Raw genomic sequence first — 207,087 nt, 5'->3', positions numbered from 1 at the left:
TCTCATGATTTCACTCAACTATGTTATTCTTTCTTCCTTAGCTATCACATCCTTCCTGTTCAGAAGAGAAATTTCTCACTGGGAGATTTCTACATTGGTCTGGTTTAAAGAAAATATGAACAAAGCACTGGGAATATATAAAAAAAGAGTCCTTGTCTTCTAGGAGCATATATTCTTGGGAGAAGGATTGGAAAGATACAACATGTGAACAGAGAAGTATATACATGACAATTTGTGGAGGAAGAGACTCTAACTCATCAGGAAAAGCTTCCTCTAAGAGGTAGCATATGGGTCAGTCATTAAAGGAAGCTAGAGATTATAAATGGTAGAGGTAAGGAAGGAGTACCTTCCATAACCTGAAGTACAAGCCTTTTCTAGGGCATGGAGGTGGAAAATAGAAATCAGCAAGTAGTGTTCTACCTTTCTTAAGTGCTATGGTACCCATACCTACAGAGCATCAATTCCATTCTTTTCCTGCTTTTGTACTTTAAAACCCTAAATCCAACCTTGTGACAAGGAGTAAGGAGCCTAAAATTTTCCTCCCCAGCCCAGGTTCTAGAATTAGAAGGATCAATAAAACTGATTATGAAACTTCCCCTGCTGATATGCAGACTTGCAATGAGTAAGAAAGAGATAATCTCTTTGGAATGGCCTCTGCCCCTAACCTCCGTACTCTGGCCTTTGCCTCTTTGGCATTCCCTCAGTTTTCTCTTAGATTCTTGGGGATGTTGCAGTGGTGAATCCCAGGGAATGTGCTTCTTTTTGTCACAATGATATTCCTGCTGTGGTTCTTTTGAAATTTTTTCCAGACCATTTTTTGATTATTTCTTGTGCAATGTGTAAATGTTGCTTGACTTTGTTCCTCACCCAAACTACAGATGACATTCTCTGGCCCCCAATAACTTCCTAAATAAAAAGGGACTAACAAAATTTACCCTTTTGATCATTGTGAACAACAAATAAGATCATGTATGTAAAATGCACTGTAACCACTGGATGCTAGTTAAAGATAAGTGTGATCACTGAGCAGAGAGGGATAGCTGGGGGAAAGCGTGGGGAGGCAGGCATTCTTGGGATGTCCATTGTGTACCATCATTATTTTTCTATTCCATACAGATACTGACTACAACACCTACACTTTTTGATTTTGGAAGTGCATGTTAGGAAATGACGTAAGACATTATTTCCAAGGATAGAAAGAAAGGGAAATAGAGTTGCAAATAGCCTGGCAATCTCAATGGATTTTCTTCTAGTCCAGCTCCTTCTTTTTATAGCTTAGGAAATGGAAATCTAGACTTTAGCCATTTGTTAAATGCTGATTATGAGCAAAGAATTAGGCTAGTCTTTGGGAAAGACAAGACAAAGAATGCCTTGCCCTAATAGAGCTTATAATCTAACATGACTAAGATATTGCTAGGTCTAAAGAGCTTTGTTAATACTCTGCATTCTATTATATTACTTTCCTTACAGGAAACTTTCTGTCCTTGTGTTCAATTTTCCCTATCAAGCATGTTTTCCTCTATCAAATTCAAATTCTTCCTGAGCAATGGAAGTCCATTTCCTTAATTCACATTTTATCATCAAACATTAATTAGACATCTTTTAGATGGTATTCTATACCAAATATGGACAAAAGAAATGGACGGGGTTGTGGGTTCAAACTTAGGATCCTCTGCATCAATGATAAGAATTCATTCCTCAATTTAATAGCCACAAATCCTGGAAACACAAGCATATAGAATATGATGTGTGTTAGGTCCCTGTGTGCAGATGTGGTATTTATGTATATTTACTTAGAGATAATTTATACATACAAACATGATGTACCTAGAACTTCCCCCCACCTTTAATGTACTATATTACCTCATTAGGATATAAGCTCCTTGTATGTCATGGATTGCTTTGGCAGGTTAGTGCAACATATGGATTTCTCAGAATAATGTTTTTAAATACAAAATATAAAATACATAGAATTACAAAGGAAATCTATTATATTGAAAGTACCATATATGTACATGTGTATGTTTTTAATGTGGGGATCTGTGAATTTGGAGTTTTAAATATGTATTTAATAGTTAAAATTTATGTTACATAATATATAATTATATAACATTATATATAACAATGTAAATCATTACATAGCATACTATATAATTATATTATATACAATATGCTTTAAATATAATACTTATAAAATCATAAATATATATTTAAAACCACCAAATTTACAGGTTCCCAGGGTAAGAACCCCTACTAGAGTTCACTCTAAATTTCTCTTATTCTTTATAAAGTATCCTTAAGGCTCCTCACAGAGGCTGTTACATAACTTAGTGAACTGATTGATGGGCCTGAAGTCAGGAAGCCATGAGTTAAAATCTGGTCTCAGACAATTACTAGCTGTGTGATCTTGGGTAAGTCACTTAATCCTGTTTGCCCCTTTCCTCATCTGTAAAATGAATGGGAGAAGGAAATGGCAAACCACCCCAGTAGCTTCGAGAAGAAAACTCTATGGAAACTATTGGAAACCAAAGGAAACATTCAAATATGAAATACAAACATGTATATGAGGGAGTCCCTGGAACTAGAGAGAAAAGGGGGCCTAGGGCCTCCATAGGCCAATTTATAAATTATAAACAATTTATGAAGCAATAATGAAATTGTAGCCATTTCCCCTATTGATGGCACTGATGTAAATCTCCTGAATTCACTCATCCCGTGGGAATTGGGAGTGAGAATTGGGTCTTTTCTCACCACTGGCCAGCCTTAGCCTCCGTGTACTGCCCCCTTCTTAGCCTAGCAGCTCCTTCCAAAAAGGAAGGTATTTAGGGTATAGTCTGAGCCTCCACATGGACAAAGCAGACAGAAAGGAAAACATGGAAAGTTTATTCAGATAGCAGCCGGTATCGTTGCTGCTTCTCCAGAAGCCTGTTTTCTTGCTCACTTAAAATACTCATATCCTATAGGAAAGAGGGCAGAGGAGGATTATATTAGGAGGGAGAAAGGGGAGCCTGGCTTTATTTGTTGAAAAACTGGGATTTTAGAGGCAATATGAGTGAGTGGATATCATGCTAGCCTCAAAGACAAGAAGACCTGGGTACAATCCTTTCTTGGAATAATTCCTTTTACCTTTCAGAGTTCTAGGCCAGGGCTTTTTAAACCTTTTCCACTTGGTCACCCCTTTTTGTCCAAGAAATTTTTACATGACCCCCGGTATCTAGATATATAAAATAGGTATACAAATCAAACATTTACTGGCAATAAATCATAATGTTGCAACCTCCGCATTCAGGTACAATACCCCATATAGAGTGGCAACCCACAGTTTAAAAAGCTGGGCTTTAAGCAACTCACTAAAACTATAAACCGCAGGACAGATGTTGATCTGAACTGGTAGAGAGGTAACTTCCTCACTTATGGAGGGAAGTATAGATTTCTAAGGGTAGGGACAATAGTTTACTAGGATAAGGGTGCCTCTTCCCCAAAGTTCTGTACTTCTAGATATGGTCATTGTCAGCTACCTCCCCCAACCCCCACTTCCTCCATTATTATTTCTTCACTTAACAGACTTAAGCTGTTATGAGGCTTCCACTGCTCTTCCTCCCTGGTGTGGACTAGAGCTAGTTTTGGGATAGAGTGTCTATATTATTACTATCCCTCAACTAGGTTATACCAATTTGAGGGCCCTATAACTTCTGACATAAGCACCACTTGGAAAGGCTCAGAAGATACTAGTCACCATGGCTGCCACTGAACTTATATAAAATGCTGTATCATGACTGCCTAGAGCAGGGGCCCTCAAACTAGGGCCTGTGGGCCAGATGCAACAGCTGAGGACATTTATCCCCTTCACCCAGGGCTATGAAGTTTTTTTATTTAAAGGCCCACCAAACAAAGTTTTTGTTTTTACTATAGTCCGGCCCTCCAACAGTCTGAGGGACAGTGAACTGGCCCCCTATTTAAAAAGTTTGAGGACTCCTAAGACCTTCTGCTCTTCTCCATGTACTGTCTTCCTCCATTAGAGTTTAAGCTCCTTGAGAGTGGAGTCTGTCTGGCTTATGTTGATATCCTCAGCATTTAGTATAGTGCTGGGTTCATAGATAGAAGATTTATTCCTCTCTCTTCTCTTCTCTTCTCTTCTCTTCTCTTCTCTTCTCTTCTCTTCTCTTCTCTTCTCTTCTCTTCTCTTCTCTTCTCTTCTCTTCTCTTTTTTTCTCTTCTCTTCTCTTCTCTTCTCTTCTCTTCTCTTCTCTCTCTCTCTGTCTCTCTTTGTGTCTATCTCTGTCTTTCTGTGTGTCTGTCTCTTTCTCTGTCTCTGTCTCTACTTCTTCTTGACTCTGGCTCTCTCCCTTTTTTTTTTTTTTTTGTCTGTCTATCTCTGTCTTTGTCTTTGTTTCTCTGTCTTATATATCTCTATTTTTATCTCTCTGTCTCTATTTATGTCTCTATTTCGGTCTCTCTATCTTTCCCTTCTCTCTACACTTTCTCCCTTCCCTCTCACAAAACTTAACCCAGAGACAGTATATAGGGATGACTAACCAGATGAACGGGCTTCGCAGAAATATAAATATTTTATTATAAAGAAGCATCATGTGGCTCTCTTATTCTGCTATATCCCTAAAATACTCAGCTCACCAGTCTCAGTATAAAGGACAGTTTTAACACCAGCCCCAAGCTTCAGAACTGCTTCTGCTTTTAGCTCCAGTGTGACAAACTGCTGCCCTTATAAGGGTTAGTGGTAACAGCTGCTGCCTTCTTGACCTCATAGATCAACTCTCTTACTTTCTGGATTTTGTTAACAAAGTCCCCTTTCTAAAGCCCTGCTCCCAAAAGCACTAATGGTTCTGCCTCACCATGTACCCTTTCTGGGAAACAACCCAGAGCCTACAAATATGGTCTGTCAAATTGAGTTGCTGGTTTACTGCCTCTCCTAAGTCAATGGCTCTCTCTGTCTCTCCTCTCTCTGTCTGTCTCTCCTCTGTCTCTCTCTCTCTGTCTATCTCTGTCTTTTCTCTGTCTCTCTCTGTCCCTCCCTCTCTTCTTCCCTCCCTCCCTCCCTCTCTGTTTCTGTCTCTCTTTATCTCTGTCTTTATGTCCTGTCTTGTGTCTGTGTCCACTTTTCTTTACTTTTTCTTTTAGTCAATCTTGCTTTTCTTCCAGAGTCCTTTGGATTAATGGTTATTCCCACTTACTCCCCCTGCTTCCACTCTGCTTTCAGATATCTGCCAGGAAGAGTAAAAATACTGATTTTGCATTCTCTTTTCTCCTAAAAGTCCTCAAATTCAGGGCAATGACATGAATCTAAAAGTCTTGTCTTCTCAGGACTTTTCTTCATCTTTATTAAACAAAATTTCCTGGACTGCTATTTTTATACTAAGGACCATGTTGGATGGTAATGGGTGCTGGATTTGGAGCCAGGAAAGACCTAGGTTTAAATTCTGCTTCAGATATGACCTATGTGATCATGGGCAAGTTACAAAACTCAGTTTCTTCATCTATAAAATGGATTAGGTGATAATCAAGTGAGATCATGTGTGTAAAATTCTTTGTAAATCTTAAAAGAAAAGTGGTCTTCCCTCCCCAATAAAATTTGGGTCCTGGGCTTCTCCAAAGCCCAAATTTATCCTGGGAGTGGTTTGATTCCTAAAGGGAAAAGTCAATATTTTTTCTCTTACTTTCTGGCTCACTGCTGCCATACCAAAGAAACTTCAAGGAAATCTCTAAAAACTAAACAAGACAAAAAACTTCTAGGGTTTTCCTCCCAAAGTGGGAAACGCTATTCTTTATAGAAACAATTCTTAATGTATAGTGCATATATCAGGTCTAGGAGAGCTGTTTATTTCCTCCACCATAGAAAATGAAGATGTATAAGGGCTCACTTGACAAATTCAGAAATATAAAACAATAACTCATCATTTGCATTATACTCTCCTGAAAAAGAAACCGTTTCTGAAACAGCTAAAATAGATATTTCCCTTTAATCTCAGATAGCACTGCCTGAACAGCTGATAAGGTTCATATTCTGACCAGACAGGCTTTCTAAGTCCTTTCAGCCAAAGCACTCTCCTGGGGGTGATGGTGCTTTTCCTCTAAGAATTGTCTAGTTATAAGAATTCCCTGGTACTTGACAACCAGAAACCGATGCTGGAATTCTTAAACATGAGGCAGTCCCAAAGGTGGAAATGGCCATTTTCTCAGGAGAAAGTACTGAATGAGAACAAGAAGTAGATTCCCAAAGGACCAACCTGTCTTTTCTCAGGTCCTCTTATAGCCCAAATGTGCAGCTCATTCAAAATGCAGTTATAAATCATCTTCAATTCCTCAGTCACAGAAATCATGAATAAGGACCCTCTGGGTCATTTTGGCAAGATTTATTGTTCAACAGAGAGCCAAAGTACATGCCTAGCTCCAAGGGATCACCCCTGTTGCACTTTAACTATTTTGACCTTGACTCAAGGCTCCTTAAGTCTTGGGAAAGGTGGAATACTGACTTATACTTATGACCCAACTTCAGGGCTTTAGTCGAGGGGCAAGGAGAGTAATTGTAACTGGATAGAGATTAGAAAATTTTTAATATTTTATTTGGGTTTCTGAGAGGGAGAGAGAGTCTGGAGGCAGAGCAGAATCCATTCTGCCTCCAGGGCTGAATTGGACTTTCATCTCAAAGAATCCAATGAGTTATATAAGGCTCCAAGCGATCAGGGGAGACAAAGGCAAAAGGTAGAGTCTGAACATAGGTAAATGGCAGGAATTTCCATGCGGGGACCATCAATTCGGTTCTGACAGGTTGGGGGTAGGACCATAAATTGTGTTAAATTGGGAATGAAGGGAGAATCACTAGAGAGAGAAAATCTGGAATTTAGAGATGTAAGTATATCTCCCAGTAACTCATCTGCAATTTATGGCTTTCTGGAATGCTCCCAGGTCAAGGCTCCCAGCCCTAATTATCTTAGCCCTAATGGTCAGGAAGTGGGTGTTGCAACCAGGGGGATTGAGGCAGAACAATTCAAGGAACTGAGGTAGAACAATTAGGGTAACTGAGGCAGGACAATAAATGGAAACTGTGGCACAAAATGACAAGCCACTAACTTCTTGCCTCACCACTCAACTACCAGGACTTTCTGGTTGCATTAACAACAAAGAAGGAAATATCTGAACTCATCTCTGATGTTTATCAGCCAGCATATCCAGATTTTTAGATTTTTTTTGGGAGGTGTGTGTGAGGTAACTGGGGATAAGTGACTTTGCCAGGGTCACACAACTAGGAAGTGTTAAGCGTCTGAGACTGGATTTGAACTCGTATTCTCCTGACTTAAGAGCCAGTGCTCTATCCACTGTGCCATCTAGGTGCCCCTGTTTTTAGATCTTACTATTTTAAAAAATACTTGTTTTATTGATATCTTTTGTTTTTACATTGTCTTATTTCCCCAGCTCCCTTCTTCCTAGAGAGAGAATTTCTTTAAAAAGAAAAAAAAAAGGAGGGGAAAAAAAATCAATAAAACTAATCAATACAGTTTTTAAGAAATCCTCTCACATTATATTCAATAGAATTTAACGTGTTATTGAAACAGGCCTGGGAAGAGTTGGTTTCTATTTCACCATACCTCCAAGGAAACAAAAGTTTGTAGAGGATGCAAAAAAAATCTATTTCTATAAATCTAGAGGATGGATTGGATAATTTGATGTTTGCAATAGGCAAAGATATTATACTCCAGTTGCAGAGTTGTCTTGTCTTGGAAGGACAAGGCAGTGCCTTGAACAAAGTGAACAATGACTACACATGGGTACCAGGGGTCCTCAAACTACAGCCTGCAGGCCAGATGCAGCAGCTAAGGACATTTATCCCCTCACCCAGGACTATGAAGTTTTTTTATTTAAAGGCCCACAAAACAAAGTTTTTGTTTTTACTATAGTCCGGCCCTCCAACAGTCTGAGGACTGTTCCTCACTGTGTCCTCCCTGAGGACAGTGAACTGGCCCCCTATTTAAAAAGTTTGAGGACCCCTGGAATAAGCAGAAGAACTAAGTAAGATACTTTGGTGAAACAATGAAGTTCTGGGAGTAAAGTAATCGTGAATGGCTTTTCCTCTGTATCTGTGTTCCTTTGGGTTGTATGCTGTCCTGGACAAAACTTTTATCATGTGTGTAGTTCCTAGGGAGAAGAAAACAATTTCTGAGAGACCCTAAGGCTATTGGCCCTTAGGAATACCACAAACAATGCTGGCTGTTAGAGAACAATGTGTGAGTCAGTAAGCTATAGAATTCAATGATGGGGGTGCTTCACCTCTATTCAATACTCTTTAAGAAGCCATAGAATTCAATAATGGGTGCAACCCCACTTCTACCACTTCTCAATTGTACATCTAAGCCATAAAATTAGTATATCAGTGACTTGAACCTGATCTCTATTTCTCTTTCATATAAAATTATCTTCTTGCTTCTGTCTGGCTCTTTGCTAAAATTCTTTTGGACTTGGCTCACTTCAGCTGGTTACAATTAATTACAATTACTGGTTACAATTATATTATTACAAATTAAAAATAATAAACTTTTCTCCTTAACTTAAAGATGGGTCCCAGCCTACAAATTCTTCTTTCTTTCTTTCTTTTTTTTTTTTGCAGTAGCATTTTTATTAAATGCTTATTTTCTCTTACAAAGATCTTTAGGATTGACCTTGTTTTTTGATGTTGGGAATATTAAAAATAGGAAACTTGAAAAACTATCTCTTGTGGGTAGATGTGACAGGTGAAGCTGTTAACATGAAATGACTGTCAGAAAGAACTTAAAATTCTATTAACATTTACCAAATTATATATATTTTTATATATAAATAAAGCTCTTTATTTATATAAATTTTTTTATTTACAAAACATATGTATAGGTAATTTTTTTAACATTGACCCTTGCAAAACCTTCTGTTCCAAAATTTCCCCTCCTTCCCCTTACCCCCTCCCTTGAATGGCAGGCAGTACAATACATGTTAAATATGTTAAAATATATTAAATTTAATATATGTATACCTATTTATATAGTTATCTTGATGCACAAGAAAAATCAGATCTGAGAAGAAAAAAAACAGTGAGAAGGAAAACAAAAATGCAAACAATAACAGAAAGAGTGAAAATGATGGGGGGAACCCTGAAGCTGTCCTCTGACTTTGGGGGAGAACTCTTGAAACTCTCCTTGAACTCCAAGAAACTTCCTCTGGGACAGACCTGCCTCAGGGAATCAAGATAAAGTAGTTTCATTCTGTTATTTTGGTGGGACTTGCTACACCCTCAACTCAATAGAGTTGAGCCCAGGATCACTCCTACTTAGCCCGAACTTAAGTGGTCTCATTTAGCTGGAGAGCTAGGTTTGATATTTCTATCTAACTAGGGCATGGAGAGATTTGAATCAATCAAAAAGCACATATTAACATAGTGCTAATGCCAAGCACTATGTTAAAGTGCTGGGAATACAAAGAAAGGCAAAATAAAACCTAAAATTATAATCTGTGTCATCTGTCAATCTGTGGGAAAGATTTAAACTCAGATATTTCTAATTCTAATTCTAGTTCTCTTTCCACCATAATATCTATTGAGCTGAAAATTGGCTCAGGACACTCCCAGTAAGTGGTCCCATTCAACCAGAAATCTAGGCCTGGGGGCAATGATACTGTAGTAATCTCATTCAATTTGAACTTCAGTCTCAGATCTCTTTTAAAGGGCAATTTGGGGCTTATTTCTTTTCGGAGTCTTAAAAGCAGGACCATGCCAGGCCAAGGAACCTCTCTCCTTGGCATAGCTGCCTGCGAGGGTTCCTGCCCGCTGTGAAGAGATACCCTCTTCTCAGTGTTAACACACCTCTGTTTATCTCTCTGCCAGGATTTCTCTGCTAGGAACTTTAATCTCTCTCTGCCAAGACCTTGTTACTAGGAAGTCAGTCTTCCTAGCAAAAGCTGACTTCTCAGTGCCAACAATAAACTTTTTGCCAGTCTAACTTTTTTGGGTTCTCAAATTCTTTTACAAAGGACCTGTGCTGATCAGAAGGGTCTCTTTGCCCTGCACCAAAACTCATCAAAATGCTATGTTGTGGTCCACATTCATTTCCATAGCCCTCTCTGGGTGTAGCTGATTCTCTTCGTCATTGAACAAGTGGAAATGGTTTGAATCATCTCATTGTTGTAGAGGGCCACGTCCATCAGAATTGATTATCATATAGTCTTGTTGCTGTGTATAATGGTTCTGCTCATTTCACTCAGTATCAGTTCATGTAAGTCTCTCCAGGCTTTTCTGAAATCATCCTGCTGGTCATTCCTTACAGAACAATAATATTCCATAACATTCATATACCACAATTTATTCAACCATTCTCCAATTGATGAGCATTCACTTAGTTTCCAGTTTCTCGCCACTACAAAAAGGGCTGCTGCAAACATTTTTGCACATATGGGTCCCTTTCCCTTAAAGATCTCTTAGAGATACTACTCTTTGAATAGTAACACTGGGTCAAAGGATATACAAATTCTTTGTGAGACACCTCCAACACCAGTCTGGAATCCCAACCTTTTTGAGGTTTCCTTTGAATCCCAACAATGTTGCAAGGTAATTGAGATCTGGGGCACAGAGAATCCCTAAGGTCAAAAGTTAGGCAACAATTGGGATCCCCCTTTTTTCCACAGGCTGCTACTTTCTATTTATGAGCCATTTTATTATTTTCCCCAAAAATTTCTAAGAGATTGTTTTTAAGTTTTTGGGCAAATGAAAACAATAGAACCTAGATTAAAAGGGAAACAGAAAGTTGGGCAATTTTTACTGCCAATATTTCTGATAAAGACCTCATTTCTAAAATATATAGAGAACTGAGTCAAATTTATAAGAAAAATCATTCCTCAATTGATAAATGGTAAAAGGATATGAACAGACAATTTTCAAAGAAATTGAAATCATTTCTAGTCATATGAAAAAATGCTCTAAATCACTAGTGATTAAAGAAATGCAAATTAAGACAACTCTGAGGTACGACTGTAATGACAGAGAAACTGAGGCAAGAAAGACATTAGTTTTTAATCTTTAAATTGTGGAGAGTTTAGACTAGTCAACACAATTGAACTCATGTTCAAAATCATTTGGTCCAGAGTGAATGGGGGAAAGCGTTTATATAGCAAAGCAAGCAGGTGATACAGAAGCAAAAAGAATGCAGTTAGGTCATCAGGCCTTCAGAAATATGTATTTCTCATAGCCTAAAGCAATAACCAGATGCACACAATGATGGGAATGAGTTTGGATGTATACAATAGTGGGAGTAATAGGATGCATACAATGCTAGGTATGGGCTTAGGATGCATATAATGATGGGAATAGGCTTAAGGGGATCTTCCAGGGTCAGTATTTTTGGGGAACAATAACTAATCTTATCTGTAGAAGCACCTCACAGGTGTGATACCCAAGTAAGCAGAAGAACAGAAATAGGCAACAGAAATAGGTCATGCTTGTCACTTTGATCTAGTGTCTGACGCTAAGTTCAGGTTCTCATGAGAAAGTTACAGGGTCCTTTCTGGTTCAGCACCACTACACACCTCTCACATTGGCTAAGGTGACAGGAAAAGGTAATGATAAATGTTGAAGGGATTGTGGAAAAGATAGGACACTAATACATTGTTGGTAGAGTTGTGAATGCGTCCAACCATTCTGGAGAGCGATTTGGAACTATACTCAAAGAGTTATAAAACTATACCCTTTGATACAGTAATGTCTCTACTGGGTCTCTATGCCAAAGAGAGCATAAAAAAGGAAAAAGGACTCACATGTGCAGAAATTTGTAGCAGCTGTTTTAACATGTACTGGCAAGAAACTAGAAACTGAATGGATGCCCATCAGCTGGGGAATGGCTGAATTAGTTATGGTACATGAATGTTATGGAATATTATTATTCTATATGAAATGATGCGGAGGCTGATTTCAGAAAAACCTGGAAAGACTTACATGAATGGATGCTGAGTAAAGTGAGCAGAACCAGGAGGATACTGTACATAGTAACAGCAAGGTTATGTGATGATCAACTATGATAGACTAAGCTTCTCAGCAGTACAGTTATCCAAGACAATTACAATAGGTTTGGGATAGAAAATGCCATCCACTTTCACAACTACATTAGAAAGTTGGGGGACTGAATGAATATTGAGTCACCTTTTTTTTTTCTTGTGGTTTTCCCCTTTTATTCTGATTTTTCTTTTACAATAGAGCTAATGTGGAAATTTTTTTAAAATTAAGAAAAGTAGATTGTTTTTATTGGAAGGAAAAATAAAATTGCAACCCCAGACATGATAGGGTCAGTATAAAGAGAAACACTTGAATGTCATAGTAAGGATGGGAGAAGATGGAAAACAGAAAGTCTGTTTGTGGGATCCATACTGAAATTTATAGTGATCATTATGATTATATATCTTAAGTTCATCGTGAATCATAAAATGGCCACTGTTAATATATAATAATAACATCCAACTTTTATTAGAAGTATAATCCTGTACCTGCCTGGAGGTAGTAAATAATAAATGTATAGCAACAATAATCATCAACTGACATGCTAATTTCACCAACCAATATCTAAATCAATTCAGACAACCTATATCTAAAGAACATAGATTCAATGAGAGATATTCCATGAAATGATTCATCTTGTTCCACTTCCCTCTAAAGAAAATCAAAAAGGTTTTTTGGAAGCAATAAATTTGAAGATAGGAAACAAAGAAAATTGGGGGAGGGAGACTGGGAAAACTGGAGAGCTGGGCAGGGAGAATCCATTCCACATGGACAGGTTAGGACAGAAGAATATACAGGGGAGAAAAGGCTAAGAATGGGGAGAATCAACTTCTAGAAAATAGATGCTATCATGGATAGCATGATAACACAAACTGACTTTTGTATTTAGCTGGTGAAATAATTTGTTAGTTTATTATTATATCATATACTGTTGACATATTGTAGGGGAAATGCCTCTCTGCCCATTCATTTAGGACTCAGGGGTCCTCAAACTTTTTAAATAGGGGGCCAGTTCACTGTCCCTCAGAGTGTTGGAGGGCCGGACTATAGTAAAAACAAAAACTTTGTTTTGTGGGCCTTTAAATAAAGAAACGTCATAGCCCTGGGTGAGGGGGGTAAACGTTCTCAGCTGCTGCATCTGGCCCGCAGGCTGTAGTTTGAGGACTCCTGATAGGTTTTGCACACCAATGATACAAACAAAAGAATTTATTAAAAACAAACAAAAAATATTTTTTAAAAATCCCATTCAGAGTGCTTGACCGGATTTGAGCAAATGGTGGCAATTCTGAAATCTTTGTGATTGCCTAATCTTATAGCAGGGATAAAGAGCTGAAGAGTGGAGCATGGGGTACCCATCCCAAACCAATTTGTTTAGCAAGGAATAAGGGACAAAGTAGTTACTGTGGTTATTACTGTGGGAAATCCTCTGCTATGGTGCCACGGTGATTACTGTACATATTTCTCATTATGTAGGAATATTTTCTAGCACCCTGCAGAATACAGGCATACATTCCAACACTCTCAGGCATGATTTGCCCAAACCTGGTTATGAACTCTAAGCTGACATCCGGGCTTATGCCTAGCTGTGTTAGGTTTTAACATTCAAGTGGATCTGTGGTCTCATATATTTTGAAATTCTCTCAGATGATGCAGATCAAAACTCGCCTATGCCCGCTCATCTCATGGGATTCTATTCTGAAAAGGCACACCAATACATTGAGCTAGAATTTCAACTGAACCCTAAGCTAGTTTTAGTAAAGACCTTTGGTCAAACTTTGTGAATGGAATAAACTGGCAAAGATCTCTCATGGGAATGTGGCTTTGAACATACCCTAATTGTGACTTGTGACTTTGCAATAACAAGTTGAGCTATAGCTAAAAAGATGCAGATGTTCGATTGTCTTAGATGAACATTTCCCCTCTTGTTTTCCCCCACCTCCTAATTAGTATTTAAGTACTTCTTTTAAAGGAAATGATGGCTTTGGGAATTAATAGAACTCTCTCATCCAAGAATATCTGCATGTATAGCAGCTCTTTGGGGAATTAATTAAGAGTTTTTTTATTTACTCGTATTCTTTTGTTTCTGAGATAGATTTCCACATTAATAAGCCTGGACTCCCCCAGACAATGGGAGAAAAGGTGTGTGGGGGAGAATGGGGGTTTCTGTATTTAGGGTCTATTAATCTTGTGTTTTGCAGTTTGTGCTTTGTCCTCATTTGCTGATACCTTGTCTGTTGGGAGTTGCCTTTTCTACCAAGATAGTAATTAAATCCTTTTTTTTTTTTTTTAACCTAGAGAGTCTTATTTTAATTTGGGTAAGAGTCACTGTACCACACATTTGGAATACATCCAGTTTATCCAGCAAAGACAGCAACACCCACACAACAGCATGAGACCTTCATGTTCTGCCATAAATTTGCCATAGGAGATTCACTCAACAACACACTGGGAGCTTTCCTCAATTTCTTGAGAGGATCCTGTCATTGAGAAGATAGTAGTGAAGCTATTAGCCCTGATTCACATGACCAGCAAATATAATTTTTAAGAGAAATTGGGATTTACCCAAGCATATCTACATATATCCAAATTGGTGATTTTACTGCAAAATGTATCTTCATATTTGAAGATATTATTGCTTGTGGTGACTACTTTATGTGGCTGAAAGATATTCATCACAGTAATAGCTCATGATTATTTAGTAACTTCATGTTTATAGTTGCTTTCCTCATAATAACTGTTAGCTAAATAGTGTAAATAATAGTAACACCGTTTTGCAGATGAGGAAACCAAAGTTATATGGTTTAAATGAATCGGCCAGTGTAAAATGTGACTACCTAGAGACCCAACTTATACTTGAAGGTTGAATCATTAAAGAATGACAACACCACAGTGATAGTATTCTGTGGATCTATATTCCTGAAACAATGAGCATCTATTTTCTCTAATAAGCCGGAGGCCACAATTAGCTCAAAGCAAAGGCATTTAGTGAAATGGCATATTAATAAGAGCAGCCACAAAACATCTCACCCATAAACCTAGGTTTCTATCTCCTACAAAGTCTCGAAAGAATGGACACATGAAAAGTTCAGCAGTGTTCAAAAAACGTATCAAATACATGTGACCAAAGCAGGTTGTATCTCCAGGCTCCTCAAGTCTTCTCATGAGGGTCTCATATTGTTTTTACTGGATATACTGGATGTATCCCAATGTTTGGCCAAGGTCTTTACTGCATCTAGTTTAGGGCTCAGCAGAAATGCTGGCTCAATGTATAGGCTATCATTTGTCCTTTGTTCTCCAAGAGGACCATGACTTGAAAGTAAGTTAGATTTACATGAGAGAGGGCTGGACAAGGTCATCTGCCTCACTTTTCCCTCCAGAGCTATCTGGGTCCAGTGACAAGATATAGATCCAGATGACTGGAGATGGCCCTGGATGAAATGGGAGACCTTCATCTTTTTTTAAGATCTTCAGTAAGTCTCAGTTTGACTGAGATAGCGCCTATTCTTTGATTAAGATATGCTCTTTTAAAAGGAAGAACTCATATTCTAGGACTAGCAGAAGCTCACTCTGGGTTCTAGAACCTTTCCTCAATTTGACTTCTTTTAACTTGTCTCTATGTGCTTCTGCCACAAGCCACTACTGTTAATTGGATGAGGGAAAAGAAATTCAATCACTCCTATTCCTATTTACTATAATCTCTAAGAGACACAGGAAAAAGGTGAAAATTGATCTCTGCAACTGAGTTCTTCCATAGCTGATTCTTTTCTTGACTGAATTCAGACTATTAACGGGGATCAGCTCTTCCACTTAAAAACTCTAGGTCCCTTTAGTTTATCCATAGCAAAGAGATGGAAAAAAGGGACCTTCTCCAAAATCCTTAAATCTTTCATATGCAAATGAACCATTTAAAAATCTTTAAAAAAGAAGTTCACCTTTACTACATGGAAATTCAGGCATTCCCTAGTCTTGGCCTCTTAGTTGCTTGTCCACATGTCCTAAAATATTAAGTTTATTGGAGGGGAAGGACTGAATTGATCAGGGATCTCAGATAAAGCTCCCACTACTGTATGCATTCAAATAAAAAAATTTACAAAATCCCTTAGATTTGTGGGAATCTATGATCTTGAAAAGCTCCTATTATATGTACTTTATTTTCAGTCTCAATCACCACATTCACAGGGCTGGTCTTATGAAAGAAACAGGTTGTTACCCAAGGGATACAATTTTAAGGGGCCCTGGAAAGACAACCCCCCATTTTCAAATTTCATTTATTCAGATGCCTGAAATTTCACCAATGATTCTTTTAGATAAAATTCTTATCTTTCCAGAGAGGCTCCTTCTAAAATGGAAGCAAATTTTAGTGAGGTAACAAAGTCCCTAAATTAGTTTAAATGAATTAGTTATTCAATAAACTGCTTGAAGATACTGCGCTATTTATTGGAGAGAGAGGCTATTATTACAAAAATTAAATAAGATTATGGTGCATTGCTGCTATGAACAAGTCCACAATTTATTAGATGAGACAAGTGTTAAAAGAAATCTTGGTTTGGACCTTACCCTGGTCAATGAGGCAAATTCAGGAAAAGAAATTAAATAAATGTATTTTATTTAGCATACCAAGGCAGGAAGCAGTTGGGTGCTGCCAGCTCAGATTCAAACACCATGCTGCTTTTTATAGACAGGAGTAAACAACTTCCATATAAAGGCAAAAGTATGTTGATTGGTGCACGTAATCATGAGGAGATGGGATTAGTGCACATGTGCAAGGGAATTTCCAGACCGCCATCTTCTTCTACAGGCTGGCTGCCCACATACCCAAAGTCTAAACAAGGTATTAAAATGGGGTCACTAAGACTAATTCTACATGAGTAGCTGACTGCACAATCCCCTCTTTGGTACTAACCATACTTATGGTACAGCACCAAATCAGACTTATAGTGATTCTCTATCCTCAATTGCATCATCTTAATCTCTGCTGCTTGTAATTTGGGAGTCAATTTGGGAATCAGTTCTTTGTACCAAAGGAGGCATTATAAACACAAACACACAAACCCTATGAGGACACACAAAAGAATATCCACAGACATAAACTTCAGCCATGAGATTCCTGAGCCAAGAAGCTGGTCACTCTTGGCTATGGGCTCTATGGGGACAAGGGTTTCTGCCCATCCACCTGGAACTTAATCCAGGTATTCCAAATGTTGTCTATATGGGTATGAATAGCACTGAAATTATCAGGAATCCATGTGCAACACTCCTAACCTATGAGAATTCATACTCCCTTCTCTGCCAGGAGGTATCTAGAACCAGCCTGTTTTGTAAACCCATAGCCCTAAGTGTGAGGATTTCAGTATTAAGGTCCTCTGCTGAGACTATGGTTTCATTAACAAATACTTGAAAAAAATGTGTTCCATTTTATTCAGGAGCATCCAGTCTGCATACCAGCTGCATCCAGTCCCTATACATGGATAATAGGATGGAAAAGGCCCATTCAAACTCATTTACTAAAGGGGAAATTGTAGCAGAAACTTGGATGACTGTATACTTGCTTCTTCAGTGAGTCCTAGGAGGCAGGGTAGATGTGGGCTGAAGGCCAAATAATGTGCCCTAGTCCACACCTGCCCATTCAATTTGAGGGGAGCCAGTATTAAGCTTTCTTGTTACATGGGAAATGAAATCTCTCTGGGGGGTATCCCGAAAAATCTGTGTGTGTGTGCTAAGCCTTCCAGCTTAAAAATTCTCAGAAGGCCTTTTTTTGTCTTGAATAGTCACATTTTGTTTCAGGGATAGGGAATAATTACATCCCATTTGCCATGCCATTTCCTGACCTGGTATCTCATTTTGCTCACAACACAGAACTGGTGGCCTGACAGTGTTGCAAGCTGTGGGGGAGGGAAGAGAGAGACAGAGAGAGATAGAGAAATAGAGAGAGAGAGACAGGGACAGAGGGAGAGAGACAGACAGAGACAGAGAAAGACAGAGACAGAAACAGAGGGAGAGAGAATTGTGAAAAGTTAGTGATTTTTTCCCAGTTAAAAGTGAGTAAGTTGGAGGATTCAATTTTTTCAACCCATGACTTATGCCTTATAGATTGCAAAATAACACAAGTTCTAGATAACTACTCCCCCACCCATCAGGGGCATCCTTTCCCCCAAAGACAATTTCAAAGCATTTGGTCTAATTAAAAACATAGCTAGCGTGTTTGTTCAGGAATACATAAATGTTGGGTTCTCTTGTTCTTCCAGCCCTATGGGTGCAAAGCAAGGCAAAAGTACAAACAATACTAGATAGGTTACAAGTGAGGGAAAAGGTCCTAGTTATCAGGAACGAATAAATAGGTGTCCAAGATTGTTATTATTTTTTTTTAGCCTAACTGGATCTAAGGGCTGTTCACAGGTTATGTCTTTTGCTGTGCTCAGGTCAAATATGGCAGGCTTTATAGGGGAATGATGTATGCCAGACATCCATTTGACACCCTTGGTGGCAGTATGAGTGGTCAACAGAATCTGGAAAAGCCCTTTACTCAGTGACTCAATTAATCTCTGGACACTAAAATATATCTGTAGACCACAGATTTTGGCAGTTTAATAAAGTCAGTCTAAGTGTTCAAATGATAGAGGAAACAAAGTCAATCTGTCCATGTTTAAATGGTAGGACCACCCACTTTTTCTCCTCTCCCTACCTTTTGTCATACTTTTCTTTTATGAGAACTTTAACTGTTGACAGGAAAGGTAGCTGGAGATCACATGATGCTACCATTCATCAAAGCAAACCTTGAAAGGCAAATTTGTAGTTCGAGTCTCAGTTCCTAAACTGATATCAATCCAAGCAGAAATGATAAGGAATTTGCAAAAAAAAAAAAAAAAAAAAAAGTAACAGGTCCACAACAAACAAAACTAGCAAAACAGTCAAAATTATAATAGGGTGAATAAAGAAATTGTTCTTCAGATTCTACTCACTTCATCTGGTATTGATATTACTCTTCCCAGAAATATCTGAAACTATCTCTTTCACCATTTCTTATGAAACAAACAAAAAAAATTATACTGACATATATATATATGACCAATTGAACATTTCTTGTCTTTTAGTTTTTTGTCACAAAGAAATGTTACAAAAATTTGTATATATATGAGGATCCTTTCCTTTTTTCTTTGATCTCTTTAAGAAATATATCTAGTGTTATTGCTGGATAAAAATAATAGCTATCATTTTATATGAGTATTTTAGTTCACAAATATTATTAGTTTACAATTATTCTCAGTTTTTCCTCACTATAATACTGGGAAATAAGTGCGTGCTACAAGATGTCATTGGTCTTCTTCAAGAAAGAAGTACAATCCCCATTTTACAGATGAGGAAGTCGGAGGTTAGGTGATTTATCAAGGTTCATATTTGTTGTTACTCAAGCCTCTTTGACTCTTTGTGATCCCCAGGGACCATAGCATATCAGGACCTTCTAACCTCCACTATCTCTATAAGTTTGTCCAAGTTCATATTCATTGTTTCCATGATATTACTGTCTCATCTTCTGCTATCCCCCTTTTCTTTTGCTTTCAATCTTTCCCAGCACCAGGTTTTTTTCCAGAGTCCTGTGTTCTCATTAATTATATCACCAAAGTATTTAAGCTTTAGCTTCAGCATTTGACCTTCCAGTGAATAATCTAAATTAATTTATTTAAATGTTGATGGATTTGATTGTCTTGCAGTCTAAGGAACTCTCAAAAGACTTCTCCATATAAAAATATTTGTGGCAGTCCTTTTGTAGTGGCAAAAAACTGGAAACTGAATGGATGCCCATCAATTGGAGAATGAATGAATAAGTTATGGTATATGAATGTTATGGGATATTATTGTTTGGTAAGAAAAGATCAATAGGATGATTTCAGAGAGGCCTGGAGAGACTTACACGAACTAATGCTAAGTGAAATGAGCAGAACCAGATCATTACACATGGCAACAAGACTGTATGATAATCAATTCTGACGTTCATAGCTCTCTTCAACAGTGAGATGATTCAGTTCCAATTGTTCAGTGATAAAGAGAGCCATATACACCCAGAGAGAGAACTGTGGGAACGGAGTATGAATCACAACATAGCATTTTCACTCTTTTTGTTGATATTTGCTTGCATTTTGTTTTCTTTCTCAAGTTTTTTTTTCTTCTTGATCTGATTTTTCTTGAACAGCAAGATAACTATATAAATATGTATACATATATTGGATTTAACATATATTTTAACATATTTAACATGCATTGGACTACCTGCCATGTAGGGGAGGGGGTGGAGGGAAGGAGGGGAAAATTTGAAACAGAAGGTTTTGCAAGGGTCAGTATTGAAAAATTACCCATGAATATGTTTTGTAAATAAAAAGCTATAATAAAATAAATTTTAAAAAAAGACTTCTCCAGTATATAATATGAAAGTGTTGATTCTGTGGTGCTCATTTTTCTTATAGTCTAATTCTCGCAGCTATACATTACATTTAGAAAAACTGTATGAACCTTTGTCTTTAAGTTCTCAACTATATGAACCTTTGTTTGCAAGATGTTGTCTTTGCTTTTTAACATGCTGTCCAGATTTGCCATAGCTTTCCACCCAAGAAGCAAGTATCTTAATTTCATGGCTGTGGTTACAGTGACCTTTGAACCTAAAAATATAAAATCTGACACTATTTCCTCTTCTTTTCCCTATTTGCTAGAAAATGATGGAACAGTTGCCAAAATCTTAGTTTTTTGGACATTAACCTTCAAGCCAGCTTTTATTCTCTTCTTTTATCCTCATCAAGATGCTTCTTAATTCCTCTTTACTTTCTGTCATGAAATGTTATTGTCAGCATATCTGAAATTATTGATAGTTCTCTCAATAATCTTAATTACAATTTTTGATCCATCTAGCCTGGCATTTCATATATTGCATATAACTTAAATAAAGTAATAATATATAACCTTGTCATACTCCCTTTTCTATCTTAAACCCAATCAGCTGTTCCACATTTAGTTGTAACTATTGCTTCTTGGCTTATATACAGATTCTTCAAAAGACAAACAAGATGATCTAGTACTCCCATCTTGAAGATGTGCCACATTTTGTTGTGATCCTCACAAAGGCTTTAGGGTAATCAATGAAGCAGAAGTAAGTATGTTTCTGGAACTCCCTTACTTTCTCCATATTCCAATGAATATTGACAATTTGGTCTCTAGTTCTTCTGTCTCTGAAAACCATCTTTCTCTTCTGCTAATTCTTCTTTCACATATTGCTGAAGCCTAATTTGCAGAATCTTAAAACATAAGCTTGCTAGCTTGTGAAATTAATGCAGTTTTCCAGTTATTTGAACATTTCTTTGCATTGCCCTTTAGGATTCAGATGTAAACTGATCTTTTCCAATCCAGTGACCACTGTTGTGTTTTCCAAATTTGCTGGCATATGAAACACTTGAACAGCACCATCTTTTAATGTTTTAAAATAGCTCTGCTGGAATTTCATCATCTCCACTAGCTTTATCATTAGCAATGCTTCCTAAGACCCACTTGACTTCATTCTCCAGAATATATGGTTCTAAATAATCAGTATTATCTTGGTTATTGGTGATGTTAAAATCTTTCTTGTATATATATGTGTGTGTGTGTGTGTGTGTGTATTCTTGTCATTTTTTAATCTTTTCTACTTCTGCTAAATTCCTATTTTTGTCTTTTATCATTTTTATTTTTGCATAAAACCCCCTTTATGTCTCTAATTTTCTTGAAGAGATTTCTTATTTTTCCCTATGTGTTTTTTTTTTCTATTTTCTTGTATTGTTTATTAAAAAAAAAACATTCTATCTCTCCTTTCTATTCTCTGGAATTCTGTATTCAGATGCTATAATTCCTCTTTCTCAAAGGTCACACTGTTAAATAAATGTCTAAAGTAAGATTTTTAACTCATATCTTCTTGGTTCTAGGCCCAGCATTTTATTCATTGCACGATTTAGTGACTTTTGGGATATATTTCCAAATCTGCACATTTTCCTACCGTTTTTTCAAAGCCATTGTCACAAATATACCTAGCCAAGCAAAACAAATAACCCACATTGGCCGTGTTCTTCCAAAATACAAGTCTCAAACCTCAGCCTATACATATCTCCTATGTACATAGTTATCGGCATGTTGTTTCCCTCATTATAATGGGAAGGAGACACTGTGGGCAAAGACTTGTTTTTTGCCTTTCTTTGTACTTAATCTGTCAGCCTCAGTTTTTTCATCCACAAAATGATAAAAAGTATCTGTTTCATAGAGCCTCACCTCACAGGAAACGCGTGGAAAACACTTTTGCAAACTTAAGTGCTATCGTTATCATTAATAATGATTTGCAGCCCTTTGCATAGTGCCTGAAGCAGAGTAAGCCACTTCCAAGTGGTGAGGGGCGCCTTAATTAAGGTCCGGGAGACTCCAGTTGTAAATGATACTATCCGTGAGACGCTGGGCAAGTCATTTTCAGTTGCCTCGGCTGCAAAATGAGGATAAGAACAGCGCTAATAATCTCCCAGGATTCTCAAAGGAGATAAGACTCCGGGCGATCCGGGGGATATCGCGCGCTCCTCCCCTCCCCCCTTTTGGACGTTTCCTAAGTGCACGATCCCTTAATCTGCTCAGTCTCCTTGTCTATAATAGGCCGAACTTCCCAGCGTTATGTATGCAAATAACACCCGGGGAGAGCGAGCCAGAACTGAAGGACCCATCTCAGGATGGTTTTTAAATGCACGGAGTGAAATACACACGAGCACAAAGGAAACTGATTGCTTGGAAATACAATCAATGAGAAAAAAAACAGTCCGCAGACCACAACGTAAGTCCTACTTCGAGTGCAAGTCTGCGTTTTACAAAGGAGACCGAGGCCCACCATGATCCGAGGAGCGCTCCAAGCGGCCAGCGGGCATTCAGAGCCGGCCCTAATTAACCCGAGATCCCCAGGGCCGGCACTGAAGGCCGCACCAGCCTGGGGGTGGGGGAGGTCAGCCGAGCGGCCCAGCGGCCCGCGGGACAGAGGCGCCCGAGGCCCGTTCTGAAGCTAAGAGGCGGTAACTGACGACGAGCTCCGGGAGGGGCGGGCGCTGAGCCCGGAAGGCCTCTCCTCGGAAGGCGAGGAGCGGGGGGCGGGTCTCTGCTTCGCTGGGCTAAGGCCTCCCCTTTAAGGGGCCGCCCCCTTTAAGAATTCGGCCTAGTCTGCGCTCGCACCGCGGCCCCTTTAAGCGCGCGCCCCGCCGCCCCCCCCCCTTCTTCCCTTTTCCTCCCCCACCTCTTCTTACTCCGTTCCCGGCCTCTTTAAGCGCGCGCCCGCTGGGGGGCGTCGCCCCTCCTCCTCCGTTTTACCTCTCCTTTTCCCCGCTTCCCCTCCTCCTTCCCCTGGCCCCCTCCACTCTCCACCCTCGGCCGGCTCCTGGCCTCCGCCCCGCCCCGCCCCGCAGCCGCACCCCCGCGCCCGGAGCAGGTCTGGCGGCCGGCGCGTGGCGGTGAGCGCGGGGGGCCGAGGGGGAGCTTCCTGTCGCCCTTTCCCTGTCCTCGCGGGACCCCGGGGGCGGGGCAGGAGCAGGGGGAGGAGGCAGGAGGGAGGGGGGTTCAGGTGACGTCCAGGGCGGGGGGAACACCCCAGGGCAGACGGCGGTCCGGGGAGCTAAGCCAGGTGTGGGCGCCGTGAGTGAGGGGGAGGGCCCGGCCCTGGGGCGAGGAGGGCTGGTTGGGGTCGGGGTTCTGGAGATGAGGGGGGACGACAGCGGGGGCCGTCCCCTCTTTCCGTCGAGTTTCCATTCTGGACTCGGGAGGGGAGAGCCCAGTCCAACCCGGGGCTCCCCGCCTGCCCTGCCTCGGAGATGCTCCGGGCTTAGCGTCCTCAGGGGTGTTGGAGCCTTGTAGGGGGCTAACAGCGCCGCTGACCTCTGGCTTCTGAACCTGGCCCCGCAGCCGCTGATTGGCACCCCTCCAGCCTCCGGAGACCTGCGAGTGGGAGGCTGCTAAGCGGCGCCCCAAGCCCCCAAGGTGGCGGGGTGGGCGTACCCCTGGCCGGGGGGTCCCTGCCAGGAGCGGGAGCCGAGGGGGGGCGCGGATGCTTGCTGTGATACAAAGAGGCTTTCCCTTTTCTCCCCACCAACTTAGGGCTGGAGTTAGGCGGCGGGGGTCACCTCCTAGCACTGCGCTGAGTGGAAAACTTCCTGCCCATCAGAAGGCCTTCGGTCAACATGGCAATGCGGGAGCTGGTGGAGGCAGAGTGTGGTGGGGCCAACCCACTCATGAAGCTGGCGGGCCACTTTACCCAGGACAAAGCTTTGCAGCAAGAAGGGCTGCAACCTGCGCCCTGGCCCCCAGGAACCCCAGCACCTGAATCTGTACGTGGCGTGGCAGTGGCGAGTGAAGGGCCGGTGGGATATGGGGGGGGGGGCTTTATGCACCTCTATAACTGTCTTCCCTTCTGCCTCTCTCAGGTCTCCAAGCCTTTGGGAGTGGCTTCTGAAAATGAGGTAAATTTACGAGTCTTCCTTCTGCCACCCCTAATCTTGCCTCCTTATACCAGGGGAAAGAGCTGGAATTACAGGCGCTGAGTTCAAATTCTTACTACCTGCCTGACCTTAGGCCTCTGAGCCCACTTTGCTTAACTGCAAAATGAGGGTGTTGGAGTAGGTGACGTCCAGATCCTTTATGCTCCAAATGTGTGTTCCTATGATAGCTTCTCTCCTCTTTTCTGTGTTGCCTCTAAATCTCATTCCATTTTTTCTCCTTCACCAACCTGAGGGGTTTTTCTCCCTCTCTTATTCCTTTGCATGCTTCTGACTCTGGAGTTAGTTTTGTTTCTGTAGTTCTGTTCTTTTCTCTCAACTGTATGTTTTTGTGTGCTCTAGTTTGCAGGGCTCTGTCTCCCCAGTCTTGGTTCCTTTTCACTTTGAGTCCAAGAGTTTTTTTTCCTATTGCTTCTTAATGGTGTCTTTCCCGACAGTTGGTGGCTGAATTTCTTCAGGATCAGAATGCCCCACTTGTGTCCCGGGCTCCCCAGACCTTCAAGATGGATGATCTGTTGGCAGAAATGCAAGAAATTGAACAGTCTAGCTTCCGCCAGGCACCCCAGAGAGGTAGGTTCACAGCCTGATGGATTGGGGGACAGGGGGAGATGGACAATTTTAGTTCTATTTTGGAATACCCCTTACTAAGGGCTGGTTATAGGTAGAGGACTTGACCTACAAAAGGGTACAGAAGATGTGGTGTGAAAAGTTGAACTCAACTGGAGTTTCTGAGTTTTGTTTTTCTTTTTTTCCTTTTTTTTTATCCCCCCATCTTTTATCTTTTGTTCATCTTTTTCTCTTAGCCCCAGGTGTGGCTGACCTGGCACTATCTGAGAACTGGGCCCAAGAGTTCCTGGCAGCTGGAGATGCAGTGGATATAGCTCAGGATTATAATGAGGCTGACTGGTCTCAGGAATTCATATCTGAAGTTACAGGTGAGGCTTTAAATGAGGGAGTCTGTAATCCTCTTCAATGAAACAATCAGTTTCATTTCTCTTTTCTCTCCTTCCCATCCTTCTCCACAATCGGGATATAATGCAGTTTCAACAGCTTTATCCTTAGGTCCACTGGCTCAATTTTATAGGAAGATGGGCCTTTGACTTTCATCTAGGTCAGAAGTTCTTAACTTGTGGACCATGAACTATGTTTTTTTAAAAAAAAAATGCTTTGATAACTGTATTTTTAAAAATAATTTTAAAATAGAGTTTATCATTACTTTTATTTTTTCAATTAACAAATATTTAAAAAATCAATCTGTCTCTCCTACCACAACTCTTCCACTGATTAAAAAGTTTTTTAAAGCCCTCAGTTTATAGCCTACATACTCCAGCAAAACAAATTGCTACATTTGCTATGTCCAAAAAGGTATGTCTTACTCTGCATTTTTAGTTTGTCACTTCTCTGTTGGTGAGTGACTTGCTTCATCGACATTCTTTTGAACTAATCTTTTATCATTGCATTGGTCAGAGCCTTTCAAAGTTGTTTTTCTGTATGGTGTTATAATTTTATTATAAAGTATTCTATTTCTGCTTACCTTATTCATCATTAATTCAGAGAGATCTTCCATTTTCCCTGAAATTGTTCATTTCATCATCTTATGGCACAATAATATTCTATTCGTTTATATACCATAGTGTGTTTAGCTATTTCTCAATAGGAGGGCATTCCCTTAATTTTCAGTTGGTGGATGTCACAAGAGCTGTTGTAATATTTTTTTTAATTCATTTTGTTCGGATTTAGGCCTACTAGTGGTATAGCTTGGTCAAAGGGCATGCACAGTTTGGTAATTTTCTGGGCATGGTACCAAATTGCCTTCCAGAATAGTCAGACCAATTCACAGCTCAAACAACAGGGTAAAAAGTATAAAAACTATACTTTTTCCCAGAGTCCCTCTAACACTTGACATTTTACTCATTTGTTATTTTTACCAGTCTAATACGTATGGGGTAAATTCTCAAAATTATTTTAATTTGCATTAAATTCTTAGTGATTTAGAGGGCTTTTTCATTTAATTGTTTTGAATTTGGATTTCTTTTTTTGAAAATTTTCTGTTCATATCCTTTGACCATTTATTAGTAAATGATTCTTCGTCCTATAAACTCGAATTAGTTTTTTAAATGTATTTTGGATAAGAGACTTCTCTCAGAAACTTGCTGCAAAAGTTTTTTTTCCCCCCAATTGTTTCCTTTCTACATTGGATATGTTTATGTAAAAACTTTTTAATTTTACTTAATCAAAATTGTCCATTTTATCTTGTGTTATCTTCTTTAATACTTTTTTTCCGTCATAAACTCTTGCCCATCCATAGATTTGAAAGGTAATTTTTCCTTGCTCCTCTAATTTGTTTATGATGTGACTTTTTATATCTAGGTCAGGTTTCTATATGGAGCATATCTTGGTGTATGGTATGCAGTGTTGGTCTAAATCTAATTTCTGCCAAGCTTCTGTCCAGTTTTCCCAGCAGTTTTTGTCAAATAGTGAGTTCTTTTCCCAATAACTGGGGTCTTTGGGTTTATCAAACAGTATGCTACTATGTTTGTTTGCTTCTCTATGTTGTATATCTAATCTGTCCTACTGATGGACCTTGATTTATTTTGACCAATACAAAATTTTTATATTACTGCTTTATAGTAATTTGAAATTTGATACTGATGACTCCATCCCCAACCTTCCTGCTTTTTTTCATTATTACTTGAGGTTATTGAATTTTTGCTCTTCCATATTAATTTCATAATTATTTTAATGAAATATTTTATAAAATATTCTTTTGAGAATTTGAGCAGTACAGAAAATGGATTTATCTATTATTGTCATTTTTATTATATTGCTTTGACCTACTCATGAGCAATTGATGTTACTCGAATTATTTAGGTCTTTTTTTTTTTTATTTCTGCAAAGAGTGTTTTGTCATCAAGATAACCATTTTAAAACCATGTATATTGTGCATTTAAAAACATTATTAAGATGGGGTTCATAAACTTCATCAGATTGCTAGAGAAGTACATGGCACAAAAAAAGATTAAGAACCTCTGAATCTATATGATGGCAGGGCAGTGAAACTGGTCTTGGACCAAGAAAACTAGTTTGTATTGGTGTTTGAGAAGGTAATGATTCATTGTTCTTTGGGGGCCAATAGACCATAAACTAGGGTTGAAAAGAGCTAGAAGTTGATCATAATTTCTAGAACCTTACTGTAGTTTCCTCACACAGAGAAGTCGGGAGTGATTAGCCATCTCTAGTAAGGTTTCGAGGTTATGAGTTCTTTTGGCTGTGTTGCCTAGTCATTTTCAATATGTTTTGGGTCCCCTAACAGCTTGAGATAGGAAGCTCCCTAGGATTGGGGCAGTGACAATAAAGTCCTGGGTATTCTTAATTTAGCTTCTGAAGTTTAAGCAGTATGCTTCCTCTGTTCTTGCCCCTAGTGTTTGATGGTATAGCAACAGAGCAGGGATTTCTTGAATAGTACAGTAGCACAGAAAGTTCCCATTTCTGCTCTTGTCCTTTGGGAGAACCGAGATTTTTGTACAAGTAAATGCTGGGGTTCTTTATGTTAAGTTACCACAGCTGCCCTCTAATTCTAGGTCATGAGAGTGGGACTAGAAGGCCCTCTTCTGCCTCTTTTTTTTTTCTTTTCCTGTCTTGCTTTGGTACAATATATCTGTGAGGTTGTTATTTTCTTTTGAAAGGATCAGAATTTGATTGGCAAAAAGCCATCTGGGAAAAAAATGCCCTACAAAAATACTACATGTGCTGGCATGTTCCTTTTTCCTCATTTGGGAAAATAACTCCAGTCTTGAGACTCAACTAAGCCAAATTACCTGAAAACATTTGTAGGTGAAACTGGAGTGGGGGGGTGGGGGGTGGGCGGTATCAGCCAATGTGCTGGGGGACTACCTGGATTTGGACTCTGCTACTGCAGAACTAGATGCAATCTGTTAGCACTGGTGAAAGGGGTCAAGAAGAATTGGAGCTAGGTTAATTCATACAAAAAGATTGGGGCTGAAGCTGATCCCATTTAAAAATACTCAACAATCAATTCAAGATAACTAAAAAAGGGAAGATGCTAAAAGAACGAAAAAAATGGTGGAACAAGATGATTCCCTGTTTGATCCAATAATATCCCTTAAGATTCTATGTCAAATGTTGTTGTGTGCTTTTAAGCTTTGTTTGATATTGACACTCAATAGATACAAGTCATATGTTCACCAAAAGCCTTTTGTCAGTGTCATGGAAGATGGCCTTTGATGGACTCTAAATAAAAGAGAGATTTGATGGGGAGGGTTTTTTAAATGTTTCTATTTATGAATGACATTATGCTGGTTGCATTGAATGCCAAAACCTTTTGGGGCCTCGTCACTAAGATGCCAAGTGGAAAAGACTTTAAAACAAATAGAGAAAGACAGTACCATGTTACAGAAGCCAACCAAGGAGACTTTAAGGATTATGTAAATGTTATTTACCTGGACTATAGCACACAGTTGGATGGACAACCTGTTGAATTATTCTTACAATAGACATATCCTGGGCCAACACTGCAGGTGGATAGTGAGCTGAATCCAGAATTGGCACCAGGTGGAGAATAGGTTGAATTGAATTTGACTATGTATACAGCTCTTTCAATGTTCCCAAACCACTCCATGCTACAAAAGCCCATCTTTTCACTAACACCAATATTTTCCTGGTGATATCATATGGCTACGAATAGAAGAATGCCTTGATCTTGAGAAAAATACGGTTACAGACAGCTGGTAGATGTAAGCCGCCTGCAGCACGTGAGAAGCGATGCAAAAGACGCTTATGACGCAGAAAAGGAGGTAAGCCAGGTATATATTAAGAATGAGCAAAAATAAATGGACCGTATGTAGAAATGGATGGGAAAGGAAGCCAAAAAAATCTGTGTAATAGTAGGACAAGATTAGAAGCATCTCGACATACTCCAGCTGTAAGTTATGGAATATAAGTATTTCTGTTTATGGGGATAGCCATATAAGGGTGGGAGGCAATCACAAAAGAGAAAAACAATAACTTGAAATTGAAAGCCTTTTATATGAAAAACATTTATACAACTAGGTTAAGAAAGAAAGTGGTTAATCTTTGTATTAACTTTTTATAACAGGGATGTGGTTCAGGATATATGGGGAACTAATAGACATGTGTAAGATCAGAAGTCATTCCCCAGTGTATAAGTGGTCAAATAGTGTCAGAAGAATTATAACCCCTTCCTTGGCTGTCCCAATCCCATAGAAGAATTGGTTCTCTTCTAACTTTTTTGGAGAGGAGAGTGTGGCATAGTAGATAGAGAGCAGACCTTGCAATCAAAAAAGCTTGGATTTATGTCCTGCCTTTGACACATACTTGGCTGTGTGATCCTGGGCAAGTCACTGACCCTCCTAGTGCTGTAGTCACCTTTTGAAAAGAAGGTGTTGACCTGCATTGGTAGAGGAAATTTCCTCATTAGAAAATTCTCTCTGCCACTTAAATCACAGATCTAGGCCCTGTCCCTATGACTTTTATTTAACATTTAGGTCACATGTCTGTTTTGAGCTTCTTGTGACATATGATAGAATGTGTTGGTGTTTTCCCGTTTTGCTGCTACAAAAAGTGCTGCTTGGATGTTTTAGTACATATTGGAGCTTTCTTCCACAAAGCCCTACTCTTATGCCTCTGATGGAGATAGCTCAGAATTTCTGAAGGCTATGCCGTCAGAGTGTGATCTCTGGAAGAGTCTACCAAGCTGGAAAGACCTTGAGATTGTCTTTTTTTTTCTGAGGATCAAACCAGCTGGTGATGGAGAAACACATCACTAGTAGGCTGGCCACCTGGTGATGAAATGTTTTTGGCTGTGGCAACCCTTGAGACAAAACTGTTAAATGGCTGTCAGTTGTGTGTGACCCTTTTCTGTTCCTGTGATTCAAGTATTAGAATATTAGGAAAACTGTAATGGGTGCTAGGAATCACATGGTCTTTAGACCACTGACACACTTCATTTTGATCCGTTGATATTTTAAGTGTGAACTCTTTGTTCAGTGATCAAGGAGTGGATGTTTTGTAAGACAAGCCAAATCACACCCATCTGGATATTCTTGCTATTAGTGGAAGAAGAAGAAAGAAGAAAGAATTTTTGAAGAGGCCAAAAAAAAAAAAAAAAAAAAAAGAAAGAAAATTAATGGCATGGGTTTTATTATACCTCCAGCAGCTACCAGAAGCTTTTCATGGGACATTTGGTTATCATATAGTGCAGTACTAATGATGTACTAAATGTACATTATGATAATTGTAGCTTAGGTACTGACATCTTTTGTTGAGCATAAAGTAGAGAGATTCTATAAAGAACGTAATAATAGTCTCCAAATAAAATTAAACACAAGGCCTATATTGGTGACTTCAATGCAAAAGTGGCAAAAAGTGAAGATAGGGAGAAATATATGACAAAATGTGGTGCAGGAGAAAAAAAAGAGAGGGCAAAGATGTATTTCTTACATGGAAATCTCATATTGTTATATATCATCCATATTTTCTTTTTAAAGAAGTTTAATAGGTCCTGAACATAAGCATTAAATAATGCCATGAAGGACACAATATATATATTTTTTAACGTAGCAGGAAGAAAACTTGTTATAGTTATCCCTGAGTCAACTGTGTATGTATAGTTAGGCCATTGATTCATCAGAACCAAGATCAGAATTTGAAAAGAGAAAGGGAAAAAAATTAGTAATGTCAGATTTGGAGTGCAGTTAAAATGATTAATCCTGAATTGTTTAAACATAATCAAACCAATATGATAGTTTTGTTCAGAAGCTTAACCAATGTTGATTCCCACAAAACCCCCAAAGAACCCAGTAAATGTCTCAGTCAGTAAACATCTTAACTTCCTAAAAAGAGAATTTATCTTTCTTAGCTTCCAATGACAAGAGTGGAATAGAATATAAATTCATCTGTAAAATCTTACAAAGAAAGATGATAAATGATTAGCAATATGGTCTCATAAAACAACAGTAGTAGAGGGCAAAACTAGTTTAATGAAAGCCTGGCAAGAGATCCAACTAAACAAAGTCATCTCACGGGTGTTCAAGAATGAAAATGGAAGGATTACAAATAGAAACAACAACAAAAAAAGTAAACTATTTGCAAAAGCCATTTAGTAAATTTTGTTTTCTCCATCAAGGATAGTGGAATCACCATATTGGAAGCCCTAAAATTACGGTCTACAAGATACTTCTAGAGAATGTAGCAATTATACTAGCAAACAACGATGCAGCCAGATTTGGACCAAGAAAAGAGAGAAAGCAGATCTGTCCTGGAGAAGCTATGATTATGAGGACATTGACAAATATGCAAGGTATCTGAAGAAAGAAAAGATACCAAAGGTATAGGGAAAAAAAAAAACACCCCAAACCTTAGACACTTAGGATTGAAGAAAAGATGTCCAAGAGAACATTAATAACTACCAAACCTGTTTGTCTACTTTTCCATCTGTTCAAAATTTGAGAGTCATTTATATACAAATCAGGAACATCAATGAGGGTATTAACTTTTGCAAGTTCAACAATGGATAACATTTTTCCATCTCACAATTAGCTGAATGATATGGAGAATTTACCACCATTCTCAGTATTGATTAAAAAAAATTTGATCCAGTAGAACATGATGCAATTTCGCAGTATCCCAAAATCATTCATGATTATTGGAAGCTTTAACAACAGAGACAACTTTGCTCAATTATCATCTGACAAATGTCAGATGAGGCAAAAACATTTGCCAAAAACTTTTTTTTAATCACTGTTATTGTTGTTTTGGGGTTTTGTTTTTGAGATTATCTTGCTTTGGCTGAAAGCTGTGCAGCCACTCACAGATGCAGCCTCTCACAGATGACATCCCAATGATGATCTGTAAGGACTTTTTAACCTGCACTGTTTTTCTGACCTGGGTTTTGTCACCCGTCCTTAGCAGCTTGGTAGTCCTCTGTTAAGAGTGCATCATATTAGTGCCAGACTTAGTGCAGACAGCTAGTTGAAACTCAGAAACCCCAAACTTAAGTGATCTACCAATCTCAATCTCCTCAAGCAAGCCAACAAACTTAGCTCTTGCCAAAGGCATTGACCATTGTATTGGAGATCTAAAAACAGATTTCATTATGGTGAAAGCCTTCAGATACTCTAATTTACAGTTGAGTGCTAGTTGCATCAAGACATTCTCAAAGAGCTCTATAATCACTCAAAAGAGTTTGGCCTGCCCATATATTGAAGAAAGACAAAGTAGATGAAAAATGTCCAGATTTCGGTATAGATTTAAATACTCTGGTGTCTACTCAAACTTGTCCAGTAGTTATGTCTATATCTGAAACAAATAGTATAGGTACACACCAAGCTGTTCTAGAGTTGACAAATAATAAACAGTATTGCATTTAGTAAATTGCAGAGCTCTTTTGCTCATCCCTTATTTTCCATGCAAGGGCCCAACTTTTCAGTACAAATACTTTGTGGATGATGCTGTATGGCATCAAGACATGGAATATTGGTGCTTTTTAAGAGCCGAGATTCACAGAGAGCCTTGGAGAGTCTCATCGTGGTGTCAACAGGCTGCACTGTATAACCAATGGAATGCTGATAAACACGAACAAATGGTACCATCAAGAAATTGAGTGATAGGAAAAGAAGATGGATCATTCACATGACAAGAGCAAGGCATGTCAGGTGGCCAACTAGAGTATTCTACTTGTGTCCTTTTAATGTCAGGAAGAAGCCTGGAAAGCCTCCTTTTCATTGAGTTGTACCCTCTTATGATAGATATTTGGTTGAACCTGCTCAAAAATAGCACAGCATAGACAGGTGTAGATGGGTTGTGATCTGCACTGTTAGAAATCCCAAATTGATGAGAGCACAGATCCATTTGAGTATATTGGAAATTGGTTGCTTTTTATTCCAAGGAGTATATGCCCAGTAGCACAATTACTGAATTAGAAGATCATTGTGATTTAAACATATTTCTTTTATTGGAGCACTACTAAGATCCATCATCAGTGCACCTGTCTTCCTTTTTTAGACCTGTTTAAAATTTCATTTCTTAGACTGCTAGTGATTTGTTGCATATTTATTTCTTTTCAAGTTGCTCCTGGAAAGCATGAAAATGTAAGGGAGTTTGGAGTGCAATTGTTGTTCTATCATTTCCTTGAATATTCTCACTCTAGGAACTAATCCTTTTGTACAACATAATATTCAATAAATGTTGGAAGAAATGCATTCAGAAAGTAGAAGGAAGCTGGGTTCTTAGTCACTTTTTCATCACTTTTTCTTCCTTCCTCTCGCCTTACTTGTTTTTATAGAAAGGATATTGGGTTCTAAGGAATGCCATCAGTAGAAAAGGGCCAATCCAGGGAAAACTAAAGAAAGCTTCCATGCAGTAAAATACATGCTTATATACTTTTTGATTATGAAAATGATTTTGTTATAAGTGAACAGTGCATCAAAGGCAGAAACTTTCATAGAGAGAATACTTATTCTTTTTATTTTTGACCTAGGAGATTGATGTGTATGTAACAGGTGCCTTGCAGACTTTTGTCAGCAGCCAGCCTATGCCTACAATATTGGCCCTAAGATTAGAAGGAGTTGACTTTTTCAAAGCTAATGTAATAGTCTATTCTTCTTCTAGATTTCTTCTAAGACAAGTTATACTGTGTTCTTTTCTAACTAGCTCTTTTGAATGTTGTACAAAATTGTATTTCTCAAATGTGGCATATGCTTTAGTTTTATGAAGGCTTCTTGCAACTTAATAACTAGCTACTTGAAGGAGACAAGTTTGAAATGTTGGGTAGAGAATGACTACAAAGTAATAAGGAAAGGATTGGAGGTTATTTTATTCATCAGTGAGAATGGGGCAAGTGGCTAGATGATGGGTAAATATTAAGGACTTATTATATACCCATCAACATGATAGGCTTGAGAGTGGGTTGACAGGATATAACTCAATAGAATGGTATGTGACCTCGAGGAACCTTTTTGGATTATAAAATAGATATAGAGCTAGAAGTGACTTTAGTGACCATCTAAAGTCCCCAAGTTTTCTGCCCTCTAATTTTAGTTAGGAATAGTGTAAAGAGGTTTCTAGGGAGGGAAACCTTAGTGTCAGTATTAAAAGGTAGTTCCTGAAATTAGGGGACAGTGTCTTGGGCAGAATATGTTTGGGGAGCATCCATTTTTTGTTAGATATTATTTGATGGTCAAGTTGTTGTTTGTCCTTCATTCTCAAAGAAGACCCTGACGGGAGGTAGTTTTGGATTTAAGTGAAGGAGGCTGGGCAAGGTCACCTGCTTCACTTTCCCCTCTAGACACATCGGGATCAGTGGCTAGATATAGATCAGGACCCTTGAAGATGGCACTGGATGTAATAGGAGACCTTGATTTTTTTAAGCTGTTTTCAACAGGATTATTTGAGTGAGACCACACCCATTCAGTGATGAAGGCTAGGTAGCAATTGAGGCAAAGAATCTCCTTTCACCTAGTCTTAAAAAAAAAAAAAAAAAAAAACTAAATAAATAAATGGATGAAAGAATCTGGGAGGGGAAGACCCTCAGGGTTTCTGGGCAAAGCTGAAGTGATTGCTGAGTCAAATAGGAACTAAACAATGACTAAATGGGGCTTGGCCTGGGATCTATTGGTGACCTAGGAGAATTGGGAGGGATTAGCAGCAGTGTGACAAGAAAAGTTGTGTATTGTGATTTTCTATATCATCTTGAGAGATTCATACACTACCTCAGTAGGAAGAGGGATAGGCCATATTTTCTAGTATATAAGCACTGCTCTGCTTTTTACTTCTGTGTAGCATATGTGTGCATGTGTGTGTGCGTGCGTGCGTGTATAACATCCTTTGAAAATTTTTTTCCTTCAGAGCCCGCTATTTCTATATTGCAATTCAAAATCATATGGAGAAAAATAATTAAAGCAAAACCTTGGTAACAAATATTTGTCATGTTCTGTACTTAACAGTGTTATATTTTATTAAAAACAAAATTACTTCATATTTATCCATTATTCTTTAGGATCAAATACTATTAAAATGAAGTGATTATATTAATCAAAATACAATATCTTGATTTTTTCCAAGGTTTTAGAAAATTTTTGGAGAAGTATATCTTCCAAAGATTTAAATATTTTCTTAATATTTTTAAATTTATATTTCTGACATAGCTAGAGAGGAAAGAGGGAGTAAGATTTGTGCCTTTTTCTTTTACACACAGAGAAAAGTGAGGTAGATAGTGACGGAAGAAAGAAATGGACTTTGCCTAAATTGCCCATTAAGTAAACTGCAGAACTAGCTCCCCAAGGGGTATGTGTATATGTATGTATACGTATGTATATGTATGTATATGTGTGTGTATCTATATGTGTATGTATAATCATATTCTGTTTTGGTCTTTGCCACTACTTGAAAATTGTATAGTTTTTGAATATATTTTTCTGATGATCCAGCTTCTTGTATTGCTGGTTTTAGGGAGATGTGGACTTCTACTAGTTATGGGATAACTCCCCAGTCTTATGTATCTGCTGATTTGACCTTTAACACCCTTTCAGGGTTTTCAACCTGTTGTACTTGTTTCTGGATGTAGGAATAGTGAAGGGTGGCAGGCAGTGTCACATTCTACTTGTAGTGTGTCTTGATTTATGTTACAGCCTTCCTTTTTCACATGTACAGCTTGCTTCTAAGAAAATATACTGGAAGAAAAGATTTTATAGTAGATATTTGCAAAGCAGGGATAACAGTCTGGATAGCCTGACTCCCAGGTGGCTGCTGTGCTTCTCAGATTGTCTGGGAACAGTATTAACTGGTAGGACTGACACAGCTCCTCCTGATAGGGGCATGTGGTTCCCCATTTAGGAGTGTCCTGCTCAGAACAGGGAAGGAGATGTGGCTTCCAAAGCCACTGAGGAGAGGACAAGAGGCAAGAACCTGTCAGTTCTTGAATCTGGGTAGGTGGAAAGCAGATTAGGCAAGTTTGTAAGAAGGAAAAGGAAGTCTTCTGTTTGTGCCTCAACCCCTTTTTCTTTGCCACCTTACAATTCTTTCTCCTCAATGAGGATGTTCATCATATTGATTCCTTATATTTTTATAGAACTTTTAGTTTTTAAACATGTTTTATTGATACATTCTGTCTACCTATGACAGTCTTTCCTGCTTGCCCTTCTAGATCAAACCGTCTCTTACAACCAAGGAAAACAATTGAATCTGATACAGACAACATATATAATACTTTCTCATAGTAATTTTCTCACTCCTCTGGCAGAAAGAGGAAGTGTATTTATTTCCCTCTTCCCTGGGACTGTCACTGGTTTTTTCATTACTCAAGAGTTTGATTTAGTCATTTTTTCATTTACATTTTTTTAAGATGTTATATATCATTCTCTTGTTTTGATTACTTAATTTGGTGTCATTTCATATAAATCTTGCTCATTCCTCTGAATTCTTCCCATTTGTCATTTCTTGCTGCATAATTTTTCCCACTTGCACGACATTCATGTACTATAGTTTTTCATTCCCCAAGTGATGGGAACCCCACTTTGTTTCTGGTTCTGTACAGCCACAAAGAGGCTGCACATTTTGAACATTTTGGTGTATGTTGGAACTTTGTTTCTGTCCTTAGGGTACTGCTCAGTAATGGCATTGTTGAGTTAAAGAGTTTGGATAGTTTAGTCACTTTTCTTATAATTCCAAATTAAATTCTACTTTGCAGCTTGTCTTCCCATAACCCTTTCAGCATTGAGTGTTCTTAATTATTTGCCAGTTTTCATGGTGTGAAGTAAAACCTTAGTATTTTTATTTGAATTTCTCCTATTTCTGTGTGTTTTTATAGTTTTGTGTTTTTTTGTGGTTTGCAATTCTATTGAAAAGTGTTGATCTCTTTTGCCCCCTCTCTATTGGAGTTGGCTTTTTCTGTCCTATATTTGAGCCATTTTCTATATGGTGCACTGAGTTATATAAAGTGCTTTCCTTGTGGCACTTTATCAGACCTCGGTGAGGTAAGTAGTGTAAAGATTATTCTCCACATTTTACAAATGAGAGAACTGAGGCTTGGGAAATTAAATATCTTGCTTAGGATCACATAGCTGAAAAATATCAGCTGGAATTTGAGCCCATGTCTCTTGGTTTCATGGCTAGAACTCATAGCTGCTATGGGCCTGACCTTCTCATGTAGCCTCATGACTTGTTCTGTAACCTTCAGAAACCTTCTACCTTTAACTTTCTGAAAGTGGAGATTCATTAGCATGATTAGGCCAGAGAAGTGACTATTTTTTGAAATACTAGGAATAGGGATGCCATCTAGTCTGTACTTAGAATTCCTCATTTCCCCATTCTCTGGCTGACCCTGTTGATTCTCCAATCTCCCCTAATCTCTGCAGACCCCTCATCGGTGTCCCCTGCCCGCTGGGCTGAGGAGTACCTGGAACAGTCAGAAGAGAAACTCTGGCTAGGAGAGCCTGAGGGAACAACCACCACTGACCACTGGTGAGTCCTGGCTGTTCCTTCCTGTACTTCCAAGGAAAGATTTTAGGCAATATTTTTTTATCCCAACATTTCTCATTCATATTTACATTCTGTCTTCTCCAAGCTTCTTTTTCTTCCTTAGACTCTTTAGTTTTTCCTGCTTGTATTACATCCAACATAAAAACTCTGTAAATCCTACCCTTAGCTTACTAAAAGTCTATAGCTGTCCTAAGGCCTTTCTTGCATCATTTGTGACTCCTAATACCTTCAAAGTTGTGTGTTAGGGAAGGAAGGAAAGAATGGAGGGAGGATTGAGTACTTAGTATATACCAGGCACTGTGCTACTTTTTTTTTTTTTTTAACTAATATTATCTCAGTTGGTCCTTATAAAAACCCTGGGAGTTAAGATTCTTTTATTATCTCCATTTTATAGTTGAAGGAACTGAGGCAGACAGGTTAATTGACTTGCCCAATATCACAGAGCTAGTTTGAGCCCGGATTTGAATTCGGGTTTTCCTCACTTAAGGTCCAGAGCTCTATCCATTACACCACCTAGCCTTAGGGAAGAGAAGATAACAGAATATGGGAATTTGTCTTTTCTTCTATCCCTCATTGTCTCCTTTTATGTATATATATATATATATATATATATATATATATATATATATATATATATGCATTCCTCTTCAGCTGAGAGGAGAAAGTTGTTACTGAGGGCTAGGAATGGGTATGCATAAGGAATGTGCATAAGGTAGTGTTATTTTGGAGCATCAGATCATTTTGTCCTCTTCTGACTCAGGTACAAGGAATATCTTCCTGATGAAGACCTGAAGTCCACTGCCAATGACTTCGTGGCCAAGGTGGATGACCCTAAATTAGCTAATTCTGAGGTGAGCCTCACCCCACTGTTTTTCTGTTTGGGAGAGCTTTGAATGGGACATAGGGAATATGTTCTTAATCTTGTTCTGTCCTGGGAGAGGGAGATGAGACAGCAGGACTTTTCCTATAGTCCCCTCCATTCTGTCTGTTCTTCCAGTTTTATCACATTTTCCCCTTCAGTCTTGGCCATAGTTAATCAGTTCAACTTTATTGAAAGTAGAAGTCATTTATATATATTCCCTTTTCTTTCTTATTAGACCCCTCAAAATTTCTCTAGCTTTTTCTTTTATTTCCTCTAGTTTCTGAGGAAGAACTCACTATTCTTAGCCAAAGCCAGTCCTTCTACTTTTGTCCTTTATCCTCTCCCTTCCTTTCTCTGTTATGGATTTTACCTTTCAGTTATATACTTTTTTTCCTTTGTCAGTCTCTTCTTTGTTGTTTCCTTCCCTATTTGCTACAAATGTGCACAAGTCTTCTTTTTAAAAATCCTAGTATCTTAAGCCATCATTACACATCTCTCTCACAGTCTATCACTAAGCGTTGCCCATACTCTTGTCTCTACTTCTGTACTTTCCACTTATTTCTCAACTTTTTGCAATTTTTGCTTCTGTCCTTCCCCCACCCCTCCAAGGGCAGGATTTGAATTCATGTCTTGCTTCCTCCCAAGCTTCCTCCTCTATCCATTTTGCCACTCTTGTTTAGCATTTGGATCTCAAGGTCAGAAGACTGATGCTCTCATAACAGCTAAAACCAATAGACTTTTTCTTCATCTAATTTTTCCCTCTTTGCTGAGGACTTCCTTCTCTTGAGCACACTTACTTACTTTCCCTGGCTTCTGTGACCTTTTTTCTCTCGGTTTTCCTCCCACTTTTCTGGCCATTCCTTCTTGATCTCCTTTGCAGGAGAATCATCTGTCTTCTAACCACCATTCTTGGTGACTCTCAAGGTTTCTGTCTCTGTCTTGGCCATCTCATAAATATGATCCTTAATCTCCTAAATCATTGCCAGCTATCTGTGGGATGACTCTGCCTGGATGTTCCACTGCCTTCTGAAAGTCAGCTGGTCTACAATGTTGGTCTCCACTTTAGTCTACCCCCTTGTCTCATCCTGTCTGCTCATTTTCCAGGGCATTTCCTGCTTTCAGTCACCACAGTTTGCAACATCGACATCATTGGTGACTCTTTCTTCTCCCGCATCCCCCAACTCCACCCTAGTCAGTTGCCAAGTTTGGTAGTTCTATTTTGGCAATACCTTTCACTTATGTCCCTGTTTCGTTTTTCCCCAGACAGGTTGCAACTACCCTAATTCAGACCCTTATATAATCTCCCTATTTTCAGGGTCTCCTTTCTGATCTATCTTCTATATCATTGTCAAATTAATGTTACTAAGACACAGCTGTGACCATGTTTATTCCCTTGTTTTACATTTTTCAATGAATAGCCGTTTCCTTTAGGAGAAGGTACAAATTCCTCAGCGTGGCATTAAAGAATTCCAAAATCTCTCTAGTCTATATTTCCAGGCTTTTTTGTATTACTCCCTTTCATGTATGTATTCCAGGCACACTGGCTTGCAAACTCTTCCCCGAACTAAAGATTGCTTCTGAATCTGAATCTTTGCACAGGCTTTGCCTTCTCACATTTGCTTTCTTCAAGTATTGGCCTAAATGTCACATTTTATGTAAAGCCTTTGCATACTTCCCTCCCTCCGGTTATTAGGACCCTCTCAATTCAGATCATCTTGTATTTACTTATATGGGTACATACTATATGGCCGTATAAGCTTCTTGGGGACAGGAATTGTTTTTTGTTTTTGTTTTTCTATACCAGCGTAGTGCCGTGCACCTAATAAGTGCAAATAATTTCCAAAGAAATGAAATTTGAGACCCACCCCACAACTCTCAATCTCTCTGTCTCAGCACTTGGGGTTAAATGATTTGCCCAGGGTCCCACACCTAGTAAGTGTTTGAGACACTAGATTTGAACTTAGATCCTCCTGATTCCAGAGCTGATGATCTGTCCACTATACCACCAAGCTGCTCCATGTGCCCTTTCTATTTTGTGGTTTTCTTTGCCTCTGTCCCCCATCTTTAGAACCTATGATCATCTCCTTTTTGTTCTTGGCTATCTTTCAAAGTGCATATTTTTATTGGAGCTGGGTATATTCAAGGAGAAGGGAGTGTTCAGGGTCCTTTCAATCATGGAAGAGGGCACACACTTGGCAATCCTCTCCCAAGTAGCCTGTGTGTGTCTCTGTGCCCCAGTTCCTGCGATTCGTGCGGCAGATCGGAGAGGGGCGGGTGTCCCTGGATGCCAATTCGGGGTCCAGCCAGGAGCAGGCAGAACAGTGGGCAGCAGAGTTTGTACAGCAGCAGGTAGGACCCTGTCACAACCCAGTCCAGCCTCAGAGTCAGCTCTTGCTCCAGGTTATGGTTTCCCTACCATGTTCTCTAATCCCAAGTGGGCAGAAGATGGTCATTGACAGTTTTTTCTGTCAGTGCTTGCCCCCAGCGTGGGTGGCAGTGGGAGCTGATATTATTCAGCTTGAGGGGCTTTTTGAGAGGATAAAGAATTTTTGGGTGGTAGAACATTGACTGGCCATTTACCATTTCTTTCTCACAGGGCACATCAGATGCCTGGGTGGACCAGTTCACACGGCCGGCGAATGTGCCTGCCCTTGATACAGAATTTGAAAGAGCCAAGTCAGCTGTAGAGGTGAGAACAGAGACCAGGAGGAACACCTCTCATAAAATGCCCTTTGGCAGTTTAGTGGAACCTAGGGATCCTTTCTTGGATTAATGTTTTTAAATGCATTAAGTCAAATAACATAGACTTGCAAGGGAAACCAATCATGGAAATAGTTATCAAAATTTCTTTTAAAAAAAGTTCATGGACCACAGGTTCAGAATCCCTTCCTAGAGGAATTCTTCTATGGATTGAAACCCACATAGTAGAGATGTAAGACCAAATAGGAAGGCTCCTTAGAAAGTAGATTTCAAATTGGCTATGACAGTTGACTCTTTCTCTCCCTCCTCTTCTGCCCTCTTCTTCCTCCCCATCTACTTTCCTACAGTCTGATGTTGATTTCTGGGATAAGCTGCAGGCAGAATGGGAAGAGATGGCAAAACGGGATGCTGAGGCCCATCCTTGGCTCTCTGACTATGATGACCTTGCTTCTTCCTCCTATGATAAGGTAAGAGCACTGGTTCCCTGGTGTCCTCTTCTCTTTCAGTCTTCTCTTCAAGCCGGAGATAAAAGGAAAACTAACTTTGCAAATACTGTTTTCCTGTGAACCTTCACATGAAAAGAAATCTAAATGATCATACTGTTTTCCTTTGTTAACAGAAAATCACAAATACTCAATGCCAAAGGTTATAGCATAAATCTATCATTCTGCTTTATCAGAGCTGTTAATATATGGGATTTGGCATTCATGGACAGACTAAGGAATTCAGGACAGCTAAGGAATACATACTTAGCTGAGTATTCAGCTGAGAAGAATACTGAGAAGAAAATATTTTGGTTTCTAGTTTGGGGCTCCAGACTTTGGAAAGAATGTAATTTTCTTGAAATGAAACAAGAACATGCCAAAGACTGGAAGCCTTGAACTATAGAGTCTTAGCCTCACTCGTTTTGAGGGAAGTGGACACTGCCGTTAGTAGGGGAGGATAATTACCTATCAGTGATCTGGAATGATAGGATCAGACTAGAATCCTCTCTGTTCAGAGGCCTCCAGACACCTATCTGTCATACTTAAAGTTGGCAAATTTTTCCCATTCTAATCCCATTCTTCAGATGCTAGCTACTCCAAGCAAGGTAATATCATTAATCAATGAGGGTTGGGGTGAAAACGAAATCACAGAATTTAAAATTGTGAGGCATCTCAGCAACCTCTGCTTCAACACAGCCAAGAAAAGATTTCTCACTCGTATCCCATAAATGGTCTTCCAGTCTCTGCTGGAAGACCTCCAATGAGGGACAAGCTATCTTCCTCTTGAAGCAACCCACTCCATTTTGGGATAGCTTCTTTTGCCTCTGAGGCTGCCTTCTAGGGCCAAGCAGAATAAGTCTGATTCTATTTCCATATCATGGTTCTTCACATACTCAGAACTAGCCATCATGTCTTTATTCAGTCTTCTTTCACAGTCTTTTATCAGTCTGCATGGTCCCTCTTAGGGTTCCCAAATTTCTCAGTGTCCTTCATAAATTGTGATACTAACCCCCAAATACAGTTCTGGGTGTTACTGTGGCAGAGTGTAGTGGGACCAACCTTCCTGTGAATGGAGACTGGATGTTCAGTGCTGCCTGAGCTCTGCCACCATATGCAACTTGCGCTGAGTTTATAGTCCACTAAAATTTCTGGACCATTTTTGGAGTGAACTTGTTTTCTGTTTCCTCCCTGAGGATAGCAAGCAGTATGTGGATAATTTGGGAATCTCTTTCTTTGGGTGATCTCTTTGATCTTTATCATGGGTTCTGCAAAGCACATGGTCTCATTGCCACTTTATAGGTGAGAAAAATGAGGCTGAAAGAAGTGACTTACCTAATGTCACAAGGTAGAACATGCCTGAGGCAAGATTTGTACTTGGATCTACCTCACTAAGTCCAGCACTCTCTGCATTGCACCAGTGCTTTTGCTCTGTGCTTGTGAAGCAGCCCCATTCTGTGTTTGTGGATCTGTGTTTTTATGAATCTACATATAAGACTTTACATTCATCTGTGTTGGATTTCATCTCATTAGATTGAGCAGCTGCATAGTGCAGTTATAATAATAGCTAACATTTTTTACAACTGATATGTATCTAGTCTGTTCTTTATTAGCTTAGTAGTGTTGATAGTATGATACCATAACCAAACTTTTGCCTTTTAGAAATATGTAAGATCATGCATCTACAGCCATTGTTACAAGTTTGTCTTTTTCTATCTTGTTTTTATATGTATGATATATAACATTTAAAAGAATTTTTTCTTGATTGAAAGCAAAAGCCACAGTTTTGATAATTGAAAATAGCCAGTTGTTTTCCAGTACTTTATTATATTGAGAATGTTGTTTGGGGGGGGCTTTTAGCTGCTGAATGAATACATTGGGCACATTTGAGTTTTAGTTGGAATTTTACATAGCTTACATTTTAATTCTTTGGCTCTTTGCTATTTCTAGTAACTCATAGTATTATTTTAATTAATGTTATAATAATTAACTTTAAAAATAGTTAATATTTTTATAGCACTTAATATGTGCCTGGCACTGGGCTAAGCATTTTACATATATTCTCCCGTTTGATCTTCACAGCTTCCCTGGGAAGGTACTGTTGTCTTTTCTTATTATTTTTTTCTAGCTCTATAAAATAATTTCTTGGCAGTTTGATATGACACTGAATAAGTAGATTAATTTAGATAGAATTGTCGTTTTTATTATATTAGCTCAGCCTACCCATGAGTACTTGATATTCTAATTGTTTAGATGTTTAGATCTAATTTTGTGTAGAAAGCGTTTTGTAATTCCTAGCTTTGTCTTGGCAGATAGACGCCATGGGTTTGTCTTTCATCTCTATGTACATAATTTCTAGATCTATACTTATAGATCTGTAGCCCTAATCTCTCTTCTGAGCTTTAATCTCATGGCATTTAATAATCATGGCCTTTTGGACATTTCAGACTGGATATCCTGTGAGTATCTCAAATTCAGCATGTCCCAAACAGAACTATTATCTTTCTCCATAAAACTGCCTCTCTTCCTAACTTTCCTATTACTTTTGAGAGCACCACAATCCTCCTAGTTGCCAGGCTTGCAAACTTGGCATTATTTTTGACTCCACATTTATTCCACATATAGGTGTGGAGCAGAGAGAGTCTTGGATCAAAGCTGATGTAGGCAAAGACAGGCCAAGAAAGGGGTTTCGAGAGAGTTCTGGAGACCTGTTTTTTTAGATAGTGTCTCCCTGAGCAAACAGAACTCTGGAACAAGAACTGAGTGGAACAGAGGGGGATTTTTAGATAATATATAGCCCTCTACTCTTAGGATACTTGTAGGTTAGTAGAGAAATATATATGACATGCATAAATATCCATAATACAACATTAAATACAAATGTTGTTTATATATAAACAATGCCTAAGAGCAGCAGTATGCATAAGAGATCAGGAAAGGCTTTCTGGAGATTTGAACCAGGAAAGGATTATGCTAGGTAGGGAAGTCATGTCAGCTATAAGGAATAAAATGGGAAAGCAGGAAAACACAGGGTCTGTAGTTTGGGAGAGCTGACTGGAGCATAAAATATTGAAGGTTCCCTATGAGATAAGGTAAGATAAGATAATGCTACTAACAAAGTCAGTGTAACTGAGGGGAAAAATTATATCAAATATCACTGATAAGGGTCTATATTTCATTTATTTTGATGCCTAACCTGAAATCTGTAAGACCAAAAGCTATTCCTTGATAGATAAGTAGTCAAAACATATGAATGAATAGCTCTCAGAAGAAGAAAGGTGGTAGTGGTAGGAGGAAGAGGGACAAGCATTTATTAAGCGCCTATTGTATATCAGGCACTGTGTTAAGCACTTTACAAATGTTATTTATCTCAGGAACCCCAAAATCTTAACCATATGAAAGATTGCTTCTTTAATAATGTCTAATGTGATTTTATGTAATAGTTATATTAAAGTGAATATAACAATAATAATATTAACAATAAAAGAAATAATGTTTCTTGGATTTGGCACATCATTACATCAAATTCTTGCTAGGATTCCTGGGTCCATCGTCATTGAAGAAGCAAAGCAGTTCCAGATGTTTTGTATATTTGGTGTCTGGCTCAGTTGAGTCTGATTGCTTTCTCCACTTTGAGGTCCCAGGAAGGAAAGCTGCCATTCAATAAGCTAAGAGACTGGAAGTTAATAGTCAGGGAGATTGAGTAATGACTGAGGGACAAGTTGGGGGTTTTGTTCTAGAAATGGAGGGTTAGGGCTAGAATAAAGGAGTATCTAGGTGGCACAATGGATAAAATACCAGACCTAGAGTCAGGAAGACTCATTTTCCTGAGGTCAGCTCTGAGTTCAAACACTTGCTAGCTGTATGATCCTGGGCAAGTTATGTATCCCTATTTGCCTTAATTTCCTCATCTGTAAAATGAATTGGAGAAGGAAAAGGAAAATTACTGGAGAAACTGCAAATGGAGTCATGATAAGTCAGACTGTATCCTGTACAACTGTATAATAACAAGAGTAGGGGTACCAGGAAGTATGTAAGCAGAAAGATATTTTGTTGAGGGGAGAATGACTAGGCTGTAGCAAGCAGGAGTTTTCCCAGACTAGTAGTCTGCCTCTTAGCAGGCAACTTTAGAAAAGTGGATTAGGGGCAGCAAGCAAGCCTTTTGGGCAAACATAAGCTGAGTAGGGGAAGTTAAGTAAGATGTAGAGACCTGGGCCTCTATACTCTATAAAGGCAGACTTAAAAGTGCAGCAGTAACATTATGGAGGAAGTAAACCCTGTTGGCAGAACATGTTGCCAAAATTTAGGCAATATTTCTGGTGTGATGTATTTAGTACTAGAGCTCGCTTTTCTTTTGAGTTGTGGCAGCACTGGAAAAGTTGGGAGAAAAAATTTAATTGGAGAATACATTTCTATACTCTCCAAATCGAAACCTCTCTTGGGAAGCCACATTAGGAGAAGAATCTGACCATCAAGGAGCTTCTGCTTACACTGCTTACACATCCTGTAGGGTGTTCGATCACTGGGACAGTGGAACGTCAGCTTTGCTGGTAGAGCTTTGCCTAGAAGTACATGGCTTTGTTAACCCCGATTTTCCTCAGTTACCTTGCTCTCTGGCAGAGTTTGAATACAGAATAGCTGGTCTACCATGGCTGCCCATTTCAAAATGGGGAGGATGTGGAAGAGAATAATGGCATATCATTAGGCGAGTCCTACCAGTAACACTGTGAGGTGGTTTTTGGCCACACTCTCATTGGTACCTCTTCCCTATCCTTCACCTCAAATGTTACCTGGGACCAGTTCAATATTGAGTTGTACCACTTAGCCATCATCTTAGAGTCTTTGAGAGGAAACCAACAGTCACGTCCTAATATTGTCATATAAAAACAGAATAAATACAAGGTAATTTTGTGGAAGGAGAAAGCACTAGCTCTCGGGGGACTTGAGAGAGACTCTACCTTGGAGGTGACATCTGAGCTGTGCTTTGAAATCCCACAGGGATTCAGAAAGGCTGAGGCAAGGAGGAGACGCCCCAGGATAGAGGGACAGCCTGTGCAGAGAAGAAGGAGGGAACTTAACGCTTTGTGTTAGGAACATCAGGAAGAATAACTTGGCTAGACAGAGTATATCAGACCAGAAAGTATGTTGGGAAAGGACAGAGGAGTTTCTATTTGATCTCAGCAGGAACAGCAGCTGTAATTTATTGAACAGGCAGATCTGTGCTCCACGACTATCACTTGGGCAGAGATGGGGAGGGGGAAAGGGAGAGGAGGAAGGGAGGGAAGAAGAGAGAGAAGGAGGAAGGGAAGAAGGATAGAGGGAGGAGGGGAGAAAGGAGAGGGAGAGAGAGAGAGACAGACAGAGAAACACAGAGAGGAGAGAAGGAGAGACAGAAAGAGAATGTATATGTGTGTGTGTGTGTAAAAGAGATTGGAAAAGGACCAGAGGGAGAGACTTGTGACAGAGGGACCACTTAGGAGCTATTATAATAGTCCACTTAAGCAGCTCAGTCAAGTGGTGAGGAATTTGGACCAGAATACTAGCCTTGTGAGTAGAGAGAAAAGAGGATTTATGAGACATGTTGTGGAAGTAGAATTGGCAAGATTTAGTAACTAGTCAGATGTGAGGTGAGAGAAAAGAAGTCACTGAAGATGACTCAGAAATTTTGAACTTATTAGAAATGGGAAATTTTAGAAGAGAGGTAGATTTGGTGAATAGATAATGAGTTTTGTTCTGGAGACATTGCGTTTAAAAGAGTCTTGTAGAACATCCATGTAGTAATAATTAGTGGTATGGAACTAAAGCTTAGGAGAGAGCCAAGGATTACATATTTGTATCTGGGAGTTTTCCCCTGACATAATTAAAACAGAAGCTGATGAGGTCACCAGGAGAGTGTAGAAAAGGTTCTTAGTCATTTTTGTGTTATGAACTCCTTTGGCAATCTGATGAAGCCAGCGGACCCCCTTTCAGAATAGTGCCTTTATAAGATGCAGCATAGAACCCTTAAAGTATGGCAACAGCTCAGGAGAGGAATATGAATGATGGGCCAGCAAAGGATGCTGAAAAAAAGATGCCTCTATGGCCATATTCTTTTTCAAGGGGATTCACAGTGGAAGAGTAGATATGAAAGTGCAAAGGTTTTTTGGAGGCAGCTTTAGTTTCAGTTACAATCAATAATTACTCCAAAATGCAGCCAGCTGGTAAAAATGCAAACGTTTATTTCTCCTTCCAAATTAGCCCAGTTAGCCCAAAGACCTATCTCTCTGGTTGAGCTCTTGCAGCTTTGTCCTTGGCTTCTGCCTCTGCTTTCTTCAGCTTCCAGCTCAACTCTGATTCGTGGCTTCTCAATCTTCCACTGAGGCGAGTAGTCCCCTGTATCTCCCAGAGTGCTCTATTTATGCTACTTCTCCAAGAGTGGGATTGTGGGATATCTCCCAGCATGCTCTCTGGCCCTAAGGGAGGTGTGAATTCAGACTAAGCCATACTAAGCCCTGCATTCTCCCAAACGTGTGAACTCCATTGAGTACTTAGATACTTATGAGCTCTCTAAAGGTGTGAACACAAGCATTGTTTCTATCAGTTCCACTTAGTACCTTGTTTCAAGTTCTGGCCCAAAATATCTCTAAGATCAAATCAATCACACTGAACTATGCCAAACCAGATAACTATTGTCTCTATCAACTCCAATGTCTTAACACTTTGTAAAGATTCCAACATGAAAGCTATAGACTTTTCCTCTCTAAAATGTACTCAGTGGTTCAGTTTATTAGACCCCTTTACTTCCATCAATTTGATACACTGAGATAGAAGCAGAGCAGTTAGATGGCTCAGTGACTAGAGCTCTGGATCTGGAGTCGGGAAGACCCGAATTCAAATTCAGTCTTACTCACTTGTTAGCTGTGTGATCCTGGGCAAGCCACAAAGGGATCATGAAGAGTCAGACATGACTGAACAACTGAACAGCAACCACAAAAGATAGAATTGTTCAGCCCCAGTCTGCAAACCATGGCTGGTAGCATTTGTATTTGCCAGTTGAGAGTGGTAGAGCTGCTGCAAATGGGGGAGTAGGGATGTGTCTCTTGAAGCAAGAGAGGAAGGAAAATGAAACAGTAGCAGTAATATTCTTATACTGATACAGAATTGGAGGACTTAACAAAGTATTAACAGAAACATTTCCAAGACCTGTTTGCTGTATCAAGGGTAAGAACTGAGCACTTTGATACTCTGGAAACTGTTTCTCTGTTCTTACTTTCTTCTGGTTCACTCAGTCAGTTGTATTTTTTTCTAGTCCATACCATGTATTGGGCACCATGCTAAGAGTTTTATAGAAAGGCACTCCCCAATCCCCATTTACATTTAAATCCTACTACAGAGTTTTAAAGCTTTTTGAATAAAGCCCTTCAATCCATTTAATCCAACTAAATCATATTGTATTTTTTCCCTTGAAGACTCCTCCTCTCTGGAGCTTCCTGGAGCAGTAAGATATGGAAGGTCATTAGCAATCCAAATCTTTCACTGTCCAAGGAAGGCAAGATGGGACAGATTATATTCTTCTGTCCTTCGTTGTTGAGGAAAGGAAAACCAAAAAAACCTCTATGGATCTACTCCCCAAATCTAATCCGGATTCTCCCTCTGGAATCAAAGGGAAATTTGAGGAAATTCCTCATAATAATTTAATGGAAGTTTTTATTAACAGATCCTGCTTGCCCTCACCTTAAAACGGCAGCCAGAAACAATTCCCTTCCACTTTCATAGTTTTGACTGGAATTCCATTCCTTTTTGGCAGTTTTAATTGTCTGCCTTCAAGCCTTACTTCTCTGAGATACCTGAGCTGACATAATACAGTTAGGAGGATTTTAGGGCTCTGCAGTGTAAAGCAGGGTACCCAATTTCTATTCTAGAAGTAGAACTGAGGAGGCCTGGAGACTGTAGTACAAACTGAAGGGCTCTGTCTTTTTGTCTGTCTGCATTTCAGGCTTCTGAGTCCCAAAGTGTGCGTATCAACTGGGAAATTTCATTCTATTTTTTTTTTAATTATTATAGCTTTTTATTTAGAAGTTATATGCATGGGTGATGTTTCAGCATTGACAATTGCAAAACCTTTTGTTCCAGTTTTTTCCTTCCTTTTCCCCTACCCCCTCCCCCAGATGGCAGGTTGACCAATACATCTTAAATATTTTAAAGTATAAATTAAATACAATATATGTATACATGTCCATATAGTTATTTTGCTGTGCAAAAAGAATCGGACTTTGAAATAATGTACAATTAACCTGTGAAGGAAATAAAAAATGCAGGCGGACAAAAATAGAGGGATTGGGAATTCTATGTAGTGGTTCATACTCATCTCCCACAGTTTTTTCGCTGGGTGTAGCTGGTTCAATTCATTACTGCTTTATTGGAACTGTTTTGGCTCATCTCATTGTTGAAGAGGGCCACGTCCATCAGAATTGATCATCATATAGTATTGTTGTTGAAGTACATAATGATCTGCTGGTCCTGCTCATTTCACTCAGCATCATGTAAGTCTCTCCAGGCCTTTCTGAAATGATCCTGCTGGTCATTTCTTACAGAACAATAATATTCAATAACATTCATATACCACAATTTATTCAGCCATTCTCCAATTGATGGGCATCCACTCAGTTTCCAATTTCTGGCCACTACAAAGAGGGCTGCCACAAACATTCTTGCACATACATATCCCTTTCCCTTCTTTAGAATCTCGTTGGTCTATAAGCTCAGTAGAAACACTGCTGGATCAAAGGGTATGGACAGTTTGATAATTTTTTGAGCACAGTTCCAAATTGTTCTCCAGAATGGCTGGATGTATTCACAATTCCACCAATAATGTATCAGTGTCCCAGTTTTCCCATATCCCCTCCAACATTCCACATTATCTTTCCCTGTCATTCTAGTCAATCTGACAGGTGTGTAGTGGTATCTCAGAGTTGTCTTAATTTGCATTTCTCTGGTTAATAATGACTTGGAGCATCTTTTCATATGGCTAGAAATAGTTTCAGTTTCTTTGTCTGAGAATTGTCTGTTCATATTCTTTGACCATTTATCAATTGGAGAATGTCTTGATTTCTTATAAATTAGAGTCAGTTCTTTATATATTTTAGAAATGAGGCCTTTATCAGAACCTTTGACTGTGAAAATGTTTTCCCAGTTTATTGCTTCCCTTCTAATCTTGTCTGCATTAGTTTTGTTTGTACAAAAACTTTTCAATTTGATATAATCAAAATTTTCTGTTTTGTGATCAATAATGATCTCTAGTTCTTTTTTGGTCATGAATTCCTTCCTCTTTCACAGGTCTGAGAGGTAAACTATTCTATGTTCTAAAAAAAATAAATAAAATGAAGGTGGCCTAGTTGTATCAGATCTAAAATTATATTATAAAGCAGAGGTTACCAAAACCATTTGGTATTGGCTAAGAAATTTGATTTTTTTTTATTAGTTCCCGTGAAATTCTTGACCTTTTTGTTTTTCCATATGAACTTTGTTGTTATTTTTTCTAGGTTATTAAAATAGTTTTTTGAGAGTCTGATTGGTATAGCGCTAAATAAATTATCAACTGGGAAATTTCTACTTTAAAGTTGTGCTGAAATAAGCTGAACATAGTCTTGGGTTTCTATTTGTAGAGAGAGAAATGGGAGAACTATCACAGTCTTTAGTGTTTAAACTCAGTTTTCTGGGTCATCTGAAACTTTCCTTCTTCAAAATTTTTTTTTCTAACAAATGTATTTATTTTTAATATACATTGCTTTATGAATCATGTTGGGTGAGAAAAATCGTAGAAAAAAATCAGAAAAACCATGGGAGAGATAAAAAAACAAAAAAAGTGAACATAGCATGTGTTGATTTACATTCAGTCTCCTTAGTTCTTTTCCTGGGTGCACATGGCATTTTCTGTCCATATGTACATACAATATATATTATCATATAAACACATATACATTGACATTGACATTCACCTACAGATCCCCACATATACATATATCTATATACACATAGACATCTGCAAGTATACATACCTATGTTACTTAGACACACACATATGTAAATATATAATATACATGTACATAGGCATTTACCAACATGTGAACATGCATCTAAAACAATATGACTGATACATAATGTAAATTGCTCTCTTGATTGAATCTTTAAGTTTGACTTTAAGTTCAATGATTACTAACCCATGAATTCTTTTTTTTTTTTTTTCTGAGGCAATTGGGGTTAAGTGACTTGCCCAGGCTTACACAGCCAGGAAGTGTTAAGTGTCTGAGATCAGATTTGAACTCAGATCCTCCTGATTTCAGAGATGGTGTTTTAACCACTGCACCACCTAGCTGCCCCTCATGAATTCTTAATATAAAATCGGAAGTCTGCTGATAAAATTGGGACATTAACAGTACTATTGGTTGTGAAGTGTTCCAGCCATTATGGAGAATAGTTTGGAATTATGGAGAATAGTTTGTCTCTAAAACTGGTCATACTTTTTGATCCAGCAATACCACTACTAGGTCTGCATCCCAAAGATATCCAAGGAAAAAGACTTATATGTACTAAAATATTTGCAGCACCTCATTTTGTAGTGTCAAAGAATGGTGAACAAGTTGTGACATAATTTTTAAAATAAAAATTAATTAATATTTATTTAAAATTAATTTATTTTGAATACACATTGCTTTATGAATCATGTTGGGAGAGAAAAATTAGAAAAAAAGCGAAAAACCATCAGAGAGGAAAAAAAAAACAGAAAAAGAAGTGAATGTAGCATGTGTTGATTTATATTTAATCTCTGTAATTATTTTTCTGGACCCAAGTGGTATTTTCTGTTCAAGTCTGTTGGGATTGCTTTGGATCACTGAGCCACTGAGAAGAACCAAGTCTTTCATAGTTGAACATTGTACATTCTTGCTGTTATTATGTACAATGTATTCCTGATTCTTCTTGTTTCCCTCAGCATCAGTTCATAAATCTTTCTAGGCCTTTCTAAAATCAGCTTGTTCATTATTTTTTATAGAACAATAATATTCCAGTATCTTCATATACCATAATTTATTCAGCCATTCCCTAGTTGATGGGCATCTATTTCTTTTCCAATTCTTTGCTACCACAAAAAGAGCTGCTATAAAGATTTTTGCACATGTGGGTCCTTTCTCTTCCTTTATAAATTTCTTTGGGGTACAGAACCAGTAAAGGCACTGATGAGTCCAAGGTAACATATGATTGTGATGGAATACTATTGTGCTATAAGAAATGGTGAACAGAGTGGTTTCAGTTTCAGGAAAAGCTGGAAAGACTCCAGGAAAGCTGTAAATTTAAGTGAGTAGAACCAGAACATTGTACACAGTAACAGCCATATTCTATGATGAATGATTATATTATACATGAATGACAGCTCAGCAAAACAATGATCCAACTTTGAAGTACTTATGATGAAAAATGCTTTCCAATCCCAGAGAAAGAACTAATGGAGGGGGGGAGTTAAGTGCTGCAGTGGATACTGCACACTGGCTTCAGGAGTCAGGAAGACCGGAGTTAAAATTTGCCCTCAGACACTTGACACTTATAACTTTGTTAATCTGGGCATGTCACTTAAACCCAATTACCTTGTGAAAGAAAAATTAATGGTGTCTAAATATAGATTAAAGCATACTTTTAAAAAAGTAATTGAGAAACATTTAATGAAGTAAATATATATTGGGGAAAACATGCACACAAGAATTTTAGAGTTTGAAAAGAAAATGACTATATAGCCCAATCTGAAAAGAAATCCCTACATGGTCATGTAGCCTTTTTCCTGAATCAGGAAACCTGGAAAACCACTAATGAGGGGGTCACTTTCTTTGGAGACATCTCATTCTACTTTTGCACTATTCTAATCATTAGGAAAATTTCTACTTCCTTGACCTGTACAGGTAATTTTATTGCCCTGGGCCTCACTTCCTTCATCTGTAAAACAAGAGCTTGTTACTACATGATTGTAAGTTCTGGTCACATTTTATGATTCTGCTTGTAGCAGTCAGTGAGCAAATATGTCCCTGTCTTTGAGACTCCTTTTATCAGAAGGCACAATGGTAGAGTAGGGCAGTAATCCTAGGTTTATATCCTGGCTTTCATACTTCTTACCTGTGTGAACTAAGTTCCTTGACATCCTTCAGCCTTAGTTTCCTTATTTGTAAAATGAATAGAATTGAATTACATGACTACAGGTATTCTTTCCATCCTATGATCTGGGGCCAGCTTTAAAAAGTCCTCATTTTGTCTCGCATGTCAGTGTTTCAGAAGCAAGTGTTATTGGTAGCAAGGCAAGGTGGGAAAAGTTCAAGCCTCACACTGAAGTAGACAGATTGTGTAGTGCAGAATGTTTATGAACTTGTAGAAAACACTATAATGTTCTGATTAGCTTTCTGGAGGTGCTTGGACTAGCCTTCATTTCTGCTGAGTAATCACCACAAGAACAGCCAGGGATAAAGTCCAAATTCTTTATTATCTCCTCCACAGTCTGTCTCCTTGCCTTGGGCCTGGGCTAGCTTTCTGGAGGTCCTCCAGAATGTGTCTTGGTTTCTGTGGGGGAGGCAGGAGAACCATCATGACAGTCTCTGTCTTGAAGTCTCCCTGAGTTTGGGAGCTTGTGCTCCAGCCTCCAGTCCTCTGTCTTCCCTGAATTTGTTCTGGTCCCCTTCGTTCCCTCTCTAGGTCTGACTCTAACCTTCTTACTCTATTACAACTAAATCCATTCATCATACTGAGTATAAGCTAATCATTATATCACTAGGGAACCATTATTTGTTGTAAGATTAAGTCAATCATACTGAACCATGCTAAACGAGATAACCATTGTATTATTAATTCCAATGAATTAATACCTTGTTTAAATCAATCATACAGTTTCAGCCCTCTGAAAAACACCGTGCTTTTCTCCTGGCCAGCAGATGGCAGCAAAGGCATGTAAGCCATTTTAAAGATTTTTTTTTTATAACCAGAGGCTTCTCTATTAAACTAAACCAGTCAAGTTGCGTGCATCAGATGTCCTAATTTTTGTCTGGGTTACTAATTTAAGTTTTTCATTATTTACTAGGCTGATCTGGAGAATGGGCTCATGAGATCTTAATTTCTCCTTCTGAAGACTTCAGAGTAGGAGAACTTTTAAATACTTTTTAATATTTATAAAAGTAGGGCAGAAAAAGGAGATTTTTCTACTTCCCCCGAAGTACTGTAATCCTAGGAGAAAAATATGATGTTATCCATTATTCCATACAGTGATCCATTGACCAGATGTGGTTCCTTGGCCCAAGAACATGGCCCAAGGGGTCTTTGAGTTGACTTCTTTTCCAATTAGATTCTCTCCTCCTGTTTTTCTCTGATAGACCTTTCTCCTCCTAAGACTTCCTCTAATTGCACAGTAGAACCATGACTATTCATCTCGCTCCTCCCTCTCTTTTCTAGGGGTACCAATTTGAAGAAGAGAACCCACTTCGGGACCATCCACAGCCATTTGCAGAGGGGTTGTTGCGACTACAAGAGGGGGATCTGCCAAATGCAGTCCTCCTCTTTGAGGCAGCAGTACAACAGGATCCTGAGCATATGGAGGTAAAGGACTTGTACCTCTGAACCCCACATGACTTCTCGGCTTCAGAGCATTGGAAAGCAGATGGTTGTTTTTTTGTTTTTTTTTTTTCTTCTTCTTTGCCTTTCACAATTTTAAAGAAATTATTTTATTGCAGTTCCCAATTATATGGAAAGATTTTTTAGCATTCATTTTTAAAAGCTTTTGAATTCTAAATTCTCTCCTTTCCTTCTACCCTTTCCCTCCCTACCCCTTGATATCACAAACAGTGTGATATTTGTGTGAAATCATGCAAAACATTTCCATATTAGTCCTGTTGCAAAAGAAAGCCTAGAAAAATAAAATAAAATATTATGCTTCAGTTTGCACTCAGAATACATAGATAAATAATTTGGATTAGAGGTTAGGGGAAAAGATTAGGAAAGTAAAATGAAAAGTTTATCAATTCTATATCTCTTCTGGGTACATTTTAGGGTAGATCCAGGAATGATAAGTTCTTTTAACCTCCTTACAGGCATGGCAATACTTGGGTACCACCCAGGCAGAGAATGAACAAGAACTATTGGCTATCAGTGCCCTTCGAAGGTGAGTACCATGAATGACAAGGTACCTGATACCAGTCAGATTTAAGCTGCTTGAATTATTTCTGGTTCTTCAAAAGAGCACATTCGTTTTTCTTTTTTAAAATAATATTTTTCCCTTAAATTACATATAAAAACAATTTTTAGCATTTGGATTTTTTTAAGATTAAGGATCTTTTTAAGATTTAAGATTTTAAGATTAAGATTAAGATTCAAGAATTTAAGATTCAAATTCTGCCTTTCTCTCCTTCCCTTCCCCTTCCCTGAGATGGTAAGCCATGTGATATGATTTTTACATAGGCAGTCATATAAAACATTTCCATATTTTGTGGAAGAAAACTTGACCCCCCCAAAAAAACCCCAAACTGAAAGAAAGCAAAAAATAGTTTGCTTGGATCTGTACTCAGATACCATCAGTTCTTTCTTTGGAGGTAGATAGCATTATCCAATCCTTTGGGATTGTCTTAGATTGTTATACTGATCAGATAGAAGTTGTTCACTGTATAATGTTGCTGTTACTATGTATAGTGTTTTTTTAAGTTCTACTCACTTTATTCTGCCTTAGTTCATGTAAGTTTTTTCACGTTTTTCTGGAATCATCCTATTCATCATTTCTTATACTACTGTAATAATATTCCATTACAATCATATATCACAACTAGTTTCTCCAATTGATAGGTAGCTCCTCAGTTTCCAATTCCTTGCCACCATAAAGAGAGCTGCTATAAATATTTTTGTACAAATAAGTCCTTTTCCCTTTTTTATAATTTCTTTGGGATACAAACCCAGTAGCGGTATTTCTGGATCAAAGGATGTGCACAGTTTGATAGCCTTTGGAAATAGTTCCAAATTCTTACTGCTAGAATGTGAATGTTGCATTGCTCTGGATGGGAACTAATTCTATTCCCACATCAACCCATGTCACTGTGGGGCCCCAGCTTCAGCCTCTGTAAATCTCTAATTTCCTCTCAGACCTGTGACTGGAGAACAAATTAGGGTTTCTTTAATAACTTAAAAGTTTGAATCTGAAGAATACTTTAGTTTGAGGTGAGGTAGGTAACATGAACCTGTACTGATTCTGTATCCCAGGCTTTGGGGCCCTGTGACCATGACTGTTATTGATTGTGTAAACCTAACCTCTGTAGCTTAGATTATTTGGACTTACTTTTTAACCCTTTCTCCCTCTTTGCCTCTCCCTTCCCCTTAATCTCCCATTCCCACTTTACACAGGTGTCTTGAATTAAAGCCAGATAATCTGACAGCACTAATGGCACTGGCTGTGAGCTTCACCAATGAATCCCTGCAGCGCCAGGCCTGTGAGACCCTGCGGGACTGGCTACGATACACACCTGCCTATGCCCACCTGGTGGCACCTGCTGAGGAGGGAGCTGGTGGGGCAGGGCTAGGGCCAAGCAAGCGCATCTTGGGTTCTTTGTTGTCTGAGTGAGTGTGGGTCCTATTGAAGCTGTGTGGTTTAGGCCAAGGTTGGGGTGAGAATTGATGAATTAGAATCTGAGAAGATACACACTGATTGTGCAGCCAGAGGCAAGCCCCTTTACTTCTCTGAGTCTCAGTTCTTTCGCATGCAAATGAGAAAGAGTTTAGATGTAGTTCATGTATTGTTATCCTTTTTTTGTGTCATGGACCTCTTCTCAGAATAATGTTTTTAAATACATAAAACAATATATATAGGATTACAAAGAAAACCAGTTATATTGGAACACTCTTATTTAGAGACCCCAGATTAAGGATCTTTGAAGATAATCTTTGAGGTTTGTTCTAGGTATATTATTTTGTGATTCTCCTAGTGGTATTAATGAATTGGAATATCAGGGACATTCAGAGCCAAAGTCTCAGTGATGCAATGGAGATCTTAGACTTAACAATAAGTTAAGTTCAATTTGTATACTAACATACTAGAATGAAACAAAGTTTTGAAAAGAGTATTTTTTTAGTTCCTGGGTTTGAAATGGTTTGAATGATTGAAGGAGAGATGATTTTCAGGGAAAAAGGTTGGTCAATTTGGAGTATGTTTAGCATATGGGATTTGGTAACCTGAAGGTGGTTGTTATCTTCTGATTCTTCTTTTCCTCTTTCTCTCTCCCAGCTCGTTATTTGTGGAGGTAAAGGAATTGTTCTTAGCAGCTGTACGACTTGATCCTGCATCCATTGACCCCGATGTGCAGTGTGGCCTAGGGGTTCTTTTCAACTTGAGTGGAGAATATGACAAGGCTGTGGACTGTTTCACTGCTGCCCTCAGTGTTCGCCCAAATGTGAGCCCAGGGCAAGGGGAGTAAACGGGTCATATGTAGAAATGTGAGGCTAATTCTGGAGCCAGATGGGTCCTCCCTAGTCTGAAGTCATGGTATGACTTGTCATGTTCCACACATTTGGGAAGAGCTCGAAATGAGGTACACATTCAGAATCATAAGGCCGTATTGGGGTTTAAAATTGTAGGTGACTGGGCATTAAGTAAGAGAAGGAATTCAGTTCTGGAGTTATGGTTGATCATTGATCAGCAGCCTTGAGTCTTGCAGAATTGTTCATTTTATCATATCAGAGTTATATGTGTAAGATAAAATACAATTACTTACGATTTATGAAATGGTCTGCTGGAGCTGGGGGCATAAAGGTTAAGAAATGCCTTTGTGTTTCTCAACACATAAAACTGAGCTTAAGGAGCTTCAAGTTTAGTAGCACATGTATGTGACTAATTATAATACATCTATGTACTTGCTAGTGTTTAGAAACGTTTAGAAAGGGAGAGGTTCCTGGGAGAATAAATTGAAGGCTTCATGGATAATGGAGCATCTGAACTGAATATTAAAGATTATTTTAAATAAGTCAGTTAACAAGCATTTATTAACCACTTTCTGTGTACCTAGACTTTGAAACAAATAGGAAAGTAAGATAGTACCTGTCCTCAAGAAGCTTACATTCCATTCTAGTGGAATGATGCCATATGTTCACAGATATTTAAATGCAAATTATAACATAAATAACATCTGGAGAATCAGGAAAGGACTTTTAAGGGACCTGGCACTTGAATTGAGGCTTGAAGGAAACTGGAGATCACAAGATAGACAAGTGAGGAGAAAGATCATTCTAAGTATTGGGGAACAGCCTGTAGAAAAGTGTGGAGATAGGAGGTGGAATTTAATGTATGGAGAATAGTAAATAGGCCAGTTTGGCTACTGAGTAGTAGTGTACAGTTAGTCTGGATATGTAATCTGGAGCCAGACTGTAAAAACTTTAGTGCTAAGAATTTGTATCTTAACTTAGAAGCAATAGGGAGCCCCTGAAACTCATTGAAATGAGGGAGTAATAGTCAAACTTCACATTAGCAGCTATGTGAAGAATGGATTTCAGACAGATACCCATTTGGAGTCTATTGCAGTAGTCCAGGTAAGTTGTGAGAGGGACCTGAACAAAGAAGTTGCCTGGTGAGTAGAGAAGGCATAAATGCACAAGATATTGTGGAAGAAGAATTAGTAAAATTTGACAACTTGTTGGATATGAGGGATAAGGAAGAGAAAAAAAATCCTAATCAGCTAACCTGAGTGAGAAAATGGTGGTGCTTTTTGATAGCAAACAAAAAAATTAAGGAGGAATAGATTTAGAAAGTAAGATAGTGAATTTTGTCTTTGATGTAGTTACACTATGTCAAAGTGCAACTGAAGTTGCAATGTCTATGGAAAAGTAAGGAAGTTACATTCCAATCTACTGGAATGATGCCATATATTCACAGATATTTAAATGAGGTTGAGGTTGAGATACCTAGCAGATTAAGATATTTTGGACCTAGAATTCAGGAGAGAAATGAAGTCAAGAATTATCTGCCTAGAGATGACAGTCTGACACAAGGTTACTGATGAGAGTGCCAAGGGAAGAGAAGAGGTCCCAGGGTGGAGCCCTAAGGGATACACATGCATAGGGGGAAAGGTGTAGATGAGTAGGAAGGATGAGAACCATGTATATATAACAAAAAAGTCCAGAGGAGAGATTACCACAAGTAGAGGGTCTTCAACATCAAACACTGTGGAGAGATCAAGGAAGTTAAAGACCAAAATGTCCATTGGGATGTACTTCTTTTGTTTAGGGTTGATTGCCTGTGAAAATGTACAGTGGTGTAGAGAAGGTAGGATAAGTTTGGGCATTGATTGGTTGGTGAAACAGAGACTAGGATGAAATACTACTGGAAAGATAGATGGGAGTCAGGTTGTAGAGAGATTTATATTCTGAAAGTTCTGCCAGTGACTTGATTTAGTCCCTAATACTGAAATGAAATTTCTAAAGAAGGCCCAGTGATCCCATCCTAAAAGATCTAATGTGTTTTAACCCCACTGGGTGAAGGACAGTGCAACCACTCCACCTGATGTCCAGAAGGGAGGGGAAGGAAAAGAAACCTCGTTCTGGCATTCAAGATCTAAATGTGAACTGATGAATAAATCAAAGAAAATACCATTCAGTATAAAAAATTATCTCAAAAGTTCAAATAAAGATTCCCCAAAAAGGAATAACTTCAAAACAAGCAGAGACTCAAAGGACTGACAAGGACTCCACCAATACCTACAAGAAATGAAACAGAAAATAAAAAAGGAAAGAAAAGCTATGAAGCAAAGAATTGGCAGGAGCTTAGACATGAAAGTGGTAAACTTTATCCAGGAAATAGATTCCTTTGAAAATTAGACTAAAACTAACAGAAATCAATGACTCCATGATTCCATGAAGACAAAAAATATAGAACAAAAGATAGAAGGAAATGGCAGATATTTGATATCAAAAATAATTGATCTGGGAAATAGACCAAGAAGAAATAATTTAAGAATCAAACTCCCTGAAAACTATGGTTAACAAAAAATCACCTAAAGCACTACTCAAATCTGTTACAAGTAGAGAATAAAATAAAAAACAAACCCACTGATCATACGTTGAAAAGAACCCCAAAAGTTAAAGTGAAATTCACTTAAATTTAACAAATATTTTCTGCTATTGGACCTTTATCAAAGAGTGAGACCTTAAACAGTCTTAAGCTTTAATACAGAGAATCATTATTATGTTGTAGAAGAAACCTAGTTTTTAATACTGGCTCTGACAATTGCATGAATTTGGACAAGAAACTTAAACTCTGAATCTGAGTTTTTTGATTTGTAAATTTAAGGGTATTGGACTAGATGATCTTTAAGATCATTTCCAGTCCTAAATCTTTTGATACTCTGCTAGGATAAGATGGTTTACATATTATCCTTATAGACAATAGTTGCAATTATATAGATAAGAACAGAGAGCAATGAGATTGAGCAAAGAGTGAGCAGAGATTGAACTAGTCCTGATCTCATGTCTTCTTTCCATATCTTCTTCCTTTGTACTTCTTATTTTCTTGTGCCTGTAGGACTATTTACTATGGAATAAACTGGGAGCCACCCTGGCTAATGGAAATCAGAGTGAAGAAGCAGTGGCTGCATACCGCCGGGCCCTGGAACTACAACCTGGCTACATACGTTCCCGCTATAACTTGGGGATAAGCTGTATTAATCTTGGAGCTCACCGGTGAGAGAACATCTTTCCCCACCTTTTCAAACCCTTAATGTATAATTTCCCTTTATTTCTAATTAATGGTAACCAGCTCTTTTGGGTTATTTGCCAGCATTAACCAGTTAATTGTCCCATTTCCCTTGTAATTCTATTCACCAGTTGTTGCCCTTTATCTCCTAGAGAAGCTGTGGAGCACTTTCTGGAGGCATTGAACATGCAACAGAAAAGCCGAGGTCCTCGGGGCAAAGGAGGTGCCATGTCAGAGAATATCTGGAGTACTCTGCGCATGGCACTGTCTATGCTGGGCCAGAGTGATGTTTATGGGGCAGCAGATGCTCGGGACCTTCCTACTCTACTTCGTACCTTTGGCCTGCCCCAGTGACAAGGGGATGGGCTGCCCTGTGAGTGTTCTCTCTGAGGGGTCCCCGCTCCTGCTGTGACTCCCTCCCTCCCAAAGGGCCTCCCAAGGGGGTGGGCTGATAACCATACGCGGTACGGCTTCTCAGGAGGTGCTTGGGGAAGGGGAGAAGAGTCAGGTTATCAGATATTCTATTCTCCAGTTAATTGTGGAGAACTGAACCTCTCCTTTTCCTGGATTCTCTTGGCAATTAGAGGGTTTCACATCAAACTATGTATCTCTCTTTCTGATCATCATGCTCTGCCTTTTTGGATCTGCCATTTAGGTAGGGCTCAACATAATAGGGTAGCCCCTCACAGCAATAGCTACTTCTTATAGAACCTGTCACACATGAAATAATCCTCCCCCACTCGTACTCTCTTTTACTGGGAGTTTGTAGCATCACAGACTTTGAATAATGGGTTCCCTCTCCACCATCAATGCCTATATATTTTTGGGATAGGATTCCCAATAGGGTGGTCTGTTGGAGTTAAATAATTGACTCAGTGGAGGGGAAGTTTTTGTAGGGTTTTTCTGCAGCTGTGTTCCTTTTGAGCTGCCTCTGGTTATGGGTTTATGAGCACGAGGTTATGGGTTTATGAGCACGAGGCTGTATGCACTGGTTTGTCCATGTAGGGCTGCTTTAAAAAACAAAACAAAACCCCAGACTCAGACATCTGTGTCTAGAGATTAGATAAATTGAGTGTTGTGGCTTTAAAGGCTGAAAGCATGCTGTGAAGTGAGCCTATAAAATAATTTGGTTCTAGGTATAAAATGGACTAGAATAAGGAGCACTTTAGTGAGTATGAGGGAGGGATTGACAAAACACTTGGGAGTTCTTAGACTTGGCTCTAGTCTGTAAGCCACTGATATCCTAGTTGTTAGGGCTGTGATTGGGAACTGAGTTTGCTATTTCCTTGGGAACATGTTCTAGAAGTAGAGATCTTGCCAAATTCCTAGAAAGGGTGGGTGTAGCAGTGTATTTCTGTTACTGTATTCCCATTTTCTTACTTCACTGGTTGCTTCAGGGAATGGGGAGAAGAACATTTCTCTTCTTTCTCCTGTCCTGGCCCCTTTTTTTATGAGGTAAAGTCAAGAAGATTCAAACTAACCTCTAATACCTGTACTGCCTCTTAGGTAGGGAGATAACCCTTGCTCCCTGAAATGAAGGTTAAAGCCCTCTTGTCAGTACTTAATGATCAGAAAAAAAGGAAATATCAATTTTCTTTGTTTTTTAAACCACCTTGCTCCCTAGGTTCTATCCTAGAATTTTATTTTTCTTTGTATAAATATGTGTATATGATTTTGTCAAAAAATGGTTTTTAAATAAAATTGTAAAATATTTGTATGAAGAATAAATGGAACTAATGCAACTATAATTTTCTACCTTCTTCTTGGAGTTTTAGGGTCAAGGGAAAGGTTGGATTTGTGAATCCTCTGTGTCCATCCTGAAGTGCTCTTCTTTCCTGAGGTCATCAACTGAGCCCTTGAGTAAAGAATTGAGTGGTCTGTATAGTGTTTCCCAAATAGAATAGATAGCCTGAAGGCCTAGCTGGCACATCTGGCAAAGCCATGTTAGCTGTGTTTTCTCCATAACTGTAATTAGTGTACTGGAAAAACTGGCAGATTTAGAGTCAGTCATAGTATCCACGCGACTTTGGCTGGGCAACTTAGATCTTTAAAAGTTGTTTCCTTTTCTGTAAAAAGAGGGAATTAGATTAGGTGATTTCTAAAATTCTAAGCTCTAATTTCAATGAGCTTTCCCTTGGTTATTTGTGACCTTCCATTAGTTTGTAATTTGAGCTGTGTTACAGCCAATTTCTTGACCTGATCCCTCCATTGTCATCACATGCTTTTCAAAGTCAGAGAACCTTTTCTCTTCTGGTTTTTATCTGGGGTCAGGATCCTATGCAAGTGTGCCAGAGCTAATTTTAAATGTTCCAGTGAGCTCTTGGCTAGAGCAAAGGGCAGCCTTAGAACACTGGGTTATGATCTTTGAACGTAACTTTAACCAAGATAATCAATCTTTAGTTATTTACATTAATGACTATGAAAGAAAAGTTTCATGATTTTAACATAGAATATTCATCATTTGAATTACATAGCAACAACAACTTCAGGAACATAAGTCTTATTTAGATAAACAACAGTTGTTTCAGAAACTACTGCAGTTACATGATAGCTTTTTTAGAGGTTTCATTGTCAGAGCTTTAATCAGATATAATCTTATATTTTTAAATATAATTCCCTAAAGTGCAAGGTAAATATGTGCCTATAAGTGCAAGATCATGTAACAGTGATTAGCATCAGATAGAAACACTGCTGTTCATAAGGCCTGATAAAACTCTAGTGTAGCTGGCATCTTGCAAATAATATCTCATGAATCCCTACCTGGGGACAGATAAATTTTGTACTTGGCTGAAGTAACTGGGGCAGAATATGTAGATAATTTTTCATTCAGTAGAGGCTAGAATTAAATTATGTATTCTCAGCAAATGCATCCATAAGATGTTTTTCAAATCTTTAAGGCTATACCGGGTTATGACCTTTGCTGCTTTTGCTACATCTTTTACTTTTACCTATGATACTTAAGAGTTTCCCAGCTTTGCCAAAGGATGGGGTAGAGATTCTTTCCATACCTTTTATTTTGAACCATTCTTGTTCCTTATAATTTTGCAACATTCACTTTTGATATTTTTGTGGTTTTGTTTACATTACTGTGCATATTGTTTTCTTGACTGCTTTCTTCAGTCTGCTTCAGTTTATATAGATCTTTCCATACTTCTCTGTATGTATTCTGTCACCCACTTACTGATTCCTTTTCCCTATTCCTTTCAGTTCCTATCCCAAACCCACAAAGTCTCAGCCAAATGCTACCCTTTTACTGGGTACTCTGGAATGCCTGCTCTACGGGCAACAGATTTGCTTTCATTTTAAATCTTTTCCTTTCCCTCTCCTGGCTCATTCCTGATGACATAGGTTTTCTAGCTACCTTTTCTAGAACTGGTTGAACTTGTACTCATTCTCCCCACTTCTTTCTGCCTTTCATTACCAATCCTGCTCTTTGTTCACATCATTGCCCCCAGTCCCTCAGTTCTCTCCCTGGCCATTACCACTGCTCTAACTATAGCTTTCCCCATGCTGACCACTTACTGAGCCAGTTCTACTCTGTACTGTCTTCAGAAGTCCTTTGCTACCTTATCATAGGGCTATTTGTGCCTTACAAAACCCCAGTCTTAGATCACTCCTACCATCCACTGTCTATGCACTTATATATGTTCTAATGAACAAAGGTGGAGAAAATCATGCTCATCCTGGCTGAAACCACTACAGTTCTTTGTTACCCATCCTCAAGTGGACACTCATTGCTTCTACCTAATTATCTCACTATCCCACTCAACATATGGCTCTTTCAAATCTTTATATTCTTTCTCAAACATCCCATAGCTCCCTCTTCCTCAAACTTCTCAGTTGAATACCTTGCCTCATATTTTATTTTACTGAAAATATTCAGATCATTTTCTAAGATCTATCTTTCCTTTCCTCATTATTTCAAATCAACCAAATGTATCCTACCACTATCTCTTTCTTTATTCATCTTTCGTGATGATGTAGCCCTTCTCTTTGTCAAAGCTTATTACAATAGACTGCTACTTGTCATAAGTCTTTCCCTATTCCACTCCATCCCCCCCTCAGCTACCATTCTTAATTTTTCTAAAGTACAAGTTCAGTCATATCACTTCCTTATTTAATAAATTATAGTGATTCTCTATCATCTCTATCATCTATCATCCCCAAGATCAAATATAAAATCCTCCAACAAACATAACCTGGCTCCCTTCTACATTTTGTCTTCTTATACCTTCCTTTCCCTCCTCCCCCACAGACTTTGATCCAGTGATGGAGTTTTGCTTTCTATTCCTAGAATAAGACTCCAGATAGTTTCACAGGCTGTCCTTCATGCCTAGAATGCTTTCCCTTCTGATCTCTGCCTCCTGGCCTACTTCAAGTCCCAGCTAAAATCCAGTCTTCTATAGTCTTCAATCTTTTAACTCTAGTGCCTTTCCTCTATTGATTATTTTCTATTAACTTGTTATCTAAATTTTGGGGTTTTTTCAGTTCTAGTTGTTTGCAAGTTATCTGCCCCATTTGATTGTAAGATGCTCAAAGGCAGGGATTTCAAAGACTGTCTGTCTTTTTATCCCCAACCCTTGTCACAGTGCCTGGTACATAGTAGGCACTTAAATGTTTATTGACTATTCTTCACATTGGTCATGTCTTATAGCACAATAATATTCCATTCTATTTGTGTACCACAATTTGCTTAGCCATTTCCTAATTGATTGGCATTCACTTTGTTTCTAATTCTTTGTTATCATAAAAAGTGCTGCTATAAATATTTTGGTATTTATGGGAGTGGTGATAGACTTGTTTTTTTAATGGCTTAGTAAGAATTGGATGTATTATCTTCTCCAATTCTTTGATTTTGCAGAAAAAAACAGATTTATCAAGGTGAACTAAATTGCTTCAGGTCAAGCAGCTAACTTAGTAGCAGAAACTGAGCTAGAACTAAAATTTCTAAACTTGATGTTCTTTATATTATTGTGTCCCAGTAGTCATCTTCATGCCTAGTGAATAAACCATTATAAGCGTAACTGGGATGTTAGACACACTGAAGAATTTTAAGAGTTTTAAGAATAAATCACAAATAGAATTTTTTTTTTTTAATGCAGAGTAGGCTCCATAAGACTGATATATTTGTATTAAAGTAATTAACTTCTTTTATTAAAGTCACTGCCTGTGTTGCTGTCTGGTGACTTCCTTGAAAAATTGCATCCATAAAGCCTGGAACCATTCATTACCAGTGAAAAAGTATACTCCCTCCCTCCCCATTCTCCAACAACAACAACAGCAACAAAGCTAATACTTTAAGCTCTCAAACATTACCGCATTCTCTGGATTTCAGTTTTCCTCTAACCTTCTTAGAAGAAAATAGGCCTTTTGCAAGTTCTTTTGTGTGTAAAATGGGGGAAAACAATTTTTCTTTCAAAAAAAAAAAATCCTTGCATATCAGGTGACCAGTTAGTTGCTCTTGCAATGGTGAAGATCATGTTAATCAGTAAGCTGTGTGTGTGTGTGTGTGTGTGTGTGTGTGTGTGTGCACGCATACACATGTGCACTAACAGTATGCCAGGTGCTCTAGAAGACACTGAGGAAACAAAAAGCAACAATAGTCCCTGACTTTAAGGAGCAGTGGATACCTGGAGTTATGGCACTAGTTTTCCTTTGGCCATATAACTGCTATGATAGGATTAAGATTAATTGCTGTAGAGTTCTGGGTCAAATTGGCAAAAGAGAATTGGTTTCTTTGCTTTATAATCAGGAGTTGGGAACAGGTTACCAGGATGGACTCTGAAACATGTAGATCCCATTTTGAGTTCAGGCAGACAATACAAAAAGGAACAGTCAAGAACACTGAAGTCATCCTATGTAAAATTGGTATCACATTAAGAGGACACTTAAGGGGAAGAGAGGAGGAAGGGAAAGAATTTGGAACTCAAAATTGAAGTTAAAATGTTTTTATGTGTAATTGGGAAATTTAATGAAGTTATATGATGCAATATTTGTATCTGTAGGGTATAGAATTCCCTTACAAAGGGAACTCTTGAGTGCCACTCTCCCTTTCCCCCAACCAAAGGGACATCCTCAACCAAGAGGCAAGCTAATTTTAAGGTCCAGAGTTCCCCAAGCAAGGGAACTTTGGGCCCTCCCACTCTACCTCCTCAATTAAGAAGAATACCTAAGAAAGAGACAGGAAGCTCCCTTATGATTATATAAGTAGTTTAATAATCGTATACATTACTTACATAGGGGCTATCTGGGTTGGCTGCCAATTGAGTCAATGTGTTTGTATCCCTGCAAAGACCACCCCCTTTCCCCCCAAAAAAAGCCCATGGTAATTATAGAAATCAAAGGGAAAAGGGAGCTATAAAGCATCATGTATATATTAATGCAGTTTGGCTAATGTTTTGTGTTGTTGCCTGGGAACTGGACTTGATTCCCAGGTCTTGAGCATCAGACCAGTGTAGATGATTAGATGTATAGGTATGCAAGGCTATGTGATGGTCATTTTGAGTAAGTTCCCAGGCACACACAAGATTACTTGCTGGACACTGTGTTCTTGTAATGGTTTTCACTTCCTTTTGGTATGGTTTTCACTAATAGGGCACCCATATTTCACCCCTGAGAGCCACCCATATATTCTTTCTGAATATCTTCTACAAGGTCTCTGGAGACAGCTCTACACTACACTTTTGGATACTGCCAGGAAGAATCATTTCATTTGTAGGCACAAACTGCATAGGCAATACAAGCACAGGTATGAAAACAATACAACCAGTAAGAAAATTACCACAATTGTTGCAATTTTCTTCCATTCTACCCCTAGGCAGGTGAAAGAAGAATCCGTGGCATTTGGTAATATAATAATGACTACCAACCCATTTCCAATGTTCATTTGATCACCAGATTTCATCTTGGAGTTCAGATATCCCATGTATGGTTTGGTCCTTAGAACCTCTTTTTTAGGGAGCAATCTGGAAGATGTCTTATTTGCAGGGTCAATTCTTCCAAAAAATTATTTTTTCTGGCTCCAGGTTACTTGCAAGTTACTTCCTGCAAAAATCTCATAAAACAGATCTGACTACAAGTTAGCATAGCCTCTTAAAATTTACTATTTCTAGTTTGTGTTGTGAAAACTAACTCAGTTCTAATTGGAACTCATAGTTCTAAACTAATGGCAAAATTAAAAGAGGGAAGCCCAAACTACATCCCAGAGTTTATCTGAAACTTTAGGGAATTTAGGTCTTTGCATGTCCCATTAGAATCACTTACATTTGACATATAGGATTATCTGATCTTGTTGCTTTTTCAAAATTTTCTATTCTGATTTCAGTTTCTTTTGGAGGATCATATGTTATTGAGGATTCAATCCTATACATGAAAGCATGAGTAGCAATGTTCTTGCAGGTAGAGGCTTTTCATCCTTAGGTTCGATGATTACACAAATAAATTTAGTTATAAGAGGTTGACTTTATTCTAGTTATATATAAAAGACTTGGGAGGGTACTATTTTAATTCCAAAATGGTGCATATCAACTAGGTTATTTATGAGAAAACATTTGTGCCATAAAATGCATAGTACAAATAAATGTTATTTCTACACTGGTAATAAACTTGAATAAAATTGACTTGATATAACACAAAATATTCCATAAGTTACATTCTCTAAGAAAACTGATTGCACTAACATTTCCTTCTCCAAACCATATGGAAGATGTTTCTGATTTTAATCTCACAAATTAATAGAGTAATAGCTAGGTCCCACAAACAGTTGCTTTAATACTCAATTATTCTTACATCATTTTGAAGCATTTAAGAAACTTATTTCATATAGACATATACCTTTGCTAACAGGCAGATGATTAGATCAAATATGCATTTATCTAATTATTTAGGATATGGAATGACTACACAGATTGAAACCAGCAAGATCTCACATACTTTGTATTTTGCTCCTATCTTCTATTGACACTCTCAACTGTTTATAGAAATTTGCTATAAAAGAAAGAAAAAAGCAAGTACATGATTATAATTGCATCGAACTGGTCCTTTAGGCTCAATCCTAAGGGGCACATGTATAGCTGGATAAGGCATTCTTAGCTGTTTGACTTCAAGTAAGTCACAGTTGACAACCAACCATGCTGCAACAATTTCACCTTATAGCCAGACTTGGGAATAATCAGGTGGGAAACATTCCTGTTCAAAGGGACATAATGGGGTAACTGAGCCAGAAGGATCCCACTTCAGGCTAAACCAAAGGTTTGCCTCTTATCTTTTGCTTATATACAGACCTCCACCTATAACAGTTCAGGATCACATTCCTCTGAATGGTGGGATACTGATTTAATGACTATCAGATAATTATATCTGAATTCAAAACTCAAAACTTTACCAGTTACAGTTCCAAGAGACTTTGCCTCAAATATCAAGTTTTATTTATAACAGTTTAAGGATGTAAAATGATTTTTATTCTCCTGAGGTTGCAATAAGCAGTTTACCAGGACTTGCACACATAAGATATTTCATTTAACATCTTCCATTTGTTTTTCTTCTAAAGTTTAAATTCATCCTAGTATAAAAATCAATCATTAGAAATCACTTCTTTGTAATAAACAGTCTTGTATTTTTTCAGTAAACCCATTCCTTTTTGTTGGAACCATATAATCCAAACAAGCTCTTTCCCCAGGGATGATGATCTTGCCCATACAGTTTCACAAAAACTGTCAAGTTTACAAATTAGGGGGAATTGATAGGGACTCCAGAGAAGGGGCTGAGCCTGCTGCCCCTGCCTGCCCACCTCATCTATCCTTAGAGCTATTGTGCTCTTTGACCTCCCCCACTACCCCCCTGTGAAGGGGGGAAAACCGCACACCCCCGTACCCCAAGGTGGACTGCTCTGAATTAGCATAGAAAATCCAGATAAGGCTTTCATTTCATCTCCTTTCCACACACAGTCCTCCCCGCCTTTCCATTATTTGTACAGTTTTTATTGAGTCTCAACACTCAGTAGTAGACCCAAATGGTAGGATTTTTATTCCCAAAGCTATTGCAGCTCTGGGAGTTCTCATGGTGGGGTTAGGCTTTTTCCCTTTTGTTTCCTTAAATAAGCTCTATTGTTTTAGGGAGGAAACAAGACAGTTCTTAAAATTCAAATAGACCACAACCTATTACCTAAAAATGAGTCATAATTTATAGTCAAGTTTATAATTTCATCACACACCAATTTAAAAATTATTGAAAATTAATCAATAATTAACTTTTGTTTGTAAGACTCTAAATTCTTTTTTTTTTAAATTAAAGCTTTTTCACTTCCTCTTCTAGATGGCAAGTAATACAAGATATATAAACATTGTAAAAATATGTTAAATCCAATATATGCATACATATTTATACAATTACCTTGCTACACAAGAAAAATCAGATCAAAAGGGAAAAAAAATAAGAAAGTAAAACATGAGCAAACAACAAAAAGCATGAAAATGCTGTGTTCGACATGTTGTTATCCACATTCAGTTCCCAGTCTTCTCTCTGGGTACAGATGACTGTCTTCATTAAAAGATCATTGGAACTGGCCTCAGTGACTTCATTATTGAAGAGAGCCACGTCCATCAGAATTGATCATTGTATATTGTTGCTGTGTATAATGATCTCCCGATTCTGCTCACATCACTCAGCATCAGTTCATGTAAGTCTCTCCAGGCCTCTCTGAAATCATCCTGTTGGTCATTTCTTACAGAACAATAATATTCCATAACTTATTCAGCCACTCTCCAACTGATGGGCATCCACTCAATTTCCAGTTTCTGGCTACTACAAAAAGGGCTGCCACAAACATTTTTGCACATGTGGGTTCTTTCCCTCCTTTAAGATCTCTTTGGGATACAGGCCCAGTAGAAACACTGTTGGACCAAAGGATATGTACAATTGATAGCCCTTTGAGCATAGTTCCAAATTGCTCTCCAGAATGGTTGGATCAGTTCACAACTCCACCAACAATGTCTCAGTGTCCCAGTTTTCCCACATCCCCTCCAGCATTTGTCATTATTTTTTCCCTGAGTGTGTAGTGGTACCTCAGATTTAGTAAGACTCTCTAAATTCTAACTAGGATATTCCCATCAAACCCAATTGCTTTTTGGTTTTTTCTTCATTTAAACAAACACTTGCTCATTTTGTGAATCAGGCAAGGGTTAAACGTCAATTCTATTCCAAAATGTAGGCTTTCCTCTTGAAACTTTCACTGACACATACCCCAAAGCTGCCTCTTGATAATTATTCAAATAAAAGACATTTACTATTGGAACTTTGAAGTGACAGTAAACTTTTCCTTTTTTATTCCTAAAGTTTCCAAATCTTAAATCCTTCATTTGTGCTGTCATTTGTGTTAATCTACAAACGGATTAAATGACTTATTTTCTGCTTGCTTTTACTTCATATTTCAAACAATTTTCATTGCACTAAGTATATTTTCTTTTTCTCTCCCTGTCCATTCCTATCTCCCCTTTCTCCAGTCTCTGAAGCTACTGCAGTCAGCTAAAGGCACAGAGAGAGAGGGAGAGAAAGAAAGACACTCCATCTCTTCCATCTATTACCTACTATCCTCTTCCTCAAGAGTCCAGGTTTTGGGATCCCAATTTGTCACAATCAGAAACTTAACACCCTCCTGACTATTTGCTTAATTCCCTTCAGTCATGCTATCTGGCAAATCAGAGTTTCTCCATGCTTTTCTCACTGTAATTGCATCTTCTCTTCTAGCTTTTGATGTTTGCCCTTTATATCATTACATCTATTGGTGACTTCCCTTAACACTGTGAACAACGGACAACTCACATCAGCTACCACCTTCTTTCCCTACTTGCTCAAACTGATCGAACTTATCTCTGCAAGAAGGGACTCTAGGATCTTTAGGGTTTGGGGGATATCCCCATACTCGGGCAGTGTTCCTCATGCAGTCCAACAAATACATCCCACCTCACACTGAAATCTCCGGGCATTCTGGGGTTTCTCCTGACCTCACCCTTGCTCCCCACATTTCTTTGGTAGCTTGCCAACTACACCAATTGTAGGGTTCAGAATTCTCCCACACAAACTAGTTCTCTCCTCCCCTGAACAAAGGGACACCACCAACCAAGAGGCAAATTAATTGTAAGACCTGAAATTCCCCACCCAAGGGAACTTTGAGTCTCCCACTTCTACCCCTATCCACCCACCCAAAGACAAGCTCTATAATGCATAAAGAGGCAGGGAGGCCTACTGTGATTATAAAAGTAGCTGTCTGGGGAAGCTGCTAAATAAGTTCCTACAAAGACCCATTTTTGAGATTTATGACAAAAAAGATCAGAATTCAATGGAAAATTTGACACACAAGATTCAGGAGAACCTGAATAAGGTAAATATTAAAGACCAATTATTAGGAACCCAGTAAGGTCAAGCTGTTTACTTATGTGGGAAAATGTTATTTGCACTCTTAAGAATTTATCATAATATGGATATTTTGAAAGATGGAAGACTTGGGATTGAGTTGAGTAAAAAATAAAATTGGGGAGAACAATGTAAAATGGAGCAATTATATAAATGAAGCATCAATTGGAGAATGGCTACAGTGGAATCAGGTAAAGGTGAAGATCTGGTATTGCTGGAACCTTATTCTCATCAGAACTAGGTTAAAGATGGAATAATATATATATATATATATGCATATATATATATCTAGAAGAGTATAAGTCTTCTAAACTTATAAAGAAATAAGAGAATGAGGGGACAGGATAAGGAAATGACTTTTAGAAGGGTACATAGATCAAGAAGTAGGAGGGTAGGGAAGTGAGTTAGGGAGGTAATGATTGGAATTAAGTCATACCTCTGAAGAAGGGAAATGTAAAAAGAGGGTAAGAAGGATAATAGAAAAATAGGATGGAGGGAAAATATATAACTAGTAATTATAACTTTGAAAGTAAATGGGATGAATCCTCATAAAATGGAAATGGGTAGCAAAATGGATTTAAAAATCTGAATCTGATAGTATGTTTACAAGAAACACATTTTAAAATGAAAGATATACACAGAATTAAAGAACTAGAGTAGAAATTATTATGCTTTAGCTGAGGTAAAAAGTCAAAAACCAAATAAAAACCCACTACTGCCCTCATCAACAAAAAAACTCAAAACAAAATCTGAGATTCAGGATCAGGAACAGTTAGTAAGGTATTTTAGATAGTAACCCTGTCTTTTAATACCAAGTTCAGCGTTCTAATATTTATTAAGTGCTTATCATGTGCAAAATCCAGTGGCATAATAGTGGATGCTGGAGGTGCAATACTTAGGTAAGACACAGTCCCTACCTTCATAGAACTTACAATCTACTATGCCATGTTGGATAAACCCTATCTCAAAGTAGTTGACATGTGTTCCCCATTACTCTCAAGGTGGTTGACATATGTTCTCCATTACTCTCATTCTATCATATTCAGACTTTTCTTTTTCTTTACCTGATAGAGTGTGCTGGTAAATATTTATTTAAAAATCAACTGTCCAGTAAAATACACACACACACACACACACACAACACTCCTTATTAACATTTTCTCTATCATTTTCTTAGTCAAAATTTCTGGTGTAAATAGATTGAAAATTTAACAATCTAGAAGGTTCAAGCTTGCTCTGTTATATACACCCCTATCTGACAGTTACATGGTGTATTGGGTAAAGAAAAAAAAAGTTATTGGGGGAAAGAAAGGCATAAGTGGAATCAGAAAGGGTAATTTTGTAATTTCACATATTAGTTCACATCTATTTCCTTCTCATTTGGACAGATAGATATAGACATATATACCTTTATGTGGGTTCTCTTCTTCCTGTCTCCCTCATGTGGATATTAAATTATCCCATAAAAACTTGTTTGGAGAGGCCTTTGCCACCACATAGGCAAAGTAAAATGGATAGGAAAAATTGATCATATCCACATTTTGAAACTCTTAGAACTCACAGAAATACCTCTCATTACAATTACTGTAAAATTGTCCTGATTTTGTTACTATTAGTCAAAATAGTTTATACTTCCTTCAATATTTTAAGACTTCATGATATAAGGCTCTTTTCCTTGATTCTTTACAAGGATTCTTAACTTGGATTCTGTGAACTTGGATTTTTTTTTTTAAGCTTGATACCTATATGTCAACATAATTGTTTTCTTTCATAATCCCATCTATTTTACATTTTTAAAAAAGCTTATCCTGAGAAGGGATAGAGATCCTTTCTTGTTTTTGTTTGTTTGTTTGTTTGTTTGTTTGTTTGGTTTATTTTTACCAGATATCAAAGAAGGTCATGACACACACAGGCAAAAATGATTCTGATTTGGTATTTTAGTTTTATATTACTTTTTACAATTAAATTTTATTGTATTTTCAGATTTGCATTTTTCTCCCTTCTTCTCCCACCAATTTGAGAAAGGAAAAAAAAGGAAGAAAACCAAATATATTTAGTCATACAAAATATCAGTAGGTAGATTTTAATGGTTGCTCTGGCCAACACTATTGGATATCTCAAGGAAATAATAAAGAAGGAAAAGGATCTACATGTGCAAAAATGTTTGTAACAGCTCTTTTTGTGATGGCAAAGAATTGGAAAATGAGTAGATGCCCATCAATTGGGGAATGGCTAAATAAGTTATGGTATATGGTATATGGAATATTATTGTTCTATAAGAAATGACAAACAGGATGACTTCAGAAAAGCTTAGAAAGATTTATATGAACTGATGCTAAGTGAGACAAGCAGAACCAGGAATATATTGTACACAGTAACAGCAAGATTGTGCAATGATCAACTATGAAAGACTTGATGGTTCTCAGCAGTTCTCAGCGGTTTAGTGATCCAAAGCAATCCCAATAAACTTTGCATGGAAAATGCCATCTGCATCTATCCAGAGACAGCTATGGATATCGAATTTATAAACATATGCTGTTTACTTTTTTCCCTTTTTCTCCTTTTTTTTTCTCTTGTGGTTTTCCCCTTTTGTTACTTTTTTCTCCCAACATGGTTCATAAAGAAATGTGTTTTAAAAAAATGTTCATGTATAACCAGGAAAAAAAATAAAACAATTAAAAAAAAGTTGCTGTGGCCAAATAATACATCATCCTACAACCAACTTGATAATAAACCTTTCTGAATTTAGTTAGTTTGGCCCCAAATGGTAGGCATATAATCTGTCTGCATTTGAAACCTGTCTAGCCTTGGCAGATCTTCAAAACTGTTTTCTCAGACATAGCATTTAAGAATTCATGACACAAAGCATTGGAGAAATTGTTTTACTTTCATCCTTTCCTAATCTTGATCAACTTAATTTCACAATGTTCTCTACATTCACATCTTATCCTTTTGTTTTATACCTTACTCCTCATGTCTTACAATTTATATCCTGAATTACATCCTCTACCTGCCTCCTCTGCTCTTGCTTACATACTGCTGAGTGATGCTGAATGAAGGAAGTCGCACAACAGGGTTCATTACAAATTTGTTATTGAATTTCAGCTGGATTCCCACTGCCAAGGCACTTCTTTTATTTTTGATTGAGTTTTTTTTTTAAGTCTCCATGGAAGCCGTACCAAACCTTTTTTTCTCTCATAAACCACTTATATTCTCCTTTCTCCTCCTTCTCAGGAAAGCCTTTTATTTTATACTGCATTCAACAAATTGGAGCCATCCATCTCAAGATCCTTTTATTTTTTTTTTCCTTCTCCAACTCATTTTATTTTATTTTATTTTATTTTTTTATTTAATAGCCTTTTATTTACAGGATATATACATGGGTAACTTTACAGCATTAACAATTGCCAAACCTCTTGTTCCAATTTTTCACCTCTTACCCCCCCCCCACCCCCTCCCCTAGATGGCAGGATGACCAGTAGATGTTAAATATATTAAAATATAAATTAGATACACAATAAGTATATCTGACCAAAACGTTATTTTGCTGTAGAAAAAGAATCAGACTCTGAAATATTGTACAATTAGCTTGTGAAGGAAATCAAAAATGCAGGTGTGCATAAATATAGGGATTGGGAATTCAATGTAATGGTTTTTAGTCATCTCCCAGAGTTCTTTTTCTGGGCATAGCTAGTTCAGTTCATTACTGCTCCATTAGAAATGATTTGGTTGATCTCGTTGCTGAGGATGGCCTGATCCATCAGAACTGGTCATCATCTAGTATTGTTGTTGAAGTATATAATGATCTCCTGGTCCTGCTCATTTCACTCAGCATCAGTTCATATAAGTCTCTCTAGGCCTTTCTGAAATTATCCTGTTGGTCATTTCTTACAGAACAGTAATATTCCATAATTTTCATATACCACAATTTATTCAACCATTCTCCAACTGATGGACATCCATTCAGTTTCCAGTTTTTAGCCACTACAAAAAGGGCTGCCACAAACATTCGTGCACATACAGGTCCCTTTCCCTTCTTTATAATCTCTTTGGGATATAATCCCAGTAGTAACACTGCTGGATCAAAGGGTATGCACAGTTTGATAACTTTTTGAGCATAGTTCCAAACTACTCTCCAAAATGGTTGGATTCATTCACAACTCCACCAACAATGCATCAATGTCCCAGTTTTCCCGCATCAAGATCCTTTTATACTCCCCACTCCAATTTCATACTTTGTCACCTCAACATCACCATTTGCCTTTAAAAAAAAAATCCCAGTCTTGTGCTCTCCCTCACCAATGCCAACCCTCTGCTTGTAGGAGCGTGGTCCCCACAGTCTTAATTTCCATCTTGTTTCTTCTCTCTCAAATTTTAGTATCTTCTGATGCACTAGCATCTATCCAACTAGCACATATCTGCCTCATTGGCTTTCATCCTTAAAAATCCTTTCTTGGACAATATCATTCTCTTTAAATGTTATCTGTATCTTTACTCTTTTTCAAAGCCAACTCATGTGAAAAGCTTTATACACTTTTTTCCTTCATTTCTTGTCCCCTCTCTTCTCAAACTCTTGCAATCTGGTGTCTAACTTCATCATTGATCAATGATCAAATCTTAATTGCCAAGGCATATGATTACTTGGAAAATTGATGGTTAAGGATTTTTGGTTAATTACTGAAATTAATATCTATGGATCAGATTTGGATATCCTTGTGACTCAGTTGTAGTTATAGTCTGTCTCTCTGTTTCTCTCTTTGTCTCTGTCTCTGTGTCTCTGTCTCTGTCTCTGTCTCTCTCTTTCTCTCTCTGTCTTTCTGTCTGTCTGTCTCAAGTTACTCTCTGGGTTTAAGTGACTTGCCCAGAGTCACCCAGCTAGGAGGTGTTAAGTATCTGAGGTCAAATTTGAACTCAGGTCCTCCTGACTTCAGGGCTGGTCTTCTATCCAATGTACCAGTTAGCTGCTCCCTGGTTCTCTCTTTGGTCAGTCTTCTGCCTGGTTACATTCCAGTAATAGAAGGGAGGCAGTATTGTAAACAGAGAAGTACCTTGGGCCCTTCCTCATCCAAGACCATCCAAAGCTTCATGGGGCCCATGAATATGTGCCTCTGCTCTTTGCTTTGGTATTTGTTCTTTTATTTTAGCTGGAAATGATTAGACCTCATGAAATTTTGTCCTTGTGAGTTTTGAAAGATTAAGAGAAAAAAACACTAAGAGATCTGGGACTGAAGTCCATGGTGGAGTTTATATCCAGCCAATTTAGATTTGGGATTCAAGGCTCTAGAGAGGATCAACTTTCAGGAACTAGTCCAATGGTACCCAAGACAAGGATTCAATCCATCAAAAATGGCACATTTGGTCATGAAGAATGGAGACTAGAGTTTATAGCAATAGAAAAGATATAACTGTATACTTAGAATATTGAGGAGCAGAAGTTGCTTTGGGAAATTGAAACCAGAGAGCCACTTGTACATCTACAACTAAATACTGATCAGTGTAAATAATGTACCACATTATTCAATGTGCATTATTCAAAATTATAATTATATATAAAATTTGGCAATAGGTGTCAGTCTAATGGAAAAATGCATTGAAAAATTTTTTAATGTTTTTCTGTTTGTTAGTATTACAGTAAAAGATAACAAAAATATATTTTTGGTTCTAGTATGTCACAAAGTAATAGAGTAGTTACAGAAAGAAAAAAATTTAAATTACTGAAAGCTACACATAAAGATAAATATACAATGAGGGTATGACAAAAACATTTAAAAAATATAGCTGTGTAGAATCAACTATTTTCTTTTGTTTCAAATCTTTATATACACACATGTGTAAAGAATTTTCTTCACATCTCTGTGTATTTGTATTCTCAGATGATGAACTGAGAACGACTTGGAGTTTTATCTAAAATCAGCAGTGCTTTAAGTGCAATATTAATATTGCACTATCAATATTTTTTCAGTGACTAGGATAAAATAACTGAATAAAAGCCCAGTCTTTAAATATAGTTTTAGTCACCCATGCTTTCCCTATTTGACTATAAAGAACTGGAACTTATTGATAGCTATAGCCTCTCAGAGTGAAAAGGTTTTAAGATTGTCACACAAGCATTGATTTTAATTTAAAATCCTTTTCTGCATTACCTCCCAATAAAAATGTCAGGCAATCTTTTGACACTTTAAATCCAGTTGAGTCTTTTTTTTAGAAATCTAAGTTCTGGAAACCATCTTTCCTAGAATAATCCTCTTTCATATACACTTCAAAATTTTTGGTCAGTTTATTCAATTTATTTATTTTCTTCAAAACATCAGGATATTTTAGTTGTCACAGTCTCATCTGCAAGGACCATATCTCTAGTAATTTTAACATTGTTTAACTAAACTTGATTTTTAAATGTTACCAAACTAATCAACACTTGCAATAAAAATTTCTTCACTATCTCTTTTGTTTCCATTTGCCTTCACTGTTTTAAATAAACTTGAAGCCTTTGTTGGAATGATTGCTCTGCTAAAATGGGTTATTTTTATTACAATCTTCAATCCATAAAGCTAAAAGATGCTCCATTTCTATTATTGTAAAACACATTGCTCATAGTTGTTTGCAAACCACAAAAAGCTGATACAGTTTTATCTTTTTTCTACAGGTTTTGTAATATTCTGTATTACAGATTCAGGCGTTCTAACCTCTCTCTCTATTTTAGAGTTACTATGACTACGTTTTTGCCATTCAATTACAAGTCTCATTTTTGTTCTAATGTAATTATAAGTCTCTTCTTTTTGGTGCTTTCAGTGTTTCTATTTAAAGCATGCTTCCTTTTTCTAAGGGCTCTTTAAAAAATAACACAATTGTTGGTAATAGGGTTTGCAGCAGCACATCACATCCATGTGAGATGATAGGAGAGTGTTGACTGATGAAGTACCAGAATATTAAAATAGTGAAATAGCACATGTGAATCACAGTAATTGAATTTTGGTTCATATTAAATGCCAGCTCTATAATTTTATAACTTGCAGTAAATCAAATTTTGCATTATTCAAACTCATTATAACTGCTACCTAGCTGTACATCTACATTTGCACCATCTGTATTGGTTTTCATGGCATCTAATTAGATGAAACAGCCTAATAATTTCTTTTCTTTCTTATTCGTTCTTTTTCTTTTTTTAAATACTGATAATTTGTTTTTATTTCTTTTAAAGATTAATTTAGCTATAAGTTTATTTATTTTATTTTTGTTGTTTGCTACCCAAATCCAAAACTTAGTATTATGTATTATTATTTTGCTTTTTGATAATCTCTTCTGTGATTTTCAGGATTTTTATTTTGATATTTAGCTAGAAGATTTTAATTTTTTGATTTTTAGTTGTTATTGTCTTTAGTTTAATGACCAATTCATCAATTAATTCTTTATTATTGATGAAAATTTTTAGAACTATAAAATTTCCCCTAAGTAATACATTGACTCTACTTCCAAAATTTTGGTATGTTTTGTTATTGCTTAATTTTTATTCTATAACTTGTTCTTTGACTACCTATTCTTTAGGATTAGTTTCCAATGAATTTTCAATCTTTGCTTTAAAGGTCCTTTACTGAATATTGTTTTATTACATTCTGATTGGTAGATATCTTTAATATTTCTGTTTTTCTGCATTTGTTTTCAATATTTTAAAAGACCTAATAAATGGTCTATTTTTGTGAAGATGCCATGCATAACTAAAAAATCTGAATACTCTTTCTGTTCTCATAATTATCTCCAGAGATCTATCATATTTAGCATTTAGAAAATTTTATTTAAACCCTTCATCTCTTTTGTTATTATGTAATATTTATCTTTGTCTCACAGTGGTTTAAATTGAGATTTCCTCACTATTTCTGTTTACCTATTTCTTCCTGTAATTCATTTAACTAAGAATTTATATGCTATGAAAAGATGCTCTAAATCAGTATTAATCAGAGAAATGCAAATGAAAACAACTGAGATACCACTACACAGCTCTCAGATTGGCTAAAGTGACAGGAAAAGATAATGATGAATGCTGGAAGGGATGTGGGAAAGCTGGGGCACTAGTACATTGTTGGTGGAATTGAGAACTGATCCAACCATTCTGGAGAGCCATTTGGAACTGTGCCCAAAGGGCTATCAAACTGTGCATACTCTTTGATCCAGCAATGAAAAGAAGAAAGGAAGGAAGGGAGGGAGGGAGGGAGGAAGGGAGGGAAGGAAGGAGGAAGGAAGGGAGGAAAGAAAAAAAGGTGGGAGAGAGGAAGGGAAGAAGAAAGGAGGGAGGGAGAGAAAGAGGAAAAGGAAGAAAGGGAAGGAGGGAGGAAGGACACATTTTAAAGAATAACATATCAAATTCCTTACCATTTTAAGGAGGGGAGAAGGGAGAAAGGGAGAGAGAATTTGGAACTTAGAATTAAAAAAAAAAAGAATGTTAAATTTTTACATGTAATTGGAGAAAAAAATAAAATATTATTAAACAACAACTACAAAACAAAACAAAAATACACCTTAAGTGATACTTCCTATAGGAAGCCTTTCTTTATATGAATGCCCTCTTTTCCCTTGAAATCATTTGGTGTATACTTTATGGTTTCTTTTCTTATTTTTTTCTTTCTTTTTTTGTGAACATGCTGTTACCCTTCACTCTCCCAACCAGATAGATATATGGCAGGTCCTTAAAGGCAGTGTCTGTTTCACTTTTGTCTTCATCTACTCAGTTCCTATCTCTGTGCCTGGCACTTTAATAAAGGCTTGTTAAATGTATTCCTAATTTAACAAGGAGGGAAAGTGATTTTTTAGCATCAAAGTATAGTGTCAAAGATCTGCAGAGAGGCCAGGGAGAATGAGGAGATCTGATCACTGGATCTGACAATTAACTTTGAAGAGCAAAGTTTTTGTAGAATGTTGAGATCAAAAGCAAGAAACATAAGATGTTAAGAAAACAGAGGAAAAAAGTGGAGACACCTACCTATTGTAGATGAATTTTTCTGTATGACCCTGGGCAAGTCACTAAACCCTGTTTGTTTCAGTTTCCTCATCTGTAAAATGAGCTGGAGAAGGAAATGGCAAACACTCCAGTAATTTTGCCAACCCGCCCCCCCAAAAAAAAAAGCAAAATAAAAAACCCAAACCAGATGGAGTCACAGAAAGCTGGACACCACTGAACAAGAACCACATTTTAAATGAAAAACATATATATAGGGCTTTTATTGGATTTTCAAATTTGGTATAACTCAGATCCTAGTTGTTATTACCATCTCATTTTACAGTTGAGGAAACTGAAGTAAACAGAGATTAAATGACTACATCAGGACCAGACAGCTAATAAGTAGGTTACATTTGAATTCTGGTCTTCTTGTATTTAGGTCCAGTGCCTTACCCAATGTGCCAGCAAGCTGATTTTAAAAGTAATTTGCAGAGCATAGGTATTAATTGCCCCTTAAAGATTTAATAAAATTCACCTATAAATCCATTTGGTCCATAGAGTTTTCCCCTCTCTTTGTTAACCCCTTTATTGTTTAAAATCCTTTTCTGAAATTGGGTTGTTTTAAGATCTGTACTTCAAGTTCTATTTTCTTTGACTTATATTGTTGCGGACAATTATGCATCTAAAAAATTCTTGATTTTGTTAGCATGTACTTGTGCACAGAAAGTTCTGATAATTTTATCACATCTTTGTTGTGATTTCACTTGTTTCCTTTTTTATTTTGACAGCCTGATTTTCCTTTCTTGCTTTATAAAATCAAATAATGCTTATTGGTTTTATTATTAATATATATATTGACTATTAGTTTTAAAAGAACTAGATTTTAGATTTATTATCATTTCTATAATGTTATTTGCTTTTCATTTTATCTATTTCTATTTTAATATTCTTATTTATTTGTTTTTTAGAATTTTATCTTTTATTATGCTAAAGTTGATGAACATTAACAAATATCAATATTTCCATCATACAAAGAACAGAAAAAGAGAATCACAGTGTATGAAACCTCCTAATCAAGGTTTGTTTCCTTACTCCCTTCTTACCACTAATTAGCATTCCAGTTCCATTTAGCTAGTTATTGTTACATATATATGTACATATTTGTTGTACAGGAGCCACCTGACAGTGGCTGCTGGAGAGCCAATCCAGACCTGCAGAATGGATATCCTCATGTGAGAGGATGAAACAAGGAGACTGAGAGGCCGTTGTGTTGTCTGACCTCTCTCCTCTTCCCTCTGCCTCCATTTTATCTCATTTCCAGTCTACGACACCTGTGTCAACAAAGGCTGCCCTGCAGTTCCTTCAGATGCTGTGATCCACAGCTGTGGAGGCTCTCAGAGAATTGACCTGTCCTTTAACATATATATATATATATATATATATATATATATATATATATATGAATGTATATTTGTATATAATTCAAAATATTAGGTCCAAAGCTATTCTACTTGTCTGTTTCTCCCTATGAACCTTGTGCTCCTATTTCTCATCTATTACCATTTTTTAATTGAATTTTTTTTCATATCTCTATATAGTGCCTCTACGTCTATTATCTTTCTTCTCTACCAAAACAACAACAACAACAAACCTAACTCCATTCTCTCAAACAAGTAAGTACAATCAAGCAAAACAAATGCACAAATTGGTCCTATCTGAAAATGTCTTGTCTAGCACTTATAGGTTATTATCTCTTTGTCAACAGGTAGGAAGCATATTGAACCATCAGTCTTTTGGAACTGTGGTTGGTCACAGTTTTTAAATCTTTCAAAATTATTGTTTTTTATAATGTTGCCGTTGTGTAAATGATTCTCCTGGTTTTGTTCTTTCCATTTTGCATAAGTTCACACAAGTCTTCTAAGATTTCTTTGACTCCATTTATTTCTTCCTTTCTAATGGTATGACACAATTTTATTAATTCACTTACCATAATTTGTTCAGTCATTATCCAATCAATTGAAACCCCCTTCATTTCCAGTTCTTTGCTATAAAAGTGCTGCAATGAATATTTTGCACATATACATCCTTCCCTTTCTTTAAACATTTTGTCATTAATGCTGTTGATCAAAGAGCATCAACTAATTTTTTTATTATAGTTTTTTATTTACAAAACATATGCATGGGTAATTTTTCAACACTGACCCTTGCAAAACCTTCTGTTCCAACTTTTTCCCTCCTTCCCCCACCCCCTCCCCTAGATGGCAGGTAGTCCCATACATGTTAAATACGTTAAATTATATTTTAAATATAATATATGTATACATATTTATACAGTTATCTTGCTGCACAAGAAAAATTGGATGTAGAAAGAAAGTTAAAAAAAAAAAACCTGAGAGGGAAAACAAAAATGCAAGCAAACAACAACAGAAAGAGTGGAAATCCTATGTTGTGGTCTACACTCATTTCCCATAGTTCTCTCTCTGGGTGTAGCTGATTCTCTTCATTACGGAACAGTTGGAACTGGTTTGAATCATCTCATTGTTGAAGAGAGCCGCAGGGCCATCAGAATTGATCAGCATATATTATTGTTGTTGAAGTATATAATGATCTCCTCGTTCTGTTCATTTCATTCAGCATCAATTCGTGTAAGTCTCTCGAGGCCTTTCTGAAATCATCGTATTGGTCATTTCTTACAGAACAATAATATTCCATAACATTCATATACCACAATTTATTCAGCCATTCTCCAACTGATGGGCATCTACTCGGTTTCCAGTTTCTGGCCACTATAAAGAGGGCTGCCACAAACATTCTTGCACATGTGGGTCCCTTTCCCTCCTTTAAGATCCCTTTGGGATATAAGCCCAGTAGTAATACTGCTGGGTCAAAGGGTAGAGCATTAACTAATGTACAAGGATTTATTAAGCATTTCCTATTTGCCAAGTACTGTACAAATACAATGAGTAAAACAATATTACATATTTTAATAATATAACTCTGTATATCAACATATATAAAATAAAATACAGAGTAGTTAAATATAAGGTATTTTGAGAGGAAGGATACTAGTAACTAAAAATTAGTGGGTATCAGGAAAGGCTTTCCATAGAAAGCTATGTCTTAAAGGAAAAGAGGGATTCTTTGAGTTGGAAATGAGAAGGGAATGTATTTCTGAAATGGGATACAGCTAGTTCAAAGGCAAAAGCATAGGTGATATTGTGTGCAAGGAAAAGAGATAAGGTCAGATTGGCTGTGTCACAGAGTATGGGAGGGGAAATAATGTACACAATGAGATTAGAAAGATGGCTTGGGAACAGGTTGGAAAGCACTGTAAAAAGTAAATAGACGAGTTTATGTTCGATTCTAGAGGCAATAGGAAGCCACTGAGTTTACTGAGTAGGAGGAAATGACATGCTCAGATCTGTACTTAAAAAGATGCTTACGTAAAAAAGAGAGAATAGAGTATATAACAATATTTGTTCCTGGACAGGAACAAGAGAGGGAAGTTGGAGAAAAGGTAGACTTTTTGGAACTCTTTTCAGTTCACAGTTTCAGATTGAGTTCTTTGTTCCAAAATGCTCAAAGGGAACCAATAATCCTCCTTGATCATGCCCTTAAAAAAAAAAAAAGAGCTCAGCTCTCTTTTATTTGTCCATTGCCTCTGTGCCATTTTCCCACCTTTGAGGTTCAGTCCTCAGTGGGTCTGAGGGTGCCCTCTGCTGCTCAACTCATGTAGTTCACCCTCCTTCCTCCTGCTTTTTGTGCATGTCTCCCCCCTCTTCCCCCAAAAAAGGTAGCTCAAGTTTGCCTCCTGGTTTAATGAGAGAATCTAAATCACTTTCAAATATTAAAGAGCATGCTTGTTGCTTCACACTACAAATCCTAGAATGGTAGTCAATTCTCAAATCATTCTTACATTCAGTTGACAAAAAGGACTATTTTTCTATGTTCAGATATAGTATTTTGTCCTTCCATTTTTTATGATTTTGTTTTGCTTTTGTTGTTGGGCTCTGGGCTCACTCCCTGAATCCCAACTTGAATTGGTTTGTCACATCCTCAGAAGATGGACTTCTTCCCCTTACTTAGTGTTACTAAATGTAACACTGGAGAGGCCTGGAAAGTGGTTTCCAATTCTATTGATCATGGACCTCAGTTCAGTATATTTTCTCCAATGTCAATCTGCTCAGTTAATATCTCCCCAGTGTTCTTAATCGACCAGTTAACATCACTTAGCTTTGTTGTTTTTCAATTGTGTCTAACGCTTTGTGACCCCATTTGGAGATTTCTTGGTAAAGATACAGGAGTGGTTTGTCATTTCTCTCCTTTTCTTTTTCCTTTTTTTTAGAATTAAAAAAATGATTTTGAATTAAAAAAAATAAAACAAGCATTTCCATAACATGTAGAATAGAAAGGTAATTGCACATGAAACTGTAAATCTTTTATGTATAACTTGCTGTTGCTTTTAAATATATAAGGTTATCCTATAACTTTCTTTTTAAAAAATATATTTTTCCCTCTCCTACCCTAGAGATGGCTACTATTAGACACAAATATGTATATATTATATATATGCAAAATCATTCTATACATATTTCTATTTGTCATTTCTTTTTCTGGATGTAGATGCCATTTCCTTTCATATGTCCTTTGCAGTAAATTTGGGTATTTATAATAAAGTGACTTAATTGTTCTTAAAACAGTATTACTGTTACAGTAGACAATGTTCTCTTGATTCTGCTCATTCATGCATGTTTAAATATGTTCTTCTAAGATCAAGTTCATTTTTTCTTTTTTTCTTTCTTCTTTCCTCCTTCTCCTTCTCCTCCTCCTCCTCTTTCTCCTCTTTCTCCTCCTCCTCCTCCTCATCTTTCTCCTTCTCCTTCTCCTCCTCCTCCTCCTCCTTCTCATCCTCCTTCCTCCTTCTCCTCCTCTTCCTCTTCTTCCTCCTCTTCCTCCTTCTCCTCCTCCTCTCTCTCCTCTTCCTCTTCCTCCTCCTCCTTCTTTTTTTTTTTGGTGAGACCCAGGGTCACTCAGCTAGCAAGTTCTCCCACTGCATCTAGGACCATCTCCAGCCATCCTGCTTTCTATCTGGCCCCTGGACCCAGATGGCTTTGGAGGGGAAAGTGAATCACAGCCTTCTCTTCCTCAAATCCAATTTAAGTGCATGATATAGCATCACCTCCTGGATGTTATGGTCTTTTTCAAGAATGAAGGACTGACAACAACAGCAACAAGAAGAACATATAGGATTTTCCCTTTTTCCCTACTCATTTTGAGAAACATGTAGTGGTGGTGTTTCTGGGTCTAAGGTATAGACAATTTAATAATTCTTTGGGCATAATTAGAGATTGCTCTCCAAAAGAATAGATTAGTTCATAGTTCCACCAACAGTGAATTAATGTCCCAATTTTTCCACATCCTTTCCAACATCTGTGACTTTTCCCTTCAATCAATTTAGCTGAACTGATGGGTGTAAATTATATCTCAAGGTTGTTTTAATTTGCATTTCTCCAATCAATAATGATTTAGAACAAATTTTCATATGACCATAAATTATTCTTCATTGGAAAACTGCTTGTATATTATCACCATTTATCAGCTGGGGAATGATTTGTATTTGTATAGATCTGACAGTGTCTAAGGGCATATTTGAACACAGGAAGAAAAGTCTTCTTGAATCCAGACCTGGCACTCTCTCCAGTGTGCCACCTACTTGCTCCATAATTAGTTTTAATAAAAGGATATTTACTAAGAAGTTACAGCAAGAACTGAAGTGTAAAAATGTCTTCCTCAAAATAGGGATATGTTTTGCTCTTTACATACTCTCTTTATTTCTAGGTAGAGTGTCTTTGTTCCTATTCCTATGCTCCTGAGACAGGATCACTCAGAGACCTCCCACTATTTCCTCCTACATCCCTCTAGCACATGAAATAGGGGCCCTTTTCTTTGCCAAGGCAAATTCTCTATGTGCACAAGCAATCTCAATCCATCCTATCTTCTCTAGCAAATTACCACTCTCCCACTAATATTTAGTCTCTCTAGCTGCTTCTTTACTGCCTAGAAACATGTCTATGTCTTTGCCATCTCCCTCAGATTCTCATTTGATCTACCCATCCCTACTAGCTATCATCCTATACCTCTCCTGATAACATTTGGCTTTTATCGCTGTGAGCAAACTCTGTCATGGATTGCAGTTGCTTCCAACCCTTTAAAGCTCACAAGATTGTAACCTGTGATCTCTGATACTCATTCATTTAAGATTAGGAAAGGATAAGCACAACAGATGCAGAAGTAGTGATGTCATGCATTTATAGCCAAATAGTGGTTGGGTAGGGAGATAAAGTAGTCAGTGACCACCTGCTGCTGCTTTTAACTTCTCAAACTCAGAGGCTTACAGCAATTCTTTCTCACTTGCCACACAAGGGAAGAATTTTTATATAAATAATCAATTAAGTGACTTAAAAAAAAATCACTGCACAGTAAGCTGATAGGAATCAGTGACCACATATCTGTTTCATACTCTGAATGAAGATGGGGGAATATCCTCCATAATACATTTCTGGACATAAGCTTACCAAGCTTTCACTTGAATTGGCACTAGGTAGCACATGTTCTAAGGACTGGGCCCTTCTTGGACAGTGCTCTCATTAAATTAAAAACTATTTTTAGGTTATTGATTTAGTATTTATTCTGGTATTTGGTATACTATGTGGATTTCTGTTTCTGTTTTTGAAATAGTTCCATAAAAAACATTTCCATGATCTGAAGTTTCTCATTCAGTGTCATTACAATGTATTTGTATGTCCTATCAATCAATTAACCAGAAACACCTACTGAGTCAGGCACTATGCTAGGTGCTGGGCTAAGCACTTGTTTTTTTCTCTTTTATACTCTAAGGTGACAGCAGATATAGATTTTTGCTTCACCTACCCCTCTCTCTTTCTTCTCTTTTACCTCAATCCTGTCTATGCAAACTTCTTTCATTTGTCTTTGATTTTAAGTGGGATGCAGATAAACTGAAGCATTGTTGTCCATCCTTTGTAATCAAAGAGGACCAATGACATCATGATGTTAGGGTCAAGGTATAGTATATTTGACTAAGACTGATTTGCCTATTTTACTTTGGGCTTCTGCTATTATGCTTTGTTCATAGAGCATAACACCTTTGATGGGGGGATGCCATGCTGGGTGATCCTGTACCAGCATTGTCATTTTTTACATTCGATTGCAGAGTTCTTTAGAGGGACCTTGAGAATGTCCTTGTACCACTTCTTTTGACCTCCACGTGAGTGTTTGCCTTGTGCAAACACTTTTAGGTACATATATGTTTGACATTTCAGCTATATGGCCAGCTCATCAGAGCTGCTGCACTTTCTGAAGTATAATTTGAATGCCTGTCAGTTTAGTTCAAGAGAGAACCTCAGTGTCTGATACCTTATCTTGTCAAGTGATCTTCAGAGTCTTCCTAAGTTCATTCAAATGGAAGCAATTCAAGTTCCTGGCATGGTGCTAGCCAACTGTACAGGTTTCAAAGACATACAACAATGAGGGCTGCACAATGGCTCTGCACAATGGCTCAGTAGACCTTCAATTTGGTGGGTAGTCTAATATCTTTTCTCTCCCACACTTTCTTTCAGAGTCTCCCACATACTGAGTTAGCTCCAGTGTTCTGTATGGTGATGTCAGCATCTAGGTGTACATCCCTGGAAAGTATACTGCCAAGTTAACTGAACTTAATCCACAGCATGCAAAATTTCTCTCTGTGCTGGAGCTGAGGGTTCCACATATGGATGATATGGTACTGATTGGTAGAAGACCTCTATTTGATTATTAGACCAGAATTAGCACAAGTGGCAGGGAATTGATCCATACTCTATTACATCTCAATCTCAGAAACTGCATTGAGGGCACAACATTTGTAAACAAAAAGTAGTGTATCAACTCTCCCTCCATTTTAGTCTTAGCTTGTAGCTAAAGTTAAATAGTTAAATAGTAAAGTAGCATCTTGATGCTCTTTTCATCCTTGTTGAAGATGTCCATTATCTCTCCCACTCATTGAGAAGGCAAGCAATATGATGCCCATTATACAAGTGAAGCCATGCAAAACATCTTTCCATATTAGCCATGTTGCCAAAAAAAAGCAAGAAAAATAAAGTGAAAAAAATGCTAGAAAGAAGAATACTAAAGGAGGACATGATAGCTATTCTCAAATATATGAAAGTTTGTCATGAGGAAAAGCAAATCCAACATGCTTGATAGCTAGGTGCTTCATGTGAAATGGCAATTTACTTATCTTTGGAAAGACTTGAGCAAAGAATGGATGGGCACCTATATTGAAGAAGGGATCCATCAAGTAATGGGATGAACTCAATGATCCCTCCAGGACTATGATTTTGTGATCTATGACTTGTTCAAGATTACATAATTATTAAGTGGAAGATCAGGTTTTCTGACTTCTAGTCCAGTTTTGTTTCTAGTACACTACAATGTAGAAATGACAGAGTTGAAAACTGAATATTCTATATGTTTGGAGTCTGATGAGTCTAGTTAAGAGGACTCTGATTTTAAAAAAAAGGATGGGGTGAGGAGAAGAGTGACAGAAGTATTCAAAGATATTTTTAATTGTGGAAGGCAGCTGGTAATGCATACGAAAAAGAGTTGGGGTGTACTGGAGCTAGCTCAAACCAGCTTGCTAGAACCAATTGTTAAATTTTCAGTGTGAGCAGTTATACCTTGGAAACTGACAAATGCTACAAATTATGCTTGCCTATTGTTGATTGTCTAATCATAAGAAAGTGATGGAAAAATGTTATTAATAAAGATTAAATTTCAAGTATACCATGGGAATATTCTTTTTTTTTTTTCTTTTTTGTCTGGAAATATGTTTGTTAAACATTTACCAGCAAACTCCTGAACAGAATACTCAGTGTTACACAAAGAAAAGGAATACAAATTATATTTATGGGCTTTGATGGCCTGCTGAATTATAAAGAGTACTCAATAGGGAGACAAAACTTGGATTCAAATATTGCTTTTGCCAAATTAATAACTGTACCACCTTAAGTCGCTTCATTCTTTGTACCTCAATTTTTTCAACTACAAAGAGGAAACAATACTTTCATTATCTGCTACACATTGAACAATTTGAGGGGATTAGGACAAGTGGTTAATTGTGGTTACTGAGTAAATCACACTGACTCATCATGTAACAATTCTGGAGCTAGCGCAGTTCCCTTTCTGTCCACTTATGGGGTTGGTCCAACTTCTGTTTTGTAAAAAACAAAAACAAAAACAAAAAACCCCAACTTATTCAATTGTGGGAATTGGGAGAAAACTTTATGGCTTTTAACCTACCCCTGCAAGGCTGGGAAGTTGGATCATCTTTCCCTGATTAGAGATCCTTAACTAAGGACTTTATTTATGCTGACCATAAATGCAGTCAGATTTGAAGATTGATGCAAGGATTTTTTCTCACAATTGTGCACGTCAAGCAATCCATATGTTTTATCTGAAAACTTGTCCAATACTGGTCAATTGTTTATTATTTCCATGTCCCTTTGTTTATAGACTCTTGGGAGGAGTGGGGCACCTCTTTCTGAATTCAGGGAATTGCATCATCCATTGGTTAATATGATTTACAAAAAGAGAGAAGAAAACCAAATTATTAGTAACAAAAATTAAAAGGATGAATATATCATAAATGATGATGAAATCAAATAAAGTATTAGGAATTATTTTACTCAGATTATGTGATTAACAGTAATGGACTTGGCTGTTTTCAACAATGAAGAGATTCAAGAGAATTCCAATACACTTATGATGGAAAGTACCATCCACATCCAGAGAAAGAACTATGGAGACTGAATATAGTTCAAAGCAAAGTATTTTCACCTTTTTAATTGTTGTTGTTTGCTTGTGGGTTTCTTTATCCTCTCTCATTTTTTTCCCCTTTTGATCTGACTTTTTTTTTTTTTTGTGCAGTATGACGAATATGGAAATATGTTTTAAAAATTGCAGATTTTTAATTTATATTGGATTTCTTGCTGTCTTGGGGAGGGCTGGGGGGAAGAAAGGGAGAAAAATTTGGAACACAAACTTGTAAAGGTGAATGCTGGAAACTATCTTTGCCTGTATTTGGAAAAGTAAAATACTATTAAAAAGGAATTATTTTCCTCAATTATATGCTAATACATTTAATAAGTTAAGTGAAATTGAAGAATATTTTCAAAACTACAAACTTCTTAGATTAATAAAAGAGGAAATAGAATATCTAAATAAACCTATTTTAAAAAAAAGGAAATTGAACAGACCATAAATGGGCTTCCTAAGGAAAAAAAGAATAAACTATCCAGATCAGATGGATTTACAAATGAATTCTACCAAATATTTAAAACTAATTCCAATATTAAATAAGTTACTTGGAAAAATAGACAGATATGATAGACAAAAACACAAATATGATGCTGATATTTAAACTAAGAAAAATAAAAACAGAGATAAAAAATTATAGACACATTTCATTAACAAATATGGATTCAAAAATTCTAAATAAAATACTAGTTAGGAAACTACAACAATATATCATAAAGATTATACATAATGACCAAATTGAAATTATACCAGGAATGCAGATATGGCTTAACATAAGGAAAACTATGAACATAATTGATTATATTAATAACAAACTAAATAAAATAATATGATTATATCAGTAGATGCAGGAAAAACCCCTTTTTGACAAAATACAACACTGATTTCTACTAACAATACTAAAAAAAATAGGAATAAGTAGATTTTTTTCCTTAAAATGATAAGAAATATCTACATAAAACCATCTGTAAAGGGGATAAGTTAGAAGCTTTCCCAATAAGATTAAGAATGAAACAAAGATGTCCCATATTATTCAATATTGCATTAACTAGCAATAGCAGAAAGAAAAGAAAAAGAAATCAAAATGGCAATGAGGTAATAAAATGATCTCTCCTTGTAAATGATATGATGATATACTTGGAAAACCCTAAAGATTCAGCTAAAAATTAATTGAAACATTGAATAATTTTAGCAAAGTAGCAGAATATAAAATAAAACCATACAAATCATCAGAATTTCAATATACCACCAACAAAATACAATAAGAAATCATAAGAGATACCTTATTTAAAATAACTATAGACTGTATAAAATACTAAGGAGTACATATGCCAAGATAAACTCCGAAATTAAATGAACATAATTATAAAGTACTTTTTATACAAATAAAGTCAAATTTAAACATTTGGAGAAATATTGTTCATCAGTGGGCAGGGCCAATGTAATAAAAATGACAATTCTACCTATTGAATGAATTCTACCTAAATTGAATTTACTTATTCAATACCATCCTAATTAAATTACCAAAAAATTATTTTATTGAACTAGGAAAAAAATAATAAAATTCATTTGGAAGAACAAAAGGTCAAGAATACCAAAGGAATTAGTGAAAGAATTGTGAAGGAAAGAGATTTAGCAGAATCTGATTTATATAAATCATATAATTGTATAAACTATTAAATTATATAAAGCAGTAATTATCAAAACTATTTGGTTCCGGGTAAGAAATAGAAAGGTGGAATGGAATAGACATACGATACACAGTAGCAAATGATTATAGTAACCTTGCGTTTGACATAAATAAAGATAAGAATACACTATTTGACAAAAATTATTGGGAAAATTGGTTAAGCATTCTGGCAGAAATTGGTTATAAAATCATGTTTTACTGAGAGAAGGTCAAAGTGAATACATGATCTAGATATAAAGGGATATAAAAAGAGGAGAAAAGACAGTCCCTGCCCTCAATAAGTTTACAATCTAATGGGTGAGACAACATGCAAACAAATACATGCAAAGCAAGTTATAGATATATTGATTTCAGAAAGGCCTGGAGAGACTTACACAAACTGATGCTGAGTGAAATGAGCAGGACCAGGAGATCATTATATACTTCAACAACAATACTATATGATGACCAGCTCTGATGGACCAGGCCATCCTCAGCAACGAGATCAACCAAATCATTTCCAAAGGAGCAGTAATGAACTGAACCAGCTATGCCCAGAAAAAGAACTCTGGGAGATGACTAAAAACCATTACATTGAATTCCCAATCCCTATATTTATGCCCACCTGCATTTTTGATTTCCTTCACAAGCTAATTGTACAATATTTCAGAGTCTGATTCTTTTTGTACAGCAAAATAACGTTTTGGTCATGTATACTTATTGTGTATAATTTATATTTTAATATATTTAACATCTACTGGTCATCCTGCCATCTAGGGGAGGGGGTGGGGGGGTAAGAGTTGAAAAATTGGAACAAGAGGTTTGGCAATTGTTAATGCTGTAAAGTTACACATGCATATATCCTGTAAATAAAAGGCTATTAAAAAAATAAATAAATAAAAATTAAAAAAAAAAGTTATAGATATATTGAATTGTTACCTAACCTTAATTAATGAATGGTGCTGCTCAGTCAAACTAGGACCTGTTGAAGACTTTAGCTTAAAAAGGCCAATATTTTTCATTACATCCAGGGCTATCTCCAATCATCCTTATCTACATCTTGTCCCTGGACCTAGGTGTCTCTGAGGGGAAAATGAGGCAGGTGACCTTGCATAGTCCTTGGTCCTTTAAATCCCATTCACTTGCATGTCATGGTATCACCTCCCTGATGTCATGGACCTCTTTGAGAAGGATAAACAACAACAACAACAATAATGAATGGGAAGTAAACAATAGAAGGAAGGTACTATAATTTAGAGGGTTGGGAAAGGCGTCCAATAAGGAAGTGGAAGCCAGGGAAATTAGGAGGCAGAGCTAAAGGAGAATGTGTAAAAATGAGGAAAAAATACTGGGACACAAGAGATAAAGAATAGCTAGGAGTTCAATGTTACTGGATTGTGATTATGGTAAAGAAAATAATACAAACCATAAAGTGCCCTGTGAGTTATTATTATTATTATTTTTACACACCAGTACATTAAATATGAGACTATAGCTTGAGGAGAGGAAAGAAAAAAGGAAAAAAGCATTTATTAAATATCTACCATGTTTCAGTTGTTGTGCTAAATTCTTTAGATATGCTGTTGCCTTTGATTCTCATAACAACTTGGGGTATAGGTACTATTATTTTACAATTGAGGAAACTGAGGTAGAGATTAAATGACTAGTCCAGGTCATACAGCTAGTATGTATTTGAACTCAAGTTTTCTTGACTCCAAACCTAGCATTTTTCTTGATAAATGTGAGGTTATAGGTATATGAAGGATTTTCCCAAAAGAATATTATTTTTAATTTTGCTCTACAGTGAAAGGTAGAACCAATAAATAGATTTTTGAGGAAGGCATATTTTAGTTCAAAATTACAGAAAAATTTTTTGAACAATCTGTCTAAAGGTGATCATGCTTCAAGGGATAAGAAGACTGTCTCTGTGTCAAGGATACTGCTCAGGTATGGATTCTAATCTTTCCTGTCACTCTAGGACTGCATCATTCTTTGTTTCACATTAGTTGAATCATATTTTTTTTTATTTTGCTGTCATATAAGTTAAGAGATAGGGATCAACATGTTTCATATCTTGATAAGAAAATTCTCTAGAACAAACAGCCCATTTTAACTCCAACAGGTTAAGATTTAGGTTTGGATGCATAGCCAACAGACTGGGGTCCAAATCCTTAGGAGCTAATGTATTTATGCTTTCATCAAATCCATTGACTTTTATTTCCTTTCCAAAGTAAAGGCCCTCCCCCCTTTTTTTGTATCTCTCATCATATCCTTCCTTCCCCCACCCTTTTCCCACTTACTATTGATATGGTGCAAGCTTATTGGACGAGGACCAAATAATCTTTCTATTTTATGGTTCTGACCTTTTTTTATGAGCAAACACATGGAGTGGACTTTGGTTTGTCTTCCACTCTGAGGCTCCTGTTCATGGATTGTTAATATATGTGTTCTCTGAGCCTTGGGAGTGAGTGTTGGGCAGTGCCAGGGTAGTGGGTGGAGTAAAGCTGATTGAGGGAACTAGCTGGAGATCATCCTTTTAGATTTCCATTTTTCTTTATAATTCCAAGCCCAATAGTAGTGAGTACAAGAGAAATGGGCTTGAGGTGAGGGATTCATAATGAGATTAGTGCTGGGTCTAGTTCTGTGGCCCCTCCTCTTTTATTTCCAGGGATGGGGATGGATTTTACCTGAAAACAATTTCTGTGGGAAGGGTCTTTATGGGATCAGTGTATTGATGATGAATAATTCAGCCTTCCCGGAACCACTGAAAAATCTGGAAATAGCTATGAACAAGAGCATGGATATGGTGAAAAATCAGCTTAAAGGTAAATGTACAGTGAAAGGATCTGCTCCATTTTTTCCTTCCTAGCATTATGGTGTGGGGTCTGAGCAACTTTCAGAGTTTCAGGTTTGATCTTTTGCTCTTTTTCTTACTCTAATTTTTCTAAGTTCCTGATGATCTTTTTGTGTCAAGATAGCAGATTCATAGGGGGAAGGCTAATTTATAAAACTGACCACATAAATTCTATCTACAAAAGCTCTGTCCTTGGCTAATGAGGTGACCCCAAGCAATAGTACAGCAATAACATGATCATGGGATGCTTAACTTGGTGTTTTCCTTTTTTTGTTTTTAAAAAATTATCTCTTTTGATATCTTTTGTTTTTATATTACTACATTTTCTCCAGTATTCCTCTTCTCTTCTCTCCAAGAGAACTATTCCATATAACAAAGATTTTCCTTAAAGAAACAAAAAGAGGAAGAGGAGGAAAAGAAATCCTTACAGATCTTTTTCTGCAAAAGCAGAGATGTTTTGTTCTTTCAGTGCAAAAAAAATTCAACCACTTGATTTTGAAATCAAAGCACACATGATGGTCTGTTGAGTTTAGTAGATCAATTAAGAACAGAAAATGCTTACATTTTGGTTTCCCTTGGGGCTCTTTTTTTTTAGATATTTGTTGGTAAAATATATTGTAATTGTGCTGAGCAACCAATATAAAGAAACTAATTCATTTTATAATTTTATTTTTATAGCATTGAATGCATTGACTTTCTTTCTATAGTTTTAAGATGATTACATATTTTAAATTATTGGTTATTGTGTAATTATTATGAATCAGCTCAGATATGTCCAGAAAATTTGCATCCTATGATATACCAGAGTCAGAGATATACTAGGAGATGGGGCTACAAAGACAAACAGAATACTTCCTGTCCTCAAAATTATGGGATTCTATGAGGGAAACAAGATCTATACTTGGATAATTAAGATTGAATTGCAGCATATTCATTAATTAGCTTAAGACAATTCAAGTACAGGATATTTGGCAAAAAGCAAAAATAAAACACAGAGAAAAATAAAAATATAAATAGTGCCCATCATTCCATTGAGTGGGCAGGCATGAATATGAGATAGATGAGAAGAGAAATGAATCTGTCCTCAGGTCTCCTTTTGCTCATAACATAGCTTTCTCATACTCAGGATCCTTGTTGCCCCTCCCCTTCCAGGACAAAATGAGGGGAAGGTATGTCTGTGGATGGTGGAGAAAATTCTGGGGGGGAGAAAATGCAAAGATGGGGGCAATCATCCTTATTCTCAAATTTTAGCCCAACCAACCCAGCCCTTGAAGGCAATCTTTATGTCAAAGTAACCTCACTCGCTGATATTTCTTTTCTACACTGTTATGACGTGAACAGGTCTGTTCACTTTGGATCCTGCTACAAAGAACAGTAATTTTGACTTTATGAAATTTTTGTTTTATAAGCAAACTTTAGAGTACAACTCTTGCTTAACATGCAACTCCACTATACATATCAATATATCAATATACACATATATCACTATATCTATATCTATATACTCCCAAAGTAAATAAACAATTTGTGGGGCTGAGGGAGCACTAATAACTTGAGAGAACTAGAAAGGCTTAATCTGTCCTTGAAAGAAGCAAAAGTATTTCAAAAGGTAAAAGTGCAGAGAGAGAACATATAGAAAATTGACTATACCAAAACATAAAGGTGATGGAATTGCAAAGAAAGAATGCCACATATGGGGAAGACCCTTTTCTCTTGTCACATTCTCTACAGGAGATTTATGATGAGAAAACTGTGACATGAGAGATGAGATAATTTATGCAAGGTCACGCAGCTAGTAAATGTTGTTAGCTATCTGTCTTTATCTTTAGGTCTCTGTCTCGTTGCATGTGTTTCTCTCTCCTTTTCTCCTTTTTTTCCTCTGTCCTATATTATGTTACCTGTAATGGATTGTCACTGTATTGATCTTATGGGTTTTTCTCCTGTACTATATATTGTCTTCATTCCCCCTACCCCCACTAGCTATCTCAGCTCCAGTAGTTAGGGGGGAGTGGTTAGAAAGCCTTTTTCTGATAAGCATAATTTTCACATCTTTTATTATAGCTAGAGGCTGTGACACAGCTAACAAAATGGTATTCTGATGCCAATTTTAGAATTCTTTTTACTATAACATTATTGTGTAATTATTAAGTTCAATCTCAGGTATATCCAGAACTTAATTAGTATTTATTAAGTGCCCACACATACAAAGAAGTCAGTAAAGAAAGACTAAAGAGGGAGAACTATAAGACATTCTAGAAATCATTGAATTTAACTCTTCTCAATTTACAAATTTAAAAATTTACATGAGATATAGTCCAGCCGGGGCAGAGTACAGAAGGACTATCTATCACCTGTCTTGTTTCAGATACTATGAGTCTTTCCAGAAACATAAACTAAGATAACACTATTTTTTTTTTTTTAAAGTTGGACACCATGTTAAATTGTTGACTCATGCTGAGTTTTCAATCCATTAAAATCTTCAGATTGTTTTCCAAAGTGATTATCTAGCCATAATTTCCCCAATCTATGCTTGTGTTGTTGTTGTTTTAACTCAGGAGGACAGGGATTTTTCTGAGCCCAAAGATTCTTAATCTTTGTAGCTGATAACCTATCCCCCACCCCCCACCCCGCCCCGGATTATTGAACAAGTGGAAATTTTAGGATGATTATCAGTGTAGCACTGAGGGTCATCAGAATTACTCTAATTTCAAATTATATCTAATTTGGTAGTCACTTAAAACCAGAGATCACAAGTCCCTACAGTGGTTTTTTTTATAATAGCTTTTTCTTTTTCTTTTTTCTTTTGATTATAGATTTTTGTTTTTAAAATACATGCAAAGATAGTTTTCTTTTTTTCTTTTTTGATTTTTCACATGCTTTACTTTTTTTAAAATAGCTTTTTATTTACAAGATATATGTATGGGTAATTTTACAGCATTGACAATTGCCAAACCTTTTGTTCCACTTTTTCCCCTCCTTCCCCCATTCCCTTGTCCCCACCCCCCCATGGAAGGTTGACTAATACATGTTAAATATGTTAAAGTATAAATTAAACACAATATAAGTATACATGTCCATACAGTTATTTTGCTGTACAGAAAGAATCAGACTTTGAAATATTGTACAATTAGCCTGTGGAGGAAATAAAAAATGCAGGCAGACAAAAATAGAGGGATTGGGAATTCAATGTAATGGTTCTTAGTCATCTCCCAGAGTTCTTTCGCTGGGTATAGGTAGTTCAGTTTGTTACTGCTCTGTTGGAATTGATTTGGTTCATCTCATTGTTGAAGAGGGCCACATCCATCAGAATACATCCTCATATAGTATCGTTGTTGAAGTACATAATGATCTCCTGGTTCTGCTCATTTCACTCAGCATCAGTTCATGTAAGTCTCTCCAGGCATTTCTGAAATCATTCTGCTGGTCATTTCTTACAGAACAATAATATTCCATAATATTCATATACCACAATTTATTCAGCCATTCTCCAATTGATGGGCATCCACTCAGTTCCCAGTTTCTGGCCACTACAAAGAGACCTGCCACAAACATTCGTGCACATACAGGTCCCTTTCCCTTCTTTAAGATCTCTTTGGGATATAAGCCCAGTAGAAACATTGCTAGATCAAAGGGTATGCACAGTTGGAACAAAGATAGTTTTCAACATTCACTCTTTTTTTTTTTTTATTATTATAGTAACTTTTTATTGACAGAATCCATGCCAGGGTAATTTTTTTTACAACATTATCCCTTGTACTCACTTCTATTCCGATTTTTCCCTCCCACCCTCCACCCTCTCCCCTAGATGGCAAGCAGTCCTATATATGTTGAATATGTCCTGGTATATCCTAGATACAATGTATGTGTGCAGATCCAAACAGTTTTCTTGTTGCACAGGGAGAATTGGATTCAGAAGGTGAAAATAACCTGGGAAGAAAAACAAAAATGCAAACAGTTTACATTCATTTCCCAGTGTTTTTTCTTTGGGTGTAGCTGCTTCTGTCCATCATTGATCAATTGAAACTGAATTAGGTCTCTTTGTCAAAGAAATCCACTTCCATCAGATTACATCTTCATACAGTATCATTGTTGACGTATATAATGATCTCTTGGTTCTGCTCATTTCACTTAGCATCAGTTCATGTAATTCTCTCCAAGCCTCTCTGTATTTATCCTGCTGGTCATTTCTTACAGAACAATAATATTCCATAACATTCATATACCACAATTTACCCAACCATTCTCCAATTGATGGGCATCCATTCATTTTCTTCTAGCCACTACAAACAGGGCTGCCACAAACATTTTGGCACATATTGGTCCCTTTCCCTTCTTTAGTATCTCCTTGGGGTATAAGCCCAGTAGAAACACTGGTGGATCAAAGGGTATGCACAGTTTGATAACTTTTTGGGCATAATTCCCAGATTGCTCTCCAGAATGGTTGGATTTGTTCACAACTCCACCAACAATGTATCAGTGTCCCAGTTTTCCCGCATCTCCTCCAACAATCATCATTATTTTTTCCTGTCATCTTAGCCAATCTGACAGGTGTGTAGTGGTATCTCAGATCAACATTCACTCTTGCAAAAGCTTTTGTTCCAAATTTGTCTCCCTCCCATTCTCCCACTTCCTCCCCTAAACAGCAAGCAATTCAATATAGGTTAAACATGTGCATTTCTTCTAAACATATTTCCCCATTTATCATGCTTCACCAAAAAAAAAAAAATCAGATCAAAAAGAAAAAAAAGAGAAAGAAAAAAAAAGCAAGCAAACAACAACAAAAAAGTTGAAAATACTGTGTTGTAATCCATTCAGTCCCCATAGTCCTCTTTCTGGATGCAGCTGGCTCTCTCCATCACAAGTCTATTGGAACTGGCCTGAATCATCTCATTGTTGAAAAGAATCACGTCCTTCACAGTCCTACCAGTGTTTTTACTTTAACTATACCTACCAAGTGACATTTTAATCCAAAGAAAATGGATTTGATGAAAAGCTGAGTAAAAAAGATGGCAATAGAAATCTCCTCCCTGGATAAACCTGAGACATACTTTCCCATAAATAGATTGGATACATGTACGACTGAGGCACATGTATGGAACAGTATATCTACAGGAATCACATGTGACCAGGGCACATGTGTAGAGGGCCAGTGCAGGGTCTCTAACCCTGCCGAGCAGCTGATATGTTTTGGTGATGCCATTATACTATTCTCTCTGTTTGCTTCCTGTTAAGTTGCCTATTCCTGCTGATTCTCCTAGGTGTTATGTCATTGTTCTCTACCTATCTGGCTGGTACTCTTAACAGTAAAACTCCCTAGCTTTGGTGCTGTAGTTTGGCCAGCAAAAAACTTTGTTGTTTTCTAATATGATCCAATGGAAATTATATTAAGTTTTCTGTGTTTTTTTTCTCCCCATTTCTGAATGACAGACATAAATGTGAGCATCCAGTATCAAAGGTCTTTAACTCCAATCTACAAGATAAATGACTGCAGTAGTAGTACCTGTGAGGGCTTGAGTGTTCTTAAAACTATCAAAGTAAGTATGAAAACCTGTTGCATTTTTATAGAAATGACTTGCTTATCTTCCAATAAAAGGTAAATTTTCATAACTTAGGGAAAGTATATTTGGCTCACATTTTCCTTATATACATCTTTCTTAGTACCTTACTGACTACAGGAAAGGATAAGAATGTATAGTAAATTTAGTTTCAGTATCTTGCTATTTCAAATATGAATAGTATCCTTTTTACTATGTCTAACTATGTTTAGTCAAAAGTCTAGGGGAGAATACCAGGTGTTCAATACCTCTACTCCGTTTTAGATGAGTAGTGAAATCATTTTATAATCTCTGTTTAAACACTTGTTAAGTTTTCTCTTTAAACATTGGTTTAAGAAGATTTGTTCTGGATAAGCTACTGACCTTTTAGGAGAGTTTCTGGTATAACACAAACTGAGATTTTTGAACCTCTAAGTTTATATTTGAGCTAACTATAAAAGTCTTTGGTTGATAAAGGCAATCATTATATTAAATAAACACAGTGTTCCACTAAGGCCCTATTTTAGTTTTTCATCTTAATTGGAGGTGAGAGGGTTGTCAAAGGCTAGGCTAACTCAGTGTTAGCTCTGGAAAATCCATCTTTTCCTGTTGGCATCTGATCACATTTGGGGTAGTGGTGTAAATTAATTCCTCAATTAAGAAACATTTTTAAGGCACCTACTATGTGCCAGGAACTGATGACACAAATACAAAAGTGCTATAGTCACTTCCCTTCTATTGGGGGACAACATGTGCACATATAGATACATATAAAATATGTATAAAGTCAATACAAGGTAATTTGGGGTAGGGAAGTACTAGCAGATTGGGGAGTCAGAAAAGGCTTTATGTAGGTAGTATTATTTAATATGGGGCAGCTGGACAGCTAAGTGGATAGAGCACTGGGCTAGAAATCAAGAATATTCATCTTCTTGAGTTTGTCTGGTTTCCGGCACTGACTAGCTGTATGACCTTAGCAGGTGACTTAACACTATTTGCCTCAGTTTCTTCATCTGTAAAATGAACTGGAGAAGGAAATGACAAACTACTCTAGTATCTTTGTCAAGAAAACTCCAAATGACGTCACAAAAAGTCATATACAACTGAAAAAAATGACTGAACAAAAGCACTTAAGATAAGCTTTTGAGGAAGATTGGGAGCCTAAGAGATGGAGGTGAGGAAAGGAGTTAATTCCAGGTATGAAAATGGAGTCAGGAGAAAGAATATTGGCAAAACTGCTTCCTTTCTTTTTCTTTTCCTTTTTTTTTTATTTAAAGAAGCAAACATCAAATGGTTTATTCACTTTGCATAGAGATTTATTAGTAGACTAGAATATCTATTCTTGTGGAGAAAGAAGCAAGAGAAAATAGTAAAAATACCAAACAAAACAACAAAACCAACTCTTTGCCCTAACGACATGCAAGGTAAATTGGGTCACTTATAGCTATAAGTGGCATGGTGTAGTTATAATAGTGCTAGATTTGGAATCAGACAAGCTGAGTTCAAATTCCATCCCTACCACTTTACTGCGTGATCCTGGAGAAATGACCTAACTTTTCTGGATCTCAGTTTTCTCATATATAGAAGGAAAAGTTTGAATTGTATGATTCAATTCTCAATTCTAGGAGCAACCTAATGAATTTTTAATTCAAGGTGTCCTAAAATTTCAGAGATTTTGGATAATCTCTGGAGAGGCAACTAAAACCATGGAAGAACTGAACTTAAAGTAAATTATAATGTTCTAATGAGAATGAAACAACTATGAAATTTCAAGCTATACCATATTGGAAAAAATGAAAAAAAGATGAAAAGAGTCAATATTATAAGAGATGTAGGAAGACAGATAGTATTATTGGGGTTGTAAATTGGCCAAATAAATTTGGTAAACAGCTTAGAGTTATGGTAAAAAAAAATAATGATTAAAATGCTCTTTCACTAATAAGCATACACCTCAAGAAGGCAAAATACAATAAGGTCCTATATATACTGAAATTTTTATAGCAGTACTTTTTATTTATGGTAACAAAGTATCAGAAATAAAGAGAGTGTTCATTGATTAGAGTAAGGCTTTATTATAGCATATATATTATAGCATATAAATGTAATATGAGGTTATTGCTTTGAAACAAACAATGACTTTGGTAAATACAGAGAAACATGAGACATTTTAGCTAAATTAATTAGGAGTAAAGTAAAAAAAAGAGGAAAACAATATATCCAGTGAATACAATAATGTAAATAGGAGGAATAACAAAACAAAAATAAATGCTATGGAATTATAATGATCAAATGGAGTAGAGTAGATATAATGGAGGAGATGATTTTTTTTAAAGAAAGAAATGTTTTTATTCAATACGTTAGAACAAAATTAAGTGAAATTTTTCCTTAAGTTCGGCTCAAATATTTATGAATTTTTAAAATAGCATTTTTAAATTTTTGTTTGCACAGTCAGACTAGCAGATAATAATAATTATTTTTTTAAGAATAACTGGTTGGAAAAGGATGCTAATCTATCTCAATTAGAGTTATGGGAAGATCAGTTGTTTGAGTTATGAGGCTATAATTGAAGAACCACTATCACCTAACAGGTGCTCCTTTAATTTCAGGCAAATTACTGAAGAAGAAGCAAAGAGCTTTTTAAATGGGAGATTTGAAACCCAATTTAATAAATGGCAGTACTGTTATCTGAGGAGCTCAGAGTGGAAAGGGTTGGAACAAAAAGAAAAGCTGTCACTTGGTTCTTTTATATTGGATTTTTGGTAAACAAAAATCACACCATTTGGTCTTTCCAAAATTTAGTGGCCTAATTATTACTATAATTGGGGCTCAAACTCAGTAAAAATACATTGGTCCTTCATCATATTTTGTACATTTCAATGCTGCTTTGAAATTCTCTTTGTTGACTTAATCTTGACTTCTCTTTCCTTACAGTCTGTTTTCTATCTTGCCCTACATATCTCCTTGATACTCCCTTGCAGAAGGATTAGTCTATATGAATAATACTTCCATTCCACTAGGCAGTTCCAATCTAGTATGTCAATACAAATTGGTCAGCTCAATGTCATGTGGATCTGTCATCTCTAGCATTTTCAAACTATGTATTTTATGCCAGTCTATCCCATAATACTTCCTTCTCCATTGATGTATTCTTTTGTCTGTTTTATAAAGCTCAAAAATATGAAACATTTCATGAAAGTGCTTATTCTCCACTGTATTATGTCAATTTCAGTATATGTGCTGTTGAAGCAAGGACCTATTGATGCATTCTTATCTTTTACAGGAAAACAACACCGTGGGATGTGCTCTCTTGGGACCTTCCTGTACCTATTCCACCTATCAGATGTAGTAAGTAGTTTCCTTCCTTCTTTTCTTCAACCTTCCTTTCATCCATTCTTCCTTCTCCCTTCTTGGTTCCTTTCCCCTTCCCTTCTTCCCCTCCTTTTTTGCCTCCCTCCTTCCTTCCTACCCTCCCTCCCTTTCTCCCTCTTTCTTTTCTCCCTTCTTCCCTCTTTCTTTCCTCCCTTCCTTCCGCCCTCTCTTCCTCTCTCCCTTTCCCTTGCTCTCTCCCTCCCTCCCTTCCTTCCTTCCTTCCTTCCTTCCTTCCTTCCTCCCTTCTTTCCTTCCTTTCTCTTCCCTCCTTCCTTCTTTCTCTTCTTACCTTTTCCTTCCTTCCTTTCCTTCCTTATCCCTTCTTTCCTTCCTTGTTTCCTTTTTCCTTCATCTCTCCCTAATTTCCTTCTTCTTTCCTTTTATTTTCCCCCTCTCTCAGGACATTTGTGAGCTTCTCTTCCCTTCATAATTGGGATCCAAAGTCTTTGACTTTAACTTTATCTGATTTGCCAGGAAAGCTCTTCTCCCAACTTGAATCTGACACCCAGTAGAGAAGTTAAGGGGCAATTTGGACTCTTGTATCTCAGAATACTTCATTTCTGTCATCCTTAGTAGTGGGATTCAACCTAGTACCAAATAAGAAGGTCATTTCTTCCAAGTGTTTAGCCTAACTTAGAATTCTTTTTCATAATTCTTTTTATTTAAATTAGTCCTCCTTGCTCTTTTGCTGTGGCATAGTGGATACAGGACTGGTTTTGGAGCCAAGAAGACATGGGTTTAAGTCTCTGACACATACTAACTAGCTCATACATGCCTCCTTATCTCCTTGGTCTATCTGCCACAAGTCTCTCCCTACTCTGTTCCATCCTTCAGTTGTCAAAATGATCTTCCCTAAACCCTCACCCTCATACCCTTGTCCTACCCCTCCATTCAATAAACTCTTTTTTTTTTCTCAATCATTTCTGACTCTTCATGACCCCATTTGGGGTTTTCTTGGTAAAGTAAAGATACTGGAGTGGTTTGCCTTTTCTTTCTCCAGCTTATTTTATAGATGAATCAACTGAGGCAAACAGAGTTAAGTGACTTGCATAAGGTCTGAGGCCAGATTTGAACCCAGGAAGATGAGTCTACTTTACTCTAAACCTGGCAGTCTATCTACTACTCCACTCAGCTGCTGTCCAGTAATCTCTAGGAATTTCCCATCACCTCCAGGATATATATATATATATATATATATATATATATATATATATATATATAACATTTCTTCTTCTTTTTTTAAATTTATTACTCTATTTCCCCAGTTACATGTAAAACAATTTTTAACATTTGTTTTTAAAACACTGAGTTCCAGATTCTCTCCCTCCTTCTCACTGAGAAGGCAAGCAATTCAATATAGGTTATACATGTGAAGTTAATCAAAACATTTCCATAAAAGTTATGTTTGTGACAGGAAACATAAACATTTCTTTCCCCATTTCTCTCCCCCTCCCCTCCAAAATCCCCTGGAAAAAAAAAAAGAAAGTTAAAAAAAAGTATGCCTCAAACTGTATTCAGACAAAATTAGTTCTTTCTCTGGGTATAGATAGCATTTTTCATCATCAGTCCTTTAGAGTTGGCTTGGATCTGCTGCTGAGAGTAGTTAAGTCATTCATAGCTTAGCATCAAAAATTTCTTTCTAAATGTTGCAAACACTCTAACCTAGCTCCGTCCTACCTTTCTGAGTTTCTTATACCTGACTTACCTGCTTGCTCTCTAAAAGTCATTGACACTGGATTCCTTGAAGTTCCTCAAACAAGACTCCCTGGTGCCTCCCTGTTCTTGGCATTTTCACTCTCTGCCCTGTGCCTGGAATCCTAGTGCTCCTCATTCTGACTCCTGGCTTTTCTGACTTTCTTCAAATTCTAGCTAAAATGCTTTGTTTGAATTCTCAGGACTTATAAGTTACTCAGTAGATGTATATTGATGAACTATATTACTCTTGGCAAATAACTTACCCTCTTAGGGCTCTAAGTAGGCTTATGTGGGTGGGGATAGGGGAAATGAATGTGTGTATGGTCACAATTCCAGGTTTAAACTGCATTATTAATGTCTGTTCCATAACTTTCTTAAGTGTATACAACCAACAAAACAAACAAACAAACAAAAAAATCAAGCCCTGATTTATTTGTAGGGTATGTTGGTTTCCAAAGTATAAATGTTCACTTTTAAAATTTAACAATCAGCTCTCTGAGGTAAGAACAGGTTCCAGTATATCCCTGAACTATACCTTTCTTTGTAATCACGAATGAATTGACATATATAATATTAATCCCTATTCAAATATTCCACTCCTCCCCCCAAACAGGAGACTTAATCCCTATCCAATAGTATCATTGCATTAATGTCTTTGGGTGTCTGTTTCACTGATTGTTGGTAGGCATTTCAAAAGACAATGGCTTGAATACTGAAGTGTTATCAGAGGCCCTTGGGAAAATTGATAAAGGCCTTAAATATTTTTTCTGAAAATAGATTTTTTTTTTTGAGGCAATTGAGATTAAATGACTTGCTAAGAGTCATATAGTAGTAAATATTTGGGACCAGAATTGCAAGCTCTCCTGACTCCAGTCAGCTGCTCTAACCACTGTATCACTTAGGTTTTCCCTACAATAACTTTTTATGAAGTATCAAACATGAAATGAAAGATACTTTATCATTCTCTCATACAATTTTGTCAGAAAAAATACTGCCCCCCATCAACTCTTAATTCTTTGTTCATTCTAAGAATTAACTCATAGTTTTAGAGATAACTTAAGCTTAAATATAAAATAAAACAAATATGTGTATGTATATACATATACATACACATAAAAATATATATGTATATACACACACATATATATTGCAACTTGTAGTTTTATTTTTCAGCTAAAGTCCCAATCAAGTCTTCTCTTATTATTTATTTGCTTTTTAATGTTGACCCTTATTAAAGTTAAGGGGTGAGGATGCAGAAGATGGATGTGTACATAGTCACACTTTCAAATTAAAACTGCATTTTGTTCTGTTCCATGACTTAAGTCTATACAATCAACAAAACAAAATAAAACAAAAGAAATTTTTGGGGGGATATTGATTATCATCATTTAAGTTTTAAATACTTTTTTTGGTGGGGGAGGAGAAAGATTTGACAATAAAATTTCATAGGAAAAGTCTTCACACATTCACACAATTACCAACCAAATTTTTCTAATGCAGAGTTCCTTAAGACAGCTAGTCACCACAGTACTTCTGGGTCACAGAAATTCCTCAGACACACAATAAGGCCAGTCTTACTCCATAGTACAGACAAATACAATTTCATTCTTCTTTTCTCTCTACTTTCCTATTCTCCTCACATCTGACCATTTCAAGAAAGAAAGGAATATTTGGAAAACTTGAGAATGGAAATCTAGGAAGGATAGTATGTGTCAGGCCAGGATAAGAAAGGGAGGATTCTAAGATTAAAGAGATAAGCCACAAAGATTTATCTATCATAAGTTCTGTGAGCAAAAGGAACAATTGTGGTTGTAGCATGGGGTTTGACCCACTTCCTAATTCCTATTTATCTATATTAGAACAAGTGAGAAGGACATTTAGAAAAGTTAGAACCCTTGTCTAAATTGCCTCATTTAATCCTTCAACATTTATGCACATATCCCCAAAGAGGTTTAAAAGTGATTGATAATTAATTTTTATAAAATTGATATTAATACTGCTTATCTCTCTTCTTATTCTCACTCCTCCTCCCCTGCCCCTTTTAGCCTTGACACAGTTTTGGACTTCCCCATGATTTCATCGGGAAGTTTTGGATTATCATGTGACCACAAAGAAAATTTAACCAGATTGATGTTTCCAGCTAGGAAGCTGACATATTTCTTAGTCGATTTCTGGGAGACTAATGACTTGCCATTCAAAACTGTTTCATGGAAAACGGCCTACATTTTTAAGAACACTAATTATTCAGAGGAATGTTTCTGGTAAGAAGTTTTTTGTAACATTATACTGGCTTCTGAGAAAATATCTCTAGGACTGAAGCAGACTGCCTAGACACTTCTAGGCCTTCTTTTCATTGACATTTTATTCTGAATTTGATAAACATCACTCCTCCTTCCCCTTCCCCATGAATTAGAACTATGAATCTCCACCATGTAGAACTTGTTTATCTTCCCAAGCATTTATTCAGTGTTATACCAATCAAATAAACAGAGCTAGAAAAAAAATAGTATAATTCATCTGAAGGGACAAAAGGTCAAGAATCTCAACCAAAACAAATTCCTTCACTCTCCATGTCCAAAAATAAATATTTCTCAATTTCGGTCAATATTTATTAAATGTCCATTATGGGCAGACACTGCATTAAGCCCACAGTATACAATAAGAGTCAAAAACCAATACCTGAACTCAAGGAGTTACAGGGAAAACAACATGCAATCAAAAACATATTAAGCAAGCTCTATAAAAATAAACAGGAAATGATTAATAGAGAGAAGGCACTACAATTAAAAGAGATTATAGAAGATTTCCATTTGTCAGAACTGAGAAGGAAGAATTTTCCAGGCCCGGGACACAATCGGGAAAATGACTGGAACCAAGAAATAAATTGCTTTGATTGTGGAATAGTCAGGACGGTGTCACTAGATATAAGGATATATTTGGAAGAGTAAGGGTAAGAAGGCTGGCAAGGTAGGAGAGGGCCAGGATGTGAGGGGCTTTGAATGCCAAACAAAGCATTTTGTATTTGATCCTGGAAGAAAGAATTAGGGAGCCATTGTAGTCTATTATTTGAATAGAGGAGTGAGACATGATTAGACTTCCCTTTAGGAAAAACACTTTAGTTGTTGAATGGAGCATGATTGAAAAGAAAAGAGACTTGGGGCAGGTGGACTCACCAGCAAGCTATTGCAATAGTCCAAGTGTGAGATGATCAGAACCTGCACTAGACTAGTGGCAGTATACTAGAGGAGAGAAAGGGGCTCATTTGTTGTAAAGGTGAAATCAAAGGGCCTTGGCAACTAAAGAAATCAGAATACCAAGTGGTAGTGGGAATTAGTGAATCATACTATCATGCTACTCAATTCTGGATTTAGTTCAGCATACACTTATAGGTCTAGTTCAATTTCTGTCTTATGAGGAAACTTTATACAATTATGGGAATTGTGAGGAAACTTTATTGCATTGTTTGAACATAATCCTGAAAGGCTGGGAGACTGAACCACCTTTACCTGCTGCTTAAAGACCCTTGATTAGGGACCTAGGTTATGCTGATGGAGAACCAATCAGCTCTAAAGATTGATGCAAAAAGTTTTCTCATAATTGTATGTCTCATTTTATATTATCAGAAAACTTGCTAATCATACTTGCCAATCAGTTATTCTTTCCATGTTTCTTTGATTGAATATAGATACTTGGAAGGAATAGTTTTAGAGAATTGTGCCTATTTGCTTTTTCCCTCCTATCTTGGAAAGTCTCTAATCTTTGCTTTAATTAGAAATCAAATTTTGTGTGCTGGCTAATTGTTTTTTTATTTTTTTTAATTTATAGGTCTTACTTAAAAAAAAAAACAACTTTGACTACTTTTTACTTTTACTTTACTTTCACTTTTAAAAATTTATTGGTCTTACTTGATTAATTATTTTTATTTCATAAAAGTCTGTCTCTTCCTGTATTCTTGGCCCACCCTTAAATTGAGGAGGTCTGGTCCCAATTTGTTAGACAATTGGCCTAACAAATAAGGAGCATTGCTTAATAAATTGATATGTTTAGAAGCACAAATCTTTGTTTCCTCAGTTATTTCATCTTTTATCCACTACACAACAGATTAGATGTGTGGGAGGGGCATGAAAAAATACAGCTCACTCTTAAATTGTGAGCCTGAGGGATTGGGAAGATGATGTTGTTCCCTACAATCATAGGGAAGATTGGAGGTAGAGAATGTTAAAGGGGAAGAGAATGAGTTCTGTTTTGGATATATTGAATGTAAGATGTCTACTGGACACCCATTTGAGATGTCTGAAAGGCAGTCAGAAATGTGAGACTGGAGGTCAAAAGCAATGGATGGAATATTGGGCCCAAGGTCAGAGTTATCTTCCTGAATTCAAATCTAGTTTCATACACTTACTAACTGTATGACCCTGGACAAGTCACTTAACTCTGTCTGCCTCAGTTTTGTCATCTGTAAAATGAACTGGAGAAGGAACTGGCAAGCCATTCTAGTATCTTACTAAGAAAACTCCAAATGCAGTCACAAAGACTTGAGTATGACTGAATCACAACTTGATCTGCTGTTTTTCCTAGATTTTTGTGGAGGAAGTGTAGGGGAAAGCTTAGGTGTCTTGTTATTCTGCCCTTCTACCAATATGTTTTTAATTCCTTTACCTTGGATTTGGCTGATCACTGCTATTGCTTCTTATCTCTGTGAAATCTTTCTTTAGTCCTCTATTATGGGAAATGGGACTCTAATTTAAAGCAAGTCCTTGCTACAACTATCTTCCTAGCTCATTCATTTCAGAGGATCATCTGAATCATAACCAAACCTAGGAAAGTACATCTGCTCTCTATGCCCTGGAAAATTATAAAATTGAATAATAACTCCCCCCCCTATAATTCAGCTCCCAGCCAGAGCTCATACTGCAAATATCACAGTTTTAAATCTATCTTTTTCTTTTCCCAGGAAGTTTCCCCAATCACTTCATCTCATCTGGAGCATATTAATAATTCAGGATAGTTTATCCTTGATCACAATTGCTTAAATGTCTAAAACACAGATATATTAACAAATTTAAGAATTTGGGTAAGTTTTTTTGCCAGAGAGGAAGATTTTAGGTTCAGACCACTCAGAACAGAGGAAGAGAGAGGGGAAATAAAGGTACCCTTCAGTTCTAACAAACAACATAGCATCTATTCCATATCTCATGTATGGTTTCTTCTAATTGGTTCACATTCTGGAAACATGGCACATATTTCTCATGGCAGCTGCATCCTCCTTGACTTCTACTTTCTCAGGTCATAAGGAACCCTCTCTCCAGAACCTAGAATAGCTTTTCTTCTTCTCACAAATCTTTAGATGGCTGGGACTAACTAATGAGTCACATCAACCCCACTCAAAACCCAAAGTCAAAGCAAAAGTTTCCAGGAAAAGGAGCATAGAGGAAACTGGGAGGTGTCTGCCATAAATTATCAGACATCCACCCCTCTCATTCTGAACTACTTGGCAATACCAATAATAGGAATGATTAAGATAGCATTATTGGGACAGAATGATCTTGAAGCCCTCTATCTTGATCATCCTCTGATGAATGCATTGTAGCCAACGTTAATATAAAATCTGAGTCATTTAATCACCAAACAATAAAGTTGAATGTTCTCAAGCTAATGATGCAAAAATCTATGTTGCTTTCCACAAGTAATAGATGGAAGGAGGTAAGTTGATCTTACCTTATAAAATCACACAACTTCACTGTTTGGTGGTTAAATGACTCCTAGGGACAGTTTCCCAATAGTTGACCAGCTACATGGCTTAAGTATCTAAACAGCAAAATTGCAATCATATGTGATCTGACAGTGAGTTTAATAACTAATTTTGAAATAATAATGAGCATAAATCATATTTTGAGATACTAGCAATAACTGTAATCTGAAATGAAAATGAGGTTTCTATTGGTGACAAAGTTGCAAATATTGCTAATATCACCATTGTTGCCTATGCACAAAATTAAAGGAAATTTCATTTAGAAGTTAGTAAGAATAAAAATGTATTTTTTCCCATTCAAGTTTGTGAATTCTCTCAAATCTATTCACATATCTTTTGGAGATCCAAGGATCCCAGATTTGGAACCGCTGCTCTAGATGAATTTTGTTATTATTTCATCTAATTTTATAAAATGATCCTTTTGTAATTTAATTGGAATGTCACTGAATCTACAAATTAATTTAGGTACTGTCATTTTTACATAATTGGTATGTCCAAACTTGAACAAATCTAATGACTTTATTTCTGTTAAAAATGCTTTATAGTTGCATTCATACAATTCCTAAGTATGTCTTGATAGGTGGATTCCTGGATTTTTTTTTCTACATTCTCTCTCTCTCTTTTTTAATGGACTTTATTCTTCTAACTCTTTCTACTTGGTAATATACAGAAATTAGACAAACAGGAAACATGTATTTATTAATATTTACTATGTGCCAGGCATTGTGCTTAGTGCAGGGATACAAATAGAAATAAAAACAAAAATAGTTACTTCCCACAATGAATTTACATTTTAATGGGGGAAAACAAGAAATAAGAGAGCTAAATAGTGGGTTGAAATGGGACATGAAGAAGTGACCTATTCTGGAGTGTGATGGCAACATCCTTAAGAGTCAGAAGTGTAGCCAGGAGAGAATGAAACATGGATGTCCTGAGACTATGATAGAATGATCTATCAGAGTAAAAAGACTCCAAAAACGGAGGGAAATTCTAGGGTAGCTGAATGAAAAGATTCATGATTAGGGAGGCCAATGATTTTTGAGAATTTGTATTACATAGACTAATATTTTATTCAATATTATTTAAATTGATTTTACTTGAATTTCTAGGTTAACTAAACCATGATGTCATGTAAAACAGTAACTTTCCATCTTTGTCTCTGCTTATTCCCTTAATTTTCTTTTTGTTCTATGGTTATACCTAGAATTTCGAGAACTATGTCAAATAATAATGGTGGAAATAGACAAGCCTGCTTTACATCTGATCTTTTATCCTGGAAAGGTCTTTAGTATTTCTCCATGATAAGTAATAATAATGATTGCAATAATAGCTAGCATTTATATAGGGTCAACTATGTGCTATGCATTATGCCAAACTATCTACAAATATTATCTCATCTGATCATTACCACAACCCTGGGAGATAGATATAATTATTATCCTCATTATACAGTTGAGAAAACTGAGGCAAACAAGTTAAATGACTTATTCAAGGTTATACAACCAATAAGTGTGTGAAATTCACATTTGAACTCGGATCTAGCTCTCTGTCTACTATATTACCTAACTGCCTTGATATGACATTAGTTTGGGGTTTTAGATAGATATTATGTGTCATATTAAAGAACAGTTTGTTTATTTCTATACATTTTTATGTATGTTTTTTAAAACCATAAAAGGGTGTTTTATTTTTGTCAAAAATTTTTTTATATCTATCAATCGTTATTAAGCATTTACTAAGCACCTATAATGATCCAGACACTGTTCTAAGTGAGGGGGGGTTACAAATACAAAGAATGAAACAACCTTTACTTGCTTAAACCTTAATGTAGAAGATAACAACTATCAGACACTTATTAGATATGTGACCCCAGGAAAGCTACTTAACTACTGTTTCCCTCAGTTTCCTCAATTATAAAATGGGTATAATAATAGCATCTACCGTCCAGAGTTGTTGTGAGGATCAAATGAGATAATATTTGCAAAGCACTTGGCACAGTCCATGGCACATAATAGGTGCTTTACAAATGCAAGCTATTATTGTTATTAATAATTATAACAATTTAGTCACCAGTCATTTACTAATTATTGTTTTGTTGTATTTACAAATATAAAGAGAATAAATACAAATAAATAAAAAGAATAAATATTAATACTTAAATAAAAATAGTTAATAGTAAATAGTTAAACAAGAAGTGCATTGCAAGCATGGAAGATGACCATTACAAAGAATGAAAGACCACATGAACTGATAATTAATAAATCATTGATAACTTTGGAGGAGTCATTGAATAACAAGACTGAAAGCCAGGTTACAATGGGGTGAGGAATGAGTGAAAGGAGAGGAAGTTGAGGTAATGACTGGAGATAGCTTTCTTCCCCAAAGTTTGGTCAAGAAAGAGATGAGAAATATTGGATAATGTCTTAAGAGAATGGCAGGAAGGGTCTAGTGAAGATTTTTCTTTTTTAAAGGATAATGGAGACTTGGGCATATACAAAATCAGCAACCAGTAGCTAGGAGGAGGAGGAACTGATTTTTATCATTTTTGTTATTAATATACTCTATTGTATTTATGTGTGTTCAGTAATTTCAGTTATGTCTGACTCTTTGTGACCCCATTTGGGGTTTTTGTAGAGGACTGAAGATATTGGGGAACTCTGAGAAAAATATACTTGAAGCAAAGTATACTTACAGCAGGATATTAGCTCAGTGTGATTGATGAGATGATGGTTCTCTAGTTTACATATACTTAGTACTTAGCATGGTGATGTAATTGTTCTCTAGTTCACACATATTTAGTATGCTGTAATGATGTAATCATACTGAGGTTATTTAAGGGCTGAGAGGACTGGAAATAGAGACATTCCATTTTTGATCATCCTCCTGGTGGCCTTTCTGCCTCCTACATTCCTCCACTAAGATCAAGGCTGGCCCCAGGATCCTCTAGAGAGCTAGTGCGGACATTACAGGTTTTTCTTGGCAACGATACAAGACTGGTTTGCTTTTCCCTTCTTCAGCTCATTTTACAGATGAAGTAACTGAAGCAAACAGGATTAAGTGACTTGCCCAAGGTCCCACAGTTGTGGGACTGAAACAAGATTTGAATTCAGGAAGATAAGTCTTCCTTGATTCCAGGAGTGACACCCTTTTCACTGCACTAGTTGGAGAATTGTTTTTAGAATTTTCTCAATGTTGTTGAACCAATCCTGTTTTCTTGGTATAAACTGAACCTAGTCATAGTACATAATCTTTTTGCTGTATTGTTGTAGCTTCTTTGCTAACATGTATTCAGTACTTTGTTTCCATATACATTAGAAATATTATTGCATATTTTCCCCTCACCTCCACTATGTACTTGAATTAAGTATAAAAACCATATTTATTTCAGAAGACAAGTTTGGTAGGGTCACTTTTCACTCTACTTTTTGCAAGCAATTTATATAATATTGGAAATGTTTGTCCTTTGGATATTTGATAGAATTAAGTGGTCCTTAGGGTTGGGTGAATTCATTATTTCTTTGGAATTTCATTTATACCTTGTCCAATTTCTTTTTATGAAATTGATTTATTAAACCTTATTTCTTTTTTTGTTTATTTTGAAATAATATATTTTTTAAAAGTATTCATCCATTTCATTTAAACTATCATTTTTGTTGGTCTATAGTTGGGCAAGTAGTTTCTAATAATTTGTTTTAATTCTTTTGAATTGATTGTGAATTTTCTTGTTTTCTTTTCATCAACTAGGTTTCCTGTTTCTTCCTCCACCAACCACTCCTATGTTTCTTCCTTGATTTGATTCTTTCAAAGTTCTCCCCTCACACTTGCTGCATGCCTAATTCATTGATTTACCCTTTCTTTCCTTTGCTGATGCAGATAGTTAGATATATAGGCTTTCTCGAAAGGACCATATTGGCTGAATCTTAAAGGTTTTATTATATTTTCTAATTAATGGCATTTTTGATGAAATTTTCCATAATTTCTATGATCTTTTCACTGACCCACATGTTTTTTAGGGCTAAATCTCTAGTCTTTGTTTAATTTTAGATCCATTTTTTAAAGGTCATTTATTTGAATTGGCATTGTTATGACACTGTGGTCAATAAAGTATATGGTTAATATTTTTATTTTTCTCCTCTGTGAAGATTTTGTGTCCTAGCACATGTTTTTACAAAGATATTAGTCTATCTACTTACCCACCTATCCACCTACCTACCTACCTACCTACCTACCTACTTAATTACCTACCTACCTACCTACCTACCTATCTATCTACCTACATATAGAACCCCAAGTTTAAGCCCTTTGTATAAGATTTTCCTCATGAGATGAAAGAATGATTTCTTGATACTGTGATTGCCTGAAGCATAGAGTTAGTTTTGGGAAAATTAGTTTGGAAAAAGAGTATTCTCATCTTCTAGCTTTCAGATCTGAGCAAAGACAAATATTATTCTAGGATCTCTTCAGGAAAATATTCCTTGAGGGAGAGAAAGACTTCATAAAAATGCCACTGTGTAGAAAAATTGGCACCTTGAGGACATTCCTATTTCTAGGTATCTCACATTATCTTTGGATAATTTCTTCCTGTGTGATTTGAAGAACTTTCTGTTGAATTAAGATATCTTTCTTTCAGAGGGAGAGTTCCTTATTGTTTGTATCATCTATTATATTTTAATCTTTATACACTTCCTAATTTCTGTTTACTATCATCTTGAATAAATGGATTTGTTTGTTATTCACTATTGTAATGGTCTTTGTGTAATTGGCATTTGGAAGAAATTTAGAAATGAGAAAACATTACACATCTGAACTTGGTTCATTGTTTTGCTGATTGTCTAGAATTAAGAAAATGATATAGAAAATGTTTAAACTTTTAAGTTTGTCTCTTAAACATCCACAGAGAACTGGTTGTTAACCTCCTCAATGTTTGTATGCTTTCCTTTTTACTCACTCTACTTGTGAGAAATATTAAGTTCCTCTCTTCCTTACTGTATTTCTTTTACCTTAATTTTTCTCACTTTTAAAAAGCAAACAAAACAGAACAAAATCCCACCCAGGTGTTTTTCTTTCTTAGCTTTCTCTGTGACCCTTAAAGATATTGGACTTTTGAAAGGATTATTCTCCTCTCTTTTTTTCTCTGTTATCACTTAAATTCTTTCCAATTGCTCAAATTTATTTATCTTTCTAAAAGGTTTCTATTTTTCCTATATTTGTGCTTCAAGTTCCATTTTTTTAAAAATTAGAAATGCTTAAAAGTTCTCTGTTCTATTAAGAATCCATTTTCTTCCTAGCTACCAGTTCTTCCCCACAATGACTTTTTCCTGAAATCTTTCTCTCCCTCTAGGTACCTTTTCTTGAAGAGATTCTAGGATCACATTTGTCTTTGCTCAGATCTGAAAGCTAGAAGATGAAAATTCTTTTCCAAACTCTCATTAACCTTTATAATTATACTGTGTTACAGAATTAAATTATTCATTATTGTAAGAAGCTATCTTTTGTCTTTTGGAATACTGTATTCCAAGATTTTCCCTCCTTTATAATACACAATCTTTGGCCCTTCTTTCATTTTTTATTTTTAAAGAACACTTCATTCTCCTGGAGAAAGAATTGACATTTTTAGTTTTTTCTGTATCTTTTGTGCATAACAAGATCCTATTAGTGTGAACAGCTACATTTACCATGACATTTGTTTATCATTATAGTGATAAATAAGACAAATTCTTGAAAGCAATCTAATAAACAATTCAGTTAATTTGAGAGTGTAGAAAGTTACAGAGAATTGCAAATTGGTTTGTCAGTATTTCTATTGTCTTCTAGGTATCTCAATGCTCTGGAAGCTGGAGTTTCCTATTTCTCACAGAAACTTCAGTTCAAGGATGTGTTGAGAAGTGATGAAGAGTTTTACCGTGTCTTGAAGAATAAAAACAGGAAAAGCAATGGTAAGAAACCTTTTCAACTTATTTCATCACAACAGCCTCTTCTAAAAATCTATTATTTGTCTTCCTTCAAATCAAGTATAGTCATTCTTGCTACCTTTTTCAAGTTTGTATTTTTAGATTTTCTGCCATTTTGTACAATTTGTGGTATTGCACCCACTTTATTTGCTTATATAAATTATTGAGTGAAATTCCAAAACCTGTGCTGAAATAAGAAAATAGAATTTTCAGTGTTCAATTGTGGGGGTGTGGAATAAATTGCAAGAATATTGGAAATATAAGAAAGGTCCAGAATATGAAGGGCTTTAAAAGACAAATAGAAAGTTTTATATTTGATCTTAGAGATAAGGGACATCACCAGAGTTTTTGAACGGGAGTAGGAGGTTAGTGGGACTGCTTTAGAAAGATCTCTTTGATAGCTGAATGGTGGATGGATTAGAGTGAGGAGTAATTGATCTGGGAGACCAGCTAGAAAGCTATTGCAATATTATATACATGAGATAATAAGTGTATACTAGGGTGGTTACAGTATCAAAGAAGAGAGAAAGGAATGTAGCAGAGAGATCTTACAAAGGCTTGGTAAAAGATTGGATAAATGGGATAAAAGAAACTGAGGATTTGAGGATAATACTTAGATTGTGAACTAGGTTGAGTGGTAGGATTATGGTGCTGTTTGGTGAGTAGGACAGCAGTAGGGAAGTTAGAAAGAGAGGATAGTTTTGAGAAAAAGATAATGGATTCAGTTTTGTATATGTTGAGCTTGAGATGTGATATTGAAGTTTAGGAGTATAGAAGTAGTTTTGAGAATCATCTAGAGATGATAATTGATCTTGGAAACTTTCACCAAATGAAATGGTATAGAGAAAGGAAGGTTCAGAACAGTCTTGGCAGGCACCCAAAGTTAATGAGCACAATCTTGATGAAGATCTAGCAAAACAGACTGAGAAGAAGTAGTCAGACAGGTAGGATGAGGTTCAGGAAAGAAAATCTAGAGAAAAAAGAATATCAAGGAGAAAAGGATTCTCAACATTGTCAAAGGCTCCAGAAAACTCGAGAAAGATGAAGATTAAAAGAAGGCCATTAGATCTGTTGATTAAGAGATCATTGGTAACTTTGGAGAGAGTAGTTTCAGTTTGAATGATGAAGTAGGAAACCAGATTATAGAATGTTAAAAAGTGAGTGAGAGGTGGGTAGCTAGGTGGCACAGTGGATAGAGCACCATCCCTGAAGTCAGGAGGACCTGAGTTTAAATCTGGCTTCAGACACTTAGCACCTTCTAGCTATATGACCCTGGGCAAGTCACTTAACCCCAATTGCATCAGCAACAAACAAACAAATAAACAAAAAGTGAGTGAGAGGAAAAGGAAGTAGACTTACCTATTATAGATGGTTTTCTGAAGGACTTGAGTCATTAAAGGAAGCGGAGATAAAGAATAACAACTAGTATGGATGGATGGATCCAATGAAAGTTTTTTGAAGATGGAAAAGATATTTGTGTGTTTGTAGGTAGTAGAAGCAGTCACCAGTTAGAGACAAATTGAAAATTAGTGAGTGGAGATGAAAGAGGGAACAATCTGTTGGAGAAAACAGAATAGAATGGGGTCACTTGTGCATGTAGAGGGGTTAGTCTTAAAAAAGTGAAGGCTCACCTTCTTATGTAAGATGGGGTAAAAGAGGAGATAGTAAAAGGAAGTCTGATGTGATGTGAACCAAGAAAAAGAATAGAAGAGGGAGCTCTTTACAAGTGGCTTCAATTTTTCAGTGAAAAATGAGCTAAAGTTTTTGACTGAGAAGGTTTGAATAGGGGAATCCATGGCAGGTTGGAGGAGAAATGAAAAGATTTAGAATTGCTGATTTGGTGAGTGAGAAAGCAAATCAATTAAGAAGGTAGGAAAACATTGCCTAGGCTACATAAGGGCCTAGTTAAGATTATGTAATTTGTATTTGTTGTAAGTCTAATCAGCAGTTTTGTGGTTTTTCTCCAGCTTCATTCAAAGGCATATAAGTAGGACTACATGTAGCAAATGGTGCAAGCAAATCTTAGACTGAGACTTGGTAGGAAAAGATTGGTGATAAGATAAGGGGACAAGAGATGCTATATAAGAAGACAACGTATGGTTGAACTAGTTCATGGTAGCATTGAGATAGGGAAGGGTGGAGAGACTGCAGTGCAGCACTGGTGCAATGATGGTAGCCTACTAAAGAACTGAGGGATTTGAGGTCACAGTAAAAATGAGGAGCAGTCTTAGTTTGTAAGGCAGAAAGAGAATTAGAAGGAAATAGACTGTGATCAGATGAGGAAATTTCAGCATTCATGAATGTGAAAGTGGAACATCTGTAAATAATAGCAGAATCTTGGCTAAGAACAATGCTGTGTAAGACCTGAAGTGGGATGAAAGCATAGGTGATGGGAAATAAATAAGTTTAGCAATTGACAGGTTAGGTTATTTGTGGAAATATCAATACCTATGTTGAAGCCCCATAATATGGGAGCAGAAGTTATAAAGGAAGAAAAGTGAGCCAGGAACTAAATTTGTTGAAGAAAAGTGAATGTCCTGGAAGCTAGTAGATAACAGGTACCAGAATCTTGATTGGATATTAAAAATGGATTGAATGAAGCTTAAAGGAGAGGAAGCTATTGAATGACAGAGAGTCTGGAAATGGTAATGAGGAGCAAGGAGTATTCTGATCAGTGAGTAAGAAAGGCTATGAGTAAAACTGTAACCAGTATTGGAAAGAGTGACAAAGGAGGCTGATTGTTTTTTCAGCAAGAAATCAGGTCTCAGTGAGAGCAAGAAAATAAAAATAAAAAAAGTGAGAAAGGAAAAGGTTTAAGATGAAAACAAATTCATTTGTGAAATGCTGGTGAATAGGGGACTGAATTGAGGAGGATGAGACTAAGACAGTGGGGGATGGAGAATGAACACTAACAGCTGGAGGTTTCATAATTCCTGTGATAAGAAGAATATGATGAACTGGAAATGTATTAATTATTGAGCATTGAGTTCAAGGGTAAGAGAGTTTTAGAGGGATATTTGGTTCACACAACTATCTTTTTGTGCACAGTTTTTCTGCTCTGGCCAAAGCACATATGAAATATTTTGCTCAGGTCTAGATGCCAAATTGTGTAGGAAGGAGTGTTATCTAGAGTGCAAAATTAGGATAGTTGAAAGACCTAAAAAATGCAAGAGGATGGAATCTGTAGCCTATAGTTTTATAGGCTAGTTGGGTTTAACTTTTATTATTGGAAAAATCATTGAACTCCCTATTGAAGTAACACTTTGTGAGAACTTAGAAAGTGGAACAGTGTTCACTAAAAGCTAGCATAGTAACTTTATAAAAAAAACAAGTTATACTAGAATAACTTAATTTTTCTTTTTGACAGTTAATATTAGATAAACGTTGCAAACATGATAAAGTACTTGATAAAGTCTCCCATGTTACCCTGATTAAGATGATCCAGAGAGGTCTAAATGATAGCACACATTTGGAGTCATTATGGTCCAATTCAGCAAATATTTATTCAGTGCCTACTATGTAATAGAGCAGGTGTGGGGAATTTCCAACCTATGGGCCATATAAGCGCTGTGAAATCATTTAGTCCAGCCTTGCCAAAGTAACAGCAGGTGATGTTGAGTTTAAAGCTAGGTACAATAACCTCTCACTATTTAAGTTTATAAATTGATCATTTTGTATGGCCTACAAATGATTTTGTAAGTATCCAAATGGCCCTTGGCAGAAAAAAAAAGTTTCCCATCTCTGTAATAGATGCTGGGAATACCAAGACAAGAATATTGTTGTTTAGTTGAGTCCAACTCTTCCTGACCCCATTTTTCTAGACTAAGATACTGGAGTAGTTTGTCTTTTCCTTCTTCAGCTTTTTGTACAGAAGAAATGGAGGCAAATAAATTGAGTGACTTGCTTAGGTTCACATAGTTAATAAATAACTGAGGCTGGATTTGAATTTAGGTCTTCCTGACTCCAGACCTGGCACTCTATCCATTATACCATCTAGCTGTCTTAAGCCAAAAATGGAGGAGATTTTGTCTTCAAGAAGTTTAAATTCCACTGTGTCAATAGATGGTTATAATATCTACACATATTGTTCAATGCTAAGTTACTTTAGGAGGGAGAAAAAACTAAAAAGTTAGAGGTATTATGGATGGGAGGGATTAGAATCATGGAGAAAGTGGCACTTGACTTGATTCTTGAAACAAGATGAGGATTCTAAAAGATAGTGGTGGTAAAGGAATATATTCTAGGTCTGTGAAGCAGCTTAAGCAAGTACATAAATATTAGAAGTGTTATAATATTGGCTTGTAAAGAGGTGTCCAGTGAAATGCTCCAGAGATCTGTCCTCAATCCTGTGTTGTTGAACACTTTAATAATTAACTTGGATGAAGTCATAGAAAGCATTCCTGTCAATTTAGCAATTGCTATGAAGATGGGAGGGGTAGCTCACACAATGCATGAAACACTCAGGATCCAAAAGGATTTTGACAGACTAGAGCAATGGATTAAGTTGAGTAAGATAGAATTAAAATTAGAGATAAATGTAAAGTTTCATTTGATCCTTCTGTAACTGCTAACTGTCAACCTATGTCTCTTCTACCCTTTGTAGCCAAACTCCCTGAAAAGACAGTTTTCAATAGGTTCCTACTCTTTCTCTTCTCTTACTCTTTTCTTAACCCCTTACAATTTGACTTCCAACACTATCATTCCACTAAACCTACTCTCTCTAAAGTTAATAGTTTTAGTTATACGAGGGTGAATGTTGAAAATTATGTATGCATATGTTTTGAAAATAAAAGGGCTTAATAAAAAAAAGAAGTTTCAGCTCAAAAAGGAAAAAAATGAGAAAGAAAACAAAATGCAAGCAAGCAAGCAAGCCACAAAAAAGTGAAAATACTATATTGTGATCAACACTCATTTCCCACAGTCCTCTCTCTGAATGTAGATGGCTCTCTCCATTACAAGACCATTGGAACTGATCAGAGCCAATTCCATCAGAAATGATCATCATATAATCTTGTTGTTGCCATGGACAGTGATCTCCTAGTTCTGTTCATTTCACTTAGCGTCAGTTCATGCAAGTTTCTCTAGACCTCTCTGAAATCATCCTGCTGATTGTTTCTTTTTTTTTTTATAATAACTTTTTATTGACAGTGCTGATTGTTTCTTATAGAACAATAATATCCCATAACATTAATATACCACAACTTATTCAGCCATTTTCCAACTGATGGACATCCACTCAGTTTCCAGTTTTTTGCCACTACAAAGAGGGCTGCCACAAACATTTTTGTATATGTGGGTCCTTTTCCCTTCTTTTATGATCTCTTTGGGTTACAAGCCCAGTAGAAACACTGCTAGATGAAAGGGTATGCACAATTTGATAGCCCTTTGGGCATAGTTCCACATTGCTCTCCAGAATGGTTGAATCAGTTCACAGCTCCACCAACAATATATTAGTGTCCTACTTTTCCCACATTCCCTCCAACATTATTATCTTTTTCCTGTCATCTTGGCCAATCTGAGAAGTCTGTAGGGTAGACCAATAATTTTTAAATTGTCTCTCCTAGATCTATTTTCCAGGTCAGCTGTTTTTCCAGAAACATATTTTATATTTTCTTCCATTTTTCCATCCTTTTTACTTGGTTTGACTGATTCTTGATATCTCATAGAGTCATTAGCTTCCATTTGTCTGCTTTTAGTTTTTAATGTGGGATTTTCTTCAGTTAGCTCTTGTATTTCTTTTTCCCTTTGATTAACTCTATTTTTCAAGATGTTGTGTTTTTTCCAGTGGATTTTTAAAAATTTGGCAAATTGTGAATTGATTTCTTCAGTGGATTTTTTTTTTTGCATTTGACTAATTATATTTTTAAGGAATTCTTTCTTTTCCAAGTTCTTGACCATTTTTTGCATACCTCTTTTCCCCCAATTTTTTCTTTTCTTATTTGCCTTTTAAAATCTTTTATGAGTGTTTCCAAGAAGCCTTTTGGGGCTTAAGACTAATTCATATCACCTTTTGAAATATCTCATGTGGAAATTTTGTCCTTTTTTGAGTTGTTGTTTTTGTGTTCCCTATCACCAGAGTAGCTTTCTATGATTAAAGTTCTTTTCTGTCTCTTGCTCATTTTCTTTCTCTTCCCCTCCCCATTTTATGACTTTTATGGTGGAGCTGTGATCCTGGGGTACATGGGTGCTATTATAGATTTCTTGTGCTTCTCTAAACCTTGGCTTTGAGCAGGAGCCCCTAGTGTTTGGTGTCTTGCTTACAGCATGGGGTAGCCCTACCTGCTTTCTCTAGACAACAGCCTGATTTCCCAGGCAGTCATTTTGCTTTCTGAGCTGGAATGGAGGCTACTCCACTAATTTATTCTGCTAAGTCAGGACCCAGGATCTCAGTTAATGATCTGCTAGATCTTCTCACTGGCTTTCCTAGATAACATCTGAATTGGGCAAAGGACCCTTTTCACCCCAGTGAGACTGATCTTTCTTGAAGTCCTTCCAATCTATCTTGAGTTTGAGAGTGGTTTCATTCCATCAGACTGTGTTCAGAGACTTGGTTTCATGTGGTTTTTGAGGGAAACTGGGAAAGCTCGAGCAGTTTCCAGGCATCACTCTGCCATCTTGACTCTACTCTTGGAACTTCTATAAAAACAATTTTTAAGTTTGTTTTTAAAATTTTTGAATTCCAAGTTCTCTTCCTACTTGCCCTCTTCACTTCTTGAGATGACAAGAAATTTGTAAATGTTCAGTAATGCAAAATATATTTCCATATAAATCATGTTGTGAAAGAAAACAAACTGAAAACCCTCCAATACAATGAAGCAAAATTAAAAAAGGTTCCTTTGATCTTTTGAACATTCTATTGTTGAGAAAAACTAAATCATTCACAGTTGCTGATATTGTGTACAATATATTCCTGGTTCTGTTCATTTCATTTTAAATCAGTTCATGTAATTTTTTTCTAGGTTTTTCTGAGAGCATACTGCTCTGATATTGTTTCTTATAGTATAACGGTCTTCCATTGCAATCATATACCACCACTTGTTCAGCTTTTCCCAATTGATAAGCATCTTCTCAATTTACAATTCTTTGCCACCACAAAAGTGCTGTTATAAATATTTTTGTACATATATGTCCTTCTTTTTGTTTTTTATTCCCTTTAAGATGTAGATCTAATAGTAATATTTCTAGGTCAAAGAGTATGCACAATTCCTAGTGCCTTTGGACAGAGCTCCAAATTGCTATCTAGAATAGTTGGATTAGTTTACAACTCCATCAAAAATGTATTAGTGTCTCAATTTTCCCACATCCCTTCCAATATTTGTTGTTTTCTCTTTTTTTTGTCATATTATCCAATCTGGCTAATATGTACTTTAAAACTATTTTATTTAGCATTCTATAATCAATAGTGATTCAGAACATTTTTTCTTATTAATACAGATATCTTTGATTTCTTCATCTGACAACTTCCTATTCATATCCTTTGATCATTTATCACTTGGAGAATGACTTGTATTTTTATAAAGTTGACTCAGTTCTGCATATATTTGAAAAATGAAGCTTTTATTAGATAAATTGCATTAAAAATTTCAGTTATTCTTTCTGTATAATTCCTTCCATTTTATTCTCACTCCCCCTTGTTTATCTTATTCTCTCTTTGTTGTCTCTACTCAGAAGTATTTTGCTTCCAATTGCCACTTTCCCTTCTCTCCTCTGATGCTGCTATCACTCTAATACATGTCTTCATCCTCTCACATCTAGAAGATTGCAACAGCCTGCTAGTGGGTGTTCCTGTCAAAGTCTCTGTCCACTCCAATTCATTCTTCAGTCACTAAAGTAATTTTCCTAAGATATATGTCCAATCATGTCACCCTCCTACTCAAATTCCAGTGGCATCCTATCATCTCCAGGGAATGTATACAAAATGCTCTGTTTGGTATTCAAAGATCTTCATAGCCTAACCTCTTTTTTTACTTTTCCAGTCTTCTTGCATCTTACTCCCCAGAACATACTCTTTAATTCAATGACGCTGGCCTTATGGATCTTACACAAACAAGATAAGCCATCTCTAGCCAAGACATGACAGCTCTAGGCATTTTCTTTGGCTGTCCTCCATGACTGGAATACTCCTCTGCTCCAGCTACTAACTTCCCTGGTTTCCTGAGTCCCAATTAAAATCCTACCTTCACAGGAAGGCTTCTCCAACCCCTTTTAATTCCAGTGATTTCCTGCTTTTAATTCCTTCCTATTTATCTTGTATATAGTTTGCTTTATATATATTTGTGTGTTGTCCCTCACATTAGATTTTTAAACTTCTTGAAGGCAAGGATTCTTTTTCCTTTTTTTATATTCTCAGCACTTAGAACAAATGCTTGGCACATAGTAGGAGCTTAATAAAGGTTTACTGATTATATTCACACTCATATATACAAAATATATACATATACACATTCATATGTATGTATATAAAGGTACATACATGTACATACATGTATGTATATGCACACACACATACATATGAAAATAGCTGTCTTAGGAGGTGTGGAGTTTCTTCCTTCTGGAGTTTTTCAGATAGAGACTGAATCACCATTGCTTGTGTTACTTTAGAGAGATTGGGTGTGAATTAGACTAGATGACTCTGGGGTCAACCCCTTCTCTGAGTATCTGTATTCTTTTTATGTCTACTTTTATCTCTTTTCCTTCTCCTCACAGTGATTATCATGTGTGGCACTCCAAAGTCTGTTAATGTCCTTAAGGATAATTTTGAATCTGATGAAGACATCATCATTGTTCTGGTGGATCTTTTCAAGTGAGTATTGCCCTGAGCACTCTCCACCTTTCGAGACTGTGATGAAGGAAAATGGTACAGGGAGTAGAGCACTGGGTCTAGGCTGAGAAGTCTAGGTTCAAATCCCACTCTGAAGCTCATTATCTGGGCCCCAGTTTTCCCCCATATAAAATGGCGGAGTTGTGCTAAATCGCTTCTAAGATCCTTTGTGATTCTTAAGCTATAATCTCAAATATTCTTTCCTATGAAACTTACTCTCTTGCTACATTTTTCATGGTATCTGTGGATGATGTATCAAAGATAAATACTGTTTTTGAACTATAGCTTTATTTCTTCTTTAAATTCCATTAAATTAAAAATCACAGGACTGCAGGAGACATTAGAAATGATCTAGCCTAATTTCCTTATTTTGCAAATGAGAGTACTGAGAGCCAGAGAGTGATTTTCAACAAACATTTATTGGATGCCTGAAATTCATAAAGCATTCTACTAGACTGAAGAGATAAAAAATATATGACATGATTTCTAACCTCAAAGAGATTTCAGTCTGTTAAAGGGACTGATATATGTAGCTAAATAGCTACTGATATATGTAGCTAAATAAGATAAGATATATGTAGCTAAATATTATAAAAAGTGGAATATAATAAATAAATGGGGGTTTCAAAATGAAATAATTTAGAATTTAGTATTTCAACAGGAAGAGCTCTATGGAAGGGAATTTCAAGCATTAGGAATGGCATAAGCAAAGGCATGGAGACAGAAGAAAATGGTAAGTATGGGAAAATGATGAGTAGTTCAATTTGGCCATAGTATAAAGTAAGTGAAGAAAAGTAGCAAAAGATAAAGCTGGAACCCAATGGCTGAAGATCTTGAATACCAGACTAAGTAAAATGAACTCTACTAAGTAGATGACATGATGGAGACCCATGAGAAAATTTGAATGGGGCCATAATGGCATGAGAACTGTGTATTCAGAAGATTCATCAGATAATTATTTGTAAGATGGATTAACAGGAAGTCAGTCTAGAGGTTAATGCAATACTTTAGGCGAAAGTGATGCAGGCACTGAGAATGGAAAGAAATAAAGGAATATGAAAGATATTTTAGAGTAGAGGAGATAGGGAGAGAGATGAGGAAGAATCATAAATGATTCCAAGGTTTAAAGTCTACATCAGTTAGAGGATGGTAGAATCATGAGCAGAAAATAAAGAAGGTGGGAAGAAGAAGAAAAAGAAGTTTAGCAGGTGGGAGTGGGGTGGGAGGAAGATAATGAGTTTATTTTTGCACATGTTGAATTTAAAGTGATGTCTGGGGACAGCTGGAAATCCCACTTGATTATACTCTATCACTGCTAGCAGTCACCAGACTAGAATTCATTGTGAGATGAAATAGAATAGGAATTTGAAAGCTCCATTACCCTGAACTCTCACTCACCTGCCTACCCTAGTCTATTAGTTCTGTACATCCAAGAATGTAATCATTCTTTCCATTATAAACAGCCTTTGCTCCCAGTCTACTTTCATTAGGCCTGTTTTGATAAGCTCTAGATAAAAAGACCTGACTTGTATAGCTGATCTTTGTCCTTAGGGAAATAAATATAAGCTATAAAATATGTAGATTTTTTTTTAAATTCTCTCCTTACTAAAACTAGGGAAGGAGAATTCTGGATAAGGGATCCTCTTCTCTTCCCCCACCTTTATTTATTTTTTTAACTTTCCTCCTCCTTTTAGCTACCGTAATTTAATTTAGAATAGACTCAGTTTTGGAGAAGAGCCAATTGAAACTTAGTAAGTAGTAGTTCTTTGGCCATTTGCCTACTTGTTTTAGTTTGAGCCACATGACTATTTCCTTGTCTAAGGGGATGATTAATTATCAATCATTTAAGTCAAATTTTAAAAGTTCAAACCAAAGGCTTTATTACTTTATTTACTACTGTCATATTTTCCTCATCTTATCATCTACACTGAATACATTTGGTTGGTTGTATCTTCACATGGAAGAAGCATGCTCTTTTTGTTTGAGCTGAATGTTCAGTACTCAGAAAGAATCAGGCCAATCACAAAGGTTGGAATGTTTCAGTGATCTTAGTATATTTAACCAAGAACATCTGATCCAAATTTCTTATTTTATAGAAAAAGAATCTATGGTCCAAAGAAGTACCTCTCATACTATAGGGACCATACATTAGAGGATAAATTTGAACTCAGATCCTCTGATTCCAGGACAGTGCTCTTTCTGCTGTTTACACTATCTCCAACTAATATGTTTGTAAAAATCCTGAAGTAGGCCATATTTAAATTTCTAATTCTGATATTCCTTTATTTCCTGGAATCCTTCTGGAGGAAACTCCTCATTATTGTCATCATACTCTCTCTGGGAAGTCTTGCTGATAAACTCTAAGGATGTTCTTTTTAAATATATTTAATTTTCAGTCTCCTTTGGGGTCCTTCAGGTTGAACCCCATTTTCAATTAATTGGACTTTATAATAAAATATGGGAAGAAATGTTGAACTTTTTTGTCAGATTTATAAAAGGTATTCAAGAAACATAATAATTAAGAAGCAAATAGGTAGCACAATGGATAGTGATGGAACTGAAATGAGGAAGATTTGAATTAAAAAATCTTTACACTCTTACTAACTTTGTTATTCTGCCATGTAGCCTTAGTTTTCCCATCTGTAAAATGTGAATAAAGTAAGAACACCTTCTTTCCAGGGCAATTTTGAGGATAAAACAGATAATATCTGTAAAATACCTTGAATATCTAAAAGCTCTCAACAAATGCTAACTATTATTAATTAGAAAACTTGGATCCCCTGCATATTTACAGGAACAACATCAGAAAAATGCAAAAACTTATTTTTGCTTCTTCTTCCTCATCTGTTAAATAAGCTTGAATGTCCAGTCTTGATTTCTACTCAGATACCAATATCTGCAAAAATTAAAAAGAATATTGTCAAATATACCTGTGTAATTTAGCCTCAGACATACCAGTTTACATACAAAACATCTAAAGAAAATGTTGGCTTATTGGCTAGGAGAAACTTGATATTTTTATGGCCAAAATTAACCAAGAGAGGAGTAAGAAAAAGTGAATTTGTGTCAATTAACATGTATTTCTTCAGCCCCTTCTCTGGAGTAATCAGCACAGACATATAGACAAAAAGCAGTCTCTACTCTCAAAGAGCTCACATTCCAGTGTGGGGAAAAAGTATTAAGAACAGTGGAGTCAGTTCTAAGAGGAGCAAAGACAAGATGGCAGAGTGAAGTCAGGAAGCTGCTTGAGCTTTCCCAGTTTCCCTTGACAACCACATGAAACCAAGCCTCTTTCTGAACAGAATCTGATGGAATGAAACTACTCTTCAGTTCAAGATAGATTCAAAGGACTTCAAGAAAGGTCAATCTCACTAAGATAAAAGGATTGTTCAGCCCTGCTCAGATGGTGTCCAAAAAAGCCTGAGAAGGTTCAGCAACTAAGATCTTCAGTCCTGGCTCAACAGTAGTATACACCTCCAGTTCTAGCTCAGAAGGCAAATTGACAGCCTGGGAAATCAGGTTATTGCCTGGAAAAATCAGCAGGTGGGGCTCCCCTGCTGTGAGCAAAGAATACCTGTGCTTAAAAAGAAAGGCACAGAGTAGCACAAAAATCTTGGAAGAGCACCCCCTGTGCTCCAGGAGCAGAGCCTGACCTTAAAAGTCACAAAATAAGAAAAAAAAGAAGGAAAATGAACAAGAAATAGAAAGAACTTTAATGATAGAAAGCTACTATGGTGACAGGGAAGACCAAAACACCAACTCAAAAGAGGACAAAATGGCCACATGGGAAATCTCAAATGGTGATTATGAATTGGTCGCAAGTCCAAAGAGGCTTCTTGGAAGGTCTCATAAAAGATTTTAAAAGGTAAATAAGAAAGTTAGGGAAAAAATGGGAAAAGAAACTAGAGGTATGTAAGAGAGAGTCAGCTTGGAAAAGAAAGAACAAAAATTGACTGAAGAAAACAATTCCTTAAAAGTATAATTGACCAAATGCAAAAAAAAAAAAATCCACTGAAGAAAACAACACCTTGAAAAGTAGAATTAATCAAAGGGGAAAAGCAATACAAAAGCTAATTGAAAAAATCCCACCCTTATATGAATGTTATAGAATATTATTGTTCTGTAAGAAATGACCAGCAGGATGAATACAGAGAGGCTTCGAGAGACTTACATGAACTGATACTAAGTGAAATGAGCAGAATCAGGAGATCATTATATACCTCAACAATGATACTGTATGAGGATGTATTCTGATGGAAGTGGATATCTTTGACAAAGAGAAGATCAGCTCCAATTGATCAATGATGGACAGAGTCAGCTACACCCAGAGAAGGAACATTGGGAAATGAATGTGAACTACTTGCATTTTTGTTTTTTTCCTCAGGTTATTTTTACCTTCTGAATCCAATTCTTCCTGTGCAACAAGAGAACTGTATGGTTCTGCACACATATATTGTATCTAGGATATACTATAACATATTTAACATGTATAAGACAGCCTACCATCTAGGGGAGTGAGTGGAAGGAGGGAAGGGAGAAGTTGGAACAGAAGTGAGTGCAAGGGATAATGTTGTAAAAAATTACCCAGGCATATGTTCTGTCAATAAAAAGTTATAATAAAAAAAAAAAAAGAAAAAAAATTCCACCTTAAAAACTAGAACTGGGCAAATGGAAGCTAATGACTCTATGAGACATCAAGAATCAGTCAAATTAAAAAGAATGAAAAAATGTAAAATGACTCATTGGAAAAATAGTCAATCTGGAAAATAGATCCAGGAGAGACAGTTTAAAAATTATTGAACTTCCCAAAGGCTATTTTTCAAGAGATTTTTTTCTTGAGATCATCAAGGAAATCTAACCTGACATACTAGAATCAGAAGGGGAAATAGTCATTGAAAGAATCACCTCTGGAAAGAGAAAACCCAAAGAAACATTGTTACAAAACTACAGAACTCTAATCTCAAGGAAAAAATACTGCAAACTGCTAGACCAAAACAATTTCAAGGATCAAGGAGCAATAGTCAATATTATCCAGGATCTGGTAGCTTCTACAGTAAAGGATCAGAGGGCCTAGAATACCATATTCTGGAAGGCAAAGGACCTGGGATTGGACAACCAAGAATCAACTATTAGTGAGATTGAGCATTGTCTTTCTGAGGAGGAGACTGATCTTCAATGAAACAGGGTCTTTAAATCATTTCTGTTGAAAAGATCAGAACGAAACATAAAATTTGACTTTCAAACACAGGACTCAACTGAAGCTTAGAAATTAAGAGTTGATTTTATGAAAAAACCAACAAAACAGATTAAACTTTGGGTAAATTTGATTAGAAAAAGAAAGAAAAACAAATTTCCATCATCAAAAATGAAAAGGGTGAACTTGCCACCAATGAAGGAGAAATTAAAACAATAATTAGGAGCTATTTTGCCCAACTGTATGCCAGCAAGTTTAATAATCTAATTAAAATTAATGAATATTTACAAAAATATTGTCAAGATTATCAGAAGAGGAAATAAATTACTTAACCCAATTTTAGAAAAAGAAATTGAACAAGCCTTTTTGATGAACTCACTAAAAAAAATCTCTAAGGCAAGATGGATTTACAAGTGAATTTTACCAAACATTTAAAGAACAAATTAATTCCAAAACTATATAAACTATTTGTGAAAATAAGTAAAGAAGGAGTTCTGCCAAATTTGTTCCACGACACAAATACACTGCTGATACCTAAACCAGGAAGAGCCAAAACAGAGAAAGAAAATTACAGACCAATCTCCCTAATGAATATTGATGCAAAAATTTTAAAGTATTAGCAAAGAGAATACAATAACTTATCAGCAAGATAATACACTGTGACCAAGTGAGATTTATACCAGGAATGCAGGGCTGATTCAATATAAGGAAAACTATAGGTATAATCGACTATATCAGTAGCAAAACTAACAGAAATCACACAATAATTTTAAGTTCAGAAAAAGCTTTTGACAAAATACAGAACCCATTCCTATTAAAAACACTAGAAAGCATAGGAATAAATGGATTTTTCCTTAAAGTGATAAGCAGCATCTATCTAAAACCACCAGCAAGTATTATTTGTAATGGGGAGAAGTTAGGTACATTTCCAATAAGATCAAGGGTGAAACAAAAATACCCATTATCACCACTAATATTAAATATTGTACTAGAAATGTTGGCTTTAGCCATAGAAAAGAAAAAGAAATTAAAGGAATTAGAGTAAACAATGAGGAGATAAAACTATCACTCTTTGAAGATGATAGGATATATACTTAAATAATCCTAAAGAATCATCCAAAAACTTACTTGAAATAATTAACAGCTTTAGCAAAATTGCAGGATATAAATAAGCTCACACAAACCATCAGCATTTCTAAATGTTACTAATGAAATCCAGCAGGAAGAGATAGAAAGAGAAATTCCATTTAAAATAACTGTAGGCAAAATTGAATATTTGGGTGTCCACCTGCCAAAATATATGAACTATATGAACACAATTACCAAACGCTTTACATACAAATAAAGACAGATCTACACAATTGGAAAAATATCAATTGCTCATGAGTAGGCCGAGCTAATATATAATAAAAATGACCTACAATGTTTTCCTGGTTTTGCTTGTTTTACTCAACATTAGTTCATGTAAATCTTTCCATACCTTTCTAAAATCAGCCTGTTCATTAATTTTTTTATAGAACAATAACATTCTATTACTTTCATATGTTATAATTTATTCAGTCATTCCTCAATCAATGGGCATTTACTAATTTTCCTTTTTTTGCTACCACAAAAAAGTTGCTACAAACTTTTTGCACGTGTGGGTCCTTTTCCCTCTTTTATGATTTCTCTGGGATACAGACCCAGTAGTGGGAAGCTGGATCAAAGGGTATGCACAGTTTTATAGCCCTTTAGGCATAGTTCTAAATTGCTCCCCAGAATGGTTGGATCATTTCATGACCCCACCAACAATGTATTAATGTTGCAGTTTTCCCTTATCCCCTCCAATATTTATCATTATCTTTTCCTATCATTTTAGCCAATCAGAGATGTGAGGTGTCACCTCAGAGTTTTTTTTAATTTGCTTTTCTCTAACCAAGAGTGATTTAGATTTTTTTTTTCATTTGACTATGGATAGCTTTTATTTCTTCATCTAAAATTGTTCATATCTTTTGACTATTGATATATGATCATTTATCAATTGAAGAAATGATGTATTCTTTTGATGCAGTTTTTTATATATTTTAGAAATGAGACTTTTATCAGAAATACTAGTTGTAAAACTTATTTCCCATCTTTCTGCTTCTCTTTAATCTTGGCTGTGTTGGTTTCGTTTGTGCAAAATCTTTTTAGTTTAATGTAATCAAAATGGACCATTTTGCATTTCATAATGTTTTCTAGTTTTTCTTTAGCCATAAATTCCTCCCTTCTCTAAAGATCTGATAGATAGATCTCCTAATTTGCTTATACTATCAACCTTTATGTTTAAATCATTTATTCATTTTGACCTTATTTTAGTATGGAGTATGAGATGTAGGTCTATCATTCTATGAAAAATGATGAAAAGGCTGATTTTTAGAAAGACCTGGAAAGATTTGCCTATTAAACAAACAGAACCAAAAAAACATTGCACATGGCAACAGCAAGATTGTGTGATGATCAACTAAGACAGACTTGGTTCTTGTCAGCAGTTCAGTGATCCAAAGTAATCCTTAAACTTTGGATAAAACATGGCACCTGCATACAGAGAGAAAACTATGGAGACTGAATGTAAATCAACACATACCATGTTCACTTCTTTTTTTTTTTCTATAGTTTTTTCCTCTTGTGGTTTTTCCCTTTTGTTCTGCTTTTTTTTCCTAACATGATTCATAAGGAAATGTGTAAAAAAAAGAATGTACATGTGTAACCAAAAAAAAAATGTTTCTTAACATATAACCAGGGAAAATATTTTTTTTAAAAAAAAGGAGCAGTAGAGTCATAGAACATTTTGTGACTCATATACAACTTTTTTTGAGGTCAGAAGGTATGAGGAAATTATCTTGAGGCTGATTTAGACCTCTTTTATGTTTTAAGAAAGCTGTTTTTGGATATATTTTCAAAAGGGAACCTATGCTTTTTATTTCAGTAACCAGTATTTTGAGAACACCACATCAGCTCCTTACATGAAAAACGTCCTTGTGGTGACATTGAACTCTACGAAATCCAGCTTATCCAACCTACTAAATATTTCATTGGTAATCCACATTTAGTGCAATTTTCTTTGTTTTGGCAATGGGGCCCCATATGCTAGACAACAATTTGTTTCCTTCTCACAGACTATTATCATCACATAGTGCTAAGGATTAGACTTGAACTACTCTGTTGTCATGACAGCTTCATATTGAAAGAAACATCTGTCACATTCAAGTAGAAAGATAAAAGCCCTCTAGTTTTGCCTCTCTGGTAGGCATTGATATGTAATAGCATTTGATGAGGGATGAAAAGCTTCTTTTCATTCTATCTTCCTTCCCTCTTAGACAAGTCTGTCACCATTAGAGATTCATTCTTGGGTTAGATTGTTGTCCTTAGTTAAAAGATCACCAGGAAGGATGGGTAGCAAAATAATTGTTACCAATCACTAACTTAATGTGAAAAAGTTTATTCAAACTTTTTTAGTCTAGAATTTTGAGAAACCTAAATTTGGAAAGGTGAAACCTTCTGTAGGGGATCTTAGATATCTAGTGGGCATTCTGAGGGCCTTGGGAACTTGGAGGATCAAGGGTCTAGGTTGAGGTGAGGCACACAAAGAGGTGGGATTATATAATTTGATCAAGAGCTATCATCCCTCATTCTATAGTTTGAGACCCTTCTATATATCTCTGCTAATGTCCTATCTTAGGGTGGAAAGAGTGCTCTTTGGGAAACCGAGAGGCCTAGTTTAAAATCTCACTCTGACTCTTACTAGCTGGGTGATTGGGCATTTAAGATTTCTAAGCTTTAGTTTCCTTGTAATAAAAGAGGGAGAAAGCTACTTGTAGCATCTACTTCATAGTGCTATTGGTGAGGATCAAATGAAATAAGGTATAAATGCAGACTATTTCTCCTTCCATTAGTCTTGCACTGAACTGAGCTATATAGCCTTTTGATATGAACTTAAAACTAGAATATTGGTTTAGACTCAATTTTTTTTGTGGGGTTTTCCCCACAATCCTTTCCTTTTAGGTGAAAGATGACTTTGTTCTTGCCCACATGGATGGAATCATGCTATTTGGACACATGGTTCAGCAGGCACTTCAAAATACATCAAATGCCTATTTTTCCCATGGTTTCCGAAACCTCACTTTCCAAGGTACTTAAGTATAAAATTCATGTGTATGAAATTAACACCTTTTAAAGAAAGTTGAAGATGGGTTTTGATGTCTAAATTGATCATAGGCAATAATGGGAAAGATTTGCTAGGATGGTCACTCAAAATATTATCCCATATCTATTGTGTAGAGAACCACAATTCAACTTTCTTTCTTTCTCTTTTTCCTTCCTCCCCCCCCCCCCCCCTTTTTTTTTTTTTTTAAAAAAACACTCTTATGTTTCTCTTGAGTTTTGTATTTGAAGATCAAATTTTCTGTTCAGCCCTATTTCATTGAATGTCCATCTTTTCCCCTGAAAGATAATGCTTGGTTTTTTGCCAGATAATTGTGCAAGATCCTTTGCTTTCTGGAATATCATATTCCAGGTCCTTTGATCCTTTTAAGTGGAAGCTGCAAGGTGCTGGGTAATCCTGATTGTGGCTCCTTGGTATTTGAATTGTTTCTTTCTGACTGTTTACAATTTTTCCCTCTTTGATCTGATAATCATAGAATTTAGCTACAATATTCCTTAGAGTTTTTGGGGGGTCTCTTTCAGGAGATGATCAGTGGATTCTTTCAATGACTATTTTACCCTCTGGTTCTAGGATATCAGAGTAGTTTTCCTTAATGATTTCTTGAAAGATGTCCAGGTAATTTTTTTCATCATGGCTTTCACATAATCCAGTAATTCTTAGATTGTCTCTCTTGGATCTATTTTCTAGATCAGTTTTTCCATTGAGGCATTTTACATTTTTTTTCCTTTTTTTTTCAATTTTTTTTTGGGGGGGGTTGTTTAACTGATTCTTGATGTCTCATTGACTCATCCACTTTCATTTGTCCAATTCTAATTTTTAGTAAATTATTATCTTTAGTTAGATTTTTTAAAATCTCCTTTTGCATTTGTCCAATTGTACTTTTACAAGATTTGTTTTGTTCATTGGATTCCCCCCCCCCATTTCATCAATTCTATTTTTCAAGGAGCTGGGTTCTTTCTCTATTTTGCCAAATTTATTTTTTTTAAAGTTGTTTTTTTTAGTATTTTTTTCCATTTCATCAAATGAATTTTTAAGGAGTTGCTTTCTTCAGCCAATTTCTATGTTTCCTTTTTCAAACTCTCCTGCAAAGCTCTCAATTCTTTCTTTTTTATTTTTTTGCTGAGACAGTTGGGGTTAAGTGACTTGCCCAGGGTCACACAGATAGGAAGTGTTAAGTGTCTGAGACCAGATGTGAACTCAAGTCCTCCTGACTTCAGGGCTGGTGCTCTATCCACTGCACCACATAGCTGCCCCAAAGCTCTCATTTCTTTTCTCCATTTTTCTTCTAACTCTCTTTTAAGAGCTTTTTTGTGCTCTTCCAAGAGAGCCTTTTGAGCTTGAGACAAGTTCATATTCCCCTTTGAGGCTTCATCTGGAGGCATTTTGACTTTGGTATTCTCTTCTGGGCTTGTGTTCTGGTCATTTTGTCTCCATAGTAGCTCTCTGTGGTTGAAGGTCTTTTTGCTTTTTTGCTCATTTTGCTCCTAGGGCATAGGGGAGATTATCCAATAGGAAGACAGAGGCTTTTAATTGCCTGTGCTGGGGCCAATGGTGCTACAGGTTTCCCCATTGTGTTGGGTGAACCTAGCTATACCCTGCCTGTTATGCTGGGGTTTATGGGCTCACTTTTTGCCTTCCGTAATTGCATTGGAGGTCTCACAACTAGTTTGCTAATCCACTGGCTTTCTGAACCAGGAAAGAGTCTCAGTGCTGCTACATTTTGGCTAACAGCTTCTAACTAGATTCCCTGTGCCAGGCCTTCCTCTCTGAGCCTCCTTAGATTGTATCTTTTGCATTTTCCCTGCCCAATTGAGACAGAGCATTCCTGAAGTCCTTCTAAAATAATTTATGATGGAAAATTATTACTCTGAATATTTGTGGGTTCTGTCACTCCAAAATCCATCCAGAGGTTTGATCTAGTGTTGATTCTGAGGGAAACCAGGAAGAGCTCAGGTAGTCCTGTCTACTCTCTGCCATCTTGGCTCTGCCCTTTCTCCCCCCACTCCCATAATTCAGCTTTTAAAGAGGACTAGGTAGGATTTATGTTGGCAGATGGAAGACTAAAAAGAAGGATGTTAAAAAAAGGAAAGAGCCACACCACAGGAATTCTAGAATTGTCTAATTTATTGAAACAGTATCCCTAGGGTTTCCCTCAAAAACCACATGAAACCAAGTCTCTGAACAGAGTCTGAAGGAATAAAATTCCTTTCCAATTCAAGATAGACTGGAAAAACTTCAAAAAAACTCAGTCTTAACTAGGGTGAAAAGGGTTTTTGGCCCAACTCAGATAGACTTTGGGAAAGGGTTTTAATCACAGCAAATCAGCAACTAAGACCCTCAGTCCTGCTTCAGCACAGGAGCAAATCAGTGGGGCAGCTTCCAGTTCCAGTTCAGAAGGCAAATTCTAGGAAACCAGGCTGTTTTCTGAAAAGAGTAGGCAAAACTACCCCCTGCAAACACAGGGGGCCCTTGTGCTCAAAGCCAAGTCTCAGAACTGCATAGGAAGCTTGGGACAGTGTCCCCTTTACCCCAGAAGCAGAGCTCAACCATAAAAGTAAAAAAAGAGAATATACCAAAAGAAAAGGAAAGAAGATGAGCAAGAAACAGAAAAGAATTTTGACCATAGAAAGCTACTACAGTGACAGGGCAGACCAAAACACCACCTCAGACAAGGACAAAATGTCCATAGAAGAAATTTCAAAGAGTGATATGAATTGGTTTCAAGTCTAAAGAGGCTTCTTGGAAATGCTCATAAAAGACTTTAAAAGGCAAATAAAAGAGGCAGGAGAAAAAATGAGACAATATCTCTAAAACTCTTTTCTTCCTCATGAGTTCTAATTAGCTATCCAGATAATATAAACTTTTCTATTTTTCAATATTCTATATTTCAAGACCTCAGAGATCTGTGTTCTCTGTGTTCTGTGTTCTGTGTGTTCAAATCATAACTGTGTAAGTGATGTTATAACTTATATCACCCTAATACTAGCTTGAAAATATAGGCAGTCTTCCTAAACTTAGTCAAGCTGAATTGTGGACACCACACACACACACACACACACATACACACACACACACACAAGCTTGTACTTTAAGTTTTTCTACCTCTGAAGGACTTGTCCTTTAGCAAAATCTTCATATCTTGGGTTGCATCCATCCCATTAGAGCAATGCATTGGTAGAGGTTCTGGCCAGTGATACTTATCAAGTGTTTTTATTGCCAATTCTATAGTGATGCTGAAGACATGCCTTCTATCTTACACCTCTTCATTGACTATTGCTATTCCTTCATTCTACCTCTGTCTCCTTTACCTTAGAATCCTCTTTGTGATCTCTTAATTTCTTGTTATGGATATTACAACAGATGAAGTTGCCAGAAATTCTATTATGTGAAACACTACATACTCCACTCATCCTGAATGCTTTTTTTGAGTGAGAGATATTTCACACTTGGGATAATTTCTTTTTCATAAAAAAGTAATGTGGACTACAGAGATAGCTATTAGCCATGAAATACAGAAAAAGTAGAGGTGTAATTTAAAAGCCCAGACTCTGAAACAAAAAACTACTCTCTGTGTTCCCCATACCTTTCCTATGAGATTTTCTCTAGGAAATTTCTTGCCATCAAAAGCAGAATGGTTCAGTAAAAGGATCTAAGGTTTTGAAGTTTGAGACCTCAGTTCAAGACCTGACTCTACCACTTCCATCCTGTGTAATCCTATGGACAAGTAGTTTGATATCTCTGCACCTCTGATCCTCATCTATAATGCAAGGAAAAATATGAAAATCTCCTTCCCAGCTCTATGATACCATAGTCCATCATCTCTTCACTAATTTCTCCTGCATTGAACTCTTAAAGAATTTCCAGAAAGTCAAGCTGGCACATTGAAAAGGGAAAGAAAGTTCTTCAGTACCTATTATGTGCCAAGAACTGTATTAAGTTCTTTGAAAAGTATTTTCTCTTTTGATCAGCTGATAGAGCAATTCACAGTCAAAAGAGCCGAGTTCTATTTCTACTTACTAGTTTTATGATCTTCTTAGTTCCTCATCTGTAAAATCTGAGAAGTATACTGGATGTTCTCAAGGATTTCTTCTAACTCTAAATTTATGATGCTATGATACAGTCTAGAAGAGGAAACATTCCCCCCAAGATGAGTCTCCTCAGCATCTTCAGAGATGGCTATTAGCCATGAAATACAGAAACCTCTTTCTCACCTTTAGATGGCAGCATAATCCCACACAATGTATGTGGATGGGTGAGGGAGGCAGAATGCATGGTGTATTGGCTGGTAAAGAACGACCAAAAGCTTTTTCTTCCTGTATTTTGGGACATATGGGCGCAAGTGCTAAAGTGGTAAATTGGGGAGAGAGAAAAATGTGCTTTCGGTTTTTTCATCTACTCTAACAATCATTTAAGAAGTCATTAATGGCTGTGTCTGCCTAAGGCTGTTCCAATTCATCACTGGCTAAAATAAGCTGAAAAACACTGTGATCCTGATATTTCCACTGGACTCTCAATCCAAATTGCACAAACTTCAGCTGGTGGAATCCATTGCTTAATGGTTGTCCTAATGCAAGTGGCAAAAATGAGCAATTTGACTTGAATTTTACACATGGAAAAAGTCATTGTTAATCAATAGGAAACCATCTCCGAGTGTCCAGAGATCTGTTATCCCAACCTGGATGCTCTGTGAAGAGAGTTTTTCTCTTGAGTAAGAGCTTACCTTTCTGTCTAATTTATTGAGACAGTATTCTTAGAGTTTCCCTCAAAGAAGAAGTGTTCTTCAGAGATTTCCAGGGAGAATTAATTCAATACATCCTTAATTAGCTACTGATAATAAATGGTTATTCATTCAGTTTCATTGCAGCATAGTATCATCTATAGCCTGAAAGTATAAGAAATTTGGTGGTGCCATTTGTTTTCATATTATGGGGCTAGATATTACAAGCTTGGGATAATTTCTTTTATAAAAGAAATAATCTTGTAGACCATCAAAGGTGTAATTTGAAGTCCAGACTTTGAAACAAAAAGTCATTCTATCTATTCCCCATACCTTTCCCTTGAGGCCTTCTCTAGAAACTCTCTAGAGTTTCTACCACCAACCACATAAAAATGGAATGGTGCAATAGAAGGAGCATTGGTCTTGAAGTTTTGAGATTTTGGACCTGTCCCTTCCAAATTGTGTCAGTGTCTTAATGTCTCTAAGGTTGAATCTGAATATTGACTACTAATCTTTATTGATTTTCCCCTTAGGAACTCTAGGTCCTGTGACTCTGGATGAATGGGGGGATATTGACAATAATGTGACTCTTCTGTATACTTCAGCAGATACATGTGAGGTATGTTGGCTTCTAAAAATTGGATAAGGAAGGATTATTAGAATTGTAAGAATATTGTGGGAATATGGCAGAGTGGATAGAGTTCTGTACTCAATGTCTGAAAGAACTAGATTTGACTTCAGACAATTGCTAGCTAAGTGATCATGGACAAGCTATTTAACATCTTTTATTTTACCTTCTTTGTCTGCAAAATGTATATAATAGCAGTACCTACTTTCTTTGGTAGAGGGATTTTCTTCAATGAACTACCTTCTTCTCCTCAATAAATTAAATTATTCCAGAAGGCAAAGGATATACATTACCTTATAGTAACCTTGTCTTTCTATAAATTTTAACATCACTGAACTCCTCCCATTCATTTGGCAGTTATTTTGTTACTCTAGAGAGAGGTGCTATATCTGTGATTTCATTGCTTATTGGGAACTCTTCTTTGAAAAAGACTCTTCTATCAATGCAGGGGAGTACCTTCTTTTAAATTTATTGTTTTAGGGAGCTGCCTAATGTGCTAAAAGGTGCTTGACTGCATTAAAAGGGATTTCTTTCTAATAAGCAATGAAACACATCATGCCACTTTATTATTACTTCATGTTGTTATTTACTTATCTTAATCTGTACCATATGGCCTTTCTATCCACATGCTAAACTTAGTAAAAGCAAGAACTATCTTCTTGCCATTCTCTCCCTCCCTCCCTCCTTCTCTCCTTCCTACTTTTCCTCCCTCCCTTCTTGTCTCTGTCCCTTCCTCCCTCTTTTTCCAAGTGGGCACAGATAGATCAACATATATGCTTGTATATAGTCAGATTTGGGCTATAGGTGCAGTTTGAGGTTTCTGCCCCAGAGGAAAGCTCCTTGGCCAAAGGAGAACTGTGTCTGAGTTAACCAAGTTATAGGTTCTATAGTAATTTAATTACTATGGATAGGGTATAGAATGGAGAAGCACTCTATCAAAACATCACTGTTTTGCAAAGTGTCAAAAGGATATTCTAGTATAATTGAAGGGGAAGAAAAATAAATCACAAGAAAGAGTTTATTTTTAAAAATTGTCTTAAATTATGAACTCAACAAACATGAATATTTCAATAAACAAAGAGTAGGAAAGAGTATTAAAAACTTTGTTACATACATTAAAAAGGTAAAATGTACCTGAAATATAACACAGTCATCTAAATCCCCCTGTGGATTTCTCTCTTGTCTTTAACATTTAATTGATGGGTTTTTTTTCACCACTCTCAATACCTATTAACTCCCTGCCCACTCCAACCTCCCAAATTGTAACCAGTATGTATAAATAAGGAAATAAATCTGCCTTTTGGCCCTGTCTGAAATGACATGCCTTCTTCAGCATCTTTCATCCATTGTCTCTCTGAGAAGAGGTGGGAAACAGACAGAGGGATGCTGTAGGCTTCTCAAGTTGGTCAGAGAGATAATTGTGTAATTTTAAGTGTGAGTATTCACACCTCAGAAATCTGCAAATACTAAAAATCAGGGCTTGATTTATAGTCATTTCGATTGTCTAAACAAAAAAGAGTTGGAGAAAATGCAGATTAAAGTTAAAAGTATATATATTCTATATACACATTTCTTTCTTTCTTTTTTTTTAGAGAACCAATAGTTAAACATTTACCAGCACATTTTAGATACATACTTAATCTTTATCAGTCTTCCAGAGTTGTTATTGGTCATTGCATTAATCAGAACTATGAAGTTTTTATTTTGTTGTTGTTGTTGTTTTCCTGAGGTATTTGGGGTTAAGTGACTTGCCCAGGGTCATACGGCTAGGAAGTGTTAAGTGTCTGAGGTCAAATTTGAACTCGGGTCCTCCTGACTTCAGAGCTGGTGCTCTATCCACTGTACCATCTAGGAGTCCCAGAACTCTTAAGTCTTAATTATGAAAATTGTCCCCCTGCATCCACTGGTTTCACTCTGCATTAGTTCTTACAAGTTTCATAATGGTTTAAACAAAATGCTTCTTTCTTTTTACTGGCTTTTTTTTTTTTTTTTCATTCACTGCCACAGTATAAATATCTTTTGCGCTACGACACTCATCTAAATAAGACTGTTCACTTTGAGGATAGACCTAGTCTCACCTGGAAGAATCAAAAACTTCCCCGTGGTGAACCAGGAAAAAGTAAGTAAGACATTTCTGATGAAATTTCACTTATTAAAGTTGTTTCTGATAGCAAGGAGTAGATCCCATTGTTTAATGTAGCCTATGTTTCTAGTGTTTTAATCTTAAAACATATCATCTTAAATATATTTGCCAATTTGCTATGTAGGTGTAATATGGCTTGAGACAAAATAACTTCCTTCCTTTTCACTTTCAAATACCAGTACTTTGACTGAAACTCTACTTAGGAATGACATAGAATCAGTCCCAAATTAGTCTTCATCTTTGATTCTCTTATCTAGAGCTTTATCTAAAAGCCCATGAATTTTTGGGGAAAAGAAACTAAGAAATTACTTATATGGACATTGGGAGTTCCCAGTCTGAACAGATATAGGCTGATGGTGTCTGGTTTATTGTAAAGACTTAGAAGAAATTGAGAGAAATTTTAGCATAGTTCTTATAGGATTAAACACCTACTAATGGATGATTTGCCTACAAAATACATTTTATTTTTTAGAAGGTTTTCAATTAATTAATTTTAGGATAATAATTTTAGGCAAATATTGTTTGTGAATAAAATGTTGACAGCTGTTACCTTACTTTGGTCTATGATCATACTGCTGTTTGGGAATAAGATAAATCTTTTAAATGTGATTTTAGAAATCTTAGAATCTCCCTACAGATCTTTTTTCAGTTTAAGCATTTCTACTTCCTTTATTACTCCATCTGACTGTCATATTGACCTATTGATCTAAATTGAGTTCCACCGATCATTTCCAGATAACCGTTTGTCTACCAAACCTTCCTTGTCTTGTGAAGGTGATTATTGAACCCAAATAAAGGACTTCAAATTTAAATTTCATCTTATCAGATTTGGCCCATTATTCTATCCTACTGATATTATTGGATTCTGATTTCTTTATGTACAATGGGTTAGCTATCCCATCTAGTTTCATGCAAGTTGTCTGCAATTTCAATAAGCATGTCATCACTATCTTTATCTAAGTTATTCATAAAAAAATAAGCAATATAGTATCAAGGACTGATCCATGAAGCATTGCATTAGAGACCATCCTGAATCATTCTATTAACCTAATAATGATAATCCTTAGATATAGTCATTTCAATCTGGTAACCATATTATCATCTAGCCCAGCAGCCCACAAAACCAAAACTCCTGAGTGCTTCCTGATTTAGATTAGAATGTAATTGGGAAATGTTTAATAAATAAATAAATAATACTACAATTTAGGTAATGTCAATATTGTGGTTTTCTAAGTCAATATGCATCCTATAGGGATCTGTTTTAATTTGAATTGGATATCACTGACCTCCCCTGTGTATTTCCATTCTTTGTATAGTATGACTTCTAGTTCCCTCACCTAATTGTTTGCCTTTAGACATATTCTAGGTAGTCAATATCTTTGAGAAAACACAGAAAATTATTTTTCTAAGCTGTTCAGAACTACTAGTTACTTTTAAAAGCTCATTCCCAATACTTTTCCATCTTCCTCTTTTAACATTGTCTTGACATAGTGGGTTTCTATCTATTGAAATTAGGTGGCTCAATGGACAGAATGCTGGGCCCTGGAGTTAGAAATAACTGAATTCAAATTCAACCTCAGACACTAGCTATGCAACCTTGGGCAAGTTGCTTAATCTCTGTTTGCCTCAATTTCCTCATCTGTAAAATGGGGATAATAAAATTACTTGCCTTCTAGGGTTATTATGAGGATAAAATGAAACGATAATTATGAAATCCTTAGCACAATGTTTGGAACATACAGGTATATAAATGTTAGTTTTTTTTCTTCTGGCATAGTAAGGGCAGGGAGTAGAGCATATATATGTACAGATCAAGGAGAATGAAACTAATTGCAGAGAAAAGTTTAGAAAAAAACCTAGATTTTTTTGTTTCCCCTCTAGGTCGCATTTGACAACTGTGATTTTTAAAACAAATGCTTTTAAAGATTTATTCTCAATGATTTGTGGTAATGGGTTATTCTTTGTTTCCTCTACCACAGATCCTGAAATCCTGATGATTGCTGTCTTTGCCCTTACAGGAACAGTTATATTTATACTATTCATCTCTCTACTGGTGCTCAGGTACTTCCCTTATTAGGGGGTAGGATACACACACACACACACACACACACACACACACACACATACACCCCTTCTACTATTCAGAATGATCTTAATCCATACTTAAAGAAAGGAGCATGGTGTAGTGGATGGAGTACCAAGACTGGGAGTCAAGAAGACAGGATTTCATAAAGTCTAATAATTAGATCTAAATATGGAAGGGACTTCATAAATCATTTAATAAACTAATTATTCTAAATTAGGGGGTTGCCCTTATTTAATAAACAAGTAAACTGGGACCCAAGAAGCTCTAGCAAATTATTCTAAGTTATATAGATGGTAAATGTTAGAGATAGGATTTCCAGGTCTTCTGAATACCCTTGATACCTCCCAAACCTCATCTCTGATATTTACTCCTTGGAGTTGGGTAATTGCTTACCCAACTCTCTGAGCCTCAAGTTCTTTATCTATAAAATGAGGATGAATAATACCTTTAGGACCAATGTCTCAAAATCCTTATGTGGTTCATATGAACTAATGTGTGTAAAACTTTGTACAAAATTTTGAAGTATAATAGAAATGGCAGTAGTAATCTTCTTTATTATAATTATAATTGACATTTATTATGTTCCAACAAACTCAACAGAGGTTTATCTATTTAATCTGTTAGTTTATTTATCCATTTTGAGGGGATATCTGGATTTACTTATGATTTTGTCAGTATAGGAAATTACCAGTGTGGGAACTCCCTATCCTGTATGCCTAGAAACAGGTCCATCAAATCTCAACTTGGATCAGAATCAGGAAGGCACATTGTACACGCTCTAAGGGCAGAATCCTCATTGATCAGGGTCCTGTTTCATAGATTTCTACATGAATCTATTTATCTATAGCTGTATTATATAATATATTTGTATGTATATCTGTGTAACTCCATTTCTAGTTAGCAAGAAGGTAAAGAATCCCTATTAGCCATCATGGAAGCTCCCAACATTTTTCTTCTCAATTCTCAGGGAAATGACTCTCTTAAGAACTAATGTAGTCATACTAATCAATAAATTTGCTCTATTCTTTGCAAATACCTAAGAGTATGGACTGTCCTGAAGCACATCAGATAGGGTGAGCAAAGCTTTTCCATAAATAGCTATGACAGAAAGTAAAGATGTGGGCATAAATCCACATGAAGGCAAGAGAGCTACCACCATCACTGCTGTGGTGGATATATGGGGTAATCAAGACCAAGGAGCAATGTTTTCTATTTTATTTTATTTTGTATTTTCCCCCCCAGTTACATTCAAAATAAATTGTTTTTTACAATTGTTTTTAAAATTTTTGAGTTCTAGGTTCTCTCCCTTATCCCCACCCACAATTAAGAAACCACATGTGAAGTTATACAAAACATTTCCATAAAAGTTAAATTGTAAAAGAACACATAAATCTCCCATCCTAATGAAAATAAAAACCCTCAAGAAAAATTAAGTTTAAAAAAAGGAGAGAGATAGAGAGGAAAAGAGAGGATGCTTCAATCTGTATTCAGATATAATCAATATGGTTGGGATTTTTTATCATAAATCCTTCAGAGTAGTTGCACATGATTGTACTACTGAGAATAGCAAAGTTATTCATAGCTGGTCATCCCAGAACATGGCTGTTACTCTGTACACAATATATTTCACTTTGCTTGAGTTCACAGAGGACTTTCCAGGTTTTGGGTTTTGTTTTTTTCTGAGAGCATCCTGTTCATCATTTCCCAAAGAACAAAAATTTTCTTTTACAAATAAACACCACAGTTTATTGAGCCATTTCCCAAATGATGGACACATCCTCAATTTCCAAATATTTTTTGCCCTGAGAAGAGTTGCTATGAATATTATATATACATATATATATACATATATATATATACACACACACACACACACACACACACACTTATATATGTTATTTTCTTTTCTTGAAAAAAATTTCTTTTGGTATTCATGACTAATAATGATTTTGTTAGATCAAAGGATATATATGAATTGATAGCCCTTTGGGCCCAGATCATATCTTTTGATCATTTATCAATTGAGACATGGCTCTTATTTTTTATATATTTGACTCAGTTTCCTCTATGTTTGGGAAATGAGGTCTTGTCAGAGAAACCTACTTTGAAATTTGTTTTTATAATTATTATTTCTAACTATAATTCCCCTTATTTATTCTCTCTCCTTTTACCCTGTTCCTCCTCAAAAGTGTTTTAGTACTGACCACTTCCTCCCCTAATATGCCCTCTCTTTTATCACCTTCCCTCATTCCTATCCCATTCCCTGCCCATTTTCTTGCAAGGTAAGATAGATTTCTATAATCCTATTGAGTATGCATGTTATTTCCTCTTTGAGTCAATTCTAAAGAGAGTAAAGTTCATTCATTCACGCTTTTCTCCTTTTCTTCCCTTCCACTGTAAAAGCTTTTTCTTGCCTCTTTTCCACTTCTCCTTTCCCCTTTCTTCCATATATTTCTCTCTCAACCCTTAATTTCATGATTTTTAAAAAAAGGTATTATCCCTTCATATTCAATTCATATCTGGTACCTCTGTCTCTATATAAGGAGCAATGTGTTTTAACTCTCCATCAGTCATACCTCTCCCTCATTTATGGATCAGCCTATTTCTGCATTGTCTTTTCAAGTTATACATTTCTTGGATGATATTTTTTGTTCTACTTCTTGTATGCAAGCTGCCATTAGTAAAATGCCGCAGTCAATTTATACCTTTGCATTCTCCTTGAGTTACCCATAATTCTGATTCTTTAAATACTGTGGTTTTTCCATGACTCATGACCATATAGCATTACCAAGAAGATTTTTTAAAAACCAGACCTGTGATTTCTTTACCACAAGGAGCTAGGGATGAGCAGTTTCCTCCTACCAAAGCAGATGGGAACCTTCTTGTCAATTTAGAGACTGAGACAGAGAGGAAATGGGATTTAACTCAGGGCCATCCTAGCAGTGGGTGTCAAAGGCAGAACTGAAAATCAAGTCCTCTTAAGTCCAAGGGAAGCTCTCTAGCCACTAAATCATGTTACCGTTCTGGGAAGTTACTGATGTTTAAAAGATATAATTTCTTTTTGTTAGGATTATCTTGAGATTATTGAAATCCCTGTGCTACTTCACAAATGGAGTCCAGTTCTCTTTTTTCTACTCAATTCTGGAGCCATCATGCTATCTATTGAAGCATATATTTATATGTGTGTATATTATATGTACATATATATATATATTGCACATATCTATATATGTATATATTACACATATCTATGTGTGTATATGTGTGTGTATATATATATGCATATAAATAGAAATATTTATTCATTCTACATCAATGGGGTTAGAATTGTGGCATTCCTGTGATCTAGAAAATCTGCATAAAATATTTTGATCCTCCCTTTGTATTAGAGAGGATGTCTGAATTATCATGATATAAAAAGAAAAATATGTTGATAGTACATATTATAAATATATTTTAAGAATTTCTGAGTTTCTAGATTTTTTTTTCTGTGTATTCTAATGGCCTTTGCATGCCCTCTGCAAAACTTCCCTCAAAATTTCCATTTAATTTCTTATGATATCCTATGACATATTGAATCTGCAAATGAGGAAAGGCATCATGTGGAAGAGATAACTATATATTTATATGTGTATATATGCATGTATGTATGATTTTAAAATTAATTTTGATTTAATAGAGAAATGATTTTAAGATTGGTTATCTATCTGTATCCTATGAATAATTTTCTTTTAACCAGAATATTTCATAAACAAGAACACCTTTGTTCTGGTATAGAATTGACTAAGGCTATTCTTTGGCACATTAGTTTTAGTATTAGAACAAAAATAAGGCATTTGTAGATCATTCAACAGTTAACCAAAGGAGATTTACTTAGCGGTAGCTAGAGCATCTCTGGTTGATTTAACTAAAAGAAGCTCCCTAGACTGAGGTATCCTTAGTGATTAGAGAGGGCATCTAGTACTCCTTAAGAATACTTCATACTCAGAAATCAGGAAGGGATGACAACAGGCCAAGCCTTTATTTTCCTCAGCCAATCGAGTCTTGAGGAAAGGGTGAATATCATTTTAGTAAAAACTGGCCTTATTTACTTGTAGAGAGGGCTTAGGGTATTTCTGTTTATGTAATTCTGCTTGGAATGTTGGTTGTTCAATCATTTCACTCTCTGTGACCCCATTTGGGATTTTCTTGGCAAAGATAATTGGATATTGGAAAGTTTGCCATTTTCTCCTCCGGCTCATTTTACAATTGAGGAAATTGAGGCAAAAATGGTTAAGTGACTTGCCCAAGGTCACACAGCTAGTAAACATATGAAACTTGCCCAAGGTCACACAGCTAGTAAACATATGAAACTTGCCCAAGGTCACACAGCTAGTAAACATATGAAACTTGCCCAAGGTCACACAGCTAGTAAACATATGAAACCACATTTTAATTCAGGAAGATGAGTCTTCAGGATACTCTATCCACATTGCCACCTAGCTACCTCAACTTTAGTCTACTTTGTGTATAGTATACATTCTTTAATTAACCAATCAACAGTCTCTAAGCTGAGGATCCCACTCCTCTAGTTTTTTATTTGGAGGTTTATACAGGGAAATGGACAATAACGTTCTACCCAACATGATGGAGAACATTGTGCTATTTCACCATTGGATAAGAGAAAATTCAATGTTTGTTTATGATTTATGATTAATGATTTTAATTAATTAATGTTTATGATTTATGATTAAGAAGGAGAATCAATGACCTCTTATAAGTTCCCAAATTGAGAATCTTGGGAAAAGAAATTACTCTGGAATAAGGTTGTAAAAACCTTTCCTTCATAACATAGTAGATAAGAGAAACTTCCAAATAAGAGAAACTAACAAGATGAAGATGCATCTCAAAGAAGTCACTAGTTGTAGAGAAATAACAGGATTTGCCTAAAAACTAAGTGTCAGACATGAAGATTATTGATGAACAAAAAACTCCCAGAAGGGAGGTTAATTCCTACTAATTTCCATTGAAGTGTTCTCTATAAGAAAAAAAGTTAATTATTTGTGGGGCCCTGTTGCCCAGCATGAAAATCATTTGGCACTGCTGGGGTGAGAAGCTGGAATGCTCTTAGTCATGATTGGAGTGAAATTCTAAGAATGTCAGAGCTAGAGGGGGCCTTAAAGATTTTCTAGTCCAATCCCTTCATTTTATAAATGCAAGAAGCTAAAACACCATGAATTTGTGACTTGTCTAAGTTCATGCTGTTTAATAGCAGAAACTTTGATTTAGGCATAAGTTTTCTAACTACAAGTTCAGCGCTCTTTCCACTAGACTCCTTTATAAAATGTTAAGAGATTTTGGTACTCCTGCTGAAAGAGCCAGTTTTCTGCATGGTGGATGAATAATTAACAAGGAGTCTCAGAGGTAAATTAATTCAAGTATATGAAACAATGGTAAGGGCAATACTGTTCTTACATAAATTGCATGTATCTATACAAGCTGGTTCATCTTCTTGGACAATTTTCAAATTAAAATTTATCTTTAAAGCTCTAATTTCTTGATCTTTGTCTTATACTTTTCAGAATGTTAGCGTGAAAAGGGCACTAGACCTGATGGTCAGGAGATTTAGATTTTAGTCCTATCTCTTTCTCTAGTTCACTATGTGAGTGTGGGGGGAAAATAAGCAAAACAAACCAAAACAAAAATTTGTCCTTTTTTTTAGCTTTCAATTCCTTCATTTGTAAAATGGTCAGGAGGTTGAATAAGATAATCTCTAAGTTCCACTATTACTCTACAGATCTAGAATTCTATCAAAAGGAACAAGAAGAGCTCAGAGCCAGAGTTAATAAGGAGATATAAAGGTTCAATAGCAAGCTTTACTGTAAGACCCTCAGGCCATATTTTGGTGAATATAGAATTAAATCACTTGTCCATCCTACTTCAACATGCCAATTAATAATGATTACCTGAGAGAGTCAGTGTGTTTCAATTTTCTCTGAATACTCTGAGGATATATGACATGTTGCTGATAGCCACTGGCTAATCAATTTTATTTATGTAAAGGAAAAATAGAAAGAATAATGAACTTCGTCAGAAGAAGTGGTCCCATATTCCAACAGAAGAGATTTTACTTCTGGAGACTAATGAGACTAGCCCTGTGAGCCTGAAGGTAAGGCCCAAATCCTTCCCAACCCCTTTCTGTTTAAGTACATCAAGAATGGGTAAAATTTTTTTGTGTATAATCTTCTAAGACTATGACCAGTGCTAGACAAATGAATTACCTTTCTTGCCACTCTTTCACCAATATAATATTTTTGATATTTGCTTCTAATCCCTCAGGATCCTACTTTTTGCTTTTCTGGATGGAAGCTAATTAATTTGATAAACTCATTGGTGCTGGTGCTGTGTTAGGAGCTACTCAAAGATTAGTGTATTATGTTTTTCTGGTAATATATTTGCATTTTAATAGTAACTTTCTGTAAATTCTGAGACAAGAATTTCATTCAGAGATGTGCTGGTAAAAGTTTAAAAGCCAACTGTCAGAAACATACTTAAAATTTAATCTGTTATTAACATTCTCCATCACTTTCTTAAGACTAGACAATTGATAATACAATAAATCAAGTTTATTTGTAGTATTTGCATACTTCCAAGATATTATTCATACTGAAAATTTGGTTCTTAACAGACAGTGTGAACTAGCTCTAGTGTATCTTTGGGTCATTGTGGAAAATCAGTGCAGTACATTTCTGCCACATTGGGGCATTTGTTTCTATTAAAAGAAAACCAAAAAAACAAACACTATACCCCCACCCCCAAATCATCTATTCTAGCAGGGACTAACCTGCTTAACAATGGCAATTGTTGACTGACCAATACTTTTTGATAGCCAAAAGAAGTCCCTAACTACATGATCAGTGTTGTTAGACCTCATTCTCCTCATGTTGCCTTCCAAGTGCTCAAAGCCTCCCACTGCCAGCTCCACCCAGGTGTGCCCTACTCTCAACAGTGTTTCTTGTTCCAAAATGAAATCTCCTCTTCCCTGACCTCCACTATCAAAACTGGCTAATCTAATCTCAACTAGGTACTAAAAAGAAAATGAGCTAATTGAACAAACTAACTCATACTGAGGTGTAAATGAATGAGCTTGTCCCCTTAATTTCTCCAGAAATATTGACATTTTTACAGCAGGAACCAAAGTAAATATGTGACAGTATAATCAGGGGTTCTCAAACTACAGCCCGCAGGCCAGATGCGGCAGCTGAGGACGATTATCTCCCTCACCCAGGGCTATGAAGTTTCTTTATTTAAAGGCCCACAAAACAAAGCTTTTGTTTTTACTATAGTCCGGCCCTCCAACAGTCTGAGGGACAGTGAACTGGCCCCCTATTTAAAAAGTTTGAGGAACCCTAGATAAGTGCTTCAAACAGAGTGGTTTAAATAGGGCATAAGAGAAATTTTAGATGAAGAAAAAGAGAAATTTAGCATGTGGCAAAGTGACTAGAGAACCAGGTCTAGAGTCAGAAAGGCCCTCTACCTGAGTTCGAAACTAGCATCTGAAAGGTACTAGGTATGTAACACTAGGCAAATCCCTTAACCCTATTTGCCTCAGTTTTCTCATCTGTAAAATGATTTGGAGAAGGAAATGGCAAAAACACTCCAGAATCTGTCAAGAAAACCCTAAATGGGATCATGAAGATTCAGACATTACTGAGCAACAACAAGAGAGATTTTGGAATGGGAGTGGGATGTGAATGGAAATCTTACAAAGCCACTTAATCATAATTTGTAGGCCAGTGTGTCAAATTCAAATTTTAAAAGGGCCAGTAAACTATATATAAGCATCTTTTTGGAGGCATATTAACTTAGAAAATCACATATTAATAGTATGTCTTTTTTTTGTATTTTAATTTATTTTGTCACATATATCACCATCACATTTTAATGTGTTTCCCACCTTATTAAAAAATATTGTGGATCTCATTCTGCCTTCATATTGTGTGCTTGATACTTCCATTGTAGGCTATCCCTAATATACCTGCGCATAAAGTCAATTCTATTTTTGCCCCAAAGATTTCTTCAACCACCTCGCGATACTATTTGAAATTCCTATAGTTCATTACTATGGGCTAAGCTATTATAAGACTTTGAGCTCCTTGAGGGTAGGCCTTATTTTAACAGCAGTCAAGACATGTCAAGTATTTTGCAAGCCTAAAAGCACTGCATAAATGATAATTATTATAAATTTCATAATTAGCATTAAAATGTGTATTCTCCAGGAAGGGTAACACATTAAACCATAATAACAATTACCTTGGAAGGAACAATAATAAAAGTATTTATGTAGCACTTTAAGGTATGCAAATATTATCATATGTATAATATGTATATATATATATATACATTACTATGTTATTATATACTATTATATATTATAAAGTCTTAACAAATATTATCTCATTTGATGCTTGAAAGAACCCTGGAAGGTAAGTGTTATTGTTATTGCCATTTTACAGATGAGGAAACTGAGTCAGACAGAAGTTGAGTGACATGTTCAAGGTCATACAACTAGCAATTATTTAAAACTGTATTTGAACTCAGATCTTATTGGTTCTAGAGCCAACATTTTATCCACTAGGTCACCTAACTATTTATAGGACCAATAACAATAGCTAATACCAAGAATAAAAATAGATAGTATTTATATAGCAATTCAAGGTCTACAAAGTACCTTACCCTCAAGTCATTTTATTTCTTATGCGAGAGGAATGAGACCCTGAGTAGATAATTTTACAGAATAGAATAGGGAAGCAACAGTAAAGAACATATAGGGCATTCATATCACATTGTGACTTGAGTGGAAATAAGATTTGGAGATCCAGAATCTGGAATTTTACCTGGAAAGAAGAGAAGTTGATAAATATCTTAGGTATTTCAGAGGTAAAATTCAAAGCAATCAGCTGGGACAGGAAGAAAAAGATAGTTACCACTTGTCTAGGCATGCAGAGGGTCAAGATTAATAGGGTCAAACAAGACAAGTAACCCAGGCTAAAGAGACTATGGAAAAAAAAGGAAGCTAAACATAGCTTTTATACAAAAACAGACAGGTATGATAGAAATGATAGATATTATTTAATATTTTTGGGTAATTTAATAATTTTAGTAATAATGCCAATATTTAAATAAAAGGATGGTCACTTAGTTGTCTCTCTCATAGAACAAAGGCAATCATGGTGGCAGGCTCATAGTTTTCAAGATTATGTGTTCTCTATGGCAGTAATCAACCTTGACTAGTTAACAATTAATGAGAATGAATATTACAATGAATGTTTTAGAGTGACATTATGTCACTTTTTGGACAGAGACTATCTCTATATCCAGTACACTCTTAGGCAATGAAGGCAAAAGTGTCTATCTTGAGGATATCTGATTTTGTGAGGAGCAGAATTGACCTAATAATTTAGGGTCTTACCTTATTTATTTAATGCTGTATAATCTGCTTCAACCTATGCAAAGCAGAAAGAATTACATGCATTTGCTTGAAATGGTTCTTCTTATTGGTAGCTCTTTGTTGCCTTGAAGAAGACCATGACATCAGGGAGATAATGTCATGCCATGTGACTGAATTGGATTTAAATGAGGGAGGGCTGTTTTTCCTCCAGTGCCATCTGTGCCCAGTGGCAAAATATAAATCAGGATGACTGGAGATGACTTTAGATGCAGTGGATCACCTTGGTCTTTTTAAGCTGAGGTCTGTAACAGGTCTTGGTTTGATTGAGCCAAAGCCCAATAATGATTAAAGGTAGATAAAAAATGAGGCAGAGAATGGCCTCTTTTACCCAGTCAAAAAAAAATCAATCTAGAAGGGTTTCTGACCAAAACAGAAACAACTACTATTTACATTCACTCTGAGAAAATCAGGGCCCAAACAGTGATCAACTGGGGTTTTGGCTGGTATTTATTGTTGGCCAATCAGTGAGAGTGAGAGAGATTGGGGTTTAAAGTATGGTTCTTAAGAAAGAGCCCCCAAATCCCAAGATATCTTGCAAGGTTTAAGTTGTCAAAATTTACATTCTTTTGGGCACAGCCCTGGCAGGTGGATAGAGGGAAGGGAAGTGAAAGAAAGGGAAGGAAGAAGTAAAAGAAAAGAAAAGAAAAAAAGAAAGAAGAGAAAAGGAAAAAGAAAAAACAAAATAGAAGAGGAACTATGTTGCCCAAATAGCGACTCATTGAGGTTATTAATTGTCCTTTGTTCTCGAAGAAGGACATGACATCAGGGAGGTGACATGTAATGTGACTGATGTAGATATCAGATGATGGTAGGCATCGGGGGACATGTTTTGGGAGAAGCACCAAATGGTAGGCTTCAGTCATGTGAAGAATTCACAGTGGCCAGAATCGTTGACAAAAAGTAGGGGTTTTTTGCTTTTGTTTTTGTTTTTTGTTTTTTGTTTTTGTTTGTTTTTTTAGTAAAAGAGGTTGCAGACAAAATGAAGAAATACAATAGACACTAGGAATGGTAAATATGAAATAGAGTTAGAAGAGCATAGAAAGGGTTTTTAAGGAAAGGGCAAGTTCTCTAGTGGAACTTACCATTTGCCTGGAAAAAGGAAGCATTCCATGAGGTTGAGATACGCCCATGGCTAGTGGTCCTAAAAGAACTGGTTAGCTGGAAGGAGGAGAAGCGGGTCAGGAGTAGAGAGGTACCATAAGGCATGGTGGGGTCAGGAGGTACCACGTGGCATGGGGGAGGGGTACTAGATGGAGAGTCATGGTGAACAGCGCAGCAGGTACGACACAGGCTCTGAGTAGATTTATAGGGACATGCCTGGGATTTCTGACAGGACTTGGCAAGGTAAGGCTGCCCATGATCCCTACAGAGGGGGAGAACTCAGATAGATTTCAACTGGATGACTTCTCCAGAGGGTGAGACCTCAGAACTAAACCTATCTTGATAATCAGAGCTTTCTCCCTGCCTGCCCCAGGGAATAATTTTTATCAGTGTTTCAGTTTCTCTCTCTGTCCACCCATCATTCAGGACCTGCTCCACACACATGACATGCAAGTCTATTGGATTTCAGTGAGGGAGGCTGTGCTAAGTCACCAGCCTCACTTTCTCCTCCTGAGTCATCTGGGTCCAGTGGCCAGAGATAGCTCTGGGCTGGAGATGGCCCCGGATGGAAACGGGAGTGTGATTAAACAGAGTCTTTGACCTTGGTCCAGGGAAGGCCAGACCCTCTCAAGCTGAGCTATCGTATTGACTACCCTGAATGAAAGGCGTACCATTTTAGGCAAAGTTATGCACCTTGGGTAGTCACAGAGAAACGATTTGAAAATTGCAATTCAATCACGAACAAGAATTTAAGGAGTGCCTGCTGGAGTGCATTGTGATGCAGTGAGTAGAGTTCTGGGGCTGGAGTCAGGAACACATGAGTTTAAATGTGGCTTTAGACACTTACTAGATGGGCAAGCCCCTTAGCTTTTTCTCTGCCTCAGTTTCCTCAAGCATAAAATAGGAATAATAACAATAATAATACCTATCTTCTAGGGTTGTTGTGAGAAATAAGTAGCAATTAGCACAGTGACTGGTAAATAGTAGGCACTTGATAAATGCTTGTTTCCTTCCTTCCTATTTTGTGCCAGGTATTTTGCTAAACATTGAGGATACAAAAATAGGAAAAAATTGAATAGTATCACTACCACCACCACCAATAATAACGAATCCAGTTACTACTCTTAAAAGCTCACAATCTAGTGGAAAGACTCTCAGTACTAATCTAGTCTAACCAATATAAGAAAGGAATGCCCATAATCCATTTAATGCTAGATGATATTGTAGCACTGGGACATGATGTTATGTCTCTGGAATGAATAACCTTTTCCTCTGGTACCAGATTGATGAAGATAAGAGACGTGATACCGTTACAAGGCTACGTCAAGGAAAATATGACAAAAAGGTAGTTGGACCTCATCTTTTCTTTTCTCTGACTTTTTATTAAGGAACACATGTGTTTAAATGATGGATGAGAAGGAAATCATTATGTTTCTAATTAGCTCTTCCAAACCTTAGCTGAAGCCCAATACTGAGCCTTTAGAGTAGTCAGTAGCCTGGGGCTGGGAGTTCCTGAAAATGTTCCAGAAGATTATTCCCCGGGGGTGGATGAGAATGGAAAAGTTCAGAACTCTGTTACATGAGTTAGAGAGCTACAATTACTTAGACTCCTTTCTAAAACAGTGTGTGTGTGTGTGTGTGTGTGTGTGTGTGTGTGTGTCCCTGCTTATGAGGGATGGGAGGGAGAAAAAAAAAGTTCCAGGTAGTACTGAGCACCTAGATCAGCTCCAGTATAGACACAGACACTTAAATCTTGTTAAATTAGGAGGGTATAGTCCAAGGCAGGACTTTGGCAACCTTCTGACGTTACCTGATCTGTTCTGGGCAGGTGGTGATCCTCAAAGATCTCAAGCACAATGATGACAATTTCACTGAAAGGCAGAAGATAGACCTGAATAAGGTATGCGATTATTCCCTTCTCAAAACCAAATTCTGGATTTCCTATCGTTTTTGTTAAGAGCACCTCCATTTATTTTCCTAAATCCTTAAAGTCACTGTGGGGAGTGGTCAAGGGCAGGAAGAAGAGATCAGGGTCACTGTCCACAACGCTCTTCTTCTTACTGGGAATTCCTTGTAGATATTCCTACCTGGCATAGAAGGGAGTCAGGAATAAAAGAGGTGAGGAGTGTGGTTGGCTGAAACACACTGCTTAATTTGCAGACCAGTTCAGCATTCAAGGTCTTCTCCTGGATCTCAGACTGCCAGGTTGGGGGCTAATCTGATTCAGATGTTACATGTGAGATAAATTGGGGACTAACCTGATCCAGATGTTATATGTGACATGTGAGAGTACAGTGTCGTGTGATAGGCAAAAAACCAGTGAGCTCAGAAGACCCAGCCCTATTTGTGTTTTAGAATCCCAGAATCCCAGAGTGGGAAAGCACCTCAGAAATTACATAGTCCCGACCCATGCCAAAATCTTAAACCTGTATTAAAAGAACTTCCAACAAGTTTCAGATGGACAGTCTCCAGAGATAGAGATCTCATCACCTACTCAGGCAACCTCTTTCACTTTAGATATTGCTCCCCATAGTGACCCCACATCTGTCTTCTTGTAATGTACTCTTATTGCTTCCAGTTCTGTCCTCTGGAGCCAAACAAATCTAATTCCTCTTCCACAGGCCAGTCCTTGAAATATTTGAAGCCATATTATGTCTCCCCTATTAATTTTCTCTTCTATAGGCCAAACATTCCCATTTTCTTCAACTAATTTTCACATGGCATTATTCTGGGTCCTTTCACCATTCTGGTTACCCTTGTCTGAGTATATGCTAGCCTTGGCTTGAAAGCCTTTTAAAAACAGTCAAGATTAGGAGAAAAGCTGAAAGCTAGGGAGAAATTTTTTTTTACAATTTTTACAAATTTCTCTAAAAATGACCTCCTTTCTCAAATACATAGAGAACTGAGTGAAGCTAATAAGAACATAATTTATATATATATATATATATATATATATACACACATATCATTTATATATATATACATATATATATAATAAGAATAATCTCCAATTGATAAATAGTTAAAGGATATGAACAGGTAGTTTTCATAAATCAAAGCTATCTATAGCCATATGACAAAATGCTCTAAGTTGCTATTGATTAGAGAAATTAAAAACAACTCTGAGATCCCACCCTACACCTCTCAGGTTGGCGATTATGACAAGAAAAAAATGATAAATGTTGGAGGGAATGTGAAAAAAATGGAAACACTAATGCATTGTTGGTGGAGTTGTGAACCATTCTGGAAAGCAATTTGGAACTGTGCCCAAAATGCTACACAACTGGGCATATTCTTTGATTCAACAATATCACTTTTAGGTCTGTATTCCAAAGAGATCATTAAAAATAGAAAAGGACTTGCATGTTTAAAACATTTATAGCAGCTCTTTTTGTGGTGGAATTGGAAATTGAGAAGATGTCTGTCACTTGAGGATTTGTTGAAGAAGTGTAAAATATGATGGTAATCATTGTCCTATTGTCCTATGAAAAATCTGAGCAGGATTATTTCCAGAAAACCTAGAAAGATTTAAATGAACTGATGCAAAGTGAAATGACCAGAACCAGGAGAACATTGTACACAGTAACAGCTATATTGTACGATGATTAGTTGCGAATAACTTAGCTGGTCTCAGTAATGCAATAATTCAAAACAATTTCAAATGACTCCTGATGAAAAATGTTAACTGCCTCCAGAGAAAGAACTGATGGAGTCTGAATGTAGATCAAAGCATATTATTTTTCACTTTCTTTATTTGTATGTGAGTGAGTGGGGGGAACTGTGTTTTCTTTTACAACATTACTAATATGGAAATATGCTTTGCAAAATCATACATGTATAATCTATTTTAAATTGCTTACCCTCTCAGGTGGGGAGAAGAGAGGAAAGAAGGGAGATGACTTGGAGCTCAAAATTAAAAAAAAAGAATGCTAAATTGCTTTTATATATACATGGGGAAAATAATAAAATATTACTTAAAAAAATAAAATATGGCCTTTAGAACTTAACACAATATTCCAGATTTGGTCTGGTCAGGGTAAGTGTATACAAAGACAATCAAGAGCCTTGTGTGGATACCATGAATCTATTAATGCAGGCTAGAATTGCATTGCCTTTCTTGGGTACCATATCATTCTATTAATTAATAATGTGTTTGCTCTTCACTAATGCCTTAGATCTTAAAAACAAAACAAAACTATTGTCTAATCATATCTCTCCTGCCTCCTTATTTGTGCAGTTGACTTTTGAATCCAAGCATAGGAATTTATATTTGTTTCTGTTGTTTCATTTTATGTTATTACCTTACCTGCAAATAAAAAAGGATTAACTCTGAGATCTCTAAGGTTCCTTCTAGCTTTAAATCCTATGTACAGCTATTCATATCATACTTAATGATTTTTAATTTCATTATCATGTTTCATACCAACAAACTGATGAATTAGGGATAAGGAGTGAATATTTTATTTTAGTAAAGACTTACTTTATTTTATTTTTTATTAAAGCTCTTTATTTTCAAAATATATGCATGGATAATTTTTCAACATTAACTCTTATAAAACCTTGTGTTCCAATTCCTCCTATCCTTTCTCCACCCACTCCCCTGGATGGCAAATAATCCAATATATGTTAAACATAGTAGAAATATATGTTAAATCCAACATATGCATAAACATTTAAACAATTATTTTGCTGCACAAGAGAAATCAAATCAAACAGGAAAAAAAAATGAAAAAAAAATGCAAGGAAACCACAACAAAAAAAAGTGAAAATTCTAGGTTGTGATCCACACTCAGTTCCTACGGTTCTCTCTCTGGGTGCAGATGGTTCTCTTCATCACAAGATCATTGTAACTGGTCTGAAACATCTCATTGTTGAAGAGAGCCATATCCATCAAAAATAATTATCATATAATCTTGATGTTGCCGTGTACAATGATCTCCTGGTTCTGCTCATTTCTCTTAGCATAAGTTCATGTAAGTCTCTCTCCAGGCCTTTCTGAAATCATACTGTTGGTCATTTTTTACAGAGCAATAATATTCCATAACATTCATATACCGTAACTTGTTCAGCCATTTTCCAACTGATGGGCATCCACTCAGTTTCCAGTTTCTTATTACTACAAAAAGGGCTGCCACAAACATTTTTTGCACATGTGGTCCTCTAGTAAAGGCTTATTTTAAAATTCAATTTTATTTTAGTTTCAAATTCACATTTTCTCTCTCAACTCCTTACTTCTCATATCCATTGATAAAGCAGACATACAAGCAAAACACATTCCTCCACTGGTTATATATATATATATACACATACATATATATGTTTGGTTTTTTTTAAGTCTCAATCTGTACTCTGAGTCCAGCACCTTTCTATCTGGGAATGAAGAATAAGTTTCATTATGAGTGAGTTCTTAAAAACTGTGGTTAGTAATTTTGATGATTAGAGTTCCTTTGTTAGAAGGCTTAATCTTAAGAGACCTCAAAGAAATAAAAAACATTTTTTTATGTCAACATATTGGTTACTGCTCTATCAGCATTCTCTAACTGTGTTACTAACTATAAAAATGTGTTATCCTAGTTACTGCAGATTGACTATTACAATCTAACCAAATTCTATGGTACAGTGAAGATAGATGCCATGATCTTTGGAGTGATTGAATACTGTGAGAGGGGATCCCTTAGGGTAAGTAACCAGACTTTCAATTTTATTCAATTTTAATACTTTACTTTTGTTCTGAAAGAGAGGGTAAACCTATCTATTAATGGAATCCAGGGAAATCTAGGATAGGAGATCTTCTAACTATGGCTTTTGGAGACTGGAGCCTTGATCATTCAGCTGATCATGGAGCAGTCAACTCAGAATTTGAATAATCAGTCTTATTGGGTCACTTTAACAAGACAAAAATTAGATGGGGGTTGCAAAAGAACAGTGAAGGGAAGTTTGTGGGTTTTCCATCTTTTATCTAAAATGAGAGATCAGAATTTAAAGTAGTTACCTTGAGCATTCATTCCACCAAGTTCACTTTCAAATTTATTATTATGGTTGGATAAGTCAGCTTCTTCCCTACTGCTGGGCTTGGCTCTCATTCCTTCAAACTATGCTGGTGAGTTGGCTCATAGTAAATCCTAATTTGGACTCCTATCACTAGATTTACAATATTTCCAATATTCTTTTATTTTATAAGCAGGAAAAAAACCATAAAGACATAAGGAGGCATATATTCAAAGGATCATATATCAGCCCTATAAAAGAAGAACATGAAAGACCACATTCATTGGGGATAATGGTCTATAGTTGTCTTTTTTTTTTTTTTTTTTTTTTTTTTTTTTTTTTTATATATTTGTATTTTTTTATATATATATATATATATATATATATATATATATATATATATATATATATATATATATATATATATAATTAAAGGAGAATGGTGGAATTTTTTCTCAATATTTTTAGTAATAATTTTTGTAGCACTTAATGGATGAATTTTACAATAGTTTTGTTTTGTTTTTACTGTTTGGGAATTTTAGGTTAATATGTGATGAAAAATTCACCAAGAAACCACATGCTTATGAAATGCCAACTCTCTCATAAGAGTGGATCGTGCTCAAACATTTTACTTTGGACAAAAAATGAAAAAATAAAGCTCTATTGTAGACCTTGTATGTCTTCCTAGTGATCAAAATATACTTTGACAATTTATTTAAAATTTTCAAGGAAATTCTTAGGTATATTGTCCCATTTTAATCTTTGCTATTCAAAGATCTTCATCTGGAGGTTTTTATTATTATTAATAATGTAAGAGTAACATCCTTCCATACCCAATAACATTCTTCTTTCTTTTTTATTTCACTTAGGAAGTTTTAAATGATACAATCTCTTATCCTGATGGCACCTTCATGGATTGGGAATTTAAAATCTCCGTTATGTATGATATTGCCAAGGTAAGTAGATGGCTTGCTAACACTAAGTTACCTAGAGAAAAATGTATCATGTTGTCATATCTACTCTATATTCAAGGTGTTAGACTTTTCAGCCAAATGTAAGTCAGATGAAATTCATTCATTTCTTATCCTTATATTAAATGACTGTAAAAATAATTCCTAATACATTCCAATTAAAATTTATACTTTTCTAATATATTATTAAACTTAATTAGTAAGAAGGGCCCCCTTGCAGTTCTCTAAAATTTGCTATGTCTTTCTGCCTTTTAAGGAGTGATTGGTGGTATAATTTCTGAATATGATAGTAAGTGGTATATGAGTGATAAACTGATGATATATAACAAATTAGGCAGAGAGTAGTATTTTTAAGCAAATGGAAAATATTGCAGTGAGAAAACTCATTTTGGCATAAAGTGAAGAAGATTTGAGGGAAAATCTGCATATGCAATAAAATGATGGCTTTATCAGAACAGTCACAGGGTCTAGTCTGAGTTAAATTCTGGTCCTCCCCTGTGCCTAACATGGTATTTTGTACACAATAATAGTCCAGTCCTTCTGCACTGGGTTTTCCAAATCACTTCTCTAATATCTTCATAATGGACTACCATGACCTCCTACCAAGATCTTTCTGATCCCTGCAATGGATAGTGAACTCCTCTACATAAATTATGGTGTATTTAAATTTTATGTATTTTATATTTACTTCTCTGGATAAAGTTGTTCCTCCAATAGAGAGTATTAGCTTCTTGAGGACGAAAACTTTCATTTTTGTCTTTGCATCTCAAAACCTGCCCTTCACCTAGTGCAGAGTAAGTGATTAATAAATGTGTGTTGAATAAAGGAATAAATAACTAACATAGTGCTTTGCACATAGTTGATTTTTTAGTAAATGTTTGATTTAATGGAATGTTTGTAAGTTGAGGGAGAGAAAGTCCCTATAAGTTCAGATAAATTTCTTGAAGGAAATGACAACAGAGGCTTGAAAAAGAAAGAAAAAATTTCTTTCTATTTATAGTATAATGAAGAACCTAATGGACAGTGATTCAGAAAGTCTATGTTTAAGTTCCAGCACAGTTAACTTAAAAGCAACATGCTTTCTTCAATCTTGTTTCCTGATCTTTGAAAAGAGAAAATCATTTAGTAGAGAAAGCACTGAAATGTGGATTCTAATACCAGTTGTTTGACCTCATTATGATGTCCACTTATTTCAGTTGTGTCTGATTCTTTATAATCTCATTTGTAGTTTTCTTGGCAAAGACTCTGGAGTGGTTTGTCATGTCTTTCTCCAGCTCATTTTACAGTGGAGAAAACTGAGGCAAACAGGGTTAAGTGACTTGTCCAGGATCATATATAGTTAGTAAATGCTTTAGGTTGGATTTGAATTCAGGAAAATGAATCTTCCTGAATCCAGACCTATCCACAATCTATCCACTACACCACCTAGCTACATCTATAACAAAATACATTGTACTCTCCTTTGATCAAAATGTGACTTTGTTTTATGTTCAATTCTGAGTGCTACATTTGAACAATTGCATTAACAAGCTGAAAAAGGTTCAGAAAATGATAAACAGGATAGTAAAGGGCCTTGAAATCATGTGCTATGAGTATGACTGAAGGGACCCGGAGATGTTTTGTCAAGAGAAGACTTAGTAAGGTGAGAGCAAGAGGTACAGTATAACCATCTTCAAGAAATTGAAAGGCTAAAATGGGAAACATCAATTATACTTGTTCAGTTTGGCCAGAACTGTGAGCAATGACTGAGCTGTAGAACGGTAAGTTTAACCTAAAAGTATATTTGCTAACAATTAAATCAAATGGGCTACCTCAGAAGGTAGTTTGTTTCTTCTCGTTGGAAGTCTTTGAGCAAATCTTTGTTGGACAACTTGTCAAGCATGTTGTTGAAAGGGCTTCTCTCCAGATATAGTTCAGACAAGATAGACCCAAAGTCCTTCCAACTCCAAGATGCTGTGATTCTATGACTTGCCCAAGGCCAATAACTAAGAAGTGATAGACCTATTATGTGAAGTTAGGTGCTCTGATTCCAACATTTACAATTCTTTCCCCTATATTAAACTTTCTCCTTTAATAGACTCAGAACAAGGGATTTAAAAAATAGTAAAATACCAGATTACCAATTGAAAAGTAAATATATTACCCTGTCTAAATTCTAATTCTTTTCCAATTCTTTCTGATAGAATAATGAAAAAAGAATGGGAAGCATTGATTAAGCACATTTTATATGCCAACCACTGACCTAAGTGCTAGAGATTCAAATACAAAAAATAGAGTCCCTGCCCTCAAGGAGCTTACATTCTGATTGGAGAGGCAATACTTTTAGAGAAGTAGAAGCTAGGAAAGGATGCTTTGGTTTGGTAAGTCACAGGAATGAGTGGACTCATTGACAGACTCCCTCTACTATCTATGGAAGTACTGAGTTGATTATATTTCCTCAATCAGTCAGCATTTATTAATTGTCTTCTATGTGCCAGGCACTATGCTAACTGCTGGGAGAAAAAGAAGACAGGAAAGGGAGGATGGGAAGTACTCTTTACATGGCAAGAAGATGGTTAGGATAGAATGTGAAGCATGATTAAATATGGAAGTCCATTTAGCTATGTGAATTTGCATTCACAGTAAGGACAGTATGAACAAACCAGGGATTCCAAAACTGAATGGATTAAAGTGGAATAGTTTAGAAATCCTATGGTTCAGAAGGGCCTATAGCAGAGCAGATGGCAAGGTGACTGGGGTAAAATATGAAGCACGGCTGGGACTGTCAAATATTTATAGTCCATTTAGACATGTAATTTTGTTCTCATTTACTTATCAATTAGAGCAGGGGTCCTCAAACTTTTTAAATAGGGGGCCAGTTCACTCTTGGAGGGCTGGACTATAGTAAAAACAAAAACTTTGTTTTGTGGGCCTTTAAATAAAGAAACTTCATGGCCCTGGGTGAGGGGGATAAACGTCCTCAGCTGCCTCATCTGGCCCGCGGGCCATAGTTTGAGGACCCCTGAATTAAAGCATCGTATACCCTAAAGTGGAAATGCCAAAGATGAACGAGTTAAGGTCTCCTCCCTTTCCTATAAGGCATGGTTTCCAGAGGTCCAGTGGTACAAAAAGTAAGAAGCAGGGTGGCCAGAACTCTGCCAGGGTAGAATAAGAAGATAATTTCATGTCTCATGGCACAGAAAAGCAACTACAAGATCCCTGGTCATCCGGGGATAAAGAACATAAGATCTCCATAACAAAATGAAACATAGACTGGGAAGTATAGAATCATAGATCCTAGAATCAGAAAGGACCACAAAAAATGATTTGGTCCAAATCCATGCTTCCTAAGTATTATTATGCCCTTTTACAGATTAAAGAGCTGAGGTTCAGAGAAATGAAACAGCTCAAAGGTCACATAGGAAGGAAGTGGTAGAGGAAATTATAAATATCCTTATCACCTCTGTCCTAGAGCAATTCCCTTTTCATTATGGGAATTTACTGTGCTTTTGCTGATGGGAAATTTAAGTTAAACTATTTATCTTGAAGATAACCACAGTTTTATTGCATTGTTAGCATATCATTTAGGCCTCATATGCTGAGAAAAATATGTGTGCAATGGTTGGTGCATAGCAAGTCCTCAATAAATATTTTCTGATTTTAATTGAATTAAATGAACTGAAAAGTTTAATTAACTGAGCTGGTGGATTGCTATATTTAGTAAGTCCCCTAACTTGTTCACTATTTTAAAAAGAAAATCATATCAAAAAACAAAACATCTGTGAATTTTCAGTTATTTTCAAGGCTATCAGCTATTTCATTTCCTTCCTTTTTTTTTTTTCTGTTTGAAATTGGAAAAATGATAGGGAATGTCCTATCTGCACTCCAGTAAAACTGAAGTACATGGTCGTCTGAAGTCTACTAACTGTGTGGTAGACAGCAGAATGGTGGTGAAGATCACAGATTTTGGTTGCAATTCCATTTTGCCTTCAAAGAAAGGTCAGTAATTATCCTCTTTAACTATAATTTCCATACTTATTGTTGGCTTTATCTCTGGGTTTGAAGTTTTTTTATAATCACAGCTGAGCCATTTGTATCATAGAATAGAGTAATGGGAGGCAGCTAGGTAGTGCAGTGGATAGGGTACCAGCCCTGAAGTCAGGAGGACCTGAGTTCAAATCTTATCTCAGACACTTAACACATCCTAGCTGTGTGACCCTGGGCAAGTCACTTAACCCCAATTGCCTCAGGAAAAAAAAAAAAAAGAATAGCGTAATGGGAAATCCTATCCTAGGTGGTGAAGTGGATAGAGAGAGCATCAGGCCTGGAGTCAGGAAGACCTGACTCTGGGCAAGTCATTCAAAACTGTTTACCACAGTTTCCTCATCTGTAAATGATATAGAGAAAGAAATGGCAAACTACTCTTATATCTTTGCCAAGAAAATCCCAAATGGGTTTACAAAGAGTTGGCTATGACTGAAAACAACCAAACAACAACATATATCTGTGTATGTGTGTGTGTATATTTATATATATGCATATACATGTGTATATATGTATATACACATACATATATATACACATATGTAGATATATACATACATACTAGTTAAGTGTATATATACACAATGCACACATATGTAAAATACACGTGCGATTTAATTATATATATACACACATGTAGATGTATATATCTACATATATACTATTTAAGTGTATATATACATATATACATTACATTATCAATTATACAATTTTGCTGCTATGTGCAAGCAGTCACCTTCATGGGGTGAAGGATTCCTGGGAGCCTGTGCTGAGATCTGTTCTGCTGCAGGTCATCATTTACCCTTCAGAGGAAGTCCCTAAGAGAGAGTTCCATGTTCCGGAGGGCAAGAAATTCTCTCATTGTCAAATGCTTCATCATCCCTTCTCCTCAGTAAATCATGTTGGGTACTTAGGACTAATTTGTTCAGAAAATTATCAAGGTCTTAGAGTCAGAGTGGAGTGAGGAGATAGGGCAGGTCAAATATTGTCTTTTTAAGTACTTCTCCCAATGCTTTATACTAGGAAGTCTACACAAACTCCATATGGAACAGTTTTCAATGGCATTGGTGCCATATGAAAAAGTCCCATTCAGCTCAGTTCTTAGACTGTCACTGAATTAAGTCTTTAGGAGGAACCAGATCTATCAAATGATCATATGGCTGATTTTCTAGTCCGAGCTAGATATGACCATCATTCTCAAACACAGTTATTCAACAACTGAAACTTTACTGCAACTTATCATGTTCAGAGCATTATTCTCTTTTTTTTTTTAATTTTTTTATTTAATAGCCTTTTATTTACAGGTTATATGCATGGGTAACTTTACAGCATTAACAATTGCCAAACCTCTTGTTCCAATTTTTCACCTCTTACCCCCCCACCCCCTCCCCCAGATGGCAAGATGACCAGTAGATGTTAAATATATTAAAGTATAAATTAGATACACAATAAGTATACATGACCAAAACGTTATTTTGCTGTACAAAAAGAATCAGACTCTGAAATATTGTACAATTAGCTTGTGAAGGAAATCAAAAATGCAGGTGGGCAAAAATATAGGGATTGGGAAAAATGTAATGGTTTTTAGTCATCTCCCAGAGTTCTTTCTCAGAGCATTATTCTCAAAGATTCAGAATATATTCCCATCTATCTCTCGTTGCTGAATGTTCATGGACAGCTTGCTGACTTTTTCATTCTCCTGGATCCTCCAAGGACCTTTCCCTGAACCTTTGAGAGGAGTCCTAGTGTGTGGCCAAAAGCACCGTACTTCCAGAGTACTAGGCTCCCATGTCAGAACCTTCAGTCGCCTAGACTTCCCCTTCCTCCACATTGCTCTTCCCCAGAGTAGACTAGAAAGTCATTTCAATTCAATACTTTCACCTTTATCAATGTTTTAGGCCATGTTTGATTCATATTCATCACTTCTTATAGCAAAGTAATATTTGATTGTATCATCTCTATCAATACCCTTTATGAATATGAAGAATTTAGGAAAGCATGGGCAAATGATACCTATCTTTATTTTTTAGAGAATGAGCTCTATGGGAGTAGAGAATGGCATAGATCAATGTCAGACTTAGTTCATGGGCTGGAGACTTTTGCTGAATTCTTTTCTCCCAAACTACCTTTTTAAATCTTTGTTACAAATAATAGCTTGATGGGCATAGAAGGAATATGTTAGGAAATGAAGGTGATGTTAAAAGAAATCAATAAAAAAATTTTTAAAGAAAAGAAAAAAAATCTAATTTTAATAGAAGCAGTAAGGTAAATGCTAAATCTTTCCCTTATACCTGCATTACAATAAACTTCTATTCAGCTTTGAATGTCTCAAAAAAAGAAAGAAAAAAAGCATTCTTCCTCTAAATTCAAGATAAGCTTTTAGTCAGGTCAGATTATGCAAGCAAAGAACTCTAAAGGAGAAAAGGGTTTTGGGGGGATGGATGAATAAAAGATGCTGACCACCCTCAACTGTTTTTGGCACCTCAGATCTGTGGATGGCTCCTGAGCACCTCAGAGCAGCAAATGTGTCTCAGAAAGGTGATGTGTACAGCTATGGAATCATCACACAAGAAATTATACTTCGAAGAGAAACCTTTTACACACTGAGGTGTCGGGATCAGAAAGGTAAGGGTATCACAGAAAAGAACACTAAGCTAGATGTTAGGACATGTTCTGCTACTAACTCTGACACAATGAAATTCTTTATTTCCCTCGGTAATGAAGCACACTAAGTTCCAGTTTTCCTTTTCTATAAAATTGGCACAACGATCTCTGTTCAGAGAGGTAATGTGGTATGGTAGATCTCAGAGTCAACGAGCTCCAGATTGAAATCATCTTATCTCTGACACATCCCGGCTCTATGATTTTGGCCAAAATTATTAAACCGCTCAGTGACCCAGGAAAATCTCTATGAAGGTTAAGTGGCAGAGGAATTGCTGTTCTGCCTTAGTAAATGTAGCTTTGTCAGTCGGTGAAAATTTATTAAGTGTGTATTAAGTGCGGCTAGGGAGTACAGTGGATAAAATATCAGGTCTGGAGGCAGGAAGACTTATCTTGAGTTCAAATTCAGATACTTATGAGCTGTCACTTAACCCCGTTTGCCAGGTTCCACATTTGTGAAATAAGCTCTACTCCAGTATCTTTGCCCAAAAAAACTCTCAAAGAGTTGGGTACAACCAATCAACAACAACAATAAAGTTCCAGGCATTGTGATAAGATCAGTCTAGTCCAAAAAAAAAATCATTAATCCTATCGACTTTACAGAATTCTTATGAGAATTAGATGGAGGCTTATTTGCTAAGACGACAAAATGTCATTCCTACCTCATGAAGGGGGTTGTAAAAATCAAATGATAGAATCAAATTCTATTTATTAGAAACAATATGGAGTATCATAATTACAGTTATTATTGTGGATTGGAAAACCTTCCCATCATCCCAGTTTTATTTCCTTTCTCTAATGATCCCAATAGAAGAGACATCTTTGATACTTGTGCTCGATCATTTACTCTAGCTAGATGATGTGGGTCATGTTCTTAATCACAGAATACTGGCAGTTCTTACATTGGCTAGCTCCAAACACAACTCATCCCTGGTGACATCTTATGATGTCACTGCCACAAGGGATAATCTTATCTTCCTTTCCCTTTCACCTGGTGGTTTTGCTTGATGTGGCTGACAAGGAAACAAATAGTTCTTGTCAGGTAAAGTTTGCTGAAAACCAATATCCAGGCTGCTATTGAAATGTCTAACTATTGTATATTTCCTCCTTAGAAAAAATTTACAGAGTGGAGAATTGCAAGGATTCAAAACCATTCCGCCCAGACCTCTATCTGGAGACATCTGATGAAAAAGAATTGGAAGTAAGGCATATCCTCCAGAAAACCCTTCTCCTACCTCCATTGCATATTATTCTACCTACATCAGCCACATCAGTTCACTGGATGATGGTGTCCAAAAATGTTAAGAAGTGGAGCAGGAATCTCCTATTTAACTTACCTTCCTACTCTTTTTTTTTCTCCATTCACTATTCACTTGCTGTCACATTAATTCATCAATTCACCATCCTTCTTATAGTCACTTGGTTCACATGCACGATCATGAATACACCAGCCCATTCCATGCACTTCCTTAACTCAGGGAGACACTTATTGTTGTAGAAAAAGATTGAAACAAGAATTCAGAAGACCTATCTTGATCCCATTTACTTGCTCTATGACATTTGGTAAGTCATTTAACTTTTCTGGGTCTGTTTCTTTGTTTATAAAAAGAAAGGGAAGAGAAGAAGGAAGGGAAAGGAATAAACATTTACATAATGCCTACCTACTAGTGTCAGGGACTGTACTAAATGCTTTGCAAGTATTATCTCATTTGATAATACAACAAAATGTCAATCCTACTTGTAAGAGCTATTGTAAGGATCAAATGATAGAATACATATAAATACTTATTAGGGAAGAGAACTATCATTTATATAACCCCACTATGGGCTAGATGTTGTGCTATGTGACTTTACAAATATTATCACACTTGATTCTCACACCAATCCTGGAAGCTACAGACTATTATTATCCTCATTTTATAGCTGAGGAAACTGAGGCAAACAGTGGAAGGCAACCAGGTGCCCAGATAACACAGCTAGTAAGTATCTGAGGCCAGATTTTAATCCAGATTTTCCTGACTCTAGGCCCATTGCTCTATCCACTGAACTGCTAGCTGCTTGTAAATTGTAAAGCACAATATATCTAAACTTCTATATATTTTAATATAGGTATTTACACTGTACACATGCATGTATGCATTTATATATTCCCATGTAAGGCAACACAGCATATTGTTGTTGGTTTTTCTGTCTGTCATTCTCAAAAAGAACCAAGAAATCAGGGAAGTGAAGCCATGACATGCAAGTAAATTGGATTTGAGGGAGCCTTACTTTCTGATCCAGAGCCATCTGGAGCCAGTGGCAAGATGACAAATGGAGATGGCTCTGGATGCAGTAGGAACCCTTGACTTTTTTAAACTAAGGTCTTTAACCAGTCTCAGTTTGACTGAGGTAATGGCCTGTCAGTGATTAAAGCTAGGTAAGAATTAATGCAAAGATTGACCTCTTTTACCTTGTCAAATAATAATAATAAAAAGATCAATCTGGTAGGGGAAGAAAGAACCTCTGGTTTCTGGACAAAATAGAAACAATTGCTATTTATATTCATTCTGAGCCAATCAGGATCCCAACAATAACTTAATTGGGGTTGATAGAGGACTTATTGTTGGCCAATCAATTAGAGCCCCTGGAGCATAAAAGATAGAAATAAGCCCTGGGTTCAGGTTCTCCTTCTGATGGAAGGATTCCCACTGTGACTCTAGGCAAATTATTTAATTTCTTGATGCTCCAGGCAACTTTCTTTCTTTTAAAAATTTATTTTCAGTTCCATTTTTTATCCTTTTCTTCCCTTCTCCACACATTAAGAAGATAAGAAATATGATATCCATTACACATGGATATGAAGTCATGCAAATCATATTGCCACCCAAGCCATTTTGTAGAATGGAGAAATCTAGAACAAAAAAAGGTATGTATAGGGGCAGCTAGGTGGTGCAGTGGATAGAACACTGGCCTGGAGGCTGGAGAACCTAAATTCAAATCTGGCCTCAGTCATTTACTAGCTGCATAGTTTAAGCAGGTCATTTAACCCCGACTGCCTTTGTATGTATGTATACACATATGTTTCAATCTGCACTTAATTGCAGCTAAAGATAGTTTTCAATAATCATTTTTACAAAACCTTTCAACATTCATTTTTGTAAGATTCTGAGTTCCAAATTTTTATTCCTCCCTTCCTTATGACCCCCTCCCCAAGAAAGCAAGCAATTTGATATATATTTTACATGTACAAACTATTTTAAATATATTTCCATGTTAGTCATATTGTAAAAAAAAAAACAGAACAAAAGGGAAAAACCACAAGAAAGAGAAAACAAACAAAAAAAGGTGAAAATATTATGCTTTTTTCAGCTTTCAGTTTCTCTTTGAATGTGGATGTCATTTTCCATCCCAAGTCCATTAGAATTATCTTGGATCACTACATTGCTGAGAAGAGCTAGATCCATCATAGTTGATAATCACATAATCTTGCTGTTACTATAATGTTCTCTTGGTTCTGTTCACTTCACTTAGCATCAGTTCATGTAAATCTTTTCAGGTTTTTCTGAAATAAGCCTGCTCATCATTTCTTATAGAACAATATACCATCATTTATTCAGTCATTACCCAGTTGATAGGCATCCCCTCACTTTCTTGGTTCTTGCCATTACCAAAAGGGCTGCTCCAAGCACATGTAGATTCTTTTCCCTCCTTTATGATCTATTTGGGATACTGACCCAGTAATGACACTGCTGGATCAAAGGATATGCAGTTTTACAATCCTTTGGACATAATATCTTCTTAGTCTCCAGAATAGCTAGATCATTTCACAATTCCACTAACAATGCATTAGTGTTCCAATTTTCCCATCTTCCCTACAATATTTATCATCTTTTCCTGTCATCTTAGCCAATCTGAGAGGTATGAAGTGTTTTAATTTATATTTCTCTAATAGTAATTTAGAGCATTTTATGTTATTATAGATGGCTTTAATTTCTTCATCTAAAAATTGCCTATTCATATCCTTTGACCATTTATCAAGTAGAGAATGATTTGTATTTTTATAAATTTGACTTCGTTCTCTCTATATTTTAGAAATAAGGCCTTCTGCCAAACAACTTTCAAAGACAATAATTTGCAGAACGGATTTCAGTCTCACTGGGTAGAGTATTTCCTCACCAAGAGTATCCTACATTAATGAAATCATAGGTCTGATCCAATAATATAAACATATTTTTATATTCCCAATATAAGAGGCAAGATGGTATAGTGGAAAGAGTGTTGATCTTGTAACCTGAGGACCTGAATTCAGTGGATCTGCCATTCACTTTCTGTATGACCTTGAACAACTCAATTAATCCCTCCAGGCCTCAGTTTTCTCAAATATAAAATGGGGTTCTTGGACTTATAAGGTCTTTTCTATCTCAAAATCTATATGACACAAAGCAAGAGACAATTCACTAATTCAGGGATTTATAATTTTGTCAGTATGAGTACACCTTTCATTGATCCTTATTGTAATCCCTCAAGCATCATTGTTGAGACTTGATGTGGCTGAAAACTCCATTATCATGTGGACAACCAACTGATGACCCTGTGAAATCAGTGCTCCAATAACAAACTTATCATCTGTTACTTGGAGCATACTGTTCAGCTTGATAGGACCTACTAGAACTTGGGCTCCATTCACATTATCTTCAAGCACCTAAGGTCACATGTTGAGGCTTAGTGGAAAATGTTTCTATATAGTGATAGGTGATAGACATAGGCATCTGGATGGCACAGTGGATAGAGTACTGGGGCCCTCAGTCAGGAAGACCTGAATTCAAATCCAGCCTTAGACATTGAGTAAGCTATGTGATTTAACCTCTTTTTCCTTTATTTTTTTTATTTGTAAAATGTAGATAAAAATAACACTCACTTCCTTGGGTTGTTTATAAGGATAAACATGAAAATATTTTTGAAGTGCTTTGTAAATCTTTAAATATTACATACACACACACACACACACACATATATACATACATATATATGTGACTCCCTCTCTATCAATGCAGGTTGGCATCTTCTGTGCAACATATGGTCTTAGAGATCTTAGAAGTCTTAGAGATTTCTTGGATCACTGACCAGGGTGTGTCAGGGACAAAATTTGGACCCAATGTTTCATGGTTCTAAGAGAAGCTCTTCTTTTACTATTCCAAAGTTACTAAGTTATATACACATGTAAGCACATAATCATTTACACACACATATGCATGTATGTACACACATATGTATGTGTGTATATTTGTTGAGTATATATATATGTATATATGGACATTCAGGTAAACCAGCTTTCTGAAAACATATAACAAACTTTCTGAAAACATATAACAAATTTTTAAATTTAATCTCTATAAACATTTTCTCCATCATTTTATTCAATCTAATCAATCAACAAAACAATAATTCAATCCCTGATTTGTAATACTTGTTGATTTGTTCATGCTGAAAAATGAACAGTTGACTCTTGTAAAATTGGTTTGAGCTAGTTGTAATACTTCCCTGAAATATATGCATATAGGTATATTTGTATAATACAATATGCATATTTGTAATATTTATTATTTCACTATTCTACTCAAAAAAATCTTTGATTAGTTCCCATTATCAATTAAGGTACTACTGAGGCTAAATAATTTCTGTACCTATTAAAGATCCTCTACTATTTAGCTTAGTAGAATCTTCCCAGTAACTTTATAATAACTGGAAAGAGAAAAATCAACAGAAAGAAATCCTGGGACTATTTTTGAAAATTACATTGGAGGGAACAGAAAGAATAAAAGGGAGGTAGAACTGCTGTTTCAGGTAGATGGGATGATAATGACACATGAAAGTGAGAAGACAAAGATGCTCAGTTCTAATTTTACTAATATTGGACTAGAAGGGACAAAACAAATAGGAATTTGGTAATCAAGTGAAGTAAGATGATACTGAAGACCTGTAGCTGACCTTGATGAATGTGTGATCTGACCCTAATAAACACCATTTCAGTTCCTGAGAGAACCAGCAGATGTGATTGTTGAGTCACTCTCAGTGAAAGATTGTAGAGATTAAGAAAAGGCAGATGTGGTCATGAGAAGAGGGAGGAGGAAGAGGAGGAGGAGGAAGAAGAGGAGGAGGAGAATGGAATCTGTAAACTCTAGGCCAGCAATATTGTCTTCGATTCCTGGAAAAAAATTCTGAAATATATTACATGAAAGAATGATAGGGAAACAGATAGAAAAGGAGGTGGTAATAAAGAATAACTTGGTGCAATGGGAAGAAGGTTGTATTTGGAACCAGAGGACTTGGATTTGAATTTCAATTTCACTGCTCACCTACTACCTATGAGACCTTGAGCACAATCACACCTCTCTAGACCTTAGTTCCTCAAATGTTACATGAAAAAGTTGGTTAATTCCAACTCTGAATCTAAGATTCAATAACCACAAAAGGCCAGTATGGCTTTTTCAAGCAACAGACTTAAGGTTGGTTTTTTTTGTTGTTGTTGTTTGTTTTTTAAGCTTTTTGTTGCTGTTCAGTAGTTTTTCAATTGTGTCCAACTCTTCATGATCCCATTTTGGGGATTTCTTGGCAAAGATACTGGAGTGGTTTACCCTTTTTTTCCTCCAACTCATTTTACAGATGAGGGAACTGAGACTGATAGGGTTAAGTGAATTGTCCAGAATAACACAGCCACCCTGTCTGAAGTTGGATTTGGACTCACAAAGATGAGTCTTCCCGATTCGCAGTGTTCTATCTCTTTCCATTTAACTGCCTTTTTTTTTTTAAGCTTAGTAAATGCTTGTTTCCGTCTTGATTCCTCTTGCTGCCTTGACATAACTGCTCTCTTATCTTTCTCATCTTTCTCCTGCTTGCTAATAGGTATATCTGCTTGTTAAAAGTTGTTGGGAAGAAGACCCAGAAAAGAGACCAGACTTCAAGAAAATCGAGAGCACCCTGGCTAAGCTTTTTAGGTATGAGTGGTATTCCTTGTTTTCCTTCCAAGAAATTCAGAATGGCACCTCATCTGTAAAATGGGCTCATACTTATCCTGCCTCTCTACATGGGTTGTCGTAAGGAAAGTCCCTTGCAAACTTTCAAGTGTTATAAATAGCATAGGCTCTTACCAGAAGGTTGCTGGTAAATGTATAAAACTGGCTGTTAGGAGGTGGTAGAGGGGGAAATATATGCATGATATATAATTTTTAAACTTTATTTAACTTTTTCCCATCACTTTCTTAAGTCTCAACAATCTACCTAACAGTAAATTAAGCCAAATAAATCAAATATTAATTGTCAGTTTCTGAAGGCTCTAAAAATTTAACAATCAGGTCTTCAAATGAATAAGCAGAATAGAATACAACCCTACACTTAAACAAATATTACTCTGGTTTAGTCAGAGAAAAATGATCTACTTTTCTGAATGGGAATTCTTATCTATTTTGTAAAAATGACAAATATATTTCAGAGGATTGGACTCTGAGAGCATAAAAACACAGTTTCTCTCCCTACTACTTTTGCAAACTTTAAGGTACTATATAAAAATAATGATGCTTTAAGCATGACCAAAGTATATTTAGAATGGATTTCAAGGAGTCTTAGTCAGTTTTACATCATCTTTCTTGGCTATTCTGAGATCAGTGTCACTAATCAGAATGCATGTTGGTACAACCAACAATAGGATATTATGCAAAGAATAGGATATTATGCAAAAGTTATGCAAAACACCAGATTTCACATGATCTCAGAGAAGGATGTATTCTTGTTTATATATCTACATGTCTGTGTGTGTGTGTATAAATATATGTATGTAGTTTATGTATCTTGGATACCAAACTCTTATGAAAGAAATTTGTTACAAAGATTATTTTTCCATTTGCCCATTTCTCTTTTTATATTCTGTGTGTATTAATACTGTTTGTGCAGAAGCTTTTTAATTTCATGTAATTAATCTATTTTATTTTTTGAAATTTCCCCTCTCTCTTGTTTGGTTAAGAACACATTTCCTGCCCATAGCTGAGAAGTGTATGATCTGCTTCTCCTCCTCTTGCATAGATCTTTTAAAGGGATTCATCCCCTTGTCTGACACCTCTCTCACCAACCAGACTGAAGACTCTGAGTGCAGAGATGATTTCTTCCACTTTTTAATCTCCTGCACCATCTTACCCAATGCCCTGCCCACACTCAGTAAATGCTGTCAAGCTGACTCTAAGGCCCTTAGGATTTGCTCACAAAAACAAACACAGAAAACAAACCTCCCCAAACTTTCCATGCTTTTCAGGAAAATAGAAATATTAAATCCCGGGTATGCATCATTAGTAGCCCAAAAAGACCCCACAGTGGCTCAGATTTACCTGCTCCGTTTTCAAACTAGATTTAAAACTGCTTTCCTCCTCATTAGCACGTTTCCTTTAAAGACTTTGGCCCTGTGGGCCTGGGCCAATGTGCACGCAGGCAGAGCTTTCAGATGATTCCCACCTCCCCCACCCCGGGGGTAACTTTTCTTCATCTTTCCTACAGTAATTTTCACAGTCAAAACAGTGAGAGCTACATGGACACCTTAATCCGACGCCTTCAACTCTACTCCCGAAATCTGGAACATCTGGTGGAGGAAAGGACCAAGCTGTACAAGGCCGAGCGGGACAGAGCGGACAGGCTTAACTTCATGCTGCTGCCCAGGTGAAATGAGGCTTCCTGCTGGTGTGGTTTCCCAGCATTCCATAGCTGTGAGACTTAAGCTGTGCTCCAGCATGCTTTCTAGGGGTTTTTTCTGGTTCTTTCTCTTTAGCTCTGTTTTCTCCTTTTTCTCCTTCTTCTCCTTCTCCTCCTCCTTCTTCTTCCTTCCTTCTTCTTCTTCTTCTTCTTCCTTCCTTCCTTCCTCCTCCTCCTCCTCCTCCTCCTCCTCCTCTTCTTCCTCCTCCTTCTCCTCCTTCTCCTCCTCCTCCTTCTTCTTCTTCATCTTCGTCTTTTTGTCTTCTTTGTCTTTGTCTCTTCCTCCTCCTTCTCCTTTTTCTTCTTCTTCTTCCTTCTTCGTCTTTTTGTCTTCTTCATCTTTGTCTCTTCCTCTTCCTCCTCCTCCTTCTTCATCTTCTTCATCTCCTCTTCCTCTTCCTCCTCCTCCTTCTTCTTTTCTTCTTCTCCTCCTCCTCCTCTTCCTCCTCCTTCTCTCTCCTTCTCTCTCTCTCTCTTTCTCTCCCTCTCTCCTTCTTTCCGTCCCTCTCTCCCCCCTCTGTCCCCCTCTTCTTCCTCCTCCTTTCTCCTCTTCCTCCTTTTCATCTTTCTCCTCCTCCTTCTCTTCCTCCTTTTCCACCTCCTGATTGCAGAGACAACCAGCTGATGCCCTTTGTTTTATAAAGTAGTTTTATAACCATACAATAAGAGATAGGATTAAAGGTTGAGGGCTCCAGATGATGAGGTAGGAATTCACTATAAAAAAATTATAAAGCAGTATCTAGATAGAAACTGATAAGTGTTTTTTAATAAGTTAATTATTTAAAATATTTACACTAACAGATAAAGGCTGGGGTAAAAGTGCTAAGAACTGTATATAAGCCTTAAGCAACCTCTAGAGGAGAGGGAGAACATTTGCCAACAGATTAATGCTGAGAATACTCTTTGTTAATCTATCTAATCCAGGTAAATTCTGTGGATCTTTATCCCCATACCCACATGAACTGGCAAAATGAGTCCCCAAAGGACAGCCATATTGGACAATTACATCCTCAACTATTTTAAGATCCTAGGGATATCTAAAAGGGTTATAAGTGTTTTTCTAATGCTATTGGTTTAAGTCCCAATTCTGGTGTGTGTTTATCTATCCTAATGTTAGCCTCTGTGATTGTTGCTCTATTTCATCTAATCAAATATCAAATAAGTTTTTCAAAGACATGTAATGATACCATATATGGCCAAGCATATACCCCAAAGAAATTAAAGAAAAGGAAAAGGAATAAATATATACAAAAACACATCTTTTTTTTTTCATAGTAATTCAAGACTGCAAACCTAAGAGATGCCCACATATTAGGGATTAGCTAAACAAATTATGGTTTATGAGTGCAGGGGAACATAATTGTTTCATAAGACATGGCAAAATGGACAATCTCAGAAGAAACTGGGAAGGTTTCTATGAACTGATGCAGAATGAATTGAGTAGAACTAGGAGAAAAATATATGAAAAAAAATTTATAAAGACAAACAACTTTGAAAGACTTTAGAATTCTGATTAATGCAGTGACAAATCCGAATTTCAGAAGATGAAGTACCTCCTACCAGAGAATTATTGTATTTAAAATACAGATTGAGAACCACATTTTTGAACATGGCCAAGGTGGAAAGGTGTTTTGCTTGACTATGTATATTTGTACTGAGGATTTGTTTTTTGGTTTTGTTGTTGTTGTTATTCAGCTAGAAGAGGGGAAGGAAGGGAGAGATAAGTGCCTATTAATTAGAAAAAAAGTTAAATTTTCAAAAGAAACAAAAAATTTACAAAGCCAAATGCATTTCTGAATTTTACCACCAATGTACAGAGTAGCCCCATTGCTTGTAAACAATGTCCTGTAGGGCAGAGTATTAGTACTGAGTAAAACCAGCTATATACTCTGTTCAAAAGTAATACCTCAAGCATTGCAAGCAGTGAATGAGTGATCATTACCTGAATCACCCTGACAATCAATGTCTTGTATTTAGAAGCTTAAAACAGAGTCTTTTTGTGATAAGAGCAACAAAAAAGCATTGATTCTCTTCCATCTGGGTTTCCACCTACTCTGCACCTCATATACGGCAAATGTAGATCCAAAAATGTTTGACTTTAGTAATTCTCCAGTGACTGAGGAATCTAAAAGATCATAAGAATAGACCTCTTAGTATGATGACTCATAATGTTCTTCCAGAATTGATAGGAAATGTGGGGAACATCTGTGAAGCAGCACACACAATTTTTTGCACAAACTTTTCAAGAATGGTGGCAGAAAATTTCCATTTTTAAAAATGGAAAACCTCAGGAACTATCAGAAAAAAACATTAACTATCATCATGATGTTCCATAGTCTTTATGCCTTCTACTTTTGGTAGTTCTGAAAAAGACTGAAAAGGTCATGCCATACATAATTATTGAACCTTGAATAAAAGACCTAATAAAGATTAGTGTACATATTGCAAATTTAAGATGCCTTGGACTGTCTGTTAGACTGTCAATAGTTTTCAGGGTTGGGCCTGAGCAGGGTCACATCTCCATGCTAGAAGAACTTATTATGATATATGAATGGAACGGAATATGATTATGCCATAAGAAATCATGAAAAGGATAGGTTCAAAGAAATCTGGAAACACTTTTATGAACTAAGGCGGAGCAAAATGAGCAGAAACAGTAGAACAATAACAACATTAGAAAGACCAAGAATTTTGAAGGAGTGAGGAACTCTGATCAAGGCAATGATGAGCTGTGGTATAAGAAAACTGATGATGAACGATGCTGTCCACCACCTAACAGAGAAATGATGGATTCAAGATAAAGAAAGAGACATATATTTCTGGATATGACCATTGTAGGAATTTGTCTTTCTTGACTATGTATATTTGTTAGAAGGGTTTTCTTTTCCTTTTAAATTGGAAATGAGTTAAAATGGAAGGGAAAGAAAATAAAGGTTTGTCCATTTTTTTCTAATAAATTTATTTATTTTTAATACAGATTACTTTATAAATCATGTTGGGAGAGAAAAATTAGAGCAAAAGGGAAAAACCAAGGGAGAGATTTTTTAAAAAGACAGAAAAAGAAGTGAATAAAGCACATGTTGATTTATATTCAGTCTCTTTAGTTCTTTTTCTGGATGCAGATGGCATTTTCTGTCCAAAGTCTATTGGGGTTGCTTTGAATCTGAACCATTGAGAAAAACAAAGTGTTTCATAGTTGATCATTGCCCATTCTTGCTGTTATTGTGTACAATACATTTCTAGTTCTCCTTGTTTCACTCAGCATCAGTTCATATAAATCTTTCCAGGCCTTTCTAAAATAAGCTTGTTCATTATTTTTTATAGAACAATAATATTCCATTACCTTCATATACCACAACTTGTTCAGTCATTCCTCAATTGATGGGCATCTACTCATTTTCCAGTTCTTTAATGCTTGTCAATTAAAATATTAAATACATATAACATTTTTTTAAACTAAATGTGTACAAGTTTAGACATCTCTAAGAAATCAGTTAATAAAAGGCATAAACTGAGTATGAATAAGCTCTGAATTCATTTGGGAAGTGTGAAATGCCTCAAGAGACAGGATAAAATCAGTTTACACTGCAGAGGAAATATACTAGGAATGGTGGAAAGATTGACATATCTTTTGACCTATGTAAGATAAAGAAAAGATTGTAACACTGAGGAATAAATTTTCAGAAGCAAAACTTATAAACAGCAAAGAGATGAAGATGATTGAGGTTCTTTTTAAGATCATAAGACTTCCCATAGTTATTGGCATTAGCAGTGGGTGATGATAGTATCTGCAGAGAGGCAGTCCAAGGACAAACTAAACACATTGAAGAAAAGCAGCTTCAGAACTCAACAAAGGTAGAACCCGAAAAGAAGAACTTCATGAGGCCTCCAAAAAGGAATTATAAATTTATTTGGTCACATATATTCTCTAAATTTGCACCCATTCTCCCCCTAAATCCTAATTGTAATTGTGGGAAAAAATATTCAAGACTTTTGGGTGGTTGTTCAGTAAAAATTGCCCATGTCATATCCCTTAGTAAGTACTCCTTTTTAAAAAGCTAATCAAGTATGGCTGGCTAATTAATAATAAATGGGAAGAGCACTAAATGGGGACTTGTAAACAATGGAACTAGATACACCACACCAATCCATGAGATAATAGATTTTTTTTTAATATTAATGCTAATAGCTTGTGTTGTTCTTGACTAGAAAATGAGGTGAACAGGAAATATAAAGTGAGATATAAGAGATGGAATGTGCAAGTGCTATACTATATATCCATGCAATATATATTTTTTAAAAAAGGTAAAGGACAATAGCTTACTCTCTCATGGGAGATTTATGTAGAAGTGGGGAATATAATCTCACATTCTTTATACGTGTTAGGGATCTAATAGAATTTTATTAAATTAATGAAAAGGTATGAATAGGTTGCTTTTTTGGTACCAGTGAAGGGAACAACCACACCAAAGTTCTGAGTCCACCACTGCACTGCTAATAAAAAGCTCTGTGACTTAGAGTATCTGGTCCAGTTTCCTCAAGGCCAGCTCAACAAATGATGAACATCTACCCACCACCTAACAGAGAAGTGATAGATTCAAGATGTGGAAAGAAGCATATTTCTGGACATGGCCATTATAAGAATATGTATGGCCTATTACATTACTACTCTCCTACTTTCCTACTCTCATCTCTACTGCTTAGATATAGTAAGGATCATTTGACTTGGTATGTAAAAGGTACCATATTTCAATTTATCTTTACAGTTTGGGTTCTCCCAGTGACTGAATTTACAATTTAAAGAAATAAAATATTTTTTTCTTTCAAATATTCATGACATTCAAAACTGATTTTTAAAGAAGAGAAAAACAATTATCTCAAGCAATTTAATATTTATAACTTAAATATGTCACAAATGAAACTGCTTAGGAAGTCAGATGTTTTGTTTTTTTTTTTTTTTTAAAAACACTAGTAAAACTGGAGAGGATTTTTAATTTGGTCTAGATCTTATTAGCAAATTTAGGAATTCCCCTCCCTCCAATAATCTCATAAAAGACATTATGGCTTTGAATGTTTTCTAAGTCTTGGGCAGTGAGTATCCTTTTGGACAGTGTTTTGCTAATGAGTCAGCTTAGTGAAATAGAGGCTAAAATACTAAATTTGAAGTCAGGAAAACTTGAGTTTGAAACTTTCCTCAGACACATATTAGCTGTATGAGCAAGTCACTCTCTTTGCCTCAGTTTCCTCATCTAAAAATGTGGAGAATAATAACATTTACTTCATAGGGTTGTTCTAAGAATCAAATGAGAAACTATATATAAAGCACTTTGGAAACTTTAACCAGCTATAATAACTCTAGCTATTATTATTATTATTATTATTATTATTATTATTTAGTAAATCATTCATGATTTTCATTATATTTAAAGTTTGCATAAAATATTCCTTGATGTAGAGGTGCATGAGAGTATTGTGTATTTGAGAAAATGTGCACATATTAATTGTAATGTTCAAATATCAAGCTATTGTCATACACACCTTGATTTGTTGCTGCTGGAAGGCAATGATTTCTGGGAGAAAAGAATTAGTAGCTGAAACCTGAAGCTCTTCTCTTTGTGTTCTTTCCCTGCTTCAGGCTAGTGGTAAAGTCTTTGAAAGAGAAAGGTTTCGTGGAACCTGAACTATATGAGGAGGTCACTATTTACTTCAGTGACATTGTAGGCTTTACCACCATCTGCAAGTATAGCACCCCTATGGAGGTGGTCGATATGCTCAATGATGTCTACAAGAGCTTCGACCACATTCTGGATCACCATGATGTCTACAAGGTAACAGTGTTAAAATACTTTTAACAATGATTGAAAGACGATCAATATGTATGGTAAAAAACTAGTTTTCTTCTTAGTTGTAGTATTTTTCCTCCTCAGAAGAAGGATTTTTTATTGCTTGCTGTCTTGGAAGGAGAGAAGTAAGAGAGAAGGGAGAAAATTTTGAAATACAAAATCTTACAAAAATGAATATTGGAAAGCTATCTTTATGTGTATTTGGAAAAGATAAAATACTATTGAGGAAAAAAAGAAGGAATTTTCTCAATTTTTAAAAAAGAAGAGGGAGGATGCAGGAAAATAGAGTCTATAGACTATAAGCTAATGAACTTGACTTTTATTCCTGAATAGAAATGAATTCGAAAATGAGTCATTAAAGGACCATTACTCCTGTGGACAAGATGGAAAGATGTGGTCTAGACAAATTGCAAACTCAACATGAGTCAACAGTGTAACATGATAACCCCAAAAGTTCTGAATATTATGAGCTTTATTTCCTTATTTCAAAAAAAAGAATCAGGTAATTTTTTGCCTGATCCCAGAGGACAGAAGTAGGGACAGTGAGTTGAAGGTGCAAAGAGATCTTGATTTAAGGAAATAACTTCTTAACTATTGAAGCCATTAAAAAATGGCTGCTTTCAGCTTCTCTTCTTATCTGTCTGATCCATTGCTCTTCAGGCTGTTGCTTCTTCTTCTTCTCCTTCTTTTTTCTTTCTTTCTTTTTTAAACATTTATTTATTTAATTAATTTTCTTTGCAGGGAAATTAGGGGTAATTGTCTAGCATCACATAGCTACTAAGTGTTAAGTGTTTGAGGTCAAATTTGAACTCAGTTCCTCCTGACTTCAGGGCCAGTGCTCTATCCACTGCATCATCTAGCTGCCCCCAGTCTCCTTTTCTAGAACATTTTCCATGTCTTCTCTTCCATCCTTTGATGTAGAGAAATATGCTTGAAACAAGGTGTTAACTCAGTGGAATTGATGATATAATGGTTCTCTAGTTCACATATATACTTAGTATGGTGATGTAATGGTTCTCTAGTTCACCCATATTCAGTATGCTGTAATGATACAATTGTATTAAGGTATATAAAGGCTAAGAAGGACTGGAAGAGAGACATTTTATCTTTGACCATCTTGGTGGCTCTCCTGCACTAAGACCAAGAACTCGGGTTGGTCCCGAGATCCTCTAGAAAGCTAGCCCAAACATTGCACTTTGATATACCCTATAACTGTTCTGAGTGCTCTCCTCTTTTTTCTCTACATATTCTTTCTTGGAAATCTCAATAGTTACAAAGGATTCCATTATTGTTCCTATATAAATCAAATTATTTTGCCTTCATATCTCTCCTAAGCTCTGGTCCCATATCACTAACTGTGTGCTAGACATCTATATTTGTACTTCCTATAGCATCTGAAATTCATCATGTTCATAATCATCTTTCCCCCCTTAATTTCCCTATTTTGTGAAGGACATCACTACTTTATTGTGTCCCAGGTTGAACTAAAAAAATAAGATAAAAAAATGCATGCAGTTGATAATAATATCAATTTTGAGTTAATTTTTAGAAAAAGATTTAGAATCTCAATACTAGACTAAGGTGTGTGACAATAATAGTATTGATGATAACTGATGTTTATTTACATAACATCTTAAAGTCTACAAAGAACTTGATATAAATTATATTATATCATAAGAAGAACTGTCAATAAGGAAATGGTTCCCACCCATGAATTGGCATTTGAAAAAAGGTCAGTGCTAGAAAATATGCTTTTAATATATTCTTCTACCAAGTGGGGTGAGGTAAAAAATAGAAAATAGGTAATTTTCAATGAAGAAAACACAGGCATTTTTGAAATATTTCCTAATTTTTCTCTGCTGAGAGAAGTGGTAAAAGGCTAATTGCTGGAGTCACATAAAATTATTCCACCCAATTCAGTATTTATATGATGCTCATCATCAGAGTACACTGGTGATTTATATTGTTAATAAATTTATTGTGCAGTTAAAGCCTATGGTAACTGTTTTATTTTTCATCTAATTAGAATAAATGACATCTTAGAGAAGTTACTGTAAGAATATTCTTAATCAGATTCCAAGTAAGACAAATTGTACTTTCTTAAAGGTAATTCCCACTAATAGTGCAGTGCCATGTTCATAGTGTGCACTTTGTTCATATCACTGAGGATGTAAAATGACTAATGTTGCATAAATTTCTATAAAACTGTTTTCACAGGTGGAGACTATTGGAGATGCCTACATGGTTGCTAGTGGATTGCCAAAGAGAAATGGCAATCGACATGCAGTAGACATTGCCAAAATGGCCTTGGACATCCTTAGTTTCATGGGATCTTTTGAACTCCAGCATCTTCCAGGTCTCCCTGTGTGGATCCGCATTGGAGTACATTCTGGTATGGAATTAAGTTATGTTAACCATAGCATTTTCACGCTTTTTGTTTGCTTGTATTTTGTTTTATTTCTCATTTTTTTCTTTTTGATCTGATTTTTCTTGTGCAGCATGATAATTGTATAAATATGTATATATATATATTGAATTTAACATATATATTTTAACATGTTTAACATATATTGAATTTCTTACCATCTAGGGGGAAAGGGAGAGAAAAATTTAGAACACAAGGTTTTGTAAGGGTCATTGTTGAAAAATTATCCATGCATATGTTTTGAAAATAAAAAGCTGTAATAAAAAATAAAATTTTTTGAAAAAGTTATGTTAACTAGGCATAAGGTTTACTTTTTTGCCTGACCTAAGTCAGTAAGGAGAAAAGGTTTCCAAATGTGATTTCTGTACCACTTTGTCATGAATATTTGATGTTATCTCTTTAAGTTCTAAGGATATTTAGATTTCCAGGAACTGTCAGATGTGTCTTCTGAGCATAAAAACTCCTGGGCAGGTTTTAATTTTTCTCATTTGAATCCTTTTGATCATCAAGTGAGAGGAGACAGTTTTTAAGACAAGATACACCATGCTTCAACCTCATTAAGCAATTTGGGATTCTATTGTCTTTTTTTTTTCCATTTCTCCATGTATTCTTTATAGTAATGTCATCAAAATATTTTTGATTAGATTGCATTATCTAAACAAGACAAGCTGGGCAAATTCCCATACTGAAAAGGCATTTTTGTTCCTCTTCCCCACAATAATCTTCTTAGAAAATTGTAGGTCAACCCAGAACAGGATTTTTTCCCCTTTTTTTGTGTTGTGTCTTAAATCCCTTTGGCAGTCTGGTAAAGCCTATGAACCATTTCTTAGAATAATGTTTTTCAATGCACAAAATAAAATATACAGAATTACAAAGGAAACCTAGTATGTTGAAATAGTTATCAGGTTGGGTTTTTTTAAGTTCACAAAACCCAAGTTAAGAAGCCCTTATCTAGAAGCCTAGATATATGACTTAGGTTCAGCAAAAGGGATTAAAGGAAACACCATAATCCTTAGGTATAGGAACTGGCAGCCAAATACATATAGCTATGGTGGTCCCTAGAAGACCACAAAATGCTGGCTCTGTAGTGCTCTGATGAACCAGCAGCTGGAGCTGAGGGAGGCTGTAAGTAGGAGAAAGAAAGAAGGAGGGACTTCTAGACAGGGCTAACACAGACTGTATCTCAGATGCACAATCATCGTGAAAATGATGCCTTCATCCTTCCTCGGATATCAACAAAGCCCAGAGAAGGGACAAGACCAGGTTTCTGGGGAAAATACCTTTCCTTTTCTTCACTTGCATAAACACACAATTCAGTCTGCAAATTGCTACTCTAAGGTCTTTCCCACTTTGGTTGCTAATTTGCCTCACAATATTTTTACCTACTTACCTACTACTAATTACTTACCCCACTGTTATTTTGATTAAGGGTGCTTTTGGTATTCATTTTAACTACATTATGCTTGTTACAAAAAAAAGGTGTGTGTGTGTGTGTGTGTGTGTGTGTGTGTGTGTGAGTGTGTATAGCATGATGGGATGTGCTTTAGATTAAAGCTTCTTCAACTGTGGGTCATAATCCCTTATAGGGTTTCATAACTGAATATAAGGGTCATGTAATGATGATTTATTATCAGTAAATGTTTCATTTATATTTCCATTTTACATACCTATGCACTTAGAGTTGCATAAAATTTCTCAGGCAAAAAGGAGTCATCAGTAGGAAAATTTTTTTATGAAAGCTTTTTATTTTCAAAACATGTGCATGGATAATTTTTCAACATTGACACTTGCAAAACCTTATGTTCCAAATTTTCCTCCCTTTCCCCCCACTCCCTCCCCTAGATGGCAAGTAATCCATATATAAATATGTATATATATAATATATGTTAAACATGTTAAAATATATGTTAAATCCAATAAATATATACATGTTTATATAATTATCTTGTTGCACGAGGAAAATCAGATCAAAAAGGGAAAAAATGAGAAAAACAAAATGCAAGAAAATAACAAAAAGAGTGAAAATATTATGTTGTGATCAAATGCAAAAAATTTAAGAAACTCTGCTTTAGATCACATGATTGACCACAGGAACACTTGGCCAGTAGAACATGTGTCCCAGTGGGAGCTCTTGAGTTGTAGATCAGAAGTGACATCCCTCCAGCCTTGACCATGCTGAGAGCTCTCATTTGGGATGTGATGGAGACATAGTATCCTGCTTCTATTTCTCCATATCTATCCCACAGTGAAAGTGAAAATATGGATTACTTCATATCCACACTTTCACAGAAGTGGGATTTTCCTTGTGGGCATTATTTATCTTAATCACTGCTATTATTATTAGTAACAAGAATTTACATTTGTATAACATTTTTTTTCAAAGCTCTTTCATATATGTGAGCTCCTTTGAATTTCGAAACAACCCTATGAGGTATATGTGACTGGTATTATTATACCCATTTTATATACAAGAACACTGGGACACTGGTCACACAGATAATTATGGGCAGGACTGAGGCTAGAGGCTCCATATCTACAGACTGCTATGCTGGGAACTTTCCACTTTATCTTAGCTTCAAGTTTGTTTGCCCCATTTTTCAGTTGAGAGAGATTTGACCTTTGTATGTACTTAGGAACAGATGCAGTTTCTGGAAAAGAAGGCAAGATGAGAAGTAACCTAAAATTATCTTCTTTAAAAAGCAGCATCTTACTTAGGTGAAATTAAATTTTATTCTGAAATAAAGTACCTTAGCAATGGAAGAAAGAATTTTCCTGGTGTTTGAGGGTAGATTTTTTTTTCTTGGTAGGGGATGTTGGTGATTGTTGTTTTTTTTTTAATCTACATAAGAGCGTATTCTTTCCAGGATAAGACTATGCAAACAACATTAAAATCCAAAACCACTGAGAAAATCAACCAGAAAATAGAAAATAGAAACATGAGAAACCCACAAAGTTAATTGTATTTGGTATTTTTTTCAACTGTTATTGCTTAATGAATACCTGATTTTGCTATTCCTGAGTTAATTTTTAACTTTTAAAACTCCTTACCCTCAAATATTCCAACCAAATATTTGACTGAGCAACTATTTTTCCTCCATCTGGCTCTCTAACTGAATATTTTTGTCTTTGGCAACTGGAACGGAGCATTTAGACCTTGGAAACAGAGAGTGGGGGTAGTTGCTATAGATGGAACTTCCAAACCCCAAGTGGCTCAGGTCAGAAGTACTTCATCCCATCCCTATTGATCTTATGCTTCTAAACAGAGACCGGTGCACAGAGGAGTCCTCTCTTCCCATACAGGGATGACCTCTGTCCTTAAATCCTCCCCATAATGGTCAACCTAGAAGGGCCACACAGAGACAGAAGAAAGATGGCGGGAGGAATGTAGGCTTTCAACATGGTACGAAGGAAAGGGTGCTGGATTCAGAGGACGTGGGGTCAGATGCTCAGGTGACCTCCTGAGGGTATCACAGTATCATAACAATTGTGAATCCTTCATTGCAAAAGCTTCTTTTTTGCTTCTCAAGTTTAGAATGCTGACTTAAGCCTGAGGTCTTACTTTCAAAGATACAAAAATGTGTGCTAAATATTGCTAGAAATCAAATGTTGGTTCATATCTACAGAGAGGAAAACAAAAAATCCTGTATTTAGGCTTTCATGTAACCTTGTATTTCCGAAGTTAATTGTTAAAGTTGAGGTTTTGTGTTTTATTTTAAGCAGTTATGAGAATGGGCTTGAAATCCTTGACCCTGGTACAGAATGTAAGACTTCTAAAGGATAAAAATGTCTTTGATGTTAAATTATTCAAGGGTAGAATTCATATCTGTAAGAGACTACAAGGCTATCAAGTCCAATTCTTTTTACAAATGAGAAGATTGAGTTTGAGAGAGATTAAGTGATTTGCTCAGGATCAAACAGCTAAAAAGAGTCTAAAGCAGGATTTGAACTCATACCTTCTTGCTTTTAAGCCTAGTATTCTATCCATTATGCACCTTAAGTCCCCTCATTGAAAAAATATAAAGGCAGGTAGGTGACACAGTGGATAGAGCACCAGCCCTGAAATCAGGAGGACCTGAGTTCAAATCTGGCCTCAGACACTTAACACTTCCTGGCTGTGTGACCCTGGGCAAGTCACTTAACCCCAATTGCCTCAGGGGGGAAAAATATATATATAAAATATAATATATATATATATATATTTATGTATATATATGTATGTATACACATGCATAGATATAGATATAGATATAGGTATAGGTATAGATATAAACTTTCAGGACAAAATCTTAGCAGAAACCTAACACAAAGATTTGCTAATTGTTTTTGCCTTCCTAGACACCCATTGGATACAAGCCTTATTTAGCATTCTGCAAACTCCTTTGCCACTTTCCAGTGATAGAGTAATCAATGTATTACACCCCGATTTAAATTGCACCACATTAAAAGCTACAAGTTCTCTTCTTTCTCCTCTCCCTTTTCAGGCCCATGTGCTGCTGGAGTTGTTGGAATCAAAATGCCTCGTTACTGTCTGTTTGGAGATTCTGTGAACACAGCCTCTAGGATGGAATCCACAGGCCTCCGTAAGAAAAGAAACGGGCTTTCTTCGTAGTTGAGAATTCACCAACAGAGTAGCATAGTAGAAAGAGCTGAAAAATATCAGTAGAGATAAATAAGACAGTGAGATGAGTATCCCTTTCTTGGACTGAAATTGTACTATTATATGTAAGAATTTTCCCCCTGACATGAGTCATGATTTTCCTCCTGGCTCATGCGTAATGAGATAGCCACGAAAATGAGCATTGGTCCATAGGATCAGAGAAAGCTTGATGGTAAGAAGCCCAAAGAGAAATGGAATATGTTCCATCTTGTCTTCCTCTCTCCATTTTGTTTGATTATCATGGAAATTCACACTAGTGAGGGAAATATAAGTCTATTTACTATAGGCAGGTGCTTATATAGGAATCACTAACTCATAAACACATTGTGTTCCAAAAATTCAATTGCTTAGAATTTGGGAAATATTTTCTTCTAGAAACAATGTTATAAAGATTCCCTAAGTCATTCAGTGTTGTCTGACTCTTTGTGACCCCATTTGGGGTTTTCTTAGCAGATTCTGGAGCGGTTTCCCATTTCTTACTCCAGCTCATTTTGCAGATGAGGAAACTGAGGCAAACAGGGTTAAGGGGCTTGCCCAGGATTACACAGCTAGTAATTGTCTAAGGCCAGATTTGAATTTAAATCTTCCTAACTGTAAGCCTGACACTATCTACTATATTACTTTGTGGCCACAAAGTCAATCTACACACACTTATAGGAAATACTGTGCTGAAGTACTCCTCTGATGCCTCTTTGTGTTACGGAAGTAACCCTTAGGTTCTTTAAGGCAATGAATGACACAAGAGTATAGACTCTAACAAGCTAGACAGGCTTATAATATAGACCTAGTGAAGGACTGATGGGATGTCTGTCTTACGAGTAAGGCTCATTACTGGGCTGCCTACACGTAGGCTGAAACTTTTTTCAACCACAATAATATCAAGTAGGGAGTATTCCAGGATGAAATGACAGATCTTCGAAGTTGATGAAGTACCTGAACTATACAGAACCAATAATTCTGTGGAATCATTCTACTATTTATAACTTTGTTGTTAAGGAGAAACATTTTCCAGGTTACCACTAGGAATACAAGGAACACATCTACTATTTCCCACTCCCAAAGACACATACTGCTCCCATGCTCTCTCTCCCCTTCCCATACATACACCTTTAATGAATAATCCTACTCTTCTCCCCTATTTCATTGATCTTGGTTTTTCAAAATCTTTGGGGATAAGAGATGGCCTTTTGGAGTCATAGAGATGCTTGGTCATGAAGGATACATGGGATTTGGAAGCTGTGGATAGGAGTGAGAGTTCCAGGAGTTTCTTGGGAAGGAATGTGGTGTTCCAGGGGCAAGGGGAGTAGGAGAATTGAGGCTTTGATATCAGCTCTTCTCATGGGATCTGATGGAGATGAAGTAAAAATTTAGGAAGAAAGAGTATGTGGAATCCTCCCAGTGTTGCACAGGTGATAAATGTTAATTGGTAAACCATTAGTTCTCCTGAAAAAAAAAAAAATATATATATATATATATATACATGACATACTTTTAAGTTTAAGTTACATTATTGAATTTTTTCCATCACTTTCTTAAGTCTCAGTTAATTAAATCAATCAACAAAATAATAAGTCAAGTCCTGAACGGTTTGTCTATTTCTGAGGTTATATGCTCACGGTGAAAAACTGACTCTCACAAATAAGACTCCAGCTGAACATTTGATTCTCTAGTTGCTATGGTCCCCAAAAGGAACAGGGTCTCTTTAACTGAAGGAGAAAGGACTATAAGGACATAGTGCCTCCAGGGAGCTTTCATAGCAGCCACTGGCTGCAGAACTCTGGATTTGTGGAACATTGATGTTAATAGGAGCTAGGAATAGTGACTTGGATATACAACCTAGAATTCACAAATCAAGTATCCTTCAGTATGCTTTATTGCTTTAGGCAGATAATGAGAAGTGGGGCAGCTAAGTGGCCCAGTGGATAGAACACTGGGGTTGGAACCAGGAAGATTTACCCTCCCTGAGTTCAATTCTAGCCTTAGACACTTACTACCTGTGCAATCCTGTTAATCCTGTTTACTTAAATTTCTTCATCTGTAAAATGTGCTAGAGAAGGAAATGGAAAATTACTTTAGTATATTTATCAAGAACCCCAAATGATATCACAAAGAGTCAGATCCCACTGAACAATTAATAATGAGAAAAGTCTTAGAACTGTCACTTATACAGGGTAGAAATCCAACAAATATTTGTTATTGATGATTATGAGAGAAAGTCATGGTATAGTAGAATGACTAGCTTTGAAATCAGAGGGCCTACGTTTAAAATACAAGTCTGCTATTTAATATGGAGGTAACTTAGATTAAATCCCTTAATTTTGTCTGGGTTTCAATTGTTTCAATCTGTAAAATAAAAGGATTAAATTATATTGATGAATGTAGAGGGGACTTCTAAAATCGGATATGACAGATAAAATTTCTGCCAACAACTTTTTTGTAAATTACTTATAAGGTTGGTTTGGGAGATATTGATTTTAAGCTTTTGCTGAGATTTGTAATGGAATTGGTAATTATATAGCAATGGTTTCCAATTCATTTGGGACAATGGCTTCTCATTGTTAGTTTTTCATATGGGTAAGAGCAAGTAAGCAGCACTAGAGAGAACTGAACTTCCCCTAATCCACATTATTAATTGACTGCCAAGTATTTCCTCATGTATGTTCTATAAACATCTCAAATAATGTCTAAAACTGAAATGTTAATCTTTTTTTCTTCACTTGCTTTTATTTCAAATGTCCCTTTTTTATTGTGTATTTGCTTTTCTAATTTTCTATTCATCATCATCCCAGTCACTTAAATTTGTAAATTTAGAATCATCCTTGACGCTTCCTTTTCTCTCATCCCATATAGCCTATAATCACTAAATCTTGCTAGTTCTACATCCATTATATTTCTCATGCTTGTCCTCTTCACTCACATGTCCATTACCTTAATGGTGTTTCTTGACATTGCATCATAATGCAAACAAGCCAAAATCCCAAGTTCCCTGCCTCAAGTTAGGACACATTTATTGCAACTGTGGAAAGACGTGCATGAACCTATGAAACAGTGATTAGGAAACATTCTGCAGAATATTGAAAATCATTTGCAGTCCCATGTGAAAGGATATGCTTTAAGTAGGTCACAAAGTCTCTTTTTAAGAGGATATCTAAGATAATAAGAACAATTGAAACATTGCTAGAATAAGTGAGAACACATGTGGCTATGAAACTGGATTCTGAATGGAAGTAATTTAATTTTGCTTTTTCCTTTTCAGCTTTGAGGATTCATGTGAGTGGATCTACTATAGCTATTCTGAAGAGGACCGAATGTCAGTTCTTATATGAAGTGAGAGGAGAAACTTATTTAAAGGTAACAAATCTATAGAAAGCCTGGCCACTACTTTTAGTTATCTTAAATATATTTTTAAATATTTTCACCAGACACCTTTCAAGCCCCAGAGTTGAGAAAGATAAAGATAGACTCTTACAACTTTCTCCCAATTATCTTTTCTACCTTCTCCTCACAGATTAGTGATCAATATGAGAAATGTCAACATTTTACTTTTGTTTGAATTAAGTGATCTCAGATTTGGTCTTGATACCACGTGGTTCCTTTTTTTATTTGTTTGGTCTATATTTACAAGCTGATGAAAAGGTTCTATTTTTCCTTCACATACATATGATACTTTTTTTCTTTAAAACCTTTTCAGCCAGAAGAGGTATATCCTTCCTATATAGGAATGAGAAAGATATAGGAATATACTGATAAATATTTAACAACCAGCTGTCGAAAAATTGTTTAATGTTCATTATTAACATTTTTCTCCATCATTTTTTTTAAAGTCTAAATAATCAACACCACATAAATCAAATCCTGATTTGTTTGTGGATTTGTAAGGTGTAAATGTTCACACTGAAAACTTAACAGCCTGTTCTCATAATATATTATCTCCAGCACATCCCTGGAAGATTTCCTGGGATAAGGGAGGGGGGTTACTTTAGTATGGTTAGTGATTCACCTTAGTTATACCTTAATCACCTTAGTTATAAACTCTTGTTTCCTCTCTTCCTGTCTTTTACATAAAATTATGTCAGCATTCTGCTGCTGATATTATCTATCTTCTAAAAAATTAAATTGATAACTTATATTTTTATATTACATTAATTTCTGAACATCCTTTTCTCCCTGCCTCTCACTCAGTGATTCTTTCCCAATAAAAACAGATTTTTAAAAAGAAAATAATTTTACACATATCTGTACATATTGCTTCTCAGGATTCAGGCTTGGTTATTAGAATCACACAATGTTCTACTTCATTTCATTTTTTCCCTTTACATTGTTGTAGCTATTGTACCTATTGTTTTCCTCATTGCATTTATTTTATTCTTCATTGGTTTATGTTTTCCTAAATTTCTCTGCATTTCTCATATTTATCATTTCTTGGGGTACAATAATATACTATTTTATTTATGTACTATGATGTGCACATAAGTCATCAATCACAGAATTAGAATCACAGAATTTTAGAATTTTGTACATGTTGTTGTGTATGATTATGATGGAATGTGCTATAAGAAATGCAACTCAGTGATCTTAAAAAAGCATGGAAAGATTTGTATTAAGTAATGAAAAGAAAAATGAGCAAGACCAATAGAACACTGTATGCAGTAACAGCAGTATTGTTGCTGAAAGAGAAACTATGGTTAATAATTTTGCATAGCATTGCCTCACTTAAATCCAATTTACTTTCAAATCAATCTTCCTGATATCATGTCTCTACCTTTGAGATCAAAGGACAAACAATAATATATTATGGACTCAAGACATTTTTTCACCCTCTATCAGCCTAATTACTTTTTTCCTGGTTATTCTCTGGCTTATCAATATATATTTTTTTAAATCATGATGCCCCAAACTAAACACAATACTTCAGAAATGATTTTACCAGGGTAGCATACTGAAGAGCTCTCACTTTATTCCTGGAAGTTACTCAGGGATGTCCTAGTAAATGTTTCACAGTCAGCTCTCAAAAAAAAAAAAGTATACATGACACACTTTAAAGTATAGTTGTATTATTAACATTTTCTCCATTACTTTCATAATTCTAGACAATCATCAAAACAATCAATACCTGATTTGTAATGTTTATAGGTTTCTGATGTGTAAATATACATTCTGAAAATTTAACAACTGGCTTTCCCAAGGGTATGAATTGACTCTAGCAAATTCCAGAATTTTAATGCAGCTCAATTGATATATTACTTCCCTGTTTGCATTTCTTTACTACCACAAAAAGTGCTTTTATGAATATTGTGATAGATGTGGGAGGAGGTAATAAGGGGGGAGATAAAGACAGAGAGAGACAGAGAGCCTTAGAAAAAGACAGAGAAAATTTCTTTTCCTTCTGTTTTTAACCTCCTTGAGGTATATAATAACCAGTAATATTTTATTATCTGCTCTAATGGATTTAAACTATTAAAACTTAAAATAGGACCAAGACTTTTGGGACTCCTTGTATGGTATAAAATGCTATTATTCTAAGGTGATAACAAACAGGCAATATAGTACAGTGGAAAGAGAATTGAATTAAGGGATATGAATTCAAATCTCAGCTCTGCTACCTACGCTTTGTGTAATTTTAGGAATTCTACTTTGCTGCTCTGGGCTCCAGTTTTATTATCTGTAAATTGGGTAGTGTGGGAAGGTTGTATTCAACAATCACTAAAGTCTTGTTCAACTTTAAATCTACCAATCACTGAGCTTATTATTTGGCAATGCATTTTCTAGTCTTCTCAGAAGTTCCCATTAAACAGGGAGCTCTTCCCCAGGTAGTTTAGGTTCTTGGGTTTATCAAACACTGAGCTACTGAGTTCACTCATTTTTAGTTCTTATCTAGTCTGTTCCACTGATCTTTTTGTTTAAGTCAGTACCAAATAATTTTGATGATTACTGTGTTTTGATATAGTTTGAGTTCTACAAATGTTGCTGTCCCTTCCTTCCTCTTTTTTCATTATTTCCCTTGAGATTCTACTTATTGTTCTTCTAAATAAATTTTGTTGTTGTTTACTTTTAAAAAGAATCTTTGGGGCACATTAAAACATGGTTGATGGAGCTGGGAATTGGACTACCCATTCCAGAAAGTAGTTTGGAAACCTGACCTCAAAGTCATTCAACCATCCATACCCTTTGACCTAGCTATCCCTCTACTATACCTAAAACCCAAGGAGGAAAAGTATTCCTGTGTACAAAAAATATTTATAGCAGCTCTTTTTGTAATTTCAAAGAAATGGAAATTAAGAGGGGTAGGAATCAAATGAGAAATTGTTGGATAAGAGCTGTTGTGCTATAAGAAATGACAAAAGGAACAGGTTCAGAGAAATCTAGGGAGGTGTGTATGAATTGCATTATTTCACCACTAACAATATGTCTCTCTTTTGTCTCATTAGGGCAAGGGGACAGAGACCACCTATTGGCTCACAGGAGTTAAGGACCAAGAGTACACGTTGCCAACACCTCCTTCTGCGTAAGTTATAGAATGGGGAGTAAAGACAGAAAGAAAGGAAAATTAGTTGCCTTAGTTCTGTGGTCTAGACTAGCAGTTTTCAAATACTCAAACTTTTGGTTTCAGAAACCATTTATAATCTTGAAAGTTATCGAAGATCCCAAAGAGCTTTTATTTATGATATTTATGATATTAGAATAACAATATAGAATAGAACTATAGAATAACAAATAACAATATTTATGATATTAGAAACTAAAATTAATAAATTTGAAAAAGATTTCTTAAATCATTAAAAAATAGTAATAATAAATCCTGCTGTACATTAATAAATAACCTTTAAATGAAAAATATCTATATTTTCCAAAATAGGAAACATATTTATGAGAAGAGTGGTACTGTTTTACCTATTTTTGCAAATTTCTTTAATGTCTGGCTTCATAGAAGATAGTTGGATACTCCCATCTGCTTCTGCAGTCAATCTTTTGCTATGGGTTATTTTGATTGAAGAAAATCTAGCTTCACACATATAAGTAGTTAGAAAGTGGAGGAATATTTTAAAAAACAAATAACATCTTAGTATTATTATGAAAAAAATGTTGTGCCCTTACAAGTCACAAGTAAAAGGTTCTTAGAGATCTTCAAGGGCCCTTCAATCACACTTTGAGAAGTGTTGTTCTAGACTCTACTTTGTACAAGAAATTTAATCTTTTACAGATTCTGTGTGCATGGAAATAATATATCAGAAATGAGTAGACTATGAAATTTCACTTCTGGGGCTTCTTGGTGACCTGTTTAAATTTTTAAAGGTGTACTGTATTTCTTTCTAAGAAAACTTAAAAGCAAAAGAGAGAGAGAGATGACAATTTCTGGCTTGCCATGAGAGTCATGAAACTAGTTAACTATTTTTCTTTCTGGAGAAAAATCCAACTAATGAAGGATTAAGCTCTGATCCCATCACTTCCATTCTTGAATGTTCAGGTCCAACCGACCCTAGGCTGGGATCATTTATGGTAATACATTTTTATAATTACAACACAAGATTGCTTGGGACAGCAGCAGGTTTTCAGGTATTGGATACACTGGGGAATTTCTAAGTTACTTAGAGAGCCCATTCCTCTAGTAATTGTGAGCAGATCCTAAACACCAAGATTTCTGGAATTATTTTCAAATATGTCCAGAATTGAGATGACAATTTCTGTAATTCAAATACATTCAGTCATTCAGTAACCAAGGCCATTTTCTTAGCAGTTTGAATAATGACAGAGGTTATAGCCTTTTCCTTGGCTTTTGACAAAGACAAGAAATTAATTTCTAAACTTCTGAACACCAGGTCAAATCTAGGAGAGGGACCAAAAGCCTCAAATTAAACCAGACTTTTGTTGTTCTCCTGAGAATAGATATGAACAAGATAGCCAAAGGACCTCTCAAACTCATGGGAATAAACAAAAGTGGGAATTATAAAAGAGGATGCGAGAGACTTCCTGGGAAAGATGAGATTTTATGGGACTTGGAGGAAGTCAGAGAGTCCAGAAGTCAGGAGTGAAGAAAATAAAAATCTCAAGCACAGGGAACAGCCAATGAAAATTCCCAGAGTCAAGACACAGAGTGCTGTGACAGGGAAAATATATAGGAAGACTTAAAAGATAGTAAGAGGACCAGGTTTTAAATGAGAGTCCTTGATATTCATTTACCTTTTTCAAAGCCAATAAGCATTTATTGAGTATTTACCACATGTCAAGCAATGGCAATAGAAATAAAAGAAAAACAAACAAACAAACCAAGGTACCGTGTGGGGGTATGATAAAGAAATCAGAAAATTCAAGAGTAGAGCTGAGAAGGGAGTGAAGGGTGAATGTTGAGAAATGGTACCTTCTCAGAATGGAGGTTCAAGGAAGAACTAGTCAGATGGAAGAGAGGGTTCTTGTAGTAGAGCACACTTCCAGGGTGAAAAGGTTATTGGGAATGAGTGGAGAATTCTACAGAGTGAGGAGCAGAGCTAGGAAAGATTATGGTTTTAGCCCTTCCTCTTTCAGCATATACAAAAATAATTCAGTTTGTTTTTTATTCCTGGTAAAAATCAATAGTTTTTGCTTTGTTTTGTTTCTGCAAACCAAACTTATTTCTACCTGGAGTTGATTCTATTCAAATAAAACAATGTCTGGGGAAATTCCCTATAAATAGCAAAATATTATAGAAACATAAAGTAACTTATATTTTACACTCAAGGGTGGTCACTATCATTACTGTAAAATTTATTTTACAAGAATTAAAGGCAGAATCATTTAAGACAACCTTGGTGTGGAGTATTTTTCTCTATGAAGATTGCCTCAGTTTCCTCATCTCTAAAATGAACTGGAGAAGGAAATGGTAAACCACGCTAGTATTTTGGCCAAGAAAAACCTGAACTCACAGAGTCAGACATAATTTAAAAAACCCACAACAATAGCAACTACTACTACGTATGATGGAAAGCAGCTGAGTGCCCTTTAATATTTCAATTTTTTTCTTCTTTCCAGGGAGAATCAGCAGCATTTACAGGCAGAATTTTCCAATATGATCACTGAAGCTTTGCAGAAGAGGCAGGCCCAAGGTTTATCAAACCAGAAACTAAGGCGTGTGGCCAGCTATAAAAAAGGCACCCTGGAGTACTTACAGCTGAACACCACAGATGATAACAACACCTATTTTTAAATCTAAGCAGGTGCTAAGACCACTATCAAATTAAAATCCATGTATGCAGGAGATCTTGTTTATCTTGGAAGTCTGTCTTATCAGGAAGACTTTAAAGAAATAGAAAAGACGTAGAACCTTTCTATATCTTTTTGGTCATCCCCTTGGAACATGTTTTCTTCTATAGGTGAGATTCATTTCCTTAGTTGACATAACTATATGTTGCTACTGACCTTATCTTAACAGTTACTCACTGATTTATACCCTGATAGGAAGAAAAGATAACTTTATACTAGAACTCAAGGAAATTCCAGTCTTCTTTGTTTACTGGTTCTTTTTCTTGCTATTTCCATTTTGATATTTTTTAATTGTCATGATTATATTTTAAATATGTTATCTCTGTAAGATTATCTTTGACTTGTAATTTTTGGAAGAAATATTTTATTCTTTTTGATAGGAATAAAATAAAGAACTTTTTTGGTTCTATGTATGGGCTTCCATATATTTGATCCATTTTCCTAAAAGAACCAATTCAATTGTCCTCAGCAACTCAAAACTGATGTTGAAATGTATGACCTTCAAGCAAGTCATTTCAAATCTCTGGATCTTGATCTTGCCATTTATAAAGTGAGAGGATTTGAGGAGATGATTTGTGGGTTCCTTGTCGGGACAGGTTCTTCAGGTTAACACCCTGTTGGTTCAAGTTCCATGTTGCTATGAAATGAGGCAGGTCATGGAACAGCTAACAAAATGACTTGCCTGTGGTCACACACAGGTAGTAATTAATTGTCTGAGGCTGAATTTGAACCCCAAATCTTCTTGACTCCAAATCCAGTGCTACCCACTGCACCACATCCCTGACTATTAGAGGCTGACTTTGTCAAACAAAATCTAGTTAGTTATAAAATTAGCATCCCAGAAGTTACACATTTACATATTACCTCTATTGGATACCATAATATATGACGATAACAACAGAGAAAAAACAAACACATAATTATAGTTGGGGTGGAAAACTTTCATTCATCATAATGATGACTAAACATTTGCTTCTAACTACCACGCTGTCAGACTTTTATTTATTCATTTATTTGCTTGATTTTGGTATAGATGGAGACTTGGGATCTGTATTGGAAACACTTTTGATCAAGAAAGATATGAATTTTAACCTTAACTCTCAACTATTAGTTGTGAATAGGGTCAAGTGAATTAATTTTTCTGAACCTAATTTTCTCATCTGTAAAATGGGGATAAAAATAGCACATCTTTCTATCCACTGAATCATCTAACTGCCTTGTTTTTTTTTTGTTTTAGATATATTTTTTATTTAATATTTTGCCCAAGTTACATTCAAAACATTAGTTGCCTGATTTTACAAATCAGAAGCTCATAGATCTGGAGCTGAGTAGCCATCTATCTATTAATAAATTAACCAGCATTTATCATGCACCTTTTGGACACTCTCCTAAGCACCGGGGACAGAGAAAAAGAATGAAACAATCTCTACTCTCAAAGAATAGGCAGAAAAATGGTAAAGATAGCAACTACATATGTGACTTACATATATAGAGTAAATATAAAGATGGGAAATAAACACAAATTCAAGATAATTAGGGAAGGAGGGCACTAACAACTGGGGAGATAAGGAAAGGCTTCAAGTAGAAAGTGGCATTTGACCTGCATCTTGAAGGACAAGAGGATATCTATGAGGTAGAAGTGAGAAGGTAGGGAATATATAATATTCCCATGACTATGGGAGATAAAATATAATAGGAGGAATAGAAAAGACCAATTTGGCTGGCTAGTGGGAATATGGGAGGAAAAGTAGTAATTAGTGAGGCTAGAAATTTAGGATGTAAATATTAGGCAACTAGAGGGCCCATTGGATGAGCACTGAGACACAGTTGGAACCTGAGTGCCAATATGGCCTGAAACACCCATTAGCTGTATAACCCTATGCAACCACTTAACCTGTGTTTGCTTCAGTTTCCTGATCCACTCTCTTTGGGGTCAGAATTCCTTAGTCCATTTAAATCCAGAGTTGGAGTCATTTGTGAGAGAAGAGTTACCTGGTACATGAGCAACAGATAACAGATTTGGGAACAAAGTCCCAGGATGGAGGATCCAAGAAAAGAAGTTGCTGTCATCTCAATACTATGAATGTGCAGGAATGCTCAACAGTCTCTGTTCTACTTTGGGAACAGGAACATAAAGGCATTACTTTTAGTTCCACTTAAACTAGAACCTCAAATCTGGTGCAAAAATACTATTGTCTATTTCTTCTCCTGATTTTCATGTTACTCCTTTTTACTTCTCCTTCTACCTCTCTGACCATTCTGCTTCTGTCTTCTTTGCTGATTCTCCCTTCAAATGGACTGTTACTGAGGATTCCATCCTGGTATCTCCTCACTTCTTTTTTTCTATACTCTCTCCTTTGATCACACAGATTACAAACTGAAGGCTTTATCTTTTCCCCTAAACCCTCCTCTCTTCTGAATTTCATTATTATTGAGAGGACCACCATCCTTCTCAGTGACTTATGCAATCTAGGGCATAAGCCTTAATTCCCCACCCTCTCACAGCCCTCGTATCTAATCTGTTGCCAAATCTTTTCAATTTTATTTCATACATCCCACCTTTCATACTCTGATCTTGCCACTGCCTTGTTGAAGGCCCTCATTACCTCTCTCACCTGTGCTTTTGCAATAACCTGATAATTGGTCTCACTGTTTTAATTCTCTCCTCATCAGAGTTTGGCATCTACTCAGCTGTCAAATTCATCTTCTTAAAGTACAAGTTGGGCTATCCAGCTGCTTCCTCCATCCCTCCCTCTCTCCATCCATCCTTCCTTCCTTTGTCCCTCCCTCCATTTCTTTCTTTTCTTTCTTTCTTTCTTTCTTTCTTTCTTTCTTTCTTTCTTTCTTTCTTTCTTTCTTTCTTTTCTTTCTTTCTTTCTTTCTTTCTTTCTTTCTTTCTTTCTTTCTTTCTTCCTTCCTTCCTTCCTTCCTTCCTTCCTTCCTTCCTTCCTTTCTTCTTTTCTTTCTTTCTTCTTTCCTCTCTCCCTCTCTCCTTCCATTTTTCCCTCCATTCCTCCCTCCCTCTTTCCCTCCCTCCCTCCATTCTTTCCTCCCTCCCTCCCTTCTTCCTTTCTTCCTTCCCTCCCTCCCTCCACCCTTCCCTTCCTCTCTTTCTTTTTCTTTCTTTCTTTTTTCTGTTATGGATAAGAATTCTGTACTTGAAACAAGGATTCTTACAAGGTGTTAAGTGGAATTGATGAGACAATTGATGAGAGGTTATCTAGTTTAACATGGTGATTAATAGTTCTCTAGTTCAGTATGATTGATTTAATCTTAGAACAAATAATGGTTCCCTAGTGATATAACGATTGGCTTATACTCAGTATGATGAATGGATTTAACTGTAATAAGAGTATATAAGCTGGGACAAACTCAGCCAGATTCATTCCATCTTCATCAGCCTCATGGTGGCTGTCCTGTCCTCCTGCTCCCCCCACTCATACCAAGGCCTGTCTGAAGGGCCTCAAGAAAGCTAATCGGGCCCCAGGCAAGAAGACAATAAAGAATTTGGACTTTATCCCTGGCTATACTATGGTGATTAATCAACTGAAACGCAGGGTGTTCCAGAGATCTTCAGAAAACCAACCAGAATACTATATCTTTCCTTCTTTCTTTTCTTCCTTCCTTCTTTCTTTTCTTCCTTCCATAAATAATGAGCACCTTCCTTCTTTCTTTTCTTCCTTCCATAAATAATAAGCAAGAAATAAAAGTAATTATTATGAACTATTTCACCTAGTTACATGCCAATAAATTGACAATCTAAATGAAATGGGTGAATATTTACAAAAAATGCAAATTGTGCTGATTAATAAAATAGGAAATAGAATATTTAAATAAATCTAATTTGAACAAATTATAAATAAACTCCCTAACAATAATAGCAGTAGCAATAAAACTAGAATTAGATGGATTTGTAAGTGAATTCTACCAAACATTTAAAGAAAAATTAATTTGTAATACTACCTAAACTTTCTGTTATACAATATCATCTTGATAACTAAACCGAAGAGAGTCAAAACCTAAAAAAGAAAATGATAGGCCAATTTCTGTAATGAATATTAATGCAAAAATTTTAATAAAATAATAGCAAAAAGATTACAGAAATAGATATCAGAAAGTTCACATATTATGATCAGGATGGATTTATGCTAGGAATGAAGGGCTGGTTCAGTATGAGTAAAACTGGAAAAATAACTGGCCATTTTAAATAACAAAACAAAAAAAAGTTATATGAATATTTTAATAGGTATGGAAAAAACACTTAACAAAATGAAATACCTGTTCTTGTTAAAAACAACAGAAAGCATAAGAATATTTGGAGCTTTTCTTAAAATGATAAATAGTATATCTTTAAAACAAAGAGCAAGCTTTATTTGTAATGGAAATAAGCTAGAAATCTTTCCAATAAGTTTGGGTAAAGCAAGGATATTCATTACCATAATTACTTTCAATATTTTATTAGAAATGCTAGCTATAGCAATAAGATAAAAAAAAAGAAATTGAAAGAATTATCAAAGGAGGGAAAAAAAGCTTCACTTTTTGTGTGATAAAGTATTTAGATAATTTTAGAAAGTTAACTAAAAAAAACTAATCAAAACAATTAACTTCAGCAAAGTTGTGGGACATGAGATAGAGAAATTCCATTTTTAAAAGTATAAAATACTTGGAAATCTACCTAATGAGACATACACAGAAATTATATAAATACAGTCACAACTTTCATCACGAGTAAATTTAGAACCAAGTAACTGGAGAAATATTATTTGCCATTAAGTAGCTCAATCCATAATGAAAATGACTATCTAAATTAATTTATTCACTGACATACAAGTCAGTGCTAGAAAAAATAATAAAAAATTTCTCTGGAGGAACAGAAGTTCAAGAGTCTCAAGGGAATTAATGAAAATATGGAAAGGAAGGAAACTAGCAATAGCAGATCTCAAAGTAATCATCAGAACAATTGATACTAGTTAAAAAATAAAGAAATGGACTAGTAAAACAAATTAGATATACAACATACAGAATCAAAGAAGTATAGTAGTTGGGTTTGATAAATCCAATGATCTTAATTCTTTTGGCAAGAATTCAGTATTTGACCAAAAATTTAGACATAAAAGGTGACATCATAAACAGAATAGAGGAGCAAGGAAGAGATTGTCCAAACTATCACTAGACAATAAGTTCATAATAAAACAAAAGATAGAAAAGAACATAGAAGATAAAAATGGAAAATTTTGATTATATATGATTAAAAAGTATTTGTACATACAAAACCAAGGCAGTTAAAACTAGAAGAAAGAGAAATAAATTGGGAAAAACCACTTTATAGCAATTCCTCATTTCTCAG

General features: G+C 36.2%; 2 protein-coding genes across 9 annotated transcripts; both read left to right on the top strand.

Annotated features, from left to right (window-relative positions):
• The first annotated feature begins 22,732 nt into the window (after positions 1–22,732).
• Positions 22,733–63,576, top strand: PEX5 (peroxisomal biogenesis factor 5). Of its 8 annotated transcripts, XM_031938240.1 has the most exons (16): positions 23,271–23,508; positions 24,149–24,378; positions 24,475–24,510; positions 24,984–25,116; positions 25,350–25,481; positions 37,938–38,043; positions 38,822–38,912; positions 41,162–41,272; positions 41,520–41,612; positions 41,971–42,090; positions 55,564–55,707; positions 56,199–56,269; positions 57,496–57,708; positions 58,373–58,538; positions 61,658–61,815; positions 61,981–63,576. In XM_031938240.1, exons 2-16 carry the CDS (start codon positions 24,232–24,234, stop codon positions 62,180–62,182), a joined length of 1,923 nt encoding a protein of 640 aa, XP_031794100.1. In that variant the 5' UTR covers positions 23,271–23,508; positions 24,149–24,231; the 3' UTR covers positions 62,183–63,576. The 8 variants fall into 8 exon arrangements, with proteins under 8 accessions (XP_023360350.1, XP_031794096.1, XP_031794101.1 ...); XM_023504582.2 differs by lacking the exon at positions 23,271–23,508 and adding an exon at positions 22,733–22,844 and having other exon boundaries at positions 24,149–24,510; XM_031938236.1 differs by having other exon boundaries at positions 23,268–23,508; positions 24,149–24,510.
• Positions 63,577–83,140: 19,564 nt separating this feature from the next.
• On the top strand, positions 83,141–202,091 carry GUCY2C (guanylate cyclase 2C). The gene is made up of 29 exons (XM_031938235.1): positions 83,141–83,244; positions 83,765–83,839; positions 95,598–95,652; positions 101,987–102,093; positions 105,374–105,438; positions 109,203–109,418; positions 118,724–118,845; positions 127,567–127,663; positions 135,823–135,931; positions 136,899–137,025; positions 142,309–142,394; positions 144,411–144,522; positions 146,526–146,607; positions 152,675–152,780; positions 158,506–158,568; positions 159,052–159,123; positions 162,798–162,902; positions 164,081–164,167; positions 168,028–168,160; positions 170,693–170,830; positions 171,979–172,067; positions 177,752–177,843; positions 179,390–179,548; positions 185,217–185,409; positions 187,642–187,816; positions 192,331–192,429; positions 195,763–195,857; positions 198,935–199,011; positions 201,510–202,091. The coding sequence occupies exons 3-29, from the start codon at positions 95,604–95,606 to the stop codon at positions 201,682–201,684; spliced, it is 3,030 nt and encodes a 1,009-aa protein (XP_031794095.1). The 5' UTR covers positions 83,141–83,244; positions 83,765–83,839; positions 95,598–95,603; the 3' UTR covers positions 201,685–202,091.
• The last annotated feature ends 4,996 nt before the right edge of the window (positions 202,092–207,087 follow it).

This window comes from Sarcophilus harrisii, chromosome 5 (genome assembly GCF_902635505.1).
Source record: "Sarcophilus harrisii chromosome 5, mSarHar1.11, whole genome shotgun sequence".
Lineage (NCBI taxonomy): Eukaryota > Metazoa > Chordata > Mammalia > Dasyuromorphia > Dasyuridae > Sarcophilus > Sarcophilus harrisii.
The sequence above is the reverse complement of the archived record's forward strand: the minus strand, read 5'-3'. Positions and strand labels throughout refer to the sequence as shown.

What these genes read in the sequence shown, in the direction of transcription:
- PEX5 (XM_023504582.2), top strand. Translation starts at nt 24,232, where the DNA reads ATGGCAATGCGGGAGCTGGTGGAGGCAGAGTGTGGTGGGGCCAACCCA. An exon ending in ATTCATATCTGAAGTTACAG is followed by an intron (nt 25,482 to 37,937) that starts GTGAGGCTTTAA and finishes TAATCTCTGCAG; the next exon opens with ACCCCTCATCGGTGTCCCCT. An exon ending in TTGGGTTCTTTGTTGTCTGA is followed by an intron (nt 57,709 to 58,372) that starts GTGAGTGTGGGT and finishes TCTCTCTCCCAG; the next exon opens with CTCGTTATTTGTGGAGGTAA.
- GUCY2C (XM_031938235.1), top strand. Translation starts at nt 95,604, where the DNA reads ATGCTTCAAGGGATAAGAAGACTGTCTCTGTGTCAAGGATACTGCTCA. An exon ending in GTGAGAGGGGATCCCTTAGG is followed by an intron (nt 162,903 to 164,080) that starts GTAAGTAACCAG and finishes TATTTCACTTAG; the next exon opens with GAAGTTTTAAATGATACAAT. An exon ending in CTGATGAAAAAGAATTGGAA is followed by an intron (nt 172,068 to 177,751) that starts GTAAGGCATATC and finishes GCTTGCTAATAG; the next exon opens with GTATATCTGCTTGTTAAAAG.